Raw genomic sequence first — 220,133 nt, 5'->3', positions numbered from 1 at the left:
CACACACACACACACACACACACACACACACACACACACACACACACCCTCAAAAGTTAAGAACCCATAAATTTCAGAATAGTTGCTGGTGTGCACTGGTGGGATCACAGTTGCTGGCACTGAGTTGGCACATAATAAATACCTGCTGACTTAGTAGAGTGAGATTTTTTCAGCCCAGGAGTGCTTTACACAGATTCACAGGTCTGAACAAAAACAAAGGCACTAAGAGTTTTTTATATGTATATGAAGTGGCAGTAAGGTTTGAGACCCTAGAGATAAACTGGAAAATGATTAGAGGGTAATTGTTAACAATTCAGGAAACTCCATTTCATTTACCAAATTAAGAATTTCCTCCCATTCATTCTGTTTTTATATAGATTTTGGCTAATTCATTTTCAAGCCCTGGACTGCACAGATAAGGAAATGAGAATACTTCCTGCCAAATAGACTCCCAAATTGGGGGAGATGATGAAGGAAGAGTGTCTCTCTTTATCATCATTACAGAACATTAAGATAGTTAAGCTTGGATGGGACCTTTGTAGTCATTTAACTCTTCCTTCCAAGTGAATTTCAGACTATTAATGTCTACTCTTTGGGGCTGGCCATCCAACCAGTTCCAGATTCATCTAACTGTATTATCTAGCCAACATCTCTGAGTCCTGTCCACAAGAATACCATGAGATATTGTATCACATCCTTTGTTAAAAATCCTGGTGAACCACATCTACAACATTCCTCTGAAACACCAGGGTCCAAAAAGGAAATGAAGTTAGTCAGATCTAAGCTGTCCTTGATGAAGCCATGATGGTGCTTAGTGATTACTACTTCTTTTTCTACATCTTCACCAACATTCCTTTATTGTTATTTTCTAAAATTTTTCTAGGAATATAAGTTAAGCTTGCTGGCCTACAGTTTTTAGATTATCATCTTCCCTTTTTAAAACCAAAGCAGCATCTATTCTTTTTCAATTTGAGACTCCTATTTTTTAGGACCTTTCAGAGATCACTGACGAGTGGCTCAGCAATCTTATTTGTCAGTTCTTCAATACCTGAGATTAGTTCCTCTGAGCCAGATGACTTGAACTCAACAAGGGCAATCAGATGCTCTCTTACTATTCCTCTGATTCTTTTGGGTTATTAACTCCTTATCATCCATTTTTCTACTTCTTTTTCCAGTCCAGACATCATTCTCTTTCATAGATCAGGATGGCAAAGGGCCTTGAATTTGTGTGATGAGGCTTAATTGAAGGGACTGAGATGCTTATCCTGTAGAAGAGAAAACTCAGGGCGAGTAATGATTGTTTTCTTCAAGTATTTGAAGAGGTAAGTGGCAAAGAGATTAAACCTGTTCTGTCTTCTGAGGCCGAAAAGAAACAACAGGTGGAAAAACAGAGAGGTAAATTTAGGCTTAATGTCTGGGAAAAGTTCCTAACAATTTTAGATATCTGTAAATGGAATAGGCTGCTTTGGAAAGTAGTGGGTTCCCCCTCATTGAAGTCTTCGAGCAGAAACTAGACGACCACTTGGATATTTTGTAGCAGAGATGTCTTTTCAGGTCTAGCTTAGGCTAGAAGGCCAGTGAGATCTCTTCCAACTCTGAAACTCCGGATTCTGTGATTCTGCAGGAAAGAAACAAAACAGAAGCAAAATAAGAGTTGAACAGCTCTGCCTTCTCCCATCTACCCTGAGCAAGTCTTAATTCCATCTGTGATCCTCTTTTCCCCAAATTAGCCTTTAAACACAATCTTTTTGCTGTCCTTATCTTTCCCCCTAGCCTAAGCTGGTTGTGAGTCCTACAATTCCTGACACTATGCTTACGGAACTTCGCTCTGCTTTTGTATTTTGAATCCATTACCTGCCCTTGTTTCCATCTTCTGTACATGCCTTATAAAAACCTAAGTTGGTTGGTGACACTTCCCTGTGCATCCACATTGGTCTCTTTAGATAGTTCCTTTTCTGCCTCATTGGAACGGTTTCTTTGATAACTATAATATACATGTTAAATTGTTTATGAACAATTTTATGTTAAATTCTTTAGAAAGGTACAAAACAAAGAACTCTATGAGGTTTCAGGGAGTAAGATCATTACTGACCAGGAGAATCAGGGAAGATTAAAGAGAATCATAGACTGAGAACCAAAGATATAGGTGGTATTTCAATTCAATTTAACAAGGATATAGTAAGTACATATTTAATGTCAGGTACATAATATGCTAGGGCTTGGAATACAAGCAAGCAAGAAACAAACAAACAAGAAAAGGAAACCTCTGCCCTCAGGGAGCTTACATTCTACTGAGGAAACATGTACACAAATATATACAAAATATATACAAAGCAAATACATTGTTTTAAAAAAATTTTTTTTGGTAGGAGAGGAAAAGAGCATTAACAACTTGGGGATCAGGAAGGCTTTGTTTAGATAGTGGTGCTACAGCCCAACCCTGAGAAGAGCTCAGGATTCCAAGCAACAAAGATGAGAAGTGCATATTCAAAGTATGCGGGACAACCTATACAAAAACAAAAAAAGGAGGCAAAAGATAGAATATTTTGTACAGATTACAAGTAGGCCAGTCTGGCTGGAACACTGTATGATGGAAAGCAATGTTAAATCAGTCTAGAAAGACAAGTTGAACATGGTGACATTTAAAATGCTAAAGAGATGAATTTGTATTTTATTCTAGAGTCAATCAGGAAGCCAGTGAAGTTTGTTGATGTTGGAAATAATATAGTTAGACCATTGCTTTAGTACACTAAAATGGTAGCTTTGTGGAACGTAGATTGAAGAGCAAGAGGCTGAAAGCAGGAAGATCAATTATGAGGCTGTTGCAGTTATATAGGTAAGAAAAGACGAAGGCTTGAACTAGAACGGTGGCTGTTATTTGAGGAGGGAAGAAGACATTTATTAACCTATCAACTTATTTATTAAACGCTTACTTTGTGTCAGGTACTGTTCTAAGTGCTTGGGATACAAATAAGAAAAAAAAATAGTCTATGCCCTCAAAGAGCTCAAAATCTAATGGGAGAAAATAACACACACAAAAACTGAAAAGAGAGTGCCAGAGGGTACCTGGCAGAGTCACGATGATGACTGTAGAATCAAAAATCATGTAGAGTAGCTGATGATAAATGAAGAGATGACTGGCATTTTGAACCCTCTATGAAGGGAGGTGATGAGAGTAGTTTTTATGCTCTACCCTCCAATCAGAAGAGCAGAAACAACTGAGGGTACTGTTGAGGTGTAAGTACCAAGGCTGAAGTAATCTTCTAGTTGAGTTTCTTGGTAATAAGGTTATGTAAGAAGTGGGAAGGAGAGGAGGAGGAGGAAGATGATGATGATGATGATGATGGTGATGACAGTGAAGTCAAAACCAAGCAAAGCAGCTGGTGGCAAAAGAAGACCAGCATGAGAGATGCTAGAGAGGTACAATCAACAAGACTAAGGGTAGATAAAAACACAAAGGCAGGGGTATTCAAGGAACAGTTGATAATCTGCTTTGGTTGGAATGCAGAATTCATGGTGGGAATATAAGATTAAGATTAGGATGATAGGGATGCACTTTCTAAGGAGACTTGTATATGCCATGCTTAGTTTAGAAATTTGAACTTTACTCAGACAGCAATAGAGAAGTGACATGCTAAAGGAAAATTAGTTTGGCAGAGACATGAAGTATGAATTGAAGTAAAGAAAGAGTAAGAGTGGGAAGATTTGATGAAAAATTATTGCAATAATCTAAGTAGTGAGGGCAGATAGGTGCCACAATGGATAGAGTTTGGGGCCTGGAGTCAGGAAGACTCATCTTCCTGAGTTCAAATCTAGCCTGACACTAGCCGTAACTCTGGGCAAAACACTTATACCGGTTTGCCTCAGTTTCCTGATCTGTAAAATAAGCTGGAGAAGGAAATGGCAAACCACTCCAGTATCTCTGCCAAGATGGGGTCATGAAGAGTTGGACATGACTGAAAATGACTAAACAACAACAAAAGTAGGTAGTGGACCTGTACTAGGGTTGTGATAGGGGGAAAGGGGAGAGAGGAGAGATATGAGAGTAGAATCGATAGACCTTGACAATTGACTGGATATGAAAGAAGAGCAGACACATCCTGAGTTGTACACATGGATAGATTGAGTGAGTGTTGGTACAAGGATAAATATTGAAGTGAGAGAGAAGAGCATCACTGGAAAATACACAGGAGCAATAGATTTATGATAATAGGTGTGGAATAGACTGTCAATCAAGATTTAATTTATTGACTGCCTAGTGGTTGCAAAGCCCTGCAGTAGATGTCTTAAAGCAATAAATAAATAAGTACATAAGTAAAAGATCTGGTCCCTTCCCTTTATAAAATAGAGAAATAAGAACACATACATGTTAATAAGATGGATGAAGATTTGGAAAGTAAGTTTCAAAATCTATATGAACAGTATCAATTGTTACAGAAAATGAGAACAAAAAATATTATCAGATAGGTATGTCATCACAGGTTTTTTAAAAGAGGCAAATTTTGAGCAGACCTGAAGGAAAAGGTGGGTGGAATATTTGAAGGAAAGAAACAAGCATTTAAGTGCCCAGCATGTGCCAAGCACTGTGTTAATTGCATTTGAAATAATTCATTTGATCCTCAACAATCTTGGGAAGTAGGTGTTATTATCATTCCCATTTTACTGAGGAAACTGAAGCAGACACAGGTAAAGGGACTTGCCCAGGGTCACACAGCTTCTAAGCATCTGAAGCTAGAGTTGAGTTAGGTCTTCCTGACTCCAGACCCAGCACTCTATTCACTGTACCACTTAGCTGCCTAGGTGGAGATTTGTAAGATCTAAATGCTACTTTTGTATTTAGTGGCAATTTAGGTAACCATTCTGCTTTCAGTTTAATGCTGGTATAAATCTTTGTTTTCCAAACATAGGACCTTCCCTTTCCCCCTCAAACAAAAACAAACAAAAAAAAAAACAATGGAAAAGGAGTCTTTAAAAATAGTAGATATGGATTGACTTGAACTTGGGCAATTGGTTAACTCAGTAGAGTGGTTCACATTTTTTGGATAATTTTATTTCCAACTTTTTTTTTCTGTATTCATTTTTAAAAAATAGACATTGACAAATATCTGATAAACTTGTTTGATACACAATGGATTTGTTTCATTAAGTTTACTTTTGAGTTACTTATATGATATAATAGGATAGATATTTTCTTTTGGGGAGAGAAGGATTGGCCCTGTGATTTCATTGTTGAGGAGGTAGCTAGCTATGAGGAAATTTCTCTACCATTACACCCATTCTGCAGCTTAATAGTCTTAGTTGCCTAGAGCACTAAGAAATGAAATGACTTGTCCAGAGTCAGAGAGCCAGTATGTGTCAGAGGATTTAAGGACAGAGATTTTCCAAGAAAAGATTTCATTTGAGAAATAGAGAACTCAACTAACAGAAGCCAGAACACATTCTTGTTATGACTGCTAATAACTATATTCAGTAACTAAAGCCCCGGTCTTAATTTGGCTTTTAAAACAAGTAGCATATGAATACTACATTACCAATAGCATTTTAAAAAGAAAAAACCCATGCCTATTACATGGTCATAGGATATTGAAGTAGAACTTTCTAGCAGGTTAGCAAATTACTACCTAGGTTTAGAGGAGGTTCATCAAAAGGGTTGGTATGAAAAATGTCAACTATACTATTCTGAGTCATTTGGGCACAGGCAGAATGATCTTCATTCTGCTATGAAGAACAACTTCCAGGGACAAGTTAACTAGAAGGTCATCAGGCTTTACTGCCTTGCCCCTTGTGGTCAGTTTCATGTAGATTTATGAAAAGCTAGTAATTTTTGGCATAAATTTTGATGAGCAGCTCCATCCACCCACCTGCGGTAGGCAATTTTCATGCCCATTTCATTTATCAGGATGAACAAAAATAGCTAGGATGAAAATTAAATTTTCTGAACTTTGAGTTCCAGTATTAGAATTTCTCAGGCTTCATTGTTTTGTGGAAAGCCTGAAAGATAGAGAAACATTAACATTTCCCAAGGAGACAATGTAGAATAGTGGAAAGAGGGCTTGGATCTAGTCAGAGAGGCCTGAGTTTGAATCAGTATTAACTGGTGTTACCTTGGGCTATTTACTTAACCTATCTGGGTCCATTTCCTTATCTTTAAAATGTTTGGAGTAGTTGACTTCTATGGTCCCTTCCAATTCTAAATTTATGAAATAAGACCTTAAAGATTTGTAAATAACTCTCACCTCTTGGTTCATTTCTACCTCAAAATAGCCCTGTAAGAGCAGGTATTATCTCCATTTGACAGGTAAGTAAACTGAGGCATTAAGAGGTTACACAACTTATAGCTGGCCATAAAGTTTTAGTTACAGAACTAAGACTCAGTCTGGGTCTCCTTATTTCTAGCCCTGCTCTCCTTCAATTATGTTGGTCAGCAGCACTGAGAAAATGCAAATTACAATACACAAGAGACCAAGTAAGCCTTAGCAGGGCCTACCCAATTAACTATAAGGTTTTACAATCTTCTTCATACAGTAACTCCCTACTCTTCCCACATCACAGAGGAATGAGACTCTAAAACAAACCTGTTTCACATAAAGACATTGCTCAGCTTGAATTCAGCTGATACCTATATCTCTCTAGTCCATGTTATTTGGAATGAGGAAATTTTTGATTCAAGACTTAGGCCCACCAGACTGCACTAAAGGACCTGGTATTAATATATATTACATAACATAGCTATTATACAAATTCTTTTAGTTATGTAACAAACATGTCACACCATTGCCTTCCCTAAATTGGGAGAGATTAAGAATCCTGGTTTAAAAAAAAAACAAAGACAAAAGGTGTTTGACTTTTATGCTTGAAAATATTAAGTGGTAAAGGCATGAGACCCCTTCAAAACATAGCATAGCGTAATGGAGAGAACATCACACTAACTGACTGGGGAGACTAAATCCTATCTACTTGTGACCTTGTGCAAATCACTTAACCCCTCTGAGCCTGTTTTTGCATCTACAAAAATGAAGAAATAGTGATTGCTAATATTCCTTCTATCTCTTAAATTGAGTCCTGTGATTCTCAGTTAATATCAGCTTTCCTTTTTTTTCTTCTTCACATTTTCACATTCATATCATTTTTACCTAACTATAGCTTATTTTCTACCAGAGCATCTTTATTTTTCAACTTTGTACTTCCTATGATGAGACTCATATTAGGCAAACAAAAACAGGCCCTAAGCCTAGGACAAAGAGATAATACACAATCAACTTAGGCAAATTATAACATGAAAACCAAAGTGTGTATAGAGTAAGGAGGAAGGCACTAGAAGTTGAGGGAATCATCAAAGACTTCACATAGAGAAGGTAGTACTTGAGTTGAACACCTAAGAATAGGGATTCCAAGAGGATGTGAAGAGGTAATATACCACAGGCATAAGGAATAGAGGCATGAGACGAATGGCCGTATGAGAAACAATAAGGGCAATTTGGTTGGGTAATATGTATGGGAGTGGGGGTAATGTATAATAAGGCTAGAAAACTTAGTTGGGGTCAAGATGTGAAGGGCATTTTTAAAATGTTAAACAGCCAATTATATCTGATCCTACAGACTATTAGGAGCCTCAAGGAGGTACCTGAGTAGGAATAGAGACATGGCCAGACCCATATTTTAGAGAAATCACTTTGGCAACTGTGTGGAAGATGAACTGAAGTGGGTAAAGACCAAGTAGGGACATCAATTAGAAGCCTATTACAATACTTCAGGTGAAAGGTGATGAAGATCTGAACTAGGGTGGTGGCTGTATGAAGAGAAGGGGACAGGGGTGAGAGATGTGGCAAAGGTAGAAACGACAAGATTGGCAACTGCTTGAATGTGTGGGTTGAGGGCAGTGAGAAATCTCAGATGACTCAGGAACCAGGTGGACTAACAGAATGGTAGTACTCTCAATAGAAATAGGAAAGTTGAACAGAGGAGTGCATTGGGGAGGAGGGGTAAGAAAATACTCTTGGACATGGAGTTTGAGGTGTCCACAGGACATCAGTTGGTGATGTAGGACTAGAGTTTGGGAGAGATTAAGGCTAGATGGATAAGGTCACTAAGTGCGAGAGTGAAGAGAAGACCCAGGACAGAGTCTTGGATTATAACCATTGTTAGTGAGCATGAAACAGATGATAATACAGCTAAGGAGACTGAGGAGTGGTCAGACAAGTGGGAGGGGAACCAAGAGAGAACAGTGTCATGAAAACCCAGAGAAGAAAGGGCTGTCAATAGTGTTACTCAATAGTGTTAAATGCTACAAAGATCATGTACATAAACTACAACTCTACATCTCCTCTTCCAGAAGGACAGCAGTATAAATCAACATTTACAAATAAAATGTAAATAAAAAAAAAAGTTATAGAAGCTAAGTATCTGCCAGGGAAGATAAAATAACGAAACCTGATGCATATCATTTATGCAATTCCTAAAAATGTGTTACTTCCAAAAGTGGTAATAGATTTTCTTATAGATTTAAGTCAATTGTAACTTGTAAAATATTTTTCTATAGTAATAATATTCCATAGAAAATGTTTAGGTTTCTGGGGGGTACAAAACATTTTTACATTTAAAAGTATAAATGAATTATTATTGTACTACTAGCATAGGCAACTCCCAACACACAAAACAGGTTATGTTTCAAAAATTCATTGGTATGTTATCTTGGAATTTACAACATTTCCTCACAAAAATGTTACAAATAGTAATCAGGTCCCTAGTCTAGCTGACATAACTTATCCATAATGTAGCTGAACAAAATTTATGAAAAATTAGTAGAAAGCAGTATGGTGGGAAAACTAGTAAATAATACTGAAAATAAGTAAAAATGAATCAGAAATAGTTTGTTTAAAAAGACTGTGTTCGACAATTAAGAGATGTATTAGTTAGATGAAGATTTTTTTTTGTGAAACTCCTAAAGGCTTTCTATTTCTTTAATATCAATAAAAATGTTACTATACTTATTTACTACAATTTCAGACTTGTTTTTTTTTTTAAACTCATTGACTTGAAGGCATTCTCTAAAGTAGAAGCTAGAGTTAGGAAAGAAGGGACTCACAGAAGATACAGATGTACATTTTAGAAAGATTACCTGAGGTACAAAAAGTGAAAAAGAAAATCAGAGATGCACGGTATGTGTAGAGTGTCCCTGAATGGGGTGGGAAGAGAATCTGGATGAGTCAGACAATTCTGCTTGCTGATGATGAGGTGACACAGGCACAGGACAGCTTGGACACTATAAAGAGCAAGTACCACCAGGGTGGAGGTAGCCACATTCATTTACAAAATGATGTCATAACCCAGAGAACACCTGATTTAATCTTCCAAGTAATTAGTGGTGATCTTTCCTAAATATGGAGTCCTCTACTGATCCACTGAATACTACTTGTTTAGTTTACTGAGTTCCAGAGTTTTCTCTCAGTGAATAAATTCATACAATCCTAAAATGTCACTAGTACGGTATCTTTCAAATTTTGTGCAGATATATTCTAAAGGATAGTCTTGCACTTAAGACACCCAGTTTAAAGCTGTTAGTTAACAGATAGTCCTATTAGATTAAAAAAAAAATAACACAGTAGAGAAAAGTACCAAATATCACTACACACTTAATTTTCTTCCCAGAATTAAGACAAAAACCAAGTGTTACAAACAATCCATTTATTGGGTTTTGACCTAGGTACACAATTGAAGTAATAGTTTTGGCACTACTCTATACAGTGATTACGTCTGTATGCTGACACTTAGGAAATACTGCACTAGGAACACTGCTGTGCTTAAAGTCTGTATTGAGTCACTAACTCAGTAGGTAGGGAATCAAAAACATATTTTTAGTGTTCCTGCAAGGAAGACTGTACAGGTTGTGTGAATGATGAAACACACCAACTTGTGAATTATTTCAACTTAAGAGGTACCGTGCATCTACAAACTTACCACAGAACATGGGATGTTAGAATTTAGAAATGCACACAAAAAGTTACATGAGACATACTAATGAGTTAAATGAAATCCAAACCAACCCCCTTCCCTTCACTCCCCCCCAACCCACCTTTGCTTTTGTAACATGAAAAGATAATTAAAGAGAATAATTTAAACACACAGATAATGGCATTTGATTGGATACAAAAGCCATAATCACTATAGCATAAACATCTAAATGTGAATTATACAAATTAATTTCACAAGGATGTTGTGTAAAAGGTTGTAATCTGTACAATGTCTTGCCAATGCAATACCTCTACAGTTTATACAGTCTTTTACATATATGCAACACATATTAAATAGGTCAATTAAATAGCCAATAGTCATCAGCCTCTCAATGATGTGGCAGGCAAAAAATATACAGTACTTTCACAAACTCAGCAGTCTTCCATTTATGCAAAGTACAACAGGGAGGGCCAAACATATTTTTGTAAAGAATACAGGGTAAAAAAGTCAGTTTTTTTGTTTCTGTTTATTTTTTAATACACACAACTGTATACACACACTCCAATCAATTAAAATGTTGCTCATCAGTCCTCCCCACCCCACAGCCCCTCCCCTCTTCATCTATTGGCTCTATTCAGCACCAAAAACTCTAACCTATAGGAAGCAGGTGGACATAGGCTTCAATTCAGTATCTTGGTCAAGCGTTCCACGAGGTCATGGATGAAATTATAAACAGTTCATCTGTTTTCCCTCCTTTCTAACTATGGCTACCCTGATCCAGGCTGAAGAGGTTACAAGGCTTTCCATAGCCCACAACTTTTAAGTCAACAAAGATTTAGAAAAAGTTCAAAAGAAGTTGAGGTGAGTGAAATGACAGGACCTGTCAGCAAATGGATGTTTTTGATCCCAAGGAGCAACAGTATTTCAAAGGGTTCCCAGATTCTGGTCCTGGATGCCACGGTCTTAATGAATATTGGACAAATGTTTGTTTATTTGTTTGCTGAAGGTTTGCAGCTCTTTGAGATGTTGCACAGAGAAAATGATCTACCGATAAATCGGGGAACACATCCTGACAAGTGAAGATATCAAATGAAAGCTGGGAACCTATGGAACACAGACCAAATGAGACCGAACACGAAAACCACCAAAGCAATCAGGCTTGACAGGCAGTTTCAGAAACCTGCCAAGAACTCCCACAGCTGATACCTGAGGAACTGGAATTTGTGATGCAGAGAGCCTGAAGTCAGGGCTACTCATCTGTACTGGGGAAGGAGGAGGGAGAGTTTCAGTCAGGCATCAGGATTTCCAAGTCTAAAAGTTTTTATACATGACATTTCTTTGAGTTTCCTCTATCACTGCAGAAAGATTTCTGAGGCCTCCCCCATTAACGAAGAACCTGTAACAAATAGTTAAAAATCTGGATTAAACATTTTTATACTTTTAAAGGACTTGAGATGAAAAGGCTGCTTATCAACACTAAAATTGTCATCAAGGACTGGGCCAATAGCCTAGAAACCCCACAAGACAAATAAGACAGCATTTGGTCAGCATTCCCACCTGTGACAAAGGCTGAAATGGTGATAAGATTTTTTTATATGTATATTATCTGGTTAATATCCAAGGTGAAAAGACAAAGAAAAATTCTCTAGAATTTCATTTATATTAACCACAAGAAAGGGTGAAAAGGAGACAAGACTTGCTAGAATTATGTGCATTTTCCTTAGTGGGTTAATGGCAAAAGGAATGGATTCAGATATGTCACACCGTCCATTTAAATCTACTGCTAGTCATGTGTATCTAAGGTTACTAAAGTAAAATATTCTTTTAGCTGCCAATCATACAAAGGGATTATCATCCAAGAATATAAGCAATAACACAAAGAAAAATTTATCTCAATTTTTTTTTTTTAAAAAAATCAACAGCACCACTTCCTGATGTTAGAGTTATTAAAGTCCAGACCTTTACTTACTTTTCTATGCATAATAGCATGGCGACACCAGGAGATCAGTGAGCACAAGCAGCTGGTCATCAGTGAATTGCTGTTTGTGCTCCTGCCAGTTGTCATGGTGTGTTCTTCGGAAATTAGATAAGGTCTTCTTTACAGTCATCTAAAGAACAGGTAATCCAAAGACTTTGAACCCTCTCTGAATACACTCAGGCTTATTAAAGAGGAATAAAATAGGAAAAAATAATCTATCTTCCAAGACAGCAGTTCACAAACTCTTTTGGTCATATCTGACCAAATCAAAGTTCTTACCCCACACTTTTTTTTTTCTCTAATAAAAAAGACCTCAAGCAACTCGGAATTACTGGGAAGAATAGTACGGCTTTAAATAGTAACAATTCTCAACATACTTCTAGATGGAGTGGTAAGTGTGTGATACTATTATTCAAGGTAACTTATAAGAACAACTCATGGTCCACACCATAATACAACAATCACACTCTTTTATTCTTAAATTAAATGTAAAATATTACCCAACTCTAGCTATTCTGCATTCAGCAAAAATGATAATACTTAAGAATAAAAACTAGAAGGGCAGCTAAGTGGCACAGTGGATAGAGCACCAGCCCTGAAGTCAGAAGACCTGAGTTCAAATCCAGCCTCAGACCAAACACTTGACACTTACTGGCTATGTGACCCTGGGCAAGTCACTTAACCCCACAATTGCCTTAAAAGAAACAAACAAAAAAAACTAGTGTGATATTGGACACTTTTGGGTTCCTTATAAGTGGCTCTTTGCTACAATAAAGGTAAGAAAAGGGTTGTCAGAAGCAAAAAAGTAACAATTTGTAGTTTTTAAAAAACCATTATAATAAAATTTGTTGGTTTTTTTTGGGGGGGGAGGGAGGGGTTAAAAAGATTGATATGGAATGTGTAAAAATTTTACCTCAATAGGCTGGGGATCATTCAGGTGTGCACTGAGATTCATTAGGAGCTGTGGCATCCAGGTAGGGACATCATAAGGACTAGACAAAATACACGCACCAATTCCTAGCACTCCAGCATGGCGATTGACCAATTCTGAAAAGAAAGCAATTTCTTTTAAACTATTCTGGTTTTTTAAAAGACATGAATACCATTCAAATGGATGTACAAAGTATGACAAATACAAGTCTAAGCTACAGCTGCTAAAGTAAATGCATTTAGATAGTTAATAGAGATTCAGTAAGTTATCCTTAGTATCCTAGACTCCTTTGCTCTAAATGATGGTACTACATATGGGATTTAGTGCTAGGAATATGGCCCATGTTCATTAAAGTCAATCAGAGGAAGGTTCATTTCTGACCTTCAGGTATTATTTATAGTAGCAGAGGCCTTGGAACATGAAAAATGAAACTTAATCTCTAGGTCTCTTTTCCTTATTCAATCTACACAAATTATGTAAATAATCTAACGTGTTTTAGGATTTCTCCTACGTTCAGTTTTTTCTAAATAAAAACTAATCAGTCAACTGTATTGTGAATAAAATTGTGAAAGCCAAGCTGCCTTATTTTTCCTTAATAGTTCCTCCTATATTAACAGTTTTACATAAGCATTATAGTGCGATATATTTAATCAAGCATATAGAATGACAGGAGAAACTCATGGAGCCAATCAACTTGATAATAAAACCTAAAATCTCTTCTGTGGCTCTCACCTTTTTTTTACCCTTCTCATTTTGGTATTAATAGAATCACAAAATTTCAGGAAAGCTGGAAGGGTGGTTAGAAAAGTTCATCTCCTCCTACTTGAAGCCTGAAACCCCTTTGCAATACTGCTAATGAGAGAGTTTTAAGAGATAGGAAGCACTTCAGCCGCCATCTAGTCTAACTTATACTGGAAGGCACTTTCAATCATGATATACCCAACAAGCCGTCATCAAGCCTCTGTTTCAATAACTAAAGGGAGTTACCAACCACAGGACCCATCACTTGTTGAGGCAGCCAACTTCCCCTTGAACACCTTCAATGATGGGCAATATATAAATTTCTCATTGTTATGAATTTGCATCCCTTTGATTTTTACATGTTGGTGCTACTTCTATTTTCTAGAGGAAAATAAAACCCCTCAACTATCATGTTCTTAAATCTCTTCATTTCCCTATGATAAGGGTGATAGCCCCCCACTGCTCAGGTTATACCAAACATTGAATATTATGTTCAGTTCTGGCTGCCACATTTAGTAAGGCATCAATCATTATAACCCAGAAGACGGCAACCAACATGAACCCAGGATTCACGCTACATGAGTAAAAAAGACAACCACGAGAAAACAAGATACCCATTTTCAAGGGTCAGCAGGGCTATTATACAGAAGGGCAATTAGACCTGTTCTTTTTGGCTACAGAGAGACAAGGTAGGAAATAAGTATGAAAGTTAAAAAGAAGCAAATTTAGGTCAGATGCAAGAAAGAAATTCCAATAATTAGAGCTAGCTAAAAATAGAATAGACTGCCTCAAGAAGTAGAGGTCTTCCAGGAAGATGACCACTTGTCAGGTGTGCGGTAGAAGATATTCTGGTTCTCAGTAAGTTGGACCAAGTAGCTCCTCATGTTCCTTCCAGACTTGAGATTCTATGAAATCATGGACTGTTACCTGCAGATGGAATGGTGTCTCCCACTGTGCCAGGATCTCGCTTTCTTTTTTTAGGTAGTTTTGTCTTGCAAAGTTGCTCAAAGTGAATCTGCATAGGGCTATCCATGGTAAGAAAGCTACACTGCAGTAGCCCACTTAAGGTGGTAGCAGCCATTTCTCGAACCTATGAAAAGAGACCATTATGTGTACCAAGGTGGACTACCTTTCAAAACAAATACAGACTATTGGGAAGGTATGAGAAGAGAATTATTAAATAATTTTATGCAAAAAAATTTCTTACAAAAGTGCAAGATCTTTTTTTTTTTTGGAGGGAGTTTTTATCAGATGAGTGGGAGATATAAAAGTGGTACTAATCATGAAACCTAATGTATACTTTAAACCTAAGTTTAATACATTCTATATCACTTGTTAAAGTTTTTAAATTGTTACAGAAATGCTAGAAATTAATAGAAACTCATTAGTTTTTAGTAATAATTCAAAAATTACAAACTGACAATTTTCATCAATCATTTAATTACAGCATATGCTTAAGAGAATTAGCTATTCTTTTTCTCATCAATTTCATAGGCTATTAACTTTCAGTACTGGCTTACACAATTTTTTTTTTTGTCAGTCCCAAGGATTTTAAGAAGGGTAAGATTCAGATACACTTTAGACTTCTGCTAAGAATTCACTGCAGCATATTAATGGTAAAAGGATGCATTTATAATGAGACATTTGGACATGGTATTTAATAACAGACATTCTGTGCAAATATAAAATGATAAACTTTCAATAAATGTGATGGCCATATTTAGCAAAAGACACTTTAGAAGCAGTTGAACACAGTGTTCTCATATTCTATGAAATGGAGGTTGAATTTAAATCTAGTGTGTTAACAATGAGCGCTTGAGGCTTCCATCTCTCAATTTTCATGTCTAAAGGTTATTATTAAAATGCGAACAACTTCATATTAATTACTATAAAAAGGATCAGCTGAAGCCTAATGAAAGTGTGACTGGCAATTTGTGCATAATCAAGGGACTAGGTTACTAAATGACACAAAAAGTGCTAATACAAATCCCAGAATTAGAGTGGAAGGAATTGGACTACAAAATAAGCAAACTAATGAGCTGCAGTAGTTTCCATCCAGTTCCTAATATTAGACTCCATTTTTCAGGGCTGTTGAATTAATACCTAATTAATTACAAGGCTCTGCTCTAAGGAGCACCTAGGAAAAAAGTTCATAAAATTAAAGGCTAATTATATACCATTTCCACACTAATTGCTGGGTTTTGTTACCTGCCTCTCCTTTAAAAAAAAAAAAAAGACATTAAAACTCAAGAAAAATTCAGGGATAATTCAAAGTGAAAAATCATTCATTGCAACATATTTTCCTCCCTCCATCCAAGCAAGCTTTTGGAAATATCAGGTTCTACTTTTGTATAAAGAAAAAAAAAAGGCCTGAGCTTTGCTTCTCCTGATTGGTCTGTCTGAGCCTAGGTAGCCAAAATGAAATGATCATCAGGTCCCTTCCACAAGAAAACCTTAAGGTAATTAAGCTTGCTTTTAATTTTACCACTTAAACTTAAGGTGGGAACAACTTTCACTGTCTTTTTTTAAATAAATCTACAGAAATTAATTTTAGCAACTCAAAACTGAGAGATGTTAAGTTAGAACTCTGGATGTAAACTTAAGTTTGATCTATGATCTCTCCATGTTAATTTAACTAATGCAGAAAGAATTTTGTGCCAAAAAAACTTATTGTGGAAGCTGATTTCAGGTCCTTTACTCCTTGACAATATAAGAAAAGCTTTATTGCTTTTATGATCTTTGAGATCTTTGTTTTTGATACAGTTTATAAAGAGATCTCTCTCTCTCTCTCTCTCTCTCTTTTTTGCTTTTTGGTGAGGCAATTGGGGTTAAGTGACTTGCCTAGCATCACACAGCTAGTAAGTGACACATGTCTGGGGCTGGATTTGAACTCAGGTCCTCCTGACTTCAAGGCTGGAGCTCTATCTACTGTGCCGCCTAGCTGCCCCCCTAAAGAGATCTCTTAAAAAAAAAAATCACAAAATATCCAAGAAGAATACAATATTATGAGCAACTTGGTCTTAAATTTGTATATTTTATATATTTTTAAAGTCTTTCACCTTATCAACTGATACAGCAACCTATGAAATAAAATAGATATTTTCCCCATTTTAAAAGATAAAGAAACTTGGGCTCAGAAAAATTAAGCAATTTGCCAAAGGTCGTAAGTCACTGGTGAGTCTAAGACAAGGGCCCATGAATTTTTCTTTCCAGTCTGATTTTCATGTAGAAGTACAGAAAATTTTAAGTGAGGTATCCAAACTACTCTTCATGAGATGAGTTAAAAGACAATTACAATGATAAATAAATTTTAAACTTGAAAATAGGACATAGCACCTCTTAACTTGCAAGAGCTGTGTGAAGAAGGGGAAGGAATTCACTGTGCCAAATTCTTAAAATACACGGACTGCTGCTGTTTTTATTACGTAGTAATATTTTTTAAAAGAATTAGTTTTATTTAGTGAGAATAAAGAAAAATTCTAATTTTACCTCGAGCTGTTCATCTTCCAACAGACCTATAACAAGCCATCTGATATCTTTAACTGCTTCTTCGTTGTTTAGGAAAGTAAAGAGATTATAGAATACCATGGTTTGGAGGTAGGTCAGTACCGTGTATCTAGCATGCCAAGAACTGCTTCTTGCTGTCTGTTTAGAAAAAAAAAAAGCAAATACTTTATATTCAGCCCTAGTCTCTCCTGAGATCTAATCCCGAAACACAAACTGCCCACTCAACATTTTCAACAGGATGTTCCACAAGCACCTCGAAATCCACATGCTCCAAACAGAACTCACTCTTCCTAGTTCAGTCATCACTTACTTGTTTTAGCACCTGAAGCACCAAAGGCACTTGTTGAGGGTAAAGCAACCCCTGAGACATTAATGATAGACACAACTTTGCATCTCTTTTTAATTCATCATAGCTATTGTCATTTTCAACTGGGGCAATCTAGGAAATAAAAATAAGCAAAAAGTTAGAAAGCAACTAAATCTAAATAAAGATTTTTAAAAAATCAGTAAGTACAGTGACATCTTACGAATTACAGAGAAGGGTTGAGATCTGTATCCTTGAAATCATCAAAATATGTGGTTAACACAGGGGGACTAAATTTGACACAATTATTAACTGTTTCTTCCTTCTCTTTATCTGTGGTTTCATCGATATAGGGAACCTTTATGAGAACTCTTTCCATTGAAGTTTCCTTTTTCTCTTTGTATACTTAGCTCCTAGTACATAGAAAAGCTTGGTGATAGACTGATCAGTAACTATTTTATGACTTAAAGAGTTGCTTGAAGTACTGAGGTGACTTGGTCAAATTCAGCAAGCCAATATGGATCAAAGATAGGCCTTGAACCAAAGCTCTTAGCTCTTAGTCACAACATCAGTGCTGTTTCTGTTGACTTAAAGTAGCCATATTAGTTTTCACTCCATTAGTGAGAAGTTGAACCCTGGTTGCTGGTATAAAATTTACTGTTGCATTTTCTATGAAAGATTAAAATTATAAACAAGACAACAGGGTAAATGTTTATGCTATAAAGGATATCTTTCCAGGCATTAAGAAGCATTTGGCCCGTGAAGCCTGTTACAACATGGGTCCATCCAATCTACCTTTCCATACTTACTTCTTATTGCTCCCTCTTTTATACATTTTTCATTTCAGCCATACTGACCTACTTGTTCTTCTCCCCCGTGTACCTTTGGCAGAGGCCATATCCCTCATATCTGGAATGTAGTCCCTCTCTTCTTATCTCTAGCTCTTAGAATCCTTGGATTCAGACTAGGTGATAACAAACCCTTTACTCTTAACCACAGTAATCAGTGTTTTTATTTTTCTCAAAATATCTTAGTTACTTATCTATGTATGCATGTCCCCCCCATTAAATATAAACTCCGGTGGGCATTTTTGAAACTCTAGTGTCTACAACAATGCCTTGCAAATATAAGGGCTTAATGAATGCTTGTTTAAATGAACTGAATTTTGTTAATAAATAATATTTTAACTACAAAGTATTCCTTATTTTTTCATTAAAGGCCTACCAATATTATTGTAATTTGTGTCACTGAAGATACTTAGTAAAAATTTAAATTAAATTTTCAGAGCATCACAGAATTTCAGTAGTTGATGGGGCTGAGGTCAATTCTGTCTAGCCCCTTCCCCCAAACCTCCCTCCTAACACCCTTTTAAAACAGGTGAAAGAGACTGATCTTTAATATCCTGCAATTCTGATTCTGATTCTCACCAAAGTCTGGTCATCCTCCCAGAATTAGTTTGATTAATGAGTTTATTGTCTCATTTTCCATTTTATTTCATCTACAGATATAATGAAGACAAAATGAGGTTAAAAACTATTATGCCAATTCAGACCCATATGAAAACCTATATAGCCTACAGAGAATTCTATTCTTTTATTATTCCATTCAAACCACAAAATGAAAGATGAGTAGAAAAAAATCTCTAATGGTCTCATCTGGACTATTAAATAACCTTATTTAGTTTCTTCCTACTTTATCATCCATGAGGTGCCAAAGTAGTTTTCCTAATCTGATCATATCAATCCCTCTACTCCATAATTGCCACTGGCTTCCTTATTTTTTCTAGGATCAAATATAACCTCCTGTCTGGCATGTGAAGCTCTTCCAAAGCTAGCCCTTTCTTTCTTTTCCAATATTCTTACACGTTGTTCCTCATTGTACCCTCTACAGGCTCCCTCTCCTGTGTCCATGTCTTTCCATTGACTATCCACCATGTCTTGAATGAATTCCCTCCTCATCCCTGCCTTTACAATCCACTGCTTCCTTCAAAACTAAGCTCAAACAACACCTTCCGCATAAACCTTCTTATGATGCTCTTGTTGCTAGTTTCTTCCCTCCTAAGCAATTTAGTCATTTTGTATATATTCTCTATACACTTAACATACATACATACATACATAGTCTCCACTGTTAAAATTTAAGTTCCTTATGCCCCAAGAATGACTACAATGAATACAGCCTTTGACCTAGGATGGTTCTGGAGGACTGAGTGAGCCCTACCTCACTTAAATTCAATTCACTTGTAAGTCAAGATATCACCTTCTGATGTCATTGGTCCTCTTCAAGAATGAAGGACAAACAACAATAACCATTACGAGCCTTACACTTCAAAGTTCTAAGAAAAAGGGACCCATAGGTACAAAATATTTACAGCCATTCTTTTATCATAGAACTGGAAACTCAGATGATGCCTATCAATTAGGGAATGAAATAAATACTATGGTATATGAATACAATGAAATCTTATTGGCCTGTTATAATCCTCTTTTTCTACTCTACTTTGTATATGGACATGCTCATCTTACTTGGTGTTCATTGAGAATTTTCCTGGTTCACCCTCTCTTCCCTCCCCCCAGGTGGCCTTTCCAAGAAGACTATCTCCCATCCATACTTACTTTTTATCTATACAGATATACATACAAACATAGTTATCTACATCTCATCTTCCATGTTTGAATGTGAGCTTCTTGAGGGTAGAAACTGTGTGTATGAGCTTATTTACTGATTGATTGACTGATTGCGAGGCAACTGGGGTTAAGTGACTTGCCTAGAGTCACATAGCTAGTAAGTAAGTATCAAGTGATCAAGTGACCGAGACTGTATTTGAACTCAGGTCTTCCTGATTCCAGAGCCGGTGCTCCATCCACTGCACCACCTAGCTGCCTCGGCTTGCCCTTTTTATTGTATCCCTAATACTTAGCATAGCACCTACTTTACTAAATGTTTATTTACTAATTTTATATATTCAGTGCTTAGGAAAGTGCCAAGTTCATAGGAGGTCAAGCTTAAAGGCTTGTTGATTGATCTATTCCTTCCAACAAAATTGGTTTCAATTTATTTTGTAATCTCAAAGTCCTATAAAAATCACGGAATTATCTAAAACCACTCACTCTAACATGCTAGATTAGCAATGACATACTGTTGTCACAACATATTTCAAAGTAAGAATTTAAGATATAGTATTTTCAAGTGGAAAAAGAAGATGTTCTATTAATATTAAAGTCAATAAAATTTTAAATTTCACTGGTCTTCACAATTTAATCTCTACTACACAAAAGAACATATACACATATATTATTATATATTCATATATTCTATGTCTAAAACAGTATTTCCCCCCCAAAGTCTTAACTGTCACTTTTCCCATGCTTTAGGGCTAGAACACTGTAGGTCAATATGTCCATCTTACAGTATTCTAATTGGTTCAATAATTCTTAGTTTGAATATTAATTCAGAATAGCTATTGATAATTATGGTATTTTTAAATAAATTCCATTCCTGTGCATTTAAATATTTTCTCCCCATTCTTTTTTCTTTCCCCTACATATATAATTTATTAAATTATGTATACTATCTAGTTATTCAATAAATATTTATTGACTGCCTGCTATCTGGTAGGCACCGTGATAAGTGCTACAGAGGATATATAAAATATTATTATTGTATTACATTATAACATATTATTAAATATTCCTTATGAAACTTCCAACGTATTTGTGGTGATAAGACATGTATAAAAAGGCACTATTATGAGGTAAGAATGTTTAAGTATAATAAGATTCTTGGGAGGATTAGATACCTGGACTGCATCTCTAACACATACCTTTCAACATAAGATGCTATTATTTCTAAGAAGTACAGAGTTCTAAAAGATTTCAGAAGAAGAAAATATAACTTTCAATTCTGCTTAGGGGTATAGGGAGGAAGGAGTGAGATGACAGGAAATCAATGCTGGAATAAAAAAAAAAAAAGCTACTTGGAAGAGGGTGCATTTGAGCTGAACCTTGAAGGATTTTGAGACCTCTAGAAGGAAACAGCATAACCAAAAAAGTACTGAGGCAGGGAAATGGATGACATTTAAGGAAAGTCAAGGAGTCTAGAGTTTGGCTGTAGCTCAGAGTGGATAAAGGTTGGGAAAGGAGTTTACAGCCAATCTATGGAGAGCCTTTAATTCCAGGCTGAACTCATAGACCATTAGAAGACAACCAGGACCTTAGTGATTATTTAAATCAACCTTCTATCTTACAAATAACATTTAGGTCATGACTGAAGATGTCATCTATTTAGGCAATAAAGGATTTTTAAAATGATGAAAAATAGATTAATTTTTCATTGAAATCCTATAGTCCACTATTCTCTGTTTTTAGAGTTAGGAAAATCTTTCTTTGAATCCCCAGAGTGTTGCCACATAGTAGACATCAAATAGGAGCAAATAGGTAGTATAATAAATAGAGTGCTAGCCCTGCAGTCAGGAAGACCTGAGTTCAAATTAGGCCTCAGACACTTCCTAGCTGTGTGACCCTGGGCAAATCACTTACCCCTGCCTGTCTCCATTCCTCATGTGTAAAATGGTCTGGCGAAGGAAATGCCAAACCACTCCACCACTTTGCCATGAAAACCCCTAATGGGGTCACAAACAGTCAGACATGGCTAATTGACTAAACAACAAGCCACCAAATAAGTATGCTGACTTAATTATTAGACTTCTTGTTCCACTCCTAATTTCTTTAATTTCAATATGCGAAAATGTATAAAGCACTACAAAATACTTGTTTTTAACAGTGTTAACACAAAGTTATTTTAACATCATTACTCCTCTTTATAAATAATGTCCTACCAACCTCCTAGAATTGTGTTCCCACCACTTCTGCTTGTCTCAAATCTTTTTTTTAAAGGAAAGAAAAAGTTGGATGATGACTTAGCAAAGGAGAGAGATAAAGAATAGTTAGATTAGGTGGGATGAGAACTAGGAGAAAGTGTCATGCAAACCAGGGGGAGGAGAGAGTATATAGAACGATGGGTTTTTTGTTTTTGTTTTTAAAGAAATGTGAAAGTTTATTGTGAATCACCTTGCTAGGCTAGTGACAAGAATAGGTAGAATGTTGCTAACACAGCTGGGAATTCTGAAGGATCAAATACTGAGAGTTGATTAGGCATACACAATGGACACTATTTTGAAGGAGAAGAAGAGGAAATAATTTTTTTCTTGATTATTTATTTTTAATTAATTTATTTAGTTTTCAACATTCACCTCCACAAGATTTTGAGTTCCAAATTTTCTCCCCATCTCCCTCCTCCCCCCACCCCAAGACGGTGTGCACTCTGAATACCCCTTCCCCCAATATGCCCTCCCTTCTATCACCGCCCCCTTCTCTTATCCCCTTCCCTTTCTATTTTCTATCAGGGCAGGATAGATTTCTATATACCCCATTGCTTGTGTATCTTACTTCCCAGCTGCATGTAAAAACAATTTTTAACATTTTTAAAACTTTGAGATCCGAATTCTCTCCCTTCCTCACTCCCTACCCACCCTCATTGAGAAGGCAAACAACTTGATATAGGTTATACATGTGGAGTCATGCAGAATACTTCCATAGTAGTCATGTTGTGGAAAACTATATTTCCTTTCATCCTATCTTCCACTCCCTCCCCCATCTATTCTATTTTCTCCTTTGACCCTGCCCCTAAGAGGAAACAATTTAAAGTACAGATTATTTCTAGTTTTGAATAGTACTAATTTAGGGGGTCCCAGCCAGTCTGAAGAACCAAATGTAAGTATCACTCGGTTTTAAATGGTACCCAACTGTTTTCAATTTCTAGAGAATAAAAGTAAGTGTTACCAGCAAGATTGGTAACATTTTTTATCTCCCAGAGCCCTAAACATCTATTCTCTCTCTAGTCTCTTTAAAACTAAAAGCATCAGTCATCTGTGTGGCAATCTTCCAGCAAAGGAAGTTATCAGTTCCAAAAAAAAAAAAACAGCTTTTTAATAATAAATAAGTATCTGAACAAAATATTTGTTATTGAGTAACACAAACAAGGACAATTAGACTTAACCTCAATGACTAACAAAAAAAGTCTCATTTATTAAAGACCTAAAGTGTTAAACTATACTCAAATGTTAGAAAGACAAAAGCATCAAAAACTTCAGAGATGTCAAGAAGGAGGACCATCATGTTGAGCAGTAATGAGATCACTGGTAAGATTCAAAAGAGAAATTTTGGTAGAGTGGTTGGGCCTCAAGCAAGATGTTAAGGGGTTGAGAAGTGAGTATAGGTAAGAATTTATAGACAGCACGTATAGATTCCTCTTTTTAGAAGTTTGCTAGTGAAAGGAAGGAAACTGGGGGTGGGAGAAGTTGAGAGAGAATGCGGGGTACAGAAACTTGAGGATATCATAAGGCTAATCACGTTGCTGTTTTGGACAATGAGATTCGGGTTCCACCTAGCCTTGTGTGTTTGTAATTGTGGGTGACCAAATCAAGTCTATTTATATTCATCTTTTATTTTTAATTAGTTTTTTAGACAGTACAATATTATTAGACAATACAGTATGAAAGGCAGCATGACACAATGGATAGAGTCAGCTGCTGAGTCAGGGACACCTGGATCAGGAATTTCATTTCTGACACATAATGGCTATGGGACACTGGGCAAATCACTTAACTCTCATTAGCACCCCTATAACCCTTGAAGACTCTCAAGCTGCAGAAGAGTTGCCAACCTACATTGGTAATGGCAGTTTACTTCCCTACACTAATAAATCCAGACCAGAAGAAAAAAGACAGTATAAGCTACAGAGATATTTTCTTTCTGCAACAATACTTGAGTTATACAAGGATAAAAACATGGCTTTGGACTTGGCATTATCATCGAATGAAGCAAGTATTGAACCACTACAATTCATCTATCACAGTGAGCTGACATTCTTAGATTAGATGAGAAGTCATTACATGCAACCAAAGATATTTTTCTTTGGATATTTATTTTATAGTTTCAAGCACTAAATTTTCATAGATACTAAAGGATTATGATCTTAACTTTTAGTGATTATAAGGCAACTATGACTCACAAAACGGTTCCTCATCAAAATTATTGGTGATTTTTTTTTAAAAGAAATCCTTTAATTGGGGAAAAAAAAAATACGATTTAAAGACAGGGAAAAAAAAAAAAGAAATCCTTTGCCTAACCAATTAAAATAGCTCAGAAATGGGTTATTCATCATCACTGAATAACCAATGAGTTATAATAGTATGGTTTGATGTAGTAGGCTCAGGATTATTCTTTTACTCTGTAGGTGTTTGATTCTAACAGTTACTCATCTGCTCTATGTGCTCAATCTTTCTCAGCATTTTTTCATCTACTGCTACCACAGATCCTATGAGCAAATACATCATCCTATCACCACCCACCCCTAAACCCCTAGGAGGGAGGCTGGGAAGGAGAGACATACACCTTCACAGCCAGCACACAGATAATACCTTAAAAAACAACGGCAAAAGTTGGAGCTGCTCTGTGACTGCCGTGGAAAAGGATCGTCCTGCACTTGCCATCAGCCACTTCAGTACTGTATGGGGACAGAATTGTAGACTCAATGATCAATAAGTATGAGAAAAATGAGGGACTAATGCTTAATCTGTCACATAACAGAATCATAGAACTATATTAGTGCTGGGTAGCAAGAGTGACATTTACTCTACAGCCTTTCCACACAAAGGCATGATATAACCCAATGACACAACACAAATACCACTACAAATCCTTCTGTTGCATTGATGGGAGCCTCACAAAGAAACACCAGCTTATCAGATAATCAATTTCTTTTTCCAATCTACCCAAAATTTACACTTAATATAACAAAAATAAAATAAAATCAACTTCATACACTATTGAATCAGCATAAATCAAAACCAAACAGGCAAATGGATATGCTAAAAAATGAACTTGCTGAAACAATATTCAAGACTATATGTCAAAAAGTGTTACTTTTTAATGAATTTTGCTAATCTCATAAGTGTTACCATTATTAACACAATTTAGTGACTCACTAGTTTTCAATAGTTTGATGCCCTGAGTTCTTTCATCTTCTTCACCAACTCCATTCTCTTCCATAACATGATTCTGGATTTCTTCATCTACATCCATTAGGGGTTTTAGCTTCTCCAGAATCCGGGCAGTGAATTCAGGAACACGAGGAGATTTTGTTGGCGCAGTGTTTGGCAAAGAAACATCTATCATGAATATATATGTCAGTACACTGTAAAATAAGATACACAAAGTAGAAAAAGAAATACATTAATAGAGACCACAAGAATACACCTCATCTTCCGAAGTCATGACTCAACTAAACATGTTTTCTGAATTTTGCTTTAGAGGATACAACTATAATTCTTTTTCCTCCATTTCATATGACATAACATGACAGCCCTCCCAAGTCAACTTTCCAAAGAAGAAAATTTAAAATGCTGAAAAGGCATTAGATAACTAAGCCTGGAATCCATACTTTCTGTTGAAGAGGCAAAATTCAAAACCATTAAAACAAACGGCAAGAACATCCACATAAATAAATATGTAGTAAAGAAATTAATATATAGATGGGTCCAAACATATAAAAAATTAAATATACTGAAGGAGTCAATTAGAAAATAAGTTATCTCTTCAAAATATAACCAATATAGATTACAAATTAAAAAGAAAAGAAAAACAAACATGCAAGAAAGATTTAAAACACAAAGGGGAAAGCAATACTCACCTCCCTATTCTTTCCCTGACATTTTTGTAAACTTGAGTGAGTTTGGGTTCTAAGTACTTCAGTAACCTGTGTAACAGCTCAGGTACCCTCCATTCTTGCTGGGCAAGCCCACCTTGCAGTACATAAAGTCGACTAAAAAATAAAATTTTATCTTCATCATTTATCTTCATACATTAATAAAGACAATTGCTCAATATTACACTGAAGGTACTTTAATTTTCTCAGAGAGTAATCATGATCACAAAGACACCATTGACTCTTAATTGATGAAGAATATGCCTCCTTATGCCTATATAAAGTATCTTCCCATAAGTTCTCATTTGTTTTTCACAATAGTGTGAAAGGAGGTAAAATACATGAAGAAATTAAGTCACCAAAGTACTAACTGATCTGCTTTATAAGCAAATATACCTGGCTATAGAACTGATTCTTATCAGTTTTCTTTTTCTAAGCTCTCCAGGTCTTTTACTCTCCTTTTTCTTGCCTTCTGGTCAATTTACTATTCAGCGGTTCCCCTCTAAGTGTAGAAGGTGACCACAGGAATTGTTCACACTCAACTGGTCAATACTATAAATCAATAACAACTTTCTGATGAGATATTTCACAGAGAAGAGGTGATTTTAAAGAGAAGAAGGTTGGAACTATTAGATAAGATTTAACTTGAAGAATCTTGTGTTATTCCTGTTTCCACAATAAAGACGGCTATATAGTTAACTGACTTTTTTTGTACTAGATCTAAAAAAAATCATTAAGATTACTATTTGCGTATTATGTGAACTGATCACAAAAACATCTTAAAAGCTAACTTTTTAGGTTTGTTATGGTTTACCATGCATCTACAAAAGATCCTCCTTCACCACTCAATGGAGACTCCAATAACAACTCAAACAGCCAATGAAGTTTCCGAGGGTCTCTGCTTTCCTGTATTGAAAAATATGTCCAAATATCATTATTTCAGTGAATCTACAATTCTGCAAAGTACATTATGACTATAATTACTATGTAAAGACTTGAAACAGAAAGACAGTTTGAATGCAAAGATTAAATCAATACATTAAAACATGTATCTTAAGCCTAGGTCAGAACTGATTACGAAAGTAAATTCATCATTTATGAAGTGTCTCACACTAGGACATGCCAGAAAGATAACAGTTGTCCAATTTAATTGACATGTTTATTAACTAGTGACCTAGCTAGGAAGGTGGTCTTTAAAGAATATTACCAAGGGGTGTGTGTGTGTGTGTGTGTGTGTGTAAGGGGGCTTGGGGAAGAAGAGCAGCAGTATCCTTACAAATTGTGACTTCATCCATGTGTAGAATATCTCATTCTGAAACTCCTTTCACCAATGCAGAGAAGCAATTTGTGTGCAATTATAATAAAGTCGTAGAGACACTTAAAGAACTGTCTAGGGCACTGGGCGGGGTGAAGTGATTGGTTTAGGATTCACACAGCTAGTTGTATTAGAGGCAGGTTTTCCTGACTCTGTGGCTGCCCCAGCCCTTATGCCATATGTCATCTCTATTATTAATTATTATCAAATAACTATTGCTTCCATTAATTTTCTAAAAGGTGGGGAGGGGACTTGGGAATATGAATGGCTGGATTACATAATTGCCAAGACTATCCAATATTAGATTTAAAAAACAAAGTCATTAAACACCAACAAAATTCAAAATAGCAAAGATCTGTAAACAATCCACGTGCCTAACAACTAGGAAAATGGCCAAATAAACTAACTATGCCATAATAAATGACAAATATGAAGAATACAAAGAATTTGAGGATGAAATAATCTGATGCAGACCGAAGATGGCAAAGTCAGCATAAAAACATATGCACTTAATACAACTATGTAAAAAAGTTACTTACGGCAACAAAATCCAAAATAAGTTTAGAAGAGGATATGGTAACAAATAAGATGTTTGTTACTGTGTTGTTTCACTTAATATATAAATTTGAAAAGAAATATTTAATAATAGCTTATTATTTTATGTAATATAATTTTAAGATTTTTCTTAATATCTGAACGTTTATTTTTGTTGACAGTTTCTAAAGTGAGAATAAATTTTTACTAAATGTACACGTGGTTTTTCTCAAAGATTAGCAAACTTAAATACAATTTTATCAGATCAGTTAATATTTGGAGGAATTTAGGTCATCGAGGAAAATTTAGGATTAGAAGAAATAATACATTTTATGTGACTAAAATGGCAATTCTCTTTCATTAAAAGTGATTTAAAATGAATGGTACTGACCATGACCTATAGATCACTATTTAGTTTTATTTAACAAATTCTCAGGGGCAACTAGGTGGGACAGTGGATAGAGCACCGGCCCTGGATTCAGGAGGACCTGAGTTCAAATCTGGTCTCAGACACATAACACTTACTAGCTGTATAACCCTGGGCAAGTCACTTAACCCCACTGCCTAGCCAAAAAACAAAACAAAACAAAACAAATTCTCAAAATAAAAGAAGGTAGCAAGAGAACTTACACAGGAAGTTGCTATACAAGTTCCCCAATCATTATATGTTTCCACTGTTATGTTACATAATGCTGTTCTAAGCAGGGGACATAGAAGCTCCCAAAGCCTTTCCACCTGTTCGATCAAAACAAGAGGTAATGGTTATTGTTATTCAAAACATACTATTTTCAAAACTTAAGTTTTCATTTACCTAGAAAAAATGAAGAGTTGTCAATGGGCATTTCTTAGCTCTTTTTTTTTTTTTTTAGAAGTTTTACAAAATAGAAATTTTAACACAACTGTTAGCATTTAGTTAGTTCAAAGTGAATTTAATTCTAATATTCTAAGGAAAGCAATTTGTCACATCATATCAAGCCTTCATTGTTGATCCTGGATCAGAAGTGGGATGAATAAAGAAAATAGTTGCAAAGAAGAGAATAGTAAAGCACAGTTAGAGATATATTTTTAACTGGATATTTTCATTTAAAAAATACTGCATTGTATTACTTGGGAATCTATAAAGTACATGAATAACACTACTAATAAGTAAATGTAACTTATTAGAAGTGTTGTATATATGCACACAACACACACAAGCACACACCTTCTCAAATGTCCAATGCTTAGAACCTCTAATCAAGCCAGCTATAATTTCTGCCACACACCGCTGCGTACTCTCATGTGAGTCTGAAACTAGACGTTCTAAGTGAGGCTTCAAAACTGGCAAAAAGGCATCATCAAAGTTCCTGAACACACCCTATTAGAAATAATTAAAAGGAAAAACACAATTATTTAAAAGTATACCTTCATGTGCAGTCTAATTCTTTAAATGATTTACATTATTATTGCTGCTGAAATCTTAATGTGTTTTATAAAGTTGGAGAACAAAGAACCTTACTGATCTATCACCTGCAATAATATATATACACATAAAATGAATGAATACTCTAAGAATACCTCATAATCAAAAGAATTTCATGTATAAATTATACATTTTGAGTGATGAGTGCAAAAGTTCACAAACAAATACTACGAAGGGTTTGGCTTTATAGAAAAAGACAGTCTTCATCATCTTAGGTTCACTAAAATAATACTTGATGTGATTTCCTGAGTAGATATGATTAAAAAAAAATATGACCACACTCACTACAAACGCATAGAAAACTAAGAATTTTAAGCATTCCAAAGTCCAAGTCTTAAATTACCCCACATGCTGCACTTTTCAATCAAAAGCCGTGAAACTAATGTGTAATGACATTTTGGTTACCTTGAAGAGGCAAAACCGACGAGGATTAAATTTGTCTTTTCCTTTTCTGTCTTCTAAAGATAGAAAATTTATTAACTGCTCAACAAATTTAGGATTGGAAAAATGGTCAAAAATAATCTGTTCTGCCTACAGAGGAGAAAAAAATTATTAAAACAGTTTAAAATCCATAAAACCATTAATGCAAATTCTAAATTCTACTTTTAATACTTGCTGATAGCTAATAATTAACTTACTGTAGAGGTAGGTTGTATTCCTGTCATGAGAATTTTATCCTAGAAATAAGCCACACTTTTTCTACTTTCTTAAGAGGAACTATTTAAAATTCAAAGCCTTCAAGTGCAGCTAATTTTATTCAATTTTTATTCAAATCTTCAAGTCACAGGTGTGAGATCCCAAATACTTTTACTGTGAATTAAGACCTATACGAGCATTTTTTTTTCCTACTAAAAGACTAAAGCAATTATGCTATCATCTGTATAACTTGACCATTATAGAATTTAGGACTAACACACACAATCAGCACAATGAAATGACATATAATCAAGTCCTAAACTGTGTGTTACAGACTATAATTTTGGAGTACCTGTGGACATAAAGCTACCAACAAAGAACTCAACTGAATGACCCCCAAACAAGTAGGTAAGGGTAAGGAACAGAGAAAGAAATATTGAGGGCTTCATATCTTGTATAACATGAATTCAATAATGGCTTCTGGTCACAGCTGACCTGAGATAAAAGATGAATTTGTGGTCAAAAGTAAGGTGCTACTGAGTCATCTTGAATACCTACTTATATATTATAAAAATAAAAACTTACCTCAGTCATATCTTCACGACTTCTGCCAAGCTTGGGTTGCTCTTCTGCAGGTGCATAAACAACCATATTCCTAAATTTATTTAAATAAATTATATATATATAAAACTTATATAAAGCATATACATTAGCACACCAAGGAAAACATATTGCATTAGCTACAGGTACACACATATAGCTTTACAAATATGTGCCAGCATAATCAAGAAACATTTGAGTATCTACTCTGTGTAGGGAACCAAATTACAGGGGAGATAAAAAGAGGTAAAATAAATAAATCCAACCATTTAGGAGCTCAGAAGTCAGCTGGGACATATAGACAGATGACAAAAGGATAGAATTTTAGAGCTGGAACAAATTTTTGGGGTCAATGACTCCAACCTTATTTAGCATTTCTTACAAAAATAAAGTTGTAGAAAATAATAAGAAAGTTTTCTGGTTACTACATAATGGATTACTGGAAGTAACTCCAAGGCACATCATCTCTCAAATAATGTTTAAGTAAAACACTCTACTATACCCAGTGTAATGATTTAGAGGAGGGATCAGCAACCTTATTAATCCTGCTACTAGAGAAACCAAGCAGTACCCATAGGCAGGCCTAAACAATGGTAGGAAAAGTAAGAGAAAAAGAGTCACACCTGAAGCAAGAACCTCTTCTACAAGAAAACTTCCTTGGTTTGAAGATCTCATTGACTGAAACCACTCCCATTTGAAACATACTATTATTTTACTTTGGGATAGCTCAAACTATAGGAAGTTTTTCTTTACATCAATCCTAAATTTGCTTTTTTGCAATTTCTACTCATTGTTGCTTGTTCTTCAATCACTCCTCCAAATTTAGAAAGACATCCCTCCAAGATAGCGTCTATCCACTGTGCCACCTAGCTGCCCCTAAGAATCTTGTTTGTTTTGTTTTTTTTGTTTGTTTTTTTTTGGTGAGGTAACTGGGGTTAAGTGATTTGCCCAGGGTCACACAGCTAGTATGTGTCAAGTGTCTGAGGCCAGATTTGAACTCATGTCCTCCTGACTCCAAGGCTGGAACTCTATCCACTGTGCCAGTTACCTGCCCCCAGATCTTTTCCAAGTAAGCTGTTGGAAAACCATGCCTCCCTCATGAGGGTGACTTATTAAACAGAGTAAAACTTTACATTTATACTTATTAAATTTTATTTGGTTAGATCTCGCCCAGTGTTCTAGCCTGTCAAGACCTTTTTGGATCCTGACACTACAATCTACTATGTTTATTATACTTCCTAAGTTTTGTGCCAATTTTACAGTAATGATATTTATGGCTTTATCTAAGTCACTAATAAAACAGTCTGTAAGTCAACTACCATTTATTAAGCACTAATTATGTTCCAGGCACTGCTAAGTGCTAGGGATACAAAGGAAGCCAAAACACACTCCCTGCTCTGAAGTTCCCAATCTAATATGGGGGAGACAACAATGAAGTATATACAAACAAGATTCATGCAAGATAAATTGAAGATAATTCCAAGGGAAGGCACTAAATTATGAAGGGCTGGGGAAGGCACTAAATTAAGAAGGGCTGGGACTTTAGCTGAGACATGAAGGAATTCAAGGAATTCTCCTAATCTTAACATCTATAAATCAGTTTTTAAAAAATTAGTTTGCATGACTAGCTTTAGATGGCCTTTTATGATGATGCCTTCTTTTCCAGATGAACCCTAACCATTATTTTAATAATGTTTTCTAGAATTTGGCACTGTAGTCTTTAGCAACATTTCCCAGATTCCTTCCAGCAGAAAAAACTGAATAAAGAAAAGAGGTGCTAGTAACAACTACCTTAGTTATTTTTCACTGGAACCTGTGCCTATCTCTGATTTATGCCTTCCAGAGTGTCTTAAAACACTATACCTAAGTCAAAAACTAGTCGTTCAATGAAATGAAGTTACAAACATCCACATTAGTAAGACTCACTGAGGCCAGGTGTAGTATCCCCAGTGCGTTTTTTCCACAAAACAACTTGATTCCCATTCTGTTTTAGTTCTTGGTATATTTTTACTATCATAATGCATCCATTGGTTATCAGGTCTGTCACCAGCAAGAATGCAGGAGGGTTTAGGAGTAGTACCTAAAAAAGAAAATTTATATTTGTTGCATTTTTAGATTCATTTTTTCAACACATTTCTAACTTCTCACTTACAGTGTAACTTATTTTACCTGTAGTCTTACAGGCACTTATAGTTTTTCCAGAAAAGTTTGCTTCATTTAATATATATATATATATATATATATATATATATACACACACACACACACACACATATGTATATATGTATATATATATGTATATGTATATATATATATAAATAAACAAGTATGTTTTAAGGAATAGCCTAAGACAGCTTTTCAGATTTATACTCAATATGCAAAAAGATAAATTTATCATCCCTAGAATTCAGGGATCATCCCCATGAAATCATGAAACAATGTTTGTAGAGACCTCTGTAAAACCTTCAAGTGCCATTCTATTTTAGAAGTAGTGGGAACAGAAAGGATAGTACTCTGTGAGGTCAGAAGAGTGAAGTTCAAATTTTTCCTCAAGCATTTATTTCCTACCTGTGTGACCTTGGATAAACCACTTAACTACTTAAGGCCTCAATTTCTATATCTGTATAATAAGGATAATACCTACCTACCTCATAGGCCAATTATGGAAGATTATCTAACACAACTTCTTTATTTTAGAGGTAAAAAGGAGCTAGGTGGCACAGTGGATAAAGCACTGGACCTGAAGTTAGTAAGATCTGAATTCAAATGGGACTTCATACTGACCCTGGGCAAGTCACTTAACCTCTATCTGCCTCAGTTTTTCTCTTCTATAAAATGGAGATAATAAGAGTACATACCTCCTAGAGTTGTTGTAAAGATAAAATTAGATGATATTTTTAAAGTGCTTTGCAAACATAAAGTACTACACAAATATTATTTGTTATTATTAGAAAAACTTGAGGATCAAAGAAGTCAACTGACTTGTTACTTGTGTGACATACAACATTCCTCTGTCACTTATCTAGTATAGCTACATGTCTACTTCAATATCCAAAGTTAATATGTCAATTTTATATCATATTGAGTATAGAAACAAATCTGGATGCGTCTCAAGTGAGAGTAATATGAGAATAGAAGTTGTATGATCTTTCACTCACATAAAATAAATAAAAATTCTTTGTAACCACTGCTGAAATAAATGCAAGGGACAGATTTATGTGCTGCTCTGATAAAAGAAATGAGCCCAAGAAAAAAATAAACTTTAGGTTCCACTGCTGGAAGTAATCAGAGATTGGTTGTAGTTTGAATATGAAGATGTGGCAACCAAAGGAAATAAAAAAGAATATTTCAAGCTTTTGAAATAAAGTCTAACAAATAATCATAATTATCGCCTAAATCAGACCAGAAAACCCTTCTACTGCTGAATACTAAATGCACAGAAAATACCAAGCATGCACAAAAGGTATGTACTTATATTTAACATATAAATACTGAATTTCCTTTAATGAATGCTTTTCATTTTATCATAGAATTATTTTACAAAGTGAACTCAACAGAGTTTTCACAATGTCTTTTATTAGAATTTAAAAAATAAAAAAGCATCAGATGCTCAAAAAAGTTTAGTATATTTATCCTTGAGGACGTTATCTATGGATTCAAGCGAATCAACTCTGAGAAAATTTGAGTGAAAACATTTAAAAACATCAAAGAGGAGCTAAATTATTTTAGGTGGCACTTACTGATTTCATATGGGCAGATGGAAAGCTTTTTGTGTGTTCTCTTCAGCTGCTTGAGAATGCCAGCAACTGCTGAGATAGCCATCTAGAAAAGAAATCTTTAAGTTGACTTCATTAATTTTTTAAAACCTAGTAAGTATTTGCATACCATGCTATCAGCAGAGGCCAGATTCTCTTTCTTTTTGAGAACAGGGAAATCCCTCAAACTCTACATGTTCAGTGGAATGGCTTTAGGGTGCAACTCCATCCAAGACTTTGGCATGGACCATTCCCACCGTAATCTGTCTCAATCAGTTCAAAGAAGAATGTAGAAATTTTGCCTTGGAAGTATAAATGACTGGTTCAGTTTAGTTATATTTCCTTCACAATGAAGAAAAGAAGAAAACATTTCAGATTCAACCAATAAACAGGAAAACCAGAAAGTGGACTACATGTAGGTTGGGATACATTCATTTGTTTCAATATATTCCCTTGTCACTTGAGCTAAAAAATCTAAGACACCTAAACTGCTATCTCAAAAAGTTACAAGACACTTAAAAGTGACCTTAGCCAAAAAAAGACAGAGAAATCAAAAGTAAAAACGGGCAGCTGAAAATGAGATACTTTAACCCTAGAAGAATCAGGTGCATTACCTGATTCAAAGTTTGCTTGATAAAAACAATTCTACTATAATTTCTCCTATCTGTGCAAATATACTTCAAAAACTATTATAAATAGATAATGATTTTACTTTGAAATAAAAATTTTCATGATACTTTATTTTCTTTGCTGTACAGATTAAAACAAAATGCATTGCAACAATTGGTGCAACGTGGTCCTTTGAGATACTCCTAAGTTCCGGATCTTCTTTAATGGGAAAATACTCAAGTTTTAGTTAAATAAAATCTTAAAACTTAAGATTTTATCTGAAACCAAGCCTACCTTGCGAACCACAATTGCATCATGGTTGAGACTCTGTACAAAGAATTTTATGGCACGAAGAGGCAGAACTCGGTCATCTCTCAACAGCAGGGACAGAAAGCCAATGCCTATATGTTCAAATTTCCAGGGCCTTAAAGAAAATATAGTAATACTCATTACTTATAACCACCAATACATCCTCTACTGTAATATACTATAAAAATCAAGTAGTCAAAACCTCTTAATGATGAATACCAAAACACTTTACTAAAAATTAATAACAAGTATCCAATTTTTCCTCTGCATCTTCCTTCCTCTCCCATTCCTGACCCTCTCCAAGTGGCCTTTATACTTAAGCAGATTTACAATTCTTCCTATCTTGTGCTATCCAATATGCAGTTCTCATCAATGCATGGCCAAGTCAAAGAGAAAAAAATTCACCTGAAGATAAAATAAGCCAAGTCTTTGGAACTATCTGCTCCAGGTTTCAGGACTTCAACTACAATAAGGGCTTCTAATTGTGAAAGATAATCTGCATGCAATTTAAATGAACCTTGGACCATTTAAGTCAAATGTTTGTCATAAATAGAAGAATGTAAAATTAAATACACAGAACACTTACAGATTTCTTTGATCCACACAGTCTAACAAAGTATGTACCAAGTTTTCATAGTTCCTAAAAGAACAAGCATACCATTTAATCTGTATTTAAATACTACATAATATAACAAAGCTTAGCATCAAATTGCATAGAATAACTAGCCTTCATGACAAATACACGAATATTTTCTTTCATCAGGCACATGCTCAGAATTTTAAGAAAACATGTTAATCTATAATATGAGGCTTCAAATTTTTTTTTAACTGAATCTTAGAAAAAAGTGATTGGTTTATAAATATACTTTCCATTAATTTAGTAATTGAATAAAAATTAAAATTTGAAACTAAAAATCTTATGGAAGTAAATGTTGAAAACTAAAAATAAATAATTTTTAAAAAATTAAAAAGAAAAAGAACTGAATAGGGTTTGTTTAAATAATTTTTAGTATTCTAATCAGAGGACTTTTGTTATCATGGAATGCAATGATGAATTGACCACTACAGAATTTAAGCAATTTGTACTTAATAGATAGTAAAGGTAAGACTTTCATTCCATATCCTTTGGATATGGAAAAAAAGACATAGCAGATTTTGTCATGATTTAAGCTGTGGAGATCACATAAAGAAACCATACCTGAATTTAAGAGATATGTTAAGAGAATATCATCTATATTAACTTAAATTACTTACTGTAAGGCCTCAGCATTCTTTTCTTGCTGTCGCTGAATTCCTAACTGAATCTCCTCTGGACTAAGCAATGGTTGATTGACAGAGGGGTATTTTGACTGTTGGATTAAGACACCTATTGCAACACATGTCTGTGGAACCTTTTTACAAGAAAAAAAAAGGATTATGGGACTTAGAACTAGAAGAAACTTTAAAAGAAAGGCAGAGGAGTATAGTGAAAAAGCAATAAACAGAAATGAAGATACAGGACCCAGCTCTAACACTAGCTCCAATCCTGGCTCAGTCAGGATTTAGATGATTTTAGGCAAGTCACCTAACTTTCTTGGGCTTCAATAAATTTCTCATCTGTAAAATGGGTGGGGGGGGGTGTCAGACTAGAGTCTCTATTTTAAGCTCTAAATACATGATTCTTTTAATTCCATAGACTCACTTTACAGACAAGGAAATCCAAAGCCCAGAGAGGATTACATGAATTATGTATTATGTGAAAGAAGCAGTTTAGTCAGGATTTGAATCTAGGGTCTCCGACTTCAAATTATACAAAGGAATTAATTTGTTATATAAATAACCTGGGGTACAGTTGGGTGAAAACAATTATTGTAAATAGAATGTTCTTTTGCTTACTGTAAAATCCAGTCCAATTGTTTCATATTGCCTATGAATCTTTTCTGCAAGATCATCAAACAGTCGAACTATTGATGGCTTTTCTAGGGACATTGCTTTGCTTAGCCCTGAAGAAACAATTGCTGGCCATGTCTGTACAATACAATCCCAGTCATGAAGATTTGCTAGGCACACTCCACTGTGGTTTCCAAGTAGACAATACAAGGCACCCTGGAGAAACAAAGAAATATGTACATTTATTAGATTGTAAGCTTCTTGAGGAAAGAGACTGTCTCTTTTATGTCTCATCCCCTAAGAAAAAGATTATCTTTTGTCAGTTCACTGGCAATATTTTTTATGCCTTAAAGAGTTTACAATGTGTAAGGAACCTGTGTCCTTGAGGTCACAGGTTCCTCACTTCTGACACAGTCAATTTTGGTTTACTACTTTAGCTAGATGCTAATTTTAGAATGCACAACTAGATTATAAATTAAGAGGGGTGCTGATTAAAAAAATGTATGCCAATCAATATGTTGAGCCCCTGGAAAAGGCAGCCACTAGGCTGCCTAAGAAGGTCCAAGTCAAAAATGGAGATTAAAAACCCCAGAAATGATCAGTATTGGGAAAGGGTTTGCGAGTAGCAGTTGCACTTCTAGCCTGGGTGAAATAGGAAGGCCCTGCTGCTAAATGAACAAATGATAGATAGATGTCTGCCATGTAACAAGAATAACTGCCCAAAATAATTCATCATAGCCAGTGATCCCCAATGATTACTAAAGGAATAAAAATGATGAATAATACTTGAAATTTAAATTTAAACCCAAGATTTATGTTTCTAAAAAGGCACTTCCCTTAGAATTATTCCATTCAGCTTACAACATGTGTGATTTGTATTTATTATACAATTTTAAGCAATCCATACTGCTAACAGGATAATAAATTCTTCTCAATGAAATATTCTTTAAAAAGTTTCCAAAACTTGACTTACTGAACTATTTTTTAAAATGATAATATCCGACTTAATCATTCTGATAAAGGCAAGTGCCTACTTTTGCAAAGTGGCATTAGAAAAATATTAGAATAAAAAAAAATTAATCCTTTTGTAGTTCTAAGTAAACAATATATGCACTATTTTATCACATACATAAATACAAAAATGTATTTTTAAACAAAAATATGGTAACTTGGGCCTAAAAACTAAGATTAAAAGTAAGAAATTATTAAAGATTGAGTTTTCTTTGTTTACACCGGCTACCCTAAGCAACATTCTTTACCTATCTGCCTATGGAGCATTCTAAACCTTGAAAACTTTATTAGGGGTTAACATGAATGAATATTATTTTTTTCCCAACTAACGAGAACATCTTTAAGTACTACCAATATATGATAAATATTTTTAATGTAGAATTCTGTTTAGGTCAAAATATTAACCAAATTGACTTCTGAAAAAAATAATTTAATACTAAAATGTGAAAATAAAATGATACTGTAGCTAAATCATTTACGCATTTTTTAATCTACTCAAAATGAAAAGATGGTTTACATTTTTCTAAATCTAACTTAATTTTAACCATTCTTAATGTGTATCTTATTCAATTATTCTACTATGTCTTTAGAAAGGAAAAGTCTTTATTAGGCCGAACATCTGCTCTCCAGTGCGCTGCACAGTGGCTGGCACATTGGCATTTAATAATATTTATTGAATGGTGGATCGTGACTCAATGACTAACCTTTGCTGCTTCTTGATTTTAAGTCAGTACAACATAAGTGGTGCTTGTTACAAAGCAAACTGGAATCCCACAAACTCATAATGTTATACAACCACACATAATAACATTTCTGCTTTGCTGTCTTGCAAAATGCTAATATCTCATGCAGAAAAGTATGAGACTGACTGCTTTCTCATTAGCCTGGATACCCAACTATCAGTTTTGTCTCCACAGACTACATGTAGAATAACTACATGCATAATAATTAATATCCTTTCATATTCTTTTGCTTCTCTTAAAAAAATCAGAAAGCTTGAAGAACAAGAAAGCAGAACTGTAAATAATCAAAATTTTGGTAATCCAAAAAAATTTCACATACTACTCATGTACAAAATCCCAAATATATTAGAAATATAAATATTAGAGTTATCTCCAATTTGGGCTTACTTCTGTTTATCTAGTGTTCATATCACCAAATGAAAAAACAATAGTTTCATAGTTCTAGCAAAATTATAATACACTTACAAGTATAAACAAAATACATAGAATTTTTCAAATTTCTTTCTATTCAAACCAAAAGGCTTGAATCTCCAGGATTTGGCGATTTTCTTCACTTTGAGATATGACTTAAAAAACATTAAAACTACCCATTTTTACTCCTCTACCCAACTCTGACTCCTCTTTATTCATTTATGAGATTCTGACAATCAAAACATGATACTTGAGTAAGAAAATTCTACTTTTAAGGTCTTTAAATATGGATCACAAAATATTAAAGCAAATATAAGGAAATGAAATAATCACCCCTAATAGTGGGAAATCATAATAAAGAATCTTATAAAATAAATCGACCATTATATCTAATACTGGTTTCACTACACAGCTTTTTGAGAGCAACCACATTCTTCTCCCCCCCCAAAAAATTGTTAATATTTTATATTTGAAACAAAAGTGATATGGAAATATAAGAAAAAAAAACCTGTTATTTGGTACCATTAAACAGTAGGTAAAATTGTAAAAATCATTTAAAAAATTTTTACTCTAAGCATTCTATAAAAGTATAGTTTAAAGAGAAAGGTCTCCCTACAGATGCAAAAATTCTAAGAACCGAAGGTTTAAGTATACTTAGTAGTAACAAAGAGTAAAACCTTCTGGTGGCATACACAATCCTTGGGCACCGAATTCTTTGTATCTCCAACTTTTCAGGTATAGATAAATAACAATGGAATTCAGGAAGGAGAAAAGAAGAGAAACAGAGAAAGAAGAACCTACTTTAAATTGCTGTTGAGTGACATCTTGTCTGTCTGGTCGCAAGAACTCTAAAACCAAGGGAATAATATCTCTGCAGCAAAATGTATATGTTCCCAGAGCTGTGAAAAATGTTTGCTGAGCTTTATTCCTAACCTAGGGAAAGGATCAACAAGGTATTATGTTATCAACATGGCTGTTAAAAATAATGTAAAAAAATGTCCTATCAACTGATGGGTAAATAGGATTATCTCTGTAGCTAAAAGACTATTAAGCATATAAACTCCATTTTATAATATGCAAAAGAATTTGCAAAAGTTTAAGCATTCTTCTCAAGTCCCCGAGATGTCCCTCTCACTAAACTGCTGATTAATACTGAGTAAGTCATTTGACCTTTTCGGGCTTCAGTCTCCCTAGTTATCACAGGAGGGGGTTAGACTAGATAGTGCCCCTTTCAGGTCTAAAATACTATATTTCTATTGGAATAATTATCCAGATTATATTAATATAATTAACTATGAATTTTTTAACATAAATTTTCATTTGTGGATGTGAAGAAAGAGCATACAAAACAGTTGTTAGTATAAAAAGAATTCATTTATAGTATGGATATGCTAGAATTATAATGTAAAGAGCTAATTCAGGAAATGCTAACCATGATTCTCCTCTTCCTTGAAGCCCACTTCCATATAGTTATAGCACAGTGCTCGGGCTAACATCAAACCTTCTAAAAAACCTGACCTCACAAATCTTCCTGGTGCTTGGATTTCAATGAAATTCTTTGCTACTTCCTTCAATAGTAGAAGTTAAGCATAAAAACAGGAAAAATGGCATAAAGGAAAAATAGTAGAATTAGGGTCAGTCTTTGTTCTACATTAACCAATTACATAAAGTCAATAATGTCATTTACCTGTGCCCCTTAGTTTTCTTATGTTTAAAAAAAAAATTTGTGCTACATAATAACAGACTGTACACTCCATGCCACCAAAATAGTCATGATCATACAATGTGGATAGTTTCAAGAGTTCAAAATGACAGGTTTAAATTGCTAGTTGTTCACTTCCATCCTTGAAGGCTCCATGATTTTGTACTCCCCTCCACCAATGTAGAATGTAACAATATTTCAACAACTTGGCAGAATTGCCCTAGCCAAAAAAATCATGAAATCAATGACCAAGTTGGTGGTTAGTCTCTTTGATCTAAGCCTGGTTGATCTTTTGATGATATACACAGTCTTATGACCTGACCTATATTTAAACTCCTTTTAGCTTTGTAGAGTCTTCTGATGTGTATGCTATGCTGGAAAGGCCTTCAAGAACTAGGGTCATACTCATAAAAGCCATGATGAAGTACTGAATGGCAACAGTAGCATAGCAATAACTGAACAAGTTAAAAAAAGAAAAATCATACCTGGCCATATGAACTAGTAGATAAACGAAGAAGGTCTCTGATCATATCTTGGTGTATTTTTTTGTATTCACAGCCTTCAACAATTAGTGTTCTCAGCTAAACAGAAGGATACACAAAATAGAAAGTTTTCAAAAAATGTCATATTGGCTAATGTAAAGAATAAGGTCGTAATTTATGAGAACTCAGGTGACGAAATATTTATCTAAAATTATGCATTCTTATGGTAGGATTGATTAGAAATGAATAAGAAAAAAATTACCTCATGCTGCAACATCACTCTATCAATGAGCAATGCTCTGATATGCTGTTTTTTCCCTTGGAGCTGGAAAACAAATATCAAGAAAATATTCTAAGTAACTCAAATGTAATCTATAATTTCCTTGAATTCTTTAGCCAAAATAAATGGCAGCTAACATGATGCCCACCATTTATAATCACCAGCATATTATTTACCTATAAAGAGCTAGAACTGTGGTAGCTCTAGTCCCATCACATAAGAAATCTTAGACAAAGTGATCCACCCAACCAATTAATTGGTTGCTGTCTGACAGGACCATGAGAGGACCTTCTGGGGAAAAGTATGATACTTGCTTTGTATTAAGGCAAACTCAAAATTTGAAGGATGGAATGCTTAAGATCCTTAACTGTCTCTCAGTTGTCTGTAATACAGCTCCAATTCATTAATTTATCTAAATACTACTTGAATCTATATTTTTAGGCAATATAACTTCTTATGGTAACAATTCTGCTCTCTTTACAATGAGCTTCTACAAATATCCTCTAGTAGTCCAAAGTGTGGGGACATCATACTATTTAAGTTAGTGGAATTAAGCTGTTTTCATAGGTTTCTATCACACATCTTCCCTCAGATGATCTTCTTTCCAACTTTTTAAGTCTGTATTCATATTGAATCCATTTTACCACCTTGCTTTACTCAGCCTTCTCTGTTCAATTACCATACAATTCTAAAATGACTAAAAGCCTCTTAAAACAACTGTTATTGTTGCTTTTTATTCAGCCCAACATTGAGGAAAAAGGATACAACAAATCCAAATAAGCCACTTCCCTTCAGTGAAGGTGATGAGGTTACTATAGATAGGAAAATCTTTCCAGTTTCTAAAAAGAATTACTAAACTCTAAGTCCACACTCATTGCTTACTGGCCCCCTCCCACTGCCAAAAGAAATTCCATCGGAAAACTAAATTTGTCTGAAGCTAATAACAGGTGTTTGTGAGTCAATATTAAAATAATGTAGAAGAATAACAGGTATTCTGAAATAAACTTCTGAATAGTTCATCAAAATGTGAAAGGGCTACAATAATCAATGCAGGTCGACAGAAATGTGAAATGCGCGCGTGCACACACACACACACACACACACACACATACATATATAAAATTCGCTACATATATCCCAAATTTGTTATATATATCATATATAACACACACATGAGATGTATAATATACATGTACACACACATATAATGTTATACGTAGTTTCACATTAGTTGAGATTCATATACTCCTACCTGAGCCCCACTGGTACAATTTTAAGATTTTTTTGGGGAGGGGGGGAGAGGTTTGTAAGATTCCTAGACGCTAGAAATGACATCTTGCTGCATTATCTAGTTTAGTTGCAGGAATCGCACAGAAAAATAGTATAAATGTTTCATATCCAATATTGCCACAATTCATTTGGAATCACGTCATAAAAGTTTACTTGCACAATGCTAGGACTAAAAAAGTTAGGAACATTGTTTTTAAAAAGGGTTACAATACAGAGCTATCTGCCCCCCTCACCCTTGATGCTAATGAATGCCAAAAACCATGTACAACTACTCCCTACATAACACAAATGGGTGAATGCAGTGAATGTCAATGTCAGAATCAAAGTAAAAGCCACAGCAAAAAGAAATGTAGGGAAAGCTCCACTATTTGCACAACCCATATAAAATTCAATCTCCAATTTAAGGGGAATTCTCTTTTTACCATAAACGTGCTCCTTACATATAATAATTTTGTGTTTCTTTCTCAAGGTCTGACAACCAAAATTACATAGTGTATTCCTAGGCCAAACTCTTAAGATGTGCCTTTCACTGATTCTATCTTTTGATACTCCATCTTATTTTTCTAGCTTATATAATATCTGAATGATCTCTAATAATCTAGTGGTCTTCTGGTTTGCAGTTTATGATTGATAAAGGTACACTTGTTAGTTCAAAGATATATCCATTTTCCTAACTCTTAAAGTTTTCTTCCATGAGTTCAAAGGTGAGAGTTAAAAAGAGTCTTCCAATTAACAAGCATCATAGGCTTTTGTTACATATCTGAACTTATAAATTATACATTTTCTTTCCAATAACACTTTTATTATACATCAATAATATGCTTAATTTTCATGTTCAGAGAAAACCTACTCCTAAGTAGGATGTTCCTCCTCCATAAAATATCCTCCAAATTTTGTGGCCACAAAATATTTAGAAATGTTTTCTTTAAAATAAAGTGTTTATGATTTAATTGTGAAAATACTGACCCGATTCTCCATTGATTTCTTCACGAGGTTAAAACTCTTCCACCGAGAATCAAATTCATGCTTGTGAGAACCTTGAAATTGCAAAAGGTCCCCTATGATCTGTAGTTAAACAATTTACAAATTTTACCAACAAGCCAAGATTGATTATACATCAAATTATGAATCTATCAAATGGCAACTGTACCTTGATGATAAGAAACAATGATTTGGTATCATCTTCAGAGTTATCAAGTATGTGATCTATGATTAGAGTGCAAGAGTCTGGGTTAGAACTTAATACCACATTAGCCTTAGGTCCATTGTCATTTGAATTCACTATGAGAATCTTGAAAAGAGGGAATGTGTAATAGTGAATAAAGTGCTAGGCTTCGATTCAGGAAGGGATGGGCCCAAATCCTGCCTCTGACATTAGCTGGGTTACCCCAGCAACTCCCTTAACCTCTCTGTACGTCAGGCACTTCTTACGATTTCACTGGTAAGTCACAGCCAAGATATTTTTGAAAGAGGAGGTAGCTGAGGGGCCCCCCATTTTCCCATAGTGATGATGAAGTATCCACCTTCCAACTGCAGAATTCCCTAAACTGAGGAAACCCCAGTTCCTTAAGCATCACTGTGGGTAGCAAATCTGTTTCCATAAGCTATATAAACAAGAGACAGTAGTGGATAAACAACAAGCATTTCAAATCAAGAAGACCTGGTTTGAGTCCTACATTTGACACACATTTACTATCATGTATCTGGGCATATCACTTAACCTCTCAGTGCCCCAGGCAACAATCTATAGTTAAACACTGAAAAAGAATGTGCCAACTGGTATTGGTAGAAGGAACTTCAGAACAATCTAAAATGTTAATGAATCAGAGAGGAAACTGAGCAAAACTTCCTATCTCCCACAGAATGGAAAACACAAAAGCACTTACGAAGGAGCTTCCTTATGACCCTAGCAATTGCTTCTCGATGGTTCTCTCTAGAAAGATCTATAAACAAAAATAAAGAAGATATTTCAGAGGCCTTTAATGTTCTTCTATTTAAAAGTTATAGTTCAAAGTAGGAAGAACTTTTTATTTTTTTAATTGGGTAAGGCTTCAAGGTATTTAAATTTTCCTTGCTACTCCTCTGAAGAATTAGAGGCTGATGATTATATACAATCTAGAATAACTTCAAAAATCTACAGTTACCAGATGCACTGATAGTCCCCCAAGGGATAGACTCGGGGTTGGGGGAAGAATGTTTAAAACTCTTCCTAACAATATCCTCCATGCTTCAACAATTAGCTGAAAAGACCATGAAAATAAAGAAGCTATGAATGTTTTCTACTGGGCTAAATAAAATTATTTCCAGTATTAAGTCAAATGGTCTAGAAAAGAAGTAAAATTTCATTAATTTGGATAGGTCTAACACCATTTATTTGTGTTATATTTGGGGTTTAACAAAAAAGGATGTTGTTATTAAACATGAATAATGTGTGAATACTGCCTGATTTTTGTTTCATTCAACTGAATTTGAGAAAATACTGCCATACTGTTATACCTGAGGTTTTCCACTACATTACTTTTTGAACTACTAAAGAAAGGCTTATTTCATCTACCCTTTTGTTTTATGCCCTCATTTCTTATATTCAACTACTGGAAACATAACATCTTTTATTCTCTTTCAACACTTTCTGAACCTTCACTTCAGAAAATTTTTACTGGCTCTTCTGAGTCATATTTTTCCCCTGGTTCCTCCAGAAAAAGAAATATGAGCTCAGCAAAAGATTTATGTTAATTTTAAATGCCCATAGAAACTAGGTAGGCTAAATCACAACTATAAATTTAATCTAGATTTATAGCCCCTTCAGAATAGCTACAGAATAGCTGGAACAAGTCCTCATAATTTAACTTATTAATATTTGCTTACCATAATCAAGGCCAGTGTACAATTTTGTCTCTTCCAAAGATACCATACTTGGCACCCTGAATAAAAACAAAGAAGTATTTTTTTTTTAAAGAAATAATGCCAGGGAAAAAGACTATGTAAAGGATTTTTATGGCTATAATAGTTCTAGTAAAACAAAAATAATACTATTCAGAGAGGTATAAATTACATGTCTTCAATACTTCCTAATGAACATGAGGGCTTTACCTGATCCTTCTGATGATTCATAGTAATTGTTACAATCATCCTTAAATAAGGAAAGCTTTAAATTTAATAACAAAAGAAAATTCAACTCCAAAATAAATATATTTCAATACTATTTAAGAGTTACATATTTTAAAACTGCTACACACATTTACCTAAATCTCAAACTAGAAAAATTGTTTGCTTTTAACTGCACAGTAATGGCAACTAAAACTAGACACTTGTAACTCCAATTTTTTCAAAAAGTAGAAAACAAGCTGCATTTTTAGGTAACTCTGATCTTTCCTTCTGTCACATCATAATGTGTCTATATCTACATTGTGAAGCCTGAATTCTTCTAGGATCCCAAGACACACACACCTATAAAAACATTAGTGTTCCTAAATTTAAAAAAAAAATAGAAATATATTTTCCATAAATGTTGACACTCAATTCAGCTGTCCTGAATGTTTCTACAGATTATGAGTTAACATCTTTATTCACACAGACAGGAAAAGATTTTATAGGTTAATGGTTAATACCTTAAAAGTAAAAGATAAGCAATCCAAAGTATGACTTCTTTTTCAACATTTTGTTTCAAAACTTCCATAATTCATTTTTTCCTAATGCTATAGTCAAAATCGATTTGTATTTTAAGAGAAAGCTTAGGCAGAAATGCCGCAATAAGACACTAATTAAAGAACACAGTTAAGCATACTATGTGCATATTAGGGATAAGCACATCTAGTCCAAAAAAGATAAAGAATGCATGGCCTTCATACATGAACTGTATAGTACTGCAGAGGGAATTTTTTTTTTTTGCCAAGACATGTTTGCACACCCTACATTAATACAAATACTGTAGATGGAAAGCAACTAAAAATGGTAGTAAAATAAGACACTTCATCAATCTAGGTTTGACATAGTTAAGAATTTTAGAATTTTAATTAAATACTTATGACCACTTATAATGCATTTTGATTAACCATATTCTCTCTCTAATTCTGGTGCCTGAGAAGTCATGAACACTTTGGGGGGCCATGAATCCATAAAATACAACCTTGAAGTAATTACTTTTTTTCTCCAACAGATTGGTTTTGGAGTTCATAAAATTTTAGGACACAGAATCTTTTCTGTTTCAAAATACTCACTTTTAAACTGAATTTTAAAAGTTCTTACTAAATTTAATTCCTCAACACAATGCAGTGAATAGACAGGCCACTCTCATTTGCAAAGCTCGGAGACTCAACTTTGTTATTTGAGTATTTACTATATAAAAGATAATGTATTACCAGACTCCCACAACTTAACTAAAAAGTAATAAGTAATTTTTGTAATGTCAAAATTTCTCCACAAATTATTTGTAAATATAAGCACTCCCCAAATTACATACATTTAAAGGGCATTCACAACCAAATGAGAAATAGTGCAGGGTCTAGCACACATAAATTTGACAAATGAAATAAAAGTTAAGTGCTATTGTTGAATTACTTTATTATATCCTCAGTGAGAATGTCCAGATTATTTTCTTTCTTTCTTTCTTTTTTTTGTTGTGTGTCCCTTGAGAGTGGAGGTTTTCCAATCTAGTGAAATGTAAATAAAAAGCTTGAATTCATACCCCAATCAATATACCTATCCCCTTCAAACCAAGGGCAAACTGGCTACAAGTAAGGTTTCTGTTAAAGACACTGCTATCACATCACATTGCAAAATGGTAGTAGTATAGATAGGCCAAGTGCAGAAAATGGATCTTGGTTCAAATCCCTATTCTGCCACTTACCAGTAAACAGGAATTATTTTTTCATCATAATGAATGATTATTACAAAGATGAGAAAAAAGAACTTGGATTGTTATTCACAGTAGCAAATATATCGAGATTAAAGCATCATTACTTTGGGCATGATCAAAATGGGAGTGGTAGTGAACATTTTTTACTATAATGGTTCCAATTCCTATTGCAATGAATTTTTCCAGCAGAATTATCTTACTGAATATCATTATTTATAATACAGTTTTTATATTTAAGCATACATTATTTTAAGAATAAATCCATAATTTCCATCTGTATGGCTTTCATTAAGATACAATTTCAGGATTCCTAATTTCAGTTCTTGACTCCTCTAAAATACCCACTAGGAAGGGATTTTTTAAAAAATTAAAACAAAATCTTTAACCTTAATGAATAAATCAATTACCACTTAAATGCTTTACAAATTGATAACTGAAGTAGCCATTAAAACAAAAAGATAATAGTCACTATAAAAATTCTGCATTAAATACAACTTTTAAGTCAAGAGAAAGATTTTAGGAAATTGGAAGCCAGCTGGTATTATCTTTCTATGCGTGGTCCTATATTAGGTTGTTCTGTTCCCACCCACCTCTGATTTCTTTTCATATACTTGAGAGGTCCCTCAATTGCATCCCTTCCTACTTGATTTTTTCCCCTAATAGCTCACAGCTAGGCTGGTGTGAGCATAAAAAAAAACCAGCTCAATGGCAGAAATCTGTCAATAGCCTACACATAAGCAAAACTTTACGCTCATATCCTTTTGAACTACAGCCACACAATATACTTTTGTATGCCTTTACCCCTATGCTGCATGGGTCCAAATATAGGTGTCTCAAAAGTCTCGGTGTTGATTTTAAACTTCTAGCTTATAACAACACCGAGACTTCTGAAACACTCTGTATAGGCTGTACTGCTTGCATATGAAATCCAAGTTAGGCCTATAAATGTGTACTCTTAGTAGCACAGATACAATTAAAGCCTTGCTCATTTCCCCAGCAGCAGCACAAGCACTAGCAACAGCTTTTCTGCTGGCCTGCACCCCAGCAGAAGAAGCCTGTGCCAGGTGTAGCTGCTGCTGATGCAGTAGCATAAGGGAAACAAATTCTTTTCACTTGGTTCCTGCAAAGGCAATCCTCCCCAGTATCCCTGAGATACATGCTTAGAGTTCCCTTGCCCAAAAGAACTTGTACTATATCTGCCACAGGAACAGAAGCATCTAGTTGGGGAAAAAAGTAGGAGTGGTGGATCCCATGAAGTATCAGAGGTTTCCAAGCTTTGCAACTGAGAGAGACCCACCTGTGTTAGCTTTCTTCTTAGCTTCAAAATACCCACTGACATCCTGGGGTCCAAGTATACTATTTCCACAACAAGGTAGTAGTAGGGTGCTTTCAATCAGTAGAAAGATGGCTACGTACTGTATGAAGTTGTAGTAAATATATCTACTTGAAAAATTCTTTACATGAAGTCAGTATGTTATTAGGTTTTAGAATATATTTAAGTATTTTTTTAAACAAATTCTCATCTATAATTCCAATGTCAATTTCTCCTGTTTATTTGCCACTCTAAACTTCCTTAATTTCCTAAAATATCAGTTTTATACTTTTTTGTATGGCAAAAGCTTGTTTACTGAAAGGAAAAACAGGCTTCTCCTAAATAGACCAATGTGGCATTGTCTTTTAAAATATTATAATTATGTGCGCTTATTTTTCTGGGTATATGAACACATATATTTATTTTTCCTTACAAAGAATTCTTACTTTAGGGGCATGGCCTACCCAAAATTGGACTGATAAAGTAGGCTTGTATTTTAAACATCTCCTATATTTATTCTGTATGAATATACATATGGACTAAAAAGGCTTAAGAATAATCTCAGGTGTTTTCCACACTGACTGTTCTTTGTTGAGCATGTATAGTGGATACTCTCAGTTAAACAGATACCAAGAGAAGTATACTGCCACCAAAAAACATATCCTGAGAAAGAACTGCAGCATAGAAAATAATAACATAGCCACCCAACAACTGTAATAAGACCAGCTTTATATATTTATTTAGTAACACTTGGCCACCAAGCCTATCTCTTTTTTTTAACAATGGATATCATTTTCCCCCTAATGTATTATATCTTATACGCTTCCATTTTTAAGAGTGCCTTTTGCCATTTTATGGCAATTTTCTTTAGAACCATTACCTTTAGGAGAATAAACCTTTCAGTGTGAGAAAACATGATGGAGAGGTAAAATGATCAATATAAAAACAAGGCATACATGCAAATTAAATACAGAGGCTAAATGAAGTCGTACACATAGAACTACAATTGAATTAGTATAAAACTATTTTGGTTTATCTTGAAGATGTTAAAATAAACTTATACAGTGCTAAAAAATAAAGTCACTAGGAGTTACTGGGTTATTTATCTTCCAGATTTACTAAAACTAGTCTTTTATGCAACACAATTAGGCTAATTCTATCTTTTATCAACTGTGATCCTAGTTAACAGCATCTATAAACACAAATGAAATGTTGGATCTAGTCTATCATGTGTACATTCTGTTTCTACATAAAAAGAAAAAAAATTCTCACATGCTGCTAAGTTTAAGAGCAGATCGTGGGCCATAGTAATTATTTCCATGGTTGACATACAAAATTTTAAAAATCAAAGAAAACAGTTGGAAGGTGAAAAAAAGGAGAAAACAGGGTTACTCACCGTGGAGTAGTAACTGTTTCCTTTTCTGTGTGCAGCTCCCCCAGCAGAGCTGGGTAGTTTCCTGGAGGTGCCAAGAGAGGTTAGCTAGCCCTGCCCCTCATTGCATAACATCACATCCTTTCACATATAAAAGAAATGGTCTTGTTCTAGACCTTAAGTATCAGATTTCTTGAGTGAAAAGATAGTAAGAGCTTAGTTCTTAAGAATGCTTTTATAACATTTCTATCAGAGGAAAGGGGACACCAGGGGTAATAAAGCAGTATTTAATTAGAAAAATGGGGACTCCTCTACCTTGAGTAACCCTGTTTTTCATATCCCATGAAACTGGTTAGGACTGTTAGAGTGGGTTATAGTTTCAAAGGACCATCCCTAGGCAACTAATGAAGACTGTATATTGGATAAAGACACTTTCTCTTAAGCCTTGGAGGAGTGCCTAGTCTAGCTTTTACAATGGCAAATAGCTGTAAGGGACTACCTAGGCTACCTAATACCACTCATTATTTGGGGCTCTGAGAGCAAAAGTTTTAATTCTAAATTAGGAGACGTTTTTGATTCTTCTATTTTGAAAGGCAAGTTTAGTACCCTGGTATTACAGGTGACTAAGCTGATAGAAGTTAAAATGTTGTAGTTAGGGCATTAGTTGCCCTTCACAGTCCCAAGAGTCTGATGTTTTACATGCCCTTCGAAATAGGAGACAACTGAGCTCAATTAGTAGTTGAGATATCTATCACAGTAACCTGATATTTCTAAAACAAGAGTACAAGCTGAGTAACATTTAATACAGCTGTTTCTTTCTACATACTTAGGTGTACGAAATCATCAATATCCACTCGATTTCTGCCAGACTCAAAAAAACCCTCAAAACACACAAAAGAGGTTCTCACTCAACAGCTATTTCGAGATTTCAAAACCATTCACTACTCCAGTTCCTTCTATATCCACCATGGAACACCTAATGTACTAATCAGCAAAATTTAAAATCACAGAAGACATTAATTTTCAAACAGGCCACCACCCCTAGTTTGCACAGGGTAAATCATAAAACTAGTTGTGTCTGACAGAAAAAGCTTAAGGTAACAAATAAGACCAGCACAATATTAACCTTTTATGCAAAACCAAACCACCAATAAGAGCTTAGTTATCCGTCTCCCAGAGGCAGAGGACAGGCAATTCCTGTCCATTGTTTCAGAAAATGTGTTACTTCCATAATCTATCTGTTTGATATTCTGTTACAAACAAGAAAAAATTTCTTAGCCACAACAAATAAATTTACATCAAGGCATTAAGAAAAGCTTCAGTTTCAACTACAATATTAGTGACATTCATTTTCTTTTCTCATCAAGCTATAGTATTTATTTCATACTACCACCATCTTCAATAGCTAATATCCCAGGCAAACAGTTCCATGTAGAAAGTAAAACTATTTTTTCTACTATAAATGGTCTCATTCATAATAAGAATAATTCTACAGAAAACTTATCTTCCTATTCTTTTTGTTATAGTAGGTAGTGGGCAAAGAAAGACCTCTACAATTTTGTACACCAACCTAGATTATTAGTCTAAGAAAAGTAACACTTAATAATTTCAAAGAACATAAAATTTCAAGTTGTAATTTAACATTACTTTAAGTTAGAAAACATTAAAGAAATTTAAAGTACTGCAGATTTGTTGCATAATGCTTTGAAAAAGTCTTCTAATAAACTCATTAGCACTGGCTACATAATCACTTTTAAAATATTCATCTAGAAATGAGTTAATCTCTTTTAGTGTGTGTATTAGATGTTCAACTGCTAAAGAAGTAGTGTTTTACTTATATTGCATGGGAGCCTTCAGGAAGGGGAGAGACCTGAAAACTACACTCCTCCTTGCATTTAAATAATCAACCAACTCCACTGTGAAGTCCTACTCTGGTGTCTCATGGTGTGGAGGTAATCCTGGGTTCTCAAAGGCTATGTTAGAATGCTCAAGTTTTGGCAGGTCCTATTACCAAGCTGGAAAGTTTTTGAATGTGGGCCTTGTGAAAGAAGGTCTGCTGTCTGTCTGTCTCTTGATTGAGAACTAGCCTAGGTAAATTAAGAGAGGCTCACCAGAGTGAGTGATGAGCTGTTTAGCCATAGAAACGCTTGAAGACCATCTTCTGAGCTACAGAGGAGCTATGATCTATGTTGAAGGAAATATTCAAACTGAAGAAATTATGATCTTTAAAGTAGTGAAGTAAAAGTATCAACTAAAATACAACCTATCATATTTGGATAAAACATGTTTACAAGTTACAGCGACATTTTAGATGCAGATAATACAAGATAGGAGCTAATTTAGTATAGCTTACTATAAATTTAAATATAGAGAAAAAAGTTCTTTCTAGAAAGTTGTGGAATCTATTTATAAAACAAAGTTGACCCTCATTTCAGCAATCAGAAGGAAAAGGCTGTTTTTCTTTTTCCTACCTATTCCACTGTATATCATCATTACTTTTTATCATAATATATTTCATATTAAGTATTCTTTAAAAACCCTACTATCCTAAAAGAACATAAAAAACTAAATAAGTTCAATTTTATCTAAAAAACAAGAAAAAAACCAACAACCAGAAAATATCCAATTTTATCCCTTCAAATCTTTAGTGATTTTTTTCAGTCTGATTTTCAACACAAAAGTCAACATCTTCACTTTTAGAGAATACCTCCCCAGTCAAATATTTTCCTGCTGTTCAGCTTTTGAAAGGAAAAGCAGACCTAAAAGAATAGGGATATGCAATATCAACTTCATGGAACATATGATAATGTACCACAAGGCAACATAGGCTGAGTTTATTTATCCCAGAAAGTATTACAGAGTCATGTTAAATTTTTAAGAAAGAGAAGGCCATTTTGATAGAAAATCATTATATGCAACTGATCAAAATATAAAGCACCACCTTATGTTCACTTAATTCATTTTTGCTTCAGTTATCCATTATAAAAGTGAAAAAGGTTAAAATGTAGCTATGTCTGATACCTACCTCAAATGGAACAATTACTTTAGTAATCTACCTTAGTTTAAAATAGTTTCTAGTCATCATTTGATCCTAAAATCCACTGTCTTATCTGCATGGAACATCCTTTCGGCCTCATAAGAGAGATTCTTGGCCCTGATAAAGAAAACCCTACTTATCTTCAAAGAAACATCCTCGAGAAGAACTCCAATTACCAATTCCTCAATTTACATGCTGTATTAAAAAACACCCATTTGGCATAACACAACAGGGTCAGGATTTCATTGTATTGCATTATTCAAATTATCAAGAAGTTAAAATTATGTTTCTTTATTTTTAAAAGTTGGTATGTTTGTATCAAATTATTCTGTCATGAGTGGATATTTGAAAATGATTTTTTATTGATTTCAAACAGTTTATTCACCTGATGTGAAACACAGGAAACAAAAGTTCTGAGAAAAAACCTATGATTTCTGGGAAAACAAAAACAGACATCTTTGTCAGAAATTAACTAACCATCTACAGAACTAGGACTAAAGTAGTTTTCTAATATTTAATTTTCATGCTAAAAAAAAAGATACGTGACAAATAATATCTCATTCGTCAAAAAGGACAATGCAACCAAAAAACTGTGAAAATTGTAGGAGTGTTATCTACTGGCAAAAAGAATTTCAAAATCCTTTTAACCACTCCTGGTAAATTAAATTTCTTTTCAAGTTCTTTCAATAAGCACCAGTAATCAAACTGTTCTGTTAGAATCTAGAAAGATTTTATAAAGCAAGATCAGTCTCCCTCTCTCTTTTTTTTTTAGAGATCTCATGGTAAGTTGCTCAGAAATTAAGGTGAATGCTGAAAAGAAAATGGCAGCTGGAGATGGCATACCAAAACACACACATCTACTTTCTAGGTCACCTAGATCTGTCAAGTGCTACAGATTCCACTTAAACTCAATTCCTGACCCAAGTGTCAGATAAAAAATGGGATTTTATTAAATCAAAATATACCAATTCACATGATCAGTCCTACTAACAATGCAAAACCATTTAACTCCAACATCTTGAAATGTAAAAGGAAGAAAATTCAAAGGACTAAGCATCTATTTTTTGCCAGAGGAAAAAAAAAATTATGTCAAATTTCTCTCAAAGTACCAAATTTCTTTTGGTCACACATTACAATATCAAAACATTTTCCACATAAAATTGCAGGCAAAAATATTATAGGTTTTAGCTTTGCGCTTTAAAAATAATGAAAATGTATCTTTAAACAATTATATCTAAGTATGGTGCAAAAGAGCTTTTAAATAAACAAATGAGATGCATATAGGTTGATATGCTAAAACATTTCAGTCAATGCATCCTCCTATTACTTTACCTATAAATATGTATGTATATAGGTATAGTGTCTTTTAAAAAATTTATTCACTTAATTTGTGCCTTAGATATTTTTGGTTTAACAATGATATCACAAGGATAAAAATGACTAAGTCACGTTTATTTTTTAAAAATAATAAAACAGCAAACATGTAAAGTAAATAGTAAAACAATTCTACTTACAAATGAGTAATCTGCTCTCCTTTCAGAGGGGGTAGAAGGTTCCCTGAACCAATCAAACAGTTGTGAACTATGGTCAAACGCTGTTGTACATCATCTCTAAAATTAAAAATTTGAAGTATTTTAATATTTCAGAAGTGATAAAAATGTTTGGTTTTATTAATAAAATTACCCATTACATTTACTTATGAGATCTTTTCAGCCTTCTAGAATTCAAAAGTACACAATGATTTACTGTATCAGTCAAGGTACTCAAGATTAAGACAAAGAAATGACAAACTCCCCGTGTCAGCAAAAGGTAATTAAACAGATGTAGAATTTTAAATGATAACATTAGACGGCTGAGGGTTACTTAGATACTGCATGATTTATCATCTGCAACAACAGTCCACTAAGTCTTCAAAAAACCCTTTTTACATAAGCAATTCAGAATCCTATAGTTTCTCTTTAACCATATGTCCATAATATTCCTGGTAAGAATGACAAATATTTATTCTTTCTCTCTAATAATTTTGATAGAGTTGAACTGGAAGACATCAATAGGCACCTCCTAACCAAGTAAGTTTAATATACATTTAAAAAGTCAGTTCCCAATACCCTCCCCCATCCATTCTCCATTTCTGTTATTTCAGTGCCAACATGTTATCTGGGGTTTCATCGTAATTCTGGAAACTTAGATTGCGAAACTCTAGCCATTAGCTTCAAATATTAATAATTTTTCTGTGGAACATTTTCTGGGAAGAGTCTTTATTTGTCCGTAGTTGCTTACACACACACACACACACACACACACACACACACACTCTCTCTCTCTCTCTCTCTGGACTGAGAATACTGGATATGATTTTTAAAGTCTAAGCAGTATTCCTAAGTCTAGAAAATATATTCTTCTTTTCAAAGTAGATACCTAAATACATTTGCATGTAAGTCAAACTCAAAAGTGTCTAACTTTATAAAGTTGAACAGGGAATTTAGCAATGAGTCAAATGAATACTTCTTTATTTTTCATGTAACACTTTGAAATATTATGAAGCTATATAAAAAGAAAAATTTTCTTCCTATTAAAAATATATTACACTCAAGAATTTTTTAAGTACTATTTGAACAGGCGCATTTTAAATTAACACAAAATGTGCATCGTACATATTAATAATCTCATTATAAAGAAAAAAAATATTAATGCCAAACTTCTGAAAACAGGCACTAATGACACAAATGGATAACACTGGTAAAACAAACCTGGACATTTCTAGTTCTCCATTTGCATAGAGTTGGAGCTTGACAAGCTCAGGCTGAAGAAAGGAATCCAGTAAATAATAGGCAAAGGTTATTTCTTCATGTGAAGGTACATGCCACTGGATACCCAGATTCCACAAATCACCTGGTTTTCCCCAGTCCTAAGAACAAAGTTGCACCACAGAAGTTGTAAAATAAAGTATTTTATTAAACACTTAATGTTCATGAAATAAAACAAATTTATTTTACAATGGGGCACAGGGGAAAAATTGATAAAAACCATAAAATCTAAATCTTGGTGATACAAACTTCATCATAAAATACTATAACTTTATGACAGAAATATCTACTGAAGTAGTCAATATCTTTTATATAAAAGGCACTCAATAAATGAAGATATATTTCTGTTGAACCCCATATGTAATTTGGACATCTTTACTAAGCTTATTAATAGAATCAGTTCTATAATATGTGCACAAACCAACCAATTTCACACAAAACTGGAAAAATTTGGATTAAAACTCTTTTCAAGGATAAGACATTATTTTCATAAAAAATAACATGGCAAAATTAAGAGAACATGGAATAATTTACCTGTCAGATCTATGGAGAAGGGAAGAATTTAGGACCAAACAAGCATTATGAAATGCAAAATAGATAATTTTAATTATATAAAAAAGGTTTTGCACAAACAAAACCATTGCAAACAAAATCAGAAGGAAAGCAAAAAACTGGGGAAAAATTTTTTACAGAAAGTTATGTCTGATGAAGGCCTCATTTCTCATATATATATATATGGAGGGAGGGAGGGAGGGAGAGAGGGAGAGAGAGAGAAATAGAGAGAAAGAGAGAGAGAGAGAACTGAGTCAAATTTACAAGACTACAAGTCATTCCCTAATTGATTAATGGTCAAAGGATATGAATAGGCAGTTTTCAGATGAAGAAATCAAAGCTATCTAGTCTTATGAAAAAATGCTTTAAATCACTATTGATTAAAGAAATGCAAATCAAAACAACTCTGAGGCACCACCTCATACCTATCAGATTGGCTAATATGACAAAAAAGGAAAACGATAAATGTTGGAGGGGCTGTGGGAAAATTGGGACATTAAGGTGGAGTGGTGAACTGATCCAACCATTTTGGAGAACTATTTGCAACTATGCCCAAAGGGCTATAAAACCATGAATACCCTTTGACCCAGCAAAACCACTACTAGGAAAGTATCCCAAAAAGATGATTAAAAAAAAGGGACACATATGTACAAAAATATTTATAGCACTTCTTTTTGTAGTAGCAAAGAACTGGAAATTGAGAAGATGCCCATCAACTGGCTGAACAAATTGTGGTATATGATTGCAATGGAATATTATTGTGCTATAAGAAATGACAAGCAGTATGATTTCAGAAAAACCTGGAAAGATTTAAATGAAGTGAGCAGAACCAAGAGAACATTGTACATAGTAATAGTAATACAGTATGATGAATAGTGAATGACTTAGCTATTCCCATCAATACAATGATCCAAGACAATCCCAAAGGACTCATGATGAAAAATGTTATCCACATCCAGAGAAAGAACTGATACTGTCTGAATACAGACTTAATATGTACTATTTTTCACTTTCTTTCTTTGTTTCTTTTGCAAAAAATGAATAATATGAAAATGTTTTACTTGACTGCACATGCATAACCCATATCAGATTGCTTATTGTTTCATGGAGAAGGGAGGAATCAAGTTTGGAACTCAAAACTTAAAAAATAAAAGGAGTGTTAAAAATTGTTTGTACATGTAATTGGGGGAAAATGTTATTAAAAAAATAACAAGGCTAAAATTTCCAAGCCAATGCTCTAATTACATTTTTCATAATAATTACATTGATTAAAATAATCCTCTAATCTCATATTAATGAAAACCTTACCTTAATAGGAAAGTATTCTGAAGGAGGCTTGTTAAAGCCACCTGGCACACTGCAGTATTCTGTAGGATAGATAAGTGTAGTAGATCGCAGAAGGTGATGTAAGAGATTACAAGACAAAGTGTAACCCTGTTTACAGGTTAAATGTAAGGTTCGCTGGAGAATCTTTACCAGCTGTTCTTTGTAAGGCAACAACTTCTTTCCATCAACTCGAGTAATCTAATAAAAGAAAGATTTTTTTAAAGAATTTACTATTTGGTTATGACAATGATAGAAAATTCAGATAGTTCAAATACTAATGTTAGTCTAAGTTTTTAAAAAGTTTTATTTCAAATCATTTAAAAATATGCTAAATAAATGGTTCTCATCATCTGGGCCTGGGGCAGCTAGGTGGCATAGCTGATAGAGCCCTAGACTGAGAGTCAAGAAAACCAGAATTCAAATCCAGCCTCAGACACTTACTAGCTTTATGACCCTGGGCAAGTCCCTTAACCCTGTTTGCCTCAGAGCAGAAGGAGGAAATCGCAAACCACTCTAATATTTTTGCTAAGAAAACCCCAAATGGAATCAAGAAGAATTGGACATAACTGAAAACAACAAGAAGAATAACCTAGGCCGTATACTTCTAGGTGCCATTTTATTTTAAGGGTTTTGTGATTCCCTATGTATACTGAGCACTTTCACTCTGTCGTGTACTTCTTCAATCACAAGATGCTAATACTAATCTAAGTACTATATTATAGGGGTCCCCTAAAATATTATCATTTTGTTTAAAAAAGGGTCCTACTTTGAAAAGGTTGGGAACTAGCATGCTAAATGAAAGAACTCTCTTAAGTTAGGAGGTGAAAAGACAAAATTCTTGACCTCAGGGAACTTACATTCTAACAGAGGGATATGCCACAGATACAAATAACTTCAATACAAACAGTACATGTACCAGAGGTCGGCAAATTTCAACCCCACTTGTATTTGTAAGGTCTGTAAGCTAAGAAAGGTTTTTACAATTTAAAATATTTTACAACAGGCATAGAAAACACACATAGGCCAGGGTCAACCTGCATACCCCTACAATAGAGAGATACAAGACAAACTTAACAAATAAGGGAATTAGCGAAGTTGATAGTAATATTCAACAGGCACAGAAAACATAAAGAAAGGCACACCTTGGGAATGGATCAGCAAGGGAAGTACTTTTGAGGAGTCAATCAAAAAGACAAAGAAGCAATGTAAATAATTCTTTAGTAACCCAACTGCAAGAAGAGGAGTATTATCTTTGAACATATTTTACAATAACAAAATTTGCAAGAAGAATAAGAAGGACTAATGAAGGACTCAAGAACAAGAATTTACAAGAAGACTTAGATATGAGCCTAAGAATGAAGAGCTCCTATTTAACATAAAGCTATCTTTTGCTTTTGACAAAGGCAGGGATCATGTTAATGAGTATATTTCATTTGTACTTCACAGAATTTTAGAGTGAGAAGGGCCACTTGATAAAAATCCATTCCCATTAGGAATCTTTGCGATAACATACTCAATAGTCTTTGATTGAAGACTGTCAATGACAGGAGACCCACAATCTTCTAGATGCATCTAATTCTCCCCCGGAACAGCTCTAATTATGAGCAAGTTTTTTCTAATAACAAGTTTAAATTTTCCTCTTTGCCACTACCACCCACTGTTGATACATGTTATTAACACTAATAATGATAATTAATACAAGAAAGATAAGTCTTCTGTGAGCCCTGGAAAATGGGTCGTGATGGAGGAACAGTACATGAGAAGTCAATGACACTACTAGGAAAAATGGGGACATTGGACTTGATAATTAGAAAATCATAATTAAGGACTTGACAGTAAGGAAATGCAGGGATTGATTATAGACAACTTTCTCAGGAAGTTTAGCAATGTAGGAAAAGAAAAAGTTGGAGTAGTGTATGACTGGGACAAAAAAGTTAATAAAATCTACTTAAAAAAAAAGTTAAGTATGTAAATGGTCAATTTCACCTCTCTGATCCCTCAATTTCCGAATTTGTAAAATAGGGATAAACAACACGCTATCTATTTCAGAAGAAAGCACACTGTTAACCCTAACATGAGTTATGAGTCACTGATGAGGGAGAGATGATTGATAATATATAGCAAGATCCTGGAAGAAATGAGAGGGACTAGGATAAAGGATACAGGTAGAAAGATCAGCTTCAGTGAGCAGTAGGGATAGAGTTTTCAGTAAGTGATCACACTGACAAGATTTAAGGAACAGAGGCATGGAACTCAGGTAGTGTACAATGGATGGTCTTTATCTCAGAAAAACAGAAGCCTGTTGTTAATCCAGGTTCAAAGGTAAAGAAACACTAATTTCTAGCATTTTAAGAAATGTTAGCATGTATGAAATGTTTTTATTCCTCATCTAAAATGCATTTCTATCTTCATTTCTTTCTTACAAAGATATTTTTTCTACCTGTATTAACAATTTAAAATTTTTAACCTAAACACCAAAAAGCATTTCCATACACAAATTTCCACGCAAAAAGAGGACTATATACGGAACTGTGAACTTATGTTTTGTAACACTTTTTTTAAAAGTATTTAATACATTCTACAGATTACTTTTTTTATTTTTGGTTGGGCAATGGGGGTTAAGTGATTTGCCCAGGGTCACACAGCTAGTGTTATGTGTCTGAGGCCGGATATGAACTCAGGTCCTTCTGAATCCAGGGCCGGTGCTCTATCCACTACGCCACCTAGCTGCCCCTACAGATTACTTTCAAAACTGTCCCCCTTTTCTTTGCTTCCCTCTGTTCTTTTCTGTGCATTTAAAAAAATGGTTCAATGGTGATTTTTTGGGCAACAGTATTGCTAACTCCCTACTTACTTTCAAACCTCCTTCCCAAATTAAAAAAAAGAAAAACCCTCCTTGGAACAAATAAGCATAGTCAAAGAAAAATGAATTCACTCAATGGCCATATCTAGAAGTGCATGTCTCTTTCTGCCCCTTGAGTCCATCACTTTTGTCAGGAGGTGATTAAATGTTTCACAGAGTCCTCTGGAGACACAGCTGAACACTGCATGTACAAAGTTATTATGTCTTTAAAAAATTTTTTTCCCTTTCTCCTTATATAAATTGCTCTCCTAATCACTTCACTCTTCACCTATTTACTCTATTGATATTATACAGGATGCTCTGAAATCATTTCTTTCATCTTTTCTTATGGCTCAATAACATTCCATTGCATTCCTATACCACAATTTGTTCTTGATGGGAAGACCTTTAGATTCTAGTTCCTTTTTTTTCCCCCTCTTTTAACTCCTCCTTCAGGATCAGGAACTTTGTTTTTGACTATTCCCTCCTAGGTATTATCCTTTCAACACTTAACCTGTTTAGTTTCCCTGTTTAGTCTGATATTATTTCAGCACCAAATTGTATAAGTGCACATATTCTCAACTCACTTTTCTCTGTTTCATGAGAGTGATAATTCAAACAATTTAAAGACTAAATGATTCCTCTAAACCCTGCTTTTCTTATCTATAAAATGATTTAAAAAAAAAAAAAGCCTAGATCTAAGGTCACAGTACCTTATTTTTCTTTTCCTTTTGTTTTTTTGAGACTTGGTCTCCCTATCTCACCCAAGTTGTAAGTATATTAGCCACTCACGGGTCCAATCCCACTACTGATCAACATAGGAGTTTTGACCTGCTCTATTTCTAACATTAGCTAGTTTGGTCCTCTTGAGGCAGCACGGTAGGTTCCTGCTCTCAGGAGTTCCCCATATTGATGCTACATTTAATATAGATACCCATTTAGTTTAGCCCTACTGCAACTAAGAACTTCTAAGTTAAAATGATTCATCTGTCAACTTTAGGCTCCCCATATAATACACCAGATTTAATTAGGTTTTTCTTTTTGGGAACATCTTTAGCTGCAAGTATAGAAATAATAACAATGAGTCATTTTTATAAAGTACTACATACTTTATAAAAGTACGTATAAAAGTGCTTTCTTAATAATGAATACAGGTCTTGGAGTTGAAGGACCTATGTTGGAATCCAATTTCTTCCACTTTGTACCTGTGTGTCATTGTACGAGTTATTTATCTACTCTACGACTCATCTGTAAAATCAACTAAATCACCTCAGGTCCTTTCCAGATCCAATTTTTTACAGCTAGGTAATGATAGTACCAAGATGTGAATCTCTAATTAGATAGCCAAATGCAAGAAAAAGAAAGAGATAACATTTTAGCTAGTTGCAAAATCTTATTATAATTCTTTGAAGCGTTACTCAAGGTAGTTATTTTGGAATTATTCCAAACTAACTTGAAATTGTGATGTAATTTCAAGGCTTCAATGTACATATCTTGGGAATATCTATCTGTCTCATTTTTACAAACTGATAAATTCAAGCAGATTCCTATAAATCCTACTCTGACACCACTATGGTATGGAGGTGACCCTAGGTTTGCAAAGGCTATGCCAGCAGAGTACAAGCTCTGGAATATTATACCAAAATGGAAAGGTCTATCAAGCAAGAGACTTAGCATATGTCAGAGAGCCAGCTAAGCTAAGTACAAAGAGTCTCCATCACCAGGAATTTGACCACTAGGTTAACTACCATGCTGGCAACCTATGAAAGAAAAATACAAAATGGTCTCAAATGAGTCCCTCCTTCTATAGCAGCAGAGTAGCAGGAGATAAGAGTTCAAAGAATAATAGTTTTTAAACCATCTACAAACATAAGCTTAATTGCTAAATGTCAGTTTCCTGTCTAATGACAAATGAACTGTGACACTAGTAGAAAAATTGAATTCTATCATTATTTTAAAAAGTGAAAACAGAAGACACAGGAAATTGCAGTTATATAGAAGGATGCTTCATGAATTCTCCTGAGAGAATTAAATAAATGAGTTGGTGAGTTAATAAATGAGTTAGCTTCACCAACCACACAAAAGTAAGAAGTATTTCATAGAGATAATTGCTTATCTCATCTAGCTGGGCTCATGATGAACATAAATAAAAAGACCATGAAGTAAACTGTACCATATGTATCATTTGTTGCAAAGGATAATGGAAGAGAGAAAATCTATGGAGAACTTGACATGCTACTACAAAGTAAATCAACATGTTGGTATTCACAAATGTCAATGTGAACATGGGCATAGCAGAAGACAGCTAAAATGTTGGAAAATATTTTTCAGGATTAAGAACCAGTATCAACTAAAGCATAAAACCAGGAAACGAATGCTCACCAAAAATGTTTGCTCCTCTTATATGTATGCCATGTTAAGTCCAAATGAAGGACGGATTCCCTATAGATAAGTGACATCTTCCAGATACTCCTGTTTATGGATGACTTTGTACTGACTGCATCAAGTCCCATAATACTACAGAGCCTCCTCACTGAGTGCAATAGATTCTCAAAAGAGATGAGTTTGACAACTGACGTAGTAAAAAGAAAATGTATGAAGAATGCTTATTGTTGAAATTATGAGATGCAGTTGAATAAACAACTCATTCAGTTAGTCTAATACATATCTTAATAAGACACTGCAAATGGACTATGAGTAGGCATTATAACTGAAAGATCTTAAATATTCTTTTAGTGAGCTACGTTGTTGTGAATCATGAAGAAAACATAACAATCTCTAAAGAATAAAATTTCAGGTGACCCAAAGCTCAATGCAGACATGTTGTAAGCTGAAGGATATTACTAAAGGTGATGTAAACACAAGTAGTGGCACAAAAGGTGTCATCAAAGAAATGCATGCTTCAAAAGAGATAAATTGGTCACATGATTAGAGCAAGGAATGAAGGATGAAAAGGCAAAGTACTGCATAGGAACCACAGAATGTTGGAAAGCTTCCAGCATTTTAGATATAACTTACACAGAGGATGAAAAGTATGGATGGCTTGTAAGCTGTATCTTTGGGGACAGTGCCCTATATTAACATATCACATAGCCATTGAAGGAAGTATAAAGCCAGGAAGAAAACAGTTAAAGTACAGACTACAATATAATTCAAATATTCTGAAAGTTCTCTGTATCTATCCATCACACTATAAAACTTTCATAATTCTATCACCCCTTTAACTCTTTCTAGAATAGTCTGTCAGTAGAACAGATAGAGCTTTACTGTTAGTCCATGTATACAAAATAATTTTAAATTTTTTTTCCTCAAGAGAAAAAAGAACGCTCAAAGAGCGCATACCTCAGACACAAGTTGGAGATTCCACAGTAATTCCTTATCGAGCTCTTCTTCCTTCAAGACATCATCATCTAAAACAGGGGGAAAAATGTATTTAATAAATTATAAGCTTTCAAAATTCACAGCTAAATTTTCTGTCAAGATTATGTGCAACCCTGCATTTCTATAAAGACTTCTTGTTTCATCTTCTAGAAAGTCTTTTCACTCTTTCCTGTCCAGAAAAAAAAAAAAGGACAATGTCTAAGAAGTAAATAAATGTATCATTTCAAAGATCAGGAATCCTAATGTTCCACATGTACTATATCAATTCTAACTTCTCAAGTTAACTGAAAGAAATTCCTTTTGGATACCATAATAAAATTCCTTAAAGTATCCAGTTTGGTTTTCTTATTGCATCAAGTTGACAGATATTAGTGTTTTAAAATTAGGGGAAGTATCTCAAGTTGTTAAAAGTTCTCATTAATGTACCTAATGTACATTTCTCAGAATCATAGAACTTTTTTAGATGGGACCTCACTGACCATCTGATACAAACTATATCCAAAACGAATCCCCAATATATCATACCCAATAAATGTCATCCAGCATCTTTTTAAAAGACCACCATGAAGGAAAAATCCACTATCTCCAAGGACATTCCGTTCCACTTTTGAACAGCTCTAATCAAGACTTTCTTCCTGAAATCAAGCCTAAAATTGCTTCTTTGCAACTTCCATCCACTATTCTTAGTTCTGTCTTCTTGGGTCAAACAGAACAAATCTATTCTTTCTTCCAATCTAGACAAACTAATCTGTACATAATTAGATTGTTTTCAAAGACTAAAAGAAATGTTTATTCAAAAAATGAAAACAAACAAGTCAGTAAGATCATATGACTCACTCATTGTAAGTTGAGTTATAACACTGCAGCAGTGGGGAACAAAGATCTTCAAAGATTCCTCTGGGCAGCACTAAAACATATTTTACAAATGATTTAAAAAAGAAGCAGCCAACATGAGGTAAAAAAGTAATCACTATTTCAGGGAAAAAGTATACAGGATGATTATCTTTTGGGGCAAGTTTACATTTAAAACATAACATCCAGGACAGAAATAAATTATTATCCACAAGATTACCTTCTAAGTTTTCAGTTTAAAAACAACAACTAACCTTTACAGCAGCTCGGCACATGTCTGCCACCATGCGGCCTGCTACTCTAGTTTCAAATATGTTTGAAACAGCAAAATTAAAAACCTTCTGCAGGGCAACCTGTCAAGTGGAAGATATAGTCAACCTTTCTTTAGAAAAGAAGAATAAAATTCCTCATGGAATATAAAAGAAAAATATACATGCATATATTTCAACTTTACACGAGGTAATTATTTCAAAATGAGAAATTAGGTTCACTGAATCTTTAAAGAGAACCATCCACAATAAAAATTAAGCAAAGAGTTAAAACTTTGGGTACCTTCTACAAATATTTTAAATCATTTCATTTAAAAAACTGTTTCACATTTTAAGTGATGTTAAAAAGAGACAGGGACAAAACTTGCATGTGATACTAATTTGAACAAAGCAAAATTGCTACAAATTTGCTTTCCTGAGATTTAGGGAAGTCACACAAAACATGGCTGGATATGGTCAAAGAGTATGTAGGTGGTTGAGGAGATCAGTGTTTTAAATGGCATTTTGTGGAAAATATTTCATTAATTTAACATATAAGGTCATGCTGAATAGTTTAGGCATTAATTTAAAAAAATAATAAAATAGCACTGTGGTGATCATAGTGCTAAGTACTCAAAATCCCTAGACTAAATTTTATATTATGCTAATCAATTTTTATTTCATTATCAAATAAAAGAGGTCTAGATATAAACTTTCCAGGATTAAAATAACTGAAGATTTTCTTCCAAAAGCCACTGAGTCAAAGAAAATTTGCTAAGATCAATAAAAGATCATTTTGCCCCAATCCTATTCTTTTTTTTTTTTTTTTTGGCTAGGCAATGGGGTTAAGTGACTGCTCAGGGTCACACAGCTAGTAAGTGTTATGTGTATGAGGCCAGATCTGAACTCAGGTCCTCCTGAATCCAGGGCCGGTGCTCTATCCACTGCGCCACCTAGCTGCCCCCCCGTTAATTTATATCATAAAAACTTTAAAAACTGTTCCTCTGCACACTGTGTAATTATCATAATAAAACATGGTATTAAAAAAAGAAAATGCACTTCCCTTCCTTGCAGAGGAGGGGGAACAGGAGTATGGAATACTGCATATTCTGAAGATTTAGGTGACATATTGGTTAGTTGTGTTGAACTGCCTTTTCCCTGTCTTTTTTTTTTTTTTAATTCTGTGTTACAAGGGATGGTTCTCTAGGGAAGAGAGGATCAGGGATACACTGGAAAGAAGGCGATATAAAATCAAAAGATATAAAAAAACTCTAAAATAAATCTGTTTCAGAAAGATATTATTTTTGAAGATGCAAAGACATCTAAAACTGACATAGAAGGAAGAAAATAAAATAAAAATTTTGGTGATAAAGAACGAATATTGCATAGCATGCTTTGTGAGAATAACACTAAACACCAGACAGTTAAAATAGATTTAGTTCTAATGAAACAAAAAGGTTGTTTTCCATAATTTAATATCAGAATAATGTAGCATGATTATATTAATCCTGAAGTCACAAAAATAATATTAAAATTAAGTTTAAAAAATTTCAGTGTTTTTTATCCCAATTTTTTTTTTTTATCATGGCATGGTTATACTAAAAATGGGTATATACCAAAACCTTAAAATTACTTATGGAGCAAGAAATGGTGAGGTAGAACTCTAAGGCAACTTGCTATTTGAAAAAGTTATGTCACATGTAAATTTATAATTTTATTTTGTATAACAATATTCTCTGTACCTTAAATATCTCATTAGAACATTGTGTGAGTATCGTACTGAAAGTAGAAGAGAGGCCTAATTCCACCAGACTTTCCAAGTGGGTCATCTTCTCCGTTTCTGTCTCCTCTCTTGTTTGTTCCAATGTGCTACTTTCTATAAGTCCAAAGCATCTAAAGAACCCAAAGAAAGCATATGTTCAAGTAACTTAAAATTTATTGAACTGAACACTTTTAATACAGTTAAGCTAGTTTACTAATAGCATGTTCATTAAAAAAAAATGCTCTTTTCACAGCATTTTATTTTTAAAAGATGTTTTGTATATACTCCCTGGAGAGTGGCCATCAAAAGGATATGGATGGGGTAGAAAGAGTAATGACCAGTAGATCAGTAACAGATCCAAGTATCAGCTACACAACAAAACTAGCCCACATATTCACCTGTCCATAAACTGTAAGACAAAATCTTCAAATTCAGCTGTAGCAGAGCACAGCTCCTTTTCCACCTAGAAGGTTCAACATATACAAACTTTATTTTCTCTGTAAAATGTGTAGAACACGAATTATGTTTTGTGAGAAAACTCAACAATACAACAGATTACAGAATATTTTATACACACACACAAAATATAGTACTGAATGCATGAATAAACAAAATTGTACAGTTGGTTTTGAACACCTATCTACTTGTAAAGCTCCAAAAACTAAAAAATGGGAAAAACTCATTTTATATACATCAAAATAAAAAAAACAAACTTAGCTACTTTCATCATAAAATCAGTATTAAAATTGCACACGTATAAATATATTATACATCTAGACATTGAATTACTCAAGCAAGTAGTAACACAGCCAAGTAATTTGTAAGGAAGATTAGGTGTGTAGTGCTCCTGACTTGGAAGATAATCCTGAAAGGGCCAGATGGGAATTGAGCATGTATCTCTTTAGCACATGTATATTCTAGATGCATATTTATTATCATTATCATAATTCATATTATTATATTATTGAGATTAACACAATGGAAAACTAAAACCTCAATTTTGCCAAGTGTTAATCAAGTGAATTTTGTTCTTTTATCTACAAAACATAAAAAGTGTTTCTGACTTATCTAACAAGGAGCCTATGTACATCATCTTACGAGATTTTAAATAAATTTTAACATTTTAGGGAATTTCTGCATTGTTGTCTTAACCCTCATTAAATGTGGAAAAGCATGAAGAACAGAAATTAGTATTCTCTATTTCCTTTTTATAATTAGAAAATAGTCTTACTTCTGTGAGGTCACTTCTTTCTTGAAGTATAGATGAGCAATCTACTAAAGGCACCAGAGTAGAAAATGTTGCTATAAATTGGAATGTGATCTGTTGGAAGATGCAAAGGGTTTTCAACATTCAGTACACAATTCAGATTTAGACTTTAAGGATACTGTAAAACAAAGGCTGGATTAATAAATTATCTCCTAAAAAAATCCTACAGCAATTTTATTTATTGCATTTCATTTAGTTATACATATTTTTACCTTTATCATAATCAACTATGCTTCAGTATTATTTCCATTAAGTTCATCTTTTTATTAACTATGTCTGTATTTTATCGTATGCATTCCTAAAATTCCTAAATTTGTTGTAGTGAGGCTACTCCTTTCTTGACCTGAAGGAATGAGATCACCCAGGGATGGAAAAGTACTGATGACAGAATTGTGACAGGGAGAAAGGTGGTATTCCTAGAGAAGGCAGTCTTGCTACCTAGCCAAGGGATTTAGGGAGGTCTGTGTTGGTGCAATGATACTTAAAACACAAGCCTTCCAACAATGTCACTTTCTGGTTGGAAATTCCAAAGGGGTCACAAAGAAGGTCATGTGACTAGAAGTTGTTACTGCCCAGGACTGAAATCCAGGTAGCATGGGAAATTTCAATATTATATAATAAACAAAAATGTCTAAGACATAATGTTCACTGAAATGAACTTGAATTATAAACATGGAAAGCATATTGATTTGGACAATTTTTCTATTAAGGAGAAAGAATATGTTATATTATTGTTTGCCCACAAATTTAAGTTCAGACATCCAATTACATTTCTAGAAAACAACATTAATGTTACTAGCTTTCACATGTAACACACTGGTAAAGGATCCTTGAGATGTTAAAAGGAATATGATGATACTCTCACAACAACTTAACAAGACAGAAAATAAATATTCTCACCATGCATTTACTAAAGTCATTTGGATCCACGCCAGGTAATGCTCTCATCAACAGAGGTAGCATATGTGTTGGACCTTCAGGAAACCATTTGCCCCCTGACACCAGACTACGGGCTACTCCAATCACACAACTTAAAGTGGCGGTGAGTTGGTGAGGTTCTGTTAATGTCTCTAGGGCAGGATACGTTCTAAAATGTGAAAACAGTGACAACAAGGTTAAAAATTATTTTAAACATTCAAGAAGGAAGTTAAATAAAAAAATCATGGTACCATTAAATTCATAAGTATTTTTCAACCTTTAAACCTTTTATTGCCAATGAAGTGATTTCTTGATTTAATTTATTGTTGCCAGACTCTAAAGCTAGTCCAAAGACAAAAATCCTCACCATTACAGAACAGAACAAGAGCTATAAAAACTGTGGTAAAATGCACATTATTTTAGTCATAATATTTCATATTGCACTTTTTTCCTAAAATACAACTGTATTTTAATATTTCTGAGTAATATTACTTGTGGTAGCCAGATATTATGGGGAGTAAGAAGAGATGGCAGAGATTAGAACACTGGTGAGACTTGGAATCGGTAAAGTCTGGGTTCAATTCCCAGAGCATTTACTAGCAGTGTGACCCTGAGCAAATCACCTAACCTGTGCCTTAGTTTTCTCATCTATAAAATGACAGGGTTGGATTCAATTGCCTTAAGCTCAAAATCTATGATCCTATAAATAGCAGTCACAATATCAATTGCTAAAAGGTGTTCTATTCTTCTAATAAATGGAAAAACAAAAAGATGGTATGTTTTAAGTTTATAATAGTTGCATATGCTGCTTCAGTGATTATAATTGAGAGACATCATGCAAGAGAGTATCAATTTCCCTTGCTCTGTAGCTAAACAAATTGGAGGAGAAAACTAGATACCATTAAGATCTGACATTAAAGATTAATACCAAAGGGAAAGTGATACTGTATCACTTTTTAAAAGTACTAGGTTACAAGTCACAAACTCTAAAAAATGTCTACTAAACTACTGATGAAATATTTTAACAACTACACATTAGGCTTCACTCAATCTTAATATGAATATATAAAAATAAAAATATTGAAGACTAACAAACATGTTCCATTTAAAAGCAAAATATGCTGGACTATATACAATTATAATCAGTGAATCTGTTTTTTAAAAGATTTGAGGATAAAAGGTTCATCTTGCTTCAACTGTGACTGATCAGCAGCAAAAAAATGAAGGACACTATGAAAAACCCTTGACAGCCCATTCAATTCTGGATCTTCTGTTTCTGGTTCCTCAACAGCAAGGAAAAGAAGATCCAGAAAGTATTTATGGAATCAATACAGTATGCTCTCTCCCATTTTCCTCACCTCCAAAACCAGAAGGTTGTCAAGGCAAACAGCACATAGGAAATGTTTTTCCTCTTTTACCTGCTCCTCTCTTCAGTTTAAATGCAAGAAAAAGCAGACACTCAAAACTCAAGCATACAGAGCAAAAGCACGGTTGAGTGGGATACTGCCTACCAGCTCTTGATTATTTTGAGCACCGGTAACTGAAGCCCAAAGAATCATAGATTAACATCCAAAAACCTCTTCTGTCTACATCATCATTTTCCTTCTAGAACTAAGTATTTTTTGGTATGCAAAATAAAATTGATTTGTATTCTGTATCTTTTCATGAAGCATACAAAATGTTGCAGAAAGAACATTGGATTCAGGGACTGAGGTTACAGTTTCAGTTGTGCCCCGAGGCATTAGGATCCTATATATATTACTTCACTTAACCTGTCTGGTCTTCAATTTACTCTGTAAAATGAGTCTTGTACTTCATGATCTCTGTGGTTCCTTCCAGTTATAATCTGATGGTTCTGAAGTTTCTAGTCCCCTTCTGACAAAGGAGCTGGTAAGAAATCTTAAAGGTGAAATGTAGACAGCCCAGAAGAAAGCAGCAAAGCTAATGGCTCCATTTGGTTTTTTTTCTTCTTGTATGGACTAATGATTTCAGTAACACAGGAAGCTCCCAATATGGATGTTCCTTCTACTGACATAGACTGGTAACTCATCTGTAATCCAGACAGAGAAGCCTAAAGCCCTGAGAAATTCAATTGCCTTGCCAAAGGTTGATCAACTTAGCAAGTACATGTCAGAGAAAAGATCTGAAGCTAAATCACCTTGATTCCATGCTAGGTAAAACATATATTGGGAAATAAATTCCCAAATACTCAAGAATTTGGAGGAAGTGAGGAAGCTACTAAATGGGTAGTTACTTACATGACTGTTTATAATATAGAAATTGCAGGGATGCTTGTCAATTAGGAAATGGCTAACTTTATTATATATTTAAAAAGAATAGCAAGTCGTACATAATAGATTTTCAGCTTCCTGCGCAATCAGTTTTATTTTGTTATACTATGTTATAGAAATGCTTATTTTATTCCATAAATTAAAATAAATAAAAATTTAAAAGCTATATAGTATTATTCTGATTTTCAATGTGGTATGGTGGTGATGTTTTTTCATCTGGAAAGCTGTTCAGTGGCATACAAGGTCTGGACAGTCCTACAGAACCTAAAAAGATTTACATTTAAGGTTCAAAGATGAACTCTGCTCCTTTTGTTTAAGAATCAGCCCAGCTAAGTGTGCAGAGCCTGCTTCATTAGCAGAAGGCTGGCTACCAGGTAACTAATTTTTCGGACATGGAAACTTACAGTCACACCATGAGCTCTATCCTGGGTCCTTTTTCTTTACTCTCTACTTTTATTGGTGCTCTCATCTACTCTCATTGATCAAACTATCATCCTTCTACGCAAACTACTATGTAATCTATATCTCCAATTGCCTGTTGGACATGTACCCCAGGCTATACCCTTGGGGATCTCCAACTCAACATGTACAAAAGACAACTTACCATCTTTTCCCCAAACCTACCCCTCCCCAAAACTGCTTATTTCCATCAAGGGTACTATCATTTTTCTAATCCTCTAAGTCATCTGAGTCTACTTCCAATTTATGTTATATAATCTCAACTGTGCCCTTGCCATGGCAAGGCAATCCTCACCCCAGTGGTTTTTCCAAGTCTTTCTATCCCTCCTCAAATCTTCCATGGCTCCCCCTCCTCTTCATCTCCACCCCTCTCAGCTGAGAGCCCTGCCTAATATTTTAACATTCACTGGGAGCTTCCTTTTATCCTCTCATCTCACATCATTCAGATGCCTTCTCTCACTATCTCCTCCTTTACACCTTTCTCAAATCAGGCTGCTCTTCTCCCAGTCAAGTCAAACTTCTCTACATGTACAAGTGATCTATTCTATTCCATCTTCTCCAGAAGACTGTCTTTTCTATTACCTCAATTCCTTCACTAATCTCCAATTTTTCACTGGCTACTTTCCTACCACCTACAAACATGGCCGTGTCTTGCTTATCCTCAAAAAACCCTCACTTGATCAACCCACCCCTGCTAGCTATCATTCCATATCTCTCCTTTTTTTGTGGCTAAACTCCTTAAGAAGGTCATCAATGTCTCTACTTCCTCTCCTTCCACTGTCTTAACTCTCTACTCTATTATCTCCTGTCTTCATCATCCAACTGAAACAGCTTTCTAAAGCAACCAATAATCTCTCCCTTAATTTCCAAATATAAAGGCCTTTTCTCAATGCTCATCCTTCTTGACCTCTCTGGAGCCCCATGACAGAGCTGATCACTCTCTTTTCCTTCATATTTCTTCTCTCTAGGTTCTCATGACACTATTCTCTCCTCCTTCTCCTGACTATCTAACCATTCTTCTGGCTTCTTTACTGGATCTTTACTCAGTTCATATGGACGAACCATAGGTGTGGCTCTGTCCTGGGCCCTCTTCTCCCTGTATACTATTTCACTTGGTACTCTCATTAGCTCCCATGGATTCAACTATCATGTCTATGTTGATGATTCTAGGATTTCTTTATCTGGCCCTAACCTTTCTCCTGACCTTTAGTCTTGCAACTCCAACTACCCAGAAAACATCTCAAACTGATCTCATGCAGACATCTTAAAATCCACATATCTAAAACTATTATCATTCATGCCAAGTCTTATCCCCTCTTTCTAAACTTTTCTACTACTGTTGTCACCCAGATTCACAACACAGGGCTCATCCTTGATGCCTCACTCTTTCACACAACCCCATTTCCAATCTGTTGCCAAGTCCCACTGATTCCACCTTCACAATATCTCTTGAACAATGCCCCTTTCATCACTCTGCACCTAGACTATTACAATAGCTTTCTACTTGGTCTCCCTGCTTCAAGTCACTCCCTACTCTCCTCTATATTCCACTCATCTGTCAAATATATCTTCCTAAAGTGAAAGTCTTCCATTATTACTCCTTCTTTCCCCATTTAATAAATTCCAGAGGCTCCCTATTAAGGTTCAAATATAAAATCATCGAGTATTTAAATGCCTTCACAACCTGGCCCTGATCCTACCTTTCCTTTTCTTACACTTTACTTCCACCACGTACAAATGACAACATCCTCCTTATTATTCCTCGTTTATGATACTCTATCTCTAGATTCCAGGTATTTTCACTGGTTGCCTTCCATGCCTTAAATCCTCTCCTTCCTCTTTGCCTTCTGATTTCACTAGCTTTAAGAACAAGGTAAAATCCCACTACTAGAAGAAGCACTTCTCAATTCCCCTAAATGCAACTGCCTTCTCTCTGTTGATTATCTCCTGTATATATCTTGTTTATACACAGTTGGTTACACATTTCCTTCCCCATTAGACAATAAACTCCTTGAGAGCAGGAATTGATTTTTCCCCCTTTCTTTGTATTCTCAGTGCTTAGCACAATACCTGGCACATAGCAGACACTTAAAAAAAGTTTACTGACTGATCTAAGCCTCAGCATACATGCAGGCACATGCACAGATAGTGGAAACAAAGAGAAATATTGAAGGTTATAAAGCATTGACCAAAACTACAAATACCAAGTTTTTTGAGGTATCACACATTTCAAGAAGTTCAATATAAATAATGTGCATGCATTATGATGTTCACTGCTATAGTTTTAATACCAATTGTCTCTCATACAGAAAAAATTTTGTTGTAAAAATTAGCAATTTTTGATTATCCATGGGGGAAAAAACTTTTTTTTTATCTCCAGAATAGCAAAAATCATATTTTAATAATTCACTTCAATTCTTTTCCCATCTAATTTTCAAAACCAAACTTCTTTAAAGACCAGAAGTTATACTATCTGTTTTGGGTCTTTCTCTCCTACCAAACTTCTGCAGGAGGTAAACAGTCAGAGTCAAAAGGCAAGCTTGTATGAAAAAGAAAAACCAAAAGGACATTAGATACTCAGCATCAAAAGAAGTAACTCTTGATCGCTGTTTGAACAAAAACAATTCTTTAATATCAACTTACCTTTCAAGTACAGGTGGAATTACTAACTCTGGTCTCATGAGTGCAAGATTCTGTAGAGCTTGGGCTGCCTCTAGGCTACCCGTTTTGCTGAACATAGCCAAAAGAACAGGCTGAATAATGCATTGTACAAAGTCTGTAACATCTTGATCTGTAAGCTTATGGCTATCAGGCACAGGAGTTAGCCAAGAAGGCTTCTTGTATCGTTCACGATGTAATCGTCTAACAACACTGTTTGGCAATCTCTGGAGTAGTTTCATTAACTTGTTCTGGGGATACATAAACAAAAAACATTGGTGGGCTCCATTTACCATTGTATCATGAAGGGGAAATTTTCCCCTCTGCAAAAAAAGTGCTATAAGGTGGTTGTTTTTTAATTACCAAACAAATTCGATGATGAAATAGACAAAAAGAACACATCTAGGTATATTTTAAAACGTACTTTACAAAATACTTTGAATTACATGATTCCTAAAATTTGTTTCAACCCTAGTCTTCAAAAGAATTTCTTATAATTTAGAGATTCTCTGTGTGATCAGTTCACCCCAACATCTAATTTTCAGAGTTGATAATGTACAAATAAGAAAATCTAGCCTTTAAACTATTTTAGGCTGTTAACATTTTTAAAAATTTTACAGCAATATTTTCTCAGCAATTTATTTATTTCTACATTAAGTATTGTTTATAGCAATCTACTTTGTACTTAATCACTTACACCATCAAAATGCTGATATAAAATAGAAAAAAAAAGGGCAGCTAGGTGGCACAGTGGATAGAGCACTGGGCCTGGAGTCAGGAGGACCCAAGTTCAAATCTGGCCTCAGACCAGACATACTTACTAGCTGTACGACCCTGGGCAAATCACTTAACCCCAACTGCCCCACCAAAAAAGAAAAAATAATAAAATAAAATAAATAAAATAAAACAGAAAAACTATGTTTTAAATAACACTAATTAAATGAGAAAATATTTTCAAAAATACTGAATCCAACGGTTGAAAAGAAAAAAAGAGCAAAGCAAAGACACTACACTCCTGCTGAGTTCTTTAACTATCTAAATATCAATGTTAAAGATCCTTACCAGCCAGCGACCATTATTTGAAGGATGGTAAAATGATGCAATGCTGTTAAATAGACCAGTCAGGTGCTTTTGCACTAACTTACTTGGTCCACCCTGTTCAAAAGAACAAGTTCAATATGAATGCTTACATTAGAACACACAGATAGATAGATACATACACACACAAAAAAATGAAGAAGCAATCTCAAGCTTAACAGACTCAATATTTAACTCATCTCATCCTGATAGATGTTATTTACTATAAGTGAAAATAATGTCATAACAATGACTCCATAAAAATCAATTATCAGTTAAGATGTTCTATTTGGGACCAAGGAGCAAAAATTTATCTTCAGATTTGTGGCATTTACTTTTCATTGCATGGCAGGAAAATAATTCTGACACTAAGACTGGTATATTAAATGATCAGATGTGATTAAGTCTGGCTCGTGGAAGAAGTTTGATACTATTAATTTTTTTTTAATTTGAAGAAAATATTAAAACATGAGTTAATTATTTTTACTACTAAATATTTTAGTACTGTATATCCTCCAAACATAAGCTATAATAGCCTATTTTAATTAAATATGAAAAAAGACTTCAACTTACTTGATGCACTTTAAAGAGAAAGTACTAGCCCATGAGACACATGGAAATAAAAATGTTGACTTGCTTATCATGGGTTGAATACTACCAAGATAAAGTATTACAATGTGTACGTGAAACATGGCATCTTTCATCTGCTAATCCAATTTCTTTCTTTTTTTTTCTTTTTTTTTTTCTTTTAAAGGCAGTTGGGGTTAAGTGACTTGCCCAGGGTCACACAGCTAGTAAGTGTCAAGTGTTTGGTCTGAGGCCTGATTTGAACTCAGGTCCTCCTGAACTTCAGGGCTAGTGCTCTATCCACTGTGCCACCTAGTTGCCCCTTTGCTTATCCAATTTCAAGAAGCATCACAGCCCTAAGCTAGTATGTGTCATGTTGTGTCTGAAACTATTGTGCTTTGAGAGCCACTTCATTTTTCCTAATCTAACATTCCCATCTAGTACAGGGAATCATCAAAATTGATTAAATAATAATAATGGCAAAGTTAAAATGCTGAAAAGGTTTATTCAGTTAGCATGACTGATTTAGGATATACTGTTTTCCATTTGTACTACAAAATGTAGCTATCTAAAAGAACAAGCAGCTTCTGCTAGTTTGGTGTATTACACTATAATTAATAATATTAGGGGAGGTATTGACTACTACCTAATTAGTTATCTCCCAAAATATAATGAAATAACTACAATTCATTTGTTATGAGATACAGTGAGCAAAATATAGGATGCTCCAAAAGTCTTAATGCAGTTTTAAGCTTTAATTTTAATTAAGTATATTTTAAATGGTTTAATTTTTACTGACTATAAGGAAAACAAGAGATTTCCATTCCATTTGTAATCATAGAACACCAGTGTTATATTACTGAGATAATTTATAATCTTTAATATAATCTTGGGGGGAGCTAGGTGGCGCAGTGGATAGAGCACTAGCCCTGGAGTCAGGAGGATTTGAGTTCAAATCCGGCCTCAGACACTTGACACTTACTAGTTGTGTGACCCTGGGCAAGTCGCTTAACCCTGATTGCCTCATCAAAAAGGTAAAAAAACAAAACAAAACAGAAAGGATGGTCTAAAAGGGTGGCTATGTGTGTAGAGGAGAGAACAGATGCAAAAGATGTTATCAAGTCAGAAATGGTAGGTTTGGGGAAAATACAAGCTCTGTTTTAACAGACGTGTTGAGTATGAGATATCCAAAAAATGATACCTACTTGATATGCTTAATAGTGGTTGGGTATGTGGAACTGAAAGCTTGGGAGAGAAGCAGTTAGAACTGATTATGTTAATCCAAAATCTACCTTCCCTCCAGGGCCAACTCAGCAAAATAATCCATTAAACCTTTATTTCAATTTGTTTTCTTAATTTATGAATTCTGATCAAATCAAAGGAATTATAGGATAAAAAGAGTATTAGATTGGTAACAGAAGCCTTGGGTTCTAGTTTTACTGCTATCTGTAGTCACCTTGTGACGTCACTTTTCTGGGCTTGATTTTAATGAACTGTAAAATTAGAAGCCTGAATGAAATACCTACAGTGGCTTCCAGCTTTAAAAGTGTAAGCTTCTGTTTTTTCAACGAACAAATCACCAAGTATTACAATAAGTACACCTATAAACTAAGTTTCCTATTCTGCCTAAAGGCCACTCTGAAAGTCTGTCATTACTACTGAGGTTCAAATTAAGACACTAAAACCTTGTTTAACATACTTATAGAATTTCTATATTAGTAACACATATTTTAAGTGAACTTCTTAAAATAAAAACAGTGCATTACAAACCATCATGGCGGTGATCCAAACTACTGCATGCCCTATATCATAAGCATTTGTTAAGAATCTTGGAACTAAAACTTGATTGCTTCCCACTGGGAGATTAAAACTTCTGAGAATCCTTGTAAATATCTGTTTGAGAGAGAGAGATAGAATAATAATAAATATTTGTTCATCTTTAAAACTAAAATAATGGCAAATATTTACAGATTAAAATTTTATTAATACTTCCTCTAGCAACAAGGAAAAACAGCTGGTCTTTACTGGGGAAAGCGATCACATAATGCCTTATGTAATGAAATAGTATTTTGGCACTGAGCATATGAATCAAATCTCACTTAGAGGAAATTTTCAATATTAAAATAGATTTTTGCAGAATTAAACATGTATCCATTGTCCACAGTGCCATAGTACATTGATACAAAGTAGCCAAAATATCTTCACTCATTCATTTACTGATCACCTTCCTCAGTACTGATGAAATCAAAGTTACCCTGGTGAATCTTCTTTTCACAAACTGATATTAAAAAGAGGCAATGGTGCCAACCTAAATTTAATTATTTTCTCAGCCCATGACCTTAGCTACCCTCCTCTTTAAGTTTAGTGTTTGCTGCCTCATTCTTTCTGCTACAAGAAGCAACCACATCTTTTGGATGAATACATCTTTTCTAGCAGCAGAGCTTAAGTAGAGACAGAATAATTCAAATCTACTCCTACTGGGATGCAAAAGAATGTCACCCAAACAGAAACCGAGCATTTGCCTATTGCTGCCCTTTTCTCCATCTCCTAACTCACTAGGAAACTGACTTTTAAAGAAAAATTATAACATGATTTTATACATGAATACATTGGACTTAGAGGGGAAGGGAAGGTAATAGAATCTCCCTGAAAAATACCTCTCTCTAAACCAGCCTCCTACATCTCTAGAGTTCAAGGACCTCCAAAGGTAAATCAAGATTCATACAATGCCCCAAAAGACTACAATCACTTTGGGAAGAATGAATAAATAACCCAACCCTGCAAAGTAACTAATTATCTTTACAAATCATAGGCAAGTAGGTTTGACAAGTGTTACAAACATTAGTGTTGTATAAGTTGGAAAGGAAGACTTTATGTAGCATGTAGTAATTATCTCAAACAGATGCAGTGGTCATTTTATAACTACATTTTCTTACCTTTGGTACATACGGATCCCAGTCTATGTACCCTATATTATCTGTGGCCAGACGAGCAAAGAGATTTACTAGTTGCTGAAAGTAAATGAAAAGGGAGACATTGTTCAATAAACATATTCCGTGTATGTCTGTGTATTTAAGATTTGAAAGAATTACAACAATAACAACAACAAAAACGAAATTGAACACTGTAATTATATGACCAAACTTGGCCCCAGAGTAGAGTAGAGAAAATGCACCTCCCTCCCTTCACAGTAGAGATGGGGAACAGTGATATGGAAAGTTGTATATACTGTCAGAAATGGCTGATGTGCTAATTTTGCTGAACTGCTTTTTTTCCCTTCTATCTTTTAAAAGAGTTTTTATAATGCATGCCTTCCAGGGAGGGCATGAAGGAATACACAGTCAGAAACTCATATGACAGAAAATCAGAAGGTATTAATAAAAATTACTTTTAAGAAAGAAAAAAAACACTGTATTCTAATTTGTCACCACCCCCTTTTCTATATCTAATTATTCTCTTCAACAATGATTAACTATAACGATGACTTATTTTCACAGTTGTTACAGGCTATAGTCCACCAAAACTAAACTTATAAATTTAAACACAAACTGAAATCCTAAATTTACATTTTTTAATGCAAACACTTCTACTGTCTATTTAAAATTAATAGTACTTTCAATTTTAGATATAAATGCTTCTAAAATCACTGCTCTGAAGACAAAGAAAAACTGAATAATCACTAAATTTAATTCAACAAGTATTCATTATGTAACTATGTAACTAATGTGGACACAAAAAGTCTATGACAGTCCCTGTTTCCATAAATGTCATAATATTAATTGTATGCTGATTACTAGTTGGCAACAAAAAATATGCCAAATCAAGGTTATTTCATTGATTTAGAGAAAGAGAAAAAAAAAATAAAGATTTATCATGACATGGCTGATATCCAATTCTAAGAAATGAATTTGTTCAGATTTATTGTTACTGGAATGGAAAATGGAAGGAAAAAAAACTCACCCCCTCCCACTGTGGGAGATTCTGCACTGAAACCCAAAGGCCAATTAACTCATCAAACCAAAGCCTGCAAAAGAAAACATTTTCATAAATATCAGAGTAATTTTTAGTCAAGTTATCTCAATTAAAAAAAAAAAAAGTTACACAGACACAGAGGCATAGGGGAAAAATCCTACATAGTCTTGAAAATCCATACAACTACTCCAGTGGTTGGGACCACTGCTTGGGATTTCCCACCCTTTTGTTATTCCATCAATGAATGACCTGGATACCCATGTAGATTTTCCTCTAAAACCCCATTATCTCCTAAGCAGGAATGGAGAGTATCTAAAGAAAGGGGTATGTGGGGCATGAAACATAAAATGGAAGAGGTCTTTCAACCTTATGTTTGTAGCATTACTATCTACTGAGAAATCTTATTTAATAGTGAACCTAAGTATCTACCTGGCACACTGTTGGCATCCAAATAACATTTTATTAAAGGCTTTTATCAATTCATTATCTATAGGAATAAGTATCGTATTAACTTTGTTTTACTCAGGAATTGATTTTTTTTATTTCCTCAATAATAAAGTTACTAAATATCTAATGATACTTTTCTTTTTATTTAAATGGTTTTAAATATTATTCTGTTTTAATTTCTATAGAATTAAGCAATGAATTTTTATCTAATTTTTTTTTTTTTTTAGTAATTTGACAGAAAAGCACCATGGAGTTTGACATTTTAGCTTTCCATCCTCATAGATATACTTACTTAAAACCTTTATGGTGAAGTTCTGGAGGAAGAGAGGTAGGAAGAAATATTTCAAAATAAGTGATAGCCTTCTGCATTGTAACATCAAAAGGACACATTAAAGGCCGCCATTCTTCCAACATCTCTGCTGTAGCATCCTCAGGAAAGTACCTAACAAAGCAGGAAAATTTTACCTGTTTTATACTTATACACGTAAGCTTCAGTTTTTAGAGTAAAGTGTGAAGGTGCTTCTCTGAACATTGAACAAAAATGTTACCACATAACAGAATTTGGGAATCTAGTGAATGCGTTAATGACTAAAATCATGTCGTGAAATTTACCTGAACAGTAATAGAAATCTTGGAAATTTTGTTAATATCCCCATTGAACTGTCAAAATTTTAATGATAAGCTTAAGTAGCAAAACAAACAAAAATAACAACACAAGTTTAAAAATAAATTTTAAGGTTAGCCTATGAGAAAAAATTTCATAGAAATAAAACTTAGAAAATCAATCTACTAATTCCACAAGGGTTGAGCCCCACTGAATGAAATTTACAAATTCTATGCATAAACTCATTATTTAGCTATGATGTTGCCCTCTGAACCTTACTTTTAGATGGAAAATGTTTTAGCTAGAACCTGATGGAATTTCATTGATGTGTTTATTTTGAATTTCATTAGCAAAATACAATACAGTATTTGAAGTTACTTTCAATATTGGAATCAATACATGCACAATTTTGTAAACATGAACAACAGAAGAGAACTATGTTAGAAGACAGCCCATAGCTATTAGGAAACTTCTATTTAAACTATACTATCCATGCAAATAATCAATTGCCACAAATTTTTGGCTTTATGTGATATAAACAACTTTCAGGGAGGTTCCTTTTTTCTCCCCTCCCACTTAGATCAATGGACTCCCATTTATTTCTGAATCACGTGTGCAACTGCAATTATCCAACAGAAATAATTACTTTATGCCCTACAGAGTTTAGCATAATCTTCCAGTACAAAAATTAGAGTACTTAAGAAACACAGGCTATGTGTGATACGTAAGTTTAGGTTTGAATATCACCAATTTAGAGATGATTCATATGATTAACAGACCTGTACTGGGCTTTTATGAGAGTAGTAAGTTTTATCAAACTAAAGCTGTTGAATTTTAGGATGCTAAATCATAATTTAAATTGCAAAACACACTTCAAAACAAAGACTGCAGCACATCTACATTTCTCATTTCCTTCACCAGCTACTTCACAGGAATCCCATTTTAATAAGCTTGATGGGAATTTAAAAACTGCTACGTTATAGCTAAGTCTCATTACAGTAAAATTCTATTATGATGGCACATCGAAATATATGCTTCTTATACATTAAGAGGAACAAAAAAGGCTATTCTAAAGCGGTACTTTCAGACAGAACTTTAAAAGTATTTTAAATAAAATTTAAACTATTTTACAACATACTCTTTGCTTATGGTTTTGAAATTTGGGCAGGGATGTGGTCAAGAGTAATTCCTAATTGCTGAGGCTATAAAATGATAAGGCACCTATTAGCTAATGGTGTGGCTCTCAGAGCTCGCTAGATAACAAGCAGTCCAAAACATCATGAATTGCTTTTTTATCTACGTATCATTTGGTTGGTTTAAATTTTATATAATTCACATTTTAGTTTGTCTCTACCCTCAGCTTACATAATCCAGTACAACCCTATCTGTTACTCCACAGGAACATGTGTATGAAAAGGTTATCTTTTCTTCAATTTTTACTTCTTCAACAAATCCTTCCTTAATGATTCTCATCTCCTCCCCTTGTGTTTTTTGCTTTCTCTTAATTCCTACTCTATCTATATTGTAAATTATACTACTGTACTTGTAACAGGGCTTATTGCTTCCTAATTGTTTTATGATATTACTCTCAACAGGATCACAATCTCTTTAAGACCAAAGACTAATTCAAAGGCTTTTTCAATAATGCACACACACAGTTCCTATCACAATGGTGAGCACATTGGCCTTAATCAATCATTTGAATACATGGTAATTGCTATACAGACATTTATGGTTCATCAGATACACAGAATGTTGCATTCAACAGAACTTATTGAATCCATGCCAGCAAAACATTTTCAGAATGGGTCACTGGTAAAGACATGGAAATAGTTCAATTATTTGGAACTAGATGTTATGACACTGAAAATGAATATATCTATTTTAGCTTTATATTTTTAATGCTATAAGCAAATGGGATTTTTCATTTTAGGAAAAATTAAATTTAAAGTAAGGAATATTTGCAATCAGACATTCCATGGAGAGGAAGTATAATGGGAGAAACTGACCCAACTCACCAACTGCTCTTCATCAGTCACATTTTTAGCACAATATTATAGCTCTCTATATGGAAAATGTATGTGATCTAAATGACAAAGAAATAAGAACTACACTATAGTAAAACATCTGGGGTTAAATTATTTAACATGATGTGGCTCTATAACTTATATGTATAGATAGTAATAACAAGTCAATTTAGTGAAGTATTTATAGGTATATATTTTACTTTGGGGGCAATGGTACACAATGGCTATGCCTACACAATGCCAAACATCAAAATGAAAACTGAAAAATTTTGCAAAAATATGAATGTCTTGTCCTTAAACATCCAGTCATTAAACAACATTAATACCTACTGTAGTACCAGGCAATCAATAAATACTTGTTGAATATAGCTATTTTACTGGATTTCCTGATTTTCATTTGAGGATGTTTATTGAAATGCAGACATTGGTGCATTCTAGGTATACGGTTGGTATTTAAATACAGTCCATTTTATTAAAAATTTTTATTTACTGAGTAGCTAAAAGAATGAGGATCTCACTACATCTGTTCCGCCTAGTAAATTATTTGTATCTCTTCAAGCTATTTAAACCTTTTACTGCCTCTTCAAAATGCAATAGCTATTAGAGGGAAAAAACACTCTAAACAGATACACTAAAGCAGCTAGACTTTATAAACACTAAAGTAAGAAAGTTACTTACGGTCGGCAGCTTTTCACGAGTGTTTTTAGAACATTTTCTACAGAACTGGGGGGGAAAGTCATTGAAATTAGATTAGTGTATTTTAAGAACAACATATAATTAATTCAGTCAACACATGATTATGTTTTAAATCTATGATGCAATTAGACATCATCTGTGTACATGCAATAACTAATCCTTTAGGCACTTTAGGCATAATCACAAAAGTGAAAACTTAATTCTTAAATCTACTTTTTCCTTCTCCCTGCTATTACATTCAGGGAAAAAGTAATCCAGTTGTCAAAGAAAAATCACTTTCATTCTTTGCTAACTAAAACAAATCTCCAGAGCTAAACACTGCATATGGCATACATAGTCTATCAAGTATACAAGTTTTAATTTCAAAACCTAATTCTTAGTTTTCAGTGAAGTCTCTACATAAATAAGAAATTATAAACATTATCAAAATCTGTTGTGCATGCATTTATATCTACTGCCATAAAAGGAATGTTGTTTTTTTTCTGTAACCTACCAGTTAATTTTTCAAATCTCTTTGTTACTTGTTGACAATGACATATTTTTATCAAGAATAATATCTATTTATTTAGCTAATTTAGTCTGGAAGGCTTAACCAATGCTCTAAATTAAAAAATGATCAATATATCCACCTATCAGGTAGAGATTTGTATGTAATTTTTTTTAAACCTACAACCAATGTTGCTTTATTTTTTAAGTCACAGCATCCTTTCATAAATATATATATATATTGCTAGAATGGTAGATTTTCATTGGTAATATGATTATTGTAGCTGACACTAAAGAGAGAAAATATACCCCAGTAATAACAAAATATGGAAGGGTAAATAATAATAAGTAGTTTATGTCTAAAGGTGTAGTCAAGGACTTTGACTTGAAATCTTATAGATGCTATGTCACTTGTAGTACAAGATAGATATATAACTTATCTATCTATCTCTGTCTGTATGTACGTATATACACACATAAGCATAATGTAAAGACATAAAATAAATATTCTCATAATTTCTATTACTTATTTATTTTAAATTAGGGAAGGTTTTTCAGGTAATTTTCCCAAAAGAAAACTTGAAGTTCTTACAAAAGTCTGAATTAAATTACATTCAATACACAAGTGACATGAAAGTTTATTGAATTTCTCTGAAAAATTAAGAATAATTTTGAGATATCCAAGTGACAAAATTATAAATAAAATTAAGTAGACAAATAGCATAATCAAAAGAGATGTGAAACTTTGATTTCCATTACTTGAGGAGAAAATTTTCTTCAAAACTAAAAGTACTCTAAGATTGAACAAACTCTTAAGAAATCCTGGATACATCTCTGATAAAATTAGGTTCTGAAAAAGAAAAGAAGGCCATGGCCAGAGAACCATCATGGAACATGTCCCATAAAACTTTTGGTTGATTTTGCTATGAAAGAAAATGCATTCTCTCTGACAAAAGGCTAAAAATTCAGAAAGGCAGAAAAAATGGTGATGAAGAGTTAGTTTATAGGTCCCCAAGACTATCTGTTTGCCTTGGTAGACAGCCAGACTTTTCAATTAGATTTAAAACACGTGAGGGCAAAGGATACTAATGTTTACCTTTTTAGAACCCTTAAAATTGCCTAATGTCATGCTGGGTACAGAGCGGACATACAAATCAAAGGTGGTGAATTTTAATCAAGATTGTTAGTTCTTCTCTTGGTTTATAACATAAAACTAAATTTGGAAATTACCTACAGAACTAGTAAGATTTCATTATAGAGTAAAGAAGAGAATCATCCAGGTTCCTAGTCAAATAAAATATTATGAGACACTTTTTAAAAATTTTAGAATGGCAAACTGAGGGAATAAATGGACAACACTTATTCAACAGGTCAGAAACATAATACAATGTACAAAGTGCTTTTAAAATGATTTCTTCAAATTAATTTTATTCCTTTTAGGTGGATAAATGATATTTTAAAGTAGTTTAGATGCCATACAGCTATCCTGCTGTTTCCATTACAGTAATTTTGTTACTGCACCAGCAGGTTTTTTACATGATTTCATGCCACTGAATACAAGATTGATAAATAATTCTAAAAAGGCAGTCAATGGATGCTTCATGCTTTTTCTAACAATCTGGTTCTCTCTGCCCCATTTTAGAAAGGATGGCAGCTAACTACTACTTGGTGACCGCCAACACAACAGAAGCGTGAGATATGTGTGAATGTGATTAATTTCCTCCAAATAAAGCCAATTTACAAACCCATCCTTACATAAAATGTCTGTTATCATTGGATTTAGGTTCTTTATCCAGAAAAGGGTACAGTCTCTCTAACCTGTGATATCTGTATATTGACCTTTTGTGATTCTTGTAATCTCTCAAGATGGAGGGAACAATGTTTCTGTTTAAAAATAAAATAAAAGGTTAAGGCTAGATGCTACGGTTTATATTTCACTAATTTTTAAAGGAAGTGAAATATATCACAATATGTTTTTCCAAGACTTGGAAATTTATTTTATGACAATGAAGACATAATTCTAACCTCTACTCTTTTGATGATGATGATATGATGGCATTACTATTAAAAATGATCTATGCACTAACTAGGGAAAATAAGCTTTTAGATTTATTGGTGGGTTCACCCACATCACATTTTCTCTCACAAAAGATACACTAAAATTAAAAGAAAACGTAATTCCCTTCAATCATTTCTTTGCAAGTAAATATGGTATTATTATGAATTCCTTTAGTAAGTCACCAAACTTAATGCCCTATCTCCAATAGATGAATGACCACAAGGACACTCCCTTCTATCAGGAACAAGTTTATGGAAGTGGGCTAAACTAGACTTGAAGGTTTCTGCTTCCTGAAAGATCTACTTTCTAAACCCCTGAAACAATGTTTACTTTCTAAGCTCAAGTGTAGAATTTGATGGATGTGCTACCATCAAAAATAACATTCAAATCTCAAGGAGACCTTGAACTGCTCAGAGCAGCTTTTGGTTTCACTCATAATTCTGCACTTTAACTTTGCTTATGAGAAAGTAAATGCACATAAAGTAATATTAAAAACTCTAGTTTTGCTATAATCTATTCATATTTCCCTTAATTCTTTTATGACTTAATAGAGTTACTACTCACACAATCTTCTCCATCAAGCAATTTCCAAACACTTCATTGTGAAGAAGCGTTCACTTTGACATGCTTTTTCTAAACCTAAGTGGACACCAAGTCCTACCAAAAGTTAATTAGTCAAACATTATCCATTTTACATTTAAACCTTCAAATTCTGATATTTGTCAGTTTCATTAGCAAGTAGCCATTTTCCAACTGCCACTTCACACAAAATATAGTTCTAAATAATTCCACTATTAGAAAGGTTTAAATACAGTGCGACATTCTCATCAACAGTGGTGTAATGTTAACATTGGTTTTTCATTACAATTATTTATAGGAAAAAAAGTTATACTTGTGTGACAAGTGTTACAATATAACCAACCAAACATGCAAAAGAAACATAGTAATAATCCTTACCACCTATGTAAAACATTAAGGACAATTGTTTTAGGTGAAGACAAGCCTGGTCGACTTGAACTGAATATGAAAAAAGAAATATGTACAGAAAAACTTTAATGAAGTCTTTTTTTTTTAAAGACTGTAATCGCAGCAATGACAATTTATGAAGGAAATATTTACATCATCTTGGCAACAATCAAATTCTTAATTTTTAATCTCCAAATAAATATACAAAAATGAAAATACAATGTTCCCAAAACACCATGTGAGAACTAATCGCACTGCCTATCAACTAAATAGCTCTGCACTCTATTTTAAATTGTGGTTGTAACTGAAAGACTAGTGAACTTAGAGAAGAAGGACTTAGGTTCAAAACCTAGCTCTACTGATCTCAGCATCTGTTTCTTTATTTATAAGATAAGGACACTGGGCTGGATGATCTCTCTAAGGTACCTTCCAGCTGTAAATTCTATGAAATTACCACAGAACCATTAAAGAAAATGTTTGTTTCACAGCCTAACACTTATTAGTAGAAATCCTGATTGCATTTCTGGCAATAGCTTAAGTTCAGGAATGTGGCCTTTCCAGGAAACTATACATGCAAGACAAGAATATATCATTCTCAGGTGGTATGTAAAGCAACTTCACACCAAGAATTTAAATGCACTTTTCAGCCCAAGAGCTCAAACTCAAATAGTAATATGAAAGATCAATAAAATGCTCAATACCCAGAAGAGCTATTACCAGGAAGAAATAAAACATATCTTCAGAATCACATACCTATTAGAGAAACAGTGATGGATAAATAAGGAAAATAGCATCATTAAAAAGCAGAGGTTGGTTAAAATTACTTATGGGCTTTTTGTTATTCAGCAATTTTTCTGTAAGATACTCTCATTATAACTATTGCCTTTACAAAGCTTTTTTTTTTATGAGTTCCAAAGGATTTCATTTAACTAATTTAGACGACTGTAAAATATAGCCATATTAACAAAATAACGCAAGAGGCGAAGGAATTTGTCTATAGGTCCACTGAAAGTCTCAGAAAAAAATCCATACAAACACTCTTTCTGGAAATAGCACAAGGACATTTCAAATTACATATTACAACAGATATGATATATCTACGTATCTGTAAACCATTGCATAAATTTCTCCTTATGTTAATAGATCTGTTGCCTGAAAAGTTTTTTTCAGATTTCCTCCCTCTTACATAAAGACATTTTATTTTGTTTTGTTTTGTGGTGAGGCGATTGGGGTTAAGTGACTTATCCAGGATCACACATAGCTTTATCACTGAAATACATGGTATATGTGATCCTCTGGACAGCAATTTAAATACATGAAAACCCAGACACAAAAAGCAAATCATTTGAGGATTTAAGAGGCATGTATTTGATTAAAAAATATATATAAGGTTTCACTTGTAATTCTAAAAACAAGAATGCTAAATTACTACAAGGAGGGTTAAACATTTTTGACAGTTCATCCATCTCATTACAAGAAAAAAAGATTAGAGGCAAGAATTATACAAAATGACTAAAAGATCTGCAGGACAATGTTCAGAAATTTTAGCGTTTCAGGATTTCAGAAAGAAGTTTGTGAGGACATTTGTTCCATTATGTTGCTTTTGTCAGATGAGCTCTCAAATTTTTAAAAATATTTTTAAATGCCCTACTCTGCATATATTCTTTATGATTACATTGGTTTACAATAGCTACACAATGCCCATCTAAGTAGAAGCAGTGTGGGGCAGAAGAAATACTAAGAGTCAGAAAATCTGGAAGTTATATGAACTGACTTGAACCCTTGCCTCTCTTATGTGAACATGTGACTATGGCTAACTCGCTTTTACTCTCAGGGCCTCAGTTTCCTTATTTGTAAAACGAAAGGGTTAGCCTAAATGACTTCCAGGTTTCCATGGTTCCTTCTAAAATTTTGGTTCTATAATAACTTTGACTTAGAACAAAGCCAATGCCATAATGCATTATTTAACATATTGTGAACCCATTCCAAAATAGATCTAATATTTTTACCCTAATCTTTACAATTCTATCAATTGGGGGTCAGGGGAAAGAAAGAGGAAGTCTAGATCTGCGGATTATTTTGTCTTTTTCCACTAGCCTAGCATAGTACATAGCACACAGAAGGTTTAAAAAATGGACGAATGAATGATCACTTTCAAGTCTACAATTCCAGTTCTGTCCTTTATCCTTAGTTCCAAATATTCATTTTCAACTGCCTGCTGGACATCACACTACCTGGATGTCCTCCTGGCACCTCAAACTAAACACATAAAGAACTAAACTCTCCTCTCCCCACCTCTATCCCCAAATCTGCTCACTTTTAACTTATTTATTTCTGTTAATTTAATACATTCTGTAACACATTCAGGCTCAAAATGTGATTCCTTCTCCTTTATGCTTTCCTCTTCCCCCCATGATCCATGATTTACCAAATCACAGTATCTCTCTTACCTGTATATTCCTTATTACCATCTATTTACCATCCTTTTTACTTTTTACCGTTATTACTTCTATTTTTTTTATTACTTGTGTAATAGCCTCCAGATCCACCTCTCTAACGCCAATTTCTATCTTTCCAAACTTTCTTTCACAAAATTAACAAAGTAATATTAATGCACAGGTCTTATCACATCACCTCCCCACCCATACTTCTGTGGTTTCCCATTGACTGTGTAGTAACATACACACCCATATTTGAAACTTCATAATCTTGTTCCAATCTACACTTTTCAATTTTTTTCTCATGTTATTATTCCCTTTCATATATTGTATGTATTCATCATTCTTATTTTGCCTGCTCCGTGTGTGTGTGTGTATGCCCTTCGATAACACTTTACTAAGGTTTATAAAGTGTCATCCTTGTAACAACCCTCTGAAATACTGCAAATGTTGACGCAAAAGGAAACTGAGGTCTAGAAAGGTGTAATGATTTGCCCATGATCACAGAGTAAGCACTGGAGTAAAAACTCAAATGCTATGGTCTATGTTCTTTTGACTATTACCATGTTACTTCTAACATTTCCTGCCTCAAGAAGCTTACAATCTTTTTTTTTTTGCTAGGCAATGGGGTTAAGTGGCTTGCCCAGGGTCACAAAGCTAGTAAGTGTTATGTGTCTGAGGCCACATTTGAACTCAGGTCCTCCTGAATCCAGGGCTGGTGCTCTATCCACTGCCACCTAGCTGCCCCAGAAGCTTACAATCTTATAGGAGGGATAAGATAAATACAAAAGTTAAAAGAGAGGTCCGCACAATGTGACATAGATTTAAGAGAGAAGGGAACATTTCTAGCTGACAGTGGGAGTAGAATTGGGAAAAATTTCTTAGAGAAACACCTGATTTGAGTCTTAAGCCACTTACATGAACAAACTATGGTTATCTTGGTAGGCCTGACATCTTGTATTATGTAGAAACTTTACAAATAGGTGTACTGCATGATGAACTGAAAATATGCCTGTTAGCAATAAGTTGCTGGATATAGCTTAAATTATTAACTAAAATAAAACTCAAGAATTAGCAACACAAATATATTCACCACATTTATGATTCATTCCCTTGAATAGAGAATTATTTACATTAACTTAAACTAAATATATTCAAAGCAAGAGGAAATACATACAAAGCAATATACAAAAATACTTATTATTTGGAGGAACTACATCATAAAATGATTACAGGGACATAGTTGGATGTTTACAAACAAATCTTAACTTGGCAGAAAAAGCGCATACAGAGCACAGAGTAGAAAAACACAGAATTTGGAAACAGACCTTCTGGGTTTAAATTTTTGATATGACCAAAGTGGCCTTGGGCAAGATACTTCATCTTTATAAAATCGGGGGGAAAAAAAGGAAATGTTTCCAACACATTAAGAAGGCACACTTTGAAATTATGAGGTAAAATAGCAAATAAATCATATATCTAGGGAAAAAGATTTCCTAGAAGCTCTAATCAAAAATAATTTATACTACTTTGACCCCAAACTGCCAAAACATGAGGAAGGACACGAATGGGAAGGACACCCATCACAGATGAGTAGGGGGATATAGTCATCATTATGGGATTCTACAATCAATTCTGAAATTACCATTAACCAAAAAATCCACATACTCTGTTAGGAGTAGTATAAGTTCTAAGGCAGCAATGGAAGGTGTCAAAGAACCAGAAGCTATATGTGAAAGAGCCACACACAGCCCAAGAGTATGGTTTAAATATCACTTGGATTAACTACATAACAAAGACTCAGACCAAGGAATATGAATAATTTATGTCAAGAAATGAATCCTTTTTAAAATTATAAATTTACAAAATTATAAAATGCTTTATAAAATTATACAAGTTTGCTTAAGGAAGTAAAGATATTACAATCAGTTCCCTAAAACTCTACAGCCCTCCAATATGTATTTGAAATAGAATACTTACTTTGGAAACCAATTTAATCCTAGGTGTTCTGTTTTGGAGTATAATATTCGTTCTACCATGTCATAAAGGGGCCTCCAAGGTAACTCCAAGTCATCTCTTGAAAGAAGTTCCTTTTTCCTAAATTAAAAAAAAATTGTAATTTTACTTTTAAATCAAGTGCGGGCATTTAATAATTTTTTTTAAATCATTAAGATTTCCTTGAAAGCATTTCATTTTGGAAGAAGGTTTTACCTTTTTACCATTTAAATGAAGGCAGTGGGTGGAACACTGTGTTACACAGTATCAAGTACAAATGAATACACAAGAAATTAATACATTAAAGAGTCTTTATTGAAAAACAATGCAGTGAAGTAAGAAGAGTCAAAGACTTCTGAATTGTTTGAATTGTACTGAATCATAGCTCTGCTATTTATTACTATGTGACTTTGGGCAAGACATTTAACTTCTCTGGGCCTCAATTTTTTGTCTATAAAAGGAAGTGCTCAGACTAGATGATTTCTAAGGTCTTTTCTAACTTTAAATTTAAGATAACCATTGAGCACTCACTCTATGCCTAAGCTTTGAAAGAGACAAAAAATTCAAGTGATCCCTTTTTTCTTGAGACTTAGAACATAGCCGATGGATGAACAAAACTAAGAGACATAAAATGATCAGACTAAATGATCAACTAAATGTAAAAACAGCTGCAATGCGACAGCAATATGGTGACCCAGTGAAAAGTTAAGATACAAGTTGCTGGTCACTGATCAATAGCACTAAGTTTGTACTTCTTCAAGAGATCTTATTTAAAATAACCCCAACTGAGCTACTTCTACTAGATAAGTGACAAGGATCTGTTAACCTTCGATTAATAAATAATCTGAAGTACTATCAATCAAAGAAAAGACTTTAGAAAGTCCATGTTTTAAATTTTTAAAGCCTCTCTGAGGAATTACCAACCTAGAAGTTCTGCATAGCAGTTATTAGAGCTACAGAAAAACTGAGCAGGTATGAAGTGTCAGAAGTGTTCCAGTGACAAATTACTCTATGTTTACATTTCTTTTAGAGCAAATTAACAACTACTTTTGTTCAAACTGCATGTTGATATCCATGCCAGGAGGTTAAAAGACTAAGGGAACACCTTCCAACTCCAAAGGAATATTCTTTAGCAGAAATGATATTTATGGGGCACTTTATGTATATAATCTCATTAAAAAAAAAAACAAAACCTTAAAAATAATCCTATGGGAGAGAAGGTACAGTTGTAATCTCCATTTTACAGTAAAGTGAGGAAACTGAGGCTCAGACATGTTAAATGACTTGCCCAGGTTGTACTTCTTGTAAATGTCTGAGGCAGTAATTGAATTCAGATGTTACTGACTCTTTATCAAGTATTCTACCCACTATGTCACCTTGAAATAATGGGAAACTGCTTTAAAAGGAAAACCAAAAAGAAACTCCTAAGAGTCAAAGGAGAATTCTAAGCTTTTAGGAGACAGAAGAAAGATGGAGACAAAACTATTCAAACTATCTAAGAAATAAAAGGTTTTTCCCATAAAGAGAAGACTCTCTAAAGAGAAACAATTTCCTATGTTCCAGAATAATGACCACAAACTAAAGGTACTGCCAACAAAGAGGATCAGAGGCCTTGGACACAATGAGGTCTGACGGCTGATTTCCGTTGAGGGGTACGAAGGTAACCATCTGTCAACCAGGAGGTATGCTTACTTCCTGGGGCATCTACACAAGACTTATCAAACCCGATGACCATTACCCACATCTAGTGATACACGCAGAAACAAATGATTCTTTCAGAAGCAACTGGGAAGGTGTTTTGTTTTTTTTTTTAGAGATTATGAAGTCTTGAAATTAAAGACCTTATGAATATTAGTACCATTTTCCTCACTGCTATGAATTGAAGCTAGGGACTTCAGAAGAGAAAAGAGGGCATAGTAAGAGAACAGCTATCTAGAAGTGTGGTGTCAGAAATTAGATTTGGAATTCTGGACCAGAGCTTAAGAGAAGAATGTCTTGGCCAGGGATGATAGGTTGTGAATCTAACAAGAGCTTGGAAGAATATATATGGCTAGAAACTTGTACATGTGATGTTGTGATGGATCTTAAAATGAAAATAGTGGGGGTTGTCACTGAGTCAAATGCTAGGGATTACTACAGGTATGACAAAGAAGGAAGGATAGAAATGGAGGAGTGCCCAAAATTAATATTGTTGACTTTAGATATCTACATAGAAATATACAGAATACTGAATACAAAGTGAAAAACAATGAGACAGTGGATAAGAACACCAATATGGAACCAAAGTACCTTCTTTCAAATCCTAACTCTATTGTTTCTATGTATGTGACCTCTTAGTCAACCTCTTGGGATGTCCAATATCCTCATCAAGAAAATGAGGGTGCTAGAAGAGATATTACATAAAAAGTCTCTTCCAGGTCTAAAGCCTATGAGCACATGGATATCACAGACTTAGGTCATGCAATTCATGACTTTTTTTAAGGCAATGGAAGAGTAAATCTTATCCAAAGGGAATAGATAAGTTTAAAGGCACAACAGAGTTGTGGAATATCATTGAACACAGAAACACACACACACACACACACACCCATGTGGAAATCCCACAGGAAGGAAACATGGAGGAGGAACAATGAAAAGAAAAACAGAATAGATAATATGGTTGGAATATATTACAGAACCTCAAGCCAGAAACAGAAAGTGAGTAATGAGTTCCAAAAGTAGTTCATATAGTTGACTTAGCAGTGGGCTACAGAACTGATGGGTAACTTTGGAACTTCAAATATCTGGATATACTTCATCAAGGTTAAAAGCATACCAGCTGAAAGTCTTGCCTTGTCGATAATTTCTTCCTTCAGGAGATGGAATAGAGAAAATGAGAAGCTGAACAAGCCTGATTATAAACAAATTATTTCCTTCCAAAGGGGAAAGAGAACAAATTCTTTAAAGCAAAGGTTCTTAACCTTGGGTATGTAAACTTGTTTTTGTTTAAATGTCTTGATAACTTGTTTCAATGATTGTTTTTTCCCCTAGTCTTTTGTATTTTATTTTATATTTTTAAAAATATTATTATTTTTTTTTAAGGCAGTTGGGGTTAAGTAACTTGCCCAGGGTCACACAGCTAGTAAGTGTCAAGTGCTTGGTCTGAGGACAGATTTCAACACAGGTCCTCCTGACTCCAGGACCAGTGCTCTATCCACTGCGCCACCTAGCTGCCCCTAAAAACATTATTCTGAGAAAGGATGGTTGGGCTTCACCAGACTGCCAAAAGGGTCCATGACACAAAAAAGTTAAGAATTCCTGCTCTAAACTCATAGGCCAAAAACCCTGACTCTTGATTCCTAGCAAAATTCTTAATGGCTTGTGAACATTTGGAAAAGAAGTGATTGTTACATGCGCTTAAGAACAAGTTATTCCAGGTTTACCTTATTTCCTTTTCTGATAGGGTTACTATACTAGAGATGCAGGAAATGCCACGCATTACATATTCAAATTATAGGAAAACATTTGACAAAATCTTCTCCCAAATCCTTGGAGGCAAGAGGGAGAAAGAGGAAGAGGGAGAGAGGGAGAGGGGGGGAGGGGGGGGGAGAGAGAGAGAGAGAGACTAGATGATAATACATTTGGATATTTTTGGAACTGAACGAAGGGATCAACAGATTGGAGATTAATGAATTAATGTTAGCCACATAACGTATAAAAGCGTTCTTAGCCCTCATCTATCACAAAAGTACAGACCAAGTCAAGTACAGTATGCTTGACTCCAGTGTCTCAGTTGGAGCACATTTTAAGAAAGGCAGTATGGTGGGCTGAAAAGAGTTCTAGATTTAAGACTCAGAGAAACCTGGCCTGAATTATGGCTTTCCTAATCATTACTCTGAAGAACCTTGGGGGAAAAAAATGGCCCTCAGTCTCCTCATTTGTTAAATGAGAGGATCTGACTAGATAATCTTGGAGGGTCCTTCTAGCTCTAGAAACCTTAGAAATATCTTGCCTAGTTCTGGGCACTGAAGGACATTGAGAAACAAAAGTAGGTAAAAACAAGAGTCTATCATAAGACCCACTGAAATATATCCAAGGATGCAACAGCATAAAAGAATTGTTTGCAAAACCTGGGAACGTTTAGTTTAAAGAAGATTTAACTGAGACATCAAATACCTATAAGGACTGTTATACAGATAAAAGATCATGCTTGTTTTTATTAATCCATAGGTATAATTTTCATCAACAGATGAAAACTACAGGAGGAGACTTCAACATCCTAATAGCAAAAACTTAACATTTAACTGTTTTAAACTATATTTAAACCTCTATTGATCAGAGAAATGCAAATCAAAAAACAACTCTGAGGTACCACCTCACACCCTATCAGATTGACTAAATGCAACATAAAAGGAAAATGATAAGTGTTGGAGGGGATGTGGGAAAATTGGGACACTAATGAATGTACTGGTGGTGGAGCTGTGAACTGTTCCAACCATTCTACAGAGCAATCCGGAACTATGCCCAAAGGGCTATAAAACTGCATACCCTTTGACCCAGCAATACCACTACTAAGTCTGTATCCCAAAGAGATTAAAAAAAAAAGGGTGGAGGGGGAATGATCTATTTGTTCAAAGATATTTATAGCAGCTCTTTTTGTAGTGGCAAAGAACTGAAAATTGAGGGGATGCCCATCAACTGGGGAATGGTTAAACAAGCTGTGGTATATGTCTGCGATGGAAAATGATTGTGCTATAAGAAATGATGAGGAGGACACTTTCAGAAAAACCTGGAAAGACTTACATGAAGTGATGCAAAGTGAAGTGAGCAGAACCAGGAAAATGTTGTACATAGTAAAAGCAATATTGTACAATGAAGAACTGTGAATGACTTAGCTATTCTCAGCAAAACAATGATCCAAGACAATTTCAAAGGACTCAAGATGAAAAATGCTATCTATCCACTTCCAGAGAAAGAACTAATGGAGCCTGAATGAAGACTGAAGCATACTACTTTTCACTTTAAGGAAATATGTTTTGTGTGACTGCATGTGTATAACCTATATCAAAATGTCTGCCTTCTCAGCAGGGAGAGGGAGATATGGAACTCAAAATTTTGAAAAACAAATGTTAAAAATTGTTTTTACATATAATTGGGGAGAAAATAAAAATTGGGGAAAAACAAAAAAAACAAAAAACAGTTGCCTAGAAGTGGGATAGGCAGCTTCATGGGGTAAAGTTGCCCCATCAATGGAAGTCATCAAGTTGAAAATGAAAAATAACTTGCTATGATGCAGAGAAGGTTCCTGCCTTTGGCACGGTTTGAACTAGATGTTCTTTGAGGTCCCTTCCAATTCTACGAACCTATGTCCAAAGGTGAAGGAATTCAGAAGGCAGTGAATTTTCATTGGAGGCATCAGAAAGGGTATAATGAAAGAGATGGATTTTGAATTTTTAAGATAAAAGATTCTAGTAAAGTGATAAAAAGTTACAAGTATGGTAATAGCATTCACCAGAAAGTTTCCAAATAGAAATTCTTTATTTAGTCTTCCCATCACAGAATATGTATTTAATCTTCTAAAACCTTTCTGGGGAAAAATCCCAGACATATTCCAACTTACTTTAAAAGATTTATCAAGAGACGGGCAAATCCCTGCATCATGCTGATCTCCAGTTTCGGAATTGATACCAGCTCATATAATAACTTGATAAAAAGTACATGATCTTCTTTGCTAAATTTTCTTCCAAAAAGCCGAATATATCTAAAAAGGGGGAAAACATATGTTATGTAAACATATAATTAATATATGGCTTTTAAAAAAGCATGTCAGTCATTTCTGTAACAATTTCATTTCTGTGTAGTTTTTCCATATATTTTTCCCTAATTCCATTTCTCCTCAAGATGTGAATGTGCAAACAATTCTCATATTTAATTTTTGCAGAAGATTGTAATTTTAAATTGTAAAAGTATTATAATATTTGAGATTTAATCATCCTACAGAGACATTTAATGATTAATGCGAAATTAATGCAAAATACTTCTGTGTGTTAGTCTGTATTTTACCACAAAGCACCTTGAAAACATAAATTCAGAATTTTTTTCATAGGCAAAATTTCATTCAAATGAATAATATAACTGAAGACCTTCCTGGAAGGATTTAAAAATAAAGTCTACCTACAGAAATCACTTCTCATAATACCAACTGTAAAGAGAAAGAATACTTAGGAGTAAATGTAGAAGGCCCATTTTAAATCTTCCATGATAGGACCTCTGAAGAATGTATAAGATTTTATCAGAGCTATGAAATGTGTTATAGATCTGATACTGATTTCCAAATGTTAAACCATATTTAAAATGAAATTATCTTTCATTTTTGGTAGCTGGGCCCTAGCGTACATTTTCTTTAAAAGAAAAAAGTTTTTTAAAAATTTAGAAAAAAAAAAGAAAAAAGTTTATACTTTTGAGTTAATACAGTACACATTAAAAACTTTACATTTTAAAAGTCCCCAACTTCACCCCCAAAATTTGCTTGAATTCAAATGGCATGAACCATAAACAAGCCAGCAAAGGAACCTTGGTTTTCTTTAAAGTAAATTATTACTAGACATTTACTAATAATAACAACAATAACAACAATAGCATTTATAGGCACTTTAAGGTTTGCAAAGCATCACCTCATTTTATCCTTACACAGTTATTCCTTCCACATCACCACTTTCCCCACTGCAGTTTTGATATACGCAAAAGAAATTAAATGGCAATTCTGGGGGAGTTTTACAGAAACTGCAGGCAACACTGAGCCTATGACCAAATACTTAAACCAAATTTTACAATAAGGTACTGTAAACACCCCATAAAAGAAAAAAATTCAGCCTTCTTCTCTGGTACAAAGGGAAGGACAAAAAACTTTACACTGATTCTCCAGATTGTGGAGGTACCACACCCCTAACCTTCACAATGTGGAAGGGATAAATGCAATAACCTTGGGAGGCAGATGCTGCTATTACCCATTTTACAAGAAACTGAAGGTTCAGGGTCTAAAAAGAATTATATTTCTAACTTTGATTTAGGACTTAACAGTCCTAAATCAGGCAGGTCAAATATCCCCATTTTAACAGAAAGTAAGGCAGACAATAGGAAAGATAGCATGTGAAATAACTTCTATGTTCAAGCACTTTCAACACGCCCACAGCAACTACATTCTTCTACTAAAGACTCTCAAATACTTAAAAGTCAAAACATCCTTATATTGAAACGATTTAGAATATTAAGGGAAATGATGTCCTTTAACCCAAATATTCCATTGCTAGCCATATACTCTTCCAAGGAGGACAACTCTTTCTTTCTTCTTGGCAGAAATGGGGGACTATGGATGTGCTATACTATATGTACTCGCTTGATATTTTTGATTTGTTGATGAGTTTTGCTGAATTAGTTTTCTTCTTCTCTTATTGTTTGTTATAAGGGGTTATTCAGTATACCGAAAAAGTAGGTGATGCAAAAACAAGATATCAATGAAAATAAATTTTTAAAATATTTATGATTGAACACTATAGCATGCCATCAATCACTTATGAAGACAATATTGACTAGACATCAAGATGAGAGAACTACTTCACTTCTTTCACTACAATATCATAAAGCGTAATGTGGTCCTCCTTCTGGACAAAGCTAATATCATTGCCTACAGGTGGCTTTTTCTTTGATATTACCACACCCTTGACTTCTCTTCCAGGACATTGTGCTATCAGTTATTTTCAGTCTCCTATTCTACTGGCTTCTTCTTAACTACCAATAGAAGACTTAAGGTGTTCTATATCCTTTAAAAAAAAAACAAAAACCTTGCTCCAGCCACTTCCCAAGCACTAATTCCTCTCCCCTCCTCTCTCTCTCACTGCCAATGATAGGGACTGGACCTATGATTTCACTAGTATAGGGAATCCCTAGGCGAGGAAACTTTTACCAATAAAGACCAGCACTTTCTCTATAACATACAGTCTTGGAGAGCTGCCACAGCACGGAGAGATTAAAAGACTTGTCTGTGATCACATAGCTGGTGTGTCAGAGGCAGAACTTGAATCCAGGATCCGAAGCTTTCAATGCCAGCTCTCTAGCTATTGCTCCATGCAGCCTAAGCTTCTACAAAAAAACAATCTACACTTGCTGCCTCTTCTACTTCCAACCACTAGCTCCTCAAATCCCTACAATCTGGCTTCTATTTTCAATACTCTTGCTTCACTCAAAAGATCAATAATGATTTCCTTATCATCAAATCCAAGTTTTTCTTCCAGTCTTCATCTTCATCAGTCTTGATCTTAGTGAACCAGACATATTTTTGGTTATCCATTCCTTTTCTGCATTGGTTTCCATGACACTCAATTCTCATGGTTTTCATCTTACCTCTGACAGCTCATTCCCTCACTTTGTCCAGCTCCTCCTCATCCCTGAATTCATCAAATATTGCTATTCCCTAAGTCTCTGTCCTTGGTCCTCTTTTCCCTCGGCCATCTCATTCAATTCTATGGTTTTAATCCTCACTTCTAAAAAGATAATTAGCAAATCTCCATCTCTAAGTTAACCTCCCCAGAACTCTGGTTCTGTATTTCTAAAAGTCAGCTTTGTACAGAGGCAGGCATAGTGGAGAGAATATGGGGACTAGAGTCAGAAAGGGTCGAATTCAAATTTGCCCTTGGACTCTTACTAGCTAGTTTCCATACCTGTAAAATGGGGATAATCAGCACCTACCTCCCAGGGTAGTTGTGAGGATCGAATGCAATAACATTACTTGTTCCCTTCCCTTTCTTCCCCTCCATCTCTACCTTCATGGCCCACTAGTATCTCCAGCTCAACATGCTCTGAACTGATCGAGTTCCAAGCCCTGCCTCCCTTCCCCCCACTCTGCAAAAAAATCAAAAACCAAAACAAAACAGAAAAACTACACATCCTCTTAACTTCTCTAATAACTTTGATCATATCATCCTTCTCCCAGACTTGAAACCTTAGAATCCTCTTAAAAGTCTTTAGTTCCCTCAGGACAAACATGCAATAACAGTCAGTTTCTTAACCTCTTTCCCATTCTTTTCCCCTTTCTATTCTGACTCTTTCAAGTTCAAGATTCCATTACCTTTCCTTTAGACAATCGCTGCAGCTTAGCTGGTTTTCCCGTCCCCAATCTCTCCCTGTCTCCATCATGCCACAAAATCTTCCTAATATATCACTCTGATTATATCATTCCTGTACTCAAAATCAAGATTGTTACTGCCTTCCCACTGCCTTCTCAATAAAGCATTAATTTCTTAGGAAGACATTCTAGCCCCTCCACAACCTTGCTTCAGCCTGCCTTCAACTGCCTTTCACATACTCTAAATTCTAGCCAATGTGAACTACTCACCACCTTCCATTATCCTGTCCTTTCCTGCACCCAGGTTAACAGTTATACCTGAAATGGCCTCTTCTACTGCTTGCTGAATTCCCTCCCTTCATTCAGTGTCTAACATGGATTTCACCTCCTCCATGAAGCCTTCCAGCCTTTACTTGGAGATTTCTAATGAGGGAGGGAAATACATTACCTTCCAAAGCAACCTAGTCTACTTTTGGGTGGACTATTAGGGAGTGCTTCTTTTCAGCATGAATAAATTTGTCTCTTCACACAGTTTTCAATTTTGCCCTTGAGGGTTAAGGAGAATGATCCTAATTGAACTGAAGCCTAGTAGTAAGTACTTTATTGCTAAAATACAGAATTTGTCTGGTTCTTGAGATATTCTAAGTCTTCCCTTGTTTTCTACAATATTCCCTTCTCTTCCCAGAATTAAGTGACTCCTGTCTTTATACATAGCATAATAAAAGATCCTCACACTTTTATCTACCTGAAAATATCTGAAAGCCCTAAAGATAATCAGGAGGAACTTTCATAAAATATTCCACAGTCAATGATGACAAGTTCATTATCTTCCATCCTCCCACAAGAAAAAACAGATAGTGACACACAAAACAAAGCACTTTTTATCTGCCTCCCCCTCACAACCCTCTAGAATTAAGTAAATGCTTTAATTTTTAGTCTTACTAAGTTAACATTCAAATGCATGATAGGGAACAGTAACTATTTAATAAAATGTAGGATGCAGTGAAATATTTATTTCCACTAGGTAGTGAATGAGGATGTTAGCCTAATTCATAATACCAATTATGAAAACATATTAAAACAAAAAGCTAAGCCTAATACTTTCAGTTAGTGGGTCAGTCAACAAGCACTTATAAAGTACTTACTATGTGCCAGTCACTGTCCTAGTGATGGGGATGTAAAGAAAGATATTAAATTTCTAGATGCAAAAATTGAGGCCCAGACAGGAACTGACTTGCCCAGGGTCACTCAGGTACTAAGTAGCAGAGTCAGGACTCAAACTCAGATCTTCTGACTACTTATTGGGGGCTCTTTCTACTTTGTCAAAAGTGAGAAAATAGCCGAGTTCCTCCTCTTTACTTCAAAACAGCTTAAAATGCACCAACCTTTTTTTTTTTAAGAGTGAGGAACAGATAAATTCCCATGAGGAAAAACTCCATCAAAGCACATTTTGATTCTTAATTCTAATGGATACTACCAGTGGCCTTGGTCAAGTCACCTCTTTAAGGCTTCAGATTCCTGCCTCTAAAGTCTGTGTCTTCCTTTGCATCTCAAGTGCTTACCACAGTGCTGGTATGTTATACTTTCCATCTGTAATAGAGACCTTGTACTCAATAACATCCAAAATACCTGCGAACTCAAAATCTAAGATGGAACCAACAAAGCAACCTTCAAAAGAAAGTTTTTATCATTCAACACATATATTAGCAAAAGAGGAAAAAAATGAGCAATGAATTGAATATGCAACTAAAAAACTAGAAAAACCAACAAATTAATCCCAACAACCACAAAAGTAGATCTTTTGAAAATCTGACATACACACACAAAGCCTATGCTTATGCTGATCCATGCTGACTGGATCTACTACAAATTTATTACCTTATCTCAATTATAGTTACTGCAGCAAGAAAATCCTTTTACCCTTCCCAAACTGATTCTCTAGTTCACCCTATAAAAGACCTGTTGGAAACTTCTTCTCAAGCCTCAGACAAAACACCCTACCACCATCTTATCAGCAAAGGCCCTTGCCTCATACCTTCTCAGGGGGGAAAAAAAGAAAAAAAAGAAAATCAAGGCTGTCCACTTAACTTTCTCTACTCTTCTTTCTCCTCCTCCTCATCTCATAACCACTGACACCAATGATCACCCCTCCCCACAGCATTTCCTACTTTACTCCAGCTGCTGACGAAGAGGTGACTCTTCTTCATAAAGACCAACTTTATAAATGCACCCTTGATTCCATCCTTTGTGTCTCCTCCAGAAGACTTGCCCTACTATCACTCCCTTTCTCTTTCTCATCTTTGGTCATGCTCTACTTACTGGCTCTATCCTTGCAATACACAAACAACACCCAAGTCTCCCCCATCCACAAGAGATCTTACCATTTCCTGCTAACATTAAGTCCTATATCTCTCTTCTCAGCCAAATTCGTTTAAAAAAAAAAAACAACAAAGCAAAACAAAAACGACAACAACAACAAAAAAAAACCCACCTACCGTCAATGCCTCATCTTCCTCTCTTCCTGCTCTCTTTAAAATCCCTCTTCAATCTGGCTTCCAATCTCATCACTCAACTGAAACTTATCTTTTTAAAGTTACCAATGATCTCTTGACAATTTAATGGCCTCTTTTTATATCCTTATCCTCCTGGTCTCTTCTGCTCTATTTGATAATTCTTTTTTTTTTTCCTCTCTACATCCTCTCTTAATAATAGTCTCATCAGTTCCCACAAATCCATCATTTGTATATAGATGCTTTCTATATCAATAGATCTAGCCCTACCTAGTCTTCCTCCCAAGGCTCCAGTCCCTCACCACCAAATGCCTATTGGATATTTCAAAACATACTTTCTTCCTAGAGGCATCTCAACCTCAGCAGGTCCAAAAGAGAACTGTGTTTTCCCTTGAGACCTACCCTTCTTCCAAACTTTTAACTACAGCTAATGCCATCACCATCCTCCCAATTAGTGAATTGTATGTACTTCAGCATGATCTCCACTCCTCACTCTCTCATCCCATGAAGAAGTCAGCAGCCACATCTTGTTCCCCCTCCCCCCACACTCACATAGCTGCCAACCTAGTTCAGTCTATCTCCTATTCATGGGGTAACTTTAAGGGCCAGAAGGTGGGGAGGCCTGGAGGAATAGACATAATCATGATCAGCCAAGAAAAAAAGGAGCCAAATGAGTACAATCAGAAAGATTTTTAAAGGATAGACAGTTCCCTGGGGACATTTTGTTCCTTTGTCAAAACTGTCACCAGTGCAGTTGAGGTGTAGAGGAAAGAGATTTACTTCTAAGCCCAGTTCTACTACTAGTCACTTCACCTCTGTAAGCCTTAATTTCCTCCCTGTATTATGAAGAAGATGGAGGAGATGATCCTACACTTGGTTCCTTATTTGGCGTCCCTCTACTTAAGGAAGAGGAACACAGTAAACTAGTGTCTTTGCTATAGGCTTTCTTGTAGATAATCAAAATGTGACTGTACAAATGTACTTGTGATAGCTCTGGCTTCCAGCCTCTGCTGGTACTCAAACACAAATAGCTAGAATGCAAGGTAAGGTGGGCAGACACTTTGTCAAACAAAGACACTAACTAAAGCCATGGGGGACAAAAATCAACAATAAAACTTTCACTTCCGGGGCAGAGGAAATGACAAGTGGAAGCCACAGAGTGGAACAGTGCAGCAAATGAAAACAACAATGCCATCATTTTAAGATCTTAGCCATTTATATATTATAGCAGTTTGGAAAACAATAAATGATTCAGGAGGACCACTGTTTTCCTTTTGAAAAATTTTCAGACTTGCAAACAGTGAATAATATGACTAAATTAGGCAAGTCATCTTGAGAACATTGTGTAAGTTTCAAAGACAACCCATCATTAAATAGGTCCATCATCTTTGCGAAGATTTTACAGAAGGTAGTCTGAAGACCATCAAATCTGGCACAAATAGAAAAGACTTCACTACTGGTTAAACAAATAGGTCAGAATTCACTGTTGGTTAAGTACACTAGACACTAGAGTTTCAATACCTTATATCACAAAGAGGGTGCTATTTTACAACTACAGACATTCATAAGAACTTCTAGGAGAGGAAAAAAATCCAATCATTTGGTATTTATTAACCACTGAAATGATACTCCTTTCACTTTTCCCACTCATTTCCATCTCTTCTTCCTCTCCTGGTTAGGCCACGTAAAGGGAATATATTCTTCTTCCTACAAATGCTTTAAAAATTAAAACATGCCCCACATTCAAACTTTATCTTTTCATCTCTTTAATTTTGCTATTTCTGCATCATCTAACCTGTCCATCATTCTCCAAATCCTATCCATCCTTCAAGGTCTAAACTTAAATGAAACTTCTATGAAGTCTTCCCCTGGAATGGTGAGGGAACTAGAGACTATGCCATATGAAAATTGATTAAAAGAATATAGGAATATTTAGTCTGGAGAAAAGAAGACTTGGGGAGCCACAGTTTTGCTGTTGTTCCGTCATGTCCAACTCTCTGTGACCCCATTTGGGGTATTCTTGGCAGAGATAATGGAGTGGTTTGCCATCTCCTTCTCCAGCTCATTTTACAGATAAGGAAGTGAGTCAAACAGGGTTAAGTGACTTGCCCAGGGCACACATCTAGCAAAGTGTCTAAGGCCTGATGAGTCTTCCTGACTTCAGGACCATCTGCTTCATCACCTACCTATCTCTATTGTGGGGAACCATAATAGCTACCTTTGGTCTTTCAGAGCAGAACTAGAAGCAATGGGTGGAAGCTGCAGAGGGATACATTTTGACTAAGTATAAGAAAGAACTTCTCAATGATTGGAGCATGAAAAAGTGGAACGAATAGCTTTGGCAGAATTAAGTTTCCCTTTACTTGAAGGCAGTCTTCAAGTGGATACTCACTGGTTGGGATGTTGTACAGAAGACTCCTTTCTGATTTAAACTGGGAGTCAAGACCTCAGGAAGTGCTGAAGGGGTCGAGCGGAAAAAGTTTAAGAAGCCCTGGAGTAGCCTCTTCCAACTCTTGCAATTCTGTTCAACTTATATATTCCAATCTGTGTACCTCTGGTTCAGTTTCTTCCAGCACTACAATCTGCAAATCACCCATCTAAATCCTATTTATTTTAAGAGACTCAAGTCCTACTTCTTCCACAAAGAAGTCTCCAGCCAACAGGACTCCCTTCCTCCGCTGACCTTATGGCATTTGGCATCTGTATCACTGATCTGGCTTAAAATTAAGCCTCTGTTTTATAACCAACTGCCCTATGTCCCTTTGGCACCACAACTTCAACAAGCTCAAAATGAATTAATTGCCCCAAAGTCTGTCCTTCCCCCCAACTTCCCATCTCTGCTGAGGGCACCATTATCCTGACAGTCACACAGGATATTGTCAAGTATCCTTGACAACAAAGACTTAAAATCTTGGTGTTATCTTTGACTGTTCCCTATCCCACATTTTTCACGTTAGATCAAGCCCTAAGTCCTATCAATCCTACCTATGCTCACAGTCACCCTCTCCTCTCCATTCAACACTGCTACAACCTTAGTTTAGGACCTCAACACCTCTGACCTACTAATACAATAGCCAGTCTTAAAGGTCACCTTACTTTCAACTTCTTTTTCTATTCCATCCTTTACATTGTTGATAATAATCTTTCTGAGGCATGAGTGTGACCAAGAACATTCAGTGGCTCCCTATTACGTATGAGACAAAGTTTAAACACTTTACCCAGCATTTAAAATCCTTCACCATCTGTCTTTCCAGTCATATTTCACACTATTCCCCATTAATATCTTCTTTTGGTTTTGGCCAAAATGGACTTACTAGGTGTTCTCCATTTTCATTCAATACTTATGACTATCATGCATCTAGGACCACTGGTCTAAAGAAGCCTAATTGGTCATTTTGGAGAAGAGTGAGGGACGGATTTAATCATTTTTAGATGATTTAGACATTAGAGGTCAAACACACACACAGTAAATAAAATAATAGAACCCTGGTCCTTTGACTTCAAATCCCATTCCATTATGCTCAGTAGATTATCCTCATGCCTAGATCCATTCCTCCTCCCATTTTGATCTGCTGGAATCCTCTTACTTCAAAGCCCAGTTCAAGTTCTACTTCTCCATGGAGCCTTCTCTGATTTCCCCAGCTCAAAGGAGTCTCTTCCTTCACAAATCTTACAATACTCTTTCTGGATCTCTACTCTGCCCTTAGCACATCCTACAAGTTATCATTCTTAGATATTTACATAATATAAAGAGGATAGAAGGAAGAGATGGAAGATTTTTTCTTGATTACAAAAACTACCTTTATATCTTTACGTTTTCAGTACCCAGTACAGTGCCATGTATCAACTGGATAGTCAACATTAAATTGATCTTGTATTAGTAGTAATAGTAGCATTTATATAGCATTGTAAGGTTTGCAAAGCACTTTACAAATATCTCATTTTATCCTCACAATAACCCTGGCAGGTAGGCACTATTATTATCATTATCTGCATTTTACAGAGGAAGAAAATGAGGCACAGAGAAGTTAAGTGGTTTAGCCAGGGACATATAGCTAATAAGTGTCTTGAGGTGGATTTCAATTCAGCATTTCCTGAGTCCAAATCCAATGCTCTAATCCACTGCACCACTTTTCACTTGTGTCTCATCTACCAACTAAACTAGCAGCAGATGAAGAGGGGTCAACTGCTCATATTTGTATATAATATAGTACCCCACCACAGTACATTATAAGATAATTAATAATCACTGACCAAATGATTTAGTAATATAAACTTCTTGCAAACAGCCTGCATTGTTTGACTTAAAAGTATACAACCTGATAGATAGTTTTTGAGACTTACAGTAGCTAAAAAAAATTCATCACTCTGCAGCTAACCTGGTGATGAGCCATTCAAAACATAACTAGGTTAGACCTAAGGCAAAAGGGAGTCTATCACCAGGTTTGAACAACAAGCCTTTTCAGCTTGGTAGGATACCTCCCAGAGCTCACATTCCACTGACACAAATTTCAATAACCTTTGGTTACTTCCATGCCAAAATAAGGCTTATGAGGATTTTCAGGGAGAAAATTATTTGTAATATCTATAAATGAATATAAAAGTGAGTATTTAATACAGTATTATCCTATTCAAACAAACAAGAACATAAAATCAGTAAAGGATAATAAACTGCAAAGATGTACCTATGCTCTAATAGTTTGATGTATACTTTAAAAAAACCCAACAATCCATGATTCTTTACTCTCTACAATTTTTTTTCAAAAGAATTGTCTGTTGTCATTCAACAAATACATGTTCATAAAATTATTTTGTCTTAAAAAAAATTCCCAAAGCCAATAATTGAACACTTTCCTTTAAAAAAAAAAAAAGAAAATGGAACAAGACATCATAAAAGCCCAAATATTCTTATTATTTCCATCTAACCTGGGGGGGGGGCTATATAGTAATTATAATTAACTTTTAATTAAACAACCCGTATAATATTATTATACTCATTTCACAGCTGGGAGAAATGGAAGCAATTCTTGAAATTTTTCAAGGGGAAGAACAAAAACCAAATGCTCAAAAAAAAACCATACATCTAAATAGCACTAACAATTATGTGTAAATCAGACTGGCTATAATATACAATCTACTTCTCATTTCATTTTAGATAGCTTATGGAGAAGTATGGCTACTCAACTAAAATCATAAAACCATAAAACTTTTAAAATTATAAATGAATAGTATCAAGTTTCCCATAACAGTAGTCGATTTACTGCAATATGAATGCCCTCTACTTCTAAGCTACTCTGCTTGCTGTCATCTAACTTGTTCATTCCAGTTTCAATGCTATATTACATTCCCTCTCTCTTCTATTTATAATGAGCCCTCGATTCTTTGTCTAATCACCTAAAGTAGGCTCAAAATGAATCTTAACCCAAGAACTTTCTGAAAATTTCCCAAGGTAGACTTGTTCATTTTAACTGCAGAAACAAAAATGTTGCCCATGATGAATAATTACATTTTAGTCTTATTTTCTTGAGAAAAAAAAAAGTCTGTAGGGAATACAGCAAAAATTTACATTTAGTCAAAGGTAATAATCTGAATTCTGTCAAGAAAAAGATGTTGATTAGAAAGTTAAGTCCAAACCCCTTGTTTCCACAATCTAGTAAAAAAGTTAAAAACAAAAATCAACCAGTGGTTACTTTAGAAGTTGTATGTCAATTTAATAAGGCACCCCGAAAAATCAATATTCAGGGAAAATGTATAATAATTCTTGTTCTTACTCTACCATTTTACAAAGTAATCCTAATTAAAAGAAATATAGTAATGTCATAGCCACTCATGCATCCCTTACAACACTGAAACAATTAAACTTGGTACTGACCAAAGGACATACATTCGTAAGCTAAAGAAAATTTACTGTTACAAAATGACACATTCAAACTTGAAAATAACTACAACCCATGTGTTTGTTGCCTTCCTTCTGAGTTATTCAATATGTAGCACTAATAGTGGCTTTTCATTCATTCATTCATTCAACAACTATTTATCATAGAGGATACCATAAATCATTGGAATATAGTCAAGCAGCATGGTATAAAGGAAACAGTCCTATTCCTAAAGTCCAGAGAGACCTAGGGTCAAATCTCACTTCGAACACCTATAAATACGTTAAAAATGAAGGGGACCACTTACATGCCAATTATGTGCAAGCTAAGATTTCCCCATCTGTTAAATCTGTTCACTAGGTTGTGAAAGATCAAATGAAAAAACATTAGGTGACATGCTTTGAGTTTTAATGCACTATTATTTCTGTTACTAATATTATTGGAAACTTCAGAAATCCTCTACCACTTAAAAGCAAAATTAATTTTTTTTCAAATGCTACTACTTTTGGTGTTCTCCCTCCACATTTTAAATCACTATAGCTAGAATAACTCTCTCATTTATGAAGGTTTATCTTAAAAAGTGAATGCTTTTGGAATCTATAATTGTTTTTAAACATTTTTTCAAGAAAACTAGTAGTACTTTGCCTCTCCTATCGGAACATCAAGTCTAGCTGAAAAAGCACAGGCTCAGGAGAGAAAGAGATACACATTTCACCGCTGGCTTTGCTAACTAGTGTGTGACCTTGGGTAACTCACTGAAACCTTTATTTCTCAGTATCCATTACCTATAAAATAGGTATAATAGCACCTACCCTATTTTCAAGGATCAAGTAAGATAATAAAAATTTAAAAACACTAGGAAAAGTAAGACATGCTACACAACATATAAGAGATGGAACAGGCTTCAGAATCCAAACCATATTCCCCTAAAATATCTTTTTCTGACAGGTGGTAAGAGAGACAGAACAGAGACCTCCAGTGAAAGGGAACCCATTACCTCATAAAGCTGCTGCATTCCCTTCTTGGACAATACCAGTTGTTAGAAAGTTCTTCCCCCCAATTTTAGAATACTACCCATTTTGTTTATTTCAAATTCTACTGATATGGCAGCATGGTGTGGTGAAAAGACCATGGGAAGCCTGAAATTAGCTGACGTGGGTTCAATTACTGCCATTAACACCTACTAACAAGTGACCCTGTACAATTCACTTCACCTCTTCTGAATCTGGCTTTCCTCAATCTATAACACTTCCCCTATGCCTTTAAAGGCTGTTAGGAGAAAAGAACTTTGCAAACTGTAAAGCACTATATCATCAGTTTGCAGTTGTCTCTACTATACTCTTCCTCCAAGAGCTGAACCAAATAATAATCTGATTTGAATAATGATGATAGAGATGTCAAATGTCATTTCAGAGTCAAGATTCTGAATTCCAGAGCCTCCATAGCCACTACTACTTTTTACTTTTTTACTTTTCACAGAGGAGTATTTGTTAGTTCACTATCTTGGCTAAACTCCAACTTCAGGTAGTTACATAATCTAATTAAATGAATTATGTAGTTTCAATTGGATAATCTATTTCCTATCCTAGAAGGCTACACAATGCTCTTGATCATAATTAAACAACTGCTGGTTCATTCTGAAGGGAACTACTCTTTAATTAGTAAATGAAATAGTTCCTGAATACAGTACATACAATCATACTTCATTATAAAGCAGCTCAAGGAAAGAGAATTCCACTGTACCATTAGGGATGAAATTTGTTACACTGAATCAACTTCACATTTCCAGAATTTGAAAACACAAATGTAAAATGAGGAGAAACATGTGTTTTCTCATCTCTGCTTCACTAAAAGTCCTCTCTTTGGACAATTAAACTGTGATCTCACCACTGCTCACAATATGGAGGAATGGAGTGCCTAATCTAATCTGTCTAGATAAAGAATCACTGAAACATGGGATTTTACAGCTAAAAAAGTCCTTAAGAGATCATGTGGGCCAGTCTCTTCATTTTAGAGACAAAGACACCTTCAGTTGCTTCCCATTCCAAGAGTGGAATTGGCTGCTCTGGGCAGTAATAAATTCCCCCTCACTAAAAGACTTCAAATGAAGAAAGCTAAATTACCACTTGCCAGTATCCTCAGGGATGCTTGTTCAATTATGGGATGGCTAGCTGGTCAATGAGGTCCCTCTTCCAACTAAGAACATAACTGAATCTATTGCCTCTAAGATAAATACAAAAAGCCTGGCAGTTAAGGCCCTGAAAAATTTTGCTTCAGCCCATCTTTTTAACCTTAGTACACATTCCTCCCCATCATGCACTCTCTTTTCCAGGCAAATATAACCCGTTCCCCAATTTGTTCCTAATACCTAGGTTGAATCCCATCTCTGACTCTTTGAATCCTGATGTTCTTTTTCAAGGCTAAGTTCAAATGCCTCCATGAAGTTTTTTCCAATCCATTCAGTTAATGACATCCATCCTGAAAATACCCGGTATTTACTTCTGCACACATGTATATCAGCCCAGCAGCACTCTGAGGATAGGAAAGGGAATAAGCATTCATATAGCTCTTCTAATGTGCATGGCACTTTATCTCATTTGATCCTCATAACATGGTAAGGTAGGTCCTATTATTATTCCCATTTTATAGCTGATGAAGTGACTTGCCCAGGGTCACACAGCTAGTAGGTGTCTGAGTTTGGATTTGAAATCAGTTCTTCCTAACTCCAGGCCCAGCACTCTATCCATGTACCACTAGCTTCCCTTGTAGAAATTCATTCTTATACTATGTTTTTACTGTATCACTTTTGTTGTTTTTTTCAGTCACATTCTACTCTTTGTGACCCCATTTGGGGTTTTCTTGGCAAAGATATTGGCGTGGTTTGCCATTTCCTTCTCCAGCTCATTTTATAGATGAGGAAATGGAGGCAAACAAGGTAAAGTGACTTGCCTAGGGTCACACGGCTAGTAAGTGTCTTAGGCCACATTTGAACTCAGAAACATGAGACTTTCTGACTCCAGGCCCATGCCCTATCCACTACACCACTTAGCTGCCCCTTGCACTAGGCCATATTTATTTTAGTAGGCCTATTCCCAGAGACAACCAACAATTCTTTTACCCAGAGCAAATTTCAAGGACTACACCCCAAGAATAGACAGACCTTAAAATACTGAATGTTGAGACTAAGCACAGAATTAAGAGAGACTAGAGGGCACCTCCTAAGCCAGAATTAAACCCAAACACCAATTAATAGCTACAAAGTCTAACTGATGACTGAATAACTCTGACACCCAGTCTGGAATATATACTTATGGGTCAGAAATAGAATCATTCCAGCATGTCTGGATTTTCATTCACTGCTGTGGTTCCTAAGTCCCCTCTTCCAACCTGTGTCCAGCAGTCACCCTGCTCTGGCTAGCTACTGTACTTATAATAATGTAATTGGGAAAATAGGTTTAAATATATAAATTCCACTTGAAGAAAACTTTTCAGGAACACCAGTTACTTTAGATATTAAGAGTTTCTACTATAGTAGTAAGATGAGAAAAACAATCATGAAATTTCAAACGTAAGAGTACCTGACACAACATTTAAACCATCTCTCACTTTACAGATGAGGAAGCAGAGGCACAGAGAGGCTAAATGATTTGCCACAAAGTCACAAATCTCAAGTTGCATGTTATTACCATCTTTCTGCAAATTTCTAAATTTGGAAACCACTCAGTAATTGACTGCCACAAGTTTCAGTAGTATTTGTATATAAACTCCTACAGCAAGCAAAACTAAAAACAAGCATAACTGTAAACAGTATGACTTAACAGATGGCTAGGAGAAAATGTACACCCTAGATCTCAATGTGACAAACGAAGTTTAAAATGTCACATAATGCAATCACAAGAATCAGTTTGCAGGATTCGACCACTGACTACTCCAAAACAAAATTCTACCCGAGATTATTTCTTGGTAAACAAGAACATGCTAGTTATTTATGTCAGTGGTAAAATATTTACTATATGACCTCAACTATAGATAATCCAGTGTCACTATTAAAAACTGTGTTCAGCCTCCTTGGCCCTTTTTATATTAAAGGAGATTTCACAAACAAGATAACTCCTAAATATTCACTTTATCAAACATGGCTATCAAAAACCTTTAGCAAACAAATGCTTATTCACATTCTTATGGATTCTGGGTACGAAACTCAAACCACGTATTAATTTATACATGACTGTATAGTTTAAAAGAACTGTTTTTGTTAGCACAAACAATATGCTTTAGGAAACTCTAAATTGACAGATTAAAACAAAGCTATCAGAAATTAGTAGAGTGTACTTTATTTTTACCTAAGTATGACAATACTGTAAAGCTCATTTGACATAATCTCTGGGATTTTAATCACTTGCAAGTAGTTTGTTTTTAAACTTCTGAGTAATTATGGTGCTTCTACCTTGTTGCACTTTTGTCCAGAACAAGATTTCCCCAATCACAGCTCTGCAAACTTTTCATACAATCTAGTCAAGTGAGATCTATTTAACCTTGATATCTTACACCTTCTCTAAAAAAGGAGCAAATTATTCCATGTTCTGATTCTGATTTTTGTTTTTTTTATTGGAGAGATGCTTACTTCTCCCAAATCAGACAATATTTCCACTGAGGTCCCTGAGAACTGTCAGGTGAAAATAACAATCCCACAGCAAACTTTAAAGGGCCCTTACATTATAAAATCCTGAGTCATTCAATTTACCCAGCAGATTTTAATAAACACTGTCCAAGTGACTTAACTCTTGGGTCCCTCACCCATACTTGTATTTAGCTACAAGGCCAGAAGATTTTTCTTTAAAGGATCTTGGTTAAAATGAGGCTGATCAAATGTGAAAGAAACAAAAATTCTCACTTTAAAAGTTTACTCCACCACAGAAAAGCAGTAAAAACAATGTCTCTTTTATGCTTTCTCATTGTCAGTGTTTACTGACTTCTTATTTAATTAACATTTCTAGGCTGCAGCTGAGCATTCTGTGTAACTGAAAGACTTCAACTAACTGCTCAGTTACTAATTTGGGTACACTATACATCTGAAAGTTTCATAAAACTTAATGACAAAATCCTGATACATAATAAGAAAAACCCAGCAGCTGCACAACACTCTTCCCACTTTTCCTCTAAAAACAGTAAATATCTTCAGATGGAAGGAAATATCCCAACAGGGAAGCAGCTTTTGGCTTGCCTTAGCTAACAACTGATTCACTCACTATTAAGAGTAGACTTACTATTCAAACACACATGGCTCAAGAGCAAATTTTAAGGCAAACTTTTTAGTCCGTTTCAGAACAGACTAAAAAGTAGAACAGAGCATTATTACTACACCTCTCTATTCAGGAACTGGCAGCATAGACTTTGTCAGAGATCAGAACCACATTGGAAAAGGAAGTAGGGGAAAGAATAGGGAAATTAAAAGTAATTCCTCCTTCCTAGAGACACACTAGGGGATAAAATTCAAACATAGTACTCTCCAGTCTGGGCAGGGAGAGTGTGAGAGTGTGAGTGAATGACTGTGTGTGAAAAATAGAGAGACAGAGGGAAAGAGAGACGAGAGAGAGATAGAGAGACAGAGAGAGAGAGACACACAGAGAGAGACAGAGACAGAGACCTTTGCTTTCTTTACTCCCCGCGACTGGGCCTCAAGGGTTAGAAAGACAACAACCCGAAAATCCCCTGGGCAAAGCAAAGCAAAGCAAGGCTAAGCCAGCAAGCCGAGGCCGATCCTGTAAGAAAGTAACCCAGGAGAGGGTTTCAGAGTCTCAATATGTCTTCTTCCCTGACCCCATGGGAATCGCAAAGGAACCACAATGTTGCCAAGTGGAAAGAGATTCTAGTTTCCCTGAGGAATGAGGACGAGGGGAGGGGGTGGAAGGGAGGAGAGAGGAGTAGGAACTTGACCTGTACCCAGGAGGGGGCGGACAAAGAGCGCCCTTGACGCCCCCGACCTCCAGCTAGCTGTTACTCGACCTGAAACTACGTCCTCGGTCCCCTTCCTCGAACCCCCCCCATACATACACATACATACAAGTACAAGAACTCTTCCCCGGTCCCCGGAGAGGGGGTAGGAGAAGGCGCCCGACTCTGGGGAGCGGTGCGTGCGGGTCACTTACGTGGAGAGTTTCCTAGTCCAGAAGAGGCCCCCTGGCCACAGCTCCTGCAGCTGCACGGCTCGGCCCAGGTTGCCTTTGATCTGGGCCAGCAGCAAGTCGGACTCGTCGTCCAGCCGCTCGGCGTAGGGAAGCAGCTTGTTGTAGACAATCTCCTTCTGCGGGACGAAGCCTCGCGAGCAGGGTCCAGGGTTCGTATCGGAGTCGGGATCCCCACCAGGCTCCGGCGGTTCTCCGCCTCCCGCCCGATCCTCCGGCTCCATAACCCCAGGGACACCCCCCCACCCCCTCCCCCCCCAACCCTCCCCGACCCCCACCCCCGCTCGGGGCTCCTCCTCCTTCTTCCCTTCCTCCGCCGCCTCTTCGGCTCCCTGCTGCCGCCGCCGGCCCCCTCGCCCTCGGCCACTGGGCCCCCCCCCCCCCCCCGGCCAGCGTCGCTGCCTCTCGCGCGGTGCCCGGTTCGTTGGCTGCCGGATCCCTTACTCCGCCCGCCCCGCCTCGCACCGGCTGTGCTGGTGACGCTGCAGCTGCCGGGCCAGGAGGTTCCGGACGGGCTCTACGTCACTTCCGGGGAGGAGCGGGGAGTGGGAGGAGGCGGTGGAGGCGGCCGCCGCCGGGGCAAATGTAAAGAAGAGAGAAGCATCTTGGCATAACACGCCCCCCCCCCCCGCTCCAGTCTTCCCTCCCTTTCCCCCCGCCCCCCGCCAAAAACTGCGCACGTGCAGACCCCAGGTTCGTCCTTCCCTAGAAAGACGGAGCCTACAGGAGGTGCTTGTCGGAGTGCTCTGTTGGGCTTGTGTCCTGCGGTCTGACCCTGAGCTAGAGTTCTCCCCTTTTCCAGCTCCGGGCCCAGGCTTCCCGGCGCACAGAGAGCGCGAGGCCGCGGAATGGAGCGCGCGGGACCTGCAGCCCGGGGAGCTTGGGTCTGAATCCCACCTTCTGACGCCCGCTGGCCATGGGCCTGGGCAGAACACTAGATTTCTCTGGGCCTCAGTTTCCTCGTCTGTAAAATAAGGGCGTTGGACTATGTGACCTCTAAAGGTCCCTTCCTTTAATGTAATCCATGAGCCTATGAGATGGGGCTATGTAAAGTGCTGTGTGTGTTTAATATAGGAATATTGTAATATAAATCTATATTTATATAAATATAAACATTAGCTATTAATAATATGATTATTAGAACTGCCATACTGGTCTAGTAGCCCCTGATGGAATAATTTGCAAGTGATTAAAATCCCAGAGATTGTTTCACATGAGTTTTACAGGAATGTGTTGCCATTCTGAGGTGAAAACAGTACACTATTCATTTCTGATAGTTTCCTATTAAATCTCTCAATTTAGACTTTAGAAAAGAATTAACTTTTGTCTCCAATGGACTGTTTAGAAAAGTACCACCCCTAACCCCCAAAAACCTAACTACTTTTGTGATCTTGGGCAAGTGACTTAACCTTACTAGGCCTGAGTTTCCGTATCTGCAGTGAGAGGGGTTAGACTATTAGAATGTCTGTAATGGTTCTTCCAGCTCTAAATCAATGATCCAGCACTTAGTACAATGTCTTGCACATAGTAGGCCTTCAATTAAATGTTTACTGATTGATTGATTGATCCTGTGATCTCTAAGCTTCCTTCCAGCTCTAAGTCTCTTTCAATAAAAATGTAGGTAAAACATGAATATGTTTCTGTTACATGTTATTGGGTTGCTTGTTTCCTTCCCCCCGCCCTGGTTTCCTAGATAGTTTTTAATTTAAAATTTTTAAATCCTAGGGTTCTTCCTATCTAGCAGTAGTATTTACTTTACAGTTTCACCCTTGAGCTTGCCATGCATATAAACAAAATACTTTTGGCATTTTTTTGCAAATGCTTATAGGAATGTTTTTATACAGATGACATACTTTTAGAATATTATTTATGTGTTTGTTTATTTTACTGAGCATCATAATATCTCTGTTGGAGAGATGACATTTTCTCTTTTCTATATCTACCAGGAAACAGAAAGGCATATCGCCTCAAGACACACATATCATAATTTGTTGTTTTAGTAATTGTCCTCATATCCTATCATAGGTTAAATGATTTGTAAACCTTCAAGCATTATCACAAAGTCAGCTAGCATCAGCATCATCAAAAAAGATGACTTTTTTTTTCCCCAGGGCTGGTCCCCATCCTTTCCTTAATTTGACCTTTCCCTGCGCCAAAATTCCATTTGTTGTCTTATGCTCTTTGTTCCCTCCCCCTATATACACTCATGTTATGAAATAATGTAGACCCATGAAAGAATATGACAACTATTTATATAAGAATAGCTCTTATATAGCACTTGTGGCAAAAATAGCATTTATATAGTACTTTAAGGTTTAAAAAACCACTTTACATATATTGTATTATTTGATTGTTGCCTTATGAAGTAAATGTTTTTATCCACAGATGAGACTAATGTGTAGAGAGCCAGCGTGTATGGCAGAATTGGAACTTGGGTCATCTTCACTCCAAGTTCGACACACTTATCCACTGGCCACCTTGATGCCTCATTTACTAGAATGTAAATTAGTCTATTATAAAGCTATTCGTATGTATATTTATATTTTAACAAGGGGGCAAATCAAAGATAATAGCATCTCTGATTTTGGCATGACAGGTATCAGTTGTTAAGTGGGGGAGGTTTTTTAGTGGGTAGATGACCTCATAAGCACATTCCCTTAAATCCACTACCAAGGCAGCCACCCACTCTGCATGTACATAAGACTGAATTTGCATTATTATTTGACTCTTCTTTCCCTCCCTTCAAGGAGCCAATCAATTATAGGTAATGCCAAATTTATTTCTTTAATATCTCTCCCATCTGTCCCCATCTATTCACTCTGCTACCACTGTGGTACCCTGTGACCACCTGCCTACACTATTGCAACAGTCTCCTAACAGGTCTTCACCTCCCCACTTTTTTCTCCACCTCAAACCGTCCTGTCAAGGACAGAATACTGAATTTGGAGTCAGGTAGTCCTTATCTCTAATCCTGCCTCTGATGCTTACTGGCTGTGTGACCCTGTGCAAATCATTTATTTAACCTCTTTAATCCTCAGCTTCCTCCTTTGTGAAATGAGGATAGTCATAGTACTTCCTTCACAGAGTTGTTATGAGATTCAAATGAGATAATGTATGTAAAGCAAATGCTATTTGATCTTTCCCCTTATAGAATGCAGGCTCCTTGTTTCATTCTGTGCATTCTGTCTTTTGCACCTAGAATATTTCCTGGCACAGAGCTGGCATTTAAAAAATATTTTTTGATTGACAGACATCTTCATTAGATGTAGATTTGGTTATGTTATTCTCTGCTCAAAACCCTTTTATGTCTTCCTATTGCCTTCCAGGTGAACTCCTGGACTTGGCATTTAAGGTCCTCTGTAGTCAGCACCATCCTGCATTATAGCCTTGTTTATTCTTCTCCACATACTCTATACTTGAGCTAATTGTTTTACTCATTATCCACCACCACATATGTCCTATATTTTCCCACTTCTAGCCTTTGCTCAAACTATTCCCTTGGTGGGAAATTCCCTTCTGATGCCTTATCTCCCCTATATTACCTTTTGAATTTCTACACATCCTTTAAAAACTAACCTAAATTCTGGTCTCTTTTAGGAAGCTTTTTCTGATCCCTTAGTCACAAATGACCTTTCCCTACCCTCTCCAGACTTACATAATAGTTTAACTGCACTGTTTCTGATATAACCATCACAATAGTTTGTATTTGTATGTATATCATTGTCCTCTTATAGAGTATAAACTCCATGAAGACAGGTACCATTTTTTTATCCAAGCTTTGTATTTCACCCAGCCTCTAACAGACTTCTGTATATGTTAGCCACTTTAAAAATGTAGACATTAGTGGGGAGCTCAGTGGCACAGTGGACAGAGTACCAGCCCCGGAGTCAGGAGGACCTGAGTTCAAATTTGGCCTCAGATACTTGACACTTACTAGCTGGGTGACCTTGGGCAAGTCACTTAACCTCATTGCCTACCAAAAAAAAATGTAGACATGAATTGTTGAATTTAAAATGATCTATCATTTCATATTTAAATAACATTTAAATGAATAAATATAATTTTATATTTAAATAAATAAATGAGAGGTAATGTGGTAGAGGGCAAAGAATATTGCATTAGGAACTAGAGCATCTGGTACATATCTCACCTTTGTTTTTATATTTAATGCCTTTGTCATAGGCAAGTCACTTCAGTCTCCTGAATCTCAAGTGTGATGTCTCATAGTGCTGAGTTTTAAATTGATTTCAGTGGGGGTGAGAATAGTTGTGGTGTTGTTTATTTTTCTAGGCATCCCACCATTCAGTTGCCATAGCATTTCAGTGACCAGGAATGGAATGGAACAGAATGAAGTGGAATAACATTTATTAAGCACCTACTTTGTGCCAGACATTGTGCTAAGTGCTTTATAGGTATTATTTGTCCAAAAATATTCCTAATCATGTGGCCAGGTATAGAACATTTTGGTTCCTGGGTTTATTTTAGCCTTATTTAACAGTCACTTAACGTTGACTTTAAAATGAACTTAATTATAATGGATGTCAGCAGGGATCAATTAGTAAATGATTCTAAGTACCCTGCTACATAAAATCTCACTAACAACACCAATAGCAAAAAAGCATAACCTTTACTGTGTTTTTTCTTTGTATTAAAGTATATAGTGCATATATTCCTATCAGCAATTATCTTTATTTTATACCCCATTTTAAAAAGCAAAAGAAACCAAGTAGTTTACTTTGACTTTGAGTGACTTATATTACAAATTGTGGGAAATTTTGTAAAGTATAGGTTTTAAAAAATATTTAGCTATACATCTAAACTGGGAGACCATGTTAAGTTACCCCTCTGGGTTTTAATCTCCTTATCTAAAAACCGAGAGGGTCGAAGTAAGTAATTTCTAAGATTTTTCCAGATTTGAATCTATGAAAATATAATTCATGACATGAACTTATATATGCAGATCATATAAATATAATATATATGATATATATTCACCTACCATTGGTTTGTCATTTGTCTTCTGACCTTAAACTAGTCACTATCTCCTTTGGCCTTACTTTCCTTTTCTATAAAATAAAGGAGTTGGGTCAGATTATCTCTTAAGAACCTTCTAGCTTAAAGAGCTCACAAATATTTTAGAAATGGAAGAGCAGTTCTCATAAAACCCACTCAGTCCTCTTTTCTGAATGTTGAGGCAGGTAGGTGGCACAGTGAATAGAGTGGCTTCAGGAAGACGTGACTTGAAATCTGGCCTCAGACACCTACTGGCTATATGACCTTGGGATCCTATGTGCCTCAGTTTCCTCATCTATGTAATAGGAATAATAATAGCACCTATTTCCTATGCTTGTTGTGAAGATAACATGAGATAATATTTGTAAAGCACTTTGCAGATTTTAAGTGCTAGATATGTAAATGTTGTAAGCATCTCAAACTCAGTACATGCAAAACAGATCTTATTATATTTTATGTATATTCCATTCCCTGACCATGGTTCTGTCTTATGTTCCTATCTCTTCTCTCTACACTTTCTTTTGGTGAACTCATCAGCTCCCATGAAACAATTATCATCGCTACACAGATGATTCCCAGGTCTATATATCCAGCACTAGTCTTCTCCCAAGATCTAGTAGCACATCATCAGCTGCTTATTAGGCGTATCAAACTGAGGCATCTCAAACTCAGAATGTCCAAAACAGAATTCATTTCATTATCTTTTTCCTAGCACCCACTACTCTTTTGAACTTCCTTATTTTTGTCGAGGATATTACCATTCTTTGTCACCCAGATTTGGAGGCTTAGAATCATCCTCAATTCCTTATTCTCCCTCATCCTAAATAATAGCACATCAGTTTCTAAGTCTTTTCTGCCTCTCCTACATCTCTTGCATTTTTCCCCTCCTCTCCATTTACATAGCCATCACTCTAGTTCAGGCCTTCATCTTCTCTCTCTTAAACTAGTATGACAGCTTCCTAATTGGTTTCCCTGTCCCAAGTCTTTCCCTTCTCCAATTCATCCTCCATGCAGCTGATATTCCTAAAACACAGGGATGACTATGTCACACCCCTGGTGAGTAAATTTCAGTGACTACTTATTGCCTGCAGAGCAAATATAAACTCCTCTGTTTGAGATTTATGGTCAATGGGAAGCACACCAGTGGGGGTTTATCAGCAACAGTATTATAAACCCCAGGCCCTCAGGGTTACCTTTAGAATCACGAGGAGAGAAGTAGACATCTACCATCTGGGAGAGCAATGTGAGTTGGGGCAATAGCCCAGGAGGGGTTGTTACACAAGGTAGAGTTATTTTAGGAAAGGAGTCATCAATGGGAAGTGATAGTAATGGTTTTTTCTTTTAAAAGGAAATAACAATTTAAATATTTTTAATTAATCAATTTAATTAAATAAAAGCAAAGAAGCAATTAGAGCATGTGAACCCTGATGTCAGGCAAAATAGAATGGTTAAGAGATAGTATAATGGATCTAAACAATTGGAAAAATATTAATTGCTCATGGGTAGGCCAAGTCAATATAATAAAATGATAACTCTACCTAAATTAAGCTACTTGTTCAGTGCCATACCAATCAAGCTACCAAAAATTATTTTATAGAGCTGGAAAAAATAATAACAAAATTCATCTGGAAAAAAAAGGTCAAGAATAGCAAGAGAATCAATGAAAAAAGTGTGAAGGAAGGTGGCATAGCCATACCAAATGTCAAATGGTACTAATTTCAGAAAAACTGGGAAAGACTTACATGAACTGATGCAGTTAAGTGAGCAGAACCAGGAGAACATTGTACACAGTAATAGCAATATTGTACAATGAACAGCTATGAACTATTCTCAGCAATACAGTGATGTAAGAAAATTCAAAAGGACTCAGGATGAAAAATGTTATATACTTCCAGAGAAAGAACTGATGGCATCTTAGGCATACAGACCTTTTACTTTCCTTTTTTTTATTTTGGTTTCAGTTTTCTTCCACAAAATGCCTAATATGAAAATATGTTTTACATATTTGTACATGTATAACCTATATTAGATTGCCTACTGCCTCATGGAAGGAGGGAGGTAAAAGAGGAAAGGATAGAACTCAAAACTTTAAAAAAAAGTTTAAAATTGTTTTTACATATAATTAGGAAAAAATTTTAAATTTTTTTTAAAGAGATAGCCCGCTGTAATTGAAAGAATCTGGTGTTGGAATCAGAAGATATGGCATCAAAATGCCAGCTCTGCCATTTATTTGCTGTATGATTTGAACAATCTGACTCTTATTTCACCTGTCCACCTATCTCACAGCATTTTTATGAGACTCAAATAAGATAATGTGTGTTGAAATAACTTGTAAACCATTTTATCTTAATAATACAATATGCTTTTTGAAGTTATAGAGGCTGATCTCATATAGACTTATGAGAAAGATTTGGTAGAGAAAAGGTTGTATAAAATGGGACCAACAGAGTTAAGCTCATGCTGGGAGAGTGGAATCTTTTTGTAAATGTTTGATTGAGGGGCTTAGACTTGGAATGAATAGTTATGCTTAATTTATGTTCATTCATTTATGGTTAGTATAGATATGCAGACATGTTGAATTTCTATGATATCCTGAATATAAAGTTTGTGCCTCATATCTTGCAGTGATATGTAGTTGTAGTATTAATATGACTGGAATGCCTTTCAATTTTTGCAGTTGTATCCCTTGAAGTAGTTAGGGTGTCAAGTACGCTCAAAAAGAAATGTCAAGAACCTTTGCCATCTAGCAGGTATATTTTTAGTGTATATTTTGGAATTTGTCTGAAGTGACATTTCCTAAAATCCAGCTGCAGCAGTCATTTTAAAGAACTACTATTCCAAGTTCTCTCATTTCTTTTAAGCTTCTCAGATGAGAATGTTCTTTTAAAATTTTTATTTGTCTCCTTTAAATACATTCAAATTGTCAGATAGCCATCTCATTTTTGGACTAATATCAAGCAGAGTCAACAAGAAGATTCATATATTTAGTAGACTCATTTATTCTAATCTGCAATGACCTTGCTATTTTTCTCATTCCAAGAATCACTACCATTGTATTTTCTCATAGTTTTCCAGAGTATGAAATACCCAAAGGTAAATTCCTATTTAAATGTTCTCAATTAATTCAGTATTTTCTATTTGTGTTTAATTACATGTATTTCACTAAATATTAACATATTTCCAAAATATTTCTTTATTATTATTAACATATATTGACAATCTGTGCAGTTTGCCAGCAGATGCACTGTGTAAAGACTAAGAGAGTAAGTTTTGTTTTCTAGTTTTACAAATACATTCATGTTTCTAGCACAGCTAGTTTAGATTTCAAATGGCTTAGTTATGTAGTTTTTAATTTGACCTGAGTCTATCTAATAACCATATATGTTCAGGCACTTAGTACTTTATGCTTAGATATCGCAGGAACCTCCAACATGGTCTCTTTGCAGTCAGTTTATCTCCTCTCAAACTCATTGGGAACACTGAAACTAAATTTGATGCTTTGATGGATCTGTGACCTCACTGATAGGGACACTCCCTCGAAAAGTACGGATCACAATCATTCCATGTCTGTCCATTCTGTGCTACTGATTCTTATCCATATGCTCTCATAAATCTTCCACAGAGGTTCCAGCCATCTTGAGTCATTTCTCTTCATCTTTGATGCTGGGTGGATACTAATAGAGCAAGAAGGTTGCCCATAGGCTTTTGCTACATAACTGGCCCATTCTTTTTTTCTGGTCATGCATTTCCTTGATGATAGATATGTTTTAAAACATTCATAGCTCTTTTCTGGTAATATGTTACATCCTGCTCACAACCAACATATACTGCTCCATCACTCATTGAGTGCCTATTAATCCATGAAGTTAAAATAATTTTCAAAATTAAAAAAAAAAACAAAATTTTTGTCAAATAGATCTCATGCTCACAAACTATCATGATTCCCATTTTGAGAAACAGCAGGATTTCTTAGACTTTTTTTTTTTGCAGAGACAAACTCCTTGAATGAATTTCAGCAGAATGCATAAAATCTTTTAAGAATGACTTTTAAAATGATTCCCAAGTAATGGTATTAAGTAATAATATTTGTATAGGTAGTGACTAAAAAGCTAATTTTTAAAAAAAGTTATATTTTTGAATCAGTTACCTTCTGGATCTAATAATATTACATAACACCTTAGTGAGAAAATATGATTGTTTATGATCAATGAGAATTTTATCATTGGGAATGATATTGGATGCATTAAGTTACCATGTAAAATTTCACAGAATTAGAAGGGACTTCAAAGTTCATCAAATCCAATCCTAACTGAAGAGCAAAACAGTCTCCAGTGTATTTCATAATTTAGAGCCAGAAGGTATCTCTGAAGTCACCTCATCCAACTCCCTCATTTTACAGGTGAGGAAACAGAGAGATTAAATGACTTCATTAAGTCATTTTAAGCCTTATTAGGCCACACAAGTAGTAAGTGGAAAAGCTAAGACATCAACTCAGATATTGTCTCCAGAGATAATGTTCTTTTAAATTGTACCACACTAGCTTTTATCAGCTAGCCTCACAAGTGATCATCTAACCTATACTTCCATCTCAAAAGTACAAGCCCTACATCAATGAGTCACATAACCAGAAGCAGGTCCCAAAAGTTTCAAAATGTTTGCCCAGAACCAGGAATGATAACTGTATGCAATAAATGGCCCCTTTTTAGCAGCAGAACCGGAACAGCTTCATGACTCAGTGGATGTAGGAAAGGAATCTGTCTGCTTCTCTACCTCTCTTTTGCTTACCAGCTGTGAATCATATAGTATTGTTTCGAGCTGTATCCCAGTATTTAGGTGGGAAACAGTGACTGGCCACATTTTCCCACCTACTGACTTCTACGTGGCCATAAGCACATGGCTCTCTGTTTTTCTTTTTTGTTTTTTTTTTCTGATCTTATGCAAATCAGTACCTAAAGATGGATACTTCCAGATTTGTAGATAGTGTTTGAAGTTCAAAAAGTCCAGTAGCCTTGGGTTCTATCTGGCAAAGGAAGCTTGTGTATCAGAGAAGATTGGCCTAAGCTTGCCTTTCTTACTGGCACATATGTATCAGGGATATTTAGAATAGTGCTGAGAAAAGTGAAAAGTGAAATGCTTAATTAGAAGGCTTGCAAACTGCTTTGTGTTTTGATAACTTTAACTATCATCCCCCTGCCCCAGTCAATTGTAATAAGAATTACAACTTAAGTTACTGAATCCTTTTGTGTTAATGATACTTGCATTTTATGCTTAATGTGTCTTATATAAATAGGAATAATTACTTGGGCCATACCTGATTAATATTGTATATGGGGTGCCTTTTTTTTTAAATCTCCCTCCTTTGGGGAAAACCTAGACATGAGCCAAAAGTAAAACTGTCTCTAGGGTATTAGGGTGGAGAGGATTTATGAGCCCAAGAGTTTGAAAAAAAAGGATCCTAATCTCTTTCATTAGATGCAGGTTTCATAGGACTGATATTTGTCTATATAGCATCTCAGAGGGTAGTCAGTCATGCAAGCAACAATCATTTATTAAGGACTTACTAAGTTCCAGGCACTCTACTAACCAATGGGTATACAATAAAAGGGCAAAAATAGTCCCTGCCTTCAAAGAGCTCACATTCTAATGGGGAGACAACATGTAAATAACTAGGAAGATATGAGATATATACGAGATTTCTATTTATAGGAGGTAATCTGCTGAAGGTGGGATTTGAGCTCAGTCTTAACGGAAGCCAGGGAAAGCAAAAAAGCTAAAGTGATGTAATAGAACATTCCAGTCATGGGGGATAACCAGGGCAAAGATGGAGTGTCATATACAAGGAACCACAAGGCCAATGTAGCTAGGTCACAGTTTGTAGAGGAAGATGGAGTGTGAGATGCCCGGAAGCGCAGGAAGAGGTCAGGTTATGAAGAGCTCTAAAGGTCAAACAGACAGTTGATATTTGATCTTGGAGATAATAGGGAGTCACTGGAATCCAATGAGCAGTCTGGGGAGGGGGTGACATGGTCTTAAAAAAATTGCCTTGGAAACAGAATGAAGCATAGATTGGACATGGGGAGACACTTGAAGCAGAATGACCAGTTAGAAGTCTATTACAAATAGTCCAGGTGAGAGGTGATGACACCTGAAGGAGAGCTGTGGTTATGTGAGGTGAAAGGAGGAGATGAAAAGGGTATGTTACCCTAACACAATGAGCCCAGCAGATACTCAAAGTTAGAAATGAGAAAGCATTTATGAAGTTCTTATGATATGTCAAATACTATGCTAAGCATAGGGAATAAAAAGGTGAGGCTATCCCTGACTCCAAATCGCTTACATTTGTAGAGGAGTGGTGACTATGGAGAAGTGTTTTGGTTTGAAAAGTCATAAAGGATAGCAAATAGAACCATCGAATAGACTGACACCCTTGACAACCATTCCTAGGATTGATAGCAATATTGATTTGATTATGGTTCCAGTACTGGAGAGGAAAGAAGAGAGAGGTATATCCACTAGAGGATAATGGGAAGATAGCCAGAGTGCCAGAGTGTAAGGTGAAGCATGGCTTCTAATAAATATTGTGGGCACTCATGTAGCAAAGCACTCACTAATCAGAATAGCTCTGGGCCCAAAGGAGGAGTTTCAGAAATGAAAGAGTTAAGTCCTCCGGAATCTCTGGCCCAGGTGATTCAGCAGGGAGGGAGGGGGATTAGTGAGAAGATGGTGAAGTGTTGGTGGTGAGTCAACCATCTAACTTTTATAAATATGAAACAATTCCCAATAACTACATTGAGAAATAAGAAACAGAATTAATTTAGTAACAAAGAATTATTCCCTGGAAAATATTCTGCTGTCTTAGGGGTAGCCCATATAAACTCTGAGGATCTTTATTCCAATTGCTACTTTTCCATATGACCTGGCTCCCTGAGCAGGGCAGCATCTACCCCCTCAGGATTCTAATCATATCTCTGAGGGACTGGGAAATGTCTTCAATGCTGTCAGCTTGAGCCCTGCTTCTGATGAGTTCTCCCCACTGTTAAGTGTCAATGATTAGTACCCAAATTTCATTTAATCAATTAACATTGATTAGCTTTTACAAAAGGTTCTTTAATATGAATATATAGCAGGAACAGAAGCACTGCCACTGAATAGCCAGAGGGTGAGGGTCAGGGGATAGGAGTGTCATACAATTCCATTTATCACTTTGTCCTGAGGAAGAATGGGTTCACACTTAAAGTAGTAGTAGTGGTGGTAGTAGTAGTAGTAGTAGCAGCAGCAGCAGCAGCAGCAGCAGTAGTAGTTGTGTTGTTCAGTCATTTCAGTTACCTGACTCTTCATGACCCCATTTGAGGTTTTCTTGGCAAAGATACTGGAGGAGTTTGCCATTTCCTTCTCCAGCTCATTTTACAGATGAGGAACTGAGGCAAACAGGGTTAAGTGACTTGTCCAGGGTCACACAGCTAGTAAGTATCTTGAGGCCAGATTTGAATTCAGGAAAGCAAGTCTTCCTGATTCTAAGCCCACTGCTCTATCCACCGTACCATCTAGTATTTGCTTCAAAGCATTTAGTCCTTCAAATTCACTTTTAAATGTAGCATAGCCGACAGAGGAGTCCTTGTCTCTTACTATTGGGCTGGATCAAGCAGGGTGTTTTATAAGACCTCAACTGCCACCACCTTCATGCTTGGCCTTCCACAAGTCCTGGCATAAACTCTAGCTCCCATATTTCTGTTGATCACATACTTCTTTTGAAGCTTACAAGGTCACATCCCCAATACTCCTTAACCTAAAAGCAGAACAAAACAAAGAGGGAAAGAACAGAGTATGGACCACGTGTTGGTCCCAGATAGGATAGGGCCCAACACCTCTTCTCATCCAGAAGTTTACAACTTGTCTGTCTCACTCAAATGTAATCAAACAGCAAAGAAAAAAAAATGTTGTTTTTAGGTAGTGCCTTTTAAATATATTTTTAATTCTAGCTCAGTAGTCAATTGAAAGGCTCCTGTTTTTCATGTGATAAAGGGACTAGAAACAATCAGAATACCTGCACCTGCTCTAAATCAGGCCCTTTGAGTAGGCATCATTGTACTTTTCCAAAAGCAGGCTTTTCAACTTCTGCCACGTGGGCTGGCTGTAGGCAGAGAGAGTTTGGTGCTCACTCTCTGAGAATGGAACGCCATTACTCAAAGAAAAAAAAATCAGAAGTTAGCCAAGAAGAAAAGTATAATAACTTAACTCTGGAGGTAGGGAAGAGCTAAGTGAGGAGAGCTCTTTGGTTATTAGATCACATATTTATAGGCGGAAAGGATTTTGGAGATTATTTGGTTCAGGAGTTCTTAACCTTTTCTGGATATATAGTGGACTCTTTTGGCAATCTGGTTGTCATGATTTTAAATCAATAAAATAAAAAATAAAATGCACAGGATTACAAGGGAAACCTGTTTTCCTAAAATAAAATTATAAAAAATGTTTTAAAATTCACCAACCATGTCTTTCACAATATGACTAATGTGGAGATATGTTTTGCATGATCACACATGTAGAACCTGTATCAAATTGCTTACCATCTCAGGGAGAGGGGAGAAGGAAAGAGAGAGAGAATTTAGAACTCAGAATTTCAAAAAATAAATGTTAAAAACTGTCTTTGCATGTAATTGGGAAAAATAAATATTATTTTTTAAAAAATTAAAATTCACATACCGCATGTTAAGAATCCTTGATTTAGTCCAGCCTTTTCTTGTTACAAATGAAAATGGAAACTGGGGCCTAGAGGAGAAAGCCTTATTAAAGGCCCCAGAGTAAATTAATGACAGAGCTGGTATTTAAACCCAGGTCTTCTGACTCCATCCAGTAACCTTTATACTTTACCACATTACCTCACTTCTTTTAGAGGTTTTATTTTGGATATTATTTTGTCGGCATGAGTAAGACAAAGTATAATGCTAGTCAAATCTTCAGTATAATTTAATTTTTTTGCTGAAAACCACTTAGAAATCGCTTTTGCATATAGCTATGGAAACAGCATTTTTGCAATTTTTAAAATTAGATTTTATATACCAAATTTTGTTAGATGACCAATTTTTCATAACTATATTTTCAAATAATATTTATATTCACCAATAACATCAAGCTCTTTATTTTTGCCAAAATATGAATAATTTTTATGCATGAGTTATATCTAATATGTTTTATATCTATGTCTTAGTCATTTTAATCACATTCAATATAATACTTTTTTTAAAATTAAAATGATTTAGAATACAAATTAACTCATTTGGATGGTATAATAGAAAAAGTTAATGTTCATTTCTCTTATATGAAAAGCAATAGGTAATATTTATAGTTTTCCCACAAGACGGAGTGTAGTGTAGTTTAAAAAATATATTGGCTTTGGAGTTAGAAGCCCTGGGGTTTAAATCCTTACTCTGTCACCTGTGTGACCTTGGGCAAATCACTTAATCTTTCTGGGCCTCAATTTCCCTAGGCTTAAAATTAGGGGATTGGCATAGATAATCTCTAGGTTCTTTCTAGTTCTAAATCCTATGATACAAAAGAGAAAAGAACTTATGGGAAATAAACTCATTATATTACACTAATTTCCCAGGGTATATATAACAGTAATCCTATTTTTTTAAAGAAGTGTAAGCTACATCAGAACCAGCCTTTCCACTCATTTTCCTATTCTCTTCTCTTTCCTTTCACTTATTCTACTGCACCCCCCTTCCATTTTATATTTCTCTTTTCCTCTTTCACATTTTCTTAAAACCTAGAGTCACAGGGAGGTGAAAATACAATCCAAGTGAGTAGCTTGAGACAGAAACTATTCTGGGTTTGTTTGGTTTTATCCCCATACCTAATGACCCGGAGCACATGTTTATTTCTTTTCCAGTTACTCCCTCACCCGAGGGAAAACAAGTTCATCAACATTAGCTTTGCCTTATTTTATTGAAAAACAAAATTGAGAGACAGAAATGTTAAAAGACATGCCAAATTCCTGGAAGTCATCATCAATTAGTAGTAAAGTCAGAATGAGAACTCATCTTGACTAATAACACCTTATATTTATATAGTATTTTCAGGTTCACAAATTATTGTTCTAAACCTGTTGCTTGACCCATCTTGTAGTACATTCAGGAATCTATCAACTGAATGTATAATCAGCCACTTATTATGAGTAGATAACTTTTCACTTCCCTTTGCTATAAAGAGAGAGGCAGAATGGTTTTGTGGATAAAAGGATGAGCTTAGAGTAAGAAAGATCTGGGTTCCAGTTCTGCCTCTTATACGTGTTAACTGTGTGACCACAGGCAAATCATTTAACCCCTTCATTATCCCAGATATTTCTCTAACACTGAGGTGCTAACTTGTGTTACCATGCCTTTGGGGGAGGAGAGAAAAGGAGGGGATTATTCCTAGAAATTGCCCTAGTCTAATTGCTTTTTTTTGGATACCTATGATTTTTATTACCTTATTGAGATAGTAAGAATAAGTTTTTCAATATAGCATAACTTCATATAACTAACTTTTGTTTTAAACCTCCATTTTTGGATCAAGTTGTATTAACTAAGGTTTTTCAATAATAAGATAAGAACTTGTATGTTATGATATAATAAACATGTGTGTTCTTAAAAAACTGATAAACATATGTGGACTGACCATACATAGGACAGACCACCAATAGAAATATATTATGCACAACTTCATCAGTAGTTTATGTTATAAACTACCATTGAAATTAAATGGTAAACACATTGGGAAAACTTACAGCTAAAAAACTGTAAGAAATCTATTAGAGGCTCCATCCAACAGCCTGCTTCTAGGTCAAGATTGGGACAAACTCTTGCATTCCCAAACTTGAGATTTAAGAAGCCTGTGTTCATATGAAGGCAGTGCTGATTGATGGAGATTTCCTAGCTGACCATCAAAGAGGGAGATAGACCACCTCCTTAAGGGAAAAGCAGGAACTTTACTATGAGCACCAGTCCGAAAGACTCTTACCAGGACCTCTAAGACTCTGATTGGTGGTTTGTTCTTAGAGGAGGCTAATGTTTGTATTGTTTTCATGTATTGGATAGTAACATTTGATTGCATGCATTGAGAAATGTATAGCTAATTGGTGTTTCCATTGCATCAGTTAGGGGTAAATCAGCTGTAAGTATGCACTATGAATTACAATGCTGTCTTTTACCTTAGAGAGTAAGTACCTATATCTCATAGGTAGCTTAACATAGTTGAACAAGCAGTACACTAGAAGTCAAAAGCTAGGTTTGAGTGTTGGTTCTGTCACTTAACCCACTTGCCTGTAATATTGTGTAACCTTGGCTAAGTCACAACCTCATTGAAACATAATGTCTTTATCTTTCAAGTAGGGATAAAATAATCAACAATATTTCATAGGATCATGTGTTTTTTGGATGAAGCATTCTCTCATGTATCAAAAGTACTGTTGGAACTCTGATGATATTTTAAAAGTATCTTCTGTTTCCTTCATTCTCTAATTACAATGTTTTTGTTTTTATCGTATCTTCCTACGGGCTGCTTTGCTTTTATAGGTCACATTATTTTTGGCTCAATTTTACTGGGTTTTTTGTTGTTATTATGTGCTTGCTTGTTTTTGTTAGACAATGGGGTTAAATGACTTGCCCAGAGTCACACAGCTAGTGTCAAGTGTCTGGTCTGAGCCCAGATATGAACTCAGGTCCCTTGACTCCAGGGCCGGTGTACTATCCACTGCGCCAACTAGCCGCCCCAATTTTGCTTGTTTTATTTACAAAAGATATAAGATCTCTCATTTATGGATCACTGATCTCTTAAGCTAATGCTCATTTAATGTTAGTTTGTCTTTGTTGGTTTAGTTGTACTTCAAGAAGATTACTACACTTCTATTCTGTATCATTGAGCATAAATTTGCTACTGATCTTGCTTTGAAGGTGTCAAGATGTTTCAGTGTGTCAAGATATTTCAGTGTGTTTGAGAGATCTTTCAGTTCTGTTAATATCTCAATGAATATATGTATATGAACAACAAAACTTGTTAAGAGAGCCTGATCTCTTTCTTCATTCTGGGGACAATTCTTCAGGAGCAGCTTAGTGCTATTGCTTTAAGCATTAAGAGAAATTTGATCCTAGCCATAAATCTGTACCGCCTTTTCCTGTTTTTAGTGTACACCTGACAGTCTTTTCACTAAAAAAAAATTATCCCCCTGAAGACCTTGCTAATTTAGAATGAACCTTAAAAACTTAAATTGCTTTTGTTAGTCTACTTATTAAACTTTTAATACATTTCTTTCCTTCAAAGCTTGTTCTCTGCCTGCTTTACTCTTCTTCACCAAGTAAAAGAATATGCTGTACCTTTGGTTATAGGATGAAGCTGTCCTGGAGCAGATAGACAGTGTTCAGGGGTTGTTAACATAACATAAATATGTGTGTGTATGTATGTGTATGTGTATATGTATACACATATATATTTCAATATATTTGAGTTCCTTTGTAATCCTCTGTATTTTATGTTGTGCATTTAAAAAATTCTGAAAAGGGATCCATAGCCTTCACCAGATTGCCTAAGGGACCTAAACTCACAAACAAATTAAGAACTCCTGCATCAAGTTACTGAATAGGACCAGATTAGTCCTTTGAGAAGTTATAAAACTGGAATAAATGCGTGCAGAATGTTTCCCTTTAAAAGGAAAAGTATTACATGTTCAGGGATCTTTAAACAAAGCATTGCACATGGGACATGTGATAAGAATTAGCACTCATAGTCATGTCTTCACTATGATAGAACAGAATGAGGAACAGTCAGCCAAGATGCATCTTCCAAATCCATCTCTTCATATGGAGAGTTTTCAGAGTTAGTTTGTGCTCCTTCATCAATCTATTTGAAAAAGTTAATGGCTAGGGGGATAGAGGACAGGAGGGACAACAACAAAATAAAACTAGATATTCATTTTTACCTTTGAAGTTATCATCACCCCCATTTAGCCTGTATAATTAAGACAATACTGTACACTGACCTCCCTACCTGAGAATTAAAAAAAAATTCATATTCTTCAATACACATGTCAGAGGTCAGGCTGTCATAATCCTGCAGAAGAAAGTCTTTCAAGAGTTGGGCAGTAGTGGGTACATTTATCCCTCTTTCTTCCCACTTTCCCTTTACTCCTTGCTCCTGGGAGCTCTTGAAACTTGCTTTAGGTATATCTTTTCTTAGACCTACCTGGGAGTGGTATTAAAATATTTTCTCCCTCTGCAGCTCCAGAGGCCACAGTGGCCTGTCAGAACAGAAGTGGGAGACAGTACTAGCCTCCATCGGTCACTACAAAGGGAAACAAGGCTTGGCAGTATATGTCTTGAAGCATTAGGAGTCACAGTATAAGAGAAGGCCAATTTAGTGCTTGAGCACCAGTGTCAAAGGACTTTTCAGGAGGTATATGACCAAGGTGATCTCCAACATTGCCCTGGGGGTCTGGAAAGGCCATAATAGGTGATGGAACCAGATCCCAATTGGAATTTGGCAAGGAGAGGAATACTGAGACTAGCCAAGGCCAGGACCCTTAGTGGACCATCAAGAAACTAAGGTAGAAAGACTCTAGAGATGGAGACAAGGCCTAATATTTCCTTCACAAAGTCCCCCAATTCCATATAGATGGCAGCAGCATCCAAATTACAATGGTGACAGGACTGAACAAGTCCTAACATACCCATTCAAGAATAGTGGAGAAGACTGAATAAAGCACATAGTCCTAATCCAAGAACTGAGGCTGAAAATATAAATAAACAAAAGAAAATACCAAATACAATTAAAGAAATACTATGGGTAAAGGGAGATCTAAAAGGAAACCTAGAAGAGAGTGCATAACAACTACAAGTAAATCCTCAAAGAAAAAAGGTTACTTGCCTGCAATGACTACAAAAGTAGCTAGAAATAAGATTTCAAGAGGAGAAAATTAAAAGGAGAATAAATAACTTAGAACTTAAGGTAGAATAACATATCCAAGATGTGGACTCATTAAAAATCAGAATAATGAAAACAAAAATTGATGATTGTATGAGATAGGAAAAACTAGAATAAAGTTAAAAGATGGATAAAATAGAAGAATGTATAAAGCATCTAGTAGTAGATATTATCAGAATATATGTGATATACACACATATTCTTTATTTGATATATAAATACCTGCTTACCAGGGATCGATAGATAGATAGATAGATAGATAGATAGATAGATAGATAGATAGATAGATAGATAGACAGACAGACAGATATGTAGGTAGGTGAAAACCTGATAAACAGGTCAAGGTTAAAAATCATCAAATTATTTGGAAATCATGACAAAATAAAAACCCTAAACACCATTTTTTTCCTATACTTCAACACTACTCTCACTTTATAATATGGTTCAAGGTGTGATACTACTGAATCTAGTTCCTTCATGTTTTTTCCCCTGGTTTCCTTGAAGTTCCTGACCCTCTGCTCTTCTAAATGAACCCTGTTATTATTTTTTCTGACTTAGATAATTTTTTAGTAATTTAATTGGGATGGCATTACATAAATAGATTAGTTAGGTAAAACTGTCATTTTAAAAATTATATTAGCTCTACCTGCCCATGCACAATAAATATTACTTCAATTATTTAGATCTAACTTTGTATAAAAAGTGTTTTGTATTTATATTCATATAGTTCCTGTGTCTGTTTTGGCAGGAATATTGTCATTTTTAAAAATATACTACCTAGTTATTTTATATGATCTAAAACTATTGATTAATATGACTGACACATAATGTAGTTTCCCTATTTTTCTTTCTGAATTAAATCTATTTAAGCTTTAAGTTTGTCTGAGATCATGATTACTATCCCTGCTTTTTTACATAATAAATTCTACTCCTGACCTTTATTTTGTATTTGTGTGTATCTCTCATTTTTATAGCATTTCCTGAAAGTAACGTATTGTTGAATTTAAATTTTTAATCTGCTGTCAGTTTCCATTTTATGGGTAAATTCATCCCATGCACATTCTAAACTATAATTACTTGTTATATATTTTCCTCCTTTCTATTCTCCTCACTCTCCTTCTCATGCTATTCCTATCCCTCCTCACTCCTCTACTTTACTTCTACCCACTACTTGCCCTCCTATTCCTTAACCTACCCCCTATTTTTCAATAACTCATAAAAGAAAACTGCTCAAATCTGTTAACAGGGGAATAGGGTGAAAATAGAAAGAATCCACTGATCATATCCTTAAAGATACCTTAAGTAAACTTAAAATAGAAATTCTGAGGATCAAAAAAGAGATAAACAAAATTAAAAATGAAAGAACCCCTGATTGATAAAATTAGATTTTAAAAAATAATAAAAATAGATAAACTACTAGCTAATCCAATAAAAAGGAGAGGAAATCAAATTAACAATTAAAAAAAAGAGTATTCAACACAAATGAAAAGGAAATAAAGGAAATTATTTTTTAAAAAAATCTCATGTCTAATTATAAGCTGATAAAGCCAGTAAATAAAATAGATGAATACTTATAAAAATTTAGAGTGCCCAGATTAACAGAATAACACATAGAGAATTTAAATAAACTAACCTCAGGAAAAGAAAGTGAACAAGACATAAAAGAATTCATAAAGAAAAAAGCTCCACTCTAAATTGCTATTGATTAGAGAAATGCAAATCAAAATGACTCTGAGGTAACACATCACACCTATCAGATTGGCTAACATGACAAAACAGGAAAATGATAAATGTTGGAGAAGATGTGGGAAAATTGGAACACTAATGCATTGTTTGTGGAATTGTGAACTGATCCAACTATTCTGGAGAGCAATTTGGAACTATGCCTAAAGGGCTATAAAATTGTGCATAACCTTTGACCTAGCAATACCACTTCTAAGTCTGTATCCCAAGGAGATCATAAAAATGGGAAAAGGACCCACATGTACAAAAATATTTATTGCAGCTCTTTTTGTGGTGGCAAACAATTGGAAATTGAAGGAATGTCCATCAATTGGGGAATGGCTGAACAAGTTGTGGTATATGAATGTAATGGAATACTATTGTGCTATAAGAAATGATGAACAGGCAAACTTCAGAAAAACCTGGAAAGATTCATATGAACTGATGATGAGTAAAATGAGCAGAATTAGGAGAACATTGTACACAGAACCAGCCACATTGTGTGATGACTGACTTTGATAGACTTAGCTCTTCTCAGCAATGCAAGGATCTAAGACAACTCCAAAAGTCTCATAATGGAAAATGCTATCCACATCCAGAAAAAGAACTATGGAGTCTGAATGCAGATGGAAGCATACTATTTGCTCTCCTTTTCTTTTGTTGTTTTGTTTTGTTTCTTCATTCTCGTGATTCCTCCCATGAGTTCTAATTCTTCTTTACATCATGACTAATGTAATGTAAATGTATAGGTAGAGCCTATATCTGATTGCATGCTATCTTGGGGAAGGCAGAAGAGAAGGAGGGGAAGAAAATTTAAAGCTCAAAATTTTATGGAAGTGAATGTTGAAAACTAAAATTAAACAAATTATTAAACAGAAAGAAAAGAAAAAAAAATCTAGGATCACATGAATTTACAAGTGAGTTACAAATATTAAAAGAACAATCTTTGAAGTATTACATAAATTGCTAGTAAACTTTTCACTCCCAATTTTTTCACCACCTTATAAAATGCCCATGCATCTTATAATTCCTTTTCATTCTGTCTCAATTTTCAGTAAACCATCTATTACTTCCTTTTAACTCTTATTGTCTATAGGACTTGTTTGTCAGTTAAAAAATAATTTGTGTTGTTCATGTAGGGTATTGATTATGGGAGTTTCCTGATCAACTTCATCCCCGACAGCATGGTAAACCTTTGCTTTTTGCCTTTCTTCTAGAGTGGGGAAGAACCCCCTGGAATTCATTGATAGATTTCAGGTGCTCTGTGAGCTTGAATGAGGAAAAAGTTGCATCTTTATTTTCCTTACTTATAAATGAAATTTAACATTTCCTTCAATTATAAATATAGGCCACCACATGTAAGGAAGGGTCTCTAGGTTTCACCTGATTGCCAAGAAATTCATGACACAAAAAGATCAAGAGCCACTGTGCTATAAAGATTCTGAGAATGATGCAGAGCTATGATTGGAGCTAGATCCTGATAAAGGAAGGCCATTGGGACAAGAGGCTATGTGGGTCAAAGGCACATGGAGGATCAGCATGTAGCCAAGAGCAGAGTTCCTAGATTAGTGTCCCATATCACCTCCTCCCCATGCCCTCACAGTTGAGGACTTCACTTCATACTTTGTTGAGAAAATAGAAACCATTCCATATGCTCTTATCTTCCCCCACCCCCACACACTTCACAACCCTTTGACAGCATCTGTCATTCTCTCTTCCTTTACTCAAATGACATCTCTGCAAAGGTCCTTTTCCTTGCTTTGTTCCGTCTCCTCCCCATTTTTCTCTTGCAGGTCGCTTCTTCAATCATCTTTCCTTCTCTTTAATCTTCAATATCTTTCTATCTACTGATTCTTCCTTGATGTCCACAAACCTATCCAAATCTCTTCGATCTTTAAAAAAATCCTTCATTTGAACTTACTATCCCTTTCAAGCTATCATCTTATGTGTCTCCTCCCTTCCTCATCCAAGTCTTAGAAAAAGCTATCTATGTTCTCTATATCCACTTCCTCCTATTTATTTGTTAACCAACCTTTTGCATTTTGGCTTCTGACCTCATCACTCAACTGAAAACTGCTCCAAAGTTATCAATGATTTATTAATTATGAATTCAGATGTTCTTTTCTCAGTCTTCTTCCTTCTCGACCCGTCTGCAGCAATTGACATTATTGATTACTCCCTCATCCTATATACTGTCTCTTCTTTGGATTTTCAAGATACTTTCCTGATTCTTCTCTTATTGGTCTGTCTGTTCCTTTTCGGTCTCTTTTGTTGGATCACCTTCCATGGATAATACTCAAAGTAGGTATATCACCACTCCCTTCCTTGGGTCTTTTTCTCTTAATATATTCTCTCACCTCATCAACTTCCACTGGTTCGATTATTATCTCTATGTAGCTGTGCCCCTTTTAGATTTCTGCTAGTATTTGTCTAAGAGTCTTTGCCCTTCCTGAAAAGTATAGGGAACCCAACTGAACAAGAAGCTGAAGTTGGTGGAGGCAATGGCTGCCCATCAGAGAACAAGCCCAGGGAGTCTAGCAATCACCTTGTCATGCTGTGTGCCCTGACAGAAGCAGCCTACATGAATCACCCACCTAGCATCTAGAGACATTTTGCCCTATGGACAGCCGGCCCAGGTAAGTAGCAAAGCAGCCCATATGTCACCAACACCAGGCTCTACGGTGAACTTCTTGAAGAGTGTCTTACTTTCGTCAAGACAGCTCTAGCACAACCTTCTATGTGAAGCCTTTTCTGTTCTCCCAAACTGCTAGTACTCTTTCTCCCTAATCAACTCGTATTTATTTTATATTCATTCTGTATATACTAATATGTGTGTATGTTTCCCTCATAACCTTGTTGAGAGAAGGAAAAAGCACTTAAAATGCTTATTGGGTGATGCTTGCTGATTTATTAGTGCCAGGAGTACCCACACCTACAAAATTACAGATCTTTAAAGTATTAAAACAAAGTTAGTAAACCCACAAAATAGGCAAAGGATAATATACTACTGCCCCTTTGTCTCAGCCTCCTCCTACCCCTACTCCCCAATTGAAATGTTCTGGGGATTGGCCTGTGCTAAAGCAGAGGTGCTAACTCCATAGCTTTTTGTCTCTTGCAGTGGCTATACAATTGCAGACCAAGATAAGTGGAATAATACCAGTGTGTATTCATCTATCCAGGAGCCTCAAAGGGAAAAGATTTCAAAACTGATGAATTGTCAGCCTAGGTCTTCTTCAAAGGTTTTGTCCTTTTAAAGATATAGAAACAAGGAGGAACAGCTTTGAAAGTTACATATTCAATTTCTTTTTAAATATTTCAAATATTTAGGAAGAAAAGCAGATTGTATGTAATTGAGATGTATGATTTCACATACAATCCTGTTTTTCTGTTTGATTGTGTATATGGAAATGCTCATTTTCTTTGGTGTTTGTTAAGTTTAGAATAAAACATCAAAAGTAATTTATAAGGAAAAAATAAAGGTATAGAAACAAACTATTTATCAGAGCCATAACTAGCTAAAACTACACCTGGTAAAAATTCGTTTGAACAGGAAGAGAGAAGGCAAAGGAAATCCAATTGTACTACACTTGTAGCAAAGAGTGGCATCCCAGAAAACAATCCAACCATAGTTGCAATGGGCAGAGGAGAGGTGAAGTAGTGAAGAGAACAATTCTGTAACAGTGAGAGTTGTGATGGGAGGGGTGGGACACTCCTCTAGAGCATTCCACTCAGAGGTTGGGGGGAGATGGCCCTGAGAAAGAGGCAAAAGGTAGCAGGTGATTGAGACAATGGCAGCTGTCCATGGGGGCTAGCCATATGACAAATGGGGCTTTTACCTATGATGCCAAGCCCAGATGGGGGCAGGCCTTTGCGTCACTTTTCTGGTAAAAGCTCCATTTGCTCTGTACTCATTATAGCTTTACTATTAATTCAGTTAAACATTTAGAAATAGACAACTATTTACTAAGGAACTACAATGTACAATGCATTATGTTAGTTGTATATACAAAGACAAATTGATCCAAAAAAAAAAAAACAACCCAAACCATTTATTAAGCACCTCCAATGGTGAGGCACTGTGCTAAGCTCTGGAAATAGTAAAACAAACATGAGATAATTCCTGTCTCCAAGGAGCTTATAGACTATTGGGTGAAGCAATGTGTACAACATATATGGAAGGTAGTTTCCCTCCAGCCTTAGATTAAAATAATAACAAAAACCCCAGAATAATATCACAAAGTATAAAATAGGTGTTAAGGAATTTTCCTACAATCTTACTACAATGTAGTCACACATAATGAAGTTTTAATGTATAAACAAAACGTATCTACTTCCCACCTCAGAACAGAGTCATAGATGATAAGGTTTTAATTTGCAAACAGATGAATCTATACCCTGGTAGCCCTTTGTGACCTCTTTGATTGGGTTAAGAAGGAAACAGTGAGATTGACTGACCTTCTTGGGCTTAATCTACAATGGTGATATTGTACTTAAATGTGATCCTAGATCCATGCTAGATAAATTTCATCAGGTCCAATTTGGGAGTTGGAGGCAGGCCCTTTTGCCTTTAGTAGAGGGCAGCAAGGTAAGTGGACTTCATCTCTTCCCTCCTCCATTGGCCATATCATCAGAGCTACAGAATATTTAAGAGATAATATATCCATCTTGGAGCAGAGAGACATCTGAGGATAGAGACAGATGTAGAGAGACCCAAGGGAGGAGGCACCTTCAAAAAGTATAGCCCCTTATAGTAGAGAAGTGTTGTCTGTTGACTCAAGAAAAAAATCAGATTCTCAAAACCCAGTTGATTAGACTCCTAAGCTGAGAGCTAAAACTTAAGTGGAGCTGGACTCTACAAAGAGGGAAAAGATTTTAAGTGTTAGGAATTGTGAGTTATTTTTTGCTGTGTATTTATGCTATATGTGTGCCTCACTATCATTATTGTCAAAGTTTGAGTCCATCCTTTCCAGAAGCAAGTATGTAGACCTATATTTGTGGGGGGAGTGGATCTCAGACTTTTGGGGGGAAGATTTTGTACCAACAAAGTAAAAACAATGTAACATAGCTTGAGTTTATTGAGCAAGGGAGCAACAGTGAGATCTATGCTTTAGCAAAATCATTTTGGCAGTTATATAGAGTACAGATCGAAGAGGAGAGAGACTTGAGGTATGGAGTACAATTAGGAAGCTATTGTAATAATCTAGGTCAGAGGTGATGAAATAGTACCTGCCCTATTTGTCTAACTTAATAATGTAGGTTATTTTTGTTTTGTATGTCAAGAATGCTTGAATATAAAATTCTATTTCAATTTGTCAACATTTAAAAATACATTTTTGGTTTGCATAGCTTATGCAATAAAACATATTGGCAGAGATAAAATAAATATTGAATTAATAAAGTATTTCATTTTGTACTTTATGTAAACTAAATTGTCACAAATTATATTACATCATTTTGATCCTGGGTTGTTTCGTTCTGTTTCATTGTGATATGAACTTTGAGTGTTAATTTTTTTTCTATTCCTGAAGTAATAAAATAATTCGTAAAACAATTATGTTATGATGCCCGCTAAAATGAGAGGCTATAGTTGCAGGTGTTTGGGTACAGGGATGTTGCCTATGTGTATTTCCTCATTGGGTTTTTGGGTGTAATTGGGTAATGAAGGTGTGATTATATGATGATTGCTTCAGCTATGGGAGGAAATCTATCAGTATAGTAATTCCTTCTTAAGATGTACAATTAATTAGATGCTTTTAAGGAAGTTACTGGATTTTTAAATATGGGTAATACTTCTTTTTGGTTAAACATAAAAAAATGAAATTTAGCCTGATAATAAAATGAATAAAATGATTTTTAAAAAATCATGGCTAACACAAAAAGCAATTCTAAGAAAAGAGTTTCAAATATATTAAGTACTGGCTGCACCAGTAAGTGTTTAAATAACCTCCTGAGGTCATTCATTTAAAAGACAACACTCATTTGGATGTGGAATATGGATATTTCTTTTTTTTTTTTAAATAGTTTGATATAATGGAAAGGACACTGTAACTGGAGCCTGGCTTCAGTTCTTGACTTTGCTACTTATTTTATGACCTTAGGCAAATTACTGAACTTTTCTGTGCCTTAATTTCCTCATTTGTAAAATGAATGGGTTAGGCTAAAGTATCTCTAAGTTTCCTAGAATCTTATTTTATAATCACAGCTTGATTCTTGACATACCTAAAATTGACATACTTGAAATATTTTGTCTTGCCTTTATGTGAGGTTGAACGATCACAGAGGACAGATGGGTTTTTCATAGAATCAGAATTGTAAGAGATGTTAGAACTCATCTAATCCAATCATCTACCCTTTGCTGACATCTTTTCTATAGTATTCCTGATAAGTATTCATCTAGCCTTTGCTAGCTCAGTGCCTGGTACACAGTATGTATGTAGCATGTGCTTAATAAATGATTATTGATTCTTGAACTGATTGTAAGCCACAATATGTAAGCCAATTTGGAGATATCAAAACAGAGTTCTGAGTTTCCCTTGTTTCATTTTTTCCTTTCAAGTAACCTGAGGGTTAGGGCTTTGGGTAGCAGTTAATGTTTGCCTGCCTCTACAGCTCAATTGCTGTGCCTCTCTCATTGTAGTAAGAGAGAGCTCATAGCTAGGATCCAAGTCAGAAACTGAGGAACCAGATAGGCAAGCTAAATACAGAATCAACAAAATCATGGAAATCACAGAATAAAAGATCAAGTTGTGGTTAGCAATAAGGCAGAACCAATCATAGATGAGCAGCCAGGCAAAAATATTGAGTCAAATCAACATAGGCAAAGACTTTCCCAGATTAGGTACCTTTTGAGAGACTAAAGACCATACCTACATAAGTTTCTAGAATTGCTTTTCCCCATTTGAGATGTTTACTCATCTCCATCCTTATGGACCTCTCCTTTTCTCCATGGTTCCTGAAAGATCACTAACAGCAGCTCAGAAATGATACCTAATTTCTTTGGTGCCCCAGGATTTAATTTTGTTTGGCCTTGGAGACTGTGGACAAAAAGAGAAAGAGTGGAATATATCTCCCCTCTCTAGAGAGAGGAATGATTCCATCTTTAAAAATATCCAACAGTCTATTCAAATCAGAGAGTAGCATGCCTGCCTTTTTTGCTTAAATTAACCCCATTCCTGTCCTTTCTGTTAGGTTGATAAAAACAAATAGTTGAATACAACTGAAAACAACTAAACACAGACTAAATGTAGATAAGCATGTTTGCAAGGCCAATGTAGTCAGAAACTAACTGTTTTTCTAAAAGTATACGAAGTCTCATTGAGCAAGATTTCTTTTTTTTTTCAGGAGTGCCTCCCTAGAGATGAAGAACTGGGTCTACATGTTCCTGATTAAAGGCTTATGATGTTGACTTGTCTCCAAGTGGGCAAGTTGTGGTTATTTCCATGACAGATATGCTATTATTTAAAGCAACTAGGTGATTTTCATTCATATTTTATATCTTCTCATATATCTTGGGCTTTCTATCTTTACTATGCTTGCTCTACATTTCCCACTTTGAGTATCATTCACCTAGAAAGGGAGGATGTAAGCAAACTATTAGTTAGTTTCACTTTCTCTTTGTCATCTGTTATCATACTATCAATAGTAGCTAGTGGGTAGAGTGCTGGGCCTGGAGTCAAGAAGACCTGAGTTCCAATCTGGCTTCAGATACTTACCAGTCGTGTGATGCTGGACAAGTCACTTAACTCTTGTTTGCCTCAATTTCCTCATCTGCAAAAAGGGGATAAGAGCACTTACCTTGCAGGATTGTTGTGAGGATCAAGTGACATAATAGTTGTAAAGTGCTTAGCATAGTGCCTAGCACATATAATGTTAATTATTCTTATTATTGCCTTTTTCCAGTAGGAAATAAGTGCCTTGAGAGCAAGAGCTGTCTCACTTTTGTATCACTCACAGTGCCTGGTTCATAGTAGATAGCTAATAAATGCTCATTGTTGAATTAACTGATTAATGAATCCAAGAGCACAAAGATATTATTACATAAAAGAGTAGAAGGCAAGCTGATAGAATAGGTAGGCAACAGTATCCTATATCCTGTAGGCCTCTGAAGCTCTTCATGATGTGGTGGCGGGCTAGGGAGGGTGGAGAGGAGACAGGAGAAGGAAAGGCATGCATACTCGCTTACACTGATGACCACACACTAAAATAGAAAAATAAGCTGAAAAAAAAATACAATTCCACAAAGCACATAAAAGTTGAAAATTGCATGCTAGTCAGGTTCCTTTCATCTGTTCTCAAAATCTCATTTCCTTTGTCATATTACAGTTTTCACACTAAAGGAAAAAGTTAATATATTCATTTATTCAAGTCAGAGTTATTATGTTTAATGCTTACTCTGAGTGAATTGATGACAGTATGTCTTAAAATATGAAAGTAAAAAAATTCACCAGATGCTTTTCTATTATATGGTCAACATATCAACAAGTGCAAATAATACATGATCACAGTAATGCTTGGAGTGGGGTGGGGGTGGGGTGAAAAGGAAGGTGGGATGATGCAGAAGAAAGAAGCAATTAAAGAGAGTTAGTCAGAGAAGACTACCTGGAGGAGAAAGGTTTTGAGTCAAGTTTTAAAGGCTGGAAGGGATCAGCATGGCTGCCTACTGTTTACTCCATGAACAATCTAGGACCCTAGATTTAAGAATCTGAAAGCTGACAGAATCTTCCTAGAGCAGGGCTCTGATCATTCACTTTCCTGATCAAAATATTTTTATATCTCCAAACTGCCAACTCCTTAACCCCGAAATTATGATAGTGACCCCAGTCTGTCTTGCCATCCTCCCTTATGTTCCATTACTAACCAAAACCTATATATAACTGGTGCTTTGGTTAAATCGTGCTAGTCATCAGTCTCTGAATGCTTCTTATGCTTTCCTACCTCCACAATTTTGCATCCTTCAAATGTCACTTATTCCATAGAGACTTCCCTGATCCCAGCTCCCCTCTGTTCAATTCAGTTCTGTAAAGCATTGTTCTAGATCCTACAGAAACAGAAGCATAATGGAAATGTGCCATTAAGAAGCTCAATTTTTTTCATGTTTTTCTTTGTACCTTTCTTAAAGTACATATTTTTACCTTTTACAATTAGAGGCAACTTGGCACTATGGATATCTCAATGGATACCGACATTGTCTCATTTGATCTGGGTCTTGGTTTTCTCATCTATAAAATGAAAGACTTAACTTAAATTAGGGGATCTTAACATGGAGTCAATGAACTTGGTTTTTGAAAATATTTTGAGAAATATATATTTGAGAAATATAATTGATTTCCTTTGTAATCTCATATATTTTATTTCATTCATTTAAAACATTATTCTGAGGAGTTCACAGGCTTCACCAAACCGCAAAAAAGGTCCATAATACAAAAAAGGTCAAGAACTCTTGGTCTAAATGAATGAAAAAGAATTTACTGTACTACAAACACTACACTACAAATATAAAAGCAAGATAACCACTGCCCTCAAGTAGCTTATCTTCTAATAGAAGATCATACCTATATGATAATAGTGGTCAGGAAAGGGTATTTTTTGTCTGGGAAGCCACAGGGGAATTGATTGACATATTGCTGTCTCCAGTAGCATTGGTAGTGATTGAGTTCATTATGGTTCTAGAGCAAAAGGGAAAAAAAGGAGGGGGTATGTGCACAGTAGTAATGGAAAGAAGATGACTGGAGCACATGGGCATGACTGGGCCTAGCATGATATAGTGGGTCATATGAGTTTGTTCTTATGACCTCACCAATCAAGACAGTGCTGACCCCAGAGTGGACTTTAAAACTGAGTGGATCTCCAAGGTCCCTTCTAGTTCTAAATCTGTGATCATATGATAGATAATTCACCTAGTTGTTTCTATCTAGTATTATCACTCCAATTAGACTTTAAGTTCTTCAAGATCAGGAGGTATGCCTTATGATTCTTTGTATTACATACAGAGGCTTAGCACAGTACCTTGCATGTAACAGGAGTTTATATATTATTTGTTGACCAAATGACCTCTCTATTTTTCCAAAGTGGTGGGAACAATCATCATTTTCTCTTTGTTGTGGTCTAGGAGTGCTGGGAACCCTAAAATTCAAGGGCAAAAGACACGAGTCCTGTCTCGAAAGAATTTGACTCAAGCCTTCTTTCTGTCAGAGACAAGATTTGTTAAAACATCGGTTGAGGTGAATGAGATTCCTAGTGAGTCCACACTATTGGCCAGATTTTAAGAATCTGAGCATTTGTGATGCTTGCATTGACAACCAGGTCAGACTCTATGTGCCTGGCACATAATAGATACTTAATAAGTGTTTGTACACTGATCAACCAGTCACTAATAATAAGGGAAATGCAAATCAAAACAACCCCAAGATTTCATCTCACACTCTAGAAAATTGTCAAAGATGACAAAAGATGTAAATAGTTGGAGGAGTTGTAGAAAGACCAGTACACTAATCCATTTTTGGTGGAGCTGTAAATTACTCCAATCAGTCTAGAAAACAATTTGGAACTATGCAAATATAGTGGCTAAATTACTGGAGAAGGAAATGGCAAACCACTCCAGTATCTTTGCCAAGAAAACCTCATGGACAGTATATGGTCCACAGCATCACAAAGAGTTGGACACAACTGAACAACTGAACAACAACAGTGGCTAACTTGCACAATAAGATTTTAGCTGAAAACAGTTTCAGAGATTCTAAGAGTATTTAAACATTATTATGTAATTTTTAAAGGTACCCACAGACTACTAGATCCAAAGAATGAATCTCTAATAGTGGGATTTTAAGCAAGGAGACAGGAGATTTCCTTGATCCCTCAAATTATATCCCATAGATTCTTGCCCTGTTCATCTCAGTTAAGGAGAGAATAATTTACTGAAGTCATTTTTTTCTAGGAGTTATATTGGATTCACAGTATCTCATTTAACCAAATGGTGGTTATTAAAGGATGGGAAACAGAAGGGAAGGAAATAAACATTTATTAAGCACCTACTAAGACACGTATGTTTGGCATTTTACAAATATTATCTTATTTGATCCTCACAACTACCTATAAGGTAGGTGTTACTGTAATCCCCATTTTACAGTTGAGGAAACTGAGAGAAACAGAGGTGATTTTCCCAGAGTCACACAGCTAGTAAGCAACTGAGGCTAGATCAGAACTCAAGTCTTCTGGACTCCAAGTTCAATATTCTATCCACTAGCTGCAATGGATGGTTACCTAGGATTAGAGGTACAGTCTTCAACCATAGACCAGAAAGGAATTAACTGGCCCACATGGAAACTACCCCTAGAACTTGATCTCATTAGCATCAAACTTTAAACAAATGAAATAACTAGCTACAAACATTTACCATCTTTTTTTTTTAAAGACTCATTCAAAGGTGAGGGAAATGATATCAGCATTACATACCATTTTCTTATGTTAATTTTCTAGAAATTGTTTTAAATAAATTTAATCAAGTATTCTAATTTTTGGAATTGTGTTACCTTATATTGCCAATACCATAATCTTAACAACAAAATAATTGTTAGAACCAAAAAGTGAGACAAAAATGAGATAGAATCCACTCTTTCCCCTATCACAAATTGAAATGTTGAAATGAGAGTGCTTTTCAAATAAGATAATTCTAATATAATACATTAATATTGAATAGTGCCTGTAATTTATTTTTTGGGGGGTGGGGAGGGACAGACCGATGATTTCTCTTGGCTGAGGAAGTCCCAGTATGGATATTCCCTCTACCAATGCAGATTAGCAACTAATCTTCAATTTATAATAGTAGAGACTTGCCTGAGGGCATAAGAAGTTAAGTAATGGTCACTAATCCAGCATATGCCTCTTGCAAGACGTACAAATTTAGAGACATCTCCACTCCAAATGTTCATATGGATTATTGGTGCCCAACCTGTGCTAGAGCCTTCTGAGCTCATATTGGTCTGATTAGCCCCAGTCAGACACACTGCACCTTGACCCCAACATAGTAATGTTGTTTTGGTCTTCTTGACTAATCCAAATTGTCCCCATACTGGAGGGCACAACTCTGGACCTTCCTGCCCCATAACGACTTTCTAGGTTATTCCAGTTCACAGTGATCTGTATCATCTCCAAGGCCGTAAGCAGCCTGGGTCATATAGAGAAACTGCCCACTTGAGGATACTCTATTCTGGAAGCTTCCAACCCCAACCCAGTTACTTACATTTTTGTCTTACAGCTATTTCTGGAGCCCCATTAGTACAAAAATATTGCACGCAGCCCTGATCTCAGTATTCCTAAATTTATTGGTTACATTCTTCATGTTAACCTTTAATTATATAGTGGCTTACATTGTTTTTTAAACTGCTTTGTATATATATATATATATATACACACATATGTGTTAATATATGCATATATACATACATATGTATATCTATATACAGTCAAACTTCAACTTTCATGGGAGTAACATTCTTAGAAAATGGCCAAAGGTCAAAAACATGAATGTTGATACATTGAACTTATGGTAAATAGATGGTTAAATTTCTGTGACCACCAAAAATCATAATCTTTTGCTAGAGATTGCTGAAAATGCACTTTTCTACACACAATTCTTTATAACAAAACATTCATTTTGAGAGTACTTTTCCTGAAACAGTAACCATGAAATAACCCATAAAATGCAGTATACAAAATAAAATTGGTAACATGCAAAACATTTTTTTCTCTCTAGTAATTCCCTAGAATCCTGTGACCTTTTGTGCTAATAATCTCAACCAAAGAAATTGATTTCAGAAAATATTCACTTTTTATAACACAGAAAATCTACAGTATGATAAATACTACACAGAATATAAAATTCTTAAAACTAAAACATTTTTAACCTGAATCTTACCTTCCACTGTGTCAGATGACAGTGTAGGGCATTATACTATAAACTGTACTGCTCTAAACCTCTCTGCCTTGGCAGTCTTCTGAAAACTAAGGGAGAGGTTGATGTGATTTTAGTTGCTACTGTTAGACATCTCTGAGACTGGTGAAGTCTCAACATCATCTCCAACGCTGTCCTTCATGGCTGATGGACGGCACTGGAGATCATGAAGGACGTACCAACTTGAAGAACTACTTCAGCAATGTCTTCATTGTGTGGTGTTTGAGATCCTTAAGGGTCTTGAAGTGAACGAGACCAGTGAAGCACCTATTAGGATACCAGCTGCTCCACAAACTTGAGTATTAGGTCTATCATTATTTTCTCTATCGCACGTAGCTGCAAATGTGTGGGTTGTCAATATGAAAGTGAAAATGAAGTTGCTAATGAAATCATGAGAATGTTTGACTTCATAAAAGTTAAACTTGAATGCTAAAGATCAACTACATAGATACACACACACACACACACACACACACAAACACACACACACACACATCTTGTTTCCTAGGAGGATTATAAACTCCTTGAAAGTAAGATAACTAGGAGTGTTTGTACCTTAGCAATTACAACAAATTATTGCTGAGGCAAGTGACATGAATCATGTTCTCAGTTTGATTGGAGGTGAGGAGTAGGAGCAAGGTAGGTTAAGGGAGGAACTAGGTGCTAAGCTGTGTGGTTTCTATGCTATTGCAAGACTGCAAGTGTATTAATTCTCTTTAAATTTATCCCTCTCTAAATTTGGAAGCCTTTAAATTCAGTTCTCTGGTAAAAAAAAAAAAGACCTATAATCCCACCTGAGTTATGTTTCTGGTGGTAGTCTTTTTTTCTCTGTTATTTCACCTACTCTGTATCTTGTATGTGCCTAGTTATTGACCTGTTGTCTCCCCCCATCAGCATGTGAGCCACTTGAAGGCAGGGACCACTTTTGCCTTTCTTTACATCCCTAACCCTCAGTGCCTGGTACATAGTAAGCAATTAATAAATGCTTGTTGATATGCTGATCAATTGTGCTTAAACAAACTGTTGAATTGAAATTTTGTTGCTTCTGAGGCCTCTTTTGATGCTTCAGGGAGGAGAAATTCCACTATTACCCTTCACTTCCATTTAAATTATTTTCTTAATCTATCTTTTCCAGGGTCATCGGCCTGTCCTTCTCCCTTAAGGCCTTGGCCTGACCTATTTTCAGGTATGATTGAGTCAATTGGGGATTCAGAATTCTTTGGAAAGGCCAAGGATAAGGATGCCTTAGTGGTTTCTTCCACTCCCACAGTGGTCTAAAGGGATTTCTAAAGCAGTTGGAAAGAGGCCAAGTTTGTTGGCAGAGCATCAACTGGTGCCTTTAGTACTACTGCAGTACCAGAATGATGAAATAGCCTCCAATTCAAGGCTTATCCTCCCTATGCTCCAGCCAGAAGGATATCCCCAGAATGGGAACCCATGACTCACCAATCAGTGAACATTGTAATAAAAATGAGTGTAGACTCTTTAGTGTTGTCTGAGATAGGCGTTGCTATTTGTTGTTTCAGCAAAGTGCCCTGAGAGGTCACAGAAATAATAAACAGCGCTTCAGGTATTATCTCCATTTAACAGAAGAGGAAATTGAGGTTGAGGGAGGTTAAGTGCTTTACCATGGGTAAAGCTCCCATTGATGCTGATGCCTTCTCTCTGAGATTACCTCTCACGTGCCCTGTAGAGGTCTTTTTTTGCACATAGTTATTTGTATGTTGTCTTCCTTATCAAATTGTGAGCTCTTTGTGAGCAGGGACCGTTTTTGCCTTTCTTTGGCTCCCCCTCTCTTAGCACAGGTCCTGGCACATAGGTAGGAACTTAATAAGTACTGGCTGACTTTCTGACTATTCATTAGGACATCCCTCATATCTATCAAAACTTCTCTCAACCAAGAATGTAACTAATATCAAACAAATAAGTGATTTTGGTGGGGAAAAAGTCTGTAACTGAGACTAATTTAGGTGGAATCAATATCAACATATATTTTGTTGCTTATTTTTCACACAAGATTGTAACAGAACTCAAATTCCACTATGTTAGCTCATTCTACCAGCAGAATACCACCCTGCAGTCAACACTGGAAGGTGAGAAGAAATACTCCTTCTGTCTCACAGAATCTTCCATACACATATAATCTTAAATGCTATATGAAACTAACGCCCTTTCTAAGCAAACACCACATCACCACAAATCTGTTTATAGTACAGCTATGTCCTAACAATGTGTATCCATAGCTAATGTAGTAAAAAACTGCTCTAAGTAACCATGGTATCTATATATAGGCAGGTGGCTAAGACTAATTTAGGGCCATCAGTCTAAATCATACTGCATTTGTGCAGAAATAGTTCTTTCTTTATTTGAACTAGATTCTTGGGAAAACATTCTGAAAATAGATATGTAACACTGACTAACCTGGCCCTCACCACCTGAAGGCCAGGTATGTCACGTTTCAAGCTGGATTCTCCAGTATTCTTGAAGGGAATTAGGAGGTCCCTAGGCTCTCTGCAAATGGCTTCAGCCCTCACTAATGCTATTCTTTCAAGGGGAAGGAAGGTACTTCCCTGCACCCCAGTTACTTTCGGCCACTAACAGCCTGGATTAGCTTTTATCGGGAAATATTTACTCAAAGGCATCATCATAAATATATACATTTACTCCCCCTATATGTGAGATTTAATCCTTTTTCCCCTTTGCACCACCTCATTCAATGGGGAGTGAAAGGGGATTAGATTCATAGCTTAGTTTGGTTCCAGTCAGGAGCACAGTCCTATTTGTAAGTTCAAACTCACTTCACTTGAGTCCCAGGTATCTTGGCTTCTCAGGGCTTCCATGCTCTCTGCTTGGCTGCACCATCTTGGATATAATCCTGCTTCCAAGGTCATCTCTGAGGATTGCCTCCAGTACCTGAAGCTGAGGAGGACAAACAACACAAAACAGAAGCAAACATTTTCCAGGACCATTTCTTGGAGCTGGGGTAAAAGAGGAAGAGCAAGGGAAGGAAATCCTTTCCCTTCTTCCAGTTTAGTTCATGGTGCCCATGCTATGTGGGAAGTGTGATCTTCATCCTCTGGACCCCACGAATAAGGGTGACTGAAAAGAGCCACAGAAAACGAGTGGTGGAAAAGAATTTAATCAAGCTCAGTTTCACCAGTTTTAAAGGTGCAATCTTATGGCAGAGGACACAGAGGCCTCCCTGTTAGGTAATATGGACATGCTCTGATGTGCCTCCATATTAGGTGAACTGGGAATAACCAGACAAGCCTGTATTACAGATATATTATGCTGTGTATTTGGGAGAGATATGGAAGAAAGGAAGCAGGGAGACTATTTTTATTCTACCATCAACTACAATAACAGCAGATATTTATTGAATTATTTCACTATGTGAAAGGCATTGTGCTAGATAAGAGAATGTACAAAGAAAACAAATCCTGCCTCAGGGAACTTGTAGACTAGTTGGGTGAGTTTAGCAGGTCAGAAGGAGTTGCCCTTGGCCTCCTGGAAAACTATTGTTACTTCTAGTACTTGATCTTTTAAATGCATGCTAATGAGTACAGCTTTGCCAAATCCTAGGAGGTTCAGGCTGAAGGACTGGAGGTGACCTCCCATTTTATACTGGAATTCCCCACTGAATCTGTGATTTCATCAGTGCTGAGAGATTTCAACCCATCCATGCTTTCTCATTCAGTGTGATTCTTGTTCATGTTCATCCACACACCTTCCCTAGAAGATCCACCCAACATACTGGAGGCCTTCCCCTACCGTGAGGGTAGGAATAGCCTCTGATTGGCTACATAGCCAGAACAGGTTGCATCTTTTAAACTGCCTGACTGGAGAGTCTCTCTCTTGGGAGCTCTTTCCTGCTCTCTCTTTCCTCATTTTTTTCCAGAGGGTGAAGAACACAGTTTACCTACTGTGTGAGTGCCAAACACTAGCCCAAGAAGGGAAGATACCTTCCGCCTCCTCTTTCTTTTACCTACAGCTTTGAGAAATGGAAGTGTTTGTTTCCATTGTATTTTGTTTATTCTGTTTTAGGGGCCACCTGTGATCCCTACTGGACCTAGGAGTTCAAGCCATGACAACCTTGGAGCCAGTATTGCAAGCAAGATGTTGCTGTTAGCCAACCCAGCAAGGAAGCTGGGGAGCCAGGATACCTGGGACTCGAGCCTGAGGGGTGCTTTGGACTTAAAACTGGGACTGTGTTCTATAGGAACTGAGCTAAACTGTTTGTACATTTGTTTATAGTTTTGAAGTGAATATTTCTTTGTAAAAGCTAATTTGATTTTTAGTGCTTAAATGAAACTGAGGTACAGGAGACCACTCCCACAATTGGGAGAAGACTATCTGTGAGGGCTAGAGGGATTGGGAGAGAACTTAGACATTCCTTAATTCCCCTTATGGTACAGGAGAACACTGGGAGAGGGCTGACCTTCAGGCAGTGGGGACTAGGGTAGTCAGTGTTATGTACTGATATACTAATTCACTAGACTGGACATTCAGTTCTCTGCCATAGTCAACATAGTACGTATAGTCTATCCACGTAGGTTTTCCTGCATGGATTGTTAGGATAATTTCTTTTTTTTTTCTTTTATTTTTCCCAGTTACATGTAAAAACAATTTTTAACATTCATTTTTAAAATTTTGAGTTACAGATTCTCTCCCTTCCTTTCCCCCAACCCCCCTCATTTAGAAGGCAAACAATTTGATATAGGTCATACATGTGTAGTCATGTAAAACATTTCTATAATTTTCATGTTGTAAAAGAAAACATAGATCCCTGCCCCACCCAAACACCTTCAAGAAAAATGAAGCAAAAAAAAGTATGCTTCAATATGTATTCAGACCCCATCAGTTCTTTCTCTGGTGGCAGATAGCATTTTTCATCATAAATCCTTCAGAGTTGTCTTGGATCATTGTATTGCTGAGAATAGCTAAGTCATTCACAGCTGATCATCTTACAATATTGCTATATACTTTGTATGCTTTGCATCAACTCATGGAAGTCTTTCCAGGTTTTTCTGAGAGCATCCTGCTCATCATTTCTTTTTTTTTTCTCATCATTTCTTATAGCACAATAGTATTCCGTCACAATCACATAGCACAATTTGTTCGGCCATTCTACAATTGATGGGCATCCCCTTAATTTCTAATTCTTTGCCACCAGAAAAGAGCTGCTATAAATATTTTTGTATACATAGGTCCTTTTCCTTTTTGTTTTTAAATCTCTTTTGGCATACACACCTGGTGGTGGTATTGCTAGGTCAAAGGGTATGCAGTTTTGTAGCCCTTTGGACAAAGTTCCAAATTGCTCTATAGAATGGTTGAATCAGTTCACAACTCCACCAACAGTGCATTAATGTTTCATTTTTCCCACATCCCCTCCAACATTTGTCATTTTCCTTTTCTGTCCTATTAACTAAATCTAATAGATATGAGATGATACCTCAGAGTTGTTTTATTTTGCATTTCTCCAATCAATAGTGAGCTAAAACATTTTTTTTATATGGTTATAAATAACTTTGATTACTTTATCTGAAACTTATTCATATCTTTTGAACCGGTCTTCTTGTCCTCAAGTCCAGCACTCTATCCACTGAGCCATGCTGACAGATTGAGAGGAAGCCAGAAATGATGAGAGAAAGGTAAATATCCCATCCCAATCCTCAAGGGTTGGCCGTTGCAGCTGGATTACCAGTTGGACACTTTCAATGTCAGGAGATCTTCTCCATGATCACCATTAATTGAGGAAAATGCATTTCACCCTTCTGATCCCTCTTTATCAGAGAACTTTAAGTTATAGAGTCCTAGACTTAGAATTTAAAGGGACCCTGAGAAAGCTTCTAATCAAATCTCCTTATTTTACAAATGAGGAAACTGAGACCCAGAGAAATTACCTGACTTGCATAAGGTCACATGAGTAGCAAGTGGCAGAACCTAGATTCAGCCTGAGGTTCTCTGATCCCAAATACAGAACTCTTTCCCCCAGATCAGGGCTTCATGGGGTCCATGAACTTTTTTTTAATTGATAACTGCATTTCAACATAATTGGTTTCCTTTGTAATCCTGTGTATTTTATTTTATGCATTTAAAAACATTATTTTGAGAAAAGATCCATAGTCTTCACCAGACTGCCAAAAGGGTCCATGATAGAAAAAAGATTTAGAACCTCTATACTAGATCAATGTTGCTCTGGGCAGGGAGAGGAAGCATTTCTTATGGAAAACAAAAGTCTTAGTAAAAAGATAAGTGAACTTCAGAAGCAATTGAAGGTACTAGCTAGGCAAAATCATTCAGGGTTCCTTCATAAGCAATAAATTCTTCAGATGCTTTTTGTATTCCATTCCTTTAGTGGCCCCAACTGCCACACCCTTTACCCCATAGTGTTGGCAGCATTTTGCATGCAGCTATAAATAATATATTTGGTTGAAGCTTTTCCTCATATCATGAAGCTATCTTACTTTGAGTGGGTTACTTGGGTAGAATTATAAGATCGTAGGTTTAGGGATCTTAGAGGTTGTCTAATTAGTCAGTCAATCAACAAGCATTTATTAAGCACTGTGCAGGCACTGTGCTAAATGCTAGGGAAACAACAAAAAGCAAAAACATATTCCTTGTCTTCAGGGAGCTCACATTCTAATTGGGGAAGACAATATGCAAACAACTATGTACATACATGTACAAGTATATACATATTTTTATATACAAAGTCAGTAATTTGAGAGTAAAGGTAGAGAAGGAAAGTCACGGTACTGGGAAAGGCTTCCTGCAGAAGGTGGGATTTGAGATGAAATTGCAGAAGGTGGGATTTGAGGCTTCAAGGAAGCCTCAGAAGCCAACATGTAAATGTAAGGAGGGAGAGAATTCCAGGTATTAGGTATAGTATGCTCAATTTACAGATGAGGAAACTGAGGCCAAGAGAGGTAAACTGACCTGTCCAAGGTCCCATAGGCAAGTAAATGGCAGAGCTAGGATAACTGTTATTGTTAACTGGTTCCCCCATTCTATTCCCATCTACTTTCAAGTAAAAATGGGCTCTTCGATTGCCATTGCTCAGAGAAGAAACTATATATGAACTGAGCATCACTGAAGCCTACAGACCTACCTGTGACTCCCCTCAATAGCACATGTGGAGAAGGATTTTAATCAATCAATCAGCTTTTATTAATGTTGGTCCATTATGTGGCAGGCACTATGCTAAGTGCTAGGGAGACAAAAAGGGGCAAAAGACAGTCCCTGTCTTCAAAAACTCATAATCTAATAGGCGAGACAACAAGCAGCAAATAAATATTAACAAGTTACATAGGAAATAACTAAGTGAGGGAAGGCCCTAGAATTCAGAGGGACAGATAAAGGCCAAAAGCCTTTATTTCCTAAGGCTTTTACTGATGCTAGACATAAGGTCAGTACATATAACTGCTCTATGTCCTCAGCCAATGACCTAAAGGCCCTGATGCGAGGTAATGGAAATGGAACTCTGACAACACTCACAACTGTGAAGATGGTGTCTTACATGCCTTGTCATCTTTCCTAGATGATAAGTCATCCGCTCAGTGCCTGTACCCTGTAAAACTTCAGAGCTCTTGGAGTACCTCTCAACAGGTGATGGTGAGGGGTCACTCCACTAGGCCCCACTCATAGCTAGAGGCGTGGCTACTCTGTTGCTCAGCTATGGAGCAGTGGGGCAAAGGACTTGGGTCTTCTTTCATTTACTACCTGTGTGACCTAAGACAATCAATTAAGGAACATTTATTAAATGAATATATGCCAATTATTGTGCTAGATAGTGTGGATGCAGAAACAAGAACAAAAGAACTCCTGACAAGAGTTTGAATGGAGGTCAACTGTACATATCTACATGTACACATAATAAATATGAGGTAATTTTCTTGGAAAAAAGGCTCTAATAACTGAGGGAGGGAGGAGTGACCAGGAAAGGCTATGTAAAAAGTGTTGCTTGACAGAACAGCTTTCAAAGTTTCATGTTTTATATATTATATACCCCAAAAAGAAAAGCAAGTTCTACATAATAGAGAGTCACAGTTTCATGTACAATTTTTATCTTTAAATCTACTGTGTATATGGAAATGTTCACCCTATCTGGTGTTTGTTAAATTCAGAATTTTAAAGTTGCCAAAAAAAATGGTGCTTAAGCTGAGCTTTAAAGAGAACTAGGGATTTTAAGAGGCAGAAATGAGGAGAGAGAGCATTCCAGGCATAGGGAACAGCCAGTAGGCAAAGACACAGGGTCAGGAGCTGGAGTGTTAGATATGAGGAGCATCAAGAAGGTTAGTTTGGTTGGACTGCAGAATGCAGGAAAAGGAGTAATGTATACCTTGGTGAAATGGTAAAGGGCTTTAGATGCTAAATACAGGAATCGGCATTTGATTCTAGAGGCAATAGGAAGTCATTGGGGTTTAATGAGTTAAGGCATGACCTGACCAAACTTATACTTTAGAAAAATTATATTGGTAACTCTGTGGAGGATAGAGGGAGTGGAGAGAGACTTGAGGCAGGGAGACCAATTAGGAAATTACTGAAATAGTCTAGTTGTTAACCTCTCCGAGCCTCATTTTTCTCACCTATTAAATGAGGGGGTTGGAGCTCTAAATTTATGATCTTATCTACAAGCTCTGGCAGCCACATGACCAATAGGGTTTGGAAGCTGACAAACAACAGGGAGGGCCTCTTAGTATGCTGACACTACCGTTGCCTCAATTCATTGGATATGTATATGAATCAAACTCAGAGGAGAGGGGGAAAGAATCTCTTAGTAGATGACATGGATCTGCCTAACACAGTTTGTGGTATGTGGATGCACACCACAGTGGCAGGCAGAACTGTTTCAGAATTTTTTTCTAAACTCATTTTTGCTAACCCTCTTCTGTTCTGGAATGTGCATATTGACGTCATCATCTTTGTGGCAAGACAGGCCAAGATAATTTTCCTAATTGCAGGCTTCACTGACACATTTTTGTGCCAGCACTGAAGGGAAGTAGGTGGTATTTCAAATCTGTGAATCATCACCACACGCACACTCCTTCATAATACAATTCTCATAGATTTAAGAGATTTGAACTCTAGCCATTATAATAGAGACATTTATTTTAAAATACCAAAATATGCCCATATAAAGTCAAACCACAATTCCAAACAGTAACTTCATTTGTGTAGGACTCTGGGATGATTTTATTTATAATGTCACACAGTTATTGTATTGCATGTTACCCACCAGAGAAGGAGCCATTCAAATAAAAATCAAAAGTGTTTTATTTCTAAGTAAGATTACATGTTAATTACTGCCTCATCATGAGTAAAATTCTTTTTTATTATATTAAAATGGTGGTTTTGGTTTGGACAAAGTCAGGAAAAGAGAAAATAAACGTGAAGGCAAGGCTGAAAAGGAACACAAGTGATCATTTCCCCCCTACTTATTTCCTTATTTGATAATTAAATGCAGTTTTAACTTTTACTTGTGCTTTTAAAGTTGTTTTCTACATGGAAAAGAACAAATGGAATATTTCTGAATAAAGGTGTGGGGCAGAATTTTTGTATTAGGTAGAATGAAAAGACAATGTAGTACAAGGTGGTAGACAGAGCACTGGATCTCAGACATGTGTGTTCCCAGCTTCCAGCTCTGCCTCTTCTCAAGCTCTGTGACCTGGGGCGATTTACTTAGGATCATAGGCTTAAGGCTGGAACAGCACTCAGACATCATGCAGTCCAAAGGTTTTCAAGCTTTTTGGTCTCAGAACCCCATTACGCTCTTAAAAGTTGAGGACCCCTCCCACTAAGAGCTTTTATGTGGGTTGTATCTATTGATATTTACCATATTAGAAATTAAAACAACAGTATTATTATGAAAATAATTTTGACCTTGCGGACCCTTGATTGTCCCCAGACCACATTTTGACAATCAATGATCTAGTCAAACGCTTTCATTTTGCAAACTGAGATTTATCTGTAAAATGAGAGGATTGGATTAATTCTATTCCTTACCAACATTGAGTGTGAATGAGTTAATCAATTAATCAATCAATTCACAAGTCTTTATTAAATGTCTACCATAAACCATAGCACTGTGCTAGCTGCTGGGCATACAAAGACAAAAACTAAACAGTCCCTTCCCTCAAAGAGATAGGAAGCAATTCATTCCATTTCATGACTAATAAGAACATCTGTGTGCAGCAAAGCTGCTCATTGTAGAGTGATAAAAGTCCTTTAAGGCAAAATACTAAATCAAATCAGGACTGGGAGAAAATTTTCTTTAACTGTCAGACATGCAGTAATGTGTCTGTTGCTCGTAGAGTTTTCCCAAGATCAGACTAAAACTGAGGTGAAGATGATGCCTGTCTATATAGGGCTGAAGAGATTTCTAGTCCTCCAGCGTAGTTGATGAAGTCACAGAAGGGATCAGGTAGCAAAGAGACAGAGGTGTTAATGTGTTCGACTAAGTACAAAGATGAATCTATATCCTGTTATGTCTTTTTTTTTTTTTTTTTTTTTTGGTGAGGCAATTGGGGTTAAGTGACTTGCCCAGAGTCACACAGCTAAAAAGTGTTATGAGTCTGAGGCTGGATTTGAACTCAGGTCCTCCTGACTCAAGGGCCGGTGCTCTTTCCACTGCACCACCTAGCTGCCCCCCTGTTATTCTTTATGAAACAAGAAGAAATTTCCTGATTGAAAAAGAATAGCTTGCCCATTGGCTAGCAAAAGCTTGCCATGCCCTTAATCCCTAGAGCATAATTGATTGGCCATTCCTGGTGGGTTACATAGAGTAGGTGTAAATATTCCCTGCCTACTCCATTCTTACTTATGGAATTTTTGGAGCCCTGTTTCCTGCAATGCATGATTAAGGGGCTGGTGCTAGGAGAGGATGAAAAGTCTTTTAATCATCTATGGAACTGGAAGAACCAATGATTCAGGAGGTCATGAGCTAGAGCTGGGTTGGAATACAAAAAAAGATGACCTATCCATCTCTTAATCTCCCTTTTTATTCCTGGCAGTGAGTGCTATCAGCTGCTGAGTGAGGGGGAAGGGCAACTGCCCTATGTTCCACTTGGCTGCTAAGTGTCCTTGAATACACAGGACCTCTGTTTGTTTTGTGTTTACCCTTTCCTAAGTATAAGTGAATGAGTATTCTGAAAGGGGAATGCCCAGGTGTGAGACCAAGAGAGCCAGAAGCCTCATCAGAAGTTCCATTGGTGACCAGAGGCACACAGTAGTTGTATATCCTTGGACAACTTATGTAGCCTCTCTGAACTTCAGGTTCCTCATTGGTAACTTGGGGAAATAATGTATACACTATTCACCTTGTGGGGTTATCATGGGGGCTATTATAAAAGGTACTGGCTTCCACCTTGTTAAAGATTTTCAAGCACAATACAGATGCCACTTGTTGGTTATGTAGTAGAGAGGATTCTTAGTCAGCTGTGGGTTGGACTACATGACCTTTGAAGTCTTTCCAAATTTGATGTTCTAGGATTCTGTGAAAGACATTTTTAAACTGTAAGGCATAGCTATCACTATGGCAGGGCTGCTGGGGCCTTTGACTCAGACTGACGAAATTTAGTGGGTATTGACAACATTTACTTTATTCACCTAGAAATAAGTGGTTAATACCAAGTTACCAAGAATAATTAGTTAAAATAGGAATTCTAGATGGTTACTGGTAATTGTACCCATGGTTAATTCCTCCCCAGCCTGAGCTTTCCTACCTCTAGACTCTCTACGAGTATTTAGGGGCACACATCCAGGGTACTTGATCCTGGTATACTTTGTGCTAATTGTCCTAGTTATAAAAATTGCTAGCTATGGCTCTGCCTGGAGCTTCTCTATAAATGCTATCATTATACATGAAGTTCCTTGCTCTTAGATGGATTTAGATACTCTCAGTGAAACTATGCCCCCCACAACATACTTCATGATGCTTAGTGCTTCTTTTTACTAACTCTGAAAGCCTCAAATGCAGGTGGCCTCTTTGTCCTCCATGTGCTATATCATCCATCTTCCATATTTTCTACTTCAGAATGAATATAAAGGAGTTCTAAGTGTGAAGCTATTTGCCACAGATCTCTGTTATTCTGTAACTGTTTCTCTGTACAAAATGAAATGAAATTCACTGAATAATGAAATTATTGCCCAAATTAAAAAAAACTATCAATGTACTTCTGTGTTGAGGGAAATATATGTGTGTGTGTGTGTGTGTGTGTGTGTGTGTGTGTGTATATATATATATATAGTAGGAATTCTGACTTAAATGATCAAATACATAAGGCATCTAGATTGATTTCATCACAGAATAATAGTACAGCTCTCCCTTTGCTTGGCCTATGTAGCCCTGAGCCAGGAATTCTTATGTGATTATATTACCCTTATAAATGCGAACACTAGGGTAATGCCCATATTACCCTAGTAATATTACTGGCCATTGAAGACCCAGACCTTAAGGCATGCGTGTATTTGCCCTTCTTTGTGGGTTATACAGAGCATGTACGATATCCTCTGCCTGATTCCAATACAAGCTATAGAGACTTTGTGAACCTTCATCTAGCTGTGAGTGACTGGAGTGTTGGAACTGTGGTGATAAACATTCTTATAAGTGGCTGAGGAGCAATAGCTGAATGTGCGTTCAAAAGGTTCGAGCGGACAATCTCTCCACCAGCAGCTTCCAAATGAGGAGGAGTGCTGTGAGCTGCCTGGTGGAGGAGGGGCAAGGGTAAGTTCTATTCCTCCATCTGGCTGCCTTGTGTCAGTGAATATACATGGTACTTCTGTTTCTTTTTTTTCTTTTCTGTTTATTCTTTCTTGATTTAGGTAAATGGGTATCTGGACCCAGAATTGACTAGGTGAAGATCTTGTGAGTTTCAGAAGGTCAGAAGAGCTGTCAGAGGTCCTCCTTGGCAACCAGAATTAGCAGCAGCATTAGGAGCACTATTGGAATTGGTAGCAGCAGCAGCCAAGTCTGGTGAGGAATGAGTTGAGCAATGTAGTGACTTGCCTGACCCAGCCTATCAGTGGACTGGCCCATCAGCTGAGCTACTGTATCCTTGCCCTGGGAATACCCTACTCTGAAGCGCACTTAGTGGAGACTCAAGAAAAGGAGAAAAAGACTTCCTGGGTAAAGAATTGCAAGCAATGCTGCAGTCCCATGACTAGTCTGTACATACGCTCCACTATCGTTGTGCTTTAAAATTTACACGAACTCTCCCCAGTCACCATGTTTGTCCAGAGTTTACCCTCTGCCCAGTTTGGGGGAGATTGTCTTGTTAACTACTGTTTATGCTAAGCCTTCTCCATATCTGTGCTTTTGTAAAAGGTAATTGATGTCAACTTATTGATCAAGATAAGGAAGTACAGAACTAAATTGCTTGTGAGCAATAATGTTAGAAGCCACAACCCAGGAGGATTACGTCTAGAATACTGAAGGGAGAAGTCGCCCTCTCATAGTGATTCAACCTTCCTATGTGAATGGGGTTTGGGAGAGAAAGCCCAGAGGAAGTGCCATACTAGCATCAGTTTGCTCCCTGTCAAACTGTAAAAATGTGAATGGTGAGTGATTGTAGATGATGTGAACTAAGGCATCATTTCTAAGCAACGTCAGAGGTTACTTTTTTCCTTTTAAATTAGTGAATAAAATTTTTTTAAACATTATGTATAAAGCTATACAAATAGGAAAGAAAAACAGTCCTTGCCTTCAAGGAGCTCCCGTTCCAATGGGGAAACAACAGATATAGGAGGACTTAGTGGCAATCAGATGGGAAGGTCCAGTCTGCAATGTGATCTTTAGGGTGCAACATTACAGCAAATGCTAATGTATTTTCTTTGTTATCATTTCCATTAATACAACCATATCTTTTTCTGATGTTGAATCACTTGTCAGTGACAAGGACTTTGGTTGTGAGAATGTTCTTTTCTGGGTCTTCAGTAACTGTCTTAAGATGTCTTTCTTCCTCCCAATCAACCCCCAATTTTTTCTACAGTTAAGGAAAAAAAAACAAAGTTTGCCACTGTGAGCAAAAGCTGTCCCTAGTTGCAGATCATTAAGAAGAACAAGGAGGGTAGAGCTAGTCCTTTGACCTAGTTAAAAACGTTTAGGAACACTAAGCTCAGGAAGGCTGACAAACGGAAAAACTCTCCACTTGAGCTCAGATCTTTTTCCTTGTAGCCAATTTGTTGACTCTTGTTATCCTTGAACTGTTGACTCTGCCTGCTCCCTTGGATCCCACTCACTGTTGCTGGGTGCCCCTGAAACCTGGACCTTTCCAGGACTCTTAGATAAACTGGTGATCCTATGACCTACTCTTACCTCTGGCCCTTCACAGACCCAGACTGTACTGCTGTGGCCTGCGCTTCCCCAATGGCATAGTGCCCTACTTGACTTCACTGGGATCATGGAAAACTGTTGTCTATTCCAAGGTGGGGGAGACCACAATGAAAGCAAAAAAAAAAAACAAAACCCCAAAAAACAAAAACAAACAAAAAACCAAAAACCCCCAAACAACAACAAAAACAAAAACAAACACCTGAATTAATTATGCTCCATTTATAGTTAATTAAGAGACTCTTTTATGGAGCATTATCTTTCATATGGTAGAATTCATCCATTTGGAACACTGTGAAGTAAAACTTCTCACCTCAAGGAATTGATACTGACTAAGGACAGCACCTGTGATTTCATTAATACATGGAGCGCTCCCATGAGGAAATTCTGTTCTCCAATGTAAGCAAGTATCTTCTGGTAATTTATAGTCTTAGAGAGCTGCCTAGACTTAAAGTTAAGTGATTTGCCCAGGGTCACACAACTAGTATGTGTTTAAATCAGGACTTGAATCCAAGTCTTCCTGGTTTCAAGGTCAGCTTTCTATCTACTATGCCACCTGCCCCTCTCCAACTAAGATTGTATCTGTTAATTCCTTCCCCAGATGAAATTTCTATCATATGGAGACTAACATACATCGTCACATTAATGAGAACATTGTCTGGTCTGTCTGGAGCATTATTTTAAGCATGCAAATATTACTCAAATAGATTGGTGATCTCATCAATTTTGGGAGTTTCCTCCCTTGGTGAAGATAACAACCTATTCATGCCTGCCCATCTTGTGTAACTCTTGTCCATGCTCTCTCTTCAGTTTGCCATATAAGGTCCACTCAACGTCCTAATAGCCTTCTTCTTTTTCTTCTGACATAGCAAAGATAGTTGTGGAATACTGGCTATCTTATTTTTGCCAGCCCATTTTCTCTTCCTATCATACAGTTCCTTAATGAAATCTTTTTAATCCTATATTTCTTCAGAGTTGTTTATTGGTTATAAGTTTCATCATCCTTAAACTCATCATGTGCTTCTCAATTGGCCTCTCTGTGATACTCATTTTTAATTCTTTATAGATAGTTGTTTTCCATGACTAAGTATGTCTTGCTGCCATACAGCAAAACCAGTAGAGTGCTATTATTCTTTTTAATGGGCCTTTGCTTTCATGGGAAGTTTGGGGTCAGCATAGAAGCTTTGCAATTTCTTGAAGGCAATCCAAACTACTTTTATGTTCCTGTTCAACTCTGGGCCCAATTTGTCCATTTGCACTATCTATCCCACACATGCATATTGATGAACAAGCTCTACAGGTTGTCCATCCAAATGCAAGTTGAAACTTGGGCAGTAGACATTCCATTTGGTCTTTCTTATGTGGATGGACAGGTAAAACTACTTTTCCTCTATTTGTTCTCTTTAGTGCCATTTATCCTTCTTCTCTAACTTGGTTTTTGTTTGTTTATTTATTTTGGTTTTTTTTTCTCTTAAAGACCAGCCTTAAACCCAAATCACTCTGGCTCTCATTGATTGATTAACAATAGGTCCCAGACCAAACTCTACTTGGTCATTATTTGGGCCCTGATTAGCTCAGAATGAATGTAAATAACAATTGTTTCTGTTTTGGCCAGAACTCCAAGGGTCTTCCTCTTCCAGATTTATTGTTTTTTTTTTTTTAAGAGGCCATTCTTTGCCTCATTTCTTATTACACCTTAATCACTGAATGGGCATTGCCTCAGTCAAACTGAGACCTGCTAAAGACCTTAGCTTGAAAAGGCCAATGTCCACACTGGATCCTGAGTCATCTCCAATTGTCCTGGTTCATATCTGGCCACTGGACCCAGATGACTCTGGAGGAGAAAATGAGGCTGGTTACTTTGCACAGACTTCCCTCGCTTAAATTCAATTCATTTGTATGTCATGGCATCACCTTCCTCATGTCATGGTCCTGAGAACAAAGGACAAACAGCAGCAAAGTTCTTATATTAGAGTCCAAGTATAGTTATTCCACAGTCTTTGATGGAGAAAACAATCTGTTATAATGATTTTTGCACATCTTTTCCATTTTTTCTTTTGTCTGTAGTCCCCCTTCCATTTTCATCCTTGAATGCCTTCAGGATGAAGTTGCTCATTTGGATCTCTTGCTAAGCTTTGTTTCCCCTCCATCACTCTCTGCTTTATGAAACAATACTGCTCATAATTGTCTCTCATCCATAATAAGATATTGTAAATAAATTTATACTCTAAACTAGTATTTATTGCCTTTGGCAGTCATCTTTCTCCATTTGGTAAGTCAGATGTTTGCTGATTAAGGTGCTTTCTTGGCTTTTTTGGTTTTCTTCTTGTGGCAACTAATTTTTATCAGTTAAACTTCTGTATTAAAATCATTATAGTTGATGTAGACGTCCTTTTTGATATCCATTGCTCATTGATCTTCTACTATTTGTGAAATAGTTGTGTCAAATTGTTTCAATTGTATGCCTTATATTTTTCTTTTTTTCCCCTTGATCTCAGCTCTGATGTGTTAATGTACTATATACAACAGTGTAACGACTGTACATGATAGCTAACGCCACATCAGTAAAACATCTTTTCTCAACTGTTAAAATGTAATCTATTTCATTTTCCAGTCCTGCCAATGCTTACTAATTCTTTTCTTGAAGAAAATGTTATGATGAGGTTTCTGTGCAATCTCCAAGTCTTCGGCATCTCTCATTTCTTCTTCCTAAAACATGCTTTTCTATATATTTCTAACCATTCTTTTGTTTTCCCACTTTTGCATTGAATTCACTAAGTATCAGAGTATACATTAACTTTATTTGTAGGGTCTTATTACATTTCTCTGCCAACTAGTCCTCATTAACTGATGTTGAGTCATACAACAAGATTATTTTCATAGGTTTTTTTTTTGGTAGTACTTATCAGTCAGCTGACAGTCAATCCATGGATGTATCAGAGTTAAGACTGGGGGGAAAAAGAAGAAATGAGAATAAGTATGTGTATATACATATATGAGAAAAATCTATATGTATGTCAATATATTTTTCTCATTTATTAGTTATTCTATTATAATTATTTACAACTAATGTAATATATACAATAATACATTATTATACAGCTGACTTAAAGATAAGGATTCTTTATTGTTCACTACCTTTAGAATGGTAGGTAAGTTTTAAAGAGTCAGATATCACCAACAGGAAAAAGTTTTATTTATATATTTTCTTTAATGGATTTGTCATTTATTTAATAAGGAAACTCACTCCTATAGTACAGATTATAATGTATTCATGCCTTCTCATCCTGTGCAACTCTGGTCTAGGATCTTTTGTAAATTCTCTATGGTAGACCCATGCACTCTTTTAGAGGCTTTCCTCTAGGTCACCTGACATCAATTCTCCCTAATTCTAACTATATGACTGAATATGGTATTTTGGGGTGTGAGAAGTAAGAAACAATTATGTTTCCATATAAGGAAATTGAAAAGAAAGTAACTCTGGGTCAGGAGCTTTGAGAACCAGCTGAAACTGGTTGTTTGATTAAAGAGGCTGGAAGGAGGAGAAAGGTTAAGCTTTACTTAGAGTGCACAGGCTTGAAACTTACTTAGGGGAAGGTGTGGTGGGGTATTGGGAAGTCTGTGACCTGTGCTGACTGCTACCTATGAAAGTCAGTTAGGAGGGACTTGCGGCTGGGAATAGGGAGATAAGGTGTGATCTCGCTTCTGTAGTGTGTGTGTGTGTGTGTGTGTGTGTGTGTGTGTGTGTGTGTGTGTGCTCATCTCGAGTTCCACACCCGCTTCCTGCAGGAAGTATTTTAAAGGTTTCACTGCTTTATTCATCCTGAGTCTGTCTAACTTAGGCACCAGAGGTTATTTCCAACAGGGGGGAAAACCCCAACGAACCACTCTGGTTTTGAAGTCTCTCTGAGATCCATAAGGTTAATTTGCAATAAGCTATATTTACTCTAGATGTGTCCTTTCCTTTTTCCTAACATTCCTTTTCTTTTCTGGACTTGTCTCTGCCTAGACACTTCCATGATTCATGATACAACAGAAGTCTTGCTGACCAGTCCCTGACAATTTCCTACTGGTTTTTATCAGATGTGGAAAACCAATCAGATATATTGAAGTAAGAATTCACTTTCATCTATAAAATCCATGGCCCTTATCTGTCCTGCTTCCTTAATAGTCAAACTGTATTAGGTAGCCTGAATATGTAGACTTTCCTAATCTGTGGAACTGTTCCAATGTGGTATTTGGCTACTCCCCTAATTTTGAGATGTTGGCACCTAGCCATAGTGTGGTGGGTAGCTAAACTACTCCAGCTTTCAATGTCAGCTCCCAGTCCTAGTGGACAGGTCACCAGTTTTTTCTTAGGTCAATTACAAGAAGTGACTGGATAGATGAAGCCAGACTTACCAAGGTGAAAGAGAAGTCTCTTTACAAATTTAAGATCCATAATGGAAGGGGGACCGTCTCTAGCGTGTTCAGTGGGGAACTTCTCAGATGGAATAAATCAAAATGCAGGTACCTTGGGACTCTAGTCCAATTCTCTAAGGAGAAGTTCCTCCGAGGAGTGCCACTCCTGGTTGGTGATGTACCCAGGAGAGATGGGGTCAGGCATAACAGGATAAATGCATCCTACAGGATCCCCACTGGGACAAGGGTAGACTCCTTATCCAGGCTGACTAAAGAAAGAGCTATTAAGCTGTGTAAAGTTTGGATTGAGAATACAAAAGGTTTAGGGGATTGTTTTGGCCAAAGCATGGAACTTTTGATTACTCAGAAAGTTATGGAATTTTATTGAACAACTTCCCCAAATCAGCTTATAACAAATGAACAATTGATATTGCCAAATTCTTCATCATTCTCAATTTTTCTTCCTGTGATTATACTTTGGCAAAAAGTCTAGAGGAGTGGAACTTTAACCAATTCTTCTATCGATTAGGGACCTGTTCTAAATATAAAGAGCACTTTAAATGTGTGAACCCAATTGGCAAATTAGACTAAAGCAATTTTGTATTGTTATTAAATTACTTTTTTTGATGAGATTCCAAAATAATAATTAGGAAATAATTAGGAAACAGAAGGATTATCTTAGGCTGACAACAGGACCTGAGCTACAAGTTAGTAATAAGTTCTATACTTAATAGAGGAGACTCGTAAGATCTTGACTTCAAAATGTCCCAGAGAAAAACTTAGGAGAAGTTCAGGCCTGATTTAATGTTGTGTTTTGTTATATGTTCTGTGTGTGTCTGTTTTGTAAATGATGAAACTAAGGATAGGAGTAGTGAGTTCCTTACTTCAGAGAGAAAGGGACCTCCTACAATCAGGAAAATCTTTAAGAGAATAAGAAATGTGTCTGTTTTGTTTGTGCTTTGTGCTAACTCATAGCTAACAGGTGTTTTACCTATGCCTTTTCTTTTGGCATGATCAAAATAAACAGGCTGTAAAACATAAATTTTCAAAAAAAAAAAAGCCTTAAAAGAGGACAAAGCTCTCTTTTTTCTCTGTTTCCAACACTGGGCATGTTGGAGATTGCTGAGATGAAAGACAGATACAGAAATTAATTGAAAACTAAGATAGAAAAAAGATTGGAAACCAAATTTGTGAAAAAGGAATAATCAAATTTCTTTCATTTCAAATTATAATTTGGAAATCTTTATAAAGTATTGTGATGAGTTTATGAGATACTAGCAAACTGTGTACAGTTTAATGAAAACAACAAAAAATTCATAAATCAGTTATAAAAGGACCTTTAAAATGATGAGGGATTGATTTAAAGTAGTTTTGATTTTGAGAACTGTCTTATTAGTCATGCGATACATTCAGGAGAGGTTCAGTGAAATACGAATTCAGGGAAGTGTTAAAATAAGAAAAACTTAGGAAATAGTATAGGGGAAATTAGATTAAAACTTTTGTGAGCTTAAATAATTCCACAACTCAGATTTTAGAAAGGAAACACATTTACTAAGCCTGAAGAAGTTTCAGTTAGCCATTCTCTAAGTCTGAAGTTTTGGGGCATCAATCTATGAAACTGGATTTAATTTTAATGTAGAATAAAGGTATACTTAAAAACTGTACTGAGAGTTAGGATAAATTTATTGCAGGAAAGAATTTTTATTATTAGAAGCAGAACAAGGAAATTTTAGACCATCTTCAGAAAAGAATAAAAGTGGATAGAACTGGGATTCATTTACTCTTCTGTTGTTTACTGCTTTTAAACAACCAACCTGAGGGCACCTAGCAAGTCCTGGGAGTCCTGATTGAAGGTGAATCCCAAAGCGCTCCCAGAAAAAGGAAAACTTGTTTTGAAATCAGAAAGCAACTGAAGGTAAGTGAAATTTAATGATACTATTGCAATTTAAATATGCTGTTTAGGTAAATTAAAACACAGTAAAACTTATACTGAAATCAATTGAATAATTGAGTAAGTTGAAATTGTAAAAATAAGGCTATAGTAAGTTAGGGAAATAATCATTAAAGATAGAATTAAACAAGATATTTGAAAAAATAAAAACAGAGATATAGGGATAAATTAAGTGCATGCACACCTAATGCCAGGGGTAATAAGATAAACAATTTTCTATGAAGTGATAAGTTTGAAAGGTATTTAACTAAATTATTATCACCTGATTGGTGATGCTTTAAATACAAGAAGGCTAAGAGAAGCTGATAAAGCAAATTTCTTCAATTTGAATATATCTGTTTTATAATTATTAGAGTATTTTTTGCTTTAAAAAACTAGAAAATAATAATAATAATAGTAAATTACTTAATGTTGGGAGAAAAATATGGTGGAATCCTCTTAAATCTTTGTCTGTGAGATTCCTTGGGATTAGCCCTGCTGACAGGGTATTGTAAAACTCTGTAGGACTGCCCTTTGAGGAATTAGGACCTCTCCTACCCAAAGTGAAGAAATGAAACTTTTGAATAGTAAGTGGCTGTCATTTGGGATCATTTGGAAATTCATATAATTATATCTTTTAATGCTATAATTTTGAACCAACTATTCACTGTGTATGAACTTGTGGTGAAGAAGTAGAAACAGCAATACAAAGCTAAACAGGTCTTTTGAGTCCGAGTGACTGAGGAAGGTAAGCCACTTTTTCCCAGAACCTATGTCACCAGGTATACTTTTTTAGTTCATATGTGGGGTCAGTGTGGTACACAAGAGATAATAGATTCAGTTAAGCAAGGGTGGGTTACTCAAGACACCAATCCAGTGGCAATTTACAAGACAGTAACTTGTTCAATTTGTGTAACTTTTAATCAGTTTGTGTTTCAAGTCACATACATGGTGGCCATCTGCTAGCTTACACCCCTTTTTGAACACTTAAAAAAAAAGATTATTATTGTGCCCAAGTGTGGCCTACTTGCCTACATGGACTCTGCTGAGGGAATCTCATCTCATTCTCATTTCATTTTATTCTAGAAATGATCTGCTATTCTCCCATTGGCTTTATCTGCAGACCAAAGGGATAGGGGGAGGGATGATAGTTGTGAATAGATGAAATTTGTGAATGGTAGTTGTGAATAGATGAAATTTGGGAATAGTTGAAAAATTCTAGATGAGATTTTGAGGCTAATATATGAAAAAAAGAATTAACAATTATCTAGCCCTAACCTGTAATTTGTAATTAGTAAAATTTTATGTTTGAGGAAGAGTCTCTTGGGACTTAACTTGCAGCTATTCTAAGTCTTGAATCCAGGTATAAGTGTCTGACTTCTTATAAGGTTGCTGGTTCATCATTCAAGGGAAATGCCATGTGCTCCTGCAGTTGGAGGACTGCCACAGGTGGATGTCTGTCCTTGGGAACGTCAAGAGGAAGACCTTGCAAAGATGAAGGTAGGATTCTCTTGACCTATTCCCATCTTGGTAAATAAGACATTTTCCCACCTGGTTAATTCTGAGCCTGGCTATGAATATCCTGTCATACAATTGGCTGCCTATGACTCATACCTAAAATCAAACAGAACAAATGCTGCTATGTCCTTGCCTTTTTCCTCACCTAGCAAATTCCATTGATAAGGGCAAGTGTAGAAGAAGATGAACCCTATTGGTGATTAAGTAATGTATGCTAGTATAGTGACGGATCATTTAGAATTGTCATTTGAATCATCAATAATAGAGACCATGAAGCCTTACAACTGGTGGGTTATTTAGTTTATAAGAGATTACCCTCTAACATTCTTTCATTATGTTAATATGATTATTGGGAGATATCACTTAGTAAAAAATGTGACATAATTTTCAAAATTGGATTAAGAATTTTACTTATAAAATTGTTTGAAACATATATCTAACATTAAGAGAGACAAAGACTCATTTTCCAATTCAGGCCCTCATGATTCATCAACTGAAATTTTCTGAAGTTTTCAGTGAATTCTGTATTCTTAATATAAGGATTCTTCTAATAGCTCTATTTTATATTGAGTTTATGTTATGAAGTGGATCTAGAAGGAAGATGGCCTTTCAGAGCTGACCTAAGAAAGTAGCTTGTTTTAGAAATATAAAATTATAGACCTTGAACTTTTTTCATCTACATCAAGGATATGTGATCCTTAATAATTAAATCCATCTTAAGCTATGAAACTATGATTTTTGGAACTTGGTGTTACCTCATGGAACTGTAATTGATATTATTCTGAGTCTAATTCCAGGTATGATCATCCATGATGCCAATAACCCTATAGAGTTGACATCCATGAATTACAGGTGAAGTTCTCATGGGAAAGGCTAAGAAAATGACTCTTGGCATGGGCTGAGATAGGATTATTATGACTCAATTTCCCTATTATGACATTTTCTCTTGAATGAAAAATATTCCACCTTTTAAGCCTGGCTCAATAAAATTGGCTATCTAAATGACTTTAGCCTGGAATTGACATGAAATTAGTGAAGCATTTTCCCTGTAATGTCCCTATTTTCTTTCTATGGCAAATTTCTGTAATCATGGCAGGGGATCAGTATAAATACAATATTAAATCCTTATTTCATAGGTTAACACTGGAGCACATCTAAGCTTTTATAATAAAATTTGAGCTATTTAGCCTAAAATTTTAGTTTGTCCTAAAATTAATATGAGGATAATTGGGTATTGATGAAACAGTTTATGGGACAAAACCATTGTTCTGCTAGTTATTAAGCCTAAAACAAATGTCTTCAGTTTCAGTTTGAAGAAAAGAATGTTAGACTATCTAGTGTTACCAAAATGGGAAAAGCCAATTTTATTTGGGTTTACTATTACCACCTGAATATTGAGCATGTGTTGAAAGGTAAACATGTTTTATTATAAATAACTTATTTGATCTGCACTGTCTTGAAATTGACTACTCAATGTATTTATGCATCATATCCCAGAACGTCTTCTGACAATTGCAATTATTTTGGCAACTTTTAAAATAATTCAGTAGTGTATCAGGAGGTCATCATTATATTAAAAAAAAGTATTATGTTAACAGTCCTCTACCAGAATATCATCCTCCTAAGGGAGAAAATAAAGGAAAGGATGAATAGCTAGAAAGGAAAATAGCTAGAGTGAAAAGTTTTCAGTTGGTTTTAATACATAGTTATAGGTTGTTATAGGTTAGGTAGTTATATATGCTAAATATAAAATTTGGGTTCAGAATTTTTTAATTTTTCAGTTCTTATTTGAATTTCTTAATTTAAAAAAATGCAAATACTCTGGTGTAGTGATATTCATATTAGTGCTACTAAGATTTGAGCTAGCTCTCACTACCTGACCTGGTTATTGTCATAGAAAACTAGAATTATATCAAGATCTATTTTGTCAGAGATTTTTAACTGAGAACAGGATCTCTGCAAGTGACCTGAACTGGAGAAGAAAATCCACTAGAAGCTGCTCTGAAGCCCAACTCATTCCACTATTCCTAAGAGGAGAGATCTCCAGAGGACCACAGCATTGCATCAGAGGATGTTTCAGAGACTAAACAACTGTATGAGATGCAACGAGTAAGCACAACATCTTTATCATCATCATCCCCTCCACAAATGATTCCTAATCCACCTGTTTCTGAGCCTGCAGTGACTGAAACCTCAGATCTTCCTTTTTAGTTTCCTACTTTGGCTTTTGCTCCACCACTGACAGCAATGACTGATAATTCCTTTTTTCATGGAACTCAACCTATTCCTTATTTTCCTCCACTCCCTATGCTATAGTCATCTAGATCTGTTTGTGTTGTCTGCAGGAATGTTGCCTTGCACCACCATACTGGAGAGGCTATTTGTTAAAATTGGTTGAGTCATTTTGATAAACTCAAAAGTTTTCTAGAACCTGTAAGCACATCAAACAATGCTTACACTACTGCGCTTGAACCTATGCTCTATGGTCCCCTGATTGTCTTATCTTGTAGGGCATTTTTTGCTAGGAGGTACTTGTCCCCTTGGTTTGTGAATCACCTCAGATATTTATTGTATATTTAGTATATTATGAGTTAATGCCTAATCAAGTGGAACATAATCAGTATGTTATAAGTTGTGCCCATTTCCCTCTTCTCTAATGTCACCTTTGCACCTCAGTAAGGGGACTGCCCTTCTGGTTTTGCATCGCCTATGGAAGATTGCCCTCCATGTATTTAGATTGTAATGATACAAAGAAACACTGGGGTCTTTCTGTGGATCAAAGTGAGGGAAATGTGAGAATAGTTCATTTGGACCCCTACTCTATCCCAATCAGTATTAATCAGTTTGACATTTTACAAATATCATGTAGGGATAATTAGCTAGATAGGTTCTTATAGTGGGCTTCAAACTTTAATGTAATGTTCACCACTTGTTTACCAAGTTATGAGGCTCATTTGCACAATTACAAGAATACTGTCAAAGATATCTCCACCCTGTTTTACTCAAATTCCATGTCCAAACCCAGCATAGGTGGGATGGCTTGATGCTTTGGAAAGTCCCCCAATTTATTTTGTACCTCTGAACCTCTCTCTCTCTTGTCCAACATGAGCAAGTGTCCATCTTATGACCACTTAGTGGAGATGCCCATGCTTTGTCCACCCTGTGATCCCTCTGCTGATATGCCATTTTTGGCCCTCAAGAGCAAGGTCTATCAACTAATGAGATTCTGTATTTCACCAAGCTTCTTTTGAATATTTGGGTATCAAACCCTATAAAAACAAGGTCCCAGAAGAAGGGGACATCTCAGATTCATTAGAGGAGACCATGGATCCTTTAATAAAGTGCCATTGGCTCAGAGCTTTGCCTTAGTCTCTTTTATTGTAAGTTGGACAATTTTAACCCCCATAGTAATATACAGTACTTTTTTCACACACATTGTGCTTCTTTCTATTTGCTTATGTAGGTCTCCAAATAATTAATGCAGAAGTTACTCCAGGATCAAAGGAGAGAAAAATTAAAGAAAAGTCTGCATGACAGTGAGGATATCATAAGATGGAACTGAGGAATAATTAAATGAAGGCTGAACAGAGGAAGGGGAAGAGGGTGATTTATTTGCTTTTTTCAAATCCAAAACAGATGTGGTGTAGCAAATATGGACAATAAACGATCATTTGATAAACAAATATATTTAATCAAGTTGCATGCTTTGGGACATTCAGAAATCATATATAAGAGAGAAAAAACATTTCCACACCACCACTACCACCCTGCTTTATGAACCATACTTTGTAGTAGGAATAGGAAGTATCTTCATTTTATCAGATAATAGTTACTACTAAAGGCAGGACATATAGCAGAATCCTGTTTAACAAATGCCATAACTCTTCTAAATACTTTTCCCTAGTGGATACTTGGAATCATCATAATAATGTTATGATGTAATAAAAAATTCTTGATCTCTGGGATGATTGTTGCTGGTGCTTGATATTATCACTGTAAGGTCATAAGATTTGTAACTAAAGTCTAGACAGCATGGAGTTCAACCTCCCCTCCCTCCTCTTTTTTAAGCAGATGTTAAGTTATCTCCTTTTTTTTTCCTGGATCTGTGATTTTGTCAATGTGGAAGATTCTCCCAACGTAGAAACTTTCTCCTCTGATGAAAGTCAACAAGTATATGGTAACATGGTCTTAGAGAGTTGTTTGGGGGCATGAAGAGGTTAACTGATTTTTCTATGGTTACACAGCCCATATATTACAGAGTCAAGATTTGAATTCAGATCTTTCTGACTCCAATTTTGGTATTCTATCTACTATAATATACTTCTTGATGTGACTTCTATGCTACAAAAACATTTCATCTCAAAGTGTTTATCATCCAGCCAAATGAAGTAAGTATAAAGAAGGAGTATGTTATGTACCTTTACCAACACTAACAGAAAACAAATTCTTCTAGCCAATGAAAATAAATACATTCCCAAAACTTTATGATGATCTGTGCCTGTGGGAGAATTTTTAGTGTATTTCCTGAAGGCAGATCCTCTACCTCTTAGGTTGCCAACCCTCCCACTACAATTTGAGAAGTGATATGTGAATATTCCTACCCCTTCCTGGATTATTCATTTGATGTGCCAGGGTAGAGAAAGGGTGGATAGTATGTGTTCACATGCTGGTTAATGGATGCACATTTCTACAGGCAGTGTGTAAAGGCAAGCCATCAGCTCTTACTGGGAGAAACCCATACTCTGCTACTCTATTGACTTTCTTTTTTATTATTATAATTTTATTATTATTATAATTTTATTATTTTATAGTGTTAAATATTTACAAATTATATTTAAGAGAATTTTTAGCAATCATTTTTTAAAATTTTGAGTTTCAAATTCTCTCCCTTCTTTCCTCCTGCCTGTCCCCCTTTCCTTGAGAAGGCAAGCACTTTGATTTCTATTATACATGTGAAGCCATGCCAAATATATTTTCATATTAGCTATGTTGCAAAAGAAAACATAAACAAAATAAACAATAAAAATAAAGAAAGTAAAAAATAAGTATGCTTCAGTCTGCATTCAGAGTTCATCACCTCTCTGGAAGTGGATAGCATTTTTTAATCATGTATCCTTTGGAATTGTCTTGGATCATTGTCTTGATCAGAATAGCTTTCACAGTAGTAATCTTTCACAGATGATCACCCTTACAATATTGTTGTTATTGGGTACACGATGCTAAGCATTGGGGATACAAAAGGAATGTCTATTATGATGGTTTATGAATTATTTGGGATAAATTATACTTTTGATACACTATCATTTTGTGACAGCAATGGTCATGCATACTATGGTTCTGCTGAAATTAGGCTAACTGAGAACATCTGACCTTATCAGATAATACCAAATTGAAACTGGTTTCCTTTTAATTAAGCAAATGTGGTAAGGAATGTAATGGAATATTGTTGTGCCATTAAAAATGACAAAAGAGACAATTCTATAAAATCTTCAGTAGTATGAACTGATAGAATAATTATATAATACTTCATACAAGAATAACAACATTGTAAAGGAAAACAACTTTGAAAGATTAAAGAATTCTGATCAAAGAAATGACCAACCATGTATCCAGAGGACCTAAGATAAAGAATATTACCCACCTTCTTAACTGAGAGGTGATACACTAAGAAACAGGGATACAGTTTTTGGACTTGGCCATGATATGAATTCATTTTGCTTGATGAAGTTTACTTGTTAGAAGGATTTGTTTTTGTTTTTCCTTTCCTTCTCTCAGTTAATGGTGGGTGGGGACGATACCAAGGGATGGAGTCTTGGCAATTGTGATGCTAATAAACAAACAAAGAAATAAGGCCATTTTAACATTTTTTTAAATGTCCAGGAGAGAAAAGAGAAAATTCAGGAGACAAAGACAAACAAGTCAGTTTTGAAAGTAATGTGTAGAATGTATTATATACTTTTTTAAAAAAGCGGGTGACATGAAATAAAGAGTCATGATTTCATATAAAATATTCCTTTTGTGTTCTGCTGTGTATGGAAATGCTTCTTTTTTTGTTAAAAATCAGAACAAATTTTTTAAAAAAGAAATACAAATACAATCTTGAGTTCTTTAGTCCAATTCAATCCAAAAAGTATTTATTAAGCATCTACTACATGCCAGGCACTGTGCTAAGCATTGGGGATACAAAAGGAATGTCTATTACAATGATTTATGAATTACATGGGACAAACAATAATTTTGATATGGTATCATTTTGTGACGGCAATGGTCAGCATACTATGCTTCTACTGAAATCAGGCTGACTGAGAACATCTGACCCTGTCAGATAATACCGAATTGAAGATGGTTTCCCTTTAATTAGTTGCTGATCAACTGAATCCTGAATTTTGTGCTATATACACCTCATTCTCTTTTGTTGTGTTTTTAATTTTATGTTTTAAAAATGTATATTACTCCAGGAAAATGTGCAAAAATTATAGCTCTTTAAGTGCTTACTTCAATGAATTTTAGAGATATTACAACAATTATTGGTGTGGGAAAGTCAAGTGTCCAAAGGATCATTCAAACCCACTACAAACCAGGATCAGTCATAATAAAGCACAAAGGAAATCACAGACGAAAATGAAAATCAATGCCAAGAACAGACAAATGGTCACTCTAAAACATTCTAATTGATTCTCACAAAACAAGCAAAGGCCTACAGAGGACTTGGCAGATGAAGGGAATGTTATTGATTCCTCTAGAGTGCACTGTTGGTTTCTTGAAGTTGGAAGAACAGTAAAATTTAGACAGACTATAAAACATCCTCTCAAAAAATGTTTTAGGGATTTATTTTTACTTTAGTGGACCTGGAAATCTCTATTGAGGGACTAACACATAGCCAAGAAACTCATTTTCCAACTTGGTAGCAAAATAGAAGTGAAAGTATACATAGAAGAATATATACTTGACAATACAGAGTGAAAGAGTGCTTCCATTGGGATCAAAGTAACTCAGCTCAACTAAGAGAGAGTCCTGCATCTCACCTAAGGGGAAGTGCCCTGAAGTATCTACCTTAGCAATCTGAGGATAGGGACATGATAGAGACTGTCGCTCCTCTCGTGTCAGCTTCTTCCCAGAGTCTTTTCCTTCAGCAACCTGAAGTGGGGTTGTCATCTTCCATCTTCTCTCTTGCAGCTAAAAGCCAGAAGTGCTTGAAGTCCAAAGAGACTCAGTGACTCAAAGAAAGCTTGAAAAAGACTGAAGAAACCCAAAGAAACTGAAGTTCTCCTGCTTTCCAACTCTGCTCCACCCCTAATACAGGAGTAGGGCATTGATTTCCACCAATAAGTAGAGTCCCATTCCAATGGTCCTTGGGACTGAGGTTACAAATCAACCAATAATGCATTAAACAAGGAACAAAAAAAGTCTTCATTTAATTTGGAAACCAGTGGATGAAATAGCAAAATGCTACACAGCAAGTTGTTTATAGTGTATAGATAGATAAAATAGCAAGCTAGTTTACAACTGCAATTGAGTAGAGACCAGCTCAGCCATGGCAGAAGGTCTAGCCAAGCCTTGAGTTGGAATTCCTTTGGAAGTGGGGAGAGGAAAAGAGCCTCTGTTCCTTGACTTTGGAACTTTGACTAAAAGAAGACCTTATGACCTTCAAAAGATCAGGAAATCTGACTTCTTATTAGTATCCATGAAGTGTCCTTGGAACAGCACTGGAAGGCAGCAAAGTCTACGATTGCAGCAGAAGGACAAACTAAATACCCTGATGAAAGACAACTTTTGGACTCTGCAAGAAGCCCAATAGTAGGTTATCCCATCCCTAAGAGAAACTTGGGCCTTATGAAAGGGAGGGGGTGAGAGGATTTTCAGTAAAAGGAATTCCAACATCTGTGAGATATCCCTTAGTCACATGTGCTTCAAGTTTATTTCCTCTGGAGTTTGTATGTACTTGTGGAGGAATGTGCCCTGGTTTAGGGGGATGTTTATACCAATTGTTCTTACCATGGTATCTTTTGCTAAAAGTAATTAAAGCTGGCTAATAAATTGAAATCAATTAATAATCAGTGTCATAGTACACTATTGTAGGCTCCTGAGCAAGAACCTCAGAGACAACCGCCACCCCCTCAGGGTTTGCTCTAGTACTCTGAAAGGAAGAAGTAACCAGTCACTCTCTAGGGACCCAGCTTGCCAGTGCAAGTAGAAATTGGGAAACTGAGAATAGAGTTTGCCCTAAATATACTCAATAATTTGAAGAAGGAGAGAACACTAAGGACTATGGGGATCAGGCAAAACTTATTATAAGTCATGGTCCATGAGCTGCATCTCAAAGACAGTTAAATATTTTAAGAGGCACAGATGAGGAGAAAGTACATTCTAGGAAGAGGGGCTGGAGCACAGGCATGAAAATAGGAGATGGAATGTTACATATAAGAAACAGTAAATAAGGCAATTTAGCTGGACTGTTGGATATATGAAGGGAAGTAATATCTAATAAACCTGGAAAGGTAGGCAAGAACCAAATTATAAAGGGCCTTAAACGTTAAAAAGAGAATTTGTATTTTATACTGGAGACAATACGGAGTCATTGAAGGGTCTTGAGCAGGATGGTGACATGGTCAGATGTGTGCTTTGGGAATATCAACTTAACACCTATGTGGGGGATGAAATGAAGAGAGAAGAGCCTAGAACCTTCTGGGAGTCCAAGAAAGGTGCCATATGAATACAGGACATTCTAATTTTGTCTTCTTAGGAATAAATATTTTTAGATGCTGAAGTAAGGACAACAACACATCTAGAAAAAGTATGTCTGGTTCTATTTTTACTTTCTGAATAGGGTGTCATCATTTCCAAATGTGAACAGGAAATATGTCATATGCCATATGTTTTCCAGTGTATGGAACCATGCCCATTTCCATGACATGTCTTAATATAGCACAATAACAAAGAGGTTACAATGAAAATGTGCACTACTGCAAACATCCCTACCCCCTTGAAACCTGAAATTTAGACAACCTGGTCACAGAGAAGCCTAGATTATTCCTCAGGTATAGAATAAAATGAACCTTAAATAAACAAATTAGCAAGACTTACTGAAGAAGAGGGATAAGTATGTTCAGAAGATAAATAGAATAATTTGGCTCCATAAGACAGGATCTCAAATTTTGACATCCAAAGCCTTTTATTAAGTAGACAGGAGAAGAAATATTTGAGAAATAAAAAAAAAATCTGCCCTACAAAAAAGGTCTCTCTCTCTCTCTCTCTCTCACTCTCTCTCTCTCTCTCTTTTCTCTTCATCATTAAATGCTTAAGAATTATAGATGGTTTTAAAAAAAACATTACTCCAGATTGTGTCCATCTTTGCCACATGCTACTTAGCTAAGTTGCTTAAACCTTTGATTGTCTTTGGGGGTTTAATATCTTTCCCATAAGGATGAATTTTCCACCCTCCTACACTTTAATGTACTGACATAAACCTGTCAGAGTAGGATGACAAATTCGGCCCAAGTAAGTACTCCTCAGATCAAGCATCTAAAATCAGGCCATGTTTTTATTCTTGGCACACATACCTTGGCTACCATTGATGAGGAAAAACAGCACAGTTGGTGTCTGAGTCACGAAAGTGAAGGAGTAGTAAGTATTCAGTGCTGAGGATTCATCTGCACACCCTAGCTTCAGAACTTCCTTCTGCTGTTACTAAGTAGGAGGAATATCCTTTTAAGGGAAATCCGAATTCAGCTGCCACCTGTCATCTAGAGGCTTTATCTCTTGGGAACAACTGGTGAATTGAATATTTAACAAGGCTATAGCTGGAAAAAGAGATTCAACTTCTTTCATGTGCTAACTCCAAATCTGAGCATTGGCAAATACCTTCCTTACTTGTGCAATGAGTGGTAGTCCAGTCCTCTACCATCAACAATCTCAACAGTGATTTAGGATTAGAATTGTGAAATTAATGTCACATTGGGGAATTACATATCTTGATTCTTTCTATTACCTACTCATATGGCATTCAACATAGCAGGCAAACCAAATCTATCAGTTCCTCAAAACCAACCTGGCTCAAAACTTTTCTGTTATTTATTGAACTCCATCCAATTTCCCCCTAAACTCAGCTTAGAAAGACTTAGTTTATACTCTCTTGCTTTGTGCTTGAAGATATATGTGGCTTCCCCTTTGGTCCTACTAGAAGTAGAGGTAAAGTCAGGGAAGGAGTGGGAGTACAGTTTGATGTGGGTAGAATTGGTACTTAGCAAGCAGGTGTCCCAGTGGGAGCTGAACAGAAAGAGTGAGTGAGCCTAAGAACAAAACACATTAATCACCAAGGCAGATAAATACCCCCTGTCTCAGCATATACCTCAATAAAGTAAACAAACGAAGGCAGGAATGAAATGAGGAACATAATATAGAAAGCATAATTAGAATGATTGCTTGAGTTAGTTTGTCTTATCCTATCACTACATTTTATGTTCAGGGTCATTTTGGCCTCGCCTTACCCTCAGTCTACTTAACACAGAACTGTTTTGTTCCCTCACAACTCAGGAACTATGTGACTTCATGTTATTTTTATGAAAGCATGACCAGGCTAAAGAATTGAGGGATGGCCAAAGACATTCCAAATCGAAATAGTACAAGGATTAGTGGAATGATGACAATTTGGAGGATTTTTTTTTTAGTGGATGCCACCAGACTCTGTCATTGGCTTTTTAATTGATGATTTCATCAAAGGCAGATAAGGCATGCTTATAAAGTTTCTAGATAACAGAAAAAGTAGAAAGGATAGTTAACATACTAGATAAAAGAGTTGAAAAGATCGTAAGAGGCTAGAATTATTGGTTGAATATAATAAGAAAACTATAACAAGAATAAATGTCTTATTCTTGAGTTTTTTTAAAAATCAATTGCCCAAGTATGGGATGAGTCAGTTGTGGCTAGAAAGCAATTCATGTGAAAAAGCAGTTCATGTAACTTGGAGGGCTGGACATGATGCCACATGCCTATAATCGCTGCTAAGTTTGTCATTATTATGGCAAGCAGAACAGGTCAAGGCTCCTACGCTAATCAAACAGGGACTAGCTTGTGAGTAACATCTGTGCTTCTGGCAGAGGAGAGATAGGGTTACCCAGTCTTTAAAAAAAAAAAGAAAGGAAGGAAGAGAAGAGAAGAGAAGAAAAAAGAAAAGGACCTAGAATTTTTAATGAACTTCAACCTCAGTAGGAGTCTACAATGTGAAATGGCACTCAAAAAAGCTGATGTAATCTTAGACTACAATAACAAAAGTGTGGTGTCTAGAATAAGAGAGGTTATAGTTCCACTAAGCTTTTCCTTAGTAAGACCATATCTAGGGTACCATGTTTATTTGTGCCCTAAGTATATGCTCTATTATATACCAGACAAGTGGTGATGTAGCGTTTGCCTATTGACCTCTGGTGCTCTAGAATTCAGTTTGCTCCTTCTCTTAGGGCACAATTTGAAGTTTTCTTACCACCTCGTCTTCTGGACATGTTCCAGCTTATCTGTGTACTTTCTAAACTGTGATCACCAGAACTAGACACTATACTTTTGTTACTGTAGTCTAAGATTACACTAGCATTTTTAGGTTTTAATGTCACATTGTGGCTTCACACTGAGCTTGAAGTCCATTAAAAATTCTAAGTCCTTTTGTTTTTTTCCTTTTCCTTTCTTTTCTCTCTCTATAAAGAGATAGCTATGGACATAGATATCTAGCTCAATATGTAAGTATATAAATATATACACACATATATACATACATGTATACATAGGGCATATATAATATTATACACACATACACAGATAAATATACACATATCTGTTCAGGTATGAATTAGACTAGGTGGTCTCTAAGGTTCTTTTAGAATTCTGAAATTCTAGGGGGCATCTAGGTGGCGCAGTGGATAGAGTACTGGCCCTGAAGTCAGGAGGACCTGAGTTCAAATCTGACCTCAGACCAAACACTTGACACTTCCTAGCTGTGTGACCCCGGGCAAGTCACTTAACCCCAATTGCCTAAAAAAAAAAAAAGAAAGAAAAGAAAAGAAAAAAAAAGAATTCTGAAATTCTATAATACTATGAAAGCTATAATTTTCCTATAATCAATCTAGGAAAGCTTCTTTCACATTCTCCCTAACTGAGCTTCTATTTCTGCCTCCCACCCTGTAAAAGGCGGGTGTGAAGTAGAGCTGGGAGTCCTTTGAAGTATCAAACCCTGCTTCAACACCCTTTACCATGCTTGCATCTCACCAGATTAGTTTCCAAAATTTCAACCTAGAAAAAATATCATTTGCATTCTACAATTCCTATTCAGAAAGCCATAACACTAGCACCAGTAAGAATGAATAAACACAACAAAACAATAGAATGAATTACACTATGATTAATCAGTGTCAAACATTCTTAAGAGGAATGTTGTTGTTGTTGTTCAGATTTCAGTTGGGTCCAACTCTTTGTGACCCCATTTGAGGTTTTCTTGGCAAAGATACTGGATTAGTTTGCCATTTCCTTCTCCATCTCATTTTACAGATGAGGAAACTGAGGTAAACAGGGTTAAGTGACTTACCTAGGGTCATACAGCTTATAAGTGTCTTGAGTCCATATTTGAACTCAGAACTTCATGACTCCAGGCCAGATGCTCTATCTATTGTACCACCTAGCTGTCTAGGAGGTATATATCATTGCATCTGTTTTATAGAATGAGAAGCTGAAATTAGGTCAAGTGAAGTGCTCTAGGATCAGAGTGAGAGTCAGAAACAAAATCCAATTTAATTTGGTTTCACAGACATTAGATTGTACAACTCCTTTCTTCAGAACACCTTAGCCTAATGCCAATTATGGGAAAAATATTCCTCAACCTCTAGTACTGAAATGTAGAAGCACTGAGAATTCACAGTGGGAAAATACATTTAAAGAATAATGTCTTAAATGAATTGTCATCTGTGAACAAATGTGTGGGAGTAGGATATTCCTAGAACTCAGACAAGCAATTAATTCATCATTATGGGAAGAAATTTGAAGTAAGGCAAATCCTAAAATGAGAAATGCTTTAAAAAATATTTCAATTCTGGACATTTCCAATGCAGTAATTTGTTTTGACTATGCATATGTTACAAGTTTTCCCCTCGATGGAAAGGAGGGGGTGAGATGGAGTGAAAATTAATTTTAACTCATTGAAAAAATAAAATTTAATTTAAAAAATTTCAGTGCAAATTAAAACAATTCTGATGTTCCACATCACACCAATCATAACTTATTTGGATATGAAGATGTTAATACAAATGACCAGAAAGATGGTGGTGCCCACAAGAGAATTAGGGAAGTTAATAAGAGGGGAAGGTGATAGGTCTTATGCAAAACAAAATAGTCATAGTAGCCCTCTTTGTGGTAGGTATGTTGGCAAAAAACTGGAAACAAAGTGGATACGAATTAATTGAAGAATGGCTAAATAAATTGTGATATGTAAGTATAAGTGAATATTGTGTAGGAAAAAACAAATATGAAGAATTTAGAGAAACATAGAAAGACTTGTGTAAACTGTTGCAGTCAAGTAATCAGAATCAGAACAATATGCACAATGAGTATAACATAAATGAAAATGACAATAAATGGCAGCCAAACAGATTATTTGCAATGACCAAATTTGATCCCAGACAACAGATGCTGAAACACATTTCCTTTCTCCCTAAAGAGAGACTGGAGCATTGCACAACTGGGCTGTTTTGTTTGTCAGTTTTGCTTAACTGTCTGTTCCAAGAGTGGGTTTAGTAGTAGGCATAGTATGTTGGGAAATGATTTTGGTGTAAAAAATGGATCGATAAACATGATTGTATATGTGCACATATTTTAAGAAAAATGAGATATTCGTAAAGAAGTTACCCCATATTTTCTGTTGTACCTGGTCAAAGGAAAAATGCCCCCAAGGGAAAAATCTACATCTGCCAAAATGACAGATAATTATAAGCTCCCTGCTTCTTTAAGGCTAAATTTAAGTTGTTTAACTTTTCTGAATAAGCAGCTGCAAAAGGCACAAATAGGTTTATTATTAGGCCAAGTGCTTTGGCTATCCTAAGTACAGAGTTATTTTTAGCTCTATTTACATAACCAATGTATTTTAAAGCAAAAGTTGGAAGAGACTGCTTTTTTTCAAAATCATTTGATTTTTCAGGTGTGTTTTACAGCTACAGAAAAGTGTGCAGTTGAATGTTTTACTGCCCACCCAATTTAATCCATATTACTAAGTAAAGTTTATTAGTTTAAATAATTGGGCAATTGGTAATAATTGTTGGATTTATTTTAGGGTTGGAATATCAGAAAATATGATACAAACATTATGTATGACATTATACTAAGAACAGCCCTGAATTATTAAATCTGTGCATTAGAACTTTCAAACTGTCCAATAGGACTGGACTTCTCCCAGAGGGCAACTGGACATTTGATCTGTGGCCTGTGGGGTAACTTGATCCTTTTGCACTTCGAGAGAGAGGTGATGCTGATGCCCTTGGAAACTCTGCTTTGTAGCCTGGCCTCATGGGACTTAGTCCAGCTTACTATATGGAGGCTTCCTAATTCTGATTCAACAGAAATAGTATCATTTGAGATAAGCATATGGTATTTAAATTACCCTAAAAGATCGAGATTAAAAAAAAAAAAGCCCTGCCACATAGTAGGTGTACATTGACTATTTGTTGAATAAGAAAAAGATTAGAGAATCAGGTGAATAAACACCATGATTCCAAGAGACAAAGGTACCCAAACAGAGGTAAAGAGGACCAGACTCTGCCTACAGGCATTTCAGCTGCTGATTAAACAACAATGACTGTGTAGGCACAATGTATACTGGGGCCCATTGATATTTCAATTGTGTCTCTATACAGATGACAGTCACTATGGACAATGTCATCTTCCAATACAAGACACAGTTAGACAGCCATGGGAATATGCACCTGTCATCTTCTATGATGAGTAAAAAAAATTAGGTGACTTTAGGAGACTTTAGGTGAGTACATTTGTTGTAACTATTTTACTAGATGGTTCAATGAAACAGGATTTTGTTTAATTTCCTTGTTTTATTTAAGCAGTTTTTCTTTTTCTTTTTCTTTCTTTCTTTTTTTTTAGTGAGGCAATCGGGGTTAAGTGACTTGCCCAAGTTCACACAGCTAGTACGTGTCAAGTGTTTGGTCTGAGGCCGGATTTGAACTCAGGTGCTCCTGACTTCAGGGCCGGTACTCTATCCACTACGCCACCTAGCTGCCCCTAAATAAATATTTTTTAATTTTAATTTTAATTTTTTTTAGGCAATTGGGGTTAAGTGACTTGCCCAAGGTCACACAGCTAGTACATGTCAAGTGTTTGGTCTGAGGCCGGATTTGAACTCAGGTCCTCCTGACTTCAGGGCCGGTGCTCTATCCACTGTGTAAGCAGTTTTTAGTGATCAAATTTTATACTATCTATCTGTATTAGAGGAGAAAGTCTGGCCATAACACTTTTAAAATACTGCATTATTTATACTGTACCTGAGTGTGTTGGATCAGGGACAGGACAGCCTTCCAGGATCTAAGAAATTTGTGAGAATGCAGTTAAGAAAGAAACATCTTCAAGTATATTAGGCCAGTATTTTGTCCTTGGGGGCATATTTGTAATTATTGTAGAGGATCCCTGTAAAGACACTCAAATGGATCTGCTAATGCATCAATGTTGGTATTTCGTCTGGTGATGTGAATCACAACCCCTCCTTCTTCCCCATCCTGTGTGACTCTTGCTCATTTCTTTTTCTCACTGCAGATCCTCTCTATATCCCGGATGCCTTCTTGGCTTTCTCCTGACATCATACACCATGTAATGACACACCATGTGGCCAGTACAGCCCTCTTCTCATACATTTCTTTGATGACAACTTTTGCTCTGATTCTCTTTCATAATTCCTTATTTCTCATGTGTTACAAACTATTCACATTCTGGACACATTCTGGAAGAAGAGGGCTTAAATGGAAGCAAATAATGACAGCTTAGTACAGGCTATAAATTAGACTATTAAATCCCATCCAAATTTTCTACCAAATATCTTAAACAAATGAATATGCTTAATTTTTTAGTTGTATCATTTCCTTAATGATGCCTTTTACTAATAATTTATATTTAAATGGCACTTTACAGTTTGGAATGCATTTGATATACACTATCTCATTTCACTTTCACAACAGTCCCCTGAGGCAAGTATGACAAACATTTTATAGATGAAGAAACTGAGACTCTGAGATATTAAGTGACTTTGTCATGATCACACAGGTAAGTGTTGGTGGTAGGGATTCAAAACCAGTTCTTCCTAATCCCAGCGCAGCATTCTGTGTGCTACACAAGCATGTAGAGGCAGCTCGGTGACACAAAGGATAAAGTGCTGTGTCTGCAGTCACAAAGACCTGAGTTCAAAAACCAGTTTCAGAGACTTACTAGCTGTGTGAGCCTGAGCAAGTCATTTAAACTCTGTCTTTCTCAGTTTCTTCAACTGTAAAATGGAGATAATAGTAGCATCTACCTCACAGGGTTGTTGTGAGGATCAAATGAGGTAATATTTGAGGGATGACCTTTCAACAAACTGCCAATGACTGCTTGGGTATACTCTGTGTGTGTATGTGTGTGTGTGTGTGTGTGTGTGTGTGTGTGTGGGAAACATGGGAACATGGGGAAGGTGAGAACGAAACAACTCTGTTAATACATGTCTGTTAAGACATATGTAAAGTCAGGAATGTTTCATGAAATACCTGGCATATCACATATAACAAAAATGTATGCAGTAACCACCTCATATATGGCTGGCAACAAGCCACCCAGGCTTTGAGCTACCCTCTATTCCTCCTCCCCCAACTCCTGTGAAGAATATGCAGGGATTAAAAATTTCCACAAAATTTTCCAGCAGTTCTGCCCATCTAGAATTGTTCACAAATCCTATGAGTATTCCTTCCAATCTTGCACCTGAAAATCAGGCCAAGGTTGACCACTGAAACATTGGTTTGCCAGGAAGTAGTGGGTAGAGGAGGGAGAATGGGGACTGCAAATTACACAAGATATACCAAGATATCTATTTATGAATGACTAAGTGAGTGAATGAAGGATTTGATTCCCTAACCCTGGCCACACAACAGCCTTGCTGCTCAGATCAGAAACTATGCCCTGGAGATTTTATTCTTTTTATTTCTAGATCTTCTGCCTTGGGGGTCTTTAATTTTAAATGGTGATTCATCTGGCCCATAGCTCCTTTTTAAAAAATTATTTTTATTTTATTCTTCCAATTACATGTAAATTTTTTTAACAATCATTTTTTAAAATTTTGAGTTCCAAATTCTCTCCCTTCCTCCCACTCCTCCCTGCTCCTTGAGAAAGCAAACAATTTGATTTCAACTATACATGTATAGTCATGCAAAGCTGGCTCTTAGTTTCAAGCAGGCTTTACCTATCCTTCACTTCACTCCTACTCCTTGGCCATCTTCTCAACCTTACCATTCTCTTTGCTGTTACCACACCAGCCCTTCCCACTCTCCCCTCCCTCCTTCTAGAACCATAATCAAATCAACTCTTTCAGTGTTCCTGGAAGGAACTGAAAAGAAGGGGTAGAGGAGCAGCATGGCAAGAAGTTGGCCAAAGTGCAGCACTGTGATTCTAGGTCTGGTGAGATACAGTAAACTATGACCAATGAGGAGGACACTGTCCCGGGGCAGGATCTGGAGTACAGGGTTAGAGGCAGATGGTAGAATAAAGCAACACTGATAAGGCTGATCAGAGTTAGAGATTATATGTGTGAACATACAACACAGCATGCATAAACATAGCAACTTTTAACCATTTTATAATACATGTACAGGTACTTAACATAGGACATTAAAGTATTAGTTATATTCAGCTGCTCATAGACCATGTAGCAATCATAATCCAATACATCTAATCACATATATGAAAATGTATCTTTAAGAGAAGTCTCATATACTACATGATGCATAGCATAGAACTGCTCATAATCACCACAACTATAGGTTACATATAGGAATATAGTATGTGCAGATATAAGAGAAGTCCATTATAAAACTGCATATTAGTATACATAACAAAGAAGCATGTATCAACACTATATGCATAGTATTACATAATAGCATACATATTGACAACACAGAAACATGAGTGAAACATAATATATTAGTGAACGAACATTGCATGATGAAACATGTTGTACTTATATACAAAACACACACTACATGCATATATGCATTCCAACAACAGCTGTGGTCTGATGACGTGAGTAACCACTTCTTCCATTTTCCTTAAGTATTATAAGTAGTTGTGGCCAAATAGACCTACCACTTCTGCCAGGACTTTCTGAGCTTGTAGATGGCCTAGGGGGACTTTGAGCATCCAGAGACCTATTGGCCAATCTTAAGGTTGTAGATGCATTGGTGCCCCTACACATGTGTTCCTTAGGAATATACAATCTTTTCACTTATGGCGTGTGTATTTGTGTCTCCCAATTTTAAGAAAGAAAATGTTCCGTTGCTATTTTTCTTATCATGCTATATCATTAAGTGCTTTTGCTTTGAATTAATTATATGTTATGGCTGACCAGCAAAAGTAAACACTTCACTGGGACCTTGTGGGCTATGGAGTTTTGGAGTTGCAAATACACAATCCAAAGAGTACTCTGACCTTGGCGTAGCTTTTTCTGAGATCCCCACACATGAGAGAGATGTAGTTCAAATGCTACAGCTAAAATACAATGTTGTTACACACTAAAATATATGCCTTCATTCACCGTCTGTAATACATTGGAATATTTGATTTCACGTACTTCAGGAGTAATGAATCATAAGCCATGCTGTTCAAGTTCTCAAGTAAGCATGACATTTGGAATTAGTGCTGTAAGAGTTAATGGAAATAGCTGACAAAATGTTTTCTTGTCAGTGTTCTGAAGCACTAATGAGGGCTTTTTGTGTAGCTGCCAAGTGAAAGTGGTGTTTAATTTTAGGTACAACATAGGCGAATAAAGTCAGTGAGAATGAACAATATGGTTTCACAATGTTCCGAAAGTCGCCATTGCCATGCCTCCTCCATTTCTCATCATCTTATCGGCCTCTAAAATCTGTTTACTTTTATTTCGGCCTTTCTCATAGCCTCAACCCCTACACGGTTCAACATCACTCTTTCAGAGTTGGTATAAAATGTGACAATTCAATTACGTAGGTTCCAAGTGGGAGGTGGAAGGGAGGAGAGATGTACGGTTTTGAGAAAAGCCTTTTTTTAATCACAGAAAACTCTAGTTACTTTAAAAACTACATCCTCCGTTTTTCAACTTTCCCAAACTTACACTTTGCAGATGCTTGTATATTTTCACAGGAACAAAGTAACTTTAGAAAATGGTACAGTTGTTCTATCTGAAAAAAAGTTGCAGAAATATCGTCCTGTGTACTATAAAAGCCCAGCACTACCAAATGAATTTTCTTGGTTTGCTCATTACGTACTAGGTCTGATAACAGATGCAATAATAATAATTAATGACAAAACGGTGTGGCTCCCACTCTGAGTTCATCTTCTAAAACATTGTCCGTTGAACTGTAAGATTTGAAATAAAGGAGTTACTCCTACTTATGCTCACCTTCTCCTAACATTTGTCATGCCATGTTAATTTTCTTGTAATAGTTACTGTGGATATTTTGAAACATAGTTTTAATTTCAGATCTAACATGTAATCCTGAGTACTTAATATGACTGAAAAAATTAGAACCAAATCATCCAGCAAAGTACAACCTTTGAATAGTGTTAAGCTTCTGTCTTCTATTTTAAGAAATTGCAACTTTGCACAAGTAGAATTCTATAACTCAAAAGGACCTTGGGGATCATTTAGTCCAATTTCTTCATCTTACAGATGAGGTCACTAAGGCTCCTAGAAGTGAAGATGCCCTGCTCAAGATGCCACAGCAGAAATGAAAGGTCAGGCATCCAGATTTCCAGTCTTTTTTTCTATCACACCACATTGCTTCTTTGCATAGCTTGGTGAAGAGCTGGCAATACCAAATAAAACTATAATGGACATTTTGGGTAAGTATTCTCATGTAGATGGTGGGGAAAGAACTAGAGGGTTTAGAAAGATAGGTAGATTTTCACATGAAAACCCAGGCTGAAGAGTTTAAGTTCAGCCCTGTTTCCCTGAGTCAGCTTCAACTCCCTCACTCCTCACATCCAAGCAGTTACTAAGTCTTGTCAAATCTACCTCCATAATGCATCTTGAATCCAACTCTCCTTCGCACCCACAAGGCCACCATTTTTATTCAGTCTTGCCTCATTTCTCACCTGGATTATTACAATGGGCTCCTAATTGATTTCCCTGCTTCCAGTCCTTCTCTTCTCCAATTCATTCTCTCTATACAACCACCAGATTGATATTTCCCTAAAGCAGGACTTCTTAAACTTTTTCCACTCACGACTCCTTCAGCGCTTCTCAAACTGTGGGTCGTGACTCCATATGGGGTACTCCAGTGGCTCCCTCTTGCCTGTGGGATAAAGTATGAACTTTTCTGTTTGGTCTTCAAAGTCCTTTACAGTCTAATTCCAGTCTACCTTTTAAATACATATATGTATATATATATGTGTGTGTGTGTATATATATATATATATATATATACACATATATATTCTGAACTGAACTAATACCAGAAAAAAGTTATACATTTCCATTTGCATGACAGAAGAGAAAAAGAGGTGTACATGACACTGTGGATCTCATATAACGCTTGCTCTTCTTTTTAATTTTATAATAAATTTAACCTTTAGCTTCCAAAGCTGTCCTGGTTGCCTGTGCTTTTTTCTGGTCTCCCTTCTGTTCTTTTCTCTACATTTCAAAAGAAGATAGATACATCAACGAACTCTTTTCTTTTCTTTTCTTTTTTTGTTTAAACAACCCCACCCTTATCTCCACTTGTCCTTTCACTCTTTCCCTCCACATCCTCCACAAATTGAGAGGGTGGTAAGCTTTTGTAACAAGCGTAGATAGTCAAGCCAAGCAAATTCCTACATAGGCTGTGTATGAAAATGTCTTACTCTGCAGCATGAGTCTATCACTTCTCTGTCAATAGGTGAGTATGTAGCTTACCTTTTCAGATTTATTACACATTATTTCCCTTCACACAAACTGCAGTCCAGCCAAACTGGTCTGCTTGTGGTGTGCTACAACCATTACATCTCAATTTCCATGGCTTAATGTAGGCTGTTTCCCATTCCTGGTAGGCATTCCCTTCTCACATTTATCTCACGATTTCCTACCTTCAAAGTTCAGCTCAAGTACCACTTCCTATAGGAAGCCTAGCCCAATCCTTCCAAAAGTTACTTTGTACGGATTTTGCATTTCATTTTCTTTTGATAAATTGCTTCCCCCAAATTGAACATAGAAACAAGGACTGTTTCATTTTGTTCTTGTGTCCCTAATATCTAGCACAGTGCAAGGCACATTAAAGACACTTAATAAATACTGAATTGAATGTTTTGGACCAACATCTTTGAAGTAGAGGTTCTGAAGAATTATTATAATTGGAAGAGAGATAAACAGTGGAAGGGAAGTACAGTCATTTTAGATAATACAAGAACAGTGATGAAAAGCTAAGGTAGATTCAAATATATTGCAGATGTATAAGGTACAGTACAAATGAATTCTTGCAGGGGGAGTGTGTGTGAAAAGAATTAAGTGTTATAAATAGACCACATAAGCACCTAAAAGATGCCACAGTAATTCTTCTTTGGGCCTTTGGAAACAGGGATGTCTATTAAAAAAAGTACCTGGGATTTAAAAGTTCCTTACATGCTTGTTAAATGGAAATGAAAAGCTAGATTACTAATTTTCCTGAAACAAGATGTCTCCTATACACTTATTAAGTTTCTTCAGGAGTCCATAATATATTTTGTTCATCAGTTCTCTGGGGAGCAAGAAAGGGAATTTGAGATCTTAACTGAAGGAGATGATCACATAGGTATTACAGAACCTGGGTAGGATGAAACTAGAATATTTTTCTTGAACAGTATAGCTTATATAAAAGATACAGAATGGGAGTAGGGCATATAATAGTATTATGTGTTGAGATAATATTCTTATATGTATAAATCCAGGAATCAGAGTTGGGGAAGCATGATGGAGAACATTTAGGTAAAGATCACTGAAAGCAGAACAGAAAACAGGAACAAGACAGGGGAATTAGTGCTTTCAGGAAATATGTAGAAACAAGTCATGACATAGTAATAAAAGGAGATTTCAATTATTCAACATCTGCTGGAGTTCTTCCTCAAGCAAAGGCTATAGAGTCAGAGGGCTGGGCTCAAATCCCATCTCTGATGCTTCTGACTTGTCTGACTTTGGGCAAGTCACAACCTCCTTATCTTTTAATTTCCTTATCTATAAAATGAGGAAGTCAGATTAGATGGCCTCTGAGATTCCTTTCAGATCCAGCTCTATAATCCTGTTATTCTTGGTAACATAAGGAACTATTGCCATTGTACTGGCAAGGGGAAAATGGTGGCACAGGTTTATTACTTCATTTAGTATGCACTTGTTTTGTTCTTTATTTCATTTCCTTTCCCCCCCAAACATTTTCTGTTTTCTAGACACCTTTTGTTCTCTCCCTCCCCCAACACTCTTCCTGACTATGTCTGCTGTTGATACTCATGGATATTTAAACTTAGTCACTATGGTGGCACTCAGTGATTAAAAAGTACACTAGTTTTTGCTTTAGAGAATTGTACAGAATGGTCTTAGATTTTTTTTGTCTGGCACCTAGAAATGAATTTCAAAATATATTTGTTGTTCCTAATTTCTGCCACAGTTTATTTTTTTCAATCTATTTAGTTTTCTCAGTTGTTCCTTAATTAAAATCAAATGTTCTTTTCTCGCTTTTAAATTTAGAGTTCTACTTTGTCAGGCTCTTCTGCTGGTTTTTCCTGTTCTGGTTTTATATGATTGGCAAGCCATCATTGGACTTAGTCTTCTTTTACTGACAATACTTAAATGTTTGAGGTACACAAGTTGAGAGCTGCTAAAAGTGAAGAATATGTGTCTTTATCTAACATTAAAACATCAGGTTTCAATCTAAGACTGATAGATAATGATTATGTAGGAAGCTGCCACTGTCTTTGTTTGTTTTTTGGTTGTTGGTTTTTTTTTTTTGTTTTGTTTTGTTTGGAGTCATGCCACGCTATTACCTGAGACAACTTAAATATTGGCATGTAAAGAGTGTGGGCTAGGTATACCTGGTTGTGCCTGTGAACTTAAGTATGAATGTGCTGCCATAAACTCAATAGCTATTTTATGAATGATGATTCCATTAAAAAATCATGGAGTCTCAGATCTAGAAGGTACTTCAGAGAGAAGTTCTACATTATACTGAATAAAAATCCAACTTTTGCTTGAAGGCCTTCAGCGATGATGAACCAATTATCTTCTAAGGGAATCTATTTAAATCACTTCTGGATAGCTATGTTAGGAAGATTTTTACTTCATTAAACCTATTTGCTTCATTGTAACTTCAACCCATTGCTCCTAGCTCTGGCCTCTGGGGCCAATCTCACTTTGATGTGACACCCCTTCAGATACTTGAAGATAACTATCTTGTCTCCTCATCTCAAATAAGATTATGTATATAGAACTCTTTGCAAAACTTACACCATTATATAAATGTGAGTTATTCTCCACAGTCTAAAAGTTTAACAGATCCTCATATGAGAATTGAACTCATGACTAACCTAGATTAGCATGAAAGCTATGAGAATAGAAAGGAAGGTGTGAGCTCAAGAAACATTTCTAGAGAAAGAATCCACAGGATTCTTATGAGCAAGTTAAAGAAGATAAAAGAGACCAAAATAATGTTACCATACGAGTAAGGAAGAAGTTGAGGAGGCCTATTAGTATGTAGGAGCAAAATGAACTCAGTTTTCTACATATTACAAGTATCAGTTACATATGCAGCTGAAAATGTCCTGTAGGTACAGAATTGTAGAAAAGGTGAGAGATTCAGACTGGAATGTAGTTTGGAGAATATTACATATATGGGTAGAAGCTGAACCCATAAGAATGAAAGAGATCCCCAAGTGAACTCAGAGAAAGAACAGAGCTTATCATTATCACAATCTTATTCCAGGTTGGCATTGTCATTCTTCAGAGTTTTACCCCTTCCTAATAGGTAGCCCAGGTTCTCACTTTCATAACCATAGCCTACCCCTCAGCTATTGCTCTAAGGCACTTTGCCCTAGGAAATGTTACCCAGGTGTTGGTCCAGGTTTCAGATCTTGAAGGTGAGAAATACTGTTATAAATAAAATTAAATTTATATTCACTATGTATAAAATCAGGGTAGCTCTTTTTCAAATAAACTTTTCACCCTTGCATGCAATTTTAAAAAAAATGAGCAGTAAAGAAGTTTGAGGAAAGAGCAATAGGGTTTTAGTTTTGTTTTACTGAGCAAATTAAGATAGTGCTTCATTAAAATGAATGACTATTCAATGAATAGTTTAGGGAGATCTAATGGTATGTTGGCATTGATCACTTGTCCAGAAACTAAAAATCATAACTACTTTTATTTTTTAGCTAAGCGTTAGACAAAAGGAAGATTTAAAGAGATTATGAAAACTACTTTTAAAAGTGCAAAGTAAAAAAAAATTCACACCATTTTTTTTTTAAAGAGCTATGTCTGTACATTGAAGGTGCTGATATGCTTTTTAAAAATGCTTATTACTTTAAGGGCATAAAATTTACATTTCATCATTCTCAAATTAGCTACATTTCTTTAAGTGATTTTTTTAATGTTGTCTTCTACCAAATGTGACAAACTACGACAAAGTTCTCAACTCTTTAAGATTGCATTTGAATTTCTAATTAGGGCATGCATTTAACAACAAAACTATATTCATTTTAAGCATTTTTACAAAATTAGGCTCTTTTAAGCTTACTACTTGGGGAAACATTTGAATAATATCTTTCCCATCTAAAACCTATTTTAATAAATCAATTTACTGACTGCAGTATTATATCCAAAGCACTAAGGAAGATAGACATAAGACACAGTCTTTGCCTTCAAGAAACTTAAAATTTAAATAGATTGCCATATATATATATATACGTATATACATATATATATATATAAAGATATTTATCAATAGGTAATGGGGGTAGCAGGATAACACTGGACAATAGGTGTCCCATCCTTCAAGCACATGCAATATGCTGCATTCCCATGACGAGGCTGGGTACTGTTCCTTGCTGGAATATGTAATGGTAGAGCCCTATGCTCCATTTCTGTTTCCAGTCTGTTAATCATGTGATAAAGAAATATCTACTTTTGATTATCTGCTGACCTGGAACTGCATGTGCATTCACAAGGCACTATCTAAAGCAAGTTCTCTTTTTCTTTCCTGCCCAGCTGCATTTGAATGAAGGGGCAAAGCAGTGAGGAGAGAGCCAATGCTAGCAGCCTGTTCTCTCCATTCAGGTCAACATGCGGCCTGTGAATACATGGTCCTGCTGGTGCTTTTAGCCCTATTGTGTCTACTCTTTCCTATCTTAGATGAAGGTATATTAGAAATGGAACAGAATAGGCTGTGGTTTGTAAACTTTGAAAGGTCAGGAGAGACACTAAGAAGTCTAGGAGCTGGAGACCATATTAAAGTATGTAGACAACTGAGCCTGTTCTGCAAGTACAACACAGAGGAACAACCTAGACCCAGTGAACTGACCCTTCAACCAAGATGCAGATCCTACAAGCAAGGGAGAGACTCTGTCCATCAGCTGTGTCACATTCAGAAGTCATCTTGGGAAAAATGCTTTGTAGCAACTGATTTAAATTTAGCCCATTTTCCTCAGGCACTGAGGTGGTATGGAAAAGAGTATGATTCCAAATGCTAGAGATGTGTGTGGACATTTGTACTTCTGTTCTTGTTATATCTTTTCAGTAAATATCTTTCAGTAAAAAAATAATTGATATTCATCAATTAAATGGTTGTGAGATACTAATCACTGGCAAATGATTTTGGGGAGAAGATACTGGAATGGAGGCTTAAGCTGATAGCATTAGAAAGACATTCCAGCACACTTTAAGGGTGATAAAATGCTATATTTAAAATCTGAGGGGAAAACACAGCTTTGCCCTGGGAACAAACTTGCCAGAGAAAGTGGGAGTTGAGATAAAGAGTCCAGAATCTATAGCTAACTAGCTTGTTTGGGGGAATCTGACTTGCTAGTAAAAGTGAGAGTTGGGATAAGGACCTCAAAGGTCTATGTAGACTCAAATGTGAGGCAATATATGATAAACTGGCATTTTGTAATGAGTGGTATAGACAAGGAGTATATTAAGAGTTCAAAAGAGAGAGATTTGTGTGGGCAGGAGTTGGCTAAGACTATACTTCATGGGACAAGTGGGAATTGAGCAGTGTCTTAAAGGATTCATAGGAGTCAGTGAGGGACATCCATAGATAGAAAGGAAGAGGGAGGTGAGGTAATAAAATTAACAAAGTGTGAAGACAGGAAAGCATAATACATTGGGGTGGGGAGGAGGCATGCCAGAGGGAAAGAAGTAGTTAGATCTGGAAAGGCAGGGTGAGGATAAATTTTGGAGGATCTTAAATGATAACCAGAGGAGTTTGGAATTTGTCTCCTGAAAAGGCATTGAAGGTTTCTGAGCAAGGAAAAAACATGATAAAGTAGTGGTTTTTTGAAAACTAAGCTGATGGCTAGTTACAATAATCTTTCCATTGTACAATATAGCTTTTACATTAACAAAAGTTATGGTAAATGTATGAATTCAAATTCAGCCTCAGATGCTTATTTGCTGTGTGACCTTGGGCAAGTCACTTAACCCCTATTTGCCTTAATCCACTGCAGAAGGAAATGGCAAACCACTCCAATATCTTTGCTAAGAAAAACCCAGGAACCTTATTGCTGTGTTATGGTTCATAGGGTGCCAAAAGACCAACCAGGATCCCTGAAGACCAATGATGAAACATGCTATCCACCTCCTGGTAGAGAGGTGAAGGACTCAGAATGCAGAATGAGACAAATATTTTTCAGGATATAGCCAATGTGGAAATTTCTTTTGACTGACTATACAATCTGTTTTATTCTTCTTGGATTCTTAATGTGAGGGGACGGGTCTATAGAGGAAGGATAAGAAGGAAGATCTTGGCTGATTAAAGCAGAATGTGTGTGTGTATGTGTGTGTGTATGTGTTGTGTGTTACCTAGGCTGGTCTGGGTAGTATGCCTCCTTAGAGACAATAGGAAACTGTTCTGAATTTGGGATGAGGACTGTTGAAAAAAGAGCACCCCTACCAATTTTCCAGAGATGGCATATTTCAAATAGGGGGAAGCTTAGGTTATACACACACACACACACACACACACACACACACACACACACACACATACATACAAGTTACACAGGTAACTTAAGATATCATAGGAACAAAAACAACAAAATTTCAAGGAGTTTTATCATTTGGTTAATTCTTATTAATATGGCAAATATAATAAGGTTCCAAATACTTTGATTTAGAGATTTAACTAATTTACTATTTTTATACATTTTAATAAAAGAATTCCATTAATATTCAATTATGCATTTTTTAAAAATTCCATTCTGCCTTCCCAAAATTTAAGATATAACATGGATGTTCTAAGGGAAATCCACTCTTTTTATATATGAATTTTTGCCTTTTCTTTAAGGGAAATAATATACTTTAAGAACATAATCTGGATTCATGTTTATTCTTGGCCCTTTGTTTAAATCTCCTTTGAAACAAATGTTCACTGGTAAACTGCACCAATATTCAGACAACTTACATAGCAATAGCTTCAAACACTTTGGATCAATCCTTACAGTCTTGTCATTAGTACTGTTCTATCCCACCAAAATTCAAATGACCTAATTTCCTTAGTGTGGTAACAAGAGGTGTTACCCCAGAAAGGTAGGCAAGGCAACTGGTCATGAGAGACAGGAGGGGAATAGGTCTGGTCTTTTTAAGGCCTTGGAGGCTATGTTGAATTATGGTATGGGTTGGGCCTGATCCAGACAGGTACTTTGGTACCAGTTCTAAAATTAGAACCGATGAGATCTCTGCAGTCGTTCTAATAGTTAACAAAAGCAGTTTTACTTAGCTATAGCATGGGAAGGATGTTTAAGGCAGGAAAGGAATATTCATTCAGGATAAAGCATTGATTCATTTCAGCACAGATCCCCAGTGTGGTTCATGCTGCTTCATCTGTGGTCACCAGCCACAGGGAAGAGTTTCAGCCCTGGCTGTTTTGTATTCAGATGACTATAAAGGTATGTTAATAACTCAAGTCTTAGTCTCCTAAACCAACTAAATCTTGAGGACAATTTCAATACCTTTTAAGGGGAAATTATCCTATTTTCATGGGGGCAGAGGAACACTTAGGGTATTGCTTCATAGGGCATAGCCCCAGGGCTATGCACATAGGGCATTTAAAGAGAGAAAGAAATGTTAACATTACTGGTGTGTTGAGCCTGAGCCTCATGACTTTGGAAGTACAGGGGATTCCAGTGTGATGCAGAAAATGGGGTAATGAAAAGTCTTGCTTTTGTGAGAAAATGCAGCTGACTCCACCACTAGAAAATGCTGAAACTGCTAGATTGAAATTGCTGTTTCCAAGGTTACCATACTCTCTTAATTGTTAAGTCCTACAATGGTCTTTTCTCAATAATCGTGTTATTCAAACTTTGAAGCTTTTGACATTGTCAACCACTCTTTCCTCTTATGTATTACTCTGATCTTGGCTCTCCTCTTAGCAGTATGACCATTCCTTTTCTGTCTTTGTAAGATAAACATTATCCTCCAGCCTATTAAGTGTGGGCATCTCTCAAAGTTGTTCTGGGCCCTCTCCTCTTCACTCGTTCCCTTGGCGATCTCAGCAGGTTCCTTGGGTTCAATTGTTATCTTTAGATATGTCCCAAATTTAAATATTTAAGTTTAATCTTTTGCCTGAACTTCATGCCCACATTAATAATTATTTGTCATATATATATGTATGTGTATATATATGCATATATGACAAATAATTATGTATGTGTATATATGGGTGTGTATGCACACACACACAGGCATACTTCATTTTATTGACCTTCACAAATATTACTTTTTTTTAAACAAATTTAACAAATTTTTTTTTAACAAATTGAAGGTCTGTGGTAACCCTGCATTAAGTAAGTCTATTGGTGCCATTTTTCTAACAGTATGTACTCACATTGTGTCTCTGTGTCACACTTTGGTAATTTCTACAATATTTCTTTTAAATATTTTTTATTTATTTTATTTTTAATTTATGGAATAAAACAAATGTTTCCATAACATAGCATAATAAAAAAGATGATTGCACATAAAACTGCAAATCTATTATATACAACTTGCTATTTCTTTTAAAGATATCATGTACATTTCTTTTTTTCCCCCTTTTTCTCCCTCCTCTCCCTCTCCCTGGAGATGGCTACCATTAGACACAAATATGTGTGTATACATATATATGTATATATATATACATATATATGCAAAATCTTTTTATGCACACTTCTATTTATCAGTTGTTTCTCTGAATGCAGATAGCATCTTTCTTCATATGTCCTTTGTAGTTAATTCAGATATTTATAATAATTGAAATTATAGTTGCTCTAAGTTGTTCTTACAACAATATTGCTGTTACTGTACACAGCATTCTCTTGATTCTGCTCACTTTGCTCTTCATTATGTCATGCAAATTTATTCATATTTTTCTAAGATCATCAAGCTCATCATTTCTTATAGCACAGTAGTATTCCATCACAATCACATACCACAACTTCTTTAGCCAGTCCCTAATTGATAGGCCTCCCTGAAATTTCTAATTCTTTGCCACCACAAAGAGGGCTGCTATAACTACTTTAGAACATATAGGTTCTTTTTCTTTTTCCCTAATCATCTTTGGAAATAGACTTACTAGTGGTATTGCTGGGTAAAAGGGTATAGACAGTTTAATAACTCTTTGGGCATAATTCCAGATTGCTCTCCAAAGTGGTTAGATCAGTTCACAATTCCACCAACAATGAATTAGTGTCCCAACTTTTCCACATTCCTTCCAACACTTGTCACTTTCCCCTTCAATCATTTTAGTCAATCTGATAGGTGTTAAATGATATCTCAAGGTTGTCTTAATTTGCATTTCTCTAATCAATAATGATTTAGAGCATTTTTCATATGACTATAAATTATTTTGCTTTCTTCATTGGAAAACTGCCTGTTCATATCCTTTGACCATTTATCAATTGGGGATTGATTCATATTCTTACAGACTTGACAAGTTCTTTATATAGTTGAAATATAAGACCTTTATCTGAGTTTATACAAATTTTTTTTCCTACTTTTCTGCTTTCCTTCTGATCTTGGCTACATTTGTTTTATTTGTACAAAACCTTTTCAATTTAATGTAATCAAAATTATCCATTTTATACCTCCTTTGCTCTATATCTCTTTTTTATTCATAAATTATTCACATATCCATAAACCAGAAAGGTAATGTTTCATGTTCTTTAAATTTTCTTTTAATATCTCTCTTTATATCTAGGTCATGTATCCATTTTGACCTTATTTTGTAAATGGTGTAAGATACTGGTTTAAGCCCAATTTCTGACATACTGCTTTCCAGTTCTTTCTCTACTTTATTGATATAAACATTTAGGGATATAAATTTTCCTCTCATCACAGCTTTTGCTGTGTCCCATAGGTTTTGATATGTTGTCTCATTATTGTAATTTTCTTCAGCGAAATTGCTGTTTCTATGATTTATTCTTTAACCCACTCATTCTTTAAGATTAGGTTGTTTAATCTCCAATTAGTTTTTAATTTAAGTTTCTGTGGTGCCTTATTAAATATAATTTTTATTACATTGTGATATGAAAAGGATACTTTTAATATTTCTGCTTTTGTGTTTTTAACTATAAAATTTTTATGGTCTAATATATGCTCAGTCTTTGTAAAGGCATCACAAACCACTGAGAAAAAAGCTGTATTACTTTCCATTTCCATTCAACTCTCTCCAGATATCTATCATATCTAGTTATCTAAAATTCTATTCACTTCCTTGACTTCTTTCTTATTTATTTTATTGGTTAGATTTATCTAGTTCTGAGATGTGAAGATAAAAGTCCCCACTATTATAGTACTACTATCTATCTGTACCTGTAAATCACTTAATTTTTCTTCTAAAAATTTAGATGCTTTAGCATTGTCTAACAGTTCATTGTCTATCACATTTTTTATCAAAATGTAGTTACCCTATTTATCTCTTTTAATTAAATCTATTTTATTTATAACTTTGTCTGAGATCCTAATTGCTGCCCTTGCCTTTTTTGCATTAACTGAAGCATAATAAATTCTACTCCAACCCTCCATTTTAACTCTGTATGTATCTCTCATTCTTAAAATTTTTTTGTAAACAACATACTGTTGGATTCTGATTCTTAATCCGTTATGCTATCCTATTTCCATATTATGGGTGAATTCATCCTATTCACATTCAAAGTTATAATTATTTTTTGTGAATTTTCTTCCATTTATTTTTACTGTTTTCCTTCATGGTCTTTTTACCCTATCCCTGTTACCTTATCTTTTCCCCTTACCCTCTTATTCCTTATTTAACCCCCCTCTAAAGGTCCCTCCCTTATCTTCTCCCCTCCCTCCTAAATCTTAACCTGCATACCCTTCTAAAAGTCCCTCCCACACCCTGTCCCCCAATTCTCTCACCTCTCTACAAGTCCAGAAGATTTTTACACTCCTCTAATATGTATATGTTATTTCCTCTCCAACCCAGATCTGATGAGAGTAAGGTTCCAACATTACTAGTCCTCCATCCTCACCTGCTTCCTCTGTATCAGTTCTTCCTTTCACACCCTATTTTATGAGATAATTGCTCCTTTTTGCCTTTTGTGCCCAAGTTAGTTTTTTAGAATCACCCCAACTTACACAATTCAGCCCCAACCTTTCTTTCAAACTGCCCTAGTAATGATGACAGTTTTAAGAATGTTGATAACATTTTTATATATAAGAAGTAAACAATTTGACCCTAATGAGTCCAATTCCCACAATATTTCAAACCTTTTCAGTATTATATTTGTTATGGTAAGTTATGATCAATGATCTTTGATGTTATCATTGTAAATGTTTTGGGGTACCATGAACCATGTCCATACAAGACAGAGAACTTAGCTGATAAATGTTGTGTGTTTTCTGAGCTCCACTGACCAGTTGTTCCCCCATCTTTCTCCCTCTCCTTGGGCTTCCCTATACCCCAAGACAGAACAATATTGAAGAATATTACGTAAGTGTAAGTTGATTTGGTAGTGGCAAGTTTGAGAGGATTGACTCCAATTTAGAAAGAAGTTCTACTGAGTAAAATGCTATCAAACATCATTCCATGGTACAGAGAAATCTTTCATGAAATCAATGCAGCAAACTTCATTGTTGTCTTATTTTAAGAAATTGCTACAGCCACCTGAACCTTCAGCAATCACCACACTGATTAGTTAGCAGCCATCAACATCGAAGAAAGAATAACCAGCAAAAAGATTACTTCTCACTGAAGGTTGGGATGATGGTTAGCACTTTTTTCCAATAAAGTATTTTTAAGGTATGTACATTTTTTTAGTCATAATACTATTGCATACTTAATAGACTACAGTATAGTGAAAACATAACTTTTATATGCTCTGGGAAACAAAAAAATTTGTGTGACTCTCTTTATTGCGATATTCACTTTATTGTGGTAGTCTGGAATAAAACCCACAAATCTCCAAAGCTTGCTAATATCTTGTTTGTACAGTTGTTTGCATGTTGTTTCCCCCATCAGACTGCAAGCTTTTTGAGATCAAGGTTGGTGTTTTTTGCCTTTCTTTATATCCCTAGTGCTTTTGCATAGTTCTTGACACATAGTAGGCACTTAATAAATGTTTGTTGACTGACTGCTAGACATCTCCAGCTGGATTACCCACATGCATCTTCAAACTCAATATTTCCAAAATATTGTATTTCCTGCCAAATTTGCCCTTATCTCCCCTAAACTCCTCCATTTCTATTGAGGGCACAATGTTTACAGTCAATTATTTGCCCCTTTGGAGTCACCTTTGACTTAATCTAACTAAACTAAAAAAGCATTTATTAAGTGCCTGTTATACATCAGGAACTGGGGATACAAAGTCAAAAATAAAATAGTTCCTACCCTCAGAGAGCTTACATTCTATTGGGGGGAGGTGAACAAGATGTATCCATATTCAATATAAGTTAATACAAAGCATATAAACTAATACAGCACATAAACTAATATAGAACATAAAGTAATTTTTGAAATAGTGGTTCTAGACAGAATAATGGAAAGGTAGAGAAGAATGTGATAGGGGCAGTGAAGGGATGGGGTTGACTTGGATGGGTACGAAGTTGAAGAAAGTAGTGGTCAGAAAACAGGAAAATGATAAATGTTGGAGAGGATGTGGGAAAATTGGAACACTAATGCATTGTTGGTGGAGTTGTGAAATGATCCAACCATTTTGGAGAGCAATTTGGAACTATGCCCAAAGGGCTATCAAAATGTGCATACCCTTTGACCACTTCTTGGGCTGTATCCCAAAGAGATCATACAAATGGGAAAAGCACTCACATGTACAAAAATATTTATAGCAGCTCTTTTTGTGGTGCCAAAGAATTGGAAATTGAGAGGATGCCCATCAGTTGGGGAATGGCTGAACAAGTTGCGGTATATGAATGTAATGGAATACTATTGTGCTATAAGAAATGATGAGTAGGAAGACTTCAGAAAAACCTAGAAAGAATTGTATGGTCTGATGCTGAGTGAAGTAAGCAGAAGCAGGAGAACATTGTACACAATAACAGCCATGTTGTGTGATGACTAATATTGATAGACTTAACTCTTCTCAGCAATACAAGGATCTAAGACATCTCCAAAGGCCTCATGATGGAAAATGCTATCCACATCCGAAGAAAGAACTATGGAGTTTGAATGCAGATCGAAGCATACTATTTGCTGTTTTTTTCTTCTGTTGTGTTTTGTTTTCTCTTTATGGTGGTTCCTCCTATTGGTTCTAATTCTTACAACATTACTAAGGTGAAAATATGTTTAATAGGAATGTATATGTATAGCCTATATCAGATTGCATACCATCTTGGTGAGGGAGGTTGAGAGGAAGGGGGAGAAAAATTTAAAACTCAAAAGCTTATAGAAGTGATTGTTGATAAATTAATTAAAAAAAAAGAAAAAAGAAACTAGTGGTCAGAGAAGGAAACTTTAGTTCAGGCATTTTATAGCTTGCAATAACATGGATTCAGAGTGGAGCTGCAGGGCAATAGATTATCACAGGTAATGTTAATTTGCTTATTTGTCCTTGGGAAAAAGGTAGGAATCAGGAGTGGGAGGGTGACACTTGCAGAGTGGCTGATCCTGCAGGTACTGGGAGTCTTGAGGCCAGAATGGTTATAAGGGAGTGAAGTAAGTGTGACGTACTCAATCTGAACCAGATCAGCTCTGCTTTGGTGCAATCCAATATTGGATAAATTATCTTTCCCAGGACAGAGCTGTGTATGTTCCTGGTGTGGTGGTTGTTTGGAGTAGCAAGAACATAGGGACAGATGTCTAGTCCCTTGTTCTGCTTGATTGTCAAGAAAGCCTTGCCACAGGAGTCTTGCCACAGGGTTACTCATATCTTTTACCACCAACATTTCCATTACAACTCTTACAGTCATCCCCTTCTCTCTATTCACACAGCTTCTACCCTGGCTCAGGTTCTTATTACCCCTTGCCTGGACTATTAAATAGCCTCACAATTGCTCTTCTTAATTCCAGTTTCCCCATTTCTAATCTATCTTCCATAAAGCTGCCACATTGACGTTTCTAAAACACAGATCTAATCAGGTCAACCTTCTTCAATGGCTTCCTATTGCCTCTAGGACAAAATATAAATCTCTCTTGAAATAATATACAATATGAATCTTGAAACAAATGCAATACAAATACTTTATTTTTGTTTATCTATGTATATATCGAGCCATACCTTACTCTCTCCTCCAGAAAGTGAACCTTTTGAGGGTAGAGACTATTTCCCATTTATTTGTTCTTTTATCTCTAGGACCCTGAACAGAGCCTTACACACAGTAAACAATAAATGTCTATTGAATTAAACTGAACACAGGAATAAAAGATCCTCCCAAAACACTGAAAGCTAAGGGGAAAATTATGCAATCTAGTTACTTCTCTTAGCCCTCTTAACCTCCAACTAAGTTACTGAATGTCAAAAGTTCTGTTAATCCTTTAAAAGGATGAAGCTAAGCTCAAAGTCTCTTTAGTTTTTGGATGAACGCAAATATATATGAAAGGTCAGGAAGGTAGTTAGTCCTGCTATGCTTTCCTCTCCCTGGAGGAGTATATGTTCAATGACCACATGTTCACAAAATCAGTATCTGGTTGAGACAATATACTAGAGAGATCAGTAGGGAGCAGGTCTGGTGTGGAGAATGTGAGAACAGCATCAGAATACAACAGCATCAGTCCTATAGCTTCAGAGGTGTAAGTTGCCCTTACATCTATACATGTTCCCTTAAATGTGTATTCTTCTGCAAATGCTCCCTATGTGTATCTACTTTTTCCACTGATGGTGGTTATATTTATGGGATAGTAGGCAGGCTATTAAAAGTAATACCGCCACAATGGTGGGGCATTTTAAGCTATGATTTAAGTTTTTTGGACCCATGGTGTCCCTTGAACATGGAATATCTTTCTTCAGGGAGACCTACATGTGAGTTGAGAACTGCTCCAAGACTTAGGGTCCAGTTATTTCAGTCTTTGCACCAAATTTTGCTATTAGATTATATCATTATACATTTAGACCTGGAAAGAACTACACAGGTCTTCTAATCTAAATCTCTCATCTTACTTACCTGTTATTAGTCACAAAAGTCATAAGTGGTTAGAGGTGGGGATCCAAACCAGGTCCCATCAATTCAAATCTAGTACTCTTTCCATAGTACCCTGCTGCTCTACATCAATCAATTAACAGGAACTTTTATTAAGCACTTATTAGCTGCCAGACATTGGCTAATTGTTATGTATATTTTACCTGTGCTCTGTGTCAATGGTTTAGTTTCATAGAGCAGGAAGGGACCTTTAATCTTTCTCTTCGTTTTAAAGATGCAGAGACTAAAGCCCAGAGAGATTAAATCACTTCCCTAAAGTGATATAGTTAATTAGTGACATGACCAATGCCTCTTGATTCTCAGTTCCTGCCCTTTTCCAGTATTACTGGGCTTCTTACTTGGTTTTGCATAAAGATGTTGACTTTCATTTACACAGAAATATCTAAGCTGACATTTGGATACTTTATTACAACATAGCATTCACAAACTGAAATGAGGCAAGGTATTTTTCTTAAATTTCCTTAGGCCTCCAGTAGCTAAAGTGTCAATGAAGGCTGTTAAGTGCGGTCTTGCAGCTTAACACTCCTCATGTCAGGTCTTTCAGGTCTCATATTTCTTGCCTTACCAGGCTTCTTTAAGAGTTATTTGTTTGCTTAAGAGCTAAAAGTTGGGAGGTGAGTAATTTCAGCAAAAATTACAGGCTATAATTTTGGTTTTATTACATTATATAGACTGCAATAATATAAAAAGGGAGGATAGTAGAAATAGCCTGGGGCTAGATTTCTGATCTTGGGTTCTCATCTTGGCTCTGTCATTAATTAGCTGAATGATTTTTAGGCATATCAACCTTTAGGGTTGTTTTCTCATCTAAAATAGAGATGTATATCAGTTCTTTGTACTTTGTAGGACTATTGAGAAAATCAAATGAGATTACCACTTGTCAAAGCACTTTAAAAATTATAAGTATCCAAATAAAAGGAAATGTATTAATAACATTTGCCCAGGTAAGGAAGCTAATACTGTATGATACATAAGGAGAGGCATAAGCTCTGGGATAATTTCTTGTCTTTTAAGATAACAACTGTTCAATTATACTAGAATATAAATTGCACCATAAAAATATTTTGATATTTTGAAAATAAATTCTTCATAGAAATGCAATTATGATATCTGAGAAATATAGACCAAAACATTAGGACAAATAGTTCTGGCAACAAAAATTACTTTGATTAAAAAAAAAACTTTCTAAACCCTTCTTATTGATATAACAAAATTCCATTACAACAAAAGAATTTGGATAATCCCTCTGAATTAATTATAATGGAACGTTTCCTATGCATTACATAAGAAATAGATGCAGGAAGTGAATTTATTTTGAATCAGTTTCCTTGTAGGGAACTTCAAAAAACCACTCTCTAATTTTAACCTTCTTTTTAAAGGCATTTTCCTAGTTGATGATCAACTGAATAAAGAAGCTGAAAAACATTCCACCTTATTGAAGTATCTAGAATAGCACCAAAACAAATAAGATCAGGTTCCTCTGTATAGGTAGAACAGCACATAGGCATTAGGGGTGATACAAAGGTTAATCTGTGACTCTCACAGACCTCTGAATGGATTTCACAATTTAATAAGATCAAACAAATATATAACTATAAGGTAAAATGATACATAAATGTATAAAAATGTAAGCTAATGTCCTAGGTCACCCTGTAACCTATGAATAATCTTTGAAATAGATCTCAGAAAGGACTCAGAAGCCCACAACTCATTTCTGCTTGGGGTAGACTATAATTTAATAGCCTTTTAATAGAAATATACTTCATACACCCAATGTGCATGGAGACAGGAATTAAATGACAACCTGGTTACCATTTTCCTCTCTTTTCTCTCCTTCCCTTTTCAAGTCATTTCCAGATGTAGCACACTTACTCTATTCCTATTAAGACTCAAACACAATGCTGCAGTGGCCAAACCTCACCCTCAAACTAGCACAAACTGATTCTAGTCAATCCCAAACATATAATTGCAACTCACTCACTCTGAATATCTCCTGTCCACTCCCAATTTTCATCAAAATAGACAAGCTCAGAATTTATATTACAATTGCTGAACACTCAGGGTTCCCAGACTGGCTTCTCAAACCACCAATTGACATACATATATCACCTCTAACTAATATTTCTAGATGACCTTATAGAACTACAAAAACTTGCTAGGGAGGAAATCTCCTATTACAGAACACACCTATATAAAGTATACTTTACTTCTCCTTTGCATCCCACAATGTCCTAAGCTCCTGATACATAAAAGAAGGATCATTAAGAATTAGAAAAGTCTTTGGGGAAATATTTTATCTGGGTCTTAAAAGATACAGAATTTCAACAGGAGGTATGACATAGGCAACAGAATGAAAAAGGTTTGGAGGAAGAGTTAGTGTGGGACAAGTATGGAAGTTGTGAATAATTCAGTATGGTTGAGGTATAGATGATAAAAATGGAGAAATTGTACATTAGGCCATAAAAGTTGAGTGGTACCAGAAGGTGGAAAACCTTACAGACTAAGGAGTTTAAACTTTATTTAGTAGATAACAGGGATCCAATGAAGAGGGTTTTAAGCAAAAGAGTGACATGATGAGATCTTGTGCATAAGGAAAAATAATCTGGTAGTATTGTAAAGGTTGGACCAGAAGTGAGAAAGTAAAAGCAGGATCGCTAGGTACAAGATAATTGCAATATAGTGCGGGTGCAGAGTGAAGAGGGTCTGTACTAGGGTGTTATATTGTGTTAACGAAGAGTGTTTAACAGACTAAAAAGATTGCGGAGATAGAAATGACAGAATTTAACAATGATTGGATGTGGAGAGTCAAAAGGACAAATCAAAGGAAACACCAAGGTTTTGAATATGGGTCATAAGTATCAGACTGTATGAGGTGTTCAAGGACTAGCACCTCTGGTGTGAGGGTTTGCCAAACCCTTTTCAGGGATACCCCTCCACTTGTCACCCAACTCTCACCTATGGCTCCAAGAAACTGTAGTGTGCACAGTGGCCACACCCTAGTAAAACTGTCTCAGCAGACAGGTTAAACCAGGTTGAGGGTAATGGATGTCACTCAAACCTGCCGGTGAATTAAGGGGATGTCTCCCCCAAGCATCTGAAGACTTCCTCTGGTAGAATGGGCAGATGGGAACAATTTATTTCAACAGCCATGAAGGCAGCTAAAGCAAGGGCTATGGAGCGCTTAGCATTTGGGCAGATGTTGAAGACACCAAAGTCATCCACAACATCTCTGGCCATTGCTTGACTTTTGTGTTGCCATTGAATGAACTTCAATGACTTTGGAAGAGAGAGTGAGGCTGATGACTTTGTGCAACTCTGCCTCACTTAGTAGTATTTTATTTTTTCTAATTATATGTAAAGATAGTTTTCAACATTCACTTTTATAAGATTTTGAGTTCCAATTTTTTTTTCTCCCTCCCTACCTTCCCTCTCCCTCTGCAAGATAGCAAGCAATCTGATATAGGTTATACATGTACAATCATCTTAAACATATTAACTCTGCCTCACTTAAATCCAATTCACCCACAAGTCAAGACATTACTCATGATGTCATTGGTCCTCTTTGAAAACAAAGCAGATTTTGGGAGTAAAGATAATAAATGTTTTTTGAATTTAAAAGTGCTAGTGCGATATTAAGGGAATAATATCTGATAGATAGCTTGAAATGTAGGTCTAAATTTCAGAAGAATGGCTAATGATTTGAGAATCATCTGTATAAATCATCTGTTTGATAGCTCAAGAAAGTGCATAATGAGAAGAGGGCAAAGAAATGATCTTTTGAGAATGCTCACATTAAGGGGTCAGGAAAAGAAACCAACAAAATGTTAGAAAAAACAACTGGAGAAATTTGATAGAGGTGGGATTTTAACTGAAATTTGAAGAAAGCCAGGAGGTGGAGATGAGAGGGGAGAGCCAGACACTGGGGACAGTCACTGAAAATGCCAGGAGCTCAAAGATAGAGTGGCATGTTCATGAAACAGCAAGGAGGTCAATGTCACTGAATCAGAGCATAGGGGGAATGGGGAAGAGTGGTTACATACAGGTAAAAGACTAGAAAAGTAGAAAGGAGTTCCTTCAGTTTTGAGTTCAGTTTTGGACAAACTGAGTTTGAGAAAGCTACACTTTAGTTCTCTTATATCTAGTTCGAGATGTCTAATAGGAAGATAAAGATGTGAGACTACACATTAAGTGAGAGGTTGGAATGGGATAAGTAGATTTGAGAATCATCAACATAGGGATATTTGAATCCATGGGAGCTGTTGAGATCATTGAGTGAAATAGCAAAGAAAAAGAAGAAAGCCTAGGACAGAACCCATGGTTAGTTAGCAGGTGTGACCTGGATGAAGATCCAGCAAAGGGGGGTGAAAAGGAGTGGTCAGATAGGTAGGTGGGGAACTAGGAGAAAGTAGCGTCACAAAAACCTAGAAAGAAGAAAGTTTCAAGTAGAAGAAGGTGAAAAATAGTGTCAAAGTCTTCAGAGAAGTCAAGTGGGGGAGGATTGAGAAAAAGCCATTGGATTTGACAATTAAGAGATCATTAATAACTGATAGAGCAGTTTTGGTAGAATAATGAGGTTGGAAGCCAGTTTGAAGACAATTAAGAAGACAGTGAGAGAAGAAGTGGAAGCAGACCTTCTCAGGTTTAAACACAAAAGGTAAGAGAGATGTAGGATGATAGTGGGGATAGCAGGATCCAGTAAGGATTTTTTGAGGATAGGGGAGACATGAGTGTGTTTGTAGGCATTAGGAAAGCAGCCAGTAGATAGGAAAAGTTTGGAGATAAGTAAGAGAGGGAACAGTATGATATAAAGGAAAGTGTGTTGGATTTAGAGTTAGAAGACCTAGGTTCAAAGTACACTAGGTATTAGAACAATCATCAACATGAAAAGTGAAGTCCCCACAGAGTAGGTAGGTGGGGATGGGATCAAAAGAAACTATGAGTCCAGTGTTAAGGTCATTAAACATTTAGAAGTATGTTAGAAATATGACAGCCGAGTTATCTGCACTGATACTCTTGGAAGACTTTATATCAAAATGTTATTTGCCTTGCTTTGGACAGTTGGTAGGTGGCAGCAACAGACCAGAAAATTCTGTTAACTTTTAAAAGTTAGAGATGTATGTGTAATGAGGGACTGGTCAATGTGGGGGCAGTCACAGAAGTAGGAACAATAATTCCCTGCCTGGTTTCAGTCCTTAAGAGCATGCACAGATATCCTCATGCTTGCTTACTTACCTAATCATGTGGGAAGAGCACCTATAGCCTTCTCTTTACCCTTCAACTCTTTTTCTCCTTCAAGGATCCCCAATTTCCTTTCTGCTGAGCCCATACGGTCAATGTCTTTTAGAATCCTGAAGGTGCCTTTCCTCAGTGTGTCTGGTTTGTGCTCAGTGTGTCCCTAAGCTTCCTATGAAGACATTATCATCCACTTCTACTCCCAAGATATTTTTTAAAAGCACCGATTGATCATACCAGTTGTAGTTAAGTTGTTTTTCAGTTGTGTCTGAGTTTTCATGGCCCCTTTTGGGGTTTCCTTGCAGAGATATGCGAATGATTTGCCATTTCCTTCTTCAGCTCATTTTACAGATAAGGAAACTGCAAAGAGAGTTAAGTGACTTGCCCAGGGTCACACAGCAAATAAGTGTCTGAGGTCAGATTTGAATTCACAAATATAAGTCCTCCTGACTTCAGGCCCAGCACTATCCACTGTGCCACCTTGGTGCCCCTATTATACCATTCCCTATTCCTATTTCCGTCAATCTACCCAATCACCATTTCTTATTTCTCCTACTCCTGCTTCTTTGCATGAAGAATTTAGTTTCAAATTTTCTACAGAATTATAAAAGCAAAAAAAAAATATTTTTCCAAACCAGAGGTTTACTTCAGTAGCAACAGGACGTTTAAAATTTGGAGATGTCATGAATTGACAGGAAATAGTGTAATGTTAGTTTTATAAAACATAGATTTCTCATGTTTCTAAATTTAGAAAATTGCCAAAAAGATTCATCTATCCTAGACAGGTATAAAGTATGGCAAAATGCTCTAAAATAACTATTGATGAGAAAAATGCAAATTAAAACAACTGAGGCACCATCTCACACCTATCAGATTGACTAATATGACAGAAAATGAAAATGATAAATGATGCAGTGGATGTGGGAAAACTGGGACACTAATGCACAATGGTTGGTAGAGTTGTGAACTTATCCAACTTCCAAGTTACCTATGGATTTAATTTCACTTAATTGTGCTGCTGAAGCTAGGGCTATGGAATCAAACCTATAGTTTGTCAAGTATAGAATCTTGGAAATAGAATTAAGATATAATATAGATTGGAAAAAGAGAAATTATGACCCTGTCCATTCTTTTCATTTCTTTCTAAATTTTAAACTTAAATACAAAATGAGAAAAGAAAAAACAACATTGCAATATACACAGCAGACCACAAAAGAAGATACAATATAAAACAATATAAATTTCAAGAAAATCTATATATTAAATACTACATATTGTTTTCAAAGCTGCCCAGTTGGTTTTTTTTTTTTTTTGCTTCCTTGTTGGTCTTCTTTTGTTCTCTACTATGCACTTTTTATTTTATTTTTTCTCTCTCTCCCTCCCCATTCCACTCTAAGAAGGCTATAATCAAATGTAGATATACACATATACATAGATATCTATAAATATACACGTATATATATATATATAACACTGTACTATGCTTATTTCCACCTGTCACCTGTTTCTCTGAAGTGGGATAGCGTCTTCCTTCATAGGTCCAAGTCTTTCTATGTTTTTCTAAATCAACCAGCTCATCATTTCCTACACCACAGCAATATTTCAACCTAATCACATCCTATCTGAGAGATTGTCGATGAAAGTTTTTCCTCCAATTTTCTGCATTCCTTCTATTCTTGGCTACATAGATTTTATTTATACAAAAAAATTTTAATTTAAAATAATCAAAATTATCCTTTTTATATTTCAACAATGCCTTCCCTTATAATATAGTTTAAGGTCTGATATAGTTGTATCTACCCTTTTCACATCTTTTTTCCTGATTTCTTTGAAGTTCCTGACCTTTTGTTCTTCCGAAAGAACTTTGTTATTATTTTTTCTACCTCAGTAGAATAATTTTTTAGTAATTTAATTTGGATGACATTTAATAAATAGGTTAGGTAAAATTGTCATTAAACATTATATTGACACTTACTAGCTGTGTGACCCTGGGCAAGTCACTTAACCCCAATTGCCTAAAAAAATTATATTGGCTTTACATACCCATGAACAATAAATATTACTTCAATTATTTAGATCTGAGTTAATTTGCATAAAAAGTGTTTTATGTTTATGTTCATATAGTTCTTGCATTTGTTTTGGCAGGTATACACTTAGATATTTTATATCTGTAGGTATTGTAAAAGGTCTAAAACAATATTGAATAATATTGCTGACACACAGTATAGTTTCTCTATTTTTCACTTTTGATTAAATCTATTTTAACTTTAACTTTGTCTGAGATCATGGTTACTACCCCTGCTTTTTTTACATAATAAATTCTACTCATGCCCTTTATTTTATCTTTGTGTGTATCTCTCATTTTTATAATGTTTCCTGAAAGCAACAAATTGTTGAATTCAGATCTTTAATCTGCTATCCATTTCCAGTTTATGGGTAAATTCATCCTATTTACATCCTTTTTTTTTTTTTGTGAGGCAATTAGGGTTAAATGACTTGCTCACACAGCTAGTAAGTGTTATGTGTCTGAGGCTGCATTTGAACCCAGGTCCTTCTGATTCCAGGGCTGGTGGTCTATCCACTACACCACTAGCTGCCCCTATCCCATTCACATTCTAAGCTACAATTACTTGTGTATTTTCCTCCTTCCTATTTTTCTTTGCTATCCTTCTTACACTATTTACCCTATCTCTCCTTACTCCTCTGCTTTACTTCTACTTGCTACCTTGCCCTATTTTTTAACCTACCACTCCTCTATAAGTCCCTACCCTTTCCTCTCCTCCCACCACATCCCCTTGCCTTCTTATTTCTTTCTAAACTTAGAAGACTTTTATACATACATACATATGTGTGTGTTGTTCACTCTTTAACCCATTCTCAATAAGAGTAAGGTTCCAGCACTATCTATCCCCTACTAGCTTCTTCTGTATCAATTTTTCCTTTTATGTCTCCCTTGTATGAGGTAATTACTCCTTTTTTATCTCTCTCTACACAGTTTTATTTTTTTTTAGAATCATCCTGTCATACTAAGCTCAGTCAAGCCTCTTTCAAACTACCCAAATAATGATGACAATCATACGAATACTGCTACTATTTTCACCTATACAAGGTAAACAATTTGACCTTACTGAGTCCCTTATAATTGATCTTTAATGTTTACCTTATATTTCTCCTGGATGATATATGTTGAATTTTCCCTTAAGTTCTGGGGTGTTTGTCACAACAACCTGAAAGTTTCAGTTTATTAAATGTCCATTTTTTTTTTCATTCAGGATTATACTTAACTTTGCTGGGTAAGTTACCCTTGGTTGTAACCCCAGCTCTTTTGCTCTATGGAATATAGTATTCCAAGACCTACAGTCCTTCAATGTAGTAGCTGCTAGGTCTTGTGTAATCCTTACTGTAGCTCCATATTTAAATTGTTTTTGTTGTTGTTGTTGTTGTTGCTTCCAATAGTTTCTCCTTAACCTAGGAACTTTGAAACTTGGTTATGATATTTCTGTAAGTTTTCTTCCTGGGTTCTCTTTTAGGTGGTGATTGGTGGATTTTTTCTATTTCTGCTTTGCTGTCTTGTTCTAGAATTTTAGGGCAATTTTCCTAGATATTATTTCTCCTTGATCTGCTCTCCAGATCAATTGTTTTTCTGATGGAATGTTTCACTTTCTCTTCTACTTTTTCATTCTTTTGATTTTGTTTTATGATTTCTTAGTGTTGTAGAACATCATTAGCTTCCCCTTGCCCAATTCTAGTTTTCAAGGAATTATTTTCTTCCTTAAGTTTTTGATTCTCTATTTCAACTTGGTTGACTCTCTTTTCATAATTTTCTTGATCTTCTTGGATTGCTCTTATTTTTTTAAAAAAATTTTTTTCTCAATCTCTCTTATTTGTTTTTTAAAGGCCTTTTTAAGTTCTTTCAAGAACCTTTTTGTGCTTAAGACCATTTGACATTTCTCATTGGAAAATAAGTGGTTTTTTAGCTCTATTATCTTCCTCTGAATATGAACCCAGATCTTCTCTATCCTCATAGAGGATATCTATGGTTGAGTTTGTTCTCCTTTGTTTATTCATTTTTATCTATTTATTTTTTGTTTTTAGCAGCTATTAGTGTAATCAAGTTGTAGTTGAGAAGTATGGAGAATAATGCCCCAAGTCCCAGGTCCTTCTTACTGTTGTTTTCTGAGGTCTGTCTTGGGGCCCAACCTTGGGTTCTCTTCTCCACTCCTAAGCTATGGCTAGGGCCTCCAGCTACATTGTCCTGCAAATGATCATGCTCCCTGTGGTCCCTCTGGTGACTGCAAACTACAGCTGTCCTCTCTGCCCTGGAACTGAAACCAGGGACTCTGCTGTTGGGCAAGTGCCCACAGCCACAGGGTCCCCACTGCTTCCTATTGCACTCACCAGGTATGTGCTAGCTCCTTGTCCCCACAGCTACAGCCCAGGATGCATCTGGTCAGCCCAGCTATGCTTGGTGTCCCTGGACAGTGGAAGGTCCTTTAATATTCTCCTACTAATCTATCAGACCCCCACACTGTCAACAAAATGAAAATTTGTAAGGCTGAGGTTGCCTCTCAGCCTACTTGCCTCCATGGCTTGGTTGTTGATTCTGCAGAATTGGCCTAGAGGTATTTGTACTTCACTTAAGCCAAACCTATGCCCCTGGAGGTTGGGTCTTTCCTGGGATTTTCTCAAATTGTCTTAGGAGGACAACTGTTTTACTCCATGTTTATTTCTGCTGCTCTGAGGCAATGTTCTTTTATTGTGGAGGAAATTTGGAGACCTGAAAGTTTTCTGACCTACTTCACCATCTTCCCAGAATCCTCTCCTCCATTCTTTTCAAAATAATTCTGACCATCTCAAATTCTTCACATTTTTCTTCTGTGTTTCTCTTTATTCCACATTCCACCTATTTCAATGGAAGCACAAGCATCACATTCTTCATGAAGCTTTTCCTTTTTTTTTCAGATACTAGTGCCCTCCCTCCCAAACTACCTCATATTTAACTACTTCCTATATTTATAATTATTCACTTTATACATATTCTGTACCTATTCATATACATATACTTATCTCCTCTATTAGAATATAAGCTTCTTGTGAGTCTCGTTTCATTGTTTGTACTTGTCTCCCCAGTACCTGGGGCAGTCAGATAGTGTAGTGGATAGAGCCCTGGGCTGGAATCAGGAAGATCCATTTTCATGAGTTCAAATCTGACCTCAGGCACTTACTAGCTGTGTGACCCTGGGCAAGTCACTTAACCTTGTTTGCCTTAGTACCCATCCAAATGAGCTGGAGAAGGAAATGGCAAGCTACTCCAGTATCTCTGCCAAAAAACCCCAAAATAGGGTCACAAAAGGTCAGACATGACTTAAACCACTTAATAACAATAACTCCAGTACCTAGAACAGTTCCCTGCATATTAATAAATGCTTTCTGATTGATTTAGAAGCTACCTCTTAGAATCATATGACAGTCATTTGGTTTGAATTCTAATAAGTTAAACTGAGTTAGCAGATAAGAACAAAAATTTTTTTTCTTTCCTAAACATTGAATAATTCCCTCAAAGCAGTCTACTTTCACCTGGCATCTGAGAAAGAGTTGTCACTGTAAGAAGGGAAAGAATTTTGTATTTATTCCATAATATTTTTAATAGGTTCATCATCATGCTCTAAAATGCCAGTTCAGAATATTAGTTTTATTAACTTTTGCATTCTTATCACATTTTTGTTAAAACAGAAACTCATGGATGGCAAATTCAAGCCAAAAAAGAATTTTCTTCAACTAAGTTGTATTCTTAGTCAAGTTTTTATTGTGACATAAAACTAAGCTACATAAGATAAAAGACACTGCGGAATATTGCATAAATGCTGGGCTTGGAGTCAAAGGTCTGCATTTTGCCTCTGACACTTATCAGCAACTGGACTACTAGTAAGTCATTTAACCTTTGTGAATCAGTCTTAACTATCAAATGAGGATAATACCAGTAATACATACTCTACAAGGTAGTTGCGAAGCTTAAATTAGATATTGTATGTGAAGCACTTTGCAAACCTTAAAGTGCTATAAATGTCAGCTATTGTTACACAGTTGAAAATTCTGAATATTATATACAAAGCATGAAATTTATGAAAAAAATTAAAGTTATACCAAATGTCACGTCAAGTTATACCAATCTCACCTTAACAAAATACCTTACTTCTGAGTTGATCTTGTGACTTCAAGAACATAAGAATCTCAAAACATCGGATCATAAATTTAGAGGTGGAAGCTTCTTAGACATGTACCAGTCCAACCTTGAAATTAAACCAAGAGCATCATACATTGAGTTTAACTTCTGTGTATTACATCTTCAGAGATGAGTAGACTGCTGACTATTTGTCTATATTGCTAGGCTGCTATGGAAAGATTTTTACTCATCTCTTATTTGAGAACAAATAGCTCAGTATCAAGCATGTGCTGCTGAAGAGAGTCCTCCCCTAGTTTGAGTCATATTACCCAAAATACTGATAGGTGTGTTAGACTAAAATCTTTTGGAGAGGCTTTGAAGTAAATGCAATACCTGAGAGATTCACAGACTGTAGTCTGTCTAAGAAATTGGTCTACTGACTTACCAGTATGCTAGGCATGACTTTGAATTCATTGCCAGCAGGTGGCTGGGGCAAATGTATCATTGGTGGCATACTTTAAATATTTTCTTTCCTCTGCTTCAGGATGTAGAACCATGGGCTATTAAAGCATATTTTCTAGTGTCTATATTTTTTTCAGTTAGCTAACTGAACAGAGGATTGTTTCAGCAGTGTAACGGTGGTCTGTTGAAAGTTGTCCAAGTTGCTGAAATATTTACTGAACTGGATGCTGCAAGATACTTGTTCCTCTAGGAGTCTGTGTTACCATAAAGGGCACATTCACTTTCTAAAGATGT

General features: G+C 35.7%; 1 protein-coding gene across 1 annotated transcript; it reads right to left on the bottom strand.

Moving 5' to 3' along the window:
• Window positions 1-9,669: 9,669 nt before the first annotated feature.
• Window positions 9,670-116,354, bottom strand: PSME4 (proteasome activator subunit 4). The gene is made up of 47 exons (XM_027865123.1): window positions 116,095-116,354; window positions 98,059-98,199; window positions 92,445-92,561; window positions 84,498-84,542; window positions 81,481-81,630; window positions 80,730-80,793; window positions 79,706-79,780; window positions 78,540-78,662; window positions 76,188-76,280; window positions 75,111-75,376; window positions 69,700-69,886; window positions 68,764-68,853; window positions 67,931-67,995; window positions 67,513-67,663; window positions 65,777-65,875; window positions 65,508-65,577; window positions 64,632-64,699; window positions 58,430-58,645; window positions 56,513-56,670; window positions 55,277-55,372; window positions 46,052-46,107; window positions 45,073-45,129; window positions 44,337-44,392; window positions 44,153-44,251; window positions 41,879-41,941; window positions 41,620-41,715; window positions 40,234-40,365; window positions 37,274-37,483; window positions 36,653-36,789; window positions 35,985-36,038; window positions 35,384-35,513; window positions 34,466-34,547; window positions 32,652-32,805; window positions 30,711-30,780; window positions 29,895-30,020; window positions 29,232-29,384; window positions 28,658-28,762; window positions 26,993-27,084; window positions 26,164-26,295; window positions 25,460-25,668; window positions 24,893-24,978; window positions 17,419-17,547; window positions 17,091-17,246; window positions 14,529-14,691; window positions 12,843-12,976; window positions 11,921-12,059; window positions 9,670-11,347 (listed from the first exon to the last, which is right to left on the bottom strand). Exons 1-46 carry the CDS (start codon window positions 116,352-116,354, stop codon window positions 11,925-11,927), a joined length of 5,550 nt encoding a protein of 1,849 aa, XP_027720924.1. The 3' UTR covers window positions 9,670-11,347; window positions 11,921-11,924.
• Window positions 116,355-220,133: the final 103,779 nt, after the last annotated feature.

Source organism: Vombatus ursinus, unplaced genomic scaffold (assembly GCF_900497805.2).
Source record: "Vombatus ursinus unplaced genomic scaffold, bare-nosed wombat genome assembly UNPS02014778.1, whole genome shotgun sequence".
Classification (NCBI taxonomy): domain Eukaryota; kingdom Metazoa; phylum Chordata; class Mammalia; order Diprotodontia; family Vombatidae; genus Vombatus; species Vombatus ursinus.
This window is presented reverse-complemented; position numbering and strand designations above follow the sequence as displayed.

What these genes read in the sequence shown, in the direction of transcription:
- PSME4 (XM_027865123.1), bottom strand. Translation starts at nt 116,354, where the DNA reads ATGGAGCCGGAGGATCGGGCGGGAGGCGGAGAACCGCCGGAGCCTGGT. An exon ending in TGTGTGGATCAAAGAAATCT is followed by an intron (nt 35,514 to 35,984) that starts GTAAGTGTTCTG and finishes ATTTTCTTTAAG; the next exon opens with GCCCTGGAAATTTGAACATA. An exon ending in GGATACTACACCTGGCCTCA is followed by an intron (nt 30,781 to 32,651) that starts GTGAGTCTTACT and finishes AAATAAATTTAG; the next exon opens with GAATATGGTTGTTTATGCAC.